The sequence below is a fragment of the Apus apus genome, chromosome 8 (assembly GCF_020740795.1).
Source record: "Apus apus isolate bApuApu2 chromosome 8, bApuApu2.pri.cur, whole genome shotgun sequence".
NCBI lineage: Eukaryota > Metazoa > Chordata > Aves > Apodiformes > Apodidae > Apus > Apus apus.
In genome coordinates this window covers 10,577,835-10,822,516 of record NC_067289.1, presented here as the reverse complement: position 1 = coordinate 10,822,516, position 244,682 = coordinate 10,577,835, and the positions used below count along the sequence as shown (strand labels likewise).

General features: G+C 39.0%; 2 protein-coding genes across 3 annotated transcripts; both read left to right on the top strand.

Moving 5' to 3' along the window:
• The first annotated feature begins 8,868 nt into the window (after window positions 1–8,868).
• On the top strand, window positions 8,869–121,199 carry DNER (delta/notch like EGF repeat containing). Its single transcript, XM_051626712.1, has 13 exons — window positions 8,869–9,129; window positions 49,899–50,195; window positions 59,979–60,073; window positions 62,481–62,647; window positions 75,528–75,673; window positions 82,434–82,587; window positions 87,426–87,539; window positions 96,286–96,510; window positions 105,429–105,551; window positions 108,735–108,848; window positions 109,944–110,075; window positions 113,711–113,957; window positions 120,115–121,199. The coding sequence occupies exons 1-13, from the start codon at window positions 8,869–8,871 to the stop codon at window positions 120,224–120,226; spliced, it is 2,187 nt and encodes a 728-aa protein (XP_051482672.1). The 3' UTR covers window positions 120,227–121,199.
• Window positions 121,200–135,595: 14,396 nt separating this feature from the next.
• PID1 (phosphotyrosine interaction domain containing 1) lies at window positions 135,596–216,748 on the top strand. 2 transcript variants are annotated; one of them, XM_051626719.1, is made up of 3 exons: window positions 135,596–135,705; window positions 168,303–168,449; window positions 214,765–216,748. In XM_051626719.1, exons 1-3 carry the CDS (start codon window positions 135,676–135,678, stop codon window positions 215,239–215,241), a joined length of 654 nt encoding a protein of 217 aa, XP_051482679.1. In that variant the 5' UTR covers window positions 135,596–135,675; the 3' UTR covers window positions 215,242–216,748. The 2 variants fall into 2 exon arrangements, with proteins under 2 accessions (XP_051482679.1, XP_051482680.1); XM_051626720.1 differs by lacking the exon at window positions 135,596–135,705 and adding an exon at window positions 135,851–135,874.
• The last annotated feature ends 27,934 nt before the right edge of the window (window positions 216,749–244,682 follow it).

The following is a 244,682-nucleotide window of genomic DNA, read 5'->3' as shown; positions in this document are numbered from 1 at the left end:
GACAGGAAATGAAAGTCTGCCTGGCTTCAGAGGTAATGTCTTGTTCTTAATGTGAATGTGCCTACCCCAAGCCAAAATGTTTTTCTATAGCTGAAGCTGTGACAGAAGGTGGAAAAATAAAATGCTTTCAGATTGATTACAGTAAAAAGTTTGGAAGGAGTGTGGAAATCATACTGGTAGTTGAGGCTTTTCAAGGCTTTTTCCTAGTCTTTCGATAACTTGAACTGGAAAACTAGTGTGCCCTGTGATCTTGCAGGAATTTCACAGCTCTGTGCTCTCAACTTGCTTAATCTCTCACAACACATTGTATGTCTAATAGCTTTTTTCAGATGAAGGTAGTCGGTTGCCCCAAGAGTAGCAGGAGTCTCCCCACCCCAGTGCACCAGCATAAGCTGGTCAAGTGCATTTTAACAGAACGTTAATACTTGTTCATACAGCAGATAGGAAGCAAACTTCATGGCTGTGCTGCCAGTGGTAACAGTGAATGGCTTGAACTGCTTCAGTAGGCTGGGGTAGAGGAATACTAGGTCCTTGTCTCTGAGTACTGAAACATGCAGGTATATCAAGCTGCTTTGGGGGTGGAGGAGGAATAATGAGTCTTGGGTCTCTTCCATTGTGTGTATTTGGGGAGTTGTGAAATCTGGAAACATGAGCAGGACAATTAAGTGGAGGGGAAACAGTGAAGATATATCCAGTATTTTTGAGGCAGTAGATGAATGTTCTGATACCTCTAGGTCTAATGAGGCAGCAACTTCTGGAAACCTGGTTCAAAGAGGAAAAACAAGGCAAAAACCTCCCCAACCAACAGAAAAAAAACAAGCAAAGGAGTAATAAGGGAGATGAAAATGTGCTGCTCCCTCCCCCTCCATAAAAACCACAACCCAACAACAAAAAAAACCCCACAAAACAAGGGAGAGGGGGGGTGGAATTCCTAACTCCTGTGACATCCTTCTTTCTGTAGTGAAGAAGGAAACTGTCCAGTTCAAGCTTTACCTCTGTAGAGGTAAAGCAACAAGTGTGTTCTGGTGGTTGTTTAGTTGGTTGATTGTTTTGTTTTGGTTTTTTTTGGTCCTGTCTGTGTCTTTCCTGTTCCTCCCAATAGCTGTGGCTATTGCTAACACCCCTTTAAAGACAGATGTAAAAATGCCTGGAGGAACATGTTGTGAGGCATCAACCAGCCTGCCCTTTTGTCTGGGAATGGGAAGAGGTTGAAGGAGGTTTCCCTTTGAAAAGGTGAGCTTAAACACAAATACGTTCTTATCTACTGAAAGTCAAGTTGGGTTGAAGGTATGGAGATACTTAAAAATAGCTGTTGAGACAGGTAACTGCATTATTTCCCAAATGTACAACTGAGAGAAGGGTAAAGAAGCAAAGATAGTTTTTATAGAGCCCTCTTAGCTACTACCTGCTTTTAACTGCCCTGGATGGTGGAATCCTAGAGGAAGGGAGAATAGGGTATTTTTAGGCTTTTGTCCTAATAAGGAAAAATACTGCAAGAAATTAGCAGCAGAAATTGTGGGAAATGGCTAACTGTATAAGACAATGCTTTTGTGGCATTTAAGTTGGGAGCTGGGCAGTACAGACTCCTGCTCCATTGGTCTGTCCTGTTCTTTGATTCTCTTCTATTCCCATGGCCTCTTGTAGCTGTTTCATGTGGTGGATGACGTGAAATATTGAGAGTATTTAATGTAATCGTTTGTGATAAATCTGTACATGATCTTTGGTAAAGTAAAACTTAAGTTTTCAGAGAAGTCAGCCACCTTAACTGTTGCTTTGTATTGAGTTACTGAAATGGGTCATAGGAGTAAAACCAGAATTTAGTCTGTTTCAGGAGACTTTTCAGCAACAAATGATGGGAAATGGAATATTTGGAGCAAATACCATGTGTGTGTCTTTACTCTTCGTTTACCTGCTAAGGTATCCAAGGTATTCTAGGCTAAATAATCGTCTGACTGAAGCTTTTATTTTAGGGCTACTTCTATGCAGAAGGCTCTTTGGCAGGCAGGCGGTGCAAGCAGTTATCCAGAAATTAGTTTAATCAATCTGGAAGGTGGCACTATTTCCCAGACACTTCTGACAGCTTTTCTACAAATTATTACTTCTATTTATTGAAACTGTCAAGACATGGGCTGAAAAATTGAAAGTTTCCCACCTGATTATTTTTTTTCCTGAAGCAAGTCTGTGCTGTGCTTCTCAAAACACATGACAGTATTTATGCTTTCACTTTGTAGCTTAATTTATTGAAAGTATTGATGCTACTAATATTTCAGAAAGTTTTCCCACAGTTTTGATATTTCTTTGCTATGCAAGCTTTGTTTTGAGACACTTAAAAATATAAATGCTATTCAAAAAGGGGGAAAAGGTCACTTTAAATTGGTTATCAAACAACAAAAGGATCCCCCCTTGAGTATTGCTGAGTTCTAAGACTGGTAATTTCCCAGTTATGGCCAGCAGTATCAGTTGATTCTGCCTCGATCAGAAATCAGAGGTAAAGGGAGAAACTGGCTGAGAGCAGCTCTGCTGACAAGAGCTGAACAAGGTCAGCAGGGTTCCCTGGCAGCCGAGGAAGGCAACAGCATCCCCTGCTGTGTTAACAGCAGCACAGCTGGTTGATCGAGGGAAGGGATTATTCCCCTTTGCTTTGTCTCCTCAGAGAAGAGATTGCGCAGTCTCCTGGGTTTTCCAAGACCCAACTAGATAAATCTGTTTGCTTTACTAAAACATGCTGCAATTCTAAAAATCAGCTATCTGTAGAAGTGAAAATGAAAACCGCATGCAGGCGTTTAGTAATGACTAGGAATCAAAAAACTTGATATGCATCTTAAATAGTCTTGTGCTACATAAGTCCCATCAATTTAGATAAGTTCAATGGGAGAAATTTATATGGAAAAGGTTTTCTAAATTTCCAATAAAATGGATTGAAATTATAAGGGTCTGTTTTGCAGCTGCAGATTATGAGTAATCTCCAGAGGACTCTGCTTCAACTGACTGTAAACTACAGGCTTTAATTACTTCAGCTTTTCTTAAAAGGGTTTCAACTTTAAAAAGTTTTTCTAGCATCTTATTTCTGTTTTTACTACAGTTTCAGAAGCTGTTACATCCCTTGTGTAAGTTTTTGTCCCAGTATGTAGCCAGTAGGTTATAGGAGGAACGTAAGTGCTTCATGACTTGACAAAGTTGACACTGTAACTCAGCAGCCCTCTTCCTCTTATCTAGCAGCACTGATTTCTTAGATACGATATTTACCACTTTCTAAAGTAAGAATATAAGTAATGTGCAAGAGAAGTTGCCTTAGGTAGGTAGACTTTAAAGCTTTGTATCAAATCCTCCAACTTCAACGTGAAGAAGTATTAGTAATAAAACATGGGAAGACTGTACTATATTAACTCTATGTAAGTTACTTTTATCTTGTCCTTGTTACTGTTGCTACTACATTATATGTTACAATCCTTGTCCCCATACTTGGTTTCCTGTTTTTCTCCTTTCACAGCTCATTTTCCAGTAACACATTCAAACACATTCAGCTGCCAGCTTCATACTAGCGATTTAAAGGTTTTACCCTTCTCTGCTGGAGTAGAGAATTTCTGACCAAATTCCAGTCTTGATGTAACACCACTGATTTTTAATATCTGTAAGTCCAAAATAAGGCTTTTAGTCATTCTTCCAAGAGCTTTACTCTTTTTTTTGTCTTTTAAGTACAGCCATCCTCCCAGTCTGGCCTCAAAAATAGATTCTTGCAGCCCTGCTGGATCTGAATGTGCTGATGCTTTCTGCTTAACAGGTCCTATCCTATCTACATACATCTTTCCATGGATATATCACATCCATTAGGTAACTGACATTTTTGTTTACATTTTAATTTTTTACTAGTAAACACAACTTTCCTTTGCTTATCCCCATTCAAGAAATAGATATGCAGACCACTTTTAGTCTATTGCTTTGCCCATGTCAACCATCTCTTCTGTCCTTGTGGCTTGTTGTGATGGTTGATACTGTTTCATAGTTTCCTTTGTGCTGTGTTGTCTTTCTGTAATGCCTGGCTTTGCCCTCCCTTGTGCTTCATCAGTCAGCTTTTTAGAGTGGGGAGCTTTTTTGTTCTTTACATCTACAGCATCAAACATAACATGGTTGCAAGTAAAGAATCTCAAAATTGTTACCCAGTCTGGAAATGGGAGCAAAAAAATTATCAGCTACCAGGGATTTACTTTGTAATCTTTTGTGAGAAATGAAAAAAATAATTCTAGCTATTGAACTTTAATTTGATTGTTATGTGAGGTAAATAAATTAATGTAATAATATTTTTACCATTTTAATAATTCTCACATGGAACTAGGTAATTCCAGTTGTCAGTATAAGATATTCTGGCTCTTTGTTAGTTCTTTTGGGAGGCCTGGCTATTTGATTCTTAATCATGAAAATGCATCTGTTCACACCTGAATCAGTGTGAAGAGCAGAGTAACATACAATACTAAGTAATTACGTCTCTTGCACTTCACATTGTGGCATGCAGTTTCAAAAGGGGTCATATAGTTTCAAAAGGTGCTAAGAAATCTAGTCTTAATTTGTTTTGTATTACACAATATCAGCAAAACAGCTTCCCAAAGGGCAAATCTGCATCTTTCATTCAACTTTTGTAGTAAAATTGCTCTCAGTGCAATGGAAGCTTCTTACTTGGCCAAGGTGATTTATGAACTTTACTGGCAAATTCAAGCTAAGCAGCCTCCTACAGAGCCTACATAATTTTTCATTTGTTGGAGCTTTGTTGAAGTGCATGACTTTTCCCTCCAAAGCAACAGGGATTTTCCATTTGCTGCTAGGCAGTCTGCAGCATGGACGTGTGCTGTACTGCTGCTTTTCTGAAGAATGTATCATTTGCCAGAGGGATTGAGCTGCAGCCCCTATGGATGTACCTGAAGCTGTCAAATGGATTACACCAATTATTTCTGCCATATGCTTTTTTTTTAGTAATAAAAAGTACTTAATATTCCCTTTTTTACTATGGAGAGTAGAAAAATTTCATTATCAGTGGAAAACAAGACACCATGAGATTTATCCCTTGCTCTATATGCAATCAAAGATAAACTTTGGTTTTCAAGTTCACAGTTTGTATCTTTCTCTAAAAATCTTTAGTTAACTTGCTAGTATCAGTAACTCTTCCTCTGGTTTTTCATAATTATGCCTCCCCAACCCACCCCAAATTGATAATCATTGATGAAAGGAACAGTTTCCTTCAAAGTGGTCAGCACCTTTGCACTGTCTTCTGCAAAACTAACCAGCCATCCTCCCAAAAGCAAAAGCTTCATTTGCAGAGGTACGATCTACTGCAAAAATGCTGGCTTGCCTGGTAAGGGTCATTTGCAACACTAGCACACACCAGAAGTGTGTGAGGTGGATGTTGAGCTAACTAGACATATATCTCTGAGATAGTATGCCAAGCTTTTATAACTTAGCTTTCTCATTACTTGAACAAAAATCTAAGTGCTAGGGACTTCAAGATGTATCTCCACTCCAGAGAATCCTTTAAATTTACTTTCTTTCCTTGCAGTTAATAGACACTCAAATGCTTTAAATCAAGAAAATAGGTAAAGCTGAATTTGGAATACAAATGACTGTTTCTGCATCTTCTATTTTGAATTATTGACTCCTTAATCCATGTAAGAGCATGAACTTCATAGGCACTTATAGAGCTAAGCCAGGTGATGTTAAGAAAAAATAAATAATTTGCTATTGCTCTAGTTTTATACTAGACAGTAGGATAATATGAATAGTTATCACTGTTGCATTAATACAAAAATTTGTATTAATGTCTGGTGTGTAGTGATAAAGATGGAAGTAAGGTATTTTTGTAATGTAGATTCTTCTATAATTTTTTTAGTAATTTCAGAAACATAAAATATTAATATATAAATTATTCACTCAGAACTAAAAGGGAATAATTCTACTCACTAGTGTGCTATATAGGATCTGCAAGCCTGACAACATCCAGCTTGGCATATTCACATCACTCTAAGATTTTTGAGTTGAGGCATGATATGTCATCAATCACTTTGATGATCTCAAAGACTGAATCACTCAAGTTCTAAAGCACAGATTAAGAATTTCTGTGTTTTGGGTACTCAAATCCCAAAAGGTGTGCAGAGCTCAAGTGATACAGCCATGTATCAAAATAAATAGTTAAGCTGTAATGTAGCTTATCTAAGCCACACTAATAAGCTATTAGACTGGTAATACAATTTAAATTCTCACAAGTGTAAATGAGGCAGACAGCTTGAATCCTTATTGAATACTAAGATTAGTAATTTGTTTATGGAAAGATGCCTATAAAATTATCTAAACTATTCATATTGGAACATTAAAATGCATAAAAAAGAGCATTTTGGAAAATCACTAGCTAATTAGGTAAGAATAATATTTTCAGTTGTACATGAAAATGTCAATTATAATGCAAACATTGTTTTTATTCTGTAAAATGCAAAGGAAACTCATGTGATATAGTTATGTTCAATCTGACTTGGAAAGACCATGTTACATCCATCTCTTTTGGTTGCGTTGGTTAACTAGTTTATTTTTCAATTTGTCCTCTTCTGCAAATATGATGCTACTACCACTACAGGATCCATTATCTGCTCTAGCTGTCTTGAAACCGTCTTTTCCAATACTTATCTATACTGTGTTACTACTAAAAAGCTATAGATGTGGACCAGAATTCCACCAGAATTACTGAACCCTTTGAGGGTACCAAGAACAAATGAAAGACAGGGGCGCTACATAACCAGTCTATTCAGGCAACTTGTTTGTTATGAAGATCCGTCAGCTGGTCAACACAATAGGTATCAGCCAAGAGAACAGCTTGAGGAAAAATGAAGAGGGGTCAGGTTAGAGAGCAGAACATATTTTCAGATTGTCTAATTCTGATGATTTGTTCTGTGAGATGTTTAGAAAACTACCTGGAGCTAGTTATTAGCAACTATCTGACAACTTGTGTGGGAGGATGAAGTCCTAGGAGACTGGAAAGGGATAAACATTTGCATTGAGAAGAAGGACAGAGAGAATTATATATCAGCTGCTTTAACACTGAATGCCACAGCAGCCTGGGATATACAAGTAATTTCAGAGCATGTGGAAGATTATAAGGAGACAAGTAGCAGCATCTGTGGACTTACCAGGAACAAACCATGTCAAACTGATCTTGTGAATTGAATAGAAAGAACACAGTTGTTATAACTTGACGGGGGCAAGGCCTTTGGCATTGCTTTTCATTACATTCTTATGAACAAGCTTAGTGAATTAATAAAAATGTTTCTTACAGTTGCAAAATTGACTAGAAAAAAACAATACTTAAAGAACAGTAAGTAGTATTTCAGTTTCAAATTGAAAGAATGTCTTCCAAGTTCCTGAATTTCAGTGAGATAGGGCATTTGATGATGATGAGTAAATAAAAGATGATGATGATGAATTGGTCTGGTGAATGCAACAGGTTTTCCTGTCTCAACATGGGAAGGGCTCTGATGAACAAATATGGGTAGAAAAAGTAACCTTAAGGAAAAGATATTTGTAAAATAAAGCAAAAACTTAATTAAAATGTATGTAACTAGAGACGAGGGCAATGCAAATAAAACCCAGTGCCTACACCAACCGCTGATGCAGGGAAGCACGTTCGATCAATGGGAAGGGGCGCCCCGAGGGCGCAGCCGCGGCGGAGGCAGCAGAGGGAGCCGGTGCGGCACCGAACCGGCGGCTGCGGGGCGGGGCGGCGGCGATAGAGAAGCAGCGACAGGGTCTGGGTGCGGGGAGGGAGGATCATGGTCAGGCTGATAAAAGCCCTGATGAGTTTTCAGTTAAATTAGAATCCCAAGCTCTTTCTGCCCGTGGTACAGGTTTCAGCCGCATGTGAAGTGCAAATGTTTATAGAAAGCGTAGCGTGCTGCTGCCATCCATCCTCCGGTAACCTCCTGTCAGCCACGGGAACAGTCGTTACATTTAAATACGTCACTTTTGCAGAAGCAAACGAAGAGAAGCTCAGAGAACGTGGATTATCTTCCTGCTGTCCGTTAATTGATTTATGGACCAAGTATCCTAGTTCCAGAGTCAGTAAAAAATCCATCAAAGACTATCAAAATATAAATAAGATTTTTAACAACGAAAATAACCTCAGCTGAGGAAACACACAGCTTTTTTTCGTATAGGAGCAATGACAGGATTGATTGTCATGCCTTTCAGCTGTTTCTGCTTTGGTCGTAAGAGAAATTTAAAGTAACTAGCAGTAGATTGCACTTGTGCAGCAGTGAACGAGAAGCAGACAGGGAATTCTCCCGAGCGAGGAGTTTCCATCCCGGGGGGTCGGTCCAGCCGGGGCAGCATCGCTCCCGCCCGGCGTGTGCCCAGGTGCCGCGCGCTCGGGCACCGTTACGGTCGCCCGTCAGGCGAACTGCAGGCGTTGGCAGATCAGGAATGCCCGTCGGGCAGCTTATAACGCACTGCTCCCGTTCCGAACCAGCGTGCTCGGTGCCCAGCGCCCCTCCCCGTGGCCGTGCAGCCCGGCGGCCGCTCCCCCGCCCCAGGGAGATGGGGCGTGGGGCACAGCCCCCTCAGCCCCGTCCGCTCGGCCTCGGCTCTAGAGAGGCGGGACGGCCGGCGGCGCTGCCCGCCCCGGGCCGCGGTTGCCCAGCGGTCGCCTCCCGTGCCGGGGCTGCGGGCGCGGCTGCCCCCTGCCGGGCGCGGGGCTCAGCGGCCGGCTCCTCCTCCCAGGCCCCGCCCGCCCGCCCGTTGCCCGGGGAACGGGGGTAGGAGCAGCCGCTGCCTCCATCCCCTCCTTCCTTCCCTAACGGTGCCCGCAGTGGAGCGGTGGCACCCGGACGCCCCGCCGCCATGCCCCGAGCCTCCCCGCTCCTCCTGCTGCTGCTGCTGCTCGCCCTGGCCCAGCGCCGCGCCTGCCTCCCTGCGCCGGACACTGCCGCGCCCCCCGGCCGGGACCCCTGCCTCAGCCAGCCCTGCCGCAACAACGGCACCTGCTTGCCGGTGCCGGCCCAGGGCCCCGCCGCTCCCCGCCGCCTCCAGCCGCTCCTGCCCCAGCCTGCCGCCGCCTACAGCTGCGCTTGCCCCCCAGGGGTCACCGGCACCTTCTGCCAGGTAAGGAGCGCTCCGGGAGCCCGCAGCGCGCGATGCCCCGGCCTCGGCGCCTCCCTCCCGCCCCGCGTCCTTGTGCCCGTCCCTGCCCTTGGGTGTCGGCGCTCGGCGCGCGGCTGGCCCCCTTCCGTGCTCGGTCCGCCTCACCCCTCAGCCGTCTGCGGGCGTCCCTGCCCGGCTCCGCACCGGGCCGCTCCGGTGCCGGGTGGCTGGCCCGTCCGCCCCGGGAGTGGCTCCGCGGCGGGGCCGGTGCCCGCTTCCCCGCTGGCGGGCGTCCCCCCCCCCGCGCGCGCGGCTCCTCGCGCCGCAGCCGTTGGTGCCGTTAACGGTCGCCGCGAGCAGCGTCTCTCGGCCGCGCTCCCTGAGGGGCCGGCAGCGCCTCGTGCCGCCCTGAAGCCGCGGGCTCCCGGGAGAACCGGCGTCCCCGGGCGTGGGACCGACGGGCGGGCGGAGGACGGGAGCTGCGCTCAGCCGGCGCCTTCCAGGGTAATGTCAGCGCTGCCGCAATTCCTCTTCTCCAGCCCTGGTAATTTACGTAGTATTGACTTACTCTAAGGTGAAGATGATGGTCTTTGGAAGTGGATGCTGTATTGCATGGGATAACGTTCATTAAATCGTGCCTCCAGAGGTCATTTTCATAGGGTAGGAGAGCTTGCTCTCCTGTTCTGCGTGTTTCTTGGATTGGTTTTGGATTTTGAAAGGTCAGAACATTCCGAGTACAGAAAGCGCTCTAAAACGCGGAGAGGCAGTAAGCAGTGTCTTTCTAAGGCGCTTGGTCGTATTGGGGTGGAATGTAACAATACAATCTAATTTAATTATTGTCATATGAAGACTGCATGTATTTACTTGTGTCTCTAGTTTATGGATGTAAACTCTAAAATTCACAAAAACTTATTTTTCCACATCTTCATATAGGCAAAAGCAGGTGTAGGGACAAGAGGCTTGTTCCCTGGTTATGGATAAGATGCCGTGGGTTACTTTCATTGACAGCAGTGTACAGAAGGCTACATGGATTGGCTACCATTTCTTTGGATAGTGTTCTCCCTTTAAGTGCATTTGACATAGAAGCTAATGAATTAAAATAAACTCAATCTGCTTTTTAGGTTTTTGTTATTGTTCCTTGGTCGTGTAGTACTCAAACTGTACTGTTGAATACATGAAAGGGTTAATAAATGTAATGAAGACTTACTGTGTATGTCAGTATAAAAGTAATTGTAAAGTAGGGGCACTACACATAGAGTTCTCTGCTTGCCTTGGAATGTCTCGGTTGATTCAGTGTTAACAACGAAAGTGAAAATATTTACGCTAACGGGATTCTGTAAAATCAGAGAGCTGAAAGTAGATTAAATAGATTTCTGTTTGGCTAATTTTATCTGTTGTCCTCTTAAGAGTTTACCATGTTTTCTGTCAGTACAAAGAAACAGCTCTGTGTCTTTGCTTCTGCTTGCTAGTGTTAGACTTAAGCGTCTGAGATCCATGACTGAAAGATTAATGACCCCTTTAAAGACTTGGTAAAAGGTAATGCTGGCTTCATACCTCCTGTGAAGTGTTGTGCCTGGGGAACTAGGATTAATTGTGGGTTTTTTTTTAATAAAAGAGGTAATATAGTCATAGCAGTTATGCTTTTTATTTGCTAATAAGAGGAGGCTTACAGTGTCATACACTTTGTTTCTTTTTTGTAAAATACTAAGTAATCATCCTTGCAAGGGAATCTGATAAACAAATGAATGCCAGCAATTGTAGTATGGATGCCAGTTAGCTATGAAAAGTTGTAACTTTAATTAACTGGAGAGCAGGCGTGTGATTTAAAGGGGTAATATAAACACAGTATATCCAAAGTTTTGCTCCTTTTTTATCAAAATAGGCAATTAATAAATATTGTATAAATTCATTAATTCTTGTGTTTCTCTGTTGTTCTTAGTTGGTGCTTAGTGGCTTAAATTTCTAGAAAGAAAAGTAAAAACAGGCGTATTTTTCAATTTAATGATAAAAACCATAAGGCTTTTAAAAATAACTGAAAGGTTTTCTTTTTCCTTGTATCCCATAATGGTTATGAGAAAACAGTGGGCTAAATCAGAGGACCACTGAGATATACCTAGACGGGGGGTTTTCATCTTACTGCTGAGGCTGTTATTGAACAGTTGGATTTGCAGAGGGGAATACCAAAGGCTGGTGGGGGGGAGGAAAGCAATACTTAAATACCCAGATCATGGAGGGTGAATCTACATTTTTGGAATTTGTGATGGAACTGGCATTCTTTGGGAACCTAACTTCCCTAAAAATATAGAATTACTTTCATGTTACTTCTTGTAATGAAGTAAACATTTTATCAATTCTTGCCAGATGAATGAAGGAAAAATGTTCTAAATGTGCCTACAAGTCAACTGCGCACAGTGAAGTTGTTAACATAGAGGGATTGCTAACAGTCAAAGCTGGAGATTGCCCACAAGTTTTCTTACTAAAGTTTTTAATGTAACTGGTTTTGATGCACTTGACAATGATGGTGCTGGCATAGGAAAAGTGGCAAGAATAAAACTGACATCGCATACATATGACATACTTCTAAATATGCACAGCTTTCCTATTACTGAGTGAAGTATTTAACTTGGACTTAAGCCAGTTCCATGACCTTAGTTATAATTGCTTCAGTAACTCATTATTTATTTAACAACAGAAATTACAGGTCCTCTTGGTATATCCATGTCATTAATTATGCATGTGTGTATCTCTCACATTACTTAGGGTTTGACTATACTCTGTTTTGCAAACTGTAGTTTTGTTTTGCTATGGATTGTCTGGTTTCACTTTGTGGGACATTGCTCTAACTTAACTCTGTTTTTTTACATGGTTGTGAATTTTTCCCCACTTCTCTTTATCACATTTCTAGTCTGTGTAAGAATGAATAGAATTAATGTGCTGAAGTATCTTAAACTTTAGTTTGAGCAAAGAAATCACATGTAGTCCCAAGGAAACGGTACAAAAATTACAATGAATTTAATAGCCTTTCAGCAGGAACTTGAAATAAGCCAATTCTCAGCTTTACCTTGAGAGAACTTAAATAAATAAATTGAAATTAACTGAGGGACAGACATTAAAGTTCCCTAAAATTTACATACCCTATATTATTATATATATTCTACTTTGAAAGGTGAATTTTAACTTTTATTTCTAATGTCTTACCTAATGACTATTTTGTTTCTCATTACATGTAGAATTAAATACAATTGTTGTTCTGGATCAGGCAAGTTTTATGTAAAAATTGATTTGTCTTAGTGCCTTACAAAATAATTTTAGAGATATGAGGTAGTAAATAGGAAATGAAAAATATCATGTGAGATTTGGTCATTTCCCTAAAAATGCAAAATCTGAACTTAGTTAATTGCATTAAATTGCATGGGTTTTTTTGTTCCATGCTACTGCTAATTTCATTAAAAGACTGTCATATGAAGAAACATTAATTTATCAATGTGTTTTAAATACTGCCATACAAGCTTCATTTGATTTAGTTGCTTCTCTTGTTTTTGTTTATCCTTTTTTTTGTCTTTTGTTTTTTTCTTCTCTCCTTTGGTTGATAATTTTTCCTATTTTTTTTTTTTCCTTCAGTGCTTTTTAATAGGCTTTTAGTTATTTTATAGATTATGTCAGTATTCAAAACTAGAAAGCCAGTAGTGTCCAAGCAATACTGAACCACATTCTGACTTTGTGCTGGAGGGAAGGGATGCCATCCAGACTACTGACACACACCAGCAGGTCAAAGGAGGTGATTCTTCCCTTTACTTGGCTATCATGAGACCCCACCTGGAGTCCATTTCTAGAGCCCCCAACATAAGAAGAACATGGAGCTATTGGAGAAAGTCCAGAGGAGTCCAACGAAGACCATCTGAGGGCTGCAGCTGAGAGAGTTGGGGCTGTTCATCTTTGAGAAGAGAAGGCTTTGGGGGGACCTTATAGCAGCCTTCCAGTATCTGAAGGGGGCCTACAGGAAAGTTGGGGAGGGACTTTTTCAAAAGCCTGTAGTGAGACGACAAGAGGTAATGGATCAAAACTGGAAGAGGGGAGATTTAGGTTAGACATTAGGAGTAAATTCTTTAGTGTGAGGGTGGTGAGACACTGGCATAGGTTGTCCAGGGAAGTTGTGGATGCCCCATCCCTGGAGGTGTTCAAGGCCATGTTGGATGCGGCTTTGAGCAACCTGATCTAGTGGGTGATGTCCCTGCCCATGCAGGGGGATTGGAACTAGATGAACTGTAAGGTCCCTTCCAACCTGAACAATCTTATGATTCTCTTCTTCTATAGACTGATTAGTGATGACTGGATGTTCCACTTACTTCTGAGAGTGATGTGGTAGCCACTGATGTAATAGCATTTCTGAGTTAGTATTGAAATTTTTATTTTAGTAGCGAAACAGTCTGTTTTGTTTTGAGGAGGGTTTGTTCTGTTCACTCTCATGGCTATTTTTCTACACCTATACCAGAAAATATTTTAAAATGTAATTGTGGACAGCTTGTTTAAAGTGGAATTTTAGAAAGGTGCAATCTGAGTTTTAAAACATGAAGGAACTGATATTATAAAAACTAATACAGATGCACAGTAGTTTATCTTTTAAATTTTCTTCTTAACATTATTTTTCCCTTCCTGAATTTCTGTCTGATTAACTTTTTCTTTGTTCTCTCCTTTTTTTATACTTGTGAATACCAAGTGAATTTGTACTTGTCTTTGATTACGGTATTTGAACCCTTGTAGAATGTAGTGCAGTGATGCAGTTTTTAATTCTGTGCCCCCTGCTTCTGTTTCTTTATACTTTGTTGGGTTTTTGTTTCTTTTTCTTTAAATTTATTTTTCTTAATAGATTTCTGATTCTGTGCTGTTTAATCATGAATGCAGAAATTCCAGGTTAGTAAACTGCTATACAAAGAAGGATTATTGTTTCTTGATGCTATAATCTAATAGGTCAGAGTAAGTGGTACAAAATTGCACAGGCCAGGTTATTTCAGGTTGCACTGGACAGTGCTGCATAAAAGGACATCCTTTGATCTAACTGCTAAATCACCTTCATGTGAGTATCTTGATTAATTCTTCATGAGATCCTGTTTTCCATTAAGTGTTGACATCCCTTCTGAAAGGTTTCTAATCCTTGAATTCTCAGTGAGTTCTCTAGCATGTTTAAAATGCTATTTCCCCCACCCCCTTCTGTACTCATTAATGAAGGGTATCTACTGAGAATATGTGGTTGTTATGCAGGTGTTTTATGTGACCTTTCTGTTTAGTCTTTTATCTTTAATAAGAGTAACATATAGTTAGCAGATGCCTTGGAATTTTCTTTTGTTATTTGGCTCTAGTTTAGTTTTAGTTCTGAGGGACCATGTAATTTCATGCTGACTACCTCTGCTACCTCTTGCAGTGCTTTAAAGTTGCAGAATTAAAGTATTTGCTTTGATGCATATATTATGTGTGGTAAGAGGCTGTGAGAGCTCAGTTGGTTTTTCTTGGAGAAGAGGAGGCTAAGGGGGAACTAAGTGCCATCCTCACAACCTAATGAGTGGTCAGAGTGAAGACATATCAAGACTTTTCTTAGACAGTGAAAGGACAAGAGGTGACTCATGTTATAGTAGGGGAGGTTCCAGTTAAATCTAAGGAAAAACATTCCTCATGATGATGGTTGTCAAATGCTGGAACAGGCACTCAAAACACTTGTGGGTTCTCCATCCTTGGAGATCTGGGAGTTGAGTTGCCAAGACCCTGATAACCTTGGTCTAACATTAGCTTTGGCCTGAGCAGGGGTTGGAACAGAGAACTCCCTCAGGTCACTTCCAGCCTTTTTCCTAGATTTTGTATTTACATATTACTACTCTTGTTCTGTTCCTGCTACTCCTTTGCTGGATATTCTGCTAAATGATTCCCATGTTATTGTATACATATTTTACATCAAGTCTAGACTGTACTTGGAAAATGACAAACTTGTGTGTAGTGCAAGCAGGAGTTCTGAGGTGGCAGTATTCAATCTCTGAAAAATCTTTAATATTAATTTCAAGCAGGTTTTTTTACAGCTCCTTTTACAGTTCAAAATTAGTATACTCACATGTCACAGTAATTGTTGAAGTTTTTTTTCTTCAATTAACAAGTATATGTCCAACAGGACATAGATACTATTTATTTTCAGTGAGATTTTGTGATCTGTAAGGGAAGCATTCAGGTACCAAATGGACTTTGAGCTTTGTGGTTGCAGTGGAACTGATAATAACAGTATGGTCATGTGAGGTATCAAATATGAGGATTGTTAGCACAGAATAAACAAATGTGAAAAATAGTTTTTCCACCCAGTTTATTTTAGCTATTTTAACATCTGTTTTATCTAAGTGCAGTAGAAAAGTATTTCCAGTCAGAAATTTAAGCTTTACATATTAGCATCTTGCCTTGAAGCATATAATGTGAAAATTTGTGAGTGAGAAAACTATAATTCAGTAAGTTCCAAAGCAGTCAAAGAAGAATTGTGGGGTGATTTTTGCCACAGGACATTAAAAAAAATTATTTTAAATTTCTGTAGAATAAAATTGGAATAATAATGTTTTTTTATCTGGGTATAATCTTCACACCAGCCTCTGTAAATCTTTGTGTTCTCTCAATGTCTTGAAATACTCCCTTTACATCTGTTCAAAATAATTTGTTTTAAATGCTTGTCAGGTCATTAAATAGTGCAAATTACATGGTTCTGAAAAATTCCATCATGTAAGTGCAAGTTTTAAGTTTTGGTTTTATTTACTTTTTGTGATTAAAGATCACAGACAGATCAGGTGCAAAGTATCTAAGTAAGAGAAGAAGATATGCCTTACTAAGATGCTTCAGCTTTTTCATATGTCATGTTTTGTTGCAGCCTGTGTTCTTTTATCTGAGAGAATTACTTTGCAATGACATCTGTTTAAAAATTAGTGTTGTTTTAGTTTCCTTTGAAATACCTAACTTGATGCTGTCATTTGTGTATGTGTAGCTCTGAAAATCCTCTTTAGTGAAGGAGGTTCCCAATGTACTAGGAGAATACCTTATCTTGAATGCAAGATAAGAAACAGCAGAATATGGATGGGTAAAACAAATAAACAAGAATATTACTTAAAACACTGGAATAACATTAGGTAGAAATGCTACCCTCTTATTGAAGGCTCTCACAGAAACGTCAACATACTCCTCTTCTGGGAAGTATTTGCTTGAGATCTATAATCTCAGAAATGACATTTCACAGGATTTCAGCTTGATCATGGGATCATGAGTCCAGAAATATTAGATGATTAGGCAAGAAGTTCCATATTAATAGGCAGACATGAGTCTGCTGAAAACAGTGTCCACTTAACCCTAAACATAGTTTGGTGTGGGTGTTTTTTTGTTGTTAATGTTTATTTGATTGGTGTTTTTTTTGTGTTTTGTTAGTTGTTTCCCCCCCCGATACTTGCTTTTATAGCTCAGTCTATTCTTGTTAAATAGTAAGTCCCTCATTTTTTCCTAGTAACTATTTTTGGATGTGATACATTTGTGTTCCTATTAATCTCACAAATTAATTGCATAGAGAACAAACATTTATTAATTTTTATTTTCTGTCTTTCACTTTAATTGAATTTCGCTGTTGCATTTTTTTCCCTTTTCAAAGTGAGTTATTCTACTCTTCCCTTCCTATGCATGTAGAGAACATTATTTTTCTTTTCTGCAGTGTCCTGTCTGAGCTGCATAGATTGAGCTAATAACACTATTCCTGTTTTATGTATACTGAGATGTTACCTATTCTTTTGATAACTGCTTTACCAGGAAGGCTTCAATGATATCCTTTTTTTTTTCTTTTTTTTTAATGTTTTGGTTGAACTGAGCTCAGTAACCTACCTAGAGGTCTCTGATTTTCATATGGTGGTCCAAAAATGACAGCATCCATAGTCAAAGTGCATCCATGTCAGTGGAAAGCACTATGTTTGGCAAGAGTGGCGTTAATGTAATCAAAATAAATTTGTAGCGGCATTTAGGTCAAAATTTGAAGGTAAAAGCTGTTTAGTACGTGCATTTGACACTGTAGAGCATAATTTGTTAAGGGTCTTTAATCAGTTCTCTGTCTTTTAAGCCAAAAATAGTTTTGTTCAGCTTTTTGTTTCTGTATTGTTTTGTCAATTTATATTTCACAGGAATAATGTAAACACTGAAATAAATGTCCTCTGCAGAGAAACTTGTCACTCTGCAATCTGAGCTATAAAAACATAAATTATTTTTTTATTATTAGGAAAAAGATCTTAAATGGCAATACAGTTATAGCTATTTTCTAAGAGTTTTGAGACAATGGAGGTGTGCATCAAGATATAAAGTAATGTTTGCTTGATAAAAAACCTCTTCAATTCTACTGAGAGAGTGTAATCTTTCACCAAGGAGCACTCTTGCATTCAAAAGCTGATTCGTATGCCACGCGTGTAACCTGTTTGAGTTCTGCAATACATATCACTGCCCTGTATTATTTTTCAAGTTTGCCTTGGTTTGTTTTACAATTATACTGGCTGTTATAAGTGTAACAATCATGCATGTTATTTAGTATTATATTCTGCTGTAAATCTGAAAAAATAGCTGTAAACTGTGGGGAGAAAGTCTGAAAGTGATATATCTTGACTAGGAATGGAAATATCAGGGTTTGGTGCTTGGAAATTTCCCTGCCTTGCTGAGTCATGCTGGGCAAAACTTACCACCTTCTTATTCATATTTCTCCTCTATAAATGCAGATCATTCTGGGTGTTCAAAAGGTTAATTAGTGAATGTGTATGAGGGCTTTAAAAACGTTGAGTGAAAAGCACTTTCTAAGGAAGCATCATATTGAAATGACAGATTCTGAATTACATGTTAGTGGTGTATTTAGTTATTTAATATATTTTATGACAAAACCCCAAACATTTAGATTACTTCTTTATCTGGTAAATATTCAGGCTAGCAGTCTAAAGATTAATTTAGTTTTGTAATGTTTTTTCCCACTAGAATCAGAGGCAATAGATAAATGATTAGTATTTCAAAGACTTCTTTTGAAAAGGTGTTTGTTAACAAGGTTCTCTTGAATAAGGTAAGATCAGGATTCAATTTCACTGTGAAAGTACGGTTGTTATACTGTGATAAGGTCGCTGAATGTTAATGATTTTGGGAACTTTCTACGTCATGTCTAACTTAGGACAGCAACCATATTGTCAGTTTGAGAAGACTTCTGGGTATCTTCAGGAACAGTAGCTGTAAAGATGGTAATAAGATACGGTTTCTTTTATTTACAAGAAGACTCATTTTCAGTCTAGGTTGCCCTTGTGTGATCCTTTGTACTGAACTTAATGAAGATGAAGCTTGTTGACAAATGTATAAAAGAAGGAATAATTTCAGCTAACCATGCATATTCTAAACAAACTTGGAGGAAACAAATTTGGGAGGAAAATTCATATGTTCTGGTGGTGGCCTGTGGAATAGTCCTCATAATCATATAATTTAAAATATGCAGATAATGTTGCAAGAGAACAGAAGTGGTTTTAGAATGCTGTTCTCTTCTATGAATGAACAATACTTAATCCCCTGAAATCAAGTCCAGGTAACTTTACTTGCAAGATAGAGAGGGCAGAAATAGATAGGACCTGGAGAAAGGGCAGCAGAGTGATCAAGAGATGGGGAAAGATTTGAATAAGCACTTATTTAGAGATATACAAGTAGAGTCTGAATAAAAGATAATCATGTGACAAGGCCAATGCTTAAAAAGAAAAAAAAATAATCACAGTAATGAGACAATTAAATTCTTCTGGGCATCAGCTATTCATCAAGTAATGTGGCCAAGGAAAATATATGGGCAATTGTCTGTAATTTTCCAGACCTGATAAGTAACTGTGATCTCCTTTTGAAGTGTTGGGTAATGGTATTTGTTAACAAGGACAGTAACTGTCACCATGAACAACATGACAGCTCTTATGTTTCTTATTTAGCCCTAATCTGCAAAAATTAATGCACATTTTATTTGTATTTTTATTTTAAAGATTTTAACAGATGCATGGTTTGTCTGCTGAAGAAATTATGCAAATTGTTAAATACCTTTCATCAAAATAAAATTAATGAATGAATCTCAGTAATGGCAAACTGAAATACATGGTTTAGGTTTCATACAGTAAGCAGTCTGTGAATACTTGTGGTTGTTTATATACATGTACCTCTATTGTAATCTAATTTTCAGCAAATATAACTGAACATTATTAAAAAGAAGGAGGTAAAAATGATCATGTGAAAGTCTAACAGTTTATGAGCTAAGTGCCTTTTGGGTTGAGTCCTGACTCTGCTATGTGATTGCAAGAGCATTTTTTTCTGGCATTTACTGTCACTATGGAACAACACGGTTGTGTTCTTGTGTGTAGGAATCTGAGAAACTTTCTCACTGGAGTATGCCTTTGAATTGCAGTGAGTTACTTTATATGAGGTTTACTGACATAGGTAGAGTCTGTAAGAACAGATACTTGACTAATTATTTTAAAGCTACAGCATACTACTTACGATGGCATGTGTGACAACTGAAGAAAATGGTGTTGAGTCCCCTGGGAAATTACCATGTTTAATTGCAGGAAGGACAGATTTACATAACTGTAATAGGATTCTAATGTTAAAACTTGTCTAACTGTTGCCTCTTAAAAGTAATGGAAAGCTACTGGGCTGACGTTGAATTTTTTATTACCTTTCTGAGGGTGCTGGAGGATCTGGTGTGCATAGAGCATGCTAAAAATGTGGAGCATTTTCTTTAAAGGGCTGCTTGAGACTCAACTATGACATCGCTTAAAGGTCAATTAAACCCATAGTAATTTCCTAGTCTATAAAAATAATAAATTTAAGTTTAGAACTAGTTATTTGACTGACCATATGAGTTTGGATTTCTTGGTGCTCTTGACATGGAAAGAAGTTCTCTAAGGCGAATGAATGCAGGAGCAAGGTCAGACGTGCTACTTGCTTCCAAAACACCTTTCTCACCAATTAAACAGCTTCCCTTGCAACGCCAAATTTTAACTCTCTCTGCATATGACTGAGAAAGGATGGATTAATAGTTACAGTGATTCTGCCTTTTCACAAAGGCTTGTTTAAGAGCAGCCTGTCAGGTATGCCTTCTGATTATCAAGTCCTGCTAGCAGTAGCATGTAGCAAACTGGAGTATGGGCCAAAACCTCACTATAATTGATTTAGGAATATGGATAATTTTCTGTTACCATTACATATTAGTACGTGAGTGATTTAACCAAGTATTATGTTTATTTTAGCTAATCAGTTGAAGGATAGTCTGGAATGGCAGCTGTGCTAGCAAACTTTATTTTGTAACTGACATACAGGCAAACACAAGCGTAGCACCTTAGTTGATTTCTGCATGGTATATATGCCTTTCACTTTGTAATCAGTATTGCAGCAGCTTCCAACTTGGCATGTCTAGTTCTGAGGATGACATTTTTCTTTTTCAAAACACACTTACTCAGTTCTATTCTCTTGTTTTCTAAGCTCCCTGCTGAGAGTGTGAAAGTAGACCCCACTCAGAGGTGTGGCCTCTACAGCAATCAGCATTTTTGGCTTTTTCTATTAAATTTTTTATATTTTTTTAGTGTATTAACTAAAATGCCATATGGGAAAGCTGGTAGTATCCCTTATTTTAGGATAATTTATTTTCTTTTTGTCTGAAGACAATAGTCTTACAACCAGAGGAAACAGAAGTAGGGATGTTACTGAATTGTAGGATGAGTAGAATAGAAAGTTATTCTTACTGCATTAGACTTCATTAAGTGGGATGAAGAAGAGTAGAGAGTATGATGCTGTATGTTTGCATTTTTTTACTTAAGACATGAAATAACAGGCAGCAGCAGCGGAAAAAAGTGCAAAACGTAAATATTATTAATCAAATATTAAATTAATATTAAATAAATTTTAAAATGAATATTAAATTAATATTTAATATAAAGCTGTTGCAACAGATAAGCTGAAATATTTCCTGTGGATATTACTAGTAGAACAAGGAAATCAGTACGTTCAGGCTAAGTCACGGAGCGCTTGTGGCCATGTTCTGGAATTTGGCAGTTATAGAAGCTTTGTTTGAATGTACAAAGTATATTCTGAGCACGGGAAGCGTGCATTGCTGTTTGCAAGTTTGGAAAGGAGGAACTGGATTGGGTCCTTGTCCGTCATCCACATCTACAGCATTGCTGCTCCTGAACCACCAAGCTGCACTTGCCTTTGACATTCCCAGTGTTCAGAATATTTCTTAGGGTACTAGCTAGATGAGTAAACAGATACAACATGTGGCCATTAGAATAAATCTATTTGAAATAATTTCTACATATGGTTTCCCTGTTTTGTTCTACCTCTGTAAGAATAGCATCTGTTCAATTCCTAGTTCATTTGATGCTTAGGCTTGTCAATGCCCAAGACTTTTTTCACTGTAGCTGCAGGAATATAATTTCTGTACCTTCTATTCATGTCTTTTAACTCTGAGTTGCATAGATAAAGTTATCTTCTAAAAATAATTTTTATTTTCCTTTTTGACAAAGAGGATCAGATGCTGAAAAAGCCTGATAGCTTCTTTTCTCACTTGAATTGCATTTCACTGACATTGTGGGATTTTCATTTCAGAACTGACAGTTCTTCAGGTATAAGTAAAAGGCTAGTTGGTTTGGATTTTCTGTCTCTGCTAGGTGAATTCACATGATGTATCTCTGAGGATTTGACTGTTGGCCTTTTCTTCTGCTTCTGTCTGTATTCCAGCTCCAAATAAATGCATTAATGATGTTGCATAGTGTTCCAGGTGTCTTTCTCACTCTCATTTCCATAGTGAATGCTAGAAAACTATCTGCAGTGATCCAGTTTGTTTTCATTTACTCCTATTAGATGAATTATGGAGTTTTAATAGGTAGAATATTATTACTTAGTTGTAGTAATTACAGTAGTGATGGCACTGTTAGAAATATTTTCCAACTTTTTGGTTTTTAATATTTTACTAAAACTTGCTAAGCACTTGTAAAACTTGGTAGATTTCACTACCTTTGACTAAGTTCCTGACCCTGTCCAATTTTAAGTAATGCTGTTATTTCAGAATGGTTTTTAGATATTTATCTTTTTAAGGACTTCTTTCCACTTTGGACAATAACTAATATAGAAATTGCATACCTTTTTGGTAAGGTCATAGTGCATATAGTCATCTACATCAATTTGGAAGTGAGTGGATTGTATCTATTCTTATGCCAGATCAAATGAGATTTTTCCTCTAGACAAGAAGTTTTCTCTCTAACATTCCTTCTGTGAAATATGCTGGGTTTCAGTCTTTATAATTCTTCACTGCCAATAATTTTTGGTTTATTGCTCATATTGAGTTTCTGAGGGACTAAGTCCTTCAATGAGTTTTTCAAAATGTTACACTATTTTTGTGTTCTTTTGGAACAGTGTTTCTGGAGCAAGTAGAAGGCTCCTAACACCAAGGTAGCTGGGGAGGATGACTCATACAGGAGTGTGGGAATTGTACCTGCAAATCCTATGAAGCACAGACACACCATTGGGAACAAAATTTGGTTTTAGTATTTTAATGTTAGAGTAAAAATGCTTTGTGGAAAATTAGATGACAAAAGTATTGTGTATCTTTTACTAGTTTCTCTGTTCGGTTCCTTCCTCTAATTTAACTAAATAGACCATGTTTCAACTTCCTTCTCTTTCTAGATTTGAGATAACTCAGTGCACCTTGGTAGTGTAAGTAAAATCTGAGATTCAATTTTTGTATTATTTGCAGAGTAGGTTTTGAATAATACATTGTTGAAGCTGTATAACATTGACTTTTTCCTAGCAACATTTAAAGTAATTATCTATGATACATTTGAGCTTAAGAATTGTACAAGACTCTCATCATTTATGTGTATATATAAATACATTAAAAATGGTGACCCAACTGTGGTTTAATTTTTATATGGTGGGTAGTTGTGCTGCTGACATTCTTAAAGAAGCTTATTTGTCAGTAACAGTCAGTTATGTGCAGGTTGTTGAGGTATTCTGAAGTGACTTGATTTCAGCAGTGCAGCTCAGAGGCCTTGGTCTGAAAACTTGAGTCAGTTTTTGTGCTATGCTCTATAGATGTGGCAAAACCAGTTTGTCCTACCCTTGTCTTTTATGCTTTCATTTTTGTATTGATATAGAGTGAGTTCTATGTCTGATTCTGTGGGAAGACAGAAAATTTGATGTGACTTGAGATGATAGAGGGAAGAAAGAAGTGAGGCTATTTTGCAGGTATATCTGAATTAATAATTGAAAACTGTTTCCATTGCTTTCAGCTGATTATGGGTTAGATCAATAGTCTGCAATAGTGGTCAATATCTGCAAATCAGGTTATTGGTCAATTAATATAAAATAGTTCTGGCTACAAATAATTAATAGATGTAGGAAAAAATTCTGTCCCCTGCCTTGCTTTTTCTTCCTTGCCTTCTGCCTGGTCTGTTAACATTGTCTCTTTGATGTAAAGGCTTGGAAAATTGGTATTGCAAGGATTGGTTTATAATCTGTCCATAGAAACTTTCTCAAAATTTTCTTCAAGATCAAAAGATTTAGTATCTCTATAATGTTGGAAAAAAATATGTTGACACTTCACTCTGCAAATCTCCTGATATTATGAGAAAAATGTAAATATTCAGACCACAAAATGGGCTTGGTAATTTTAATTTCAAATATAATACAAACTTTCTTGTACAATCTATCAATATACCGACCTTTTGGAGCTCATGGAGGTGTTCCTCAGAGCTGTTAAGTACTGTAGTTTCCCCCCTGCTGATACTAGTTTACTTTCATTATAGTCCGTTTCAGATTTATTCTAGAAGTTTTTTAGTATATGATCTAGCAATCTGGTGGATTTTGGTCCTGTATTTAGTTGTGGCAAGTTCTGAATTTGGTCTCACATTTATTTTTACTTTTTCCCTCTTTACCTTTTCACAGGTTGTTGGTCTAGTGAATTGTTTATCTAGTTTGTTTTAATTTATGCGAAGTGGTTCTGTGTCCCTGGAAAATGTTCCCTGGTGTAGAATGTAAACTGCTGGAATGTTCAGTACTGATTAAAACTATTCTCATTATAATGAAGCATTTTCCCTCTAAAGTAATAAGCACACAAAACACACATGATTTTTTTATTTTATTGTGGGTTTTTATTTGTACACCTGTGACAGTGCAAAGGGCCTGCTTTCTTCTACTGTTTGGTTTGCTTAAGCTCCTTCTCCACATGTATGTGTTTTGAGTGAAGGAAGGTTTGTACAAGAAGGGCTGAAGCTGGTGTGGGACATCTTTGGACGAAGTCTTTCTTCTGCTAATAGTCACTTTCCATTACCTTTGCTATGGGGGTGTTGGCATACTCCACATGGAAGAAAACTCCAGAGTACTGATGAGGATCATGTGGAGTCACCTACATTTGTCTGTGTATTGCTGAGCTTTATTTAGAATAGATAATGCTGATCAGGAGCTAACAAAGCTACTGACTCCCTGCCAGCTCCATGCACAATTACCCTGTTCCCTGGAGTGTGGTGCTGAGGCACTGCAGATGACTGGTAATGCAGCATCATTCCAGAATTAACCCTGATGAGCCAGCTCCAATGTTTTCTCCATCTGTAGTCTGCTTACTTTCCATCGTGAAAAATCTGCTATTAAACTGGAAGCTGAATGTAGTCATCAGATTGCCCCGTGAAATTCCTCTTATATTTTAAAGAATATGAACCAGTTCTAATTTTGTGTTCTACAAGATGTCACAGAAATTTCTTTACTAATTACAGTAACCTACAGATGCAAAATGCTTTTTATTCTTGTTGTTCCCTGGCTGCCAGGTCTGCTCACTATAAAGTTTGATGCACATCCAGCTTTCTCCCAGCTGATTGTCTGAAAATTACTAAAGCCAATATTTGAATGTCAGCAAATCACCTTTTCTGGACTTGGTTGAAGTCACAACATTTTTCTTGGGATTGAGTTTTGCAAATTGTAAATGGAATTTTTGGAAATAAGAATCTATATTTGTGTGTATTTCTCATTGCCACCCTGGATGTCATGCCATCGTTGACTTCTCTGACTTTGTCTGCTACACAGAATAAACCTTTTCCAGGAGAATCTGCTTATGAATCACACGTGTCATCTGAAAGAAGTCAGTCTTGGTGTATGACTGCTTGATCAGAGACACACTGTTTATGGAAAAGGTAGATCTTGTTCAGTTCTCCATTCCTCTGCAGTTCAACTTATTGCAGGTGTTTGGATCATTGAAGTGTTTCGGAACAAGAATTTTGTATGAGCCATGAAAGCTATCATGTGGATTCACAAAGTATATCTTAGCATTTGTTTATTAATTAACAAATTAGAAATGCTTCACAACTTAAAAAAAATTGTGTGAAGTTTAGGAATCAGAATAGGTATATGTAAGATGTAATTAATTAGACAACTTCGTATCTGTATAATGGGTCTACCTTGATAATAAAAGGTTTTGAACTTGATTTAATAGCTGTAAATTATAAAATCAATTATTCTTAATGGTAACCACCCACAATGTCATGTCTTCTTTAGGAAAACGTTAAAACTAGAAGCTAAAAAGAGAGTTCAGCACATTTTTAAACAATGATTTTCTAGTTGTAGAGTTTTGCAATTGGTGTCTTTTGATTTATACAGCAGTCACTGGCATCGCAAAGTGTCTTGGGCTACTTTGACAGGGCCTCTTACTTTTTCTTCTGTGTCAAGGAGTGTTTATAAAAAACAAGAGTGTTTATAAGCATTTCTCCCATCTGATGAACTACAACTGAGGAAGTTTATTTCATTCCTAAAAACTGGCTAAGCATTCAACCATTCTGCTTATATAGGTGTCCATAAAGTAACTGTTCTTGCAGTCTTAAATACGCTTTAAAAAGCATTACTTTCATATTAATAGTCCAAAAATGTAAATGGGATGCCTTGTTTTGTAGGTATATTTTAAACCCTCTGATCAATGGAAGGCAGTAAATAAGTTTTACATGCTTTATTTCAGAAGACAGATTGCATGATTTCAAATTGCATGAGTCCAATTGAGAATCATTGCTTTATTTCCTGACATTCTCCTGGATTCTGAAAGAATGGAAACTAATCAGCACCTCTGGGTCTTAACAGTTTGAATCATCCATGCATTAACCAATGCACATGCAAAGCAATTAAAATCCTATCAGCATGAAATGTTTTGTTGTAAGATCTAGGAAAGAACCTAGTATAGTAAAGTCTAATAATTGAGAACCTGTAATAGAAAGACTTAATAATGTGGAACAATTATTACAAAGAGGGACTCCCAAGCTGCACACAGATCTATTGATATTGCATAAGAGAACTGCTGAATCAAACGGGTTCTCATCACTTTTTCCTGGACTCACCTATATTTAAAAATTAGCTAGGCTGTAGTGCTTGATGATTTTCGGCTATGGCAGGAGCACCAGTCCTGCCTAAGCACTTGGAACTTGTTACCAGCCTGGTTAGCAGCAGGCCTTTGATTCAACAGCAAATCAATTTCCGTGGTTGAATCTGTCACCTCTCAGCAAAGAGGATCCATGACAAAAATTCCATCGATAATGGCTGGAAAAAGCACTCTTCCCATCATCAGTGGAGATGTCATTAAGAGCACGATCAAATCTGCGCCTACTGTGGGTGCGAGCGCCAGCTGGGCTGCTCCATCCTGGTCCCCTTGTCCTCCAGCCTAGGCAAGGCTGCTCGTTGCTAAGCGACTGTGGATGAAGTCCTCTGACCTTGGCCTGCTGCTGCTGTGCAGCGACTGTCCTGGGGGGATCTGGAGAGTCAGTGGGGATAAAAATATCGCTTTGATTGTAATAATTCAATGATTATTAAAAGGTCTCAGTCTAGGAAATCTTTTATGTGTAGACACATGCTTGCCACACTGATTCAATGCCATATACACACTTTCTTTTCATTCTCCTGAAATATCCTGGCCATGTTATTTACATTTTATAGCTATTTGAGATGTGCACAATTAGTAAAGCAAAATTAAATTTTGTAAAATTAAAATGGAAAAAGGTTTATAAAACTGGGAAATTTGGAGTTAGACCTGAACATTTCCTAATTTGTCTGTAAGAGGAAACAGGTTTTTGCCAAGGTCCTTTAATAAAAATACCAGTAAAAATAGGTCATTCTGATATTGTTGCATGCAAGGAAATAAAATATTTTCCTTTTACAAATGGGTGAATGATTGAAATTTCAAATGTTTAACCATTTAATCTTCAATCTGCTGATTTCAGCAATAGCAGAATTTCTTGGCATATGCTTGAATCTTCACAAAGGTAGTTTATTTAAATCTTCCATTAATCTGATGATCTCTTGCAGCGCAGAAAGGAAGGTGGAATGAAAAAAGAAGAAAGAGAGGGAAGTTTGTTTACATAAAGGGCTTTTCTTTCTATGGTATTACTGCAATGGGTGATAGCAGTCAAGTTAGACAAGGAAGAAATGTTAGTTTAAGAAGTTATATTGACAGCTAAAACTCAAACCATTGATTATTTTCTGCAACACTAGCTTGTATGTGTATCTGCATCTGTGTTCAAAAAGGATAAGTTCAGACTTACCTTTATAAAATGGAATAAACAATTTTGGCAAATGGACAGTAGTGTCCGCCTTGGGCTAGAATGGTAAGTTAAATGTCCAGCAACACAGTTGCATTATCTGAATTCTGGGCTGCCATTAAGTGTGCAATATTTTGCTTAATTGCACAATTTCATGTAATAGTGATAGTTTCTGTTTAAAAACATCAGCCCTGCCAGATTATAATGTCCATCATCAGGAAAAGTTTTCTAGCTTGCACTACTCTCATGAATGCTTAGTCTCACCCAGATGCACATGTCCGTGAACTGCTTCATTGATGTAATAAACCAAGCATGTGTTTCCAAGAGTCTTCTAAAAATATGCAAACTCTGAAGTTTTATCAAGGTTGTAAGTAAAAATTCAGGTTTGCCTATGGCCTGATAGCTGTAGTGCTTAATGACTTGTGTGCCTGGAATTATGTAAAGTTTTGTATGGTAAAAAAGTAATAAATGAAATCGTCAGCAGCATATGCAGTGACACATCTATTTTACATGTAGGTTTATATCTTTTAGGAAAATAATGATGTTTTTAAAAGGAAACAGACTTTATTTTCCCCCCTGAATGACAGGAAAGCCAATTTTTCTGATTTTGAAAACTACTGTTCAGGTTTTTCTAGTTCTGAAATGTGCTCCTCTATCTTGATGTCTGATTAAGGATTCAGTCTTTCCTTATTTGGCAAATTATAACTTACTTTGTAACCACTGCCAAAAGTGTATGTACTACTGTACTATACCTTATCTTCTTAAACTGAAACGATTTATATCTTGCATTTCTTATGAAGTTAATTCTATGGCCTGTTCCTGTTTGCCCGTCTGACAGATATATACTTTTTGGTCTCCCTGCCTTCTGACTGGAGGGCTGAGTTGTAATTTTTTTGAACTACATACTGGACATGGATGATGCATTCTAAAATGATAGGACACACAGTTCAAACAAAGAAGTTGTTCTTCATAAAAAATAATATTACCACTTAAGAAATAGGAAATTGGGGTGGCAGGAGTTGCGTTACTTTTGTTGATCATTTCAAGATGTTATAGTCCAAGTGTGTTATGACTGTCTCTTTTGTGCCAGTACCAGTCTCCTACCTGGAATGATTTTTGAGATTTTTGTTTGTTCCATATCTAAGATGTTTTTGGTGGTACGGATTTTATTTTTCTATTTGTTTATCAACTTTAATAATTCCTCTCAATCTTGCTCCATGTTATAAAGCAAATAAAAAATGCTAATAAACATTCCTTGCTTGGTATTATAGTAATGATGACGATTCTAATAATTCTAGAAGTATATTAGTGTATATTAGTTAACTCGTATCTTTCTGTCCCTGGAAGTGTTTGACTCTACTTTTTGTGATGCATGCAGCAATGTTCTTGAGGTAGTAAAATTCCACCCACTCCTTTTTTATTTTATTATTATTATTTTTTAATTGCTTCAGACTTCTAGTAATAGCATGTTCTTCCATTTGCCTCTTTGCTTTCTGCAAATAGGTAGGCAAAGGATTAAATTTTTATGTTCTTTAATAGACAAGTTTGACAAGCATGGAAGTTAATGAGTTAGTAACAAATGTTTTTAATAACCTTTTAACAAGGTATTTACATATGATTTGAAATCTTCCCAGTTACATTAGACCTGATTTTAGTATCATATTTGTAATTAAAAATGGAAGTTTAATGAAAGTATGTTTGTAATCTAGGGAACATTTTCTGCTGTGGTGTTTTATTTTGATTTTATTGAAGAGTAAATGGTCCTACACATAAGATGCAGAAGATAATGAATTCTCAATTATGGGTTGTAATTTGAATTAAAATGAGGAAGTCTGGCATTATGGAGGAATTGAATTGAAATATATGTTGGTCATGGCTAGCCTGTACTGTGTTCAGTGAAACGTAAGTAGTTACTCTTAATTATTTGTAGTTAAAGAAAAAACCCTCCCTACTTTTTAATACCAGTCTGCCTGAGAGATCATTATTGAAAACTGACTTTGTGCTGTCTAAGATGCTGCATTTTAGCTGATTTTTGCTTATTACATAACGTTTTGGTACCGGTGAGCATTGTTTCACGTTGAAATCTGGATAATTACAGTGGTGTACAATTTTTTTGATAGTCCTAAAAAAACAATGAATGTTTGCTTTTTAGAAAATAGCAGCTGGGTAGGCGAAGCGGTATGCTATAGTGAAAAGAGAAATAGTTTATTGTCAGGATGCAAATGAGAAAAATTAGGTTCATGTTTTGTTCCTTGATTTGATCATCATCATACGGATGACATACACAATTATTTTTGTTGGAGAATTAAAATCTAAATCTATTAGAGATCTCAATAAACTATACATAGCCTAACTTTTTTTTTTTTTAATTGTGTTGGGCTTTTTTATTTCTAGGAGTAATTGATGGGAAGCTAATTTTAATAAAGGTTATGAAAAGGCAATCTTTTAAGTTGCTTTGTTCACTAGAAGATCTATGCTTGATGGAGGGTGAAAACAAGTACATATCAAAAGATATTTCTCAAACATTTTTATTCTGTAAGTCGCGGTCTCCCAGCAAGAAATTAAACCCACTTTGGCTCAGTGATTTTTATGTTGCTGTTACTGCTTTTTGTACATAGTTCCCAGCTGCTAAAAGAACTTTGGAAGTCAGTTACTGTCCTATTATGTAACCTTTTTTGGGCAGGAAAATTAAATGATGTCCTGATCCCAACTCAAGTGGCACAGAGAAGACTTCTTAGGTTTAGTGGATAAACCTATTTAAAAACCAAGCAGCTTACAAATAATGTACTAATATTGAGCTGGTGACAATTTAATTTAGAAAATAAATTTAATCAGCATTGTGGTGATTAACAATGTTGAATGTTTGGATAGTAGTCCAGAGGCCACGTTACTATTGATACTGCATAAGGTAGTGTGGGACAGGACTGAAGAACTTGCCAGAAATTGTTTATAAAAAAAACATCAGAAGAAATTGTCTTCTAAAATCTTGCTATCTGCTGTCGTAACAAATTCGTTTTTACAGTTACTGTTTTAGGTGTGTCCACACTTTAATCTCTTTGAAATTGAATAAAGTAGCAACTTGTAACATAGCATAGTTTCTGAAAAAACAGAGTAGAAAAGTTAACAAGAAATTTCTGAAGCTGGTAAGCTCATGACTGGAGGCTAATGCAGTGTTGTCTTGTTCTTGCTCACAAAGCATGCAGATTCTATTAGGAACAGTGTGTCTTCGGTTACCCTTTCTATCAGACTATCAGGATTTCATTTCTCCTACATGCATGGGTTCATATATCCAGATCAACTAATTAATTGAATGGTACAATAAAGGAAAACCAAGCCTGCAAAGCAATATTAACCACCTTGGCTACTGGTGGCTAGAGTTGTTGTTGTTACTACATATTAGTTGAAAAGTAGTAACAGGAGGGGTTATTTTGTGAACTTTCAGCCCTCAAAAAGGGGAAATAAAGGTGTTTTTTTTATATGTAAGAACTAAGTGTAATAGCAAAACTTTTGGACAGTTTTTTTCCAACATGCATTAGTATTAATCTCTGTCTTTTTATCCATTCTGGATACCCATTTAAGAGTTAAACACATGTTAAACATAAATAGAGAATCAATTTTAATAAGGTCAAGTATTGGTTGTAACAAAGCATGCTTCTAACTCTTTGGTTACCTCTGCATTTCATGTAGGCTGCAGGAATATTTCATTTTAAGGTGGAATTTGTTTTTATTTTGCTTCTTAAGCCACTGACTTCTTTTTTTTTTTTTTCCCCTGCAGATTTTTCATAGGTTACCTGAGGTAATTCTTGAGATATTTAAGCTCCAAATATAGAATGGCCGCAATAGGATTCCAAATGAAAGCTTTGAGTATGTTCCTACATGTTTTATTTAATAGCATCTCAATTTAGGGTCACATGTTTTGGATTCCAGCTAGTTAAATTTTTAGCAGTCTTCAGGATGTAATATGTGAAGCTCTTGCATTGAGGCTTACTTATGGTAGATTTTTCTCAGGTATAATAGCTGGAAAGCTAAATGTAATTTTTCCTAAGCTCCTTTCAGATAGAACTTTTAGGTTGTCAAACTGTTTCTCTTGGATGAAGACTCCCAGATAATCAGCAAAGATTATCAGTCTTGGGCCAGATAGTTTCAGGCAGACAGTATAAAATATGCTCTAAAACTTCCTTATGGTGAGAGCTGTTCAAGCTGATTTATTTTGTGAGGGGGTGGAGTTTGCATAGCCTGTCAAATTTGGGTCATTTAAGCTCACTGCAATAACTTCCCAAATAGGAATTTGAATTTACTGCCATGGTATCAACCACAACCATCATTTGATAGTAATCCTGCTTGTAATAGTTCATATAGGCTGTTGTAGCATCTAGAATATAAGCCACAAATGAGGATCCTACTGTACATGTTTAAACACTGAAGAAAGAATTATACCCATGTGAAAGAGATTTCAGTTTGTCACAGAAGAAGATGTATGGTGTGACATGGAGACCTATCAGTGTTTGCTCTATGGTTGGTTTATCATGACAGTGCAGAAAAAAAGTACAGTTAAAAGCTTGGTTAATATAACATGAACATGAAATTCTTTGGGCTGTCTTCCAAAGTTACTGGGAAAGCTGCCTGTCTCCAGTCTAATAATCCTCTTGCCTTATCTCCCTTCTCCATGTCTTCCTCCAGCAATGAAAACATAGGATTTTTAAGGCAAAAGTTCTCTTTAGTAGGATTATATAAAATTCTAATGCAATGAAAATGGCACAACTTCACAGACACTATTTAGGTTGGGATGACTATTTGAGAACCTGTTATAGAAGTATCCTTGCACAAAAAATGTATTAATTTAACAAAACCTATTTCAGTTAATGGGCCATGACTTCTGAGTGTGTCCAGAAACCAGATTCCATGGGAATTGGATGTATTCTGCTAAACCTGTGTCAGGGATTCATGGTTGTTGTTTAAACATTGTTTTCTAGGTACTTTATTTTTACTTCTCAAGTTTCTCAGAGGTGAAGTTGATGGTTTTGGTCTTGCTAAATGCTGAGGCTTACTTTTATTCCTTTCTTACTGTCTGAGATGTCCTCACATAGATGTGTACAGTAGCCCTTTGTAGGTGCTTTCTCTGTCTTTTTACCCTTTACTGAAGTAAAATAAGACTTGGTTGCAAGATTTATTCCATATCTTAATTCAGGGAAGTGTGACTCTTTCTTCCCTGGCATTTGCTCTTTTTTCTCTGCTCTGACCTGATAACTGACCTTATCTAACTACCTCTCTATACTTACCTGAAAGGAGGTTGTAGTGAGGTGGGTGTCAGTATATTTTCCCAGGCGACAGGAAGAGAAGAAACAGCCTCAAGTTGCAGCAGGGGAAATTTAGATTGATATTAGGAATTGCTATTTATAACAATTAGACATTTCAGTGCAAGATGTAGAAATACCACCGTTTTGTTTAAGCCTTCTTTTCTTGTGCTGAAACAACTGACTCGTAGTTCAAATTTTTTGAAGAGTTTTAAGAACATTATTGGGGAAAAACTACTTGATCACAGAGGGTAAAAATTATATTACTTTGTTAAAATGAAATTTTTTGAAAGGTTGTTTTTCTTGACCAACTTTTTATACCTATCAGTTACAAGTAGTACCTATATCTAGAACGATTCTTCTAGGCTTGTTTACTAAAAAACTCCAGAAACTATAGAGAATGTTACAAAAATCTTTGCTTCCACACGACATATATGATTTAAACAGAATCTTGTTTTTTGAAGGCTAGCTTAATAATATTTTATAAGCAAAACAGATTTTAAGAGGGTGAATATAGATAAAATTATTCTAATCTGATGTATTTTTTGATGCACAAAAAGCTCGGTTTTCAACGTTTTAGGACAGTGCATGTGTAGGTGACATTTGTATTTTATGGTATAAAGCTATGAAGCAAAATATGTGTCATTTGCCTGTTTTGTCTGAAGTTTGATTTTTTTTTTTTTAGGTTGTTGCTCTCACAACTGTTTTGTTCTGAAACAATGAGCATGTTAAAATATCCATCAAGTTGTGTTTTTTTTTTTTTCTTTTAACCCGTTACTTTCTTAGCTATTACTTGGACAGAATGGAAAATATATGAAACACACATTTCATATGCTTGTATAAGCTGTAGATGTTGCCCTTAAGCATAGATTATAGATGGGCTCTACCTAAGTCAATGTTAGGTAACAAAAATCCTGCTTTTTTAACTTACTGATAATGCCAAGTGTTTTGACATAGATGAGTTTTATGATCCTTCTGGATGGATGTAGTTGGAGATAGTGTTGTCAGATGTAGTAAATACATATTGATTCATGAATAAGAAGGCTCATATATGTAGACATTTAAAATATTGGTACGTAATCTAAGAAATTCTGAAAAATTGGTCACTGATTAAGCTAAACAGAGTCCTGGAGGTCCATCAGAATTCCCAGTACTGGGAGTACATAGTCTCTGAAACTGTAAAGCTAATTTCTAAGAGGTTATGAGTAAACCTCTCAAAGATGTGATATCTGTTTCTGTGGTAAAGTTCTGTTACTGCCTCCCTCTTAACACAGAAATACCAGAAAGTGTGTGTAGGGATCATTGTTTCTTTTACCCTAGAGTTAAATTATTCAATAATTTGTATATGGCACATGAAGTATCCCCTCCTCTATTCACAAACAAGCTCAACAGAAGTTACTTTTCGTGCTCCCCCCCAATTTTTAAGCACATGGTATCTGTGAGGATTGGTGCTTCTGAATGACTGCCTAGACATTAAGTGATTTTTCCATATTTGTATGGGCAGAAGATGTTAGGCAGTTAAAAGTACAAATTTGATATTTTTTTTCTAAATCCTCCTTATTTTCCATATATAGAACCTTATTTTTACCAACTCTTTGTTTTCAAAGCCCTGGTGAGGACAGGCCATTTCTGCCTTATTTCAGAGGAACACTTTCTGCTTGGCTTTAAAATTACTGGCTGTTGCTACAGCTGTGACTTCAGTTCATCAATTACAGTGAGCTCTGGGTTCTACAGAATTCTGTTAATGAGAGTTTGTCATTTTATATAGGTCATCACAAAGACCCAAGAACAGAAGTCAGATAACAGGAAGCAATAGGAAAGAAAATGTGAAAATCCAGTAACTGTATCTTTTAACTTGGAGCTAATTGGGTAAAACTTTTATTCCAGAAGTTTGATTAGCAAAGCTCAATTATAATTTAAGACATTATAGTCTATGACCTTCCATTTCAGGATAGAAGATGTTTTGTGAGTTTCATAAATTCAAGCACTTTCATTAGAGGGAGAAGAGTCCTTTAAAATGCAGAGGTTCACTGACATGCTAGGTTTTTTCATATAATGCAAGTGAAAAAAAATGTTACTGAATACTTAACATTGGTTGCAGGGATAATCACTATGCAGAAGACTACATATTGGAAAGGTTCACTCCTCCTCTCCCTAATTTTAAGCATCTGCTGGTTGACATAGAAATGTAGTGTTTGGCAGCCAAGGATATCCTGCAGTTTATGAAATCTCTCTGAAGAAATGAGTTGGGTTTTTTTTGCATAGCAAGTGGATTAGTATAATTCATTTGTAGAATTTTCTTTGATTTTTGAGAAATTCCAAGATTATGATGATCCACTTAGCAGGGGATCCATATATAATTCAGCAGATCATTAGTAAAGTAAGTATTGGTAGTAACACTAAAAGGCCAAGTCAGGCTTGGATTAAACTAGGATTTAAGATTATCTAAATAGAAAAAGTGATTTAGAACATAGTTCAGAAACCTAGTGTAGTGTAAATTATAACCAGTTGATAAACCAACAAGAAGAGGGGGATTCTGGTAAGTGCATGCCTGTGTGAATAAAACTCACAAACAAAATTTGTGTTCATTCATTTAAGACAAACTGATCTGAAGAAAGTTCAAAATATTAACAAGGAAATGGTGGGCATTTATGTCAATGAATATCAACTTTTGGATAGAAATGTTGTATGCAGTGGCCCACTATCAAGTTCTTGCTTAGCTTTGTTCATATCTGTAACTTAAGAATATATGGTAAACTATAAACCCATGTGCAACTGAGTTTTTTTCTGTAGGAACATCTCTAGTGCAATAATAAATATCGTGCAGGAGAACTTGAGACTGAAGAGCTCCATATCTCAACAGGAAAGGCACTTGTCTGGGTTTTGGTAAACTTAAGTGCCTACTCTGATACATACCTATCTGAAATGTGACATTCTTCCATTTGATTAAGGTGGGAAGAGTGGGTGAATGCCACAAGAGAAGAAAGACTTTGGAACAATGAATGGGGCAGATGCAGTAAAAGGCCAGCTGTAAGATAGGGGCATCTTTTCCTGAAGGTAAGTCTTAACTACACTTGACCCTGGACCAGTAGAGAGAGCATATCTGACATTTTTATGATTCACCTTTTTTTTAAAAATTTTTTTCTTCCCCTCTTCCGTAAAGATAGAGCCACATATCTAAAACAGTTAAGCAGATTTCCCCTGTAAGCATATGAGAGTCTTCGCAGAATGGCAACTAAATCATAGAAATGTTACCCAGTCTCAGGCTGAATGGATCTTTTTTGAGTGCCATGTATATAATGAGAAGATCTCTTATTTTGGGCTTTATTTAATTAGGCTATTGCACTATGGGTTAAACATAGGCTTTGTTTCTCTGATTTTAAAGAATCCCAAACTTACCTACTATGTCATTATTTTGAAAATTATCTGAATGGTGGTTCTAAGACTCAAAAATACGTTGCTGTAAGAAATAACAAAGTGTATTAAAAAACTGGGAAAGTTTCTGATGTGTTTTTGTAATTGCTTATAATTTTTAAGGCAGGTGACAGTCATAAACACTGAACAATGTGATGTATGGAACATTTTTATTCAGCAGAAAGTGGAATGTTTGGATCTAACTAGGCTGTTCATGTGTTTAGTATTTTTACAAATAATTTTTGTTTTGACTGTTTCAAATTTTGCCTTTCCTTTCAAATTTTTTTTGAAAACAACCACAATTGTTTCAGTTTGTTTACTCCTAGCCCCTCCATCTGTAATGCAATTTCATGATGCCTGTGTACAATATCTGGTGCTTGGCTTTTAGCCTGTGGGTAAATATTGATTGTGAGAAAAATTAAGGATGATGTCCTGCTGTGTTCTCACTGCAAGGATCAGAGAATCTATAATATTAGCAAAGTAGTGTGCAAACTGATACATTCCAAATTAAAATTTTTGTGATTTACCGGGTGTTTTGACTTTTTAATAACAGTTTTTGGAGACTGTTACAATATTTAAAGAATGTGAAATGTTTTTACTAGGATTTTTTCCCTCAGCCTTGGGAGAGTTGCTTGCATTGCTAGGTTGTTCCTGTTCTTCTAGCTGCTATGGAGTGTAACTAGTCATATTATTAATGCTTCTGAAACACGGCTGCTTGTTCCTGAGTGTATTCTAATGATCTATCTGTGTCAGAAGAGTTTAGATCACCATATTAAAAATAATAATCCTGAGAACAAGAGCTTGACAATCTAAAAAAATCTGTTTGAATGGTCATGCACATGTATGTATTTCTTAACTAATTAAAGGTTTTTTGTAAATGTTCATGCAAAATGTATTATTCTAGTAAGAAAATGTGGAGAAAAGACTTTCGATGCTAAATCAATGAAATTTCTGTCATTTAGTTAATCAGATGCTTGTATATTAAGAATGTGGGTGTCATGTTCTTTATGATAAATAAAAATTGCAACAAGAAAAGGTTGCAGTCTTTGAACAGAACAGGGAGTTGAAATATTACTGTAAAAAAGAATTCACTGCACTTAATTTGCTGATCTGGGGTAATATGGCTTGGCCATAGAGGGAATGATAAAGGTACAGAAAATGTCTACTGGGATGGAGATAAAAAGATTTCTTTTTTTGGAAATATTTCTATAATAAGAAGAGCAGGCTAAATACGTGGAACAGATTTAGCAGATTTTAAAATAAGAGAAAAAAAAGAACAAATCCAACCCCAATATGATAGTGCTTTGTGTGGCAAGGTCATTACGATTTGAAATCTAATAAGAATTCTTGTCAAAGAGTAATAATAAATCAGCAAGCAGAATTTTCCACATTAAATAAAAGAACAAGTACAGCTGCAATAGGATATACCCTAAATTGTGAACATAATTCTAATTTCAGCACTCTAGAGTGTATTTTTAATTCTAAGGTGATTGTATTGTGGAACAAGAAAATATGATTACTTGCCATCATATGGAAAGTTATTCTAAAGGAAACAGTCACTATTTTAGGCATTTTACCAAATGGTTTGTCATCTAAAACGGCTTTGGTTTGCTTTTATTTTTCTGAATTGCAATCAAAGTGTGGACAGAAGGAATGTATCCTGAAGGAATTCCAAATACTTCCCTGCCAGATCTCTGTGTGTGTTTGTGGTGAAATATTACCTTCCTTTTCATGTGATACATGCCATAGTAAGAAGTCTTAGGCTCACCTACAGCACTACTTGCTGTAATGCTACTGGCTTATGAGGAAGGAGGTTTCTGTAGCTGGTTGTTCTGTTAAGGTGGCCAATTTTTTTAAATTGCATTTCAGACACAAATAACATTGACTGTTACGCATATGACTGAAATAATTATTTTGCATTCTGTAGTTCTGTGGAGTTATGAAATTGGTAAATATTTCCATTTACAATATTTGTAAATATTGTAAATATTGTTTTTTTACAAATTGCAATGTGAGGAAGTAGTAATTCAGACATTTAAAAGTTTTCCCTCTACTTTTTACGTTTTCAGGGGAAGGATTCCATGTTCTATCAAGATTCAAATCCTGTTTGTGTTCATAAATTAAAATGAAATTGCTGATTATTTTATCCTTACTTGGCATTTTTGAATGTGAGAAATTATTCCAAAATGTCTTCATAAAATATTCAGTCTGTATCAGCAAAGGCCAAGAGGAAAGTAACACAAATGTGACAAATCAAGCTGGAAATATATTGGCAGAGCGATACGCAAAGTTGTGCAAGGGTCTCCTTATTTTTTCTTAACCTTTCAGTCTCTCAGTTGTTAAAAATCCAGTACTAACCTACAAGCCTGGGAAGACAAAGATTCCTTAAAATTTCTGTGGCTTGCAGCTTACAGGCTTCTCTTTACTCTCTGAATCTCTTGAGGGCCAGTGTGACTAGCCAGAATTGAACTGACATTTAACCTGACTGAACGTACCTTTTAAATCCCAGTAAAACTGTCTTGGGCACTACATTCCTGGTAAGCTGTTTTTTGAAATGTAAATAATTAAAGAAAAAGTGAAGCTGTTGGACTAGTGACAGCTGTACGTATAAGTATTATATTTTGTGTATGTCTGTGTTTTAAATACTTTTGTTCTGGCTGATTATTATATAGGTGTTGACACTTTGATTTGAAGCAGTCCATTTTATTGCATGCTGTCTTTTAGACTTCCTGGTGATCTGTCCCTTTGCTCCGTTTGTTATAGCCAATGCAGATATTGAAGCAGAATTCAATCTGGCTGAAAGCAGTAATGAGCAAAACAGTTTATCTATCTGATTTAAATGGGAATTTAATGTTTCTTTTTTGTTCTTGTTGCTGTCAGAAAGTCAGTGATTCAGCAGAGGAGACCATAAGAATAAAAGTAACTTTTATGTACTCCTTGTCTCTCTGTCCCTGAGGCTTTAAACATAATTTCAGTACCTTTTCACAAATAGAGACCTATTTCTTTTAAGGACAAAGAGCATGAAGATTTAGTATATGTCTGGTTGCGATAGTATTTTTCTTTTGACTTTTAAGACCATGAGTGGTATTTTGCTGCTATTTATTTATTTATTTATTCTTCAGCTGTTTTTGGGGGAGAGAGTGGCTTTTACAAGCCTAAATATAGTAAGAAAGATTCAGAGCTGACTTTAACCCAAGTATCTTAGTGTACCCCTGCACAATGGAGGGGGGATTTTGTTCACGTGCTGTTGTTTTTCCATCAGAACTGTATGGAAGATACCAGAGTTGATGACAGATTAATTCCTAATACCTCTTAGGTAGTATTTTCTGGGATATTTATTTATTCTCTGAGTCTTATTTTGATTTTGCGACTGACACCTCTTTACTCAAGGATTCAAATATACATATAAATGCCCATTGCTCATTAGTGGCTCAGTTCAAATGTGTCTTAGATCATTAATCGGATAAAAAAAGACAAAAATAAGAGGATCTAAAAATCCAGAGTCTTTAAGGTTGTAACTGGAGTAGGTCTCCCATGATAGTACTGCAATTATAATGTAATGTAGCATTTATAAAGAACTTACAGAAAATTTGAAGAAGCAGCAGTAGTGGCATGCTTGAGAGTTTCACACAAGCTTTTCAGAAGGTGAGCAACAGCCTGATTTTTCCAGAACAAGAGAGAGATGGGACTAGATCATTATCAGAATGTTTATTTTGCAACTGTAGATTTCAGTAGTTCTAAAAATTATTTCTTCTGAATCCTACATTAGATGGATTTTTGTTTTCCTCCTATATATTTATCTTGAAGGGAAAAGTAATGATGGAAAGCTTATATGGTATATATGACATTACGTTGTGTTTTACCATTTTGCAAATACAGCATTAAGCATCTCACACTACTCCATTGCGTTTTCTATCCTCAGAAGGAATGGTAGTTGTGTAGTGTCTTAAAATATCATGTAACCTGACACAATAAGATACGTAGGATATGGCACAGCAGGGATTTAATGAGCTATTTTTTTTCCATCACCAGAAGCTTTCTGCAAGGCATGCCTATAGCAGTGGTTTAAAATTGTTACATTACTTTTCTATTTTACCTTTTTAAAAGTTTTAGTATAACATATTTGCTGAAGGTCAAGGACAAAATCCTGATGCAAGATATATATGTGTGGTTTCCAATAATTTTAAAAATATTTGACATTTGTCAAAAGACGCTATCTCATCCTGTGATGTCAATACACACATGTACAAATGGAATTTTATGTAGAGTTGGATGGGTCCCCAGAGATACACTATTGTGCAAAATATACTATATTTTGCTATTTCTAGACTCAGTGTTTGGCTGCCTGTTCAAATGTTTTCTAAATCACCATCTTTCAATAGAGTTACAATAGAAGAAGCAGCATTTTTCATGTTGTGGCTAACATATTGCAGATAAGCATTATGACAGTGTGCAAGGGCCTGACTAATGCATGTGACTTGGAGGCAATATTCTGGGTGCCCAGAAATAACCTAGAATTCTTTCACAGTAGCAGGAAGTACTGCCTTGAATTCTTGTAGCTGTTTTAAAAGGAGGTAAATGCTTTAGCTCCTAAAAAACTTGACAATCTATATCCACTTCTTCTCTTTGGACTGTTACCAGATAGTCTTCTGTGTCTTTCTATTATATCACAAGTCAGCATGGGAGAGTACCTTTCAAAAGCCAGATGTTTGCCATCAAAATTGGATGTTTGTTATTATTTTTGTTATTATTAATGGGGTTTTGCAAAAAAACCCAACAAACACAGTAAACTTAAAAATGCAAGCATGCATACAGAACTCAAAGGCTGCTAGAGCTATCATCAGGAATAAGGATTCTGCTGCGATTGTATTTGTATTCAATACAAAGCTTCCCAGCCTAATTGTGATCAGATCTGCAAATCCTTACCCTCCTGATTTGTGTGTGTAAACACCATCTTGTATTGTCCATATGTGCAGGAGAACAGTGACATACAGAACCTTGGAGGGTCTGTCTCTAACCCAGTGAAGGCAATAAATTTTGTCCTTGAATATAGAGAGTAGAAAAAGAGTTGTGTGCCATATAGATAGGAAACAGATAGTGGCAGAACAAATGAGGATCATTGTAGGAGTTGGTTTTAATATCTTAAGGACTATGGTGGAAGAATGAGAGCAAAAAAGTAGGTACTATGATTATACCAGTATATAAATCCAAGGTATACCCACATCTCTGATACTCTCTTCCCACCTCAAAATGGACAGGGTATATGAAACAACTTCTGAGTATCTAGGGCTTTTCTTGTTCTTAGATAGGGTCTAAAGTATTGTATTTGATTTTTTAGATTCCAGTGTTTAGACTAACTGAAAGAGAGACTTAAGCAGAAGAAAAAAAAACAACAAAGCTTATAATAATTTATGCCCTAGAAAGACAAGGGCCATTTAATTTGTGCTTTTTCACTTAGAGGGAGCACAAATCCTGTCATTTCTTTCAGGAACTGTTCTTTAATGCATTGTAATGCATTTGATAATACCTATGATCCTTAGGGAAGATATAAAACTATAGATGATGAGTTTATTGCTGGGCATTAGTTACTGAAACTCAACTCATTTTACTGTTCTGCATGTCTCTTTCTTCACGTTGGACAATGAGTATACATGACATCCTGGAGACACCAGTGAGGTGTTGTAACCAACAACTGTCTGCTTGTTATTGTTGAGGTGAGAGAGAGAAGAAAAACAGCAAACACAGTGAGGAGTAATTGTGCTGTCTTTAGTGACAGGCTCCTTTTAACTGCAGGAGACCTAAGATTGCTTACCACTGTCTCAGCAAGGTGGACTAAACACCAAATTTCTAGTTCCCTAGACCTAGAGGTATGAATTGTCCTAGCAGGAAGGCATGGTTCTCTGCACTAAAGAAACGGAAAATCTGTGTATATATCTAGAAGTTGTGAGAGTGATTGAGAAGCTGAAGTTACAAGAAAATAAAACCTGACATTGGAGAAATTGTAATGGTATAGGCTAGAGATAAAACCCTGACTAATTGTTACTGTATATGTCATAGGAAAAATGATAATCCAGTTTATTTTAATACACATTTTAGAAGGTCTTTTGGACCACAAGATAAATTTGGTTTTAAAAAATAGCCCCCAAAAGGCTGTCCTACCAATTGGACAAAATAGCCATTTCAGATGAGATTAAAAGCAGCACAGCCTCTAACCACTGAATATAGAGACCTATTTTATGCATCTGAAGATTGGCTTATTTTCAAAGTTCAGGCATATGCTGCTGTTGTCATACCTTAAGTTACTGTTGTTAGCTGCCATGAAGTAACTGAGTTCTCCCTTAGCCTGTCATAAAATGTGAGATAAAATGTTGTAGTTCAAGCTGCTTTCACAGAGCAAGAATCGCAGGGGCGCAGAGTGTGATGATGGGAATGGGTGTCAACAAGAGTGAGTGACGGTGTTTAAGCAAGGAGGAGCTGAGAAATCTTGGGCATTTATCTCTGTTCCAAACAGTGTTAAAATATTTAATGCAATTAATTTTTGCAGTAAAATAAGTTCTTCAGGGGTTATGAACTGGCTGTTGACTTGAAAGTCTTTGGACATTGCTTGTGATATGCAGACAGATGCTTTGTTATGAGATAAAGACTCTAACTTCTCTATACTGCCTCCAACCCTGTCTTAAAAGAAAAAAAGAAAATTCACTTGTGACCAGAAAACAGAGGCTGTTTTTAAAACAGCTAAAAGTTTAGAAATTCAAGATCTTCTTGCTGTCAGTAGGATAAGTAATTTCTTTAGTTGGCTTTGAAAATCCCGGCAGCAGGCTGTTTGGGATTTTTTGTTTCATAAAGATATTTAAACTGTATGCTTCCCTGGACTAGTCCTGATCATAATAATAATTCAGAGTTTTTAAGATTTTGAAGTAATATTATTAGCCTTAGATTAGACTATGACCCATATGCTTAACTTGGAATATAAATGAATTAGAATTAAACATTTGTTTAAAAAATACTTTAAATTCTTTTGCATGTAAGCTGAAACACTTGATTTTATAGAATGCTACATGTTTTTTAGGTCAGTTGGTGACTTCTGGAATATAAGGAAGTGTATTTATTTAATTTCAGCTTCTTGCAGGATAATAATGTATTTGAAACTAGCAGAAAGTTCGTTCTAGAAATAATGTTATGAATTTTTATATTACATATTTTAATTTCCTATCATAAAATATTTTGTGCACCCTACTGTTGCTGTATAAAAGATATTCTAAAAATGGAAAACAATATTAAGAATAACGACACTATTGATAATTCTTTCACTGTGTGATGTTTCCATAGTGAAATAATAGCATAAGATCTAAACAAACAAATGTGTTGTGTTACTGTAACAAAATTGATGTTTGGTATTCAGAATTACCCCCTAGTTTTACCACCAATAAATGTCACCACTGGGGTGCCATTTAGCAATTGTACTGTAGGCTGCCAACACATACAGAGAGTAAAATGGAATGATGCTGAGGTAAAAATCTCAATGCTCATCTTCACAGATTTATTTATACTTCTTATATCCTTTCCAGTAAGTAACTGACCTGTCTTCAGAATGGGTATTCTGGCATAACTTTGTTTTTAAAACAATTTTTTGTAAGTATGGCTGTATCTGAAAACCAGAGTAAGTTGGCTTAGATTGTCTACTTGAAAATTAGTAATAAATCCATTATATCTAGACAAATACTCAACAATTTGCATGGCCTTTCCCAACAGGATAAAGGAAAATATTTTTTAAAAGGTATTAAAAATAACTATAAAATGCTTCTCAATAATTAAGTACATGCTTACATCTAGCAGTACTCTGTGGTTCGTGTGAAGGAGGTATTTTCCTTCGTTGAGAGAAAGGGAAAGTGATATAAATTTATTTTGTAGTTATTTCAGTATGCCTTGAGGTATGAATATGCCTGGGGGCAGGTACAGCAAAACAGTTGATGTATGGTAACTTATTATGCAAGGGTAACTTTGCCATTTGCTAGAGCTCAGTTTTTAAGCTCTACCATGCTGTTTAAAATTTGCCTTGTCATGTTTGCTTGTTTTTCAAATTTGGGCAGCTGTATTTTGGTTCTCAATTAAATAGACAATTTCTTTAGGCATTTTTTTTTTTTTGCATCACTGAAGTAAAGAAAATGTTTTATATGCCTTTATGACATTCACTGGCAGATTCATTACTCTGAATACTCAAAACACATAGAATGAGAATGGCAGCTTGGAAGCAATCCAAAATGCTTATGGGTAACAGTGTTTCAAAGAATCATGTTCTGAATTACCTGATAAAGAATGCACTTCTTTATTAGATTTATTGATGTCTTTCCTGATGGGTTGGGGCATTAAGTGGGATTGCTGAAGGAAGTAAGTGGAATTACTTCTAGAAATAAGTTGCTTACATTGTAGTTTCAGTATGATAAAGTTCTTGCCATTAGCCCTCTAAAACCTGATTAATTCCAATTGTGTTTCAGCTTGTAGTTAGTTTCTAATAACTGAAACTGATGGAGCTGCCATATTAATGTTTTATGTAGTATATAAATGTTTTGTCCTTCTTTCATTGTTTTGAGGGATGGGAAAATGAGTCCCAATTGCTCTGCTTTCCAGGACTTGCTATTATTACTTTGTGGTCTGGCCATTCTTAAAGTCCCTCATCCTTAAGGCTCAGACTGATATAGTTCATACCATATGCCTACTTAATAGTATGAAATAGCACCATACCTTTTTTTAAATTTTGGACAAATTATGAGATTCCAGTTATGGCTTGGACGAGGTGGTGTCTGATCAAGGTACAGGTGGTCCCTGCACGCTGTGAGGCAGTGTTTCACTAGGCCATCAAACTATTTCTACACGTAGGGTAGAAGAACTACTTGCCAAGAGTGTCCTTAAACGCACGCAGAAGTAATTGCCGGCAGCTTTTCAGTAACAGCCAACAATAGTGGAGATACCTGTGTGCACTATGGTGCTATTATTGGTTAATCTTTTTATCTCTGTTATATTTGGTCACAGTTGGAAAACTAATGTATTCTTCAACCTCCTTCTTTTCAGGCAGATCTTGTTTTGATGACGTATAGTGTCTAAACATGCAAAATACATATGATTTTGATGTCTTTTATGTGTTAATTATGAAAGATATTAGAATTTAATTTTTTTTCCTAACTTTAAGGAATCTTTGCTGGATATTTCCCTGAAATATTTATCTTCTGCTCATCTGAGCAAAAAAAGTGGTCAGAAGAAACCTGAGTAGCCACAGAACTACAGAAAAAAAAAAAAAGAGAATGAGAGAAAGAATATGAAAGAAAGACACTTGAATAGCCACAGGTTACAGATTTAGCCTTGCTGTACAGAGGTTTTTTTTTTAATTTATTTGTATGCACTCCTGCTTACGAGTTCCTATCTATATCTGTCACTGTGCTTCCCATCCTGAAAAAAATTTCTTTCTAACCAGACAACACAGGCAGTGTGTTGTAAATTCTCCATTTTACAATTAGGGAAGAGACACAGGTAGAGTGTGACTGTTCTCAGGTCACGCAGGATATTTCTGGAAGAGCCAGAAACTGAGCCCACATATCTTTCTTGAGTTCCACTGAGCCACAAGTCAGTCTTTTCTCAAAATAGAAGAAAATGCATTTCTTCAGTATACCCATCTTAATGCTTTTTCTGTGGTAACTTTTTGGAACATCCGCTTTTTTGTTTCGATTTGTCATGTTTTCTTTTGTTTCCAAGTTTGCATTAGTTTTTAATGTGTACTAGAATGGGATTTAAAACTTCACTGTGTAAAGGTTTGAATGAGGCTGAGTAAATAATAGTTTGAACATAATTAAACCATTCTTTCAAAGAGATTACATTTCTAGATAATCTTTATTGGTATTGCTATGTAAAAGATTTAAATCTATTTCCATCTCTTTTTCATAAATTGATACATATGCAAAGATATTTCATATGAGCTTATAAGAAAAAAACAAACTTATTTTTTGTACTTACTGTGTTAAAAACAAACTGATGGTGTCCTAGCCTGTAGGTTTTAATTATTGATTTCTGAATACTTTGCAGATTGGTATGCATCTATCTTAGAATACTATTGCAAAAATACTCAAAAAATTATAACTGTCCAGGTATACGAAATAGCAATTGCATGCAAATACATTTTGTGACTTTTATTGATCTCTGTCAGCTGCAACTGATGTGCCTATTTAATCACTGAGCATATGTTGAAAACAGATAATTCAGTGTTGAAATGGGGGTGAAAACAATACACATACATACAAAATATGCTTTATTAATCAAGATTATTGAAATTTTACACCTAAAAAAATCTGGAATTTTAAAGTTGGGTTTCTTTTGTGTTCTTCTTTAATCATGGGCTGTATAGTATCATATTACTTGCCTTCCTCCTTTTCTGTGTGCTATAGTATTTTAAAATACTGTGAACTTCACAAAGAATGTCTAAAAAAGGTCCCTTTTAGTTGTGTACTCACAATATAGTTGTGTTCAGCTGAGTTATGAGACCAAGGATGTTATTTGCTGTCAAGATGTTTCTTAGAGGTCTTGCTAACCATTGTTGCCTCTTTGGAGAGGGCTAGAGTAACCACAGAAACGTCACAACCAATATGAATTAATTGATTTTATTTCCTCATCTCTTTAACTGCTAATCAAAGGCAACTTTCTTCCGTTCAGCAGAAAACTTATATGCACTAAGGACATTGATTTGTTTTGATAAGCTTGCTGAAAGAAAACTGAGCTTTGGAATTAATAGTAACTCAGAAAAGGGAATGATATATTAAAATCCTGTGAAGTACTTATTAAAACTCATTTCTGAGAAAGTGCATGGCTCAAGTTCTACATCTTCACTTGTTTTTTTTTATTCTTAATCTAAACCAATCTTAATTATTTCCACTTCCACTGTGTGTGGAGGATTAGTTGTGATTCACAAGGCACAAGGTATTCAAAGGCAGCTGCAAGCAGCGCTCATCATGAAGCACATCCATTTCCAGTCAAACAAGCTCAGAACAGTTTACAGCAAAGAACATGTATCACAGAGCACTTTTTGTTATTTTGCTTAACAAGTGATACATTTTGCTTGAGAGTGGATATATTCACTGAGGCGAAAATGTACCTTTTAAAATAGTTTGAAAATGTTCTGTTTCCTTTCTTGTTACTAGGTTTGCCAATAATAACTGTAACCTTTTAGGTTTGATGAGTACAATTAAATTTGCTCAGAACAGAATAAATGCTGATTCATTAATAAAAAAATGTGCATTTGGATTAATTGTGAAAGGATGAGTAAAGAGCATATCCAACAATAGGAGAGCTGCATGTCTGTGAAACAGATCTAGTCCAAGCAACTAGAACCTGGAAAAACTATTGCAAACCATTTTTGAACTGGGCTTTTTTCACACTTCAACAGTTTTTATCTTCAACAGCCTTCAGGAAATTTCTGTGAAAATCTCTGGTGCTTGGGAGTGAGTGCAAGCTTAAAATGCAGCTGACAAACCGTAGAACAGAATGAATTTTGTTCCTTCCTGGTTAACTGTTCTTTTGTCACTTAAATATTATTTTGTGAAGACACGATCTAGAAATTGCTCTTCGAGAACTTATGTATTCTCTTGATTTTCAGGAGAAAGAGACTTAGGAGATAAACTATTTGATATACAAAAGTCCATACTTCCTTGATACTTCATATGAAGTATATTAAAATTGCTATGTAGTTGAATTCTAAAAATGAAGAAGAGTCAGAGCTTGACCCTGATGTCTAATGTATCACCTAATGAGATGTGTCCCCATGCAGTGGAAGTAATCAGAGCTGTAACTGATCCACAAGATAAATGAGTAGACCATATATTTTGGTCTGTCTTCCGTCACCTCTAACTCTTCTGCATCAGTCAGTACAAAAGCTGACATTCATTGTTATCTCCAAAGTTAACTTTCATGTTAATGTTTCCTCTGTTTTCTGTCAAAAAATGTTATAGGGCTTGATTATAAAAAAATTCCAGGGAAAGAAAGAATTCTAGCTGAGGTCAACAATAGTACTGTTTTATATAAGGAAGTATAATATTAGGATTTGGTGTCTCTGGCACCCGGCCTTTGAGTTGATGAAAAGTAAAATTAATAGTGTAAACCAAATACTTAGGTTTGTGACATTAGAGATATATAAACTTATGTAATTCTTATGAATGAAACAAATGTTTAATAATAAATAACTGTGGTGCTTTATTGAGAAATATAAAAAACCCCATTGCTTATGCAGGGAAGGACTGGAATATTGTACAGGGAAGAACTGTGTAACCTTTAGAACTGGAGCATGTGGTTGAAATGTGCATTTAAAGACTGAGAAAATGTCTGTTTCCACAGATGGGTTATCACTTTGATGTGAAGACAAATTGAGGGAACTGCCTGCCTGTCATCTTAGTTGGTCAAACAATGTAATTGAGACAGCAGTATGAGTTAGCTCTAAGAAAAAAACATCTTAGGGAGTATCAAGGAAGCTATTTCCAGCACAAAAAAAGTATTGATGCATTTGCCAGAGGCAGTGCTAAACTTTGGAGTCTAGGGTGCAAAAGTGAGCACATGAATAGAGGGCTTGTCCTCCACATGGAGACCAAGCAAGCAAGGCTATGAGATGAAACTAGAGAATAGTTTGTAGATGTGTTCTGTAAGTACATTATGGATGTAAGCATCAACATAGAAGAGGAAAAAGACATTTAACCTGAAAGTCAATGATGACATAAGAAACTGAGTACAAAATTGCTGTAAACAAATTTAAGCTAGAAATTAGAAGAAGGCAGGCAAGCATAGGACAGGATTTTTCCTACATCACTGAACTCAGTTTTGTCCTATTCTATTACAAATTCAGTTCTAAAAATATGCTTATTTTTGCCTCAACTTTCTAACTCCTGTTAGAAAGTTTTCAGCATCAGAACAAATCAGATTCTGAAACTGCTGTGCACTCAATGAAGCATGGACAAAAGCCTCAGCAGCTTTAACAGAAATTGTGCCCAGGAATATGATTGTCTGATGTGGTCAACTCTGACAACACACAACTGCTTCATGACCTGGTGATATGAACAAGTTCTGTGCCCCATTCTGGTGTCTGTTACTGCATTAATTTTTTAGGTGTTTTCTCTGGTTAGGTTATTATTTTAAGAATGTTTTTGAAAATTCCTGATTATGAGCAATGGCCATAATGTTCCTACTTTGTGTTTATCACTTTGCTTGAATGTTTCAACTGTGAATTAGCATTAAATGGTCTGAGAAAGGTGGTTAATGTAGATTAATCTAGATTCTTCTCTAATCCTTTGAATTTACTTCTTTGAAGATACATCAAAGATGAGCTTGGTTCATAAATATGTTCAGAAGATAAATCCAGGAGGGGAAAAAAATCCTGTTTTATGGTCTTTGTAAAGCTCAGAAAGAAATCCTTTATATGCAGTAATTGACCTATATGATATGTTTCTCTCAGTTTGTTTCAGATCCTTGTGCCAGCAACCCCTGTCACCATGGTAACTGCAGCAGTAGCAGCGATGGCTACCTCTGTCTCTGTAGTGAAGGCTATGAGGGAACAAACTGTGAACACTCCTTTCTCAGCCTTCCAGCCTCTGAACAGACAGAGGCGACGTCGCCAAGACAGAGCAGACCCATCTCGACCACCTTGGATCCTGACATTGTTCTTCCTCGTTCAAGAGCAACTGTGATGTTACCTACCTGGCAGCCAAAAGCAGGACAGAAAGTTGTAGATCTGAAATGGGATGAAATAGAGGTGAGAATATTCTGTTTAGATGAAAATGCACAGAAAATAACTTGAAAGTGATATCATTGCTGTGTTGTTATATATATGTGATTTCATGGATATCTACATAATAGGACTGAAGGTATGGTCTCTGCCCTGAGTTAATGTGCTAGGAAAATTGAATGCAAAAAAAAAAATTAATATTAATTTAAAGTAATGGGCTTAAGCTGGCCAACATATTGTAGTGGGTGTTTCTTTGAAATGGGATAATATTGTTTCTTCCAGTCATTTGTATGACACCATATCTCCAAATATAAAATAAATTTAGGAAAACAAAAAGTTTGAAACAATACCTTTTTTTTAAAGAAATTTACAATTAAAATCTCATGTTGTTTTGAAAAATACATGTCTCTGCAGTGTTAAGAAAACATAGCTATTTGAGAATCAAAAGTGGTAGTCAATATATTACACAGTACAGAACTCTGGAGATACAATGATGGTGAAGGAAACTTGTAAACGTTTATTGTATCTCTTAGTAAAATAACAAACTTAACAGTATCTGGCAAAACTACAGCTGGAAAGCTTACAACATCTGATCATTATGAAATGTGATCTTTGCTTTCTACTGTTTTTACAGTTTTATTAGTGATTCTTAGATGTCTTGTATAGACTAGAATCTGCAAAAATAATAAAGAAGTATCAAACTTATCCCAGTTACCATTAAATATTAATCTTTACATGTGAAAACCACATATAGATAAAAAATATATTTGCTCACGAACAAAGAAGAATTGATTATTTATCTCCTCATAACTTTTACATGCATTAAGTTCTTTCTATCATGTGAGCATCCTCCACCTTTCTTTGAAGTCCATCACTGCATAGATGATTTGTACTTCTCTTCATTGTTGTTCTCTTACATGGAGCTTCAAGACCACTACTGCATATGCTATTCCTCCAGCAGTTGGTACTGGAAGTCTCCAACCTGATACAGAGCTCACCCACCTATAATGATACTTATGTATGTGCAAAATGCTTCCCAAATAATAGTCTGCCACAGAAGTGAGCATCTGTTTTGGGGGTAACAGTAGTGCCTTTTTGTTGATTTTGATAGGATCATCTTTGTATCAAGCACTATGGTAATGAAGCTTGTTGGTAAACAAATAGTATAATTTCAGTAGACAAAGACTTAAATATTTGTGACATTTTTAAATGAAAAATGCATTGTTGAGTAGAGTAATTTTGTTTGAATTTACTCAGGAGTAAGTAGGTAAAATGCCAGCTGTATCTGTTTTTGAAGTGTTTCAGGGAGTGTGATTCTTCTGAGGTGTTTTCACGTACTACATACTGAGAAAGTGAACAGGCATGAGTTTAATCCTCAAAAAAGTGAATTTTTCATCATTCTTTGCTAGCCCAAATGAATTAGTTCATGTTTTTATTGTAACATTTAGGTTTTTGAAAGTAAAATCAACATACGTGAACTATGTGTTTTTGATGTGTTTTGAATCTCAGATTATATCTGAGGTACAAGTAGTTACAGGGCTATATCCCATTTTCAGTGGGAGTTCTAGTAGGCAATGTCTGGAGAAGAGAGCTTTATTTCTTTGAATTGCATCTTCCATATCTATTATTTTAGAGTAGAACATATGTCAGACATCAAGTATGGAGTTTAGAGAGAGCACTGAAGCAGAAACAAACAATGATCTGCTTTTATTACTTAGTTTGAAGGCAGTGTCATCTCTGCATACATGTTCCATATGTCCTGATCAATTAAGGGCATGCCTGTTGTACCAGATTTCCCTCTTGTGTCTTCCTCTATCTGTGGTCTGGCATTGTACAAGTACCATTTGTGCCTGGTTTGCATTTTAGGTAGATTCATTAAGCGTTTCTGCCAAACAGATTTTTCAGAAATAGGATATTTTAATAGCTGAAATTCACCCTTCTGTGTGTCTTCTGTTACCTGAGATGAAAAATACATACAGGTTACCAATTGCAATTGCGTTATTAACGCTAATATGGAAATTACTTGTTACCCTATTATGAAATTAGTTGTGTTGATAGGTTTTTAATGTATTGTGACAAGTCTTATATTTTTCACAATCTTTCTAGTGTAGCATAATGACCTTCTGTTCTTTGGAATTCACAATGAGAGAGAGATGCTTATCTGAAAGGAAGACATTGCAGTTGCTAATTCAAGACATTGTCTCTTGTCTATATTAAAACAAAAGCAAGTCGATTGCCTGAAGCTCTGTGTTCCAAAGCCTCTCTGGTGGAGGCTTCAACAGTAGAGAGTTAAGGGTTAAGCAGGAAAATGCTATCTTTCCTCATAGCTTTAAAAGCTTTGTAAAGCTTGATCCGTTCTCACCCTCCTAAAAGGAAAAAAATAAAGTAACCATAGGTTGTGTTTTGCAAAAATCTACTGTTTTCATTCTCCCCCCCCCCTTTAATCTTCCAGGTCAACTTGTTTTACACGTTATTCTTTACCAATAACCACAGGTGAACTAATGTTCTTCGTACTCTTTCGTCTGTCTGCTCAGAGAGAAATTTTGCCAGAATCTCTCCAAATGAAAGCTCCCTATCTTACATGAAGTTTCTATGGAAGAAAGAGTGCTTCTGCTCTGCAGCAACGGAATATGCTTGAGGAATAATTCTGCTTGAAGCAGATCTTTGAGTCTTTGACTGCTTTCTGTGTTGCTAAATGTTAGTGATTTTTTTCCCAACTATGCTATGGGTGCAGAAGGCTGAACCACATAATGGAAGAGAGATCCATTGGAAGTTGCTAAATATATGGAAACTCCATCCTTTGAAATAAAATCTTTGACATGGAAATGGGTGAAGGCTGGAGAAAATATGCTTGGCCTTTACTTATACTGTTTGCTTTCCCTCTTATGATTGCTATTGAAGTTAAGGTACTGGAATAGGTAGACATTTGGTTTGACTTAGGATAAGCTCTTCTTATACATGTATATAAGATTTGTTCTGGAAGCCTATATTATTTTTATTTTTCTTCTAGAAAAATATATCATACAAACAAAGAAGACTGAAGGAAATGCAGATTTGGCTAGGATAATCTTAATTTTCTTCTAGGTTAAATCTGTAACTTCATTAATCTCATATTTGTGTATGGAACTTTCTGTGCAAACACCATTCTGATAGACAGCTTGGTGTCAACATCTCTGGATAGGTGATACCCTTTATTATATTTATTTTTGAAACACAAAACATCTCTAAAAGATCAATATGCTCAAACAAAACTTATGTGAAGTTCACACAAATCATGGTTTAGTATTTTCCATTGCTAAAAGATATTCAATGGATAATAATAAATACTAGCTTTCCTCAAATTAACTCATATCCCCTTCAGGCAAGAAATTCCTTATAGAAAAATCTAGTGAGTGCAGTTATATCAAGATACTGCAGCTCTGCATGTCTGAATCTTTATTTGTGAGTGGGCTCAGGAGTTTTGGTTATCCAGTGCTGCCTTTTATAAGGATCTAGATTCCTAATTACTCCTTCAGGAATCATCCCATCTTGAAGTTTTTGAGAGCCTGACCAAATAACCCACCTGATGTGTTTGCTGCCTTTCAGTGTTTTGGTGTGCAAGTGTCTATGGTTGACTTGACAGACTTGGGTTGAAGTTTGTCGTAACTTACTGTCCAGTGACCTGAGCTCATGCTCTGCATATAAAGATTTGACTATGTGGAATTTTAGCCCAATGAGCTTGTTTCCACAGTGTATACCTTTGCTATTCAGAAAGCTCCATACACTCTGGAGTAAGAAATGACCATCACTTGTTCAAGGAAGTAATATTTATTGAATGCCTGTGTCGTAGTTTAACGAGGGGGCAGACAGGTAAGCCCCTCAGAGCTGTTTGCTTACCCCCATACCCAGTGGAATGGGGGAGAGTATTGGAAGGGTAAAAGTGCAAAAACTTGTGGGTCAAGATAAAGACAGTTTAATAATTAAAAAAGTAAAATACAAAAGGGAGAATAAGAAAACAACAGAGAAAAAACTCAAAACAAAGAAAAACAAGTAATGCAAAACACCTCAACTGCTCACCACTAAGTGCCTAGTGTCCAGCCAGTCTCTGAGTAGCAGCAGCCCTGTCCAACTTCCATCCCCCACACCCTAGTTTTATTGCTGAGCATGACATCATATGGTATGGGATGTCAGTTGGGGTCACCTGGGCCAGCTGTGTCCCCCCCAGACTTTTCTGTGCACCACCAACCTTCTTGCTGGCGGGACAGTTGGAGAAGCACTGCTCAGCAATAACTAAACATCCCTGTTACCAGTGCTGTTTTCATCATAAATCCAAACATAGGACTGTGCAGTCTACTGTGAAGAAAATTAACTCCATCCCAGCTGAAACCAGTGTAGACTGGTTATCATATTTTATGAAGTTGACATGAATTTGGTGGCCAGCTTGAGACAAGAAGAAATCTGGCTAATAAGATTACCAGGTAATCTGTCTGAGAAAGTGTCATTGTGAATGACCTACTAGGCCAGCTGAAACCCCTTCTTTTTGGTGTAACACTGGCATTGTTAACCTGTGACAGAAATACAAAGTTTTCATGTCTTTCTTTAGCTGGAGGACTGCCATACAACAGGAATGCACAGTGTCCTCTCAGCAGAGTGATTGCTGACTCTGCAAAGTGGCCTTAGCTTAGATGAGCAAAGAAACACAAAGTGCCAGAGAGAATTCACTGGGTGGATATGTAGCCTTCTTTGCACTGTATTTCAATGCTACAATAACTGGCAAGCCTTCTTCATTTGCTACTGTTTTTGGATGCAGTCTGTCAGTCTTACCTTGGTGTTCTTCAGAGAGTGTTTACTCCTACTTTAAACACTTTTGCTTTTCTCTCCCACTGTTGAGATATTCTAGAACTAAGCCTATATTTTCTTTCTGTTCTGTTTTTTTTAAGTGTTGCCCTGTATGAAACTCTGGAGAAACAAATACTCCACTCATGTGGAGGTTAAGTTATGTGACACTAGATTGTCAGAAGCACTAGTTTTTCATTGCTAGAGGGCAAGAGAACGCTTTTCTTTCTTGTATGATTTTATGCTCTCTGAATGGGATTTCTATGCCAGAAATGATTCTGGGTTATTGCTTGGCATGTTCATTGCAAGAAGAGAGTAATTGATCCCCTGCTTATGGTTTCATTATATTGTCTTTCCTTACTTCTCTTTTCCCTTTTTAATTATTCACTGACAGCTGTTCAAGATCTTGTAGTCAGAATGCAACTGGTTTTATTTCTCTCATTTTATTTTTCCCTTGCATAAGGAAGGCTAACAAAAACAGTTCTGTTTCTTAGAAAATACAAGATTCCTCTTGCCACCTTCAGAAGATTAGAAAAAAGAACTCATACAGATCTTATCCTGACAGAAAGGTATTTATATGAAAGGCAAAACTGCATGTTCAACTTACTTTTTTGAATTTAAAGTTAGTATGTAATCCTTTGGACAAAGGTTTGAAAGAGTATTTGCAAGAGCATTCCACATTCTTCCTACTGAAGAAATGAAAAGTTTTATCTTTCTTAGTGACCATGTCAGCTTTCATGGCAGACCACCCCAGAACTTAGCCTCTTTTTCTTGAAGAACCAATTTTCACACTCTTGCCATTAACATGTCTTTGAAATATGTTTTAATTTTTAAGCATTGAGTTTTTCTTTTAAGCACAGGTCTTTTCTGTAAGATGAGTTCTGTATTAATGTATTTTATTTAGCTAAAGAATGACATGTGGAAATGTGTGCATTCCTGTGTTCTTCTTAATTCCAGACTAATTTGCCCTACTTCACTTTGGCTGTTAGGCTGTGCAGATTTCTCTATTGGCCCACCAGGAGATAAAACCAGAGCAGCTTTTTGAGATGGGAAGACCAGAGATTAACTAAAGAGAACCCCACAGCTAGCAAAGGTGGAAAGCATCAACTCAAAATATGCAAGTCTGTGTGTGTGAATGTGCCTTTGGGGATATTTTGTATAACCTTTGGAATATTTTCCAAATTAATTGCTCTTATTCTGTGCTGCAGTGGGGTTTTGTGAAAGCTGTTGTGTTATTGAAGATACAATGGCAATTTACAGGAAAGACTTAGTAGACAATTGTCTCATGATGTGAGTTTTTACTCACAGAATCACAGTATAGGTGAGATTTAAAGGGGTCTGTGGAGATTGTCTTGTTCAACCCCTTTGCTCAAAGCAGGGTCAGCTAGAGCAGGTAGCTCAGAACTGTGTTCAGTTGAGTCTTAAATACCTCCAGGGATGGCGAGTCCACAAGATACATGGGCAGCCTCTTCCAGCATTTTGAACTATCAATTAGTTTTTAGAAATATTTTTTAATATCTTCTTAATAGGGTAGTGTGAAATTGCTAAGGCTAATGTGAATTTGGTCATTCTACTTGCAGACCACTATTAAGTTTGAGGAAAGTGTGGCATATTTTTCAAATAGTAAAATTCTTCTGCAGTTCTATAAACTCAGGAGATGAGACACAAAAGAAATGTAAACATGTATCAGGGAGGCAGAATGGCTGTATTTTGCACTGTTCAGGGTTAGTCTGCCTGTGTTGATAAGGCCTTGTAGAATTGCAGATGTCTGGTCAGCTTTCGAAGAAACATACTGTGATGTTTCATATACAAATATCTTTAGAGAGCTACTTTCAGGAATGAAGGCTTATATATGTATTTTAGTACAAATGCAGATTTAGTCTATATGTCACTTAGCCTCATTGAATTAAAGGCTAGTACACTTAATTTGCGAAAGTAATTAAGGCACTCGTGTGAAAATATTGCCTTGGGATCTATGCATTTATTTCAGTGCTTGCTGAATGAAGTGTATATCTCTTTATTCTAGTTGCTGTATAAGGCAGGTGAGCATTGGTACAATTCGCACAATTTAATTTTTTCGGAAATGTTGTAGTACAGAAGTATGATCTGCTGCTCTCTTCTTAGGTACCACACCCAGTTTCCTTTGCAATCTTACCTATGCTGCTGCTGTGGCCTGGTAAGGTAATCTTCTAGCCAGGTCCCTGTTGTATTGTTAAGGACCAGGCAGAGATCGTGGGTACTCTTCTGGAGATTTCACTCTTGCTTTCTCAAATGATGCTCTTCTTTTACCCATGTGAAGACTCAGAAAATCAGCACTGTTAAAACATTTGAGGCAGAAATGTTTTTTATATACTAAGTTCCCTTTTGAAAAAAAAGATTATTTAGATGCAAACATATGGGACATGTATGCATAGAGGAATTCTGTATTTCCTATCAGCAATTTAGTATTTAAACATTTTAAATTCTAAACGATATATTGAAGACTAGCTCTTTGATGTATTCTGTACTCATATAGGAGCTTATCTTTGTAAGCAGCTCCTAAATGTACTTTAGGCTCTGACAGGTGCATGAAGATTTTGTTTTCTTTAGTGACTGTTAACATATCTGCCGCATTTGTGTTGTATCTATGTCTGTTTCCCAAGGAACTTTCTTGCTGACCTAAAGCTTCTGTACTATTGAATGCTTCAGGGGAATTTTGGAAGAGTTTGGTGTCATTGCAGCTACGTGTAATATTTTTTTAAGATTGTTTTTAAATTGCCATAGATCGTCTGTACTTTTTTTACCTTAGCCATTCCACTTTTTAAATGTTAAAGAGGAATTAGGACAGGAATGCTCTTTATTTTACCTTCTGAAAACCATTTAAGTATATTTTCCAGTGAGTTCTGTTTCAAGTATCTCCTGCAGGTTCTAGGAGCTGCTTTTTTTTTTTTTTAGTGCCTTTTCTTATTGTAATGTATTAGTCTTCTTTGCCCTCATTCTTCAATCTTTCAGTTTTGCAGAGAGCTCTGTTAAGATAGGAGAGAGACATACCTAAAAATCTTGATATAAATTTCCCACTGCTGTGGATAACTGTGTAGTTTGTTTCCTGATTCAGGTATCAAAGCTGTAATTTTTTGCTCCATAGTGTTTGTCTGAAACAGGACATTGATGGAATACTTTTTTGTTCCTCGTAAGAGCTGGTGGTTCTTCCTGTGTTTTTTTTATTTGTCTGATGCAAGTTTCAGGTTTTTTAATATTAAAAAAATCAGATTTCAGCAGTTGTAAACTCCTGATTTTAGTGTCCTACTGGTTTAGATTATTGTATAATCAGGTTCATAGCTCGTGAAGTCAATGCCAATTAAAAATGGAGTTTCTAGATAGAGAAAGACGTGAAATATTACAGATCTCTTAATAGAATCAGAATCCTGCATTTTGCCTTTTGCTCTCCTGATTACCTTTGTAATATTTCCTACATGTACTTTTCATGCTGAGTGATCCTTAATTATGATGTGTTTGTACATAAACTTCTAATATGGAATAGGTAAATGAAATCCTTAAATTACATTTTTTATATTGTGTTCCCAAGTAATGGATGCATGAAAATTTACACTTATATAAATACTTTAAAAGTGAGTGTATTTTTAGATGTAGTATAAGGCTGTTTCAGAATAGAGATGTGGATTCCCCCCCCCGCCCCGTGTTCCAATAGTCATATAGACTCTCAAAGAAAACAAAAGTTTAAATCTTGGTAAATATGAAAGGAACAGTGTTAGCGAAACTAATTTTGTATTCATCATGCTTTGAATGTTAGCTTCATGATTTTGACTTTCAAGATTAAAAAATTGTAATGGAGATATTGTATTTTTTTTTCCTCCAAAACTTAATTGAATAAATACAATAAAGTTGCATCTCACTTTATTTTCATAATTAATATTATATGTCCCAGAGAATTTGACAACCAATAGAATAATCTAGACATTTTTGGGAAATGTGAATACTGAGTATTTGTCTTGCCTGAGTCAAAGTCAGTGCTGAGACTCTTAAAAATTATTAGATTGTGTTCTGGGCTTGTGTTGTTCATGTTTTTACAGATGTTTCATAGTAATGTTTACAATATGAATTTGAATTTTACTCAAATTTATAAATTAGATTAGGGTTTTTTCTTTGGTAGATGATCATGGAAGTGTGTCAGGTTGCATTTTCACATTGCCAGTATGGTTGATGTCAAAAGGTTGCACACACACATTGTAAATGAGTGGAAAAAAAAAAAGATTGCAAAATTTTCAGATGAAACTGCCTTATGTTTTTTTTACAGTGTGGTATTTCATAGGCAAGCTGATGAAGATACCTGAGAAGTACTTAATTAAAACTGCTGATGTTGATGTAAAATGATAAACTCAGTTATGCCACATAAAATATTACTTATATACTTATTTGAAAGAAACGTATTGTTTGAAACAGTAATGGTTTGAAAACTGCCTTTCTGACATTACTGCTTTACAAGATAAGAATAATTAAGGAGTCTTGTATGTGATTCTTCTTTGTTTCACTTGTATGGTGTCTTGATTTCTATGCATAGATTTGGCAAAAATGTCTTTTCACTCTCTAATATGTGTTTGAAAAAAACGTATTTCAATATAGTAGAAACACAATCTCACTACTTGCTATTGTAAATCCTCTGAGATCACCTAAATTAATATGGCAATATTTCTTGGATGTGACAAATGTTAGACCGTTAATCTTTTTCTACACCTGGTAAGTTTTAAAGCAAGATGCCTTTAGAAGTCCACACTTAAATGCAGGAAGTTTTAGTTGAAACAAAAACCTGGAGATGGTTTTGTGAATTTTCAGATTGTTGTTGTTAGCATGAATGTTTTGGTGAATGTTTTGGTGCGTCCTGATGCTCTTTAAAAAATGAGTGCTGGGCTCTTAGTGTTATATTTAAAAAAATTCTTTCATGTTTTCTTTGCACAGATTTTCTGGTTTAGTGTTAAATAAAGCTATTTTTCTTTTCAGATAACGCCAGATGTGGCTTGTGGAAATGCCAGTTCCAATACCTCTGCTGGAGGCCGGCTTATCTCTTTTGAAGTTCCACAGAATACATCAATAAAGTAAGAATATTTGTCATATGTGAAATATAAAAATGCTTGTATTTTAATTTGCCTGGATATTTTAGACAACACTTTCTCAGATTCATCAGATAACTGAAAGTATTTGAAGCACTTCAGACAGACTTTAGGCATCTAGCACTCCCATGACAGCTCTTTTATTGGTATTAATTTTTCCCATATATTTAATGTTTTAGAAAATATAAGCATGTAAACTGTCTATGGGCCATCAGAATGCATTAAAAATTATTGCAGATGTGTTCAAGATGTCCTCTGGGAGAAGACACAACATTTCCTTTCTCCTTCATGCAGTGAACACCTTTTTTCCCCCTTTATTCTCCAGATGCACTTGCTGATAGAAAGTGTTATTGTTGACTATAGGAATGCAGGTGTTTTGTACATTTGTATTTGATTTCTAGATTATTGCTTTGGGTGTCATCATCAGCTGTGATATCTTTTTGTAAGTCCTACAAATGACATTTCTCAAGAATTTGCATTTATTCTGTGTTACTCAGTTTTCAAATGCATGTTTTTTCAATCAGACACTTGCTTTGTTATTTTTAATTAACAGAACCTGAATTCCTAGAAAGATCTGATTCTGACAGCTGGAATGAGACCTTTTCTTACTGGAAATTTTATTTCAAATAAAAATCTGCCAACATAGTTATCTGGCTCACAGCTTTACTGCAATTTTAGACTTAGACATTCCCAAAATAGCTTTATTTTCTCATACTATAATCTTAACTTTCAGAATCCCAGCTTTCAGTTATAAAAGGCCACGCTTGCAGGAAAAAACAAACTGGTGCAAGCAGACAAGCTGCAGACAGTTTGAAGCAGTAACTGTTAAATGTGGGAGCTGTCCTACTCTTCCCACGGGACTTGAATCATGCTCATTCATCAGCGTTTCAGTTTAACTCAGGGAGAGAGCTGTAAGTTTGGATGCTCTGGCTGACTGGAATCTATAAGCAAACAAGTGTGTTTCCTTGAAATTAGGAGTAAGCTGGTGTTTGTGGGTTCTACAGCTGTATTTAAGACCCTTGCTAGAGGAACCCCATTGTAAAGGAGTTTGTAGGGTACACAGTCAGTTTTGGTGATTTTAATACACTATATGTCTTTAGTAGTGTTACATTTTGGCAGTTAATGTAGCCTGATACCTGTCTTCATTTCATGGCATTTCCTGTGTTTAAAGCCCAAGTAACATCTATGGTTTGATGGCTACCTATGAAAGGAAATTAATTTCAGTTTAATGACTTTTTTTGTTGTTTTGATTGTCAGATGTTACCTAAACTGCGAAACTAGTTACTATCATGTTCTAGAAGGAAGATGGTCAGCTCTGGCAGTAACAACGGGGGTTGTTCTTGAAGACCCAAAATACAGTCAGAAATTTTCTTCTTAGGAGGTCTAGTTGCATCATTTTCTTGGCTTATGTCAAGCATAATTATAAAGCCTTGCATTTCTTGTGTTTGAACTCAAGAATTGACAAGGGAGAGACTGCCCTGTGTTTTTAGCAGGATTGAAACAATTTCAGTACAGGAAATTGTGGAACAGAACTTAATCTCTGGGTATTTGGCGGCCTGTTTTCCACAGAAGAGAATTATCAGTTTTTAGCAGTTGGATTCAGTTTTGTTGGAGTTTTTGGAGGATTGTTAGAACTCACAGGGGATTCCTTCAGAGGAAATTAATACAAATGTTTAGGGACTTGCTGGAAACATGACAAGTTTTCATTTTTTCTTTATGGAGGTGAGTGGGGAAAAAAGTATCCTGAGAGGATAGAAACAGCAACATAGAGACAGTGCTGCCTTGTGGAGCTGGCAGTACACACACAGTTGTAGATATTTATCCAATCTGGCAGTATTCAAGAGGGCAAGATGGTCTCAGTGACCTTGGAAGCATTACATGACTAATTTGCTTTACAGAATAAACTGTTCTGAGCCTTCGATCTGATATTGTCAAACAGATGGGGATTTCTACCAGGATCAGTCTTCCGGTATGGAATGAACATTGAATGTTCTTCAGTAAACAAGAGGGCTGGATGCACTTCAGCTGCAGAAAATGATGTAGATATAGAATGAATCTACTCTTCAAAAAGGCATAAATACAAAGTCTGAGTAAGGATGCTTTGCTATCATGTAATATTTACATAAAACCCTTCTTGGACACTAAGGTGGTGTCTTTCAAGTATTAGAAATGGAGACTTTATGATTAAATCTGATACTACATAGACTTTTATGCAAATTTTACTATTGAAGCATTTTTATTTTTTGTGGACCTTCACAGGCCTTTTCCTGATTCCATACTTGCTACGTTTAAGTTTTCCTTCTTTGTTGGTAAGCTTTTGTACTGCAGTGATCTATTTCCTAATAACACAAATTTCCCTCACTCTAACCATTCTTATAATTTGTTTTCTTAGAATAAGGCAAGATGCTACTGCTTCTCTTATCCTGCTATGGAAGGTCACAACCACTGGATTTAAACAATGTTCACTTATTGATGGCAGAAGTGTCACTCTTCTTCAGGCATTAGGTGGACTTGTTCTTTCTGAAGAAATGCTTGCATTAGGAAACAACTACTTTATTGGTGAGTGACATGCTAACTTTCTGTTTATCACCTCTGGGTGACAGCTGATGGTTTACCCAACATTTAGAGAAACAAAAAGGTAATTCCTTTAATTTAAAATGCTGCTGAAAGATCCAGATGTGATATTGGGACCATGTTTCAGATATTGGTTCCTTCAAAGCAGACAAGAAGTACAAAAAACTCTACACAAGTGGCACCATTCATTGTAAAATCTAGATGGTGATTTTTTCCCTAATAACTTTATATGGTGCAAGGTATTTTATATGTTCTATTTTTATCAACTGTAAAGCTTTTTGTAAATGCTGCAGTACACGACTCTGAATGGTTGAGATGTTTCTTTGTCAGTTATCATGGAATACTTTTTAAAGAAGCAAACACAAAACTTGAAAAAATATATTAAAATATATCAGGAGATCTGATCTAACAGTGTTTATTTGCACTACTTGTTTTCTAGTTTTGTCTTTGTGAATATGGAACTTTTAAGTGTATGGGAAGTAATACTGATGTAATGCAGATTTAATGCATTAATAGACTTAATTAAATTGAGGTTTCTGGGCAGATGGTTTATTATACCAATGACATGATACCAGTGTCGTTGCATTAACAGCATTTATGGTAAACTTCTTGAAATGCTGTGTATCTTATAATGAAGTCTAAGCTGCCACAAATTGTTATTCAGCAACTTATCATGCTAATAAATGTAAAATTGAAAGCATTCTAATGCAGAAACATTGGACCAAATTCTAAGTGTGTATCTAATAGAGAGTAAAACCCAAATACAGTAATAGTGCCATGGGCTCTCCTTTTTGAGCTGTCACTTAGCAAAGATATTGCTGGAAGTTTGCAAGTTAATTACCATCAGCAGTGGTTTCTTTTAGTGATATTTATTGTCTTCAAATAATGCTTCAGTTCCTTATATTTTCTTTGTTACTTACTTTCTTCCAAGATACTTAGTTTTATTTTTTTTTCTTTTAATCTAATTTTGCATTTGCAATATAAACCAAGGTTTAGTTCATAAAAATGGTACTAGTGATCTTGCTTACTTAATGCAGTGCAAGTTTTCTGAGCCTTCTTAATTTACTTTCTTTGGTTTTGCTTCTAGATTTATGGATACTGAAATTCTTTGCAGAATTTCCAGTTGTAGTGTAATTTGATTTATGTGAAGAACATGAATTATAAATGTGTATGCATGGAGCAGCAGAGAGACTGAAAATAGAGAGATACATTCATGAATAGAAGCATCTGAGTGCTTAGTACAGATGAGTGCAGCTATAGTACATTTGAATTTTTATAAATCCTGTTTATTTTAGCAAATGAATGGATTACCTGAAGTGCTTTTGATAGAAAATGAATATGAAACATTCCTCTGCGCATCTTTTAGTCCTGAGGCATTGCACCTCTATACTATCGCATAGTCAAGTAATGAGAACTCAGCTGTTTTCTGGAGTAAGTTTTTTTTTTTTTTTAATGTGGCCTTGATTTAGTTAGCTTTTCCTGGAATAGTTTCCTTCTATTAAAACACTTGTGCAGAAAAAGGGTGAAATACTAAAGAACAGGAAACTGAAACATGACTTTGTCAGTTTAAAAGTGTTTGTGACCTCCGGATTTGCTGATCAATTGTATGGAAATATTCTGCTTAGTTTCTGTCATCAGTTCTCATCCAATAAAGTGTAAGTCTTGGATATAGAACTTAAAAAGGAATTCAGTTCTTTGATGTGATAAATGCTGAATTACATCTGAGTTCAACTGAAACCCATAATGCACCTAAGTATGAAGTACCTGTATAAAAGTAAATAAATATTTAACTTCAGATTTGCTCCAGATGTATGGAAATGGTCTGTGACTCTGACACACCTCACTTAAGTTTTTAGTTTTCAGTTAGATTAGATAAATAATTTTTTTCTGTTGGATGACTTTCCACATGTTTCTTGATCTCAATGACAAACTTATTCTAAGGTAGAATAAAAAAGCAAGAATGTAGCATGTTTTATTGATGACATTTAAGCCGAACAATCATGAGACCATAAGGTACTGTAGGATGCTGTGAGCATAGAGTTGCACAATAAGGCTGTGGACCGTGCCAGTTGACATATTTACTTTATATATATATATATACTTCTTCACCATTCATCTTCTGTTTATTCAAATGCAGTTTTAGAGGATTCTTCTTTGAATTGGTGAATTCTGTACAATTTTTTTGACCCTGTAAAAAATTTCGGATTTGAACTTTAAAAGAGAAATTAAGATCTTTTGTGTTTTTTTTTTTTTTTTTTTCTGTGTGTGTTTTCTGATATACATCTTATTTGAGTTACTTCATATTGTTGCCTCCAAATTTTGTTTCTTAGCAAGGTACTTCAATTACCTCTTGCAAATCTTTCTGAATAAGATGGTTATGTCAAAAATAAAATGTTTAGGGAAATATTATTTGTTTTGTGTTATCATCTGGTGACACAAGTTTAAGGTTGTTTAGACAGCATTGAAAAGACTCAGAAGTCAGTATCATGAACTGGTTTGCTGATCATGTGATTCAGGACACAATGTCTAGAGGTTGGAAAGAATGCTGTGGCTGAGATCTAAAACCTGACACCTTGATCATGTGGGATGTGTATTCCACAACATATCCCAAGGTGCTGGTGGATCTTAATGCCAAATTCTTACTAGAAAAAAGTAATCACTAGATGGCTGATCTATAGTACAAGCCAGGTGAACTGTTGATCTCTTAGTGGTTGCAACAGAAATGCTTCATTTGATGCCAAGAGAATTTCAGTTTTGTGCCCAAATTCAGGACTTAAACCCCCAAAACTATTTTATTGAGGGCATTTCTGAATAGCAAATGTTTTTAATATCTATGGATCTGTGGTGAGTTGAAACTTCTGCTTGTTTTGTGTTATGGGGAATCCAGTTCCCCCAACATTGTGCACTTATCTCTTTCAGGGAATAATATACTGGATTTGGGAACATGTAAAGAAACATACATATCTTTTTCTATATATGTTTGTCGCAAGCATGTGAGATCTACTAACTGATTAAATAATATCTCTTGAGATAATAATGCATTAACATTTTCCTTCAGAAAATAAAGAAGGCCTTGCTGAAGGACTTGGAAGGACATTTTTCAGCCTGTATGGAAACTCTCTCAAAAATCTTCTGTGATTTGTTGCATGCATCATGTTTATGCAAACATGCAATCACACTCTGAAACCTGGAACATTCATTCTGGAAACACAGCCTGCTATAAAAATAGTGAGAAAACCCAAACCCAACACAAAATAAAAGCATTAAAATATTTATTTTTAAAATGCTCACATTTTAGAAGTTTTACACTGACTTAATACCGTCTGTTTCTTCCGTAGTCAGTTAATTTAGTCTGGTGCTAAATTAATATACCTGTTTGCTAAGGCAGCAATTCTGTGCCTTGTGACTCAAAAGACACAGCTATACTGGTGTATACTGGGTGTATGTATACTGGTTATACAGTTATACAGTTAGCAAATTATACTCAACAGTCCAATTCTGCTAGTAATCAAAGCCAGCACAGTTGTTGTGGGGTTTTTTTTGTTTGTTTGTTTGTTTTCCTTTTTGGATGAATTTGTAACTTGCGTGATCAAATTACATATTTTGTGATTATCACTGCAGTTTTAAGAAGTGCTTATTTTGAGGTTCTGGGCTTAACGTAGGGCCTGGAGATGGCAGTGCTGACTCTGCATGCAACCTATTTCCTTCCTTTCTCCCAACAACATAAAAAGAAGCAATTATGTTTTCAGGTCTTTATCATGGTTATTAGGATATTAACTCTGTTGTCAAAACCTTCTTGTCATCAGCTTCTATGATGAACTAGTGAAAAAACTGCTTTTCTGCCCTGGTGTGCCTAATGCTGAAGCTGCAATGATAGGAGCTGTTTCAGAAAAACAGTAAAACAGACAGTTGAGAATTAGTATTTTGCCTCCATTTCCCAGCAGGTAAAATGATAGAAAAGTTTGTATAACTATATTTGTTAAAAAAATGCTTGTGAATAGCTTGACAGTACTTGCTTTCTGATTTTATGCTTTATTTAGCATTTTCATGATGCAGCTTAAAAAGCAGCTTTCATGATATATTGATGTTATTTTTTCTATGTATTATCTGCTTATAAAATAAGAGGAAGAAATTTATATGCAAAAGTGCTATTTCTCAGATAAGACCTTACAGATAATAAAGCAGAAGGTTTAACATTTAATATTAATTAATATTTTTATCTCAATAAAAAATAAATCCTGTGTCTCATTCTTTAATTTCTAAGGCTTATTTTCATTACAACAAAGATAAACTGATGTAGACCAGGTCTATAATCTGGTTTTCTGCATGATGTCCACCCTTTTGGATCAATACAATTTAAGCACCTGGTTTAAACTATAATTCTAAAGTATTTCAAAAGTATTTCCTTAAATAAAATTGGTAGCTGTACAAGCTGTCTTGAAAATAAGTGCTATAGCATCTTTATGGGGAGATGAAGAACACTGATGCTATTTATATGCTATCACCTATAGGGCAGCTTGCTTGAATTCCACAAAACTTTTTAAAGTTTTGCTTAAAAAGGAAAATGAATGCTTGGGGCTCCTCCAGCCCAAGAGATCTGGTGCATTTTAAAAAGTGTGTGAACCATATGTATAGGTGTATAGAAAGGATAGTATTTTCCTATCCAAAATGCTGTGCTACCTTTCTAATGCACCAAAGTGTTACTATCTATGCCCTGAGCAGTTATTTGCTCTCTTGATGCTCTTTGGGTTATTTAATGAATCTCCTTGCAACATCTCATCATACAAGTGGTCACCACTAATATGGCTGCAGGTATATTGAAAATGAAACTTAGTGTACAAAATACTACATTAAAAATAAATAATGTGGAGTTACGTTTTGAAACAAGTCAGTCTGATTTCTAGCTTTTTTATTCTGGCTATAGAATTTTAGTTTAGGAGGCAAGTTGTAACTGTGTCTTTTGGGTGGCATGTTTTGTGTTGTTACATGTACTTAAAACATGCACATATTTCCATTGAAAGAAAGCAGCTGGTATGTTGAAATTGTTTTTAGTTAAGCAAAAAGGAAATAGGACGATTTTATTTCCTAACAGCTGATGTGTAAATAGAGTTCACTGAAAACCACGTAATCAAATTACTCTAATTTTAAGATGTTGCTGCATGTCAGCAACATCTGCCTGAGCTCCTGGCCCATGGCACACGTGCAGTCATGCAGCTGAACCCTTCTTCACCCTGGACTCAGTTCAACCCATTGCCTTGCCCATGCCACAGGGGAGTGTTGGTGCCCTCCTGCAGCAGCATGTGAATGTGTGGCTGTGTTTTCATTTTTATGTATGCAGTTTGCCTGGAAGGGCCCTGTTGTAGGCAGTATCGAGTACTCTGCTCAACTGTGAACAATTCTCTTGGGCATAAGAGCTAACCTTGCTGAAAGCAGCTATTTGATAAACAATAGCATCACCAGAAGTGCAAACAGTGTAAAAATTCAATGACATGTTAATTTCAATGACTTTTTTAAAAGATGGGCTTATAAGGCAAAATGTTTAGCATTCAGCTGAAAACCAAACCATTCTGAAGGATGCTGTTAGGCTATATATGAAAGGGTATCTTTATAAATATGATAAAAATCAATATCCTGCTCTTCATGAGCAAGTTTACATGTACCTTGCATCACATATAATTAAATGTAAGCATTAGACTACTTTTTCATACAATATATTATGTTTTGAGCTACCATCTCAGTGTTTTTAACGCTTTACTTGTCTTTAAATTATCAGGAAATTATTCAAAATTAATTTTTATTCACTGCTACTTCTAGCAACTAGCAGTAGGAAATCAGAACCTCTTTGGAGGTTCATCTGTTCAAATTTGTAATATTTGGTAAAATAAATGTTTGGTTTTAATATTTCTCTTTCTTCACATATGACTTTTGTGACCGATTCACAGTCAAGATATTTACATTCAGTTTATCACATAGTTTGTTGTGCTGTGAGATCTTGGACAGACTGCTTAACTCTCTTCAACTAGTAGTGTAAAATACTGTACAGTGTATTTAAAAGTCACTCATAAGCCACTCATAAGTTTAGGTTGAACCAGTGACTCTAGATAAATCCTAGCTAACTTTGCCATCCCATCTAACTCAGCTCCTGTTATGGCAGTCCCAGCTGTGTCATTGTACTTCACCACACTTAGCTGCTTTTGTGAGGTGTGGTGTCAGAGATTCTGGTGGTCTACATTTGTGCCCAAAATAGTTTGCTGCCAGCTTGGCAGTACTGTGTAGATGCTGATGAAAAATAACATAATGAGGAAAGCGTGATACAGGAAATCTACTAGAAGATTAGTCTTGTCACCCTTCGCCGGGCTTTCACCAGTATTTTAGACAGTAAACAGAGCTCTTGAAGCTGGGACAGAAGGTCATATTCTAAGCTTATGTCACATCTCCTTAATAAACTGTATGGAAGTGCTTTCATAAGTGTAAGAGTCCTCTTGCTAGCTGACTACTTCATAATCCTATTATGGCTTTTGGTCCAGTCAAATTATTTAAGTTGGATAATTGCTTAGTAACAGTGAAATTCAGAAATTGCAATTTGTTATAAAGGAAATGTGATGGAACGTGTTTGTGAATTTTTCTATGCTAAGTGAATCCAACTGGTTTGCTAAGTTCATAAATATATTTTAACTGTCAATCCTGAAAAACTGAGCTCCAGCTTGAAAGTCAAGCTGTGTGCTATTTCTTCCCCAAAGTTTCAGTAATAATTTTCTGACATCCAAATTTTGCTTTCTGTCACACCTGTGTAACACTAGTATTGTTAATCCGCCTCTGAAAGCATTGCAAAAATGTTTCTGAGAGTATAACTTGACCAGCAGCACATTTATCTTTTTCACTGTAATGGTGCTTCTGTCTGAGAAGAATGTATATGTTTGATTTGCAGAGCCTGGGATGAGTTTTCAGTGTTGGTAGTGAAGGAAGAAAGCACATCTATTTTTAAACTTAATGTGGCTATGGTATTGATTTGTAGAAGAAATAAAAAAGATAAGATTTACAGTCACCTCCAACACAAAAAAATATTTAAGTTGCTGTTTCATGTGAGTTTTTGAGAAAAGAAAGCATTTGAAACAGTTCAAGAACTCATTCTCACTAAAATCTATATATAATTTCAAAAGCAGTATCTGACCAAGGCTTCTGTGACAAAGCACAGTAAACATGCTGATCTATATAGAATTTGAGAGAGTTGTACCACTTATAAATAGTGCTATTTTTTTGAAAAACAGCAGTTTTGTTATTGCAGCTGTATTTTTGTATCCCCAGATGCTATGTTGCCTAGCAGTATCATCAGAGAATGACCTCAGATGTTCTTTCTGTTCTGGTATCCTATGGCACTGATGGCACAGAAGTACTGCATCAAAGATTGCAAATGTCAGCGACTACCTGATTCTCATTTCTTGTTTTCTGCTCATGTTTGATAGTCATCCTAAGGCAAACTAGGAAGGGATTCCTGACCCATTTTTCCAAATTTTGTAGAACGGTAGTAGTGTTAGGGTCCTAAGGGTATTGTTAAGCCTTAATGACCCCAGAGGGTCATGGCAAAGCTGATAAATTATTGTCTATTTATAAATAAAACCAAAACAAAAACTAAAAACTAAACTCTAGATGTCTTTAAATACTAATGATAAAAGAAAATATGTACAAATATATGCAAATATGTGTAGGAATGTACAATCCCTCTATTGTCTCCCCCCACTCCCAGTAACTCCCACAGCCCTCTCCTGAGCTGAGAGCAGTTCCAAAATGTCCCAGAGCACTGCCAGAGACAGCACAGAGTAAAGAGGAGTTGAGGGCAGAGTTATGAGGGTCAGCAATGCACGAGGAATCAAAGGAGATGGATAGATGGAGTCTTCCCTGGATGCCGGTCATGGATGGAAGAGAAGGGAAGAAGAGAAAGGAGGAGGGCTTGACTTTTGTGATTCCTGAATTTATACCGTGTTACATATATATGGATGGAATATTTTGGGTGGCTAATTTTGCCATTTGTCTAGTCTGCTCTTCCCTATGGGAGGGCTGTAGATATGACCCTTCTGCTCCTTTACTGTCCGAAGCAGCAGATTCAGCAAGCAGAGCAAAGTGTCCTTGGTCTCTCAGCAGTGACTATAAACATTCAGGTGCTATCAGTCCACCAGCTGGAAAACTTGCTGCTACTTTCAGCAACTGTGCTGCTTAAAGGAGTTAGCTGAAGAAAAAAAAAAATCAGTAAAAAAGAAAATTTGCTTTCTCCTGGTTTAAACCAAGACAAATCTTAGATCAATAAAGGCACTAACACATAGTGATGATTATTATGGACTTCATAGTCTTGAATGTTGCCAATACCATATAATACAAGGACAATGTGAGTGCTATCAACATAAAATAATATTTGGATAAAATTTGGATGTCAACAATTTTAGGAGAAAAGACTAGAATTCAAGGCTCCTTTTGTCCTTTTTCTGGTGGGTACTGTAATGAAAACTTTGCTATTTTCTTTTTTTCCTAGCTTTCATTCTTTAAATTTTATTTTTTTTTTTTGCAAAGTTCAATGGCCACAAAAGGAAGTGCTGAGCATGTTGACCACTCCTGTTTAGCTTGCTGGTTAACATTTTCTCCTGTGATGTGAGATGTTTGGTAAAACAGAAAATACCTCTTGGATCTTTTACACGTTAGGTTAATTCTGTAACTTTCCATTATGTGAATGAACTGACAGATGTACTTATGTAGCTTGTATCAGGCCACTAAGGCTTATAAACTATGGTTCAGTATGCTCTTACAGCAATGGTAATGTTTCTGGAAACTGAGATCAGGTCTGAAAGTTCAGTAGCTTTGTTATGTCACTACATGCCATGAACTGGAGATGTGGTGCAGGCACACCCAATACCACTTCCTTGCTCCTCAAGGACTGATTCTACCTGGTTTTCTTCCATTTGTATATATCCCAGTTTCCCATTTTCCAAATAATGAATGTACTGTACACTGGGAATGTGGTGGAGAAATTACATAATCCTGTTTTGGGTCTTTTTTCTTTTTCCCAGCCATTTTGACTTATTAATACCAGGGCTATATACTGTGCAGGGAGACTGTAGGCACTTAGTGTCTTTGAAAACTCCACTGTTTTGCAAAATGCTGAAGCTCACAACTGACCCCAAAAGCTTTTTGCGTGGGAAAGTGTTGAGAGAGAAAAAGAGAGCAGATGGAAACTGATAGACATCCCACTGCTGTCTAATTTCCTTGGGAAACCAGACTAAAAATAAATTTGAAAAGTTAAGGACCGATGTTTCATTTTAAGTGAGTGTCCAAACCCCTTGACAGTTGCCCTGTCTCACCCAAGAAACCTTTAGATGGACTCAAAGACCTTTGTGTATTGGAAGTTCAATATAGGGAACTTACTGTATTTCTACAGTAAGATGATAGGATAATGATCTGAATTGGTGGCCTGTTAGCTTCAGTCTTCCTTATTTTGACAGTCCACTATGGACCAACTTCCTGACTTCAGTCTGCTGTGCATAGAAGGAAGGTATTGCTCAGAAATGGGGCTTGCAAAGGAAGCAAATCAGTTTGTAGTCCAGAAAATCTACAGTCAATTAATGTGTGATTAGTAATCTGAATGGCATTATATGATCTCACTGAAAGCACCTGGACAAAATGATAACATCTGTCGTCTTTTATTTTGACTTTATTACTTATTTTTCATACTTAACTTTTTTGATGTGAGAAAAACAGGGACATAGGTGTTTTGTGCTCCTAGGGGTGAGTAGGTGAAGCTCCCAGGATGGAATGAGCTATGGTGTATTTTACTGTGCATACTGCTGATAAAATCCTGCAGGTGTTTCTCGGACTATCAATCGTGTGTGCATAAAGCTTGAAAATTCCTCCTCTGCAATCTAAATGACTACTCACATCAGATGACAATTTATTAAGTTATTATTGTTTCCATAGCATTACTCTAAATAGCTCAATACTGAATTCTTCAACCTAAAATAGGTTGTTGTCATTGTGTTTTAAGTAGTTTTAGAATACCAGCAAGGTTGAACTGAACACAATTACCTTTTGCAATAAACAGCTGTAATGTTTTCCTCCAGACCTCAGATGGAGGGAGCTGAAATTATGCAGCTAAAATTATTCTCTTACCTAGAAATTAAAAATAGAACTTAAAACTCAGTGTAGTTCTGTTGCTGGTACGGGAATTGGCGAAGAAATTAATTGAAGTGTTTTGACCTGTTCATATGAGCTGTTCCACGGATATACGGCCACATGAGCTAGGATACAGGGAGAGGATGCAGAGTGAGGTCATCACAATTAAAGAGGAAGTGGTCAGAGACCTACTACACCACTTAGACACACATGAGTCTGTGGGACCGGATGGGCTACATCCAAGGGTGCTGAAAGAGTTGACAGATGTGATCACCAGGCCACTTTTCCATTATTTACCTGAAGTCCTGGCTGACTGGGAAGGTCCCAATGGACTGGACAGTAGCAAATGTAACACCCATCTATAAGAAAGGCAGAAAGGAGGATCCAGGAAACTATAGACCTGTTAGTCAGACTTCAGTACCAGGGAAGGTCGTGGAGCAGATCATCTTGAGTGTTACTGGAAGACATATAGAGGATAACCAGCTGTAAATACCCATGTTTTTATTTTTCTAGTCTTTGGAAATCAGGTGAGATAATTAGAAAGTACAGGAAAATGTGTGGCATTCCAGTGAGAATAATGATTTTTTAAATTTTTTTTTCAGTGGTTTGCCTAAGGGCTTTTGATACCAAAATAGTAACAAGACTCAAAGTAAAAAGGAGGTTGATTTAATATTCCTTTAGGGAACTGTCCTGAAGAATATGTAACAATCTGCTTCAGACAAGCAAATGGGAACCCAAAGACATTTCCTAAATACCACATTCTTCCAAGCATTCACATATAATTGCATGACTGCCAGTGACAATTGCATTCAGTTGTTAAAGGGAATAATTCTGGCTGCATCTTTGAACAGATGGGTAAGAATAGTATGTGTATGAAGGCCAGAATAAATTGGCTTGCTTTAAAGAGGTCAGCAGATTACAATAATCTTCACTAGCCAAAACAGACCATTAGACATTTGGACCTATACCCAAAACATTTTTTTAATCTGCTCTTTTTGAATATTCAGCTAACTTGTAGATGCTATACTCAAGCTGATGACATCTGTATTGGACTTGAGTTTTTTCTTCTTTGAAGCTATGTTTGGGGATCATTGTTTCTAGCACAGGCAACTGGTTGTTCAAAGGAGGCAGCATTTTAAAAAGTAAAATCTGAAAATGAAGAACAAAGAATGGAAGTCTTTCATATGATTTTCTATGGAATTTGTAGTTAGTTATGCTTAACACTTGCATATGCAGGAAGTAAGTAATGTTTAGCAGCTGTTCTGGAAAGGGAATTTACGTGAAGTTCAGAGCGTTAAATGAAATTTAGTTCATTGCTATTCATTATCTTGTACTATATTTTTTTCTGCTTAACTAAATATTCTGCTCTTACCAGTCTATAATACAAGAGGCTGGACTGCACCTTTGAAATTCCTTGGAGTTCAGGCTGTAAATGGAGTCTAGAATTCCAAGCAGAAAATATTAGAAAAAACATTGTGTCATACACTTCCTGCATCTATTTTCTCTATTTTATAAATAAAGCATATTTTGATTAAAAAAACGCATGCATTTTTACATAAATTCTCTATTAATTTCTAAGAGAAAGTATAATCCTATAACAGTTCTGTGTCTTTAGCTTTCCATACTGATCCTATAAACAGACTTAAATGCTTAGGATCTACCTACATTAAGGATAGTGAAGTAAATTTTAAGTTTGACAATTTGTGGAGGGATCTTTGGGGTTTTTTTATACATATATTCTGCATACAGTATATACACTGTACCAAACCCACACTTTTTATATCACTGAACATTTATTCTGCCACAAGCTTCCAGAACAAAACAACTAATTGATACCTCACAGAGTGGGCTATAACCCAGGAATGTAATCGCTGTGGTGGAACAATGTAGTTCGAGCATAAGTCACATATAGGAGCAGAGTATATGTATTTTAACATGTATTCTGACTTAATTGTGTATGTCATGGGCTGTGTATGTACCTCATTTTGTCTTTCCCGCTGTCCTTTATTTTCTGGATGTATCTGTTAGAAGTATGGGTGATAGGGATGTTGTTATGCTCCAGTGTATTTTAATAGCTTCCAACCAACTATTTTTGATTCTGTGCAATTACAGGTGCTTGCCAGAGATTAATGAATTCTTTTTCTCCTCATCAAATGTTCCCCTTTTCATGTTTTGTTCATCTATACCTGGCTTATTACCTTACAGAGTGATAAGATCAGACATTCAGTTATATTTGTATTGCAAATACACAAAGAAATGCTGTCAAGCTATGCATGTATGTTCTCACAAACTTCATAAAAATACAGCCAAAGAGCTTGTCCATCTGTTACGAATGTAATGCAGCTTATCTGTGTACTTTTTAGCTCCGAAGTAATTTTTAGAAATTAATTTAAACATTTTTCTCCACGGAATTTGATTTTAATACTACTTGTCATTAAAAAACTTAAGGGAGTATATTTTTTACTTATCAAAGAGATAGCAGGCAAAAGGATTTGGGTATTTGAGACCTAAAAATTAATAGCAGATTAGAGCTCTGGAGCTAGATCTGTTTCACCAGCCTGCCTTCCTTTTGTTGATCAATGTAATAAGTGTTTGTTTCTAAACTGTATTCTAATTTGTATTGTAGAGCACTGATATGTATTAGCGTATTTTATCACAGAGTGAGAATACTTTACATTTTTTTTTTTATTTTTTAATTTTTTTTTTTTAGGTTTTTTGAATGATTCAGTTACTAAATGCATTGTGGCTCTGCGCCTGACTGTAATAGTGAAAGTCAGTACCTGCGTGCCTGTGGGAAGCCATTCAGATAACTTACATTGTTCAGGAAAAGGAGAATGTATCACCAAACCAGATGAGGTAAGGTGAATTTATTAAGACCTTCCTGGAGTGTGGAAATTAAATGATAATATAAATGGAGGGTAAATTATACTTGGTCCTCTGTGTGTGTGCATACTTTGCTGCTGTGTTATAGGCTTCTAAAGCTCACAGATGTTACTAAAGGAGAACAATATTCACTATTTAAAAAAATCAAGCACTTAAACAAGAAAATAACTGGTATGAGAGGCCAAGATTCAGACACTGCCCTGGCAACAGAAAAATATCATTCAAATAAAGCTTAAGGTAACGTGTACTGCATCTTGCTGTCACTATACAAGTAGATTTCTTCCTGAGATGAGTAGCATATGGTGAGCATGTGGGATTCGCAATCTCCAGATCAGTGTGTTCCAGTTTGTAAAGTCCTCAACCTTCTTATGGTTTTGGGTCTGATTTAATCTGGTACTTACCTCTCCACATCTCAATAATTGCTCCCAGAAGTAGCTGATTGGTGCAATGGAATTGTTCGAACATAATTATGAGAAGAGAGACAGAATAGAGTGATTTGGTAATATTTTGAAGTTTTTCTGTACAGCTTTCTCCTTTACATAATACTACATGGAGAGATTACAATGGTGACAGCACTTCCACTGGCCACTGAGGAATTTTTTGTGCAATCTAGTAACATATGAAAATAAGAACTAAATATGTCAAAATTGCAGCTTGTACACTGCTTTTACAAAACCAGAATGGCTGCCTGTGAATGAGATTAAGTGTTCTCTGTTACCTCCTATACATGTTGATTTTATTTTATGGATTAAAAGTAATTTACAGCACAAATATGCACACTTAATCTTTGGTTTTATTAATATTCATTTAGGAGATAGAAGTAATAGTAAATGTTGAGTAAATATTAACAGCTGTGAGCTTGCTGTGAGCACAGAAAATTTGGCATATTTAAGGAATTCACTGTTAGTTCATCTGCTACCATTTTCTGATTTAAATTCTCAATAAGCACGTTTGGATAGAAAAATGACTATTTGAATTGTAACAACAATAATTAAATTGCTATAGTAATCTATATATGCATGAAAGTGCTAACATCTGGCATAATGAGTATCTATTTTATTTTTCAAAAATGAAATTTTAAAATGCTTGAGGTAATGTGTGAGCACAAATATTGCAAGATGCATTTAGAAGTAAGTGCTACTCTACCGCAACAGCTGACTGGCATCCCAATAAATTATTCATTCAGATACACTGTCTTATTTCATAGTCCAGTTTAGCTTTTCTGCTTTACTATATTTAATATTTTGATTTCATAAATTCAACATATTGAATCTGACTTATGTAAATAATATGTTCAAGTTTACTTTATATAACAGAATATCAAATTGTCTTCTTTTTCCATTTGTTGTCAAGTTGAGAGTTACAGCCTTTGAGAAATAGCCTGATTTGCTAATTTTGATATTGTTTGTCGATTTTTATGACTCTAATTTCTTTAACTTATTGCATGCACAAAAAAACCCCCAAAAAACTTCCTGTGTCTATGCAGAAACTTTAATAATTTTGTGTTAAGGAAATTGCATATATGGTCTTTAAAAATTGTCCATGCTTTATAAATCTTTGAGATGTGGTGAGTAAAATAAGATAATCTTTAAAAAGAAAGACAAACCAGCTTCATGGCAACAAACAGGAGCTAATATGTCACTCAAGAAAGAGAAATCAGTACCTGTACACCTGTAATCTTGACACTGGAAGTTTTATATGATACACCCAGAACTGGTAGTGACAAATGAACCCCCTCATGCACATGTAGTGTGTTGCTTTCACTGGAAAATAAATAGAAAAATTTAAATTGTTCATATCTTTCCACCTGTTCTTTATCTGAACCAAAAAGTAGTAACTGGAAAATTTACTGAAGTAGTGTTTTGGATGGAACTCGCACTAGGCCATAGTTGATCACATCTCTGTGGCTGAAGCTGTGGGACTTAGAAACCATATTAAGGTTCATTCCTGAAGAGGTATCTGTCAATTCATGGTAGTCAAAGAACTGGGATTAGCAGGATTCTCATTGTGTCTTCAAATAAAATGTTAACTTTAGAAATGTTATGCTTTTTATTTTCACTGTCACAAAGTGCTCCTGAATTTTCCAGAACTTAAACAGATGAGGAATGTTGCCAGCAATTTTCTCAAGTGCCATCAAACCTGTGCCAGGTAGCCTGCTATGCTGGAGTAACTCACTAAAACCTCAGATGCAGTGTTTCCAAATGTAGCTAAATTATGTCCAGCTTCCTAATCCGGGGAATAAAAATGTCGTCTTGTCTGCTCATCCACAGTGTTTTTTTAAATCTGTCAGTTTTCAGTGCTCTTTTAGCCTCTTAGTTGCATAATAGAACTGCAGCAAGGAAACAGATTCAGGCCCAGCAGCACAGGTAAAAATAGAAGGTGCATATTTCATTAAGCAGGGATTTTTTTGCCATTGTTTAACTCATGTTAGGTGTCATATGCCCTAAAATGTCTCAGTGATTTCATAATGATGGAGACAACAACTGCCAAAATTACATGCTTGACACATATCAAACCCTTGTGCTGATTTGCCAGAAGACACTTCTGCACTTATTTTTGCAGAACTGAAACTTTAATTTTCTTTAGGCTTACAACATGTCCTTTGTGATCTGCTGTTTGTTTTTATCTCTAGTTCATTCTGTGTTGCACAGTCTAGTCTTGCAGGACACAAGGCAACTTCTTAGAGCCTAATACCATAAGTCAAGAGCTCTGCTGGCTGTAGTCATTGCTTCCAGTGCCAAGAAGATTAATGATTGTCTTTGTGGTTTTATGTACTTCATAGTTTTATTCCAAGTCTAGTTTAATGTAAAAGAATGTAGTAAGACATCTGTTTAATGGCAAAATTAAATGTAATTAACTATCTGCAGTGATAGAAGCGCAATGGCTTACTGTGTCTGTGGAGTGCATTGAACTATAAACAAATGAATTCTGGTCTAACCTGGAAACCTTGCCCAGTTTTTACTCATTCCTTAGTGATACATAATTTGGCTTCTACTCAGCTAGATGCTTATTATAGAATGTGGGTATGAAACAGAAAGCTTTTAATGGCAAGAGTTTCTTTTTCAATTGTTGTTGCTTTTGATAGGAACATAAAAATCACCCCTTTGAAGAAAGTTCTGTCAAGTGAGGTGATGCTGAATCAAAGTGATGTCTTTTCCTTGCTTTGAGTGGGCTTTGTACCTTTGCTTTACTGCCATGCTTGCCATTCCCTCACAATGGAAGTGGGAACGTGTCAGAAGGATAATACTGGTCTTGGCATCATCATAATACAAATATCACTTTCATATTTATATACTCAGGTTTACATCAGAATAAATTGTCCTCAAACCAGTTAGCTGTGCATGGAAGAGAAAAATCTTGGTATTAACCCAACAAGAGGTTTGCTTGGTTTGAGTTTCTGATTGTGTGTTGGATTTTAAAGTGAACTTTGGCCATCCATTGGATTTGAGAGCCACATTTTTGCTTATATATGGGGAAAAAATGATTCCTTTCACAGTTTATTCTGTTCTGTAACATCATCTCTCCCATGTAAAATATAGAAGAGCTGACTGTGTAAATATGAAGCTTTATTGCTAGAATTAGAATCCTTGAGATTTACACAAAAATAACTGGTCTCTGCCTGCACTGAGAATAACATATTGAACTGAATAATGATGATTTCCTTGTCTTCTGTACAGGCTAGAAGCTTTGGGGTAGATCCACTTGATTGTATTTGTAGAAAGGCTAATTATAGAAAAGCCTCATGTATGCCTAAAGACGTGCTCTTCTGCATATGAACTTTGTTTCCAAAGTACAATAAACTCCTAAATATAAAATATGTAATTATCATACAGCAATGTTTTGCTCAAATATTGTAAAATTCACTGTGAGTTGTAATAAATACTGAAAGTCTTTCTTGGCAAGAGAGTTACCATTTGTTGTGTTTTCGTCATCTTAACAGATTTTTTTTCTATAGCTTAAAAAAAGAAAAGAAAACAGTGAGTTTTTATTGTCCCTCATGTGAAATTTAAAATCTGATAAGCATATAATTACTCTGCTTCTTAAAAGAGGAAAAAAAGAATGATATCACAACTATATTTGTAGTATGATACTTACAGCATGGATAATAGCAAATTATTTTAATTATAATAGTTATTAATTATTTTAATTTATTACTCCCCAGAATGATACATGATAGATTTGCACTCCCATAATCAAGTAAAAAACACAGATGTACTGTCTATTGGTAGGATTTTTTTTTTTTTAATTCTTAGATAGTGACTCTAATAGTAGCATTATGGCAGTGTGTAGCTTCTTCTTGGCGTAATTTTCCTCAAATATGCTAGTACATGTCATCTCAGGAAAAAAATTAATAGTATAATTTAAAAATGATAGCATTTAATCTCTTCTACAGAATAATTTTTCTGCATCTCAGAACTGTTACTTGTCATTAGACATTTCAGTTTGAAGTGTTACAATGCTTTTCTTTTGCTGCTTTCAAAATTCATTTTGTTAACTATGCTTTATGTTAAATTGATCACTATATCATATGCTTAGAGAGCTATCAATATTATCTGAGCTCTTTACTCCTTATTTCATTAATATTGTTGAGGCAATGACTGATTGTCTTTTTTATATATATATTAATACTTCTAAGAGTTAGCTTCCATTAATTTGAAACGAGATTTTAGTGCAGGCAGAGCCACGTTGTTTGTTTCTTTGTGGACAGTATATGCATCCTCTTCCTCTCCGATGAAACGTCCTAGCAGTGTTTTACTTTGCATCTTACTCTCTGATATAGAATAAACCAACCTGAGCCTGCCTGACAAAGATGGTACCTCTCTGTTCTGAGAGAGTCAGCTTTGATGGGATGTTACTCTTCTTGGATCTCTTGATTAGGGATGTCTTTAGCATCAGATAGATGTAGATAAGCCGGTTCTCATTCCTCATGCACACACAAGGATGAGAAACACATTTAAATTAGATCAAGACTGATGTCTTTAAATGGCACAGAACCTAGGTACAGTGCCTGTATTTTTCTACATACTCTACTCATGTTGGTTTTAAGAAAAAAACTGCCATTTTTGTTGTAGTATGGGATCTCACTTTGTTCAGCCAGAACTGGTGAATTATCGAGACAGGCAGTAACTTTGATTTTGTATTAAATCTAAACACGACACTCCAGGAAGGATAACAAACACTTTAAGTCAGTAGCATAACTTAGTACCAAGTAAGAGTTAGAAAAGCTGTGAGGAATGCCACACTGTTTACCTGGGTCCTGATCCCATATATCCACAACAGTACTGAATGACTCCAGTGATATGAGATGTTGAGGACAACACTAATTTTGACCACTGATTGCTCTTCATTTTAAGGACTAAAGTGATCCCTGTGCTGGTGTGTTTTCCCCCAGTGCTATATAGAAATGTGAAAATACTGTGTATTTAGATAACTGATTAGTTCTTAAATAAAAGTGATTATCTCTTTCACTCTGTAGCCACTTTGCTCTGTAGGTCATACGAATTATCTTCAAGGTAAGTTACTGTGCTATGTGATGATAATTATCCTGACTGTGTTATGCTTGCCTGTCTTTCGTTTCTGTTGAGCTACCGCCTCGTCTGGGAACCTGTCATTGGTAATGTGTGAGATTTTTGGAGTTGTTTTGTGCAGAGGCTGGGATGAATACAACAATGTGTATAGACCATGCACTTAGCAAGGACTGTGGGCACTCCTGATAAATACCATGCACATAATTTTGAATTTTAGAGGTGTATATACTACTAAACTTTGTTTAAACTCTACTGGTGTAATATTTATAAAGAAGAATGAAATCAGGATTTTACTGGGTTTTTATTTGTACAAAGGTGATTATTTTCTTTTCTACTTATGTCACAGCTGTTTATTCATATCAAGTAAATACGAGTAAAAATAGAAGATAAAATACTAACCCCATCTCTTTGTTTTGGGTTCTATGCATATTCTGTACTTTGTATTACTTTGTATTACAGTGTTTGTGTATGGGACAGCTGTTCCAGCCCTAATGATTGGCTTTGAAATGTATGAGAGTGAGTGATGTTGCCATCTACTGTTTAATTAACAGAGAAAGTAAGGTATTTAATCAAAATGCATATTACAAATGAGAGAGCATTTCTTGCTTCTATTCTTTGAGAGTCCCTTCACAATCTTAGTGACCTAAAGATATTTAAGTCTAATTTTAATTCTTTTATTACTAACAAAAATGTGCTGTATCCTGCCCACTATAAGTATTTTTAAATATCTTGATCTTTTATTAAGAAGCAGGTTTGTAAAAAATAACAAATACGTTCAGAAGACTATGCATTTGAAAAGATTTGAAGGTAGTTTGGGACCGCAGCCCTGCTCTTTGTATAAAGGGTGCATCTTTGTAGTAGGATTTTGTTGCAGTAAATCTGGACATTACTTATTCTGACAGTTATTCCAGTCTATAAATACAATTTCTGGAATGGGAGAAAGAATTTATAGTGATTCAGATGTTATGGATCTGATCCCAGCCTCCTTGACTAGATTAAGTTACCTGACTTCATAAAAAATTATAGCTGAAGAATTGGTACAGGTTTAGTATGTCAAAGAATGACTTGGTGCAGTTGATGTATTGATGGCAGCTACTGTTGTCATGAGCAGGAAGACAACAAAACTATCTTTGTTCAATAGAGTGTTCAATGAAAGCTTAATCTTTGAACATTTATGGTGAGCTATGTATCCTGTTTGCTTGAAGGCAACTTTTTTCTGCGACTGCGAGGATGCGTATCGGGGCTCCCTGTGTGAAGAATTTGATGCCTGTCAGAGCCAACCCTGTCAGAACAACGCAACCTGCACTGATGCAGCACAGAAACACGATGGGAACAATTTCACCTGCAGCTGCCCAGCTGGTAGGTTTGGCATTATGCTTTGAATAATGCATTTTTGTTTTAACATTCCATGCGTATGTTTTGCAGAGCAGTGAGCTGTGCGACTGCAGATAATAGGAAAGAAGGAACATACAACAACAATATAAGGGCAGTTTTAAAAAGGCTGTGGGAGACTGTTCATCTGTGAAAAATGCCACTGAAAGCAGCAAACAATAACCTAATGAATTAATTATTCATAATAGAACTGTACCTACCAAGAAGATATCACCCAAATTTAGTTTATATCAGCTTTTATCTTAATCTGTGGCTGGTATTTTTTGTTGTTGTTTTTTTCTTCTTTTCAATATAGATTTTAAGTACACATTGTAACTAACTTTTCAATAAATGTGTTTCCATTGTAACTAGTAAACACTTTTCTTCAGTTGCACCAACCAAATGGAAGAAAATTCTCTCCACCCTATGTAATTGTTGGATTGTTCCTCTGAATTAAATTACATTTTGAAAAACTTTAAAAAAATCGTAAACGAAACCGACCAATTTATGGGTTTGATTAATGAATAAGTGTCTGAGTTCTCTGAAGTTATTTTAAGAATATTTACTTTAAACATATTATTAAATGAATATAGACACCTTAATTGAAATTACATTTAAACTAAGTAAAATGGTCATAGGCTAGAGGGCAAATTAAAGATGTAAGCTGATGGAACAAACCTTACTAAATGGCTGTTATAGAAAGCTCTGCTATTTAAAAAATATTTCAAAACCAGTCTCAATTGTTGTAACGGAACAGCTACTTTAAAATGACTTAAAAATAAAAGTTGGCGAAAATTAGGTTCAGTAGCAGGTAATTTATTTTGCTGTCTAAAGACATTTTACTCTACACTTTCATTTCTGTAGTACTGGTCAGTTGATATTAGAGAGAAAGGAAACTTACCTGAACAAGAAAAATAAAAAAAAACAAAGGAGAAAAAAAAATTATGCTTCCAGAATAGACTCTAAGATCTGCAGAATATTAAAGCTATCTCATAAAAATCATATTCGGTCAGGTTTCTAGTGGTTGTGTCAAAATGGTTATTGGCTGGCTTTAATTCTGAGTGGTTATTTGTGTGCATTAAATATATATAAAAGCTACCTGTAGCAATACTTCCTTTATTCTGCCCCAAGGCAGGATCATGGAGTGGGTGTTCTGATATTCCCTCAAAGATGGGAATATTCTTATTCTTTGCCCTAACACATCAGCACAGACCAGAGAAACTTCTAGCTGCTCTAGATAATATGTAAGTACCACCCTGAAAAATGACTCAGCTAGTAGCAGGTGGATGCTTTAATGTGGCTGCCATGTACCATCCTCTGGGATGTTTTCTGAACTTTACAGTTCAGAAAATCAGCAATGGCAGATTGTTAAGGCCCCTTCATTCTCTCCAAAGGCTAAAGTGTTTCCTTCTAATTATCCTTTTTTAGCCTCTAGGACTTCTGTCTTTGCTAAAAAGTCACTGTAGCAAGTACATAGCAGGAAAGGGATTTATATTGGTATTTTTAGATAATGACCCAGATTTATGATGCTCTGAAAATAAGATGCAGAGTTACTATGCAGGTGTACTCTGTTCTGTGTCATTAATTTGCCGAAGGATCAACTGTCACTTTAACAAGATATGTAAATATAGTTGAATGATGATTTAAAGATAAGACGAGAAAGATCAGAGCTGAACAGCCTTACATTGTTTGAACAATCCCTAATATTACCAGCTGCTTTTGTTACACTTAAATCAAGCCTGTGAGAGTTCCTGCTTCTATTGGTAAGTTAAAAATGATAAGTGCCTTGATAAAGCAAGTGTTATTCTATTTGTGTCATGATATAAAATCCTAGGGTTTTTTGGTTATTATGATCCCAGACATCTATCAAGTGCTTATTTATTTTTTAAAACTTTACCCTCACCATATTTGTAGAAGTTCCCTATGAGTTAAAATTGTAGCTACTATTAGGCACAGGCTTCTCATCTGCTTGTCTCATAAAGTGTTAACATAATTGTAGAAAAATTGATATCACAAAATACCATGAAACGATTACTAATATCATGACAATTTCTAGAAGAAGATGTATTTCTCTCACATATTTTGGAAATGGAAATAGAATGTATTTCCATTGGCATGTTTGGTCTTTTAACTTTGAATTTTAACCTTTCCATTTAAAACTATTTTTCTAAAATAAAATTAATGCTGTGTGATTTCCATAGTTGTTTCTTCTCATTGTCTCTAGAATAATTGTTAGCTCCTACTGGGGAAAAAAACCCCACAACAAAATATCAAATTTATACATATTTTTTTCTACAAACCCCCTCCTTCTCATGTTATAAAACAAAGCTTAGAATAGATGGAATGAAATTATTTGGTTTCCATATGGGATACCTTCCCTGCTGAATGACAGTGGGATCATGTCCCTCTGTAAATCCTCAGCAAGCCAAATGTGGTTAACTTCATTTATTACATTCTACAGCTTGCTAGGTTGTGTTCCATGACCTCCATGCATTGTGTTTAGGTTTAGCTTTTAATTTTTTATAATATTTTTCTTAATTTTTTAGTAGCAAATGTCTAATGTTATTCAGGTGGCTTAATCATTGTTAAATTCAGTGGGTTTTATTTCTACCCCTGTTCTTTTTCCACAAAATTTTAGTGAAAAATGGTCAGAAAAACTAGCTGGTTTTATATAGTTATACATTTCTAAAAAGTGCTCATTGCACATGGAAAAATATTAAAGAAGACGGAAAATAAGTTTAATTATCATAAATGTCTCCGTATGCAATTTCAGAAACATTTGGCTGTGAATAGGATCATGTGTCCGATATCTTGACAGAAAAAAATGTCATGAAGAAATACCAGCACAAAATAGTGTGATGATTCTTAAGGTGCATCTCATCAGAAAACTGCTTCCCCCCATGCCCCGTGGTGATTGCTTAGCACCTCTTCATTTGTAGCATTTGTGACATATTTGCTATGAAATTCCTGAATTACATTCTCTTCCAGAGGGACAAAACATACCCTGTAGATAATAATAGGACATACTTATTTTCGTAAAGCTGACATGAAGTATTATATCTGGTGAGCTTTTCCACAAACTGTAACAATTGCAGGAGGTTAGATTTGTGTAGCAAGCTACAGAGCACCAGAATTGTTTCTGCCTTTTTGTGCCAATATTCTTTTGGATATGTGTTTAATTCCAAGAGTAATTTCTGAATTTCACAAACTTGGTAACAGTTTGAAGATGGAAAAATGTCTGAATGAGTTAAGCATATTCAATACTGTGTTACGATTCATAAAAAAAATCAGCTGAATGTGAGAGCTTGAAAAAATACGAAGTCTGCAGATGAAAGAAATCAATTGACATAGTCTTCTGTAATACCTCATTGATGTTTTCTTAAGTTTTATGTGAATTGGAGACCGATTAGAATTACAAAAAATCATAAATTTTCCTGGGTAAGGCTAATGTCCCTATAAGTGCCTCAATCCAGTCCAGAGGAGCTACATTGTGAGAGCACCTCGTGGGGTGCAACCTCATTATTTTTCTCCAGTTCAGGTAATTTTATGGACATTAATCCAGATACAATGTAATACAGAGTTTCCAGGTTTTGCATTGCAGAAAATAGGAACATGATTTAGCTCTCTTTGGCATATAAAACCAGTAAGGTACACAGAAAGGAAAATCTTATAAATCCTTCTCTGTAGTAATGCTCTAGCAGCTCCAAATATAACAATATATGTTGAGAGCTAATTTATGGTGACATCAATAGGTTTGAACAGTTATAGGTATTACCCTGCCCAAAAAGACTTATACATGCTATTTTTTATTGCATTAAAAATAATTATTTAATCAAAATAAGGTTATTATTTTATTACTTTTTATTTTATTTTTCCTTTTCTCCCCTGCTTAGGCAAAATTCTAGTCCAGGCACGTCCTTTGTCTCACCTTGGGGGTCTTCATCTTTGATACCTGCTCACAGCAGGTCTGTAACACCAGCCATTGTGTTAAACATGCTTGTAATGGAAGAGATATACAATTTTTGGAAGGGTTTATTTTAAAAAATAAAATGCCTTTGTGTGTAACTGCTTCTTCAGTCATGCATCCAACATAGCTTCTTGGAGGTAAATAAAAATTAGAACTGGGAATGTGTGATATTTCTTAAGGAATTTAAGTTAGGAGCATTTAATCATTTAGACTGTATTTTGTAAATGTGTTCATTTTTTGGGGATGTGTTATAGACATCAGACATATGGAACAAAGCAAACTTAAGGTCAAATAGTACAGTACACAATCTGTAGCTTGTGAACTTACAGGAGCTTATTTGGAAGAGTTTGCAACTGTGCTGAGCAGTTCTTCACAACTCCCACTTAAAATAAACACTTTTTGAAGCGCAGAAGTATGAGGAAATGACAGTCATTCAGCATATGCACAAATAATTCAAAATGTCAAGTCTTGTTTAAAGTCTTGCTAAAGATTACTGACTTGAAATTGAAGTTGTGTTTGAAAACCATTGAAAATTTTTTTCTTCCTTGATTATATGGGTGCTGATGAGGGCTCAACACCATCCTCCATCATGCTAGAGCTGTCAGGATAGTGTTGCTGGTAAAATACAACTGATTGGATCTCTAGATTTCCACTACTTACTATGTTTCTCCAGTGACGTATGAGTTCTAATTAAAAATGTCATTTTGTAAGAAATTAGAAGACTGTCCTGAATTCTGTTTCTTACTTCATTTAATTTTGTTCAAAACAACCAATGATACTGTTTGAATGACCTAATAGTACTTTTAGTAATAAAACCTCATTTTTACTATATTTTCTAATGTTCTGTCCTGTTTTGTAGGTTACACCGGAGAGCTGTGCCAGTCAGAGATTGATCATTGCATCCAGCAGCCATGCCAAAATGGAGGTACCTGCTCATCCAACCTCAGTGGGTTCAGTTGCCAGTGCCCAGAAGGTAAATGATAAAGACCTATTTAGTACCTCATACAAATGGGTGTTTTGCAGGGTGCACTTACTGTAAATTTTCAGTGACACATATTACTGAAATACATCTATGTATATATATTTTTATATATACTTATATTTTTTATATAGATATAATTAAATATTTTTTTAAATTTTGCTGTAGACCATAATTGTATGCCAGAAAAAAAAACAACAAACCAACCAACAGTTGAGAAATCGTTGTATAGTCAGCAATAGTATAGAAAGTATGGTAGGAGCTTAGTGTTTCACCATATATGTGGAGCAGAAATATTCTCTCATTCTCTGGCACTTCTAGAGCAGAATTCAGGCTCCAGCACTGTGAGAAATATGAAACTGAGGAGACTTAGGGCATCTTCTGATTTTTGTGTTATCCAGTAATTGTGTAAGAAAAGATGCCTCCCCTGCAGCATTTGCACATTTCTGTATATAGGTCAGTTGGCTAAAATGTGTGTAAAAGCAATAATTCAAAACTAAAGGAATTATTTCAGTCCCCCAAGGGACTTGCTCCTTTCTCTATGTGAAAGCCTTTCAATGATTCTCAGTGGTAAACACTGTCAATATGACTATGTGAAATGAGGACACCACAATGCTGAAGTGTGTCTTTTTTAACAATATGCCAACTGAAATGGCAGATGCCTAAATTGCTCATTAAAAAATTATCAGGAGTGAAAGGTCTCATTATGAAGCCTTCTATTAGTTATTTATAACTAAGATTAGAACCTTGAACTAATTATATTTCTGTTCTTACTTGATTTGTGGTTGTTGTTTTTATTCTGCTGGCACCTTATCTTGCTCTAAGAGTACCAGTCTTTGATAACTGCTCCAGTAATATATGCTTGCTTAATAATTAAGATTGTTTGTAATTTCTTTAGACTGATTCCTTGCTTTTCTAGAGTGTTGTGCTCTAATGAGTGACCCACTTCACAGCAATGTTGAAACACAGACACTGACATTTTGACAGATCTTGCATTTGGAAGAATTTTGAAAAATGTTTTCCTTGTAGCTATTAGCAAAATGCAGTGAGAAAACTGAGATGTTAGACTTGGTAAAAAATTTACTTGCATTTTTCTTAGGAAATCTGTTCAAGGATCCTCAAAGATGCTTTGCAAGAAATTATTTTTCCTATAATAAATGCTTGGAAAAATAGCTCCTGGGGTTTTTGGTTGGTTTAGAACTGCCATACTTGTTTCAGTTTGTGGCATACCTGAACTTCTTGCTTCTGATGACCTATTAATGAATATGCTGACCATCTCTCAACTTCTCTCCTGCTGCCATTTGGGGTGCTGGGTCTGGGACAGGGTTACTGGTAGGCTAAGGTCCTTGGATGGCCTCATCCCCCATCCTCTGCTGGGGGTGTGCTGAGGCTGGGATATCGTGCTTGTAGCTCTTCAGTGCCCTGCCAGGTGGCATTTCTGCCTTGGTCACTGGGCAGCGATGTGTCTCTCTCCTGCTCTTGGAACTCATGCTGGTGACCATTAGGCTGTGAAGGCCACAGGCAGCAGCACTGCTCCTGGGACAGCAGTGGCTGCTCCGAGAGCCCTGCACCAGCCCCTGCCTGTGTGGAGACTTGGAGAACAGGAGAGGAAAACCTTCCCTTCGTACACCCCCAGAGCTGTTCTACGCAAAGAGTGTCAGAGAAGTTACCTGCTGTGCCACTGCTTGGCGTGTAGTGTTCTGAGTGAGAGCAGCTTTCCTGCTGCAGGAGAATCATTCCTTGTGCTTCTCTCTTCTTGGATTTCCTTGTTTAGCTAGCTTTGTGTTCTGCCCCTTGCTCCTACAGTCTTGTTGCCTGCTTTGATTCTTTAATGTCTCCTGCTCCTTTCTTTGCCACTGATCCATCTTTGTGTTTGGTAAGTTTCCAGTTGTTTCTGTTGTATGCTCCAAGTAGGCTTACTTTGGCCCTGTCATTCTTCTGTCTTAGAAGCTGTATGCTCTGCTTTTTGTCCCCTTGGGGTGCATTGGTACCATTTGATCATTATTCTGGTATTTTTCTTTGTTCATAGTTCTGTTCTTATGTGTTACAAACCTATGCTCCTTTTCTGCTCGAGGTCATGAGGTTTTCTGTGGCTTCTGGATTTTCCTTAAAGATACAATGTGCTTTTTGACACTGACAGAGAGGGGAAAAAAAAAAAAAAAAAAGAAAAAATTACTTAGTAACTTCAAAAAGTACCTCTATCCTGACATACTTTGTTGACAAGCAAAGATGCTTTTTGGGTCACCTGACCCAAACTTTCAGGTCTAGTCTCCCAGTACCATTTCTGTGTTCCAAGAGCAGCCATGTTCTAGAGTGAGGATAGGACTGGGGAAAGAACTGATATTCTGGTTGCTTATTTATATGGCTAACGTGCTCACATGATATAAATGTTTTCAAAAAGCACTGGGGCAGCAAAAGAAAAAAAAAATTACTGAAATAAATTTACTACTCTTATTAAAATCAGATTGTGTAGATAGACCTGTATTACTTCTAACATAGAAAAAGCTTTTGGAGGGGACAGAAAGTTTCAGAAATCACTGTCTGGACTGTCCAGTATTCTTTCCTTTAGAAATAATAGAGCTATTTGCACGACGTCTGATTCTCAGTCCCCTGGATGTGACAAAGTCATTCTTAGATTTGCAGGAACAAATGCCATCTTGTGTGCATGGTTGCTCTTCTTGAGTGAGGCTGTGATAACTCAATAGCAGCCTAAATTTTATCCCTGACTCTGCAATAATTACTGTTTCAAAGACCAAATGCTTCCTGTGAGATTATGTGGCCATGCTTGCTCATGTCGTCACCATAAAGAAAGGAGACCCTTGGTGCCAAAGGAACACAGTCTGTCTGCAAGGGCCAGTGCTAGTGCTCTGGATTAGCCTAATGAGCATATTAAGTAATGAGGTGTTGCTTTTCCATCTTCTTTTGGAAGACCTACTAATGCAAATGAGCTCAGGTTTTCAGATATTTTGTGGAGGAAAATAAAGGGTTGATTTAACAAAATATATTGTCTGTATCACAAAATATGTTGTCTGATTTACTAATGGCTGCTTTTCCCATTATTTTTTCTTCTTTTGAGATATATAACCCTCTCATAGAGGCATATTTTGAGAGCTTTTCTTTGGATTTTGAAGAGATTTGGCTGTTTTTGTAAATACAACAAAGGATATTTAATTGAAAATTGCAGATGCAGTAACTTGCAGATTTGCTATTTTTAGCATGTCCTCAAATTTTCCATTTAAAAAAACCTACCAAAAAACCCCACGATAACTTTATAATTTAAGTGAGGTCTCACTCTGCTGCTGTTCTCCTGCTGTGTTTAATAGTAATTGCTTGTTGAGAGGAGGCCTGCCTTTCTGTAGTGCTAATTCAGCACAGAGGGGCCAAAGGAGCAAAGGAGCTTCACTCTGTGTAAAAAGTAAAAGACTGGAGATATGGTTAGGCAGGAAAGGATGAAAGAAGATGGAAAGTATCACAAAGGGAAAAGACAAAGATTGCAGAAAAAGGAATGAGGTGGAGATGATGAGGAACAACCCTGAGATTGAGCGTTTCTTTTAGAAACGAGGTTTTTAGTTCATGAAGAAGCATGTGATAACTTACAGAAGGTGAGATCTGAGGCACTGGAAAAGGAGCCTAGATAAGATATGAACATTTCATTATTATTCTTTAAGAATTTTACTGTCATAAGAGTCCTTTAATAAGTACATTTTTTTAGGCTTGCAGATTCTATTTTCTGTGTGATGCATTGTAGATTTTAATGTCTGAAACATGTCAGAACATAAATTGCTATGTGAAGTTCTTGAGTCACCTCGTACTGAAGAGATAATTGAATTTTATACTCAAATTTGCAATGAAGAAACTTGACCTTCTTCCTTAAGCTACGGAGTCAGGACTTTGTTCAAAGATTTGACTCCTAATTACTATTGGGAAGGAGGAATGTTTGAGATGTACTTATAATGGGGTAGGGAACTTTGATCATCATCTTTAAAGTTTCATTATAACAAACATTTAGCAAATATTACCTTCAAATGACCATGCAAAGAAATTTATTGAAATTCTGAAAACCTACACATAGTAAACATCTGTCAATTTGAAAATTTTTTAAACATTTTGACAGCTTTTGTTAATTTTTCTCTTAAGATACTAAAACCATAAACTAGTAGTGGAATATGGCCTTGAACAAAGAAAAAAAAAAAGTGCAAAGTGCAGATCAGTTACTATAACGAAGAGATGAACTTGTGTTGCAAGATGTTTCTGAAGTTGTTACATGCAATTTCCAAGTCCTGATAATGTGTACCAGATGAACTGTGTTCAGTGCTATAGGGAAGCAATAAACTTTGATAAAAATAGCAAGCATTCAGCAGGCCAACCACAGGAAAATGGCTTGGAATCTCAGGATTTTGCTTAACTTTTCCTTTGTCTCTGCTCTGACAGAAGTGGCAGAAATCTTTTCATTGACATTAATGTATTTTTGAAAAATACTCAACAGCAAAAATGGATTTCATAGCCATCCTGTAGAAGGAGTTGGAGAGAAAACAATGTTGTGATTAGGAGCTTAACATCTAGATTACTTGAAATTCACATTTGATGACTGATTTTATTTTACTATTGACAATTTGGTTTTACTAGCTGCAGGTAAATACAGCTAGGCAACAGTGCACTGCAAAACCTGCAGATATTTCTGGAAATACTGTGAAGCAGCAAATTTATGAATGATCTTATTGTGGTTTCTGTGGTTTAAAAAAAATGAAGAGTTTGACATCAATAGAAGATACTAAGTTGTGATTCGTGTGTTGACTCGCAATAGCAGCGAGAAAATGTACATTGTCGACGTGAATTTTAATTGACGGGGAGAACAGAAGTTATTAGCCCAGATTAAGAATAGTTTAAGTTTCAAGCTCTTCAGTTTTTCTTTTACTATATCCTATCTTGCAGATGTGAGTCTAACTTCTTTAGGTTTATGTACAATAAACCTATTTATTAACTAATTCCAGTAAACTAGGTCACATAGCTTTTGCATATGGAAGATTTCCCAAGGTTACTGGTGATTAACAGAATGCAGAGTTCTTCATATTACCATAAGATAGTTTAATTTACCTGAAGTAAATATTTGTTGTTAATTTAAAAATTTCATAGCTGTTTAATTTCTGGTAGTTTCTGCTAATCTAATATTTTTATCTGGCATCTTCCCAAATTACTCCTATTTTTTGTAGATTTCTTAATGCTTTAGTGGGTTTAGCCTCTGTTTATGTGTGAAGACTTAGCTAAAGTAAATTTTAATAAAAATCTTACAACTACATTTTAATGATTTTTTAAAAATTTCCTTATGATAAGTATCTTTTCCCCCTTTACAGAATTCTGGTGAAATTCCATCAGACATCTTGTATTTCCTCATAAAGCAATTTTCTACAGGAAAAATAAAATACTTATTTTAAAATATGTCCCTGTATTTCAGATGTAAAGGTTTTGTAATCCCTAGTCGTAACAGTTCACAGACTTAATTTTTCACATTCATGTAATTCTTGGAATTAGGTCTAATATAATACTTAGGCAAGTTCCTGTTCTGCAGACTGTAGGAGAGGCAGTTGTACAGTATCTTCAGAGAACATTTAACTTCCTTACTTCATAAACTGCTCTTTTGTTTTCAGTAGCCAAATAATTAAATTCCCATCCTGATGAGAAATCTGGCTTTTATCCAGAGCTTTTCTATCTCTGAAAACTGTTTCTCATCTAGTTTCTATCATTGCCCTGGAGGACTATAGCTAGATATGAAGAATATCACCTGGCTCACTACTTTTATTCTTCTTGACAACTAGCCAAATGGTCTGATCCATGTAAGCACAAATATTATATTGTGTTTTTTAGCAGTATAAATCCTTTCTAATGTTGCCTTTCCCCTTTACCTTTTGTTACTCCTTTGGTAAATTTTGCGTTCAGATCTTTCAAATCACCAATGATCTTTATGTTTCAGTAATGTGCCTGTTATACCAATACTGGCCTAGATGCAGGGTTGGGGTTGTGTTAACTGGCTGAAAAGCAATCCACAGATAAATAGTCCTATTTTTATTTTTTTTTTCCTACAGCATTTTATTCTGCTTGCAATCAATGCAGCTCTGAATGTGATTTTAAAATGTATTAATTGCATTATTTGTTATCAACAATTTTATTGATATGGCCTTAAATGAACATTTAGGCTAGAATAACAGATCTTCAATTTACATGTGTAACTACTGTTGCTTTGAGTATTTTCAAATATTTAACTCTTACATAAGATTTAAACTTCCAGAATCAACTAAACACATTTCACAGTGCAGTCAAAGATCGAGCAAGGGCAACGTGTTTTCTTGTACTTTAAACCTGCTTATATTCTTGAAGTGCTTTCTCACTTGAAACATTAGCCACCTGCCAGTAATCTTTTCTTTGTAGGGAAGATTATTGCCAAGGTTGTAGTGAAGCAACATTAGTGTCATTGTGTGACCGCATCTCCTGGATAATTTTTAATCCAGTTTCAGAGTTAGTGCAGAGATTTCTCCAGACTCACTGGCTGACCTCCTCCTCGTAACAGTTAGAAGTCCTTGCTGATTCTTTCAAATCTGTCCAGGGTTTTGATACCTGTACAATGGTAATGAAACTTTACATTACTGTGATAACAGCATGGGCTTTTTTTCAGTTTGTCAACAAACTGCTGCTGGCATTAGATTATTGATTTTAGGTTTTCCACTCTTTTCAGTTTCTGATGGTTACGCAGATATCATCTGCAGGAAGGACCTCTAATATAGGATTCCACAAAATCTGTTTTTAATATCTCTTCAACACTGGTGTGCAGTTGGACCTGATAAAGCCCGTGAAGGAATTTGAGCCATGGGATAGCAAAATGGAGATGGCAGAAGGCTCTTGTTTGTTCTTTGCTCATGCCTTGCCAGATTTGTTATTCTTTCCTGATCTGTTGCTGAGTTACTTATGACTAAACTGTTAAAAGTTTTAAATTTGTGGGTTGTATAGCTTGTATATATTATTTTTAATTACATTTTATAAAATTATTTTTCAATAGTTTTCATTCCATGGGTCTTGATTAAAATTTACGAACGTGTGAGTGAAGTGTGACTTCTTAAATCATTTGTCCAGGACCTAATATTTTGAGGATGCAACTAAAATCCTGTTGCTAGGTGTCCAAGGATATCCTAGTTTTCTCTGGAAGTCACAGAGCCTTTCTATCTTTTCCTTAGTTACAATAATCTAAATTTTCTTAATGCTTTGAGTAGATCCCTGTAGTACACTGTGTGTGGGTTGCTCACCTTTGTTTAATATCCATTCCCCTCTCTTTCTGATGCAGTTCACTGAGCTTTTGTGGATGTATAAAACATGGAGTAGGTCTCCTTGAGCAAGCCCTCAGACACAATTAGTTGCCAGTAAAGTATGTATTGAATGTAGTAGTTTGTGTCAATTTTGGTATTAATCATAAGTTTTATACAATATAGAGGTTCAGTTCTAATACATAGGCTGCTTTTAATTGATCAGCAAGACTTTGTAGGTACAAAAAAATGTATCAGTAAGGCCAAAAATCTGCTTCATTCCATCAGGAATAAAATTTCAATATTGAGTGTTAACCCAAAGTATCACCTGTCATTATTTGTTTTCATGCTCTGAGTTGTTGGCAGGTTGCTGTATAGCTGAGGCACCTCCTCCATCTCAATCCTTTCTATCACCATTGTCCACATTTTGTGGTTTGCCTTTTTTTTGGCAAAATTTGTTTTTTCTCTTTCTGATTAAATATTTTTCAAATCCTAGAGTAGTCTTTTAGAGTGACATAACTGCCATGGTTTACACTTTCTGTTAGATCAGTAAAGTTGGCTTGATGGGTCTTGAGTGGAAGCTGGCCTGATTTACTCCTCATTTCCCATCCACAGTGATTACTGTATTGCAATTTTAAGAGCTGATCTACAGTGTAAGATATTTCAGGAAATTTTGAGCCTGAAAAGTGACAATCTGTGTGAATGGACCAAATACCCATTAAAAAAAAATGGAGTTGAATTATAAGAACAGTTTACACTCTTACTTGGAAAGGTGATAGAATTTGAATATTCTTTTCTGACTTGCTTTTGGGTACAATAACCACATTTCACATTGCTGTGTATGTGATAAAAATGACAGTGTACTGCAATTTGTTCAAATGTTATTATTTTCCACATCTGATTAAAACTCCCTTCAAAGGATATCCTTTTCTTTAAGTATTATATGTACATGTTGTTGCTTCAATAAATTGTTGTCTCTCCAGCTAGTAAGAAGTACAGTCTTGTAAAAGGTAATCTTTTCAATTACTGAAGCTCGGGTAAACTCATCTGCTGCTTTAAAGGTTGTTATTCTAGCAAATGCATTAACAGAAGTGAAAAAAGGTCAGTTTGAGCCTGTTTTTCCAGGCTAGTCTGTTCCTGATCTGTAGAAAATGTCTTCTGTTTTTCTAGCCAGATACACTTTATAAAGTAAGTACTTTTTAGATTGAACAAATACTTTTGCATTTCACTGTCTTAATCATATGATACTATGATTCTACCAGAAAACTATAATACCATGTTACTGGGTAAAATTAGAGTTTAATACATAAAGGAAGTCTGTATTTTTGTAATATTCATAGAATAAAAAAAGGAGCATAGATATAGGAATGGCTTGCCTTTAACTTACTTTAGTCATTAAAATTCTATACGTAACTGAATGTTGACTTACCAAAACCATTTGTTTCTTTTAGGGTTTTTAGGAACCTCTTGTGAAGAAAAAATAGACCCCTGTGCTTCATCTCCCTGCCAGAACAATGGAACCTGTTATGCAGATAGACTTGCCTTCTCCTGCAGTTGTAGTGCAGGGTTTACAGGACCAACATGTGCTCAGCTGATTGACTTCTGTGCTCTGAATCCTTGTGCCCATGGCATTTGTCGCAGTGTTGGAACCAGCTACAAATGCCTCTGTATCCCTGGTTTGTATGAAACAGTTACATATTTTGTAAATTTTCTAATATTTTAAAAGAATTACATCCTTCTTTTTTTTCTATATATAAAACACATTAAGCAGATATTCTATCTGTTTAGAATAATGACAGTAATCTACACATTACATTAGGAAAATAAAAAATTGTAGAGTAAGCACTGAAAATACCCACTGAGATCCATATGGCTTGGTTTATATCTACAGCTGTATTGTAAAACAGTAGTTTTTCTAAGGTGAGGTATCACTGTCATTTGAAATTACATTTGGTAGAGAGAATGGAAAACATGACGCTGATGATTTGGGAAGGTGTAGAAGCAAAAAAGGTAGCTGAACAAAGGTTCATACATAAACGTTTATGTTCACATAAATTATCTCTTTTCATAGTTTCCAGTGCTACTGCTTAGGTGGGTATAGCAAGGACACTCAGCTGGGAAATGTTTGATGATGTAGCCTCACAGGGCATAGCGTCTGGGTTGCATTTTTCTTGGCTCTGTATTTTTTCCTTCATTGTACCAATGTACCAGAATGTCGGGGTGCTTATAGCTCCCTTTATGTGTTTTAGCAATGATAATTAACAGGTGAAGTAGCAGTTAGAATGAACAGTACCATGTGCTGCACATTGACTAAAAGGTTACGCACTTACAGAGTGAAAACCAATAATCTTTGCTCTCATTTGACTGATTTTGACATTTAAAAAAATAATAAATCTGTTCTTCTAAAGCTATAAACTTAAAACCTGCAGAATTTAAGGGAAAAATAAACCCTCAGTGTACAAAGGATAAGCTAAGGGGGGATACTGGGTAGTTAGTAGCTCTACATATCCATAGCTCTGTGACCTGCATGTTCCCTGTAGTTCCAGTCAGAGGAGTACATTCACTCTGCTGCTTTGCCTTGCCTTGTGGAAAGCCAGGCACAATTCTCCTGTGATATGAAGGTACCCTACCAATTGCAAAAAGTAGGCAAGTATTTCTCTAGGTGGTGAGTCTGAACATGAGTACAGGCTACAACCAGATGTTTTCCTTTCAGACTGTACACAGAATGGTTCATTCTCTTCCAAAAAGAATTTTCTCCTTTTCCTTTCAAGAAAGAAGCCCACAATCTGTTCCTAGAACACTTCAGATTAGGATAGTGAAGTTTAGGACAAAAAGAAAGTGAAATAACTGTTTAATCTGACTTTCATGTATTACTGACATTTGAGGAAGAAAGATGTCTCTGCTTGCTGCATTTGCTTCTTACAGTTTCAGAAAGGGGGGAAATGTAGAGAACTCTCCTATTTTCCTTGAAGAGAGAGCTTTTATCTGTGGTTCTGTAGCCCATGCAACTGATACCTTATCTGAACAGAGTCCTGAAGACAAAAGAATTACCAGCTAATATCTTTGTCTTAACCAGTATATTAAGTGCAGGCTTCCAAGTGTTGCTTTCAATAACTGATGCATGTGATGCGTGTTGAGAGTAAAGTTTCAAACTGCTTAAGGATGATAGAATTAATCCCTTCCTTAGATATAATAGATTAATTTTTGAAAATAAACCATCGCCCATTAAATGAATAAATGTGGTAAGACCAGATTTCAGCATTACAAATAAATACCTAAGCATAAGGCATCGTGTGGTGTAGGAAGATTCTCACTGATGTGTGCTATCCTGAGAGGGAGGCCACAATGTGGTGGAATTGTTTCACAGTTTTATTGCTGAAATCCTCTTTTTGCAGTGTGTTTTGACTTTGGGAATGAAGTTACTTTCAGTAATAGGTTAGACAACTGGCTATATAATTCTTAGTGTGGGTACAATGTCCGTGCATATATATTACAATTATGCTGATCTAGAGCATGATGTAACAGTGGAGTCTGTTTTGACTTACATTGCTTCTGATAAATCTGAATGTGACTGGCATAGAAAACACTAAAACCTTCTGTGTATTTTATGTTGTTTCTCTACCAGAATGGATTGGTTTTCTTTGTGGATATGGGGAGTTGTAATGAAATCTACTGGTGCAGTATTTTAGGTGTCAGAGTGAGTCACTGCTATTCAAAGACAAGGAAAGGACCATCAAAAATTATTTTTTTGGGAAATACTCACAAATTAACATAAACTAAGGGAAATTTCTTCTTTGGATTGGGCAGATATATAATTATGTTGCATACCTTTTTATAAAGGAGAAAAATATGGAAGTGAAATGAAGATAATACCATATTTGTGTTAGCTTATAATTATCTTCTGTGGCAGATGTGAATTTATACATGCAGGATTGTAAGAATCTCATGTAAGAGCTTTAACAATTGAGATGTATTAACTTATTTAACAAAAAAACCCACCCCAAAACCAAAACAACACCACCCCCCACCCCCCTCCCAAACATCCATTTTATGGGCAGTTTTTCGTGAAGCATCCTCAATTCTTGTGCTTGCAACTTTTCAGGAACCAGAGGGTAGGTAGATTTTTGTGGCAAGATAGATCCAGGTGTGGACCTCAGATGTTTCAGCTCAGATGTTTCCATGAATGGGGTGGGCAGTTTTCATCTGAACAGAAGAATGGCACTACATAATGCGGAAGAGTATTTCCTAACGTGTTGTTTGTTTTGTATATTTCAGGAGGTGAAGATGATAATTCTTTCATTAGAAATTTTCAGGCTTCATTTTTGAAGTGTTTAATTGCTTTGCTGTTCATATGCATAATAGACGAACCCTTAGAGAAAAGCCTTGGGTATTGGGATGAAGAGCAACAGGCCTAATCATATTTAAATAGAGCCAGCATATCCTGCTTTATCTAGAGCACAAACTAGAATTCATATAAGTTGATAACTAGTTCCATGTCTGACAAAATACCTTTTTGATTGCAGGTAGTTGAAATTGCCAGGTGCTGTCCTCCTAAATTAGATTTTAGAACTGAGAATTTAGTAGTTTAATAGTTACCCCTTCATTTTGGAGATTATTCTTCTCACTCAATTACCCAATTGGTGTAAATTTTTTTTCTTCTAAATTTCTGGTATAAAAAGAGATCTGATTTCCAAACTGGCATATTTGGAGCCATTCAGCACGAGTGCCCTTGCCCAATATGTCCATGGTAGAGAAAAGCAGGCTTTTATTTTTTCCAAGTACACCAGGGAAGTTTTAATCTTCTTCAGCCTGTTATTTTCCTGTAGTTAAAACAACAAAAAGTTAATTTAATATTTTTGGAAAAATAAAAGTTTTTTTTTTCCCCTGAAATTTGTCACCTAAACCTGATTACTTGTTGTTGTTTAGGCTTGTTCAAATTAATCCTGTGTTGCACAGGACTTAAAAGTAATCTCACATGTCTCATGTCACGGAAACTTATTTTTATTTAAATAACATTTGTGCATGTGAAGCCAGAAGAGAAGCCACAGAGGTTGCATCCAGTATAATTTTATAGCACTTCTTTAATTGAACTCTTGTGTTTCTCCATGTGTAAAATTTAATGGGAACTATTTTAAAAAAACAATCTTTGTTGTTTTTTTTATAAAATTGTAGACTGCAGTAAACTTAACTTAAACATGTCAACTTGTTTTAGAAAGGATTTCCTTCTACAAATAACATTCCTTGCTTCATATCAAGGTGAAACTAAAGACCAAATTATGAGGGTTTGTCATTAATCTGTCAATAATTTAAAATGTTGGATAACTTATTTCAAAAGATCATTAAGGAACTGCATTTAAGTGGTAGCAAGGTAGAAATGGAACAGCTTTTCTTCTGTTATGTCTTTTCATTGTTATGAATGTACCATTATATTTTTTTTTTCTTTTTCAAAATCTTACTAGAAGGATTTGAGCCAATTAATGTCAGAGACTTTCCTTATTAACTAAAAGCATAGTTGTTAAATAGAAACCAATTTCTCTATAGATGAGCTTTTAGAAGGCATCATAACATACACTTTGCCAGTATTTTGAGTAATTATTTTGTGTAAGGCAGATGAGCAATTTAACCTGAGAATTCTTGTGTTCCAATTCCTTGAAACCCCACTGAAGTAGTGACTATAGAATGTGGCCTCTTGTACCTCCATGAAAAAGTAGTTTAGATACAGTGGATGAGTTGGATCTCTGGATTTTAAAAAGCTGGATTCTATTTACAATTCTGCCTGCAGAGATTGTAATGGTCTCTGTTACAATTATTTGTAAAGTGGATGAAAATAAAATTTATGTACATTTTAGTAGCATTATCAAGAGTTAATAATAAGCGTACTGAGCTACAGAAAGATATTACCATACATTAGTCAGAAAGAAATGGTCTGTGCCTCTTGACCCTGAGGCTTTCTGGCTTTCAAACTTTTAGCATCAGTGTGCTAGCTCCTGGACTACTGTACAGGAATCTTTCACTTTCACACATGTCCCTGAAGTAATAAACATTATTTTTCTATATATACGAATGGTAAGTTTATTAAATGACTTTTTAGAACTCTCTCCTATATCGGTTATGTGGTATATCTTAAACATACTGTTTTAAAAACTTTAGAACTTGGTATTTATTTTTTCTGTTCAGTTTTAGGATGCCATGTTCTTATTTTGAAATATTTGACAGGGGATATTTCTTTTTACAGAAGCAAAGGGCCTCAGAGCTTTGCTTATATGTGTGACTTGAATGCCATCCTTCCATTATGCACTGTTTCTACTAGCAGGCATAGTGTCAGCTGGATTTTTATCTCTGTTACTTCTGCCTCTAAAATTAAACAAGAGAGGAATTTTAAACAGTTCCAATTATCCCAAGGTCTGCAAAAGCCTCCTTGCTTGGTAGGCAGTTTGGTTTCCATGCTTTTTTGGCCAGTGTACAGATTTGAAGAATGATAAATGATAGCTATTATACTTGCTTATCTGCACAATCTGCAGAACGCACACAACCAGGCATTTACTACTATTTTTTGTGTGTGTTGGCTTTCATTGTGAGCATTATGGATAACCTACATAATGTAATAGCATGTATAGAAAAGCTAATTAGTATAAGTTAAGCTGTGTAATGCTTTTCAATGTTCCCATTTCCAAAATGGAGGGGAAAATGGGCAGCTTATTTCTAAGTGGAATATACTTTTTTCAAATGTCTGCTGACAGTGCTCTGTGGAATTCCAAAGCCTATTATGCAGCAATACCTGCTTTGTATTACGTGTGATTTTTCAAATGCTCATGAAACTTTGCTTTTAAGTCTTTTATTATACGGTTATACACCCAAATTATTGATACTTACCATCAGGTAACAAAGAAATACCCAGTGTTTGGACATCAGAGTTATAGTTTGTGTTGCGTTTTCACGCTTACCCCATGTTAAAGAACTAACCTTGATCAAAATTTTTGTGCTCATATGCTGGATTTCTCATCTAGAGCCTGGACTGCGAAACCAGTGGGATCCCGTTGTATCTGTTCATAGAATGTTTATTTAGTTCCTTAAACCCAAAACATATTTTTCCTTCTCTTAAAACTTTTTCCCCTTCTTTACACTCTGTATTATTTTAATAGAGCTGCTGTTAACAATTTTAAATGCAAATATTTAATTTTTTTATTAATTTTGTCTGGACTACAGTGAAGAAATCCATCTAGAAAGTGAGTAACTTAATATCGCAGTAAAGTTTTGCATTTGGCTTTCTCAAAGACATAAAGATATGGGATTTGAAATGCCAAGGCCCGTGTAGGGACATTAACACCTGCCCTCTACTTTGCAAATATATATGTTAGCACATGTAGAACATCTGGAAAAAAAGCTTAACAGGTGTTTATAGGAGAGTAGGTTTTTCTCAGTACCTTTGCAGGAGCGAGTGCAACGTTTGTCTGCAGCAGTATCAATTTTTCTTTCTTCGTTGTTTTCCCTTCCCACATTTTGGAGCTGGGGTGGGAAATGCAAACTCTGGCAGAAGTAACTTTATGTTAATTCCAGTTCCAGGCTATCTGTGAGCCCTTTATTGCTTGTTTCCTCATCTTGTTTCCAATTCTACATTAAGGCAATATTCCATGCAATCTGGCCATGGCTGGTGAGCATTCCTTCCTACCGTCCTGCCATCTGGAGCAGCTCTTTTCTCTTTCTCTTATTTAATTGCTATCTAAGCTCAGACTTTAACTGAACACGTTTATTTCTTGGCTATATAACATGCAGCTCTGTTAGTGAGCGGCCCTGTGAAATAGAGCTCTCTTGCATTCTGTTCCATTAGGCTTTCCCATAAAGATGGATGTTTTTTTTTTCTGCTGTCTTGATTTGCCCAAGTGTTAAGTGTGGATAAGCCCAGGGAATCAGTGTTGAGGAGCTATTGTCTAAGAGAGCCTCAAAAGCTTTCAACTTTGTTCTTTATTGATTTATAGTGGGAATAGTAATTTTCTCCTCTCTTTTGTTAACCTGAATAGCGCAGATATTCTCAGATGTTGACAAGCACTGCTGTATCTTCTGCTTTGCCAGCTGCTCTCAAAGGCTTTGACAAAACCCATGGCTTGTCCTCATTAGCCTGCGTGATACTGATTGTGTGTTCCCTTTCACATTTTGTCCCCTCGCAGTTTTTAACATAGCCATATATATAGAGTGCACCTTGACATGTAGCTGTCTGAAGACCACGTCAGAGAGCATCAGGCAAAAACCGTGGCCTCTTCAAGGCAGCTCCCTATTGCCTAAGAAAGAGAGAGTTGGGAATCCAGATGGGAGAAGTGTTCCTGCCTTTGTAAAGACCAGTATCAGAATGACAGTCATGTAGAGGGAGAAGAGGTAATGTAGGGACATCATTATTTTAGGATTGCTTTGTTTTAGGTTCCCTGTCCATTCACCAGCCTCTGAAGAGAGCATATCAGAATGGGACCATCACTGGCAAGTTCTGCTTGAGGTAGTAACAGTGCTGTCATTGAGGGCATATGCAATGTCTAGTGACCTGTAAAAAAAAAAAGTTTAATAATGCTCGTTACCCTTTTTGAAGCTGCAATGCCCAATGTGTTTTTTCCCCAGCTCAGGACACAGCAGCTGGTGAAGTGTTGTTAATGTAGGTATTATTTTTTTCTGAATACATCCACAGAAATGTTATATACCACAAACAATGCAAATAGCTGCATTTGGCATTGCTTGTGAACATAAAAGTGGCAGAATCGTAATGTTACTAGAAAGAGAGGAAGCAACTATACTAGAATCTGTTATTCTGAAATTATCTATGAAAAGTTCTCCTGTTTCCATGTCAGTTCTTTAATGAAAATGTATTTTTTTTATATAGTCTTTCTGAGAATATATTTATGAATTCAGTATAATACATGGTTTGTATATCAGTATAATTTAAAAGCAGTAATACAACGAGAAACGCATGTTGTAGCTGCTGGGGTGCCACAGCCCCACGAGAAGAAACAGGCTCCTGGTCCCCCGCGGGACTGTCCCCGCTCCATCGATGCCAGGAGGGAGCGGCCGGTACCGGGGGGAGAAGGATGAGGGTGAAATGGTGTGGGCGAGATCTGCCCTCTCGTGGAGAGAGACCGTCTCTTTCCCTCCCTGTGTGTAGTGTCTGGCATCGTGGGCTGTCTTAACCCTGAGGAGGTGACACGGTAGTTCATACTGATTTTGGAAACCAGCAAACTATTTAGTCACAAATCTCCCTCTCCTCCCTTTGAAAGGTGAGAAGCATGAACTCGTGGGATATTTCCCGCTCCCCTCCTCAAAATACCTAATTACATCTGTGTTCAGCTCAGGGAATTCTCATATGCTTTTCTTCTAAGTTTTCTGATTTTGGTGGTTTGTGTGTTGGCTGTAGACACAAATATGTGTTTATCTTAAGCTAGGTAAACCTCATCATAGACTAATAAAAACCCTGTAACATTCAGCATGATTAATTTTGCCTAACAGCTTTGGAGAAAGTGATTCTGAAATGTTTCTCAAACTACTAGTCCAATTAATTGTTTACTATGAAAATACACTTTTGTGCGGAATCAAATGGGTAATATTGCATGTACATCTTGTGTAGTACTAACATCTGTTGTATCCTCATTGAGTTTCATTTTTCATTTTCTATAAGGGGGGAGAGGGAACGGAAATGGTTTCTGGAGGTGCCAGTTGCATTTTCTATGGTTCTGTGCGAATTTTGGGAAAAGCTTAGACCTGAAGAGTGAATACCAAGATGAGAATCTGCACCTCTCTGGTGCTTTGTTTGTCAAAGATGTCCTCATTTCATATCTAGAAGTTTTGCTACTAATAAGAGATTCTCTGAAGTAAAATCACACTGCAGCATCTGCACTTCGTATTTCAGGCCTTTTCCCTGGCATCTGTGTTCACTGTATGCTCACTCTTCATTGCTTTCCTAGCTATACACAATGAGTAAGTCAAGACTTTAAAAAGCATTGAAACACTGCTATTTCAAGTGGATTAACTCCTTACTTCTTACCTCATGATAGAAGTGAGTCAGTGGTCATTACCAGATCTTTTAGCTTTTCTGTGGTCCTACTTTCTGTGTCTGCGTAAACAGACGGTAATACCTGCCTACAGCTTGTAAAAAATTAAGTATCTCTTATCCTTCTACAGTGTTTTGACGTTGTACAGCATGAAAGATAAAATACATTATAATTTTGACTACTGTTATAAAATTATCACCGCTTTGATGAAAAGCGGCTTTGATGTAAGGATCCAAGAAAGCTAGGAGATACATGGATATTAGTTTATTCCTTTTTACAGAGTGTGGGGTAGCCACATTGCTCCTAGTGGCCTTGCTCACTAGCCTCTGTGCTTATGGCCTCACTGTGATTTATCACAGGGGCTTCTCTCAGGACATTGGGCTTCCAGGGTGTTTGTGGTAATGCCACCTGGGGAGCAGATGTCCTTAAAATCAGTGTCTTAACAGGTATGTGTCTGCACGGTATATTTCTCTGAGCAAGCATCTGTCCACAGTCTATAGTTACTTAATTGTTAATTTTTATTGGGAAGTGTTACATAGCTTGTTTTATTTCCTGTCTGTGTGACTTAGGTTACCACGGCCTTTACTGTGAAGAGGAATATAATGAATGCCTTTCTACACCCTGCCAGAACGGGGCCACCTGCAGAGATCTCATCAACCACTATGAGTGTGTGTGCCTTGCTGAATATGAAGGTAGGATGGGGTTTGCCTCTTGGTTTTTTAATTGCTGTATATATTTTTTATGGTAGGTTCTGTTAGAGAGATATGCAATATTCTTCATTGAACAGAATTACATCCCACATATAAACTTAATGCCAACAAACTTCAGTGTAAACCTGATTCCATAATCCATAATTCAAATTGATTCAGATTTAGCTAGTCTGTGAGAATTGCATGTCTTTGTCTTGTGAAAAATGGCTTCTCTCTGTTCTTAGATGTACTTTTGTCTGCTGCTTTTAAGATATGTTAGAAAGTGATGAGTTGTTTGCTTTGTTTTGGTGTTTGGGTTTTTTTTTTGTGTGGTTTTTCTGTGGTTTTTTTTTTTAATGTTAAATAATTTTTTTTTCATCAGTAATTGTTAGGAGCCATTGCACATAGAGGGCTTTCAAAATTATTTCAAAATTTATTTCTCCAGTGAAGTGAGTTAAAAACATAGTGATAAAAGATTAGTATTTGAAACCAATTGGCACAAAGGAGTAAAAATGAAAGCTGTATCTTGTTTGTTTGTCTTGAAGACCATAAAATCCAGAGACAGTAGAAGGTCTGTGACTGCTTTCCCATGGTAACTTAAGCTGTTCCTAGGTATGTTTGAATGAGGGCATCCTTGGGCATTTCTTAAGTAATGTATAAAACAGAGCAGAAAAGTATGTGTTTTGTTATACAAAATCTTTTATCTTGCATTGGATTTCAACTTTACACAGAGGACTACATATCAGCTGTGACATGTCCCTTTGTGAAAGGCTAAAATGATATATTATTTTGTGTATTCTGTTTAAAATAAATTATTTTGAATATAATTTTATATGCTATTACTATTATATGTATATATATAAAATAGAATGACTATGTTTTAAGGAACATTACCCCATCATTTCCTCATTAAGTATATCAATCATTATCTGTGTTGGTAAGTTATGCTCACTTAACAGCTGCTTGAGGCTAAATATATATATTTCATGCTGGTGATTTCACTGCTTTTTGACAATAGATACAGATTTCATCATTTTAGAGGCTTAGTGAGGAAATGACCCTCAGCTTTTCATGACAGTCTAAAGAACACTTAACCATAGTGTTAGGACTTCATGTTCTGTTCTCAACTGACCTATACCTGCAGCTGAAAGCACTGTGTGTGCAGCACATCTTGCTTTTAATGAAAGCAGGGGACCTGGCCCTGCAAACAACTTTTGCAGATTACTGAGCTTTTCTCATTCCCATGTTTAAGGTATTCAGTGACACTAATGAACAGAGGTGAGTTAGGCAGCTCAAGATACCATGTGGGCAATTAGAGGCCTCAATTTTACCACCACCAACCCAGACCTCCCTGTCTGTAGTCCCCCTTTCTGCCCATACCCCTTGCCTTCCTGCGTGTGATCTCCTGGCTGGCACACAGACAGGAGCTGTTATCACTGCTCTGGACTGAAGTAGATGCCAGCATGTGCCTGGGGGCTTCTGGCTCTGCTGCCTTCTGCTGCTTAGCTCCAGGGTGCTCCAACTAGGTGCTCTGCCTTTTAGCTGCTTACAGGCTGACCAAATTATTTCAGCAGGTCTATAGTGAGTGTGTGTGTGTGTGTATACATGATAAAAAAATCAAAATAAGTTGATTTTATAGATTTTTTAATTATCACTATTTCCTTCAGATTGTTGTTCTTATGAAGTTCATGTCAGTTTGCATTGCTGTGCATAACCACCATGTTGAACAAAAGAGAACCAAGTTCATTAGTTCTAATTGTTCCCTCATTAAATAAATGTGCTTGTTTACATGCATCTGATATGTGTAGTATTTACTCCTTTTATTCTGTTGGTTTTTCTTTCCCATATTAATTTATTTATTTTCTCACTAATATATATTTTCTCTGTATAATTCTGTTCCCAAAATCTCCAAATTCAAATTCACAGACTGCCCAGGTCCAGTGCAACACACTTGGTATTCATGAAGGAGGTTGGGAAGGAGTAAGGCAGGATCAGCTGCATGTCCACTTTTCATATTTATTTGTCTAACTTCTTCAAGGTTAAACAAATCTTCCATCACTGTAGGTTCTGTAATCTCCACAAGAAACTGAATTCCTTCACTGTCATTCACTGCATTTTCCTGATGCCTAAGCTGTTTTGCAATTTTTATACGTAATAAGCCATATGGGTTTATGCTTCTATGGGTTATGTATCTTTCTGGTTTGCAGGATACTAAATATTTAGAAACATGAACCAACTTAAAAAGGGAAATATGTGTTTGTAATTTTTAAGTGTTACCACAGGGAAGCATTCCGAATTCTGTCCTGCTCTTTGGTTGGTTGAAATTCTTGCAAAAAGCATAAGAATGGGGAAATTTGAAGATAGTTTAGCATTTTAGCTAAGTGGGTGCATTATAAATGAAGTCTCACCAGTCAATCACCTACCTACATTTTTTTTTTAATGTTTCTATGCCATCCGTGCACTAATTTGGTGATTAATGTATAGATTTTTCTAGTTTTATCTGAAAATTAAATCCAGAGAAAACGATGCATGTAGCAGTGGCAGCAGAGCCTCTGTCCCCACCCCAGAAACGTGCTGTGCTTTACCCTGTATGTGCCAGATAGGGAGGGCTTGCACTGCCTTCTGTTAGGCAAAGCTGCTGGGTTGTCATATCCCATATCTGAGAGTGCAGGAGTGAAGGTAGTGGCATGAAGCTGAGTAAGCCAATTATTTACTTTTACCTATACATTTGAATAATTGCTTCCTCTTTTTATTGCCTTAGTTATACGCCTCAGGTTTCTGCAGAAGTAAATGAGAAGCATCAAAATGCTTGTGTATATTATTAAAGAAGTTATTACATAAAATTCTTACTAAAGACAATTCCTGTTTACATTTTACTGAAGATTATTAGATAGCTGATCAGATTGTTTTATCACACCATTAGTTTTACATAGAAACTTAAGCATTTCTTGCTAGGAGAAACTGCCCTGCCTCACTTCCTCCAAAGCCTTAGTGGGTGGGAAGAGCAGAGGAGAGACAGGTGTGCAAAATCCACGGCTTTAGTGTTATCCCATTAGCCTAATAGGACAGGTTTGGAAGCTGCACATTGTTGCTGTTGTTCAGGTGAAGGTAAATTATCACATGTACTGATTTCATGCTGTCAGTATAGGTCATGTTAATGGCGATTACTAATTTTACCTTTTTCAGGAAGGCACTGTGAATTATACAAAGATCCTTGTATTAACATCAACTGTCAGAATGGTGGCACTTGTGACAGCGAAGGTCTAAATGCTACATGTATTTGTGCACCTGGATATTCAGGCAAGTAATTTGTACGTTACACAGAATGTCTAGTTGTCAGTTTTCACTGTGTCCAAAAGAAGAAAAATACCAAATAAGACTGTGTCTCTTGAAGGAAGCAAATTCATTTGGAATTTGCTGAATTGTAATCAGTCTAGCAAGAATGAAAAATTCTTTATATTACTTGCAACTGCTTTGAATTTTTTGCAGCAAAAAAAGCATGTTACTAAGGAGAATTCACTAAGCTAACGGTTATTTAACATGCCTTATGACCTTCCTGCTTGAGACTAGATTGCATTTTCAAAATAACACTTTAAAGACTTCCAGGTAAGCCAATAAACTTGGACACTGTTGAAACTGGGGAATATTTTAACATTGACCTTCATTCCTGGAAGCTGAAGAAACAAGTCATTCAGTTACCTTAATGTGCAGTTGCTAAGAGCTCTACGTGCTTGTTATGAATCCATTTACATTTTCAGAATGATGGTAAGCAGCCCATTTAATCCTTTGGCCTTGTATTTAAACTGACTTGAATGGTGTAATCCAAGTATCTGTTGTCAAGATAATTCACAACCTGATGCTGTTAGTCATACACAGTAATATCTAAGCTGATAGTAACAAATAAAGCCATTCATAGCTGGTTTGTTGATCAAATAATGCATTTTGATCTGTGTTCATTAAAGGCATTTTTTGGGAAAGACTTAGCTTTCCTTTGTACTGTGGCTGTTTCTCAGAGGCACTGATTATTTACATTATTCTATAGCACTTTAGAATATACTTGAAAAATTGTTTAAGCACATTTTCTTGAGATGAAACTTTAAAGAAATGAAACACACAATCTAGGTAGTGTTATTCAAGTCACATAGACTTCAGACTTGGTTTTCACCTGGTTGAATGAGGATAATATTTCCATATTGGGCGCTGTGTGAGACTTATTTCTTGCAGCAGTTATAGAATACCTTTGATGTTCTGAGAATAAAGATGCTATTGAGCTATAAGATGTTTTGCAGCTAGAGAAAAATTAAGTGATTGATGATGTACCTGCTACATGAGGCACTCACTATATAGAAGTTTGGGGTTTTTTGTTTTGATTTTGGATTTTATTCCTGCTTTAAGGTGAAGAATGTGATATTGATGTAAATGACTGTGACAGCAACCCATGTCACCATGCTGGAACTTGTATAGATCAGCCTGGTGGTTACACCTGCCATTGTTCACATGGATGGGTTGGTGCAAACTGCGAAATACGTAAGTTTTATACTTTTCTAAAAATTTCTAAAAAATATACATTATAATAATGAAATTTATATTTTTCTCTGTTCATAGCTGGACTGACAGAAAAGTTTCATATGGACAGGTTTATGACCTCCTCTTCCATTAACTATTGGTTGTGAAATCAGTTTCAGTGTTTCCTGTTGTAACCAAAGATGGCAGACTACAAAGATTACAAATAGTATTTGCTCTCAGTTGAAGAGGTTGAAGCTACTGTTTTTATTTAAAAAACCAGGATAGCTAGTAATTATATGTAGTAGTAGTAATAATAATAATAATAATAATAATAATAATAATAATAATAATAATAATAATAATAATAATAATAATATAGGGGATAGAAAGAGGCAATTTAGGAAATTCTTTCTTGGATTGGTTTTGAATTAATGAAAAGAGGAAAAAGATAACTTTACGTAGTCCCATAAAGATATATTTTGAAAAATAAGAAAGCTTTAAATCTGAAGGTTACCAATAGATCCTTCAATAAGCTTTACATCAGCACGTCTTATGTTACCTTACTATTAAAGTCACTTTCACAAAGCACCAAAGTAAAATTATGTGCTGTTATGGGACAACGTAATATTTCAAAGTAGTCATACATGTGTGGACATTCAGCCTCTCCAGCCAGTGCAGTAACTTATACACGCAGCTGTGGAAGCCTTCCTAAAGTGCTTGGATTTTAACAGGTACGTAAGGGATTATGCAAATAGGGATTAAGTTTTGCAAAAAAATCACTTTGCAGAAAGGTTTTGAAAGAATTTTGGTCTGCAGATTTTTTTCTACAGAATTATGTATCCATAGGAAGGTCTTTACTCTCACTGTCTCCCTGAGGTATGAGTTGACCAGCTGATGCAAACCCAATTTGAATCACATCTAGAAACAGAAAGGCTGTGTCCTGCACTTATACACACAGGTGCAGCACATCTGATCTCACTGGAGTTGGGTCAATGGTGCAGCAGGTTTCTGCTCAGCTCTAAAGATAGAATCTATTAGTAAATCTGCTTTTGTTCATTTTTCCATGTCTCCTTGTAATATTTCTCATATTGTTTCAGCAGTTTGTGGATAATGGCTAATAATATATTGGAAATTAAGTTTAAATGCTCCATTGGCTTCCTTTGTATCAGACCATCCCTCTGGATGCTGGAGAAAACACGTGATGAAGCCAGGCTTGAGACTTCTCAGTGGGGACAAGATGCTGCTCAGGAGTCGTTTGACTAAATGGATCACATTTTATTTTTTGTGATTTTCTGTTACTAGCTAGGAAGGACATTGTTGGTACTAGGTCTTTTTTTGTAGAACAACTCTCTATTTACTATTAATAGTTCCCCATTTTTTCACCAGCTGTTTTATCTGTTTGAAATGACTACCCTAGCAGGATTTCAGGGTTATCTTCTTGTCAGGCTGTACTCTTTAATTTTCAAGTGTTGTATATATAACAAATGAGACAAGAGCAAGAGCTAGATGTGGCCTGAATGAACTGTGATGTTTATTGTGTCATCTCATGGTCTTTACCAGTATTAGGAATTCCAATTAAATAGGATTAAATACATCTTAATTATACAGAGGATATTTTTCTTTTCAAAATGAAATGTATTTGCCTAAAAAGTTAATGGAGCATTCACTGTAAAAATGCTTACAAAATGCCTCATATGAATTCTCTAATGCCTACTGGTTGTTAATATAATTACCTTTGCTATTTTGTAATTATTAATGTAGTTGCCAAGGAAAGCCAAACTATGTGGTTACTTGAAAACTAACATTACAAAGAATTTCTACTACAGACTGTGTGGTGCTCATTGAATTCTAATTCTCAGTTAATCTTATGAACATTCTTATGACAACTGAGAGTATTGTGATTCTAAGCTGTCATACACTCGTTCTAATCTTTAGAGTATAAGCTGTTAATGTTCATATTTTTATCTGGTGAGGAAGAAAGGAGGAAATTTATCTCATCCTTATCACCAGAGATGGCAGACATGGAGTCTAGATCAGAACTGTCTGGTCTTATATCTATGCACGTTAGATCTGAATTTGGCCTAGTCTGACAAACTGACAGAAACCACCGTGTGTGACAAATGTGCTGCTGAACAGAAATAGAAACCCATCCCAAACTTCACAGAACACAGCTGTATTCTCTTCCTTATATCCTGACAGGGCAAACTGCAGTAACAAGAACTTTAGAAACATTAAAACATTGAATAATTCAGGTTGATCAAAACTTTACTGATCTCTGAAGAAGGTAACACAAACAAGCACTCCTGTAAACCCAGCTCACATTTGCAGACAAAAAGTCTAAGCCCAAGCTCAGAGGTGCTCCAGGACAACCTTTAATACTATAAACAAAGGGCAACCATTCCTTCAAACTCTGCCCAGGTGAATCCCACATGTCATAGCTTCAGGCTTTTTTCCTGTCTTCCTCTAAAATGGATTTTTTTTTTTTCTTCCTACTTATACATTCCCCTATATTTCTACCACAGGTGGAGTTTATATCCACAGATGCCACTAATCTTGTGATTTCAGCTCAGGTGCTCAAATCTGTTACCTGCCATCATCAACATCCTCGAGAGGCGGCTTCTAAGAATGTCTTAAATTCCCAAAGCATGTGCTTGATAGTGCTATTCCCAGACTGTTTGTTATTAAGTAAAGGGAGTTTCTAAACCAGTACAAAGCAAAAGTCCATTTGAAAAAGGAACAGTCACCTGATAGAAATAACTTTGACAGAGTGTCAGATTTCTGTAGTCAGAATGATTCAAGTCTGTTCCTGATTTGAAATAATTTGAGTCCATGCACTTAAAAGAATGCCAAAAATGAACCCTAGAGGGAAGTACAGGTTAATTAGAAATACTCTGATCCATAGTAGAGAAAAACAGATCTGAGGACATAGGCAATTTGCAATCTGTTTGGCATTGATAGACAATAGTTTGGGCATTAAGACTATTTATAAAGGAGTTCTGGAATACATACATACAATAAGCCTCTACCAGATTCATTTCACTTTAAGGTCTGCTGTGAGACCTCTCAGGGAAATTATGCTTGAGAGAAGACTCTAGTGGGCTCAGTACTGCTACATCTTATGAGATGCCCTTTTTGACCTTGAAATGCTGGTTTTGAAGTCTCTGCAGTCTAGTGAAGACAGGCATAACAAAAACCTGGTTTCAATTTAAAAAACAAGTATGTTTAAAACATATTAAATCGCACATTTTGGTAGAAGGTTCAACAAAATTCATAGAGATTTGGATTAGTAGAAGCTTTTACATAAAACATACCTGCCTTTAGAGAGCACATAGCATGTTACAACTTAATGCAAGGATACCTAGATGAATTCTGTGATGTGGGTTATACAGGACATGAAATTAGGTGAGTGTTCCTATATGACCTTAAAAATCTAGAAAAAAACAACAGGGAAAGGATCAAGATAGTGCTATTCAAATTTCTTTTATGTTAGGCATGGTGACAAATCCATAAAGGCCCTGGGAAGATTCAAATCACATATCCCCCTGCCTTCCAAAGTCTCCACAGAAGTATTGACAGTGAATACCAGAAAAGAATTCTATTCAGCAGGAAAGATGTAAATTACCAATTAATGACAGCCTTTTATTTCTTATTGGCAGATCTGCAGTGGAAGTCTGGGCATATGGCAGAGAGTTTAACAAATATGCCTCGTCACTCCCTCTACATCATAATTGGGGCTCTCTGCGTCGCGTTTGTCTTGATGCTGATCATTCTGATTGTGGGAATATGTCGCATCAGCCGCATTGAATATCAAGGCTCCTCCAGGCCTGCTTATGAAGAATTTTACAACTGTAGAAGCATTGACAGTGAATTCAGTAATGCAATTGCTTCTATCCGACATGCCAGGTTTGTTGTGGGGATGGAAATTTCAAAGAAATCTGTTACACTACGTGATTTCAGGCCACTTGTAGTGCGTCTAACTGCTGTTGGCAGAGAATGGGCTGCTTTGCTGGGAAAAGACAGGGACACTGGTATTGCTCATTGTTCTTTTTTTGATCCCTATTCTGTTCTCATCTGAAGTGTGACAATCCAGCACAACTCCTTGAAAACAGTGTCGTTCTGAATTTATTTGATGGAACTTGGGAAAAGGGACAGATGCAGAGTTCCTAGCCTGTAAGATCTTGGGTTTGGGATGTATATACTCTAACTGATACACAGAAGTACTTTGATTATACAGGAAAGTAATATTGGTTTCTGTGATGAATTTCCCAGTTTATTTAGTGAGACTCTCTTCAAATCACCAATTTTTCGACTCCTGTTTGCCTCAAAATAAAGATCTTTTTTACTTGCTTCACTAGAGATAGTAATTATTTGACCTTTAATTTTAGTGGAGCATTTGCAAGCCCAGGGTACTGGGTATCAGAATAAGGCAAAAGTAGGACTGGAAGGGATTCAAGAGCTCAAGTGTAAGCCACTTGCGCTGATATAGCATTAATCTCACTTAGTTCCCTGCCAAAAATTGTGCTTAAAAACCTCCAAAGTATTTTAAGAGAGTTAGAAAGGGCTTTCCTAAAATCCAAACTAGATTTCCTGTGCTATGAGTTAGGCCACTTCTTTCTTACTGCTTTACAGCTTGTCATCAAGAATAATTTTTCACTCTTCCCTTTATAGTAGTAATATACTTCAGGTGTTGTGTGCCCCCTCCTCTTTTTTATAAGAAAAACAAACAAAACAACCTTTTTCTTTCCTAGACTAAACTAACCCATTCTTTCAGTACCTTTTCCTGGATCATATCAGCTCCTTTATTCTCTCCCTGGGACATACTCCAGATTGTATGTGTTTTTATTTGAAGGTTGGTACCCAAGACTGAAAATAGTTCTCCAGTTTAAGGTTTTCCTGTGCCAAATGCACTGAGTAATTACCTCCTGTATCTTATTTATGGCAATCCAGTTCATCATGCATCTGAAAATGAAGCCTGATTTTTTTTTTTTAAATGTTCAGACTGATGATTTAATTCCGAGGTGTTAGACCTTTTCCTCCCCCAAAGATCCTTTGTACCATTTTACTTCCTAGCCAGTATTGTTTCTTCTATATTTGACATCCTTCTTCAGAGGGTAGAACTTTCATTTTTGTTGTTTATTTTTCCCATTTCTTCAATTTGTCAAGATCACTTCAAATTCCAACAAGAGTGTTTATGTATTTTACCACTGAAGTGCTTTTAAAAAAATGGAGGGAGACATGTTGCTGTGCATTAACCTGGAGAAATGCATGCATACTGGTTGGTGATTGCTGGCAATTCATTTTCTGAATACTCCAGTTCTGTTTCAGTGTGAATTAAATAGGTTAATTTTTACTGCTGCTGAAATCATCAAAGTTATCTGAAATGGATGAGGACTTCTCACAGACCCTGCTAATCACATTGTGGCTTTGGGCAATAGCTCTTTAAACTGTTCCAACTAGATTTTCAAGAAAACATTTGTTCAGTGTCAAAATATATTAGTCAGTAAATATTTTTAAAAGAAAGATGTGAATAGCTGATTTAACATAGCAAGACAATCAGTTTTAAGTCTTACCTTGAAGACTCCTTTGCCACTTAGCCTTACATCTCTTCCAGTAGGAGCTCAGCATCTCCATACCACACACAGCCTGGGAACTTCTTTTTCCTTTAGTAGTATATTGGGAGAGGAGGGAGATGCTTTATGGCCCATAAAAAGCTTGATAGTTTTATATTATTATTATTTGGCCTTCTGGATGTCTGCTGTTACATACTACACATCTCCAAGGGTGAAGAGAAAGGTGCAAAATGATACTGTTAATCTCTCAAATTAAACACCTCCTTTCTGCTACTGCAGTAGTGACAAATGTGTCAATCCTGTTTAGTACTCACTGAAGTGGTACTTTGCACTTCCCCAAGGACTGGAACTGGTCTCCTGTGGAACAGTGTGGAACACCTGGGGTTTCTTATTTCTTAAAGCTCATTTGGCAGCTTTCTATCTAAGGGTACCAAGGAAAAGTGTACCAGTGAGGCAGGACCTTTTTAATCTGAATCGTCCCTACATTTACAGGTTTACTGGTAGGTAATGGAAGTGGTAAAACATCTCCTGTGTCAAACCTTTCAAATCTTGGAAACTGAGCTAGTTCAGGTCTTTATTACTAATGTCTGGATTACTCTGAATCAATCTGTTTATTACTGAAGGAGGAAGTTTAAAAGCAAGTTTTATCAGGGTGAAACAGCCTCTGAAGAATGGATATATGCATGATGACTTTTCAGATCCAAATTATGCAATTAAAAATTGCATTATTGGAGCCTATCAGTAAAGGGTTTCCCTGTCTTGGGAAAAGTATTTCTGCCTAACGCAAATGAAAATAAATGTTTTCATTCCAAGTAATTCTCTGTTCCTCTCAGATAATGGATGCCTTATAAAAAACCAAGATAGACCTGAAAGTCAGGTAATTTCACAGAGGTTCAATGTGAAGATTATTGTGTTTATTTCAGTTTCAGGAAGATATAAACCACTGTATTGGTCATTTCAATCCAGGAAAAGGAGCACAACTTTTATAGTTGTTTTTGCATAAACTCTTAAATCTCCATATTAAAAATATCAAGGTCTGAATTTTCAGAATTGCTGCATTTAAGAGACCTACTTTCAAATAACAGATTCTCAGCACTTTCTGAAAATCACTCCCAGTTAGACACCTAAACTTATTAGTAATTTTGGAAAATGAAGGTCTAAGGAAAAGTCAGCAGATTATCTTCTTTAAATGTAAGGTTTAACTTAAAGTCAATATGTGTCCAGGGAGTGTGGATACCTGTTGCATATTCAGTACATTATTTTAAAAGTACTTGTTCATGTTTATCAGCAGGTCTTTACTTGTTTGTTTCTTATAATTTGATCTTTGCTAATCAAGGTACTTGGCTGTAGGAGAAAATTAATGTGCTGAAGGATCATTACTAAAAGATGTCTACTTCTAGTGAATGTTTTTAGGATTAGCAGGTCAGAACTAGACAGCATTCTAACAGGGTGTACCACAGCTAGTCTATACATCTTAAAGTCAGAATAAACACTGAATGAGATAGTTGACCACTGGCTACTGCAGCCACAAGACTCCATTGAATTTGAACCAGGGTCTGTTGTTGAAACAATCTGGATCGCTCACTTAAGGAAAGCATCCACACTGAATTAATAAAGTATCTGCTTACAGAGACTGTAAATCTTTTGTATGTCTTAGATAACGTTAGCAGTAGACTTAATGCACTATTACAAGTGTAGTTTTTTTAGTTTTAACTTTTACATGCTGACTCTTGTTGTGTCTACATGTGGGTTGAACAATCTGCTTCATCAGACCCTGATTAAGTCATCTTGTCAGGGTGAGCTTTTCTCCACTGCACATCCTTCACATTCCTGTGCTTGAGTTGGCTGTGTTAGGCTTGCAAGGGTCTAAGATTCCTGAATCTGATGAGCTTCAGCACAGGCTCATTTCTTACCATTTCCTGATGTAGGTTTCAGTGATGAGTTTCAGTCAGCTACCTCTTCGTGAAAGCATGCTCACATGCACACGTATGCTCTGATCACTACAGCACATGCCAATTGCTTGGTCCTTTGCCAGAGCCTCAACTTTGAGGGAACTCCAAGATAACAGTTTAGCTATTACTAAGGAATGCAAAGTACCACTTGTGCATGTGGCCTTTTTTTCTGAATAATGCAGAGGAAATTATTCTTCTCATTATTCTCCTCCTGTGGAGGCAAAAATAATCCCTTCCTTCTGTGGGTATGCTCTTTAAAAAAAATTCTGGTCTCTTTTCTGTATCTTGTTTAAACTTTATTTGTGGACTCCTTATACCAGTTGCTATTTTTGAACAGAGTAGCAACATGTGGTTTCTTTATTCTGTTTCTGGGAAAACTCCAAATTCCAGTCTATCCCACAGAAGTTGGAGGATACCAGTTCCTTGAGTTCAGCTGTCAAATGTTCTCAAAAGTATTCTACTAGAATGGAGCTGTTCAGGTGAATGACTCTCTATAGTTAGCCAGCTTTAGAAATGTCCAGCTAAGGAAGTGGAGAGGCAACCGCATTCCATATCCGAAATAGAATTTGTAGTCTTTCTCTCACACACATATATACACACAACCAGAGCTGCCTGTGCCAATAACAATTCCTACACTGAATATATACTGTCCCCAGAAATGGCATGGAACCCTTGATTTCTCTTTGTCAGCTTACACCAGTTGTTCTTATTCAATGTTTCATTGCAAAGTATATTTTCTAACTCTCATGTCGTTTATCTGACTTCGTGATGACCTGTATTGCCACTGGTAAGTATCTGTGATGTACATATTGGAGCACTATTGTCACTCATTGAGTGTCAATGCTAAATGTAGAGGCCGCAGAACTTCCTTAGTCCACACTTAGTGCACACTTTGTGCACATCATTGTTCATCAGACACAGTATGGCATTAAAATTAACGTTAAACTGATTATCCACTGTGTCCCTCCAGTCTTTTTCCAAACTCGGCGCTTCCTGGGATCGAGATTTTCCCACTTGATGTACACGCTTTGTTGGATAAATAATCGTGTTTGATTGCACTGGCAGAAATATTTTTCAGTTGTTTGTATGTTTTTGTTGTAGGCAAAATTGATCCAATAATCTCTCTAGCAGGAACCTGCATCTTTTCACTGTATAGTATCCCTTGAATCATTGTCTCCTGCAGATTGTATTGGTGATTGTTTTATGTTTTCTTTGATGTCATCAATTAATCAAGTAGCATAAGATCCTTGTGCAGACCTGCTAGATACAGTCCCACTGAGCTAAGATTTCCCATTTAACAACTCTGGAGGTCTCAAAACGGCGGATCTAAGCCATGTGGTGTGGTCTGGCAGCTTGACGGCTCCACCAGGCCACAAACAGCTAGCACTTGTGCTGTGGTCTTTTCTCAGGCTTTTCTAGTTAGGGGCACATGTCAACCCTGACCTACACAAGAGAACACATTTTGTACTGTTTCACCAGGTGCAACAAGCCGTGTGTTCTCTACCTGTCAGAAAGGGCAAAGTTTCTACACTTAAGAAAGAAAGACTTAAGTCACTGGAGAATGTTCATCATTGGTATGATGATGAAAAGGGAAAGCTCTGTTTCCTTCCCTTCTCCTGATGGAGCAAAGCAGTGATTGAAAAGTCATTGCTGCCTCTGATTTAGTAAGATGCTGTAACTTGATTCCTTCATCTAATTCCTGACATTTTATCTAATTAAAAAAAAATCAGATTTATTTGTCATGAAGCTGATGAGCAAACTTGGCCTTGTCTGTATTTAATAAAAAGTTACAGAAGAAAGCAGATATTCGTGCATAGAAATGTATCTGGTGAGGGCTTATTGACAACTGAAGTACTTGGAAAATTAGATTTCTACCCTACAGATCATAATGCTGCCAGTAATTTTAGTTTTGTCAGCAATTCTAGATCACTGAAAACAGCCAAGATTCATATTGGAACAGTCAGGAAGTTGCATAAAAATATTGGAGGAAAATTAAGTTAATTCTGGTCCAAATATTATCCTCAACATGTAATTTTCTGAATCTCACCTTCCAGTGTGCACAGCTTAGATTAATATAGACTTAATATAGTACATAAGGAGATTAAAAAAATCCTTTGTGTAGATCACTATGTAAGTAAGTCTTACTGTTTCTGTGTTTATATATTCTCTGTATCAGGTTCTGGCTTTAATATTGATGGTTAGATTAAGCTCTGAAATAAAATGCTGTCCTCGCTGGAACTGTATCAGTTTTGCTCTCTCTTTAGTCTTTCTGTATTCTGATACTACTGAATTCTGCAGCGGAATTCCTGTAGCCTTTGATGTTTCTCGTTTGCAAGATGATGTTTAGTTTTGTTGTGTGGGCTTGTTTTTTTTTTTTTGTAAGTTTTTGTGTTGTTTTGTTTTCAAATTGCAATACAACTTAGAATGTATCTAGGCTCTCTGGGTTTGCTTTTGACAGCATACCCTCACTCAGTGGGTTGTTGCCATTAACTTCTTCAAACATCTGTTTGTTCACCAAAAGCTTTCTCTTGTTTCCAGGTTTGGCAAGAAATCCCGCCCTGCAATGTATGATGCAACCCCCATTGCTTATGAAGATTACAGCCCTGATGACAAACCTTTGGTTACACTGATTAAGACAAAAGATTTGTAATCTAGTGTATCTTTTTTGGATAATTTTTCAAAAGGATGGGCTACTAACCTAATTTAAATATTTTTAAGAAGAAAGCATAAGTAATTTAAACCATTAGATGCTTCAAAATTTTCTGTAGAATATTTAAGAACCAATTTTCTGCAGCTTTTAGTTTGAAAAAATATTTTAAAACAGGATTTGTGAACTTCATGAATTACATTTTAATGTACCTTGAGCTATAAACTATGAGCTTATGATAGTGTGTGCTTTTTTCTTGGTAGACACTATTACTAAACCCAGATGAGTTTCTTGTGATTGTTACAGAACAGAAAACAATAATTAATGAGGAGTTCTTTATGACATGTCAGTGCCAGCTTTCTCAGTAGAGGTAGGAAAATGTGAAGCATAATATGATATATAATATATCCATTAATTAAAAAAGTCTAAAATGTTTGTGTTGTGAAAAAGAAACTAGTAAAAATTATTATTCCTAATCTGAATGAATTAGCTTTTGCCTTATTCCGTGCATGGATAGATAACCTGTTTCTCCATTATTTACTGAAAGTTGCTGAAACATACTCTTAAGTTGATGTTTGACATTTTTGTAATAGTACTCAGGCTAGGCCTTGTATAATAATTAAAGTGCCTCTTGAGGCAATGGGAATGATCCTTTAAACATTGAAATCAATGAGAAAACTTCCATTGACTTCAGTGGGCATGGGATTGGATCCTACAATTGGACTGAATCTATATTTTTCTTTAAAGGTTAAAGTTTTTTATATTGTGAGTAAAATAAGCATATGGTTTGAGTTGTTTGTTTCCTAAAGGTTGTTGATGTACAGTATTGTTTCATGAAATATTGTGTGTTTCTCATAGTGCTTCTTATTAGGATCAGTATGGGGGTTTTGTGGCTGTATTTGATTGCTTCTGGGCTTCTTAAAGTTCTTGCTTATTTCAGAAAATGTTGAATAAATGTTATCAAGTGATGATTGCAGCTGTTTCTTTTGTTTTTATTTATTTGAAAGTGTGACGTTATCTATAATTTTGAAAGGAAATGAGTATATAAATAACACCAAAAGGAGATATCGCAGCTGTTAATTTGAACAGGGACTTTATTAACAAGGTAATTTCTCAAAAAACAGACAAATACAGCATAGAATAAAGATGCAGTCCAGGCCATATGAATCACAACCTGAGAGGATCTGAAAACAAATCTGGGCTTAAAGTGGTAGCAAGAGTAGGGTTTTGTCACAGAACAACTTGCTTATGTGAGTAGGTTTTACTGTCTTTGTGTTTCAGAGGCCTTGTAATTGGGGGAGCCAAGACTGTGTGGGATAGAAGCAAACTGGTGTAGCTACCCATAGGTCCTGCTGCGTGGTGCTGGGCTAGGCCCAGTCAACACTGTTACACTACAGATGGATAAACACTGAAGGGCTAGGCTCTGCTTGACCTCTTAAGATTGGGAAATCTTGACATGCATCCAAAACCTTAATATTTCACATAAATAACATTTTCAGACAGGAAAAAGATGTCTTCAGGAAAACACAGACTTCTGATCACCTCTATGTGAGGACAGCCATTGTCTCAGGCAGTCCTTCCCTTTCCTTGCCACTGCTGACATCTCCAGATGTCAGATCTGCCACTAAAGGCAAATGTAATTAGGAACTGTAAAGCTGAGAAAGCTGCAACTGGTTTTACTGTCTTCTTTAGGTGGCAAGAGTGGATCTGGTGTATTACTTTTAATTTTGAATTTCGTTATTATTGCTGCTTCTGGTTACAGTTGTAGTGATTTAATTCTTTTCCGCATCTTCTACAATTAGTGCTGACAAGAAGCACATAAATTATTGTAAATCAAGCTGTTAGTGGTTGCTAAAATGTAAATTTTATTCTGAGGTTACATTCTAGTTCATCATTAAAAAGAAAAGAGAGTATATGCAACAGTTATGGGCCAAATTTGAAATGTAAAGAAAATCAAATGGGAACGTCTTTTAGTAGAACTCCTACCTGTTAAAGGGAAGCAGTGCTCGAAGTGTCTCTTACTGTTAGGAATGGCTAGATGGTAAATATGCAGGTTAGTAACACCCTGTGCTGACATGCCAAAAGCATCTCAGAAATCCAGAATACCTTTCCTAACATACTGTATCTGCTGCCATGGGTTTCCAGTGATGTTGGCCCAAGATAATAATTACTAGTAAGAGACCTAAAAACTAGATTCAAGCCTCCCTTTCATTCTTCAGACACAGTTTTCTATGACAAAGGTTGTGCATTTTTATCTGGTGGCTGCCAGACTAGCTTTTTTCTCGTTGGTACAGTTTGCTGCTGCTGCTTTACTCCAGGTACGGAAACTTGTTTATGTTGACTTCTAAGTGACTTCCAGGAGTGTTTTGAGAACCCCATAGAAAGAAGGGCCTAGAAGAAGCTATACTCTATGCTATGTTTTGTAATTTGTGTGGAACAGTGGCAAATACATTGGTGTTATAATTGATTTATTAACCAGATAGAGAAGAAATACTTCCGTTTTTGACCTTTCAAGCAGTAAAATATTGGTTCATTGTTGAAGATCCACAAATCTATGTAAAGCAATTCTGTTGTTCAAGAGAATATTAATATTTATTGTCCATATTTTACAAAAGAGCTGTTGCAATGAGCAGCAGCCCTTTTCATATGAATCAGACCTTGGTAGTGATTCTTGACCACCCTATATTTCTCTCAAGTGACTGACCTGAAGGATAAGTAATTTGTGAGAAGCTATTTTCCTGTCAGCTTGCAGCCCCTAACTTCTGTAAATCATCCTGTGCTTCCTGTGAATTGTGCTTTGAAAATTACTTTTGCTCCTTCCAATTTATTTTATGGAACTCGGATGGCACGTTACGCATGCACTATGCCTCTGTCTGTGCACTTCTGTGCTATTTGTGAGGCACTGCACTGCCTGCCAGATGGAGCAGCTCTCAGACCTGGAGGGAACAAACCCATCCTGAGTTTCTATCCCAGCTCTGAAGTTAGGAGATGGTATTTGTGATTTTGGGGGAAACTGGTTTGGTGTTTCCCTGCACATAAAAATATAAAAAATCTGACCATGGGTGTACAGCCCTACAACAAACATTGCTTCCTTTAGTAGGGTTTCATGTAGTGAAACTTCAATCACAGCATTGATGTTTCCATCCTATTTCAGCTTCATTTCTGGAAACGACTTGGCTTTTCTCCAGCAGGGCTTTTGCAGAGGGATGCCTAAGCAGATATGACATTTCTGAAGATGTATAGTTTCTCTTTTGATAACAATAAACACCCAATGAGGAATAAATTGAAGATCTCTGAATGTTATTCTCTGTGTGGATGGCTCAGAGGAATTAAACAACCCCTCCTCACTTGTGTTGCCAAGGTTATGCCTACAGGGAACTCCTTTGTCCCTTCATGTGGCTAAATCCTTCTGTGTCCAAAATTTCTCTGAAATTCCCTTCTCATTTTGCCCACAACTGCTCAGCTTTTGCAGTGCAGACTGGCACCCTGTGGTTGTCAGAGCTGTACCCCATCCTTACAGCTGCATTCAGGTACCTCCAGCCCAGTTTCTGTGTGAGCCATTTGCTGCATGACTAGCTTTGGGAACCTTTTTTTCCTTCCCTGCTGCTGTGTTTCTAAGCTTCACGTGCTACTTAGCACTGGCTGGGCTGAAATTGGTATTTGTATGTTACCCTGCTCTCATATTCCTGATCTCAGAGGAGGTGCAGAAGTACAGGCCTCCCGTGGACCTCTTCTTCCTGCTTGAACACAGGAGGCAGATGAAAATGGGTTTAATTCAGGGAAGGGTTTAGTCTCTCAGGGCATTCCCTGCTATGGATACTTAAAATAATGAGTGTATTATCAAGAGCTAATGAGTTCAGACATGCTCCTAATGTAAGAAATGGGAAAATCAGGGCAGCCCAGTGGGTGCCCAAACCCTCGCTTCAAACCTGTTGGCTACTGGGTTTTGGCTTTCAGGCACCTTTTATTTTATAAACAGAAGTGTGAAGAATTGTTTGTTTGTTTAAAATACATTTTTATCTCTTGGAGTATATTACCCCTGTGAAATGCTCTGCACAAACAAGTTAGCAGTGAGAGAAAGGCAAAGCACTTAGCCAGTGCCAAATGAGAGATATGGAGCTGATCTACATTATTGCCTCTTTGTAAGTTTGTCCTCCATTCCCTGAGTCTTTGTCTGAGCATCCCCCAAAACACTGCTGTTGTGTGGGATCAGGAGGGATGGCATAAGGCATATTTGACTCTGAGCCGCCTTTATGTCCAGCTTAAATGTCTCATCAGGGAGATGGGACTGACCTGAGTCTGAAATTAGAGCAATCAGAATACTGCTGCTACCTGGAATAGCTGAAGATTGTTATGAAAATGGACAGAGTAAAATGGGCTCTCAGCTCTCACCAGCTCCCTCTCAGTCTGACATGCTGCTCACTGGAGAGTGCTCGCTCAGCTGTCTTTGTACTTGACTCTTTCCTCTCTATTTGCACTAGAAGTGATTCCTCTTGTGCAACCTCTGTGTTACAGAGCACCCTCTATGGGACCCAGCATCTGAAACTTTTATTTCCTTTTCCCTCCTCGTATTTGGGAAGAGCTCTGGTTAGGTGAAGATGATTCCTTCTGATGGGAGGTGGGTCAACCAGTGAAAACAATACAAACTTCAAAGTGGTTATGCCACATCCAGCCCCATCTGGGCTCAGTTGCCTTCATTCCTTCTACAGTGCAAAGTGGGTAACAAAAATGACCTCTCTGGAAAAGTCAGATTTTTCTGTTGTTATGAGTTCCAGTTCCAAGTCCTCCTTTTAAGAAGTTTATGATAAAATTATTATTGTAAATAAGCGTCCCCTTTAGCAAAGAATAAATCATCAAATAGCCTTTGTTTGGTGAGATCTTTGGCAAAGGAATATAAATAAATAAGCTAACTGAACAAACTTCTTTATCTGATGTGTTGAGCAGAAAAGGCAGCAAATAATTTAGGAAAATAAGTTGTTCTGCTCTGCTTGCTTCAATAACAGACCAGGAAGAGTCTAAGGGAAACAGTCTGGTTTAGCTCCCTGACCATGGACTTTTTGCTGAAGCCCTTACAAGCCAGGAAGGATCATGTTTATCAGTCTGGAACCAATGCTGTCTCCTCAAGGAGATGCCCTTCAGTCTAGATTTTTGATTTATTTTCCTGTGGACTAGTCTACTTCCCTTCGATACAGTTCCTTGCAGGAGAACAGAGATCTCTTATGAAGATGGGTGTGACTTCTCTTCCATCTCCTGGGATTAGCACATACATGGACAGTATTCTGAATTTTCAGTGTCTTAAAATTTGGGCTCCGTTCAATGGTTTCCATATGAGCAAGTCTGTGTGCATTTGCATGTGACTGCACATGGATGTTCAGTCCATCACTGCTCAAAGAAATGGGAGTGTGACATCTTCACCATTTTTTTTATTGACTTACGTGGATTTGAATTAATCTGAAGTAAAGCTGCCTGGAATCTGAGCCTATAAACCAAACACAAGTTGCTCAAGTTAACAAAAATGTGTGTAGCTGCTGTGGGAAGACAAAATAGCCTAATGCAATTTAGATAATTTTGGCATGTAGCAGCTGTAATTACAATTAGCTTGTCAGCAGAAGACAGTTCTCACCCCCAATTGTAATGGTTTGAGGGGTGATAATTGCTGAAAGGTATCTCATCATCCTTTGCATTCTCTTTGCTTGTGCTGTATTTTCTGCAATAATCATCTTAGGGAGAAATTTAACCATGGCCACCATAAGTGAAGACAAGCAAGAAAAACAGATAAAAGATGAAAATTGTTCAACAAAGAGTTCTCAGCTGTGAACCTCTTTGGCAAGGCAGACCAGGATGAACCTCTGACACTCTCTTGATTCATCTCTGTAAGTCTTTGATCAGTTAAATCTCTTCTTCCTCCCTTCCCACAAACGCTTTTGGTGGTGAAAGTCTGCATCCGGCATTGCATCAGGACAGCAGTATCCCAGCATGACATTGCTCAACCAGGAATGTAGTGTTTAGTGCTCAAATGGTGCAGTAATAGAGGTGGTGGTCAGTAGCCTGTGCAGATGCCCTTGTTTGTCCTCAGGCCATGGATTCGTATTTAATCTTTGTTTCAGCATTTTGGCATAGTTGCATTTTAGCCTCATTTGGTGTGTTTGACAAACAAACATAAACTCAAGATTGCTTGGAACTCTTCCTGACAGGAAAGTACCTACAACTTCTAATAACAACAAGGGTAGGACATATTTACTTCAAAACATCAGGACAAAATGCTTCTGGTGACAGTCCCACCACATGGGTTTGACCTGTGAATGTATCCACAAGAAAAGCGTCATAGCCTCACTGCTCAGGCTGGTGCTTTGAGACACTTCCAAGGTTTGAGTAAAAGCCTTTGCAGCAGTGGCATTGGAAGTGCTGTCCTACAGCTGCACCAGGAGGAGGCCACAAGGGATTAATGGGTTTTCACCCATGTTCTACTGACTCTCAGCACAGCCCTTAAATTCACGGGGTAGCAATGTATTCTAAATATAAATATTCACATCTAGTTAAATTCACCTCCTTTGTACTAGAAGACTTAATGAATGTCTCTGAAATGTTCTGAGATCTTTTAATGAAAGCGATTATATGTGATTATAAAATCCTAAACTTCCCATTTAGTTAATGACTGACATTGTTTTAGCACATATAAAATTACAAATCTGTATAAAATCTAAGAAATAAAATCTCAACCAGATTGAAAAATATAATCAATGGTTTGTTGAATGTGGAGACAATATTTATGACAGACCTTCGTGGACAACTCCTGTACACTCTTTGCTTAGTGTATCTGTCTTTGGGCAACAAGTAATTTGTGAAAATACCATCAGGAAGGCTGCTTGAAAATAATTGTCCAATACGATTGCTTAGCTTACATTCTTGTATTAAAAGAATTGAAAGATAATAGTGTATTTGCTAGCCATATCTTCTAGGATTTATGTCTTATGCCCTCAAAGGGCATGAAACCGAGACAGAGGAACCCAGTTCTTACTCCCTTTCATCTGCACATCTGACCACTACTAGCTTCAGGAAAACTATTTGGTAATGAGTATGAGGGCCATGAGGGCAATTTTGTGGAGGATAAATCTTCATCTGCCCCAGCCACCTTCCAGAAGGTTGGCTTTAGCTTCTTCTTTGGAAAAATAATGACTCAAGTGTACAGGTTCTTTGGTTTCCTAGAAGTCAGCTTATTTCCTATACTGTATTGAGGCACAGAGAGCACATACAACAGGTTCCGGTTCTGATTCTTTCTCCAAGAGGACAGTGCAACACATGGATAGATTGCAAATAGCTGAAACCTGTCTTAACTTGCTGAAAACTTGTGTTTGTAGATCCCAGCGTATGGCATTGATGGTTATTCTGAAGAGCAGCCTGTGGTTGTTGGACTCACTGTATTGCATCTGTCATGTGAAGTAGCTAACCAGGCCAATAACTGTCATGATGCAGAGTAATTTCTTTCAAGGACTTAGTAACTAAGATGTTCTGTCCATAATGTCTTATTTGTGGCCTGCATGTGACATCAATATCCCCTATCACTTTAATTTATCATATCTTTCCATCGTTTTCCCTTTGTGTGGCATTTGTTAGAATGGTCTGTCAAAACAAAAGTAGCAAAATGTCATACAAATAAGAAAGGATCTGCTTTCACATGTGCCTGTTATGTCATTCCACTTTCATCTTGCCGAGAATTTGAAATGGAGGTTGTTCTACATATAAAAGATGATGACCAGTTATTTTTATCTCCAGTGCTCAGCACTCTGCTTCCTCTCTTTCCCCATGCCCTGTTTTGTCCTGCATGCGATAAAGACAAAGCCTGGAGGAGATTTTTAGAGCTCTGAATTATCAGTTTTCCTCCGTCTTTCACCCATATCATTGCCACAGGGAGAATATTTTACAATTCCACAGGTGTGCCTTAATTCCTCCTAGCTTTGAAGAGTTACTCTATTTTAATACATGCGAGATTTAAAACAGAGTAGTAAGCTAGCAGTATTGACAGACACGTTTGGTTTAAATCAAAACATCTCACAGCTGTGATTTACTTAGTGATGAACGTTGCTGAATTTTGAAATATTTCATTTGGAATAGATTATTGAATGGTAAATATGGTGATGCTTTAATCACATTTCAAACTATTGTGCAATGTACTACAAATTTTCTGGGTTTTAATGTTAATGTTTTCTATTTTTGCTCCACTTTGTTGGACTCCTGTCTGCAGAGAAAACTAACATCTCCCAACAAATCCATTACCAGTAGGGCTGGTGCTCCCCATGTTTTTCAATAGTTTTTCAAAAAGCCCTAATTTTGCATAATCCCTTTTTCCATCTGGCAGTACCTCTCAAGAAGGGCAGAAATTGCAGGCAGAGAAATAATATCAGACTTCAAATTAACAGTTAAATGTGCTCTTAATTCAAAAGCTACTAAGCCTTGAGATTTCTGAGAATTCATTCTCTCTTTTTTGTTTGTATGTCTCCTGTGATTTACATCCCTCTTCTTCAAAATTCAGTGTGAGGGCAATTTACGGTTGCAATTTTCTGTATAATATTTTGTGGTGATCATTGGCAAAACCCTTCCCTCTTTGTTATACACCAAAGAGGCACACAACACTGAGATTTACTTAAAAAGATAATGTTTAATAAGCTTTTTGAAAGGAAAAATGCAAATCCCATCTAATAATAATGCATTTCATCATTACACATAGACATTTTACTTCTAGAAAACCTGCTCTGACTACGATGCATTGGCATTTTATAATGATGGATCCCATGGGTCAATCTGTTTAACCCATCTCTTTTAGCATGAAACCCCACGGTGCTGAGCAAGGCATGTGAGTCCAGCTGCATTGCTGCACTGGGGACTGCTCATGCTGAAAATGAAGCATGAGCTTAACAAAGGACTTTTGACGTTTGCATTCTTTCTGGTTCCCAAAACTTAAAAGGGATTTGAGTCTCACGAAGTTACTGTGCACAGGAGGGTGATTCATGGGCTTCTCTGGATGATTTGTAAATCTATATTTACAGCCTCTATAGGTATTTGCCAGCAAATCAGTTCACATGTTCACCCAGCAGCACACATGTTAAAAATCTTCCTGAAAATCAGTGCAGTGCCCAGGTTATGGACAAAGAAGGAGACCCTGCACAGCCCACTTGCCCATCTGTCCATTTTTAACTAGGACTTGGGTGAATCGAAGCCTAGTGTCATGCCTGAACTCTGCTCTGTTTCCTGCCTCACACCTTTTACAGTCTAGAACCAGAGCAGAGAAGGAACTATGTGTCCCTTGTCTTACAGGGCTTTTGGTTTTCTGCCCTCATGTGCTTTGACATATTCAGACACAAGTGTTTTATTGGTACCAGTTGTTAGTTGTGAAGGACAGTGAGAGCACTAAACAAATGGCACTGCTACTGTTACGCATCCTGTTATACCCTCTGCCATTACATCTCAGCAGTGTAATGTAAAAATAATCTGGTTTTATCTGTGAAAGAACCTTTGTCTGCACAGGCAGTTCCAGGATGATCTGAGTTGTAGTAACAGTGAATCTTTACATCTCCATGCTCAACAAGGGGAAGGAGAAACATCTCCCAGATTGCCACATAGCTCCTTATGCCTATGAATAACTAGCGGGTACATGTAACTGAAATAGGAAGTGTGCCTTCTAGTAAACTTCCTGTTTTCGTAGATAAACTTGAGTAGTTGGAAATTGTGAAATCTAGATGACAAGTTGCCAAATCATTTTCTCTCTAAAGTGGTGCTCTGTAACCAAAAATTTTGATTGGAGACTGTCAAAAGTATCTTTTCTTAGTGAATGGTCTTATTCTGAGGGAATATCCAGTGCATTTGAAATTTTCCAAATACCTATTGATCACCTGGAATTCTTCATCTTTTTTTTATAATTGTCTTCATTGCTCTATCTCAAACCAGCTTACTTATATAGACATGATTCTCCTTTCATTCACGTTGCTAAAAATCAGAAGGAATTTAAATCAAGTTTACAGAATCATTTGTACATATTTCTGTACAAATAAGTAATAATCATAAGCTGTAATTCACAACTGAAGACAATACAGTCAAAGGGGCACAGAGCTGACAGGGCTTTTGACAGGTCTTGTTTCAAGTTCTTCTGGACCTGGGAGACAATTAAGATTTAAATATCTGGCATGTGTCAACCTGAAGATTTTATGCTGGTTGTTTTCTGCTGCTTGCTTTAAGAGCTGGATTTGAGCTACTCTGGGAATGTTAATGCAAAATGTGCTGTTATTGTCCCTGCAAGGAGGTGCCTGGTTACCTGCTGTGTCACTGTCACCATGGTGGGAGCACTCCTGGGGGAGGTGATGACTTCTCCTCCTGTCCCATCTCCATGGCCTTTCCCCTGTCCCCATGCCTGCCTGGGGCCAGGCCACAGCCTCTGAGACACATCTTCCTCCTTCTGCTCTCTCCTGGTGCTTTGGTCACTGCTGCTGTGGCCCAGATTCATGTGGCCTGAATCCACCACCCAGGCCTTCGTGGTGGCTGGTGTGGGGCTGGTGGGGCAGGGGGCCAGGCTGCCTTCACCCAGGGATCTAGTGTTCCTACCACCCCAGCAGGGCTGCTGCCAAAATCCACAGATCTGCCCTTCCTTTCCTGTTCCTCATTAGCAAAAGGGGCACTGTTGGTATTGATTTGAGGGGTCTGGCAGCTCCAAAAGATCAGCTTTTTGTTTACCAGGAGGCTGATGGCCCTGCTTTGCTCACTCACCTGGGATCCACGTCAGCTGCAACCAAGGTGCTCACAGGCAAAGATGACAGGAATGCTAGGAAAAAACTTGCTAAGCCCTTTATTAACACATATTTTGTCCTGTCCAGAACTGATGTGGCCTTGTAGATCCACACAAGACCTTTGCAGCAACCTCTGTTCTCGTTGACCTACCGTAGCTTTGGTGGGGTCTTTTCAGCACTGCTGTGAGTAAGACTGGTGCAGTGCCAATGTGAAGGAGAAGTGAGACCAAATATCTGCATTTCTAAAGATGAGGCCAAAAGGTGTGAAGAAAAGGAATATCACATAAGTATAGCCAAATAGGCCACTACCTGTGCATCACATGCATTTGTTTAGTCCAGGAACCTTCAAAATCATCCTCCAAGTTATTTTTTGGTAGAGGAAGAAAAGTAGCCATCCTGGTACTCAGGGAAGATAGTGGGGTGGTTACGGCTGAAGAGGTAACCAGAAACATGGCGTCTTTTGGCACCAACACAGGTCATTACAGACACCTGGTTTCTGTGGGAACCCCAGCAAGAGCTTATCAAACTAATTGGAAATCAGGTCTTCATTACACCTGGCAATCCCAGCCTGGATAGATGGAGGATAGATGGCATATCCAAACCTGAATTATCTCCTTTTCCTGCATTCCTTACTGTTGTCTCAGTTTCACAACTCGTTGCACCACATTGCTTCAGGTGTAAAGCATCTCCTGATGCCATTTTAAAACACTTGCAAAGAGCATAATGAGCCAGATGCACTGTGAGCAGAAGGGACCTCAGCCACACCACCTTTGGTGGAACTGTACTCCTGGTGTCTGTGCAGTCCCCCCCATGCACCTGCATAATCAGAATAAAAATGACTACCTGAATAATGGTACTTCAGCTCTGGGATTATACAGTAAGCAGGTATGTAAATAAACTTCCCTTTCAATTTACCAAACCATGACGCTGAAGAGAAATTAGTTCTGTCAGTATTTGAATGAAACTTCTTCGCTGTTGAATTGCTGCTACTTTAACAACAACCAGGCTTTAGGTAGCTCCTGGGTAAGGAATACAGAGCCAGATCTTTAGATGCTGCTGCACCTGTCAAAGGGAAAATATCTGCCATTGAGATGTCCCTGTAATTTAAGGTGCTTCTCAGTAGCCCCTGAACCCTGCAGGTGACTAAGTCCCCTGGAAATCCAAGTTTCTGTAGTCAGGCTTTGCAAACTGCCAGTGCTCTGACATTGCTCCCTGCTACCACTTGCCTGCATCCCATGGCTGGACACGGTGTGGAGCCCCAGCCTGGCTGTGTCCTCCCTGAGCAACGTCCATGCTGAATCTCCAAAGTACACACCATGCCAGGGGAGCTGGACATCTCCAACTTGCCTTATATTTATCAGGTAGACGTGAAGTTGAGATCGTTGCACCACATCTGGCTTTGCCTCTACAAGAGATGAAATTCTACTGAAAAATATACTTACTGGCAATTTGAATGTTTCAATCTGGTAGTAGTACAGCAGTTTGAATTACTTGGATACTTTATTTTGGCTTGCTTAGGCACAAAACGTTTTTTCAGCAAGTTATCAGTAAGTTTGTACAATGTATCTGGTGTCTTTTAAGTACGGATACTGTAGTTGCTTGGAACAAGCTGGCAACATGTTTAAGAGTAACAAGTGTATTCAGATTTTAGAAGTATGTTATTAATTACTATGCTTCACACAACATTGAATTTTCTAATTAGGCAAACTCTTACTCTGCAAAACCAAAGTAAAGTGAATTCTGAAGGGGGAAAAAAAGATGTTTAATGACTCATGTACGCTTTGTAAACTTGTTTGATCAAAAAGAGGATCTTGGAAACAAAACTTGCGAAGTCTGCACAATAATTGGGGAAGCAACACTTAAATAACTGAATGACTCTCCTAGTGTTGTTTCAGTGAGAAGTGCTCCTAAAGCTAAATGGAGCTTGTGAAATCCAATAATTCATCAGGAGCAGTGAAATTTATTTTTGTTTTCAAATGCAGAGGAGCCACGTTGCTAATAAAACCTTACATAAGGCATGAGCTTATGCAAAAGAAAGACTACTTAGGAGCCATTAAAAGAGACAAAATATCTTGGAGTCACTGGAAATGCTTCAACTTTACTGTGTGAATAGAAGCAAAATTGGTCCTACTGCATCAAATACTCCCCCTTGAAATGAGAGAAATCCCCTAGTTCCAGTATTGCTGTCCTGTGAGCACAGAAGTGAAGGAGACTGAGAGAAGTGGGACCAACCTGTTTAATGTGTTGCAGTCTTTGGAAAGAATTGTCTTAATATTAATTTCTTACAAGAAGAGAAACTCCCCAATTTGGCACAGTAAAAGGAAAATTAGTAGAAAAAAAAATCTGTATCTTCTTACAGGCACATTCTGGAACACTGTACATCCTGGAAATATGAATTCACACTATTTATTTAAGCAAAACTATTTAAGCAAAGGATTTCTTACTGGCTGGAAGCAGAACTTACCTAATGCATAACAGCTTAGATACCCAATAAAAATGGTGCTTGGATTAAAATATTAGAAAGTCTAGGTAAAAAATACCTCATCTTAGTGAGATTGTGATATGAAGTCACTGGAGTTTAACTGATTGTTTCCTGAGCTGGGCTCTCACTGATGCCTTGGCCAACCCAGCAGTGCCCCATCCATCTGAAAAGTGAGGTTCCTTCAGAGCATGGCAGGGAACATCTGAAAGGGCAAAAGCAGGGCTAACTTTCCTGTCATGGTTTCAGAAATTTGCAATCGAGCTGCTTCTCTCTACCTGTAAGTACATTCCTGCCTTTCTCTTATACAACCTCAGTCTGAAACCTACAACATTCTTTTTCTATATTTTCACATCCTTTTGGATGTTGAGTAAGTGACTGCTTCTGCTTGTTTGTTCTAACAGCCTTCCACCCATTTTTAAGTAAACACAGATTTCCCCTCCAGTTGTTTTAGTTTGTATAAAAGTCATGTAAACTGAGAGAGAAGCATCTTCCAGCCATAGGGTTGATCTCCTTCTGTTATTTGCAGATCCCAAACTTCCTTTGTGTGCTGCTGCTGATGACAGTGTGGGCTGTGCCTGCTCCCAGCTGGTCCAGGCAGCAGTGCTGGGTGGATTTACCCATAGGGGAAGGATGGACAAAACTGCCCCAGAGTTTGTTTGAGGTAAGAGTGAGACATTTTAGAAAATGCTTTGTTTGCCCAGGAGTGTAATTGTCAGTCAGGAGAAACAAGAGGGTTACGAGGACATCGTGTTTGCTCAGGGAGTGGGAAGGGGAGAACTGGTGAGAGTCTCAGTTGGGAGTGGGTACAGGGCTGGTGCTTCCCTTCTGGTAGAGAGGATGGTGATGCATCAGTGAAGGAAGCTGCAAGACTTGCATTGCTTTAATAAGGCCACCACTGCAAAGGGATGTACTGGTGAGGTGTTTTCAGAAGCAGTTTAAAACAGTAAAACAGTTTAACAATTTAAGTTCACAGTCATTGAGGCCTCTGACCAGGTGCAGCCTCATGTGGATCCTGTGATGTGTCCTAGGGTGTTTGTCCCCAGGCTGCCACAGCGGCCATGTGGCCCTGCAAGGGACAGCATTTCTTTGCAGGTGAACCTGATGCCATTGCAAACACTGACTTTTTGGGAAGATACCCTTAAATATTGCTTTGCTTCGCTATTTAAGGCACTAACACTGAAGTGATATCCCACTTGGCCCTCAGACTCGTGCACCCACAGGGGGTTTGGGAGCCTGGCTTGCAGGCTGTGGGGTGTGGGACAAGCAAGACACACACTCCTTTGGGTTTTTTACCAAATCCTCCCAACACCTAAGTGTGATGTGCTGCCCTCGTGGCCCCAAGTCAGCAGGAGAGCCCAGGGTGGTTTTTGTGCCTGGAAGAATTTTATTTTATGCATTTCAGGAGCCTGAAGAGACTTGGCCTGTTCTGTAACATTTTTGATTTCCACTAGGAAGAGCAGTGCCTGCGTGGCCCCGCACAGGGCCATGGGCTGGGGTGGGAGATGAGGGTGAGAGCAGCTTCAGCAGTGCTGGTGCAGCTCCCCACAGTGCTTTGCCCCCCTCCTCTGTCTGCATCCCAAAAGTAGCACCAGAGGTTTGGGCTGTTTGTGGGGATAGGAGGTTGAGATGTGCCATGGGGTATTTTACTGCCCAATAGCAGGAGGAGGCAGATCCCAAAGCCTGTCCTTGCCCTGCTGGAGCTGTTGATGCTGTGGATCAGCTGAGCCTGAGCTCAGTGCTGGTGAGGAGCAGCACCCTCGGCCATGCCAGGGCTGACAAGACAGAAGGGATCCTGGCCCCAGGCACTGGCTCCCTGTGCTCCATGTCCCCTCAATGCCAGCAGCACCAGCAGGGCCCTGGGGAGCAGGACAGCGTCCTGCTGACTTGGAAGTGGTGTAAACTTGTTGAAGAAGAGGAGGGGAAAGTTCCAGCTGCCATGAGGAAGGGTCCCCTCCCTCCTCTCAGGCGGTGCCCAGTGCAGGCAAGCAGGGAGGTTGCGTGCCCGGGGGTGCCGTGTCCCGGGGGTGCCGTGTCCCGGGGGTGCCGTGTCCCGGGGTCCCGGTGGGGCCCGCGCGCGCCCCCTCCCCGGGGTGGGCGGGGCGTGGGCGGGGCCGCGGGGGGCGGGGCGGAGGGGCGCGCGCCCGCCGAGAGCCGCGCGCGGCTGCCGCTCGGCAGCGCCTCCCGCCGCGGGCACCATGTGGCAGCCCGCGACCGAGCGGCTGCAGGTACGGGCGGCGGGGCGGGCCGGGCCGGGTCGGGTCGGGTCGGGTCGGGTCGGGTCGGGTCGGGTCGGGTCGGGACCGGACCGGTCCAGTCCGGTCCGGGGCGGGGCGGGGCGGGGCGGAGGGGCCGAGCCCGCAGAACCCCCCTCAGAGGTCGGCGAGGACTGTGACGGTGAGACCGGGGCCGGCGGAGCATCACCCCCCGATACCGGGAGTTTGTTGCAACTTCTCCCGTCTCCGCAGAGGGGGGGCGTGCGGGGAGGTGGTGGCTGGGGGGACGGGACGGCAGCCACGCCAGGCGCTGCCCCGGCGACGTCCCCGGTCGTGGCTGGCGCTGCCTGGCGGGGCTTTGGTACCGCAGGCGGGGCCGGTGCGGCTGCGGTTCCCTCTGCCCGGGGGGTGGTGCGGCTCATGGGGTCTGGTGGGGGGAGCGCCGTCTGGGGCTTCCCCGCGCACCCTTCAGGTGAGGGGACCCTGCTGGCCCGGTTGCCACCCGCATCTGTGGGCTGGTTCCGCTCCCCCCGCCGCGGTCTCGCGCGGGACTCGCGGAGCGGGGCGCGGGGACCTCAAATCCCGCGGAAGCCTTTTGCCAGCCCCGAATCTCTAGGTCCGGGTGGCTCTTGGAAGCTTGGGACCCCCGCGCCGCCCCCCTCTGCCCTGCCGGGCTGTCCGCACCCTCTTGCTGTGGGTCGGGCTCTGCCGCCCCTGGGCTCTGTCATTTTTTAATGTATGCTTTTATGTATATTTCATATTCCGGGTGAAATCGGAGACTGGAAGAGAGCAAGATGAAATAGAACTCACTTTGTAGGTTCACTGTGTCGACTTCACATAGTTTTCCAGAGCAAGTGTCTAGTGAGAGAGAACTGGACGTTTTAAATAAGGATCAATGGTCTTAGATGATGAGAAGAAAAGGTTGCTATTGCTTTTGCAATTCAAATTGAGAATTTGCTTTGATATCATCAAGCAGAAAATTCAGTGGTTTGATTTGAGTTGATAGTAAACCCAAGCCAAGCAGATCTGTGAGCTTTAATCTGCAACAGCCAGTAATGGGAGTAATTCTTGTTCTTAAAAAGGTGTACTTTACAAGGAAGAACCTGATTTTCAGTGCATAGACATGATATGCCACATCCATATTTTAATTTAATCCAGTGTAAAAAATACTACGCGAGCTTATTATTTATTTGTTTCCCTGTGTTAGCCAGAAACCTTTCTGTACTGAGCACAAGCAGCAAGAATGCCTGTGTTAAGGAGTTAACACAGTTAACTTGGTTGTGGAGGAGTGAGCATCTGCATTGCCTATATTCTGGAGTGGTGGTGCCCCCTCAGGGGATGCTGCTCCAGGGGAAGGACCTGAGATGAGGCAGCACCCAACAGTTGGGGGCAAAGGAGAAAGTGAGGGAAGGGAAAGGGAAAGCTGAGGTTAATAGTGGTATGATGGTCTGGATTATATGGACTGGCTATGTGTCCCCTTTGTGGTATTAGGAGGTGTTAAAAATTTCAAGGTGCTGATACCACAAATACATGACTTGGCCCACAAGAGCTTGCGAGGCTGAAAAGAACAAAGTACTATGTTTTGCAGAGTAAGCTTGAAGTGCAACCTTATTCAGTTACCTCATGTATACTGCACAGGGGTAGGGATCTTGCCTTAGGGAGTGGATGGAAAAGGCCATGTGCTGTGGGGAACCAGGGCTGTATGGAGGGGGGATACTGTCTGGTGGGGGACTCTTGCTGTGCCTCTTGCTTACCAGTTGGGCACAACACAAGCCTGTAACGAGTGGAGTCCTTGCTCTTCCCTGTCACTGGAGGGGAGCCACAAGCACCAGAGATCTCAGCAGTATCCACTGACTTTGTGCAACCTACTGCTGGTAACCTCTAGCTGGAGACTCCAAGCATCCTGAGCCTCCCAAAATAATAAGCACCCATCATTTTGCCTCTGGCCCCAGTTGCTGGGGAAGTGTATGGAGAGCTGTAGCGGCTCTAAAAAAACAAGCCAGAGGGACACAAAATTGCAGAATTAAATGATGCTTTGGACTTGTACCAGCTCTTAAAATGGGGAGAAGGGGAAAGCCACAAGAAGCCCATAATAATTCTGTGTTCACACAAGAGTTTAAATAACAACATAGTGAACAGTGGTTATTGGTGTTATTGGGGTGTTGAAGGGTGACTTACTCCTTGTTCCTGGCTGGCAAGCATATGTTGGAAGGGTGCTGGGCATGGGATTTTGGTTGTAGCAGAGGGGTATTTGGTCACTGGGTAGAGTAGATGGCATCATGTGGTCTCTATTCCTATGTTCTGTGATTATGGGTTATGCCAAGACACTGCTGCAGGATATTTGGGGAATGTATAAAGGCAGGTCCAGCTCTGTCTTCTATAAGTTCTTCTTTGGGCTGATGTATGGGTGCAGAAAGTGTGGAGCTGGCACAGCTTTCTTGTCTTCATGTGGTAGTTGTATGTGATGTAATTTTGACCCAGATGCATCTGGCATTAATATCCAGCCATGGCAAAGCGTAACCCCATCCTAAGTAAGACAGCAGTGAAAATGTTTTAGTCTTTCAGAATATTTCTTTTGGCCTGGTTCAGTGAGGGAAAATGTGACCTGACTTTGGAAGTGACTGCCTTTGTGTGGGTCAGTCCTGCCTTCAAGGCTAAGGTGAACTGTGCATGTTTAACTTAACTGGCAGTGGGCATCGTGGCATGAGGACTTGTGTCATGTTCTGACATGGTTATCTCTGTCTTGTGGGTCTCCTTTCCCAGTCCCATGTACTGTATAATAAGTGTGTGTTCCTGGTGTGTGGCTATTCATGTAAAAGCTAACTTTGTTCTAAATGTGTTTGGTCCCATCAAGTTTCACAGTTTGCTGGAATTTTTGGCGTTGACTAGATGAGTGCAATTCCAGTAGTTAGGTCAGTAGCAGAGCTCATGGATATGCAATGAGAATGAAGAGTCATCAGCAGCTGGGCTACAAAAATGCAGTGAGCTGGGGCATGAGCTGGACATTTCCCCATTGCTGTTGTGGTGACTTGCTGCTGAAAGCTTCATCTGCTGCTGAAATGCACCCCTCTTCTAGGGGCTTTGGTTTCTGGCTTTGCTGGAATAAGCTATAATAAATAGTTTTTTGGTTTTGTGGTGGTTTTATCACTGCTGTCCACTCCACTTCTCACTGATGGAAACTTTTCCTGTTATCCTGCTGCTTAATGAAGAAGCCTTGCTGTTTCTGATGAATTAAATGGATTAGAAGAATAAGCTAGAGAAATGTAAATACCCAGGTTTCTGGAATTTCCTTGAAAATATACTACTGTGAAGCCTGCTTTCTCTTCTGCTGTTCCTTTCCTTTCCCTTTTTGTGATTCATTCACTAATAGCAACATTACAGTTATGTGTATTTTCTCCAAAGTTAGTGGGACATTCAGCTCCACGGGAAACTGCCCAGCTGGGACGCTGCAGGAATGTAGCATAGGGATCAGTGAGTCTCTGCTGCTGCACTCAAGAAGGTTGTGATTTTGCAAGAAATACGGGCATTAGTGTTATTAATGTAAAAAAAGATTATTTGTGGTTTTCTTTTGAAGACATTTTCCTCTCCAGTTTCTCTGGTGGTGTTCCTGGTCTGTATTCATTATAATGTGGGTGAATGTAATGAACAAGTGAGTGCCTCCCCGTCTCCTCTGCTGGAGCAGCAACCTGGGAGGCCTTCAGGTATTTAAGGTCTGTTCTTTCTGCTGGGAACACTGGTGCTCCAGCCCTGGGCTTGCTGTACCTACTGGGTATGGTTTTCTGTGCTGTGTTTGCAGCAGGGTGGATCAATGGTTGCAAGCAGTGCGCTCTTTCGGCTCGATGTTTGTGGCAGCAGCACTAGTTGAAATGATGCTGAAACTCTTCTGAAATCTTTCTTTAAAGTTATTTCCAAATGTACCTTCTGTGTCTGGCATGGGATGTGAGGGTTGGGAGCCTTCAGTGGACCAGCTGGGATTTTTGGAGTCACTGGCCTCGGCAATGGTCCCGTGAGGACTCTGCAGTGGTTTTGGAAACTAGTAAGGTCTTCACGCAGTTTCGCGTGCCTGTCTGAGAGATGACTGCTCTTTGCTTTGAAACCTAAATTTTCCTGGAAGCTTGATGCCAGACATTGTTTCTAGATAATAAATCCCAGTGGGTACATAGTTTCCGAGGTCATGCTGTTTATAAGTCCTGTTTATAAGTTTCCCTGCTTCTCTTAACATGTGTGGGTAATAGGGATCACTGTGTTCAAATGCACTTCCTGGAGCAGGAGAAGCAGCAGTGCTGGTGCTGCTCGGCTTGGCACTGTGATGCTGAGCATCCCTGAGCTGTGCCCACAGTCCCTCCTGTTGGAGAGGCTCTTGCTTTTCTTCTGCAGGCGATGGAGTTGGTGGGCTCGCATGGGTGGGGGCCAGGTGGCAGGGAGCAGACAGGTGCTGTGTTGTGGAGCTGGCTCCTATCCCACATCCTGCCCCTGCCCGTGGGTCTGGACATGAAAAAGTTGCTTTTTCAGATGCTTTTCTTGGGCAAGCAGTTGTCTCTTGCCAAGCAGTCACTTGGTTCTGCTATTGCTTGGCCTGCCTCAAACCACTGGAGGGCAGCAAGAGAGACCTCCCTTGCTGCCTGCTGACCCCAGCCCAGTCAGCTGCCTCCCTGCTTTGGGGCTGAGCATCGTTTGGTGAAGTGGCTTCCTAAGGACCTACAAACAGCCAAGTGTTCATGTTAGGACTCAAGTGATTCTCTGTCCACTCACCTGGAAGTTTTATATTCTTACCAAAACCCATGGTTTTGGGTCGTTTCTGGGCAAAGTTTTAATAGCTGAGGGTTTCATCATATTCTTGTGCTGCTACAATTTATTTATTGCATAATGTATAGTTCTGCATCTCTTCTAATGTGCTTTGAAATACTGTGAGGGAGAGCTGCAGGTGGGTAAGATGAGATGAAGTGAAGGGGGTGACACTGGGCAGGAAGCTTCAGATCCTTTGCTGAGGCAGGTTTGATTCCTTGAACCTGAAGGCTTGATTTTACCCTCATGTAACTTGTGCAGCCCCTCTGCAGTTCATGGGAAATAGGTTTGTGTAAAGTTGCTTTACCACAGTCTTTGAGATGTAAGTGTAATTCACCTCCACGTTGTTAGGATATAGCAGTAAAAACACAGTGGAGGAATTGATGGAAGGGAAAATAGTGAAAGCAGCAATGTTGAGGGTGTTGCTGCTTGCTTTCTGGCCCGCCTGCAAGCGCTGCCCAGTGAGGCTTCATAAACAGACTGCTTGTTTTGCTGGGATTTGTTATGCTACCCTGTAACTGTGCCTCTTGAATGTACTGATACATTCAGACTGAGATGATAGACCCTCTTGCTAAATACGTGCATATTATGTGTATCCACTACCACCTAGTATACACATTAAACGTCTTCCCATTTCAGGAGCATTTAAACTCTTCACCAAAGATCAGCTCTGGGCAGCGCTAGCCATGTGCCATGGCTTTGAGGTAAACATAAATTGGTTTTATGCCAATGTTTGTTTGCATCTGTTCAGATGTAATGTGGTTTTAGGTGCTGTTGCTGCTTTCAAATGAGCTTCTCATCTTTCTAGTATATGCTTGGTGTTCAGATGCATACATCTATTAAAAAACACAGTATACAGTGAGTTGAAACAATTGTTTCCCAACTTTTAAAAGCATATGGAAAAACTCTTTGTTAAACCAAACACAAACGGATTGTAAGTGTAAAGCACACAAACAGCTGTCTAGGCAGAAACCTCTGCAAGACGTGTAACAGGACTGATACTACTACTGAGCTCTGGTTTTATTAAGTATTATGTCAGAAGGAAAAAGTGAAAAGTATTTGAAATCTAAGCTTGAGTCATGTGGATGCAAATGTCTGGGAAGTCTTACAGCCTAATGTTTTGGCACTATATATCTTCAGAATATCTTCCAAGGCATCAAAGTTTTTGCACTGGTTTGCTGCTATGACTTCACAGCAGTCAGGGATCTTTAAAACAAAGCTCTCTGATTCCAGCAAGCTCATCTGGCACCACTTAACTTGGGCAATTTCTTTTTTCTACATTATGTATTCTTTGTAAAAAATGAATGGCTGTGGAAAAAAGCTAATTTTGGGAAGCATTCTGTGACCAAAAGAAAACCAAAATCAGTGACTGCCTTGTGGAAAGCCCCCTGAGAAATGATCTGAAGGGTAAGTTCATAGTGTACTACTAGTTTCTGTTTACAAAGCTGACGGGCTGTTTGATGACCAATAAAAAAAAAAAAAAGAGCTGGTTTCCTTGAAGGAAGACAAAATAAAGCATTCAGTTTAAATAGTTCAGAATTTTAACTGCCTGTTTCTTATTTTCCCTTTGTCCCTGGTGGCAGCTGGCAGGACAGTCAGCAGTGGTGTGTCCAGAGTGGTCCCATTTGTTCCCTTCCAACTGTGATTATGTTTGCAGCAGACGGACCTTCAGCTGGGTGGCTTTGTGCAAGCATCCTCTTGCTGGGAGCAGTGCCGGCGTGACTTCATTTGTGACTTGGCTCTCTGTGGGACCAAGAGTAGAGTCTGGCCCAGAGACATGTAAATGTGTAGCTGAAAAATCCCTTTAAACAATGTTCTGTACTTGCTTTCCACGCTGCCCCCCCCCCCAGCCGTAATGTATTATAATTGGGCTTTTTTGCAGTATTATCCTTGTGGGCTGTTTCTGCATAAGTGCATCAAGACCCTTTGACCAAGTATTTTAAATGTGGGTGATAGTAAATGTGTCCTGAAAAGACCTAGTATGGCTTATCACGATTTGTTTTTCCTGCTGAAATACCGAAAATATGGAATGGCTAATATAAATCTTTGATGTGCAGAATCTTAGGGAAAAAATAATAATTGTGTATTTCTGGTATTTTATATTATTTTATTGATGGCACTTCACAAAAAATTATACACAGCCCCAGAATTATTAAGTTGATCTTGTTGCACTGACCCTTACCTTAGCAGTTCAGTGATGGTTTCTGAAGTGTTGGTCTTTCTGAAGAACCTCAATACATGTTTTCATCAGGGACATTTAAACAGTAGTCACTTTTCTGACAAAATGCTTATCAGTGGTAGTATTTCTGATGTTGATTTGGAAATGTAAAAATTTGGCCATTCCAGCTGTTTGCCTCTGTTCACTTGCAGGCTTCCTTCACCATGTCATGCTGAGTGCTCCAAGGGAGGATGTGGGAGTCCTGGAGCAGGTTGGGGGCCTTTTTTTTTTTTTTTTTTTTTTTTTTTGGCAGTTCCAGTCCCCTTTCACAGCTTAATGGCTGGTTGTGCTTCCAGGCCATACTAACAGCTACTTTTTCACCTGAGTTAATAGTAATAAGAATGATTACTGACTGAGCTATCCTGCAGGTAGGTGTGGTGCTGTTTGGTTTGGGGTCTCTGTGCCGTAGCACTGGTGCAATTGGTGCTTTTGTGCCATACCCCTTCGTGATGATGGGTCTGTGGCAGGCCAGATAACTTTCAAATGCCTCCTCATGTGACTGTGTTATCTCCAGATATATTTAATAGGAACTGCCAAGAACACTGAGAGCAGACAAAGTTAATTAAATGTCCTGAAGCAGATTTGTGGTCACTTCTTTCTTCCCATGCCAGGCTCCCTCTGAGTTTGAGAGATGATTATTCCATACATTTCGTGTGGAGCTTTCAGGATTACCTTGGAGTAAGTTTCCAAGTATTCAGAGCCTCCATTTATGGCCAGACTTTTCCAGAAAGCACTTTATTTGGTGGACCAAGCTCTTCTGAAAACTTGTCCACTCATTTGGTGCCTGGAGAGAAGTGATGGTGCCACTGGTAGAGTAGCTATCCTGGAGACCTTGCAGTGGGATCTGGCCCAAGCTCCACTGGAGTCAGTACCGACCTTGAGCCTGACTAGATTGTGGAGCAGGGCAACAATCCTGCCCATCAGACTGTTACAGGACATCCAGAAACTTTGTACAGTCTCATTTAAAAAAAACATTTCTCCATGCTAGGGAGCTTCCTGCTGAGAGTGACTGCTGGCTGGGAGCCAGGGCGAAGGCATCTGGGGTCGCCTTGGGCCAAGGGCATGGGGTCTTCCATGGTGATGGTGGCAACATCAAGTACACCATCTGTGCCTTCAAGTTTCTAGCTCTCCACTCCTTCTCTGAGCCCGGGTGTTGAGAGACAGAAGAGATGGGTGGACACAGCATTTCCTCTCTGAATGGCTGCAAGAGGAGGCTCCCTGGAGTGAATCTCAGCTGCTCTGCAGCTTCCCTGTAGCTGGGAAGGAGCTTTCCCGCTGTCAGAATTAATTCCTGCTTCCTGAGCTGGTGATGATGATACTTAGCTGAAAGTGGTACTGTTCCACAGGGACAGGGGAGGGCGGGAATTATCTCTTCCTCCAGTTATTCTGTTTGAAAAAATAGGTGAATTAAAATTCTGTTATTATTTATTAAAACCACCCAGTCCAAATTAATATGCTGAACTTGGTTTGTAGTGTTAAGAAATCTTGTCCTCAGTTTTATAATATTTCCTTCTGCTGGGGACAGGGACATCATGAGAAGAGTTGTGACATGGTGTGCTGGTTCTGGCTCCAGCTTGGAGCTGGAGAGCATAAAGACAAATGGCAAAATTGTTAGAAAAAAATACATCAGACTTTAAGGTTTTAATCTTTTCTTCCCTGATTTGTGACTATTTATTTAACAGAAGCTTTTGCCCATTTTTAGCTTTTCCATCTGGAATTTATTATATTTTACTGCTTTTTTTGACCAGGAAAGTACTCTTTGGAACTTGGGCAAGCACCAGGCTGCAGCTCCCATGCTGCCTGGGTGTCAGGGCATCGCCTGCCCCTCTGCCCTGGCTTGTGGGGCTGTGGGGGGTGGCAGGGAATGTCTTTTGTCTTACAGAAAACTGGCAACTTAAACATCAGATTAACAGGAGTAAGTCAACACAAAGGTTGGAGAGAGGATTTTGGCTGTCTGTTGCTTTGTAGCTGGGGATTTGAAATTGTCTGATGGGCTGCGTGATGTTTTAATGGGACTTTTGTGAGGGGGCCGAGGAAGTATTACTTCCAGGTACAGAAACGAGCAATGTAGCAGGTTTCTTGCATGGAGATATTTTAAGGCAGAAGTGAACCCAAACCTGAAAGAATTTGCATGTATGTGCAGAGGATGAAATGAAATATTTCTATAGTGTCCATAGTGCCTTCTGTGCTGCCAGTTCCAATACTGCTGAATGACATTAAATAAGTTTTAATGTGGTGTGTTTTTTTCTGATTTGTGGGTTTTTTTTGTTTATTTTTAAAAACATTATTTTATTTTCCCCTAGTCCATGGGGATTTTCCATGCTTGACTATAAATTTTAATCAGAAAATGCAGAAGCTTGAATCTTGTCCCAGTGCTTTTAAGAAGGAGCCTGTACAGTGTAGATCTGCACAGGCTTCAGTTTTCACAGCTGTGCTCTGTTGTTTGGATTAGAATAAGAAGGAAGGATATTTTGGAAATTGTATGCCGATCCTCTCGATAGTTTGGCTGAAAGGGCCTATTGAGCTTGGTACTGTATGTTTGAGAAAATCCTGGTAGTAAAGACAGCTTTGGTGCCTCCTGCTAAAATGAACTGCTGGAGGGGTGTTTATGCTGTGTGCTGCTGGGTGGCTAATTTTTCTGGTAGGCAGTGAGGAGTGAACTCAGCAGTGATTCCTGCAACACCCAGAGCCTGATGGTCCTCCTGCTGAGGCCAAGGGGCAGGGGTTGGCCCTGACTCTGCACTGGCCCTTGGCAGGCTGGGCTGTTCCAGGAGCTGGGGATTGAGGAGCCTGGCTGCTGTCTAAGCTGTGGTCAGGACTGGTGGTTGGGATGATGGGGGAGTGGATTCTTGTTGGTGGGGCATCAGTACTGAGGTCTGGAGAAGAGATGTTGCTCTCTATGAGACTGGACAGTTCACTTTGATAAACAAACTTAAGAATGCAGTCTTATCTCCGTGCCTTTGAATCCATTAACTTTTATCTTGCCATTTGAGATGACAATGTAACTTTTCTTTGGTTTATAAGGAATGCTAGGAAGCATCGGTCTGTGAGTAACTGTTCTGTTTTGATCTGGTCTTTAGAGGCTCTTTTTGCCTTGAAAAGCCTGAAGCTTGGTGTGAGGACCTGTAACATTTTTCAAAGGGCAATGTTTTAATTTAAGATACAGAGTTGCTGGGGAAGGAAGACTTGCAGAGTTCAAAAGGTTACAGGAGTAGGATGTGTCCTGCTGTTGCCTTTTCCTGGAGATCAGTGTGGCAATATTCAGTTTTTTCTCTTTACCGTAGCTTTGAGGTTGCATTTGACTCCTCACGTCTCCCCTTTGCAATCCTGCAGCTTCTGGTACCAGGGCGCACACTCCAAGGAGTTACCCTGCTGTAAAGGCGTGGGATTTTGTTTCCCTTGACAGCTCTCAAGGACAGAGTTCTGATCATTTCCTGGAGGTGTCCAGTGGGGACTGGGGCTGCCTTGTGTAGGAAACAGCCCTGTCAGAAATGCCAGGCTTGCTGCAGGTTCTGCAGAGGCGAGGAGCCTTTCTGTGTGTCATAGTGAGCCTGTGACCAGTTTTTAGATGAAGGAGATGAGTGCCTTTCATAATCAAGGGTGATGAAAAGCACTGGCACTTCAGGGCAGTGAAAAATATTCACTGAAGTTTTAGTTAGTCACCGCTTAACTGTTCCTTTCTAAAAGCCACTCTCCTGCACCCTTCTTATGTTTACAATGCTGACAAGTTTCAGGCTGCAGACGTGGTGGATCTCATCTACCCTAAGGAGAGTCACATTTGAAGAGGTGGTGTGCTGCAAGTGATTGCTGAAATGAGTTGTGACAAGATCTTTATCTGGAAAGTGACACCTCAGAGCTGCAGCTTAGGGATTTCAGTCTCATGGCCAGACAAGCTCCTGGCTTTCTGAGCCTGGGCGCCTGCAGGTCAGAGCAGGGGTCCAGAAGTGTGGGGCAGCAAGGTCTGTGTAGATGGAGCTATCTGGGGATGATTGCCAGAAATATAGAATCTGAGGAGGCTTTGGACTAATGTAAAATGTTTTGTAGAGATGTAGAGCTTTGGGGGGTGGGAGGAGCAGGTCAGCAGCTGGGGACTAGAGAGGTCTGAGTGGTCTGTGGCCAGGCACAGCATGGGAGCCCTGTCTGCAGAAACCTTGCACTGAAACAGCTCACTTCTGCTTGGTTACAAGAAACATATGTATGTTAAATGATTTTCAGAGGGTACATATATTGTCTTTCTAGATTAGGATTTTTATTTCTCATCTTCAGAAGTTATTACTGCTGCTTACATGGTATTAGAAAAATAGCCACATGCAGTGGGCAGCATTGACCAGGGAAATGGCTGTACCTTGTTTGTTCTAAGTTTACTGCACCGGTTCTGGAAGTAACAGCCTGACCTTTCATTTCTGTTATGGTCTGAGGGTGTTCTTACGTGGGTGTGGAGCTTTCCAAGATAAACAAAGTGAATGTGGTTTGGCATTTATATCACTGATGTTATATCAAGCTAGAGAATTTCAGAATCTATTAATGTCTAAAGAAATGTAATTTTGTTCACTTGGGTATAAACTTTGCCCCTGTACATATGGGGGTCTTTTTTTTTTTTGTTCAAATTCCAGTCTTAATAATGGTATAAATCTAAGTGCAATCACTAATGCCAGTGTTGGAGTTTCTTCTTGTTTCTTCTACTTCATGTGTTTTTGAGGGTTTAAATCTTACCTGATTTTTTTTTTTTAATTCCCTTTCTTTTTTGAAGAGTAGATATATGTGACAAGATTTAGTGTCTAAGACAGCTGAACGGAACATTTCTGTGTTAGTCTTTTTAGAAAGCGTGTGTTATTGAAGCCATTCCTAACTGGGCCCTTAACAGTGTTTGGCCAAGGGGCTGCTACGTATTGGACAGAGGAATGTTTGTGTTGTGCTGTGAGCTCTCTGCCTGCTTGCTTTAGGGTAGGGTGTGGGGGAAAACCACTTTACACAATATTTATGGAAGGTTTAAAAAGCCTCACAGTCGCACGGTTCCTCCCTCTGTGCAGGGCTGTGGTGGCTGCCATAGGCAGCAGGCTCAGAGCCTCCCTGGCTGTTGGCCCCATGGTGCCCACAGCTGCCCCGAGACTTTGGGGCTCCTGTCTGGCTTCAGCAAATACTGCTGGTTTTCAGCTGAAAACCATATTTCTCACTTGTGAATCCAGTCTGCTTGTGAGGCCTTTTCTTATTTTTGTATTTCTTGCAAAAACTGAAATATATTTACTTCTTTGAGGGGTTTAAAATGCCTGCTCTGCTTTTTTTTTTTCTTTTTTTAAATTTTATTTTTTTGTCCCCCTCCCCTCAGCATTTTTTAAGAACAAAAAAGTATTTCTTGCCCAGCAGCCATCATTGCAGAGATGGAGTTAGAGAGCGGTCTGCCTTGTCCTGGGAAAAAAAAACAAACAACATTGCTCCCAACATTCTCTTAATCTCAAATTCATATGTGGGACAATAGGAAATTGCTGTCGTATTCTTCTTTATGACCCTAAAATAACTCTGGTAATGCTTGTTATTTACTTATTTATTAAACAGCTTTCTGGGAGGTTTTAAAATCTTGTCTCCTTGCTGAGTTTTACAACTCAGTATACACCTGCATAAAATCATACTGAAATATTTGCTTTAAAAATGACCTAGTCCTTACAGTGTTGTACATGACTTCCCAATATAGTTGGTAAAGTGATATTGTGAGTTTGAGGAGTCAGATAACAAAGTCACTGTTAATCACTGCGATTGTGCTACAGAACCATCAACATGGAGCAGTTATGGCTCTGTAATATAGTTTACAGAAAATACAGTCTTTGTAGTATCCCAGTTAGTAGGTGTCAACACACAGCAGTACAGTTTTGTTTAAGATACAGTTTTATTAAAGACCTAAGAGGGCTGTCTGGATAAAGGAGCAGGTGAAGGCTCCCTTTGCAATACCACCTCATATCTGAACAGTGGGATCAGCTGGCCATGGAGGGAGCAGGAATGTCGGGACCACTCCAGGGGACTCTGATTATTTTTCAATGGGAACAAGCTGATACAGCACAACCTGTCTATCTATTATTTTTCCCTGGGTGTGAAGGAATGAGTTTCAACCATTTCATCACCTTCTCATCAGCTTTTCTACCCAAAAGGAAGGGATCACAGTGTCTGTGCCAGCAATGCCAAGGTGACATGGTGCACTGGTCCCTGACACTGGGCACGAGCATTTCCCTGGTGAAGAGAGGCTGTGATGCCGGAAGAACATCCCTTGCTTTGCCCAAGTGATTCACAATACTTGGAAATTGCTGCCACAGTCTTTGGTCCTTCTGAGCCTTCCTGTGTATGTGTATGGGTACAAACAGGGTGTGGAGATGCTGACGTTCTGATCTCCAGCAGAGCAGGAATTTGGGTTGGCATCACACACAGTTGTAGGGAATGGGGCTGTAATCTTGTACTCTGTAGAAATCTCATGTGTGTGGTGGTGTTTGCATGGGTCCAGCCTTCAAACAAGGCTTTGAAAGAGAGTTTGGAGGCAGGTACCTGCCTGAGACTTCTGTGTTACTCCCAGACACTTGTCTGCCTGGATAGGTCTGAGCAGGAGCTAATGGGCTCCATAGCAAAAGTTTGAGCTGAAACTCTGCTCCGGGATTTACTGCTGGGGCTGGTTATCCCCCCTGGTGGTTTACTGCACCTGTGTGCAGATCCAGGGTCTACTAGGAAATATTTAATGCCCTTGTGCTTGGTACACCGGGAGGTCGAAAGAGAATGTGTTTTTTCTAGCTAATTGTGTCCTCTTGCAAACTAATTGTAAGTAAAATAAAGGCAAAGGAAAGCATGCGGGGTCTGACCAGCTCTTAGTAATGTCTGAACCAACTAGTCCAATGCTGGGGACTTGATTTAGGTGCACTTTTGAAGTTCTACCCTGTGTAGCTTGTCTTAACTTTCACTGTGTGGTTTTGGTTGTTTGTGGTTTTGGTTTTTTATTTGTTTTGCTTTTCCCTAAGCCAATGGGTCAATATAAAGAATGTTTACCAAGGACATGTGGGAGAGCTGGGGGAAAAAAAAAAGATAGTTGGTACCAGCATTTACTTTATAGATACTTCCTGGGAAGTTCACGGTGAAGGGTCTAATGGGCAGGATGCTCACTTACAAGGATCATGTTTACAAAGATCTGGAATTTATCTCCATTCTTGTGTTGTTTTTGGTGTTGGAGGGATGTGTCCTCTTTGGACCTAGCACAAGATCAGCAGGGCACTCTGGGCAGCCGGGAGGCTGCCCACTTCCCTGCCATATGAAGGAGTGTGTCCTTGTTTTCCTCTCTTGGTTGTTTTGCCCTTTCCTCCCAGAGCAGCCAGACCTTGGATGCTGTGTGTCCATCTGCCAAGATACTGGATGGACAAAGGCTAGGTCCTTGTCTGAGGAGCTGAAGAGGTACAACAGGGAGCAAGATTATTTCAGTCTTTAATGTGCATGTTTCAATTAATATCTTATTAACGCCTAAATCCATGTGGTTACTAGTATAAATATTTATTCTTGGTATGTAGCTTTAGATATGTGGTAGGATTAATGCTAAATTGTTAGTACTCGCTGTAAGTAAAATCAGTTTGTCAGGCTACTTCTTTATTTTATTTTATTTGCAAAACGGTAGACACAAACAAGGTTCAGATGGCCAGAGCCTCCAGAATTTCACTTTCCTAATTGAAAAATGTCGGCCTTTGACATTAATAAATAATTTAGCTAGTATGTTATTTAGTCACTGGGGAGAAATTGAATTGACTGTTAACAACCATCCTTCACTAGTAGATGGTATTGCTAAGCTATAGCTCACAGCTCTTAAGCTTTGAGCTTAGGGCATTTTTTAAATATATATTATAAAATCTCAATTCCATTGTATTTGCTAACATTTTATTCTGGAATACCGTAACTTAAAAAAACCCTGGAAGGTGTACAAAAGACATCCTTCTGTATCCTCTGAGGTCTAATAAATTATTTAGACAATGTGTGGGGATTAGCTGTTTATTGAACTACCACAGTAAACAAGTAATTAATTCTCATAAAAATGTACACTGTGCTTGGTGTGTGGATTTCATGGAGTCTTCTGGAAAAGAAAATATTTTTCTCTAAAAAGCACTTCCTACCCAGTGACTAGCTGTAAAAGAAACAGCTTGAAAATATTTCCTGGCTGAAGGAAAGGATCAGTGCATACTTTTAGTCTGCCATTGTGGTTAACATCACTGTGTTTTTTTAGCACTTCTTCAGGTTTTCTCAGTTTTATGTACCTAGTGTTAATAAACATGGGTACAGAAATAATTGTCTGAGCCAACTCATTTGATCTTTTATTTTGCTAATGCTGATGCTGGGTTTTTGCAAAGGATAATCTGAGGATTCAGGCTTGGCTTTGCTCCTGTTTGAAATCGCTGTTAAAACACTGATGACTTTGCTGCTAGATCCGTGGCCTGAGGGCTCTGCATTGGGTCTTTTTTTTTTTTAAAGGCCTAGATCAGTGGGAAAAGGGGAAGGGGATGAGGGGCTGAGGTGAGTGGAGCATTGTCGGGGGTGTGTCCCACATGCAGTAGTGCAAGCACAAGCTGGAGTTTGTCATGAGATGTGTTTTGGAGCCAGGCAGTGACAGATGAGTTTTGATGACCAGCTTTTGCCTTTAGTAGCAAGTATTGTTCACTTTGGCTTCTAAACCAGGTTAGTGAACAACTGTCAGCACTACCAAGTGACGTGCAGCTGTTGGTTTGCAGAGCTTAGAAGATGTTTCTTATGCTGTTACCAGTTGCCAATACTCGTGTTGGCCAGAAAAGGAGAAATCAAAGGTGGCAAACATGTATGTCCTCAGGGTGTCTGCTGAGCTTTCCCATTAACAGTTTTTGCTGTTGCCAGCTGCAGTTCTCCACAGCCAGCATAGGGGCTTTTGGCACTTTGTGGGTAGTATTTAGCTGGCTTTGCTGCCTCTTACCAAGCTGCCGTGCACACACCCTGAGGTACCCATAACACAGCAGGATGAAATTGCTCCAGATTGCGAGTACCCTTTTCCCTCACACTTTTCCAGTGTTACTCAGTTATTTTCCCTCCTGCCCACTCCCAGCTGCTGCTCCATGGAGCTAGGCAGTGTGTGTTCCCTAACTGGATGCTTCCTTGTTGGCTCTGCAGTGTGGCCATCTTCTCGGATTCAGAGTCATTATGTTGTGTCATACTGCAAACAAGTGCTTCAGTCATTTGATTCCCTTGCTGATTCCTGCAGAGCTGTTTGTCTTCTTTCAAATCATGCATCACTTTTACCTGGCCCTCATAGTCTGGAGTTTCGGTAGTGCCCTACTTTTTATAGATGTGTGATTTTCTGCCTTAAATTGTTGTTGGTGCTTTTTTTTAAGTTGGCTTTAATCTGTTATTGTTGCAGACAATATCTAAAACTTTGATTCTGAGATGCACAAAATACCTGGACGCAAATGAGAAGATTCCTTGCACTCTTTCAGCTGTGATGGCTTTCAAACTAACAGATATGTTACGACTTTGGGAGATCAAGGCTGAAAGCAAGAAATGCTAGAGATTGTGACCTCTGTGGTACAAAAAGCCAGGCTAGACAAGCCCAGTGGTTCTTTGGTAGCTGTGTATTCGGCAAAAATAGGTTTGAAGTGTTTTTGAAGGCTGGGTACAGAGAGAAATCCATAAATAGATGCAGAACATCCATCAGTAGGTCAGGCCTAAACACCACAAGCTATTCTTGCTGTATATATTCGTATGCAAGTGTACTGCGGTGAAATTATCACAATCCTGAAAATAAAACTAGCTGAAAATGGAAAAGCCATGATAATCAAAATAATAAAAAAGAGGGGACATGCCCCTAGTAAAGGCTATAGCATAATTACTATAAAAGTGTGCAATGTATTTACAGTAACAAAGGTCTGATTTCTGCAAAACTTCAGCCATGTGCTTGTTTTCACCTATTGTGAGCTGCCAGCAGTGCCACAGGCCTGTGCACTGCCTGGTAAGTAAGGGTCTGATTTTCTGCAGGATGGAGGCCTTGCAAAGTGTTCCATGTTTCAGTGCACGTGTATATTTTCTGGAATAGAAAACTTCTTTTATTCTTTGGGCTGAGCTGACAGCTGGCACAGGAGGCAGTCTGTTTTATGTTTATTAATCCGGGGAGAAGTCCAGCTCTTGCGAGCGTATTTCTCATCCGCCAAGAGCATCAATAGAAAATTTAACTATCTCCCACTCTCTTTTTAAATTACCTAAATGTGGCCATTCAGGGAAGCATTTAATTACTTAAATATATTGAGGAAGGTGTTAGTGAGTTAAGGGTAAAGGGTTTAAGTCAGTGATTTCCAAAGCATGGCTGGTAGGTGGTGGGATGCCATGTGCGGATCCGTGGTCTGTCCTGGAGGGGCTGTTGGAGAACATCCCTGCTGTGGGAGCATCTCCCTGCTGCAGGGAATTCCCTCCCACCGTGCCTCTCTGCCCCTCCCTGCTGGGATGCCGTCTGCCTGCCAGAGACATTCTGGGGCACCTGCAGAGGTTTTAGCTGTGGACCGTGTTTTTTGGGAAAACCCTGATTTGAAGTATTGCTCTGTGCTGCCATCTATGTGGAGTATATTCTGCAGCCTGGTCCTGATGTGTTTGTTAAGCTATTTCGTTAATTTTAATTAGTCTAATCAATGCTGTGATGTATGTGTTTGAAAATGGACCCTGATATTTTTGGGTTTGCCTGAAATCCTGTGATCCAGGGCTGTAATTAAAATGCTGGCAGTGAGTGTATGCTGAAGAGCATTAGAATAATCTTTTCAGATGATTCCTGTGCCAGTGTGTAGAGAAAAGGGGATGTGCAAAAAGTTTGCCTTGTAGCTGAGGAAGTTTTAAAAATCTGTAATGATCTGTTTAACCATTAGAGCTTCTTAATTATTAGAGTTCTAGCAATAAAATTTCTTGCATAAATTAAGGCAGCCCATTTCACTATCTGAATGCCAGTTTTATTCCTATATATGAACTTGATCATTTGCTTGTAATATGTGGATAGGCATTTCATCCTGATGGTTTTCTCACAGGGAATAATTTGCCTTTTATTTGTTGAGGGTGGTTTTTTTGGTGAAACAGAACTCTCATTCATGATGGGCACAGTAAATGTAGTAAAACACTATCATAGCTGGGATTTGTTGTACGCTATGGATTTATGTCAAGAATGTTAATGATTTGTTTATGAATAAGTGAGCCTGTAGTATTGTGAAACAGTATCTGGCAAGGCTGCTGAATGGACATTTTGAGAGCAGAGGATTCGTGAACTGAATGAGCTGTAGATACTAGTATGTCTCAAACTAGTCATAAGTAGGCTTATGGATTTTAAGCACAAGTATTTATTTAATGCATTATCATTGTCTACAGCTCTCATCTGGCATATGTATGGGCCACTCGATAACAAGCAAAGAGGTTGTTAAGTATTTTTTGAGGGCAGTTAATCTCCTTCTAGTGGGCTTTATTTTAAAAAGAAGATTTGCTTCCAGAAAACAATACAAATTCTTAAGCAGAGTGGTGTGATGTCTGCAGAGTCGATGTGGACCAGGAAGGTACTCTGGATTTGCAGTGTCTCACTTGGGTGTAGGCCTAGTTTAGCAGAGCCACCAGTAGAGTTTCTAATGGAATTATCACTTGGTGGCCAATATGCCTTATGGTCCCATACACACCTTCCTAATGAGGACTTGGGAAGGGTGTACCACTGACCACTGTTTTGTTGGAAGGATGCCTACCAATGGGTAGCAGAAGTGATTCATTCCTGTCTTATGTGAGTCCAAAGACCGACATCTCCTGTGTGTTGGGGAGTAGTTGTGAGAAATTAAGCACAGTCCCTCAAAAGAGTGATTTGGGGACTAGATTGATCTTGATCCCAGGTACACAATCCCTTGCTTTGTCTGTTACAATTTTCATGGTCCAGATGTGGGCTCTAGTCACTGGGATATAAAATCAAATGGCCAACAAATGATACCCAGCAACACTAAGTGAGAGTTCTGTCACTGTTTTGGACTTGAGTCCTTAGTCAAACGAATGTGTGAAATTTTGTGCTAGGTAGGAATCAAGTTATATTAAAAAAAATATTGCAATATTTATCTTCTTTAGCCATCTTTCCTGTATGAGTTTTATAGCTGCTTAAAAGCAAATGCTTAACATGAAGAAAGTGTGATTAATGCATTTTTAAATGTGGCTAAGCCTGTTGAAAAACTGCAGGTAGAAGATGGTATGTTGGTCTCTGTAGCAGGGAGTTTTACTGTGTGATTCGTGCACTGTGAGCAGCTGAACCCAAAACCCAGGGACTTCAGTGCTGGGTTCAGGAAGTGCCAGCAGCAGTTGGTGTTGTGCATCCAGGCTGCTGTGGGGAGCGTGAGTAGACTCTGCCTGATAAATTATGGCATTTCTTGAAATAGTGCTTTGTACTTTATAATGAACTGGGCTATCAGCTCTGCATCAGTGGATGGTTAAAATGGAACAAGAATTGCTTCAGCATTAAGACTATGCCTGGAGGACTTATCTGAGAAATTGCTTATGATTATTAGGCGAATATAATACAGTAAGACAACCTTTCTTCTTTGCTGTGCCTTTTTTCATACTGAGTGTGGCTTTGAAAATTGAAACATGTACAGATGGAAAGTAATGTTCAAATGGCATTGGCTTTGGGAGCCATGCAGTGTTTTCTCCCTTTGAACATGGATAGGGAAGAGAGGTAAGACACGATTTATTGAGCTGCAACTTTTATAGAAGCATTGGATTTCCTCTAACTATGGTCTGATTGTGTGCCAAACAGAAAAAAGGCTGAGGCCAGAGCGCTTCATGTGCTGAACTGGAGAAGAATCTCTTCCAAGCTGAATGGGCTGGGGAAAAATGAAACTCGTATTGCTTGTTCCTTCTGCTGTGCATGCATATGTACAGCTAAATAAATGGAAAGATAGCCACCCTCTGTGACCACTGATGATGAAGCAGCCATTCGTGGTGATCAGACAAAGTATAACCTCATCTCCTCTGAGGAAGCAACACACCAGGAGTCTTTCATGCAACCTAGCACAGGTGGCATGGGTTGCTGTAGCTCTGCCAAGTTACCACTGAGATTTACCTCTGTGTTGTGCAAGTGTTATTTCCTAAACAGCGCTTTCCTTGCTTATGCTGTTTTCAGATTTATCTCTTCTTTCTTCCCCAGAATTCTCTGGTCTGTGGTGGTATTTCAGCAAATAAATAACCCACAAGCTGTGTGCTACTCCCATTCTCCAGTACATCAGCACACATTCAGGGAGGAAGGCAAGGAGGGAAACTGTACTGGAGCTGATGAATGAATTTGTTCTCTAGATAGATGATTGTGCCCTTTTCCCACTCAGATATATACTGCATGATTGAACACTATCAAATATTTACAGCTTCACAGGAAGCTGCATTTGTGATTTGTCTACTGTGTAAGCAGAAAAGGCAATCCCAAATGTGCTTCAGGAACAACTTTACTCTGCTGGATTGGGAATATCACTGATAGCCACCAGAGTCTGTTAATTTCCAACTATAATAGTGATAAAACATGAAAGTGGAAATGCTCGTGTTGTAGAGCAGGAGTTGGAACTAATCACTTTTCTACAGATAGTACAGGCAAAATAGATTATAACCACAGCCCTGTTTCATGTGCTGGTTTAAGCTGGTTCCCTTTTAATCTTCATCCTAGTGATGGAGCACTGCATGGAATATAATGGTTTTCAAATGATTTCTCATCTTTATTTCTACAAGTCAATTCTTTTTTAGAATATGTGTTCAAGCAGATCCACATGCTTAGGTTTTTTTCATTGTGCTGTGGTCAAAACCCATTGCTGTCTTTTATGAGTAACTACTGCATACACTTGCCTGGCTTGAACAGCAGAAAACGTTGATAGTTTTTGTTCCTGTTTCTACAGGGAGAGGCTATAGCTCTTCAACCTCTGATTTCATCTGTTGTGCTCTTGTGGTGTGGATGACACAGAGGTGTGTGTGATACCCAACCAGTGCTTAAAAGATGGGAAAAAGCAAAACTTGGAACACCTCAGTTATGGTGGTTGCTTGCTAGATTGTACCCAGGAGGGAACGAGCTTTGTTGAATGATCAAAGGTCTCCTACACTCATCAGCTGCTCAGAACCGAGCAGACAGATGTTTATCTAGCCAGTTGTCTTGTAAAACTGTAGATTTGGCTTGTGCAAATAGCTGTGCATGCAAAACTTGGCTGATGTTATTTCAGAGGCTTTTCTAATGTCATCTGAAAAACTGTTACAGGCAGAGAACTCAGCACCTAAAATGGAACAAAAATCAAACTAAGATAACTTCTGTTTCTAAAGTCATCTAAGACCAAAAATAGTCCAGTTGGGTTAAAGGTCATTACATCAGAGGGGAACTAGCAGTGATTAATTGACATGGAGTTAAAAACTGTTACTTCAGTTAACAGTTTGCCCAGAATTTCCAATTTTGACATTATCTGTTTCAAGCTTTGTTCTGAAATTACAGAGTATTTTTTATTTTTAATAGAAAATATTTTAGCTGCAGAAGTTTCCCAGGTAACTTACCAATAGTACAAACATTCTTGCAGACTTTCCATTAAATAATGCTAACACTCAGAAAGCAAGAAAACAGCCTTCTGTCATCTACTTCAATCAACCTTCAGGAAGAGAAATGTCCATTTTGAACATTCAGCTCTGACCACCCTCTCTCCAAGTGGCGACCTCGAGGCAAAGCCTTATTCTGTGCTTGTGCTGAAGGTAGGCAGAGGAGCTTTGCAGTGGGTACTCTGAGGATCAAAGCAGCTGTAATGAAAACTGATGGAAGAGAGTGGTGATGAGGCAGAAGTCTTGTGTAGTTGTTGTGTTGTTCTCTTCACGGATAGAAGCTCTTCATTGTGTTTACTTTATTTGCTTTCTAAATGATGTTTGCTTTCCAAAGGTAAGAAAGTGCGATAAACACTACAAACTAGACAGTTACTTTTCCTAAAAGTATTTGTGGAAGAGGCCAGGAAACTCAACAGATTCCCTTCAGAAGTCTTCTGTGGATTCTTCTTGCATTGCAGAATTGGGGCTGACCCATACATGCAGCTTTAGAGATGCATATTTAATCCTTGTGCATGCTTCCATCTGCCCTATATTTGCAGTCTACCTGGTTACTGCCATATTGGTTCAGAATCAGACTTCCCCACCCCCCATTATTTCTTTTGGTCAGATTACTGTAATTGGCATAACTTAATTTGGCTTGGATACTTCTTTGAAAGAACTCTATGGCAAAGAGCTCAGATAAGCACAGTTGAGAATGCATTGGTAGGGCTGCAACATGAAGAATTTCAAGTATTAAAAAAAGATAATTTTAAGACAGATAACTCTTGTGCTTAGTGGTCAGAGAGCAAATAGCAAAAGCTGCAAATCCGGGCAGACTCACAGGCTATAAAAAGCATTATTGCAGGCTTAAGCTTTAAAAGATACATTTTTGCATGGAAATCTACTGGATTTATTTTGACAATTATTTATTTGGGGTGGTGGTTGTGAAAGTGGAATTTTTAGCTGTCTTATTATAATTATAAAATACTGAATTTGTAAAGCTGCTCAAAAGTTTGGCCTCACAAAATGCTGTTGTGTGTGGGCTTTTTTCCAGCAAAATACATACCTTTGTCTTAAAACTTTTTTCCCCTCAAGGAATAACCAATCTGTATTCACACAATTCAATACTTCAGTATTTTTATCAGAGGCCCCTAAATTCTTCCAGTCCCTTCTCTTTCAGGATAAATAATTTAGATTTCAGATGCATCAAGTTTGATAAAAGCCACTTTGTTAGCATCTCCTGTAGAATTAGTGCTCTATGTGCTTTGGCACATGTTAGAATAACTACATCAGTAATGCTTGTAAGTTAAATTGAATGGGGCAAAGGAAGAAGATGGTGGGGAAATGCTGGGCAGGCAGTTCATTTATTTTAATTTTGTTGGCTCTTTCACATCTGTTTAGTTTGCTCCCTGACACAGGTGCACCAGAGACCATAAATGTCACAGCCATTCAGAATACTTCCATCATGTTGTATTACAGGCTATATTTTAGATCTGCATCTAGAGAAGCTCAGGGCTTTAACAGCACAGGCCCTTTTCCCTGGATGTTGATGTGCTATATGATTTTATTTCCCCTAAGCCTGAAACATATTAAAATATTACTTACACTAATTGGCAGGTTTTGCACCAAGAAACTTAAAAAAATTAAAAAACCCACCACAACAAACTTGACAAAACCACTCATTTATGTTCTTGTTTCTTCTGCAACTTGGAAATTGAGACAAAACTTGCAGATACAAAATTGACTGGCTTTTTGTAAATGCAAAATTATATAAGTTGTGAAGTGGCTGAGAATGGATTCTGTTTAAGGTGGTCAGCTTTCAATGGAGGGGGGAAGAATGTTGAGGCTTTACTGAGAATAAGGGTGTTCCTCTTTGTCACTCTCTGGGATTGTTTATTCTGCAGTGGGTTTTTTTGTGTGGAAAACTTGCAAGTCATTGCTGTGTTGAACAAAGTTTGGAGCAGGTTGGACAAAAGCGAGAGTATAATGACTGGAAAAAGAAGTAGCAGCTTTCACAATGTACAGAGGTTGAATGACGATCCGTGTACAAGCCTGAAGTCTTCAAATTCTGCTGGTTTTGCTAGAAGGGAGCATTTGGATAGTTTGAAACTCTTCTGTTTTCTTTATTAAAACAATTAAGTATTTCCATAATTCAATGCTCTTAGTTTCATTGTGATGCTGAATTATAAGACTAAAATAGCAATTTGGTTACTAGTCTAAACTGCTGTAATAATGTAGGTTCATGTAGTAGCACATGTAAAGCAGCAGTAAAGGTGGGGACTAGTTCTGTTCCTGTTGAACTTCAGATTTGTTTTGCCACCAACTTCTGTGGAAGCAAGGATGTGTTTTTAATGACATACGGGATTCCTAAAGACTGGGATTTTGTTAAGAATGAGCACGTGTTTCTAGGATGGAATTACTTGAGTTTGTTTAATCAATTGTGGATTCCTCCAGAGTGACGCTGCAGCGCCTGTGTGAGGAGTTAGCTCTTTTTAATTGGTCCCATATGTACTGGCAGATAGTCCATTAACCATGCCTTGGGGCGATAAGGGTGTCTGGTTGAATCTCATGGTGCATATTTTATTTATTTTCTAGAGGGATTTGCTTTTTTTGTTTGGTCCCTTTGTTCTAAGAACTATAGATATGTATATATGTGTATCTTCACTAGCATTTTGAAACTCAATACTCAGCCAAGGGATTAGTTAAGCTTCTGCAAAATTATCTGAACTTTGCTGACAAGTAAAGAAGAAAAACTGCGGCTTTACAGAGGAGCTAGAGTTTCTGAGTATCTCTGGGTTTGGGTGCTTAAATTGTGGGAACTCAGAAGCTTAATATCCCTTGTCAAGTGCTAAGGGACTGTCATTTGAAAATCAGAAAAAAATTGAAACATCAGAAAAGATTACTTACTTTTGAAAAACCTTGAAAACACCATGCAGATTTAACCTTTATGTCTGGAGGACATGGGTATAAGAGGGATGTCCTGTCCGGGGGTACTGAAGGTTAGCACCAGCAGAGGTGAGCGCCGTCCTCAGCAACTTTATTTGACTCATTCTGCACTGGGAAAAGCAGAGTAAGTTTTGCATCTGACTATTTTGGCCCAGCTTAACCAGTAAGGTAATTGCAGGAGAAACAGGAATGTAAATGAGTTGGTTTGATTTTCTTCTGTGAAGGTTTCTTGGTCCAAATCCTGTCAATTACCCAACTCTAAATCTTTGCTGAATTAATGAGACACGTTGTAGAAGGTATTTTACTTTCTGTAAACTCCCTTGTTCCTGATGTAGGCTCTCTGGTGTACTGCTCTTACTGATGACTTTAGGAAATGGGAAGAGCTATTGTGTGAAGTCCTCCCCCGGAACAGGGGTTATGCGTTTGCACTGCAATGGGGCCCAAATTTTGTCTGTATTCTGCATCATCTGTACAAAGGTTTCTATATCTATAAATCCTGGCAGAGTTCTGGTGGAGGTATGAAAGCAATACTATTGCAGGAGATGAAATGCCTGTGAATGTATTCAGGCCAGGAAAGCCTCTTTGAGAAGATGCACATGATGGGACAGCAGCACTGGCCAGACATAGTTCCTTTGGGAAATGCTCTGGAGCATGTACTAGTGGTGCTCATGGGGATGTGTAGAGAGGGGGAAGGCTAAAGCCACCAGGATGCTTTCTTTGTCTTCTGTAAAAGATTTTCCAAAAGGGCTGACTTGCCAAAGGAGCATGTCTGTTCACTTGAAGATGGCTTGTGTCCGTTGGAAGTAAGAGGAACCTCTCTCAGATACCTTCAAGAATGCCAGGCTTAAATCCTGGGTGTGTTTCAGACCTGAAAAAGGCAGTCCTGTAAATTAACATCAAAGGAGACAGTCACAAAATGGATGGCCTTTGAGGAAGGAATAGCCTCCTATTTTCTTGTAATGGTAAATATTAGAATTCATAGACCAAAGTTCATTAGGCTTATATTTAAGCAATACATAAGCTTTTTTTGGCAAGAATTTGTACCGTTTGTTTCTCTCTAGCGAATAATTGAGGCAAATTCTCTGCATGTAGCAGGCACCTATGTTATCCAGTCTATATCTCTGTCTTGGGAAAAAAAGCCTTAGAAAGGCAGGAGAGAGGTCACTGAACTACATAACTGCTTTACAAGTTATTGATTTATTTTAAAAAAATGAAGAAGAGTGTGAGGGTGCAATTCTGGTTTGGAAAGGGCTGTGTTTGGGAACGCAGTGGCTGTCTGGCAGGTATTGTATGAGATGGGCTTGCTCTGCCAGGCACAGAGTGAGGAGAAAGAACTTTTTAAAGCATCCTCTGACACAGAAATTATTGGAAAGCCTCCAAGAGCAAATTGAAAAAGCAACAGCCTCCTTCATGCTGCAGGATTCCATTGTTTTAATATTGGGCCAACTATATCAAATAATACATCTACTGGAAACCCATGTTAGGGGAAAAATATGTTGGAAAGCAGCTAAGGGGTCAGCTCAAAATCAGAGTGAATGAACTTGACATATCTATGCTGCTGCGTGTTCTATTTTGTTCTTTCTCTTCTTGTCAGCTCCTATTTCTTCATTTACTTCCACTCTTGCTTTTTTTTTTTCTTTTTTTTTTTTTTTTTTTTAAACATTTGTCTTGTCTTGGGCTTGTATTTTGACCAGCATTTGTCCTGAAAAATGCTGGGACTGATAAATACTTCTGCTTGCACAGAGAAATTCTGACACTCTGGTACTTTTGAAATTGTACTCTAGTTTAAAATTCTAGGCTTGCACCTGGACACAGTGCTTTTGGGGAGGTTCTGCTGCTCTGGTGATGAGAAGATGAACAGCAGATAATGGGGATGACTTTATTTTCCTTCAATACCATATGATGGAGCTTTGCTTCCCAGACTGGTTTTGTTTGCTGGACTTCTGAACATAGTTTGAAGAGCAACATCATCAGGAATGGGATGGAAGAAAAAGGCAGAGTTGTTAACTGCAAGTGTAAATGTTATTTACACTGATTGCATTTAATAAAATACACAACAGAGCTATCTGGTATTGAGTTTGGGTGGCATGAGAGCTAGCTCGGTTGTGACAAAGTTACTAAAATTTGAGAGTTAATAGTAATTTCTGGGGCCAAAACTGCTTTAGAAAGCAGTTATTTATATATGAAAGCAGCTCAGTTGATACAATGGAGAAAGTCAAGCTTTATTTCTGGTATAATGTATACACCATGAACACCAGGTGTTGGAAACTAGGACTAATTTAAAAATGTGCTTAACAGTTAATAAACTGTAAAAGATCAAATCCAAATTTGATTGACATTTTTAGGTGTTAATATTTCATCCACATGACTAATACCCCCTTAAAAAATAGACTGGAAATTTAGGTACTGTAATGTACAGACTGATTATAAACTTTTTATTGTAGTAGTGTGACTTCTTTATGTCCTCCACTGACATTTCAAGGAGTTGTTATTTTATTTTTGTCATTATGAGTGCCCTGAAATATTTAATCCTTCCTACTCTGATGTGAATCTCTATAGTGGGACTTGAGGTTCTGAGCAATTGCAGCTAAACTGCTAAGTTAGTCTTTGAATATTCTGTCTATTCAGATTTGCTTAGGTCGGGGGTTTAGTTTGGCTGAGTGTAGAGAGATGTTAGAGGATCAGTCATGAAATTCTCATCTGGCTCTGAAGCTCCCTGCAGTTTGGAGGGTGTTTGTATCTGGGATTGTGTTTTGTTTGGGCAGCAATCCTGCTGATTGGAATCGCATAAGCTTGGCAATGGAATGGAGGCATCCAGCCAGAGCAAACTCAAAGTACACAGGGTCTGAGAACAAAACGTTTCACATGAATTAAATTGTGAGGAAACAGAAATTCTTTAAACTTGCAAGAAAACAAGGCAATGTGAGCATCGTCACACAGACAGCTGTGTGATCAGAGCTGTCAATGGAGAGTGCAGGTTTTATTTATGAAATTCTGATAGTTGTATGTTTTTAAGAGATGTTTTATCACTGGAGGAGGAAGAATATTCCCTAAGAAACTGGTATTAGAATGAGATGGAGCAGGTCTCACTGGTTGCTTGCAAACATTCAGTAGCATCTTTGCTGAAATGCTTTTTGACATTTGATTAATTTTGGTTTCTTCTGTAGTTAACACTGCAGCTAAGCTTAAAGGGTCCCTGTGTCCTTGTCCTGCTTTCCTCTCTGCAGTCCTGTGTCCACTTCCCTTCACCTGTGCATTTTTTCTGTATACTATAGGTTTTTCCATCAGAGCTTTATCCTTGATTCCCTTTCTACTTTCAGCAACAGCAGGGGAAGTCCTGGAGGGTCCCTGTGCCTGGCAGCAGGGAGCATGGCTTGCAGCCTGCTGGGTGCTGCCTCTCCCAGGCTTTCCTTTTCCCAGTCTCAGGCCTTGCTTGCTTTGATGGCATCTTCTGCTCGGTGTCCAGTCATGCAGATTTGAGCTTACCCTGGTAAATGCACATTACTCTTTTCTGTGCCAAAACACTCCTTGTTGCCACCATTTCTCCTCTACACTATCTGGCAGGAGATTTGTGGGAGCAGGAGGATGTGAGGAGGGAAAATGGTGGCAGGCACTGGTTTCTGATGTGCAACCATGCAGGTTGTGGGTGGTTGTTTTTTTTTGTGGTGTGGTGTTTGTCCACTTTTGCCTGTTGCTGTTTCTTTGCAATTGAGAGACGTACATTCTGACATAGTTACCTGCCTTTTCACCTAAGTAGCATCTGTTACCTGAAAGAGATTGAATGGATTTGGTTTGACAGGCTGGCAAAATATAGCTCTTGACATGTTAGGTGAGAGAAGCTTTTAATAACCAGATTTCTGGAGCTGGATTGGATTTGGGATTACTCGGGGTGGATCTGCTTGAGTATAAAGAGTCATGACATGATCTTGGATTTGTGCATGCCATTCAGTTTTGTGTTACAGAACAGGCTGCTGATGAGATGATTTGTGACTTTGATAAGTGCTTCCATCCTCTCTGTAGAGGATTTTATTGTACTATTCAGTACAATGTTTATATAAACTGCTAGTAAAGGATAAATAAATACAGCACAGTAAAGCTTAATATGGGGGAGGGGAAAGTATTTCAACTGTATTAGCAGTATTTGTTTAACAAGAAATGGATCAGATTTGACATTTATCTGTACTGGGTAGCATTTGCTTTAAACAAAACAAAGCCTTGAAATGGGTCAGTTTTCATATAAATGATACCAGAATTGTTTCCTTGCAGGAAAACTAGAAGTGGGGTGGTCCTGGGCTCGTGTCACTGATGGTGTAGCTGTATTGCTAAAGGACTACTGTGTTGTTGTCATCTCTGACTATGAGTAAGATACTGGAGTCTTTTATCTACAGACTGGATACACTGGTAGTAAAATTCCACTGGGAACAGGCAAAAGGAACATTTTGGCTTTTAAAATTCTCTTGCAGTTCAATGTGCTTGGTTGTTCCTTTCCTCTCCTAGGCTGATGTGTCTTGCTATGGGATACTGTTGAAAAGTTTTGGTATCATTCCAGAACTAAATAGGTTTCAAAGGTGGGGGAAGTACTTGAGCTAAAGTAGTAAATGTTATTTTTAAATTTCCCAGGGACCAATCTTTTGCTGATGCTCTAATGCTTATTTCATCTGGGAATTCCTTTTGTAGGAATTCATCTGTAGAAGGATGAATTGCACAGAGGATTCCTGCTCATTCCAGCCAACCCCTCTTTCAGAGGATTTGAACTTTTAGAATTACTCTTTTTCACAAGTTAATTTCCTGTGATTTTGGACTTTGCACTCAATATGTGTCTTTGGTGAAATCTGGCCAAATAGAGGTCATCTGGAAACATGAGGCCAGTTTATGCAGTCGTATGTAGGATGTAATGCTGGTGTTAAGAGAGAGCCTGGGCTGAGGACTAAGGTGCTGAAGCTTCATGTTTGCTGTGTTGCAACCTGATTAGCCTGTAAACTCTGTTCATTTTGCTCATCACCTATTGCTGGATTACAGATTAGAGTGAGTTACACTCTTTCTTAACTTTTTATATTCACATCCAATATATAACCCTTTCTTAGATTTATGGAATTTCAGTCTTTGTTTTATTTCCATCATGAAAATGGAAAGATCCACTAGCCAGAGCTTGGCTGCTGAGTACTCGATAGTGTGAACAGTGACTGTTTAATTTAGGACCTGAAGATGAAGAGCTATACAGAAGTGTAAAGCATTATTGTTACAAATTGTCAGTGCATACGTTTCTTCTTCAAGGCATGTTTAATTGTATATAGTAACAGCTGCTTTCTCCAAGACATTTGGCCTGAGTTATGGAAGTGACTTTTTTGGTTGACAAATGAAACCAAAACCCTGTTAATTTTTTTTTCCAGAAATTGTGCTTGGACTAAATACATACCACCTAAAATTTGCAAGCTGAATTTTGTGAAATAGTTATTCTAGAGCTAATGTGTGATTTAGTTGATAACAAAATATCTGTTGAAAATAATTTAAGAGTTCTTTGTTCTTATGGTCAATAACCTGTATCTAAGAGGGTTAGTGATGACAGGATTTTCATTGAAATAAGGAGCACTTTGAAGGTCCCCAAGGAGGCAAAGTAGTAGGTATTGTACCTCTGTAGTGACAGTCTTGGACTGCTATGGGTTTGGGCTGCCAGTTATTCACCATTTGTTTCTCTTTTATAGGGGGAAAGGATGCCATTAAGACTGGTAGACTAAGCAAAATAGAATGATGAAACTGAGATCCTTGAATAAGCAGAATTATGTTTTTGTATTAAAGTAATCTTCTAATTTTATTAGGGCCTTAAATTTTACTCTGAGTGATTTCATGTTTAGCAAATAGGAAAATACAGTGTTAATTACAGCTCTGATCCTTTCTTTGGCAATTCAGGTATTTCATTTGCTCAAGGAATTTTAAGACTTGCTGCTAATTTCTTACTGTTATGTTGCTACTTACATTTCTTTCAAATACAATGTCTGCATCAGTAGCACCATCTAAATGGATAAAGGATGAAGCATGTGCAGTTTTGAGCTGTAGTGACAGTCATGCCAGTTATGAATATCTTCTTTTTGGTGATTTTCAGTATAAGAGCTACTAAATGAACCTAGTAGTTCTGACACATGAAATGTGAATGGTATAATGTTCCCTGAACCTTTATTCACTGAATTGCCCAAGTCATGCTTTTCAAGAACTTTGTGAACTTAAAGGACTTTAAAGAAATATTCTGGTTTCACAGCAATGGAGAGCTAATGCCTCTGCTCAAAAAATACATTGGCTTCTGTTATAGGTCAGCATTTGCCAACAGTTTCCACAGGAGATGCCAGTTTGGAGTGGAAACTAAGAAATGGGTTCAGCGAAGCACTTTATCCTGTTCTTGGCTTAAAGCACATGAATAATCCCATTGACTACCCACGTGTGCTTTACTGGGACTGCTCACATAGTGAAAGTTAGGCATGAATTTAAATAACTTGCTTATTTGGGGGCTCACTGCATGATGTCTCCTGGCGGAAGCTTGATTTTCTTGTGGCAGCCATCATATGACCTGTGTGCAGGGACTGCACCAGCTGTGCAGTCCAAAGCAAGAGGCTGCTTCTGTGTCCACCCCCAATCCATCCTGCACTTCTTTGGCAACTAATTATCTGTGTGCTGCCAATTGTGCTCTAGTGTTTTTGGCACCCAGCCACTCCAACTTGCTCCTCATACAAGTGTTGAATTGCCTTTGTAGGGCAGAGAGTAGTCTCTTCCTTGTTTGAGACTGTATTTGTGGTTGTTACAACATGAAAAAAAGTAGATTGTTGTCATAGTTTTCTTCTTTTTGGTCAGATTGTGCTCCCTCTGTCAGTAGTCCCATTGAAGTTGACAGATATGCTAGTAGAGGAGAAGAACCATTTTGGAGGGCCAAGCTTAGTACTTGGAGGGGCTAAATGGAGTTTTTTCATCTCTTGAGAATCTAATGGAAGCCCTGTTCTTTATTTGAGAATCTCTGTAAACAAATAATATGTGGAAATGCAGCTTTTTCAGCCCACAGGGAGGGAGAAGTTAAATGCTAGGAAAAGATCTTCAATCTGTCACTTCGTAACCATTACCTCTGGTTTGGTCCAAGATTGGCCCACCAGCAAAACAGTACAGCTTCAGGCTAAAAATACATTAAGGGAAGTTTTCACCTCTGCCTTCCTCTCCCATCTCCTGTATACCCAAGGCAGCAGATGACTTTGGAGACAGCATTCCCTAAATTGCTGCTAATTTCTTACTGTTATGTTGCTCCTTACATTTCTTTCAAACATAATGCCTGTATCAGTAGCACCATCTAAATGGATAAAGGATGAAAGATGTGCAGTTTTGAGCTGTAGTCACAGCCAAGTAAGTGTTCAACTGTAACAGTTCAAGTTACAACTTGAAAAGGGGCTGGTCACAGGTGGGGAATCGACCTGTGCATGGTGCTCTGCCTTCCCAGGCCTGGGGATTTATTTCTTGTCTGCTATAACAAGTGGCAAGTTTTGAATGACATCTATTAATTAGTACCAGTAGTGGTATTTACATTGGAGACAAGGGGAACTATTGCTTACAAAGGAAGAGAATTTAAAATTCACATCCTAAAGGCCAACCAATGAGGCATTCCTCTTGGTGGGAATGATAAGATCTACAAAGGTCAATGGGATTCTGTTTACGTACAGAGGAGAGAAAACAATAATGGATGAATCTATAGTTCTTTGGATGGTCTTGGATCCCCTGTTCTTCCTGTCATTTGGTCATTAGTAGAGGAACTGGGTTTATGAACAATTTTAGAATAATCCTGGGAGTGACCAGAGGTTGAATTTAGAACCTTTTTGGGACATACATGGATTCTAATGAGCCCTCTCATTTTGTGCATGTATGTCTTTTTTAAATTAAAAACTGTCTTAATGTTGCTAATAGCAATATAATGAATGTTCACTGCCTTAAATTATCAAACTTGTTAACTCTCCCGATGGAAACTTCAAGGCACTGAACAGCAAGTGAAACCTGCAGACACATCCAACTATGAACTCTCATTTTTCTGCACTAGAGCTAGTGATAATTGCTTTTCTTTCTCATTTAGCACTTTCAGACCATGCTAAAGACTAAGTTGAATGTCCTAACTCTTCGGAAGGAGCCTCTCCCGACAGTGATCTTCCATGAACCAGAAGCCATTGAGCTGTGCACCACAACTCCACTCATGAAGACCCGGACTCACACTGGATGCAAGGTAGTTGGGAGTTTCAACATAAGGAATGAGATCACTGTGAAGGTGTTGCATGTACATGTGAGGCCTCTAGAGAGCCCAAAGTAACCAACATGGTCAGTGATGCTGTTCTGGAAACCCCATTAACTGCTGCTATTAAGATAATGTTTCTAAATCAAAAAAGTCATTGGGTGTTTCTGACCGGAAATTTTGGGATTCAGGAAAAGAAGGTTTGGGTTGTGTGGCATAATGGAAATTATGGAGAGTTTCTAACAGCCTGCATTGAACATAGCTTGCTGTAAACACTGCCAGTTTTTCAGTAAGTGCTACTGCTGAGATGGGAAGTGAAGGGCTAAATGCTGTGTATTTGCATTTAGCAATTTGTACTAACACAGGTATATATAAACTGAAATAGGGTTGCAACTCAAAACTCAAGATTACTTTGGGTTATTTGGTGTGTTGTTTTTTTTTTGTTTTGTTTGTTTTTTAATGAGAGGAAAAAAATAAAAGGGTAGGAAGGAGACTTAGATCTTGCTTTGCTTATGTAACAAAATGAATTTTCCCAGTTATATCAAAGCACTTGTTCTGGAAAAGCTCTTCTTAAGAGTTTAATGGCTTAAGAGTTTTGAGTGTGTTCTTCAGTGGTAAGAAACCATATAAAACCAGCAAATGAATCTGCTCTGTTTGCATCTTCTCCTGGAGCCATTTTGCTTGGTCGCAGAGCTCGCTTGGCCTGCAGAGCCACGACAGCCTTGCAGCCTGAGCTGGGTCCTGGCTGTCAGTTCTAGGGAGTGTCCACCTGCCCCGACAGTCTTGGTGAGAATGGAAATAATTGGGCATCAGTCTCCACTGCTCTGTAGAGTGTCAGCTCTAGAAGAGCTGTTGCCTGGTGCTGCATGTACTGGGTGAGGTCTGAAGTGGAACGAATGTCCTAACCCCTTCCCCTGCCACTGTGTATGCATGCACACACGTGTGCATATGCTTCCTCGTTCGAGGACCTGATGTAAGGTGAGGTTGGAAGAAGCTGCTTCCTGGTGGGCTCCTCTGCTTCTCTCAGCACACTGTGAGGATGGCTCAGAATGTGGGCGTGCTTTGAAGGGCTTTGCTTGGGCACCTCCAGGTCTGGCACTTCCTCAGCAAAATTTCTTCTTGAAAAGCGTCATTTGTGTTTGACTTTTGCCTGCCACAGTAGCCAAGAAACAAGACCACTGCTGGGTGCTGAAGTTGCGCTGCCCTGTGCTGACACAGAGGAATGCAGGGAAAGTGACCCTAATATGATTTGTGTGGGAGCTTGTAGCATCTCCCACAGGCATGTATTTTGTGCTTTATGTTGACATCTAACGAATTTTTTGAGAATATTAGCAATCATAAAAATTGATTCACAAAGTATCTGGCTTTCACCCCAGTGAGAGAGTTCAGGCATAATAATGCCTTTTGAAATCATTTTATATCTGTGAATATGTGTAGAATTTAAATGAACCTTTTTACTTAACCTACAGTCCTTCAAATGTAAAAGATGGATTACAGAGAAGTGTTGAACCCCTCAGTGAAGAGAATCTCATTTTGTATTTAGAGATCTCTTATTTATTAATTTATTTTTCCTGCAATATTACATAGCAGATGCTCCCTAGTCATCACTGACAGTCACAATGCTCCCCTTATCCTGCTTGCACTGTTTCTCTTTCTCCCTTTCCTCCTGTAGCCAGTTCACCTTCTGCCAGTGATGGAGTCTTACAGCACTGTTTTTGGGGTGGTGGCCAGAATCTCTTCAGATAAGTCACCAGTTGTGATTTCCAGTACCTGCCTTATGAGGATGATTCCTGTGTTGTTCCTATGATTGACAAATCCTCTCCAATCATTAACCAAAATGCTCTGATTTTGCCCTGTCTCTCTAGCCACAATCTCTCTTTTTCTCCTTTTTTTTTTTTTTTCTGACTAAAATCATTCTTCTCTTATGGGACTTGTATCCTCCAGCTATTTCTAGGTAATTAGCCTTCCTTTCCTCTTTCCCTTCTGATTATTAGTTTCTTCCTGAGTGATATGATAATACTGTTGCCTTAACAAAGCCAGTGTTTTATAACATGAGTTTTTGCTAATTGGGGTCTGATCTATCACTGTTATTCCAGTTGCAAGGGGGGGAAATGCTATGGTGGTGTTGGTACCACTGAGCCTCTCTGGTTCTGAGACATGGGTTTTCAGACAAGAGCACAGCATCTGGTTTTTACTTTCTCTCATGAGTCACACTCTTTGATCCTTAATCGTTTTATTCCTCTTGACTGAAATCCCTCCAATTTTTCTATGTAATCCCATTAATGAGATAGCATCATTCTTCTGACAGAGGCTCCAGACATCTAATTTTATTGCATGGTTTTAACATAAGCCTCAGCTGGCATCATCTTCTTATGGGAACTTGACACATGCAATTGCTTTGCTGTTCAGAGGCTTGGGCATTAGTTTTGTTATGCGATTGCTCTTTTTCCTTGTCCTTTCATCACAAGACTGGCTTCTCTTTGCTCTTTCATTTGGAGTTAGCTGCTGAATTCTGAAGCAACAAAACTTTTCTGCTGAGATCCAATCTTAGTCTGTAATTGAATGGGATAGTTTTAAGAATACCAGAGAAATGTCCCTCTTGAAGTAATCTAGAGGCAACTGCTAGGAAATCTGGAAAGTTAAATGATTGATCAGATTAAGAGAGCTTCTCTTTCCTGCCCAATTCCATATCTAACACAACATTGTTGCCATTGTGTTTCCTAAAATATATTCTTTATTTGAAGCAGAAGGCTTCAGACTCATTCCTCCTGTTACTGCATGTCTGTGTCTGCCTGCTTGGGCTGGCTGTGCCATCTCTGTTCCCACTCTTCTAGACACACAGGCATGATTTTACCAAACAGGAGAAATGGTGTTAGCATTGATTTGCAGCACAGAGTGCACACATTTTGCAGTTTGTGGTGCTGGTTGCTCAGTGAGACCGGGTTGACTTGGAGGCTGTAGTTCCCAAAGGGCATCTTCTTGGCCCTCTTCCCTCCTTTCCCCACCAGTCCTGTTTGCAAATAAGGAATGACAGCCCTGCATCCTAAAGTTGGACTATCACAGCCCTGGTCATAAGGACAGCCTAAAGCAGAGCAGCATTTCTGGGTACAGTAAAGCACTTGGGCTCTGAATTTTTCCTGGGTGATAATTTGCTTTCATGTGAACACGTACGTTGTGTACGTTAGGTGAGAGGCAGGTCTCTGGCCCCAGAGGAGCCACAGCTTCTCACCGTCCTCCAGCTGAGACCAGCAAGGCAGGGCAGTGGGATGCAGTGCCCAGAGGCTTGTCATCTCTGGCAGCTGTGGTTGAGCACCCATATGCATCCTGCCTCTTCCCTGCGATGGTTGTGGCATTTGTGAATGCTGGGGTACCGAGTGTGAAGGTCAATAGCTGTTGTGAAGAATAAAAAAGTCAGCTAGCTTATTTTTATACCTGTAAATGGCAAGTTTTAGTTTAAGCTAAACCACCCATTTCTGGGGAAGAACAAAAAAGAGTGAGAATAAGCCTTTTGTTTTTCCTAGCTGGACCACACTTCCATCACAGGTTTCTAATCTGCTCTTATTTAATAGAGCATGTTTCTGTATACAGGCATGAGTGTGATTTAGATGTGTGTATTTAAAAATGTGTCCATCCTTGTTCAGATCCTAAGGACTTTGATTAGATTGTGGCTGTTGTGGTTGTAGGTCTTTCATGTAAAATGTTGTGCACTCATGTTGCAGCTGGAAACCTCTTCCCTTATCACAACACTAAGTACTGCCGGATGGAAACTGAAAATCTGGAGTGTCTCCAGAAAGTAAGTTTCTCTCTATTCAGAAGTGTGTTCTTTCTCTGGCCTTTTTAACAGATTTTAGGTTCTGTGTGTTTTATTCCTCCTTAATGTCCTAACCAGATTACACTGATTCTAATGTTTCTTGATTTCTGTCCCTTTGAGCTGTGGTGGTGGCATGAAGGAAACTGCCTAAGTGACTCTCTTTTCTGCTGTCGCTTTTCCAAAAACTGCTGCAGTAATGCAGAAAGACAGAGGTTAAAAATGCTGCCTGCAATTTTTGAAGTGGTGTCATAGGTTTAAGTGCTCTTGTGTGGTTTTTTTTTTCCATTCTATTGGAAGGTTCTTAAAAGTAAAGTCAGTGTGGAACAACCAGCAGCTCCTTGTTACCCACCTGGGTCAGGCGATCTTATTCTTCCAGTTTCTACCAGTGGATGAACTTTTCTCAGCAGCCTGGGAGGCTGAGAGGAGCATAAACAGTACAAATAATTGCATTATTGAGATTATACTGTTATTAAATGGGAAAATATATTTTAATGATATGGCATTTGCAGGCATGATACTTACTGCTTGCCTGTTATTGGATTGAATTGGTGAGACTATCAATTCAGGCTTTCTGGAAGGTATGATGTTGAAATTTCTCTGATGGTGTATCTTAGATGAAGAGTGATGGAAGTCTTGTTTAGCAATTTGTATAAATGTCATTAGAGTGGTGCTGGTATTTTAAAATTGTCTTGCACTTTCTGATAGAGATTGGAAAAAATAACCAAGAAGGAATATAAATAAATGGAACTTGGTCTTTTAGAATAGCTTAATTGCTTCACTCACAAGGCAAAATAAAATGGTTCCTGTACTAAGCATTCTGCATAGTATTGATTGTGGTGGGGTTTGTTTGGGGCCTCTAGAGTAGGAAGGGGCCATGGCCACAGATAGTCTTCACCGGCACAGTGTAGTGTCAGCATTTAGGCACCAAGCTTGATGACTGCAACTCTAGGACACACCTGACATTGTTACACTTGTGTCAACCTATTGACTGGATTTGAGATGTTTTCTGGGAGACCTGGACAGTGCTTTGAGACCTTAACCTGTGTAAGGCCAAGGTCCTGCCTCTGTGTTCCCACAGCTCTGCCCTTTCACCAAAGCCACTGGGGCAGCCTGTTGCCCTTGTTGCTGCTCTTCTGGTCTTGCTGATGCCAAGAGTTTTAGTTTTCCCTTTTGTCTCTCTTCCTTTTTCTGCTTTTCTCAAAAGTAACTTTCACTGTTCGAGAAAATGTGTGCCATCAACTGTGGACCTTACTGATAAATGTCCCAGCACATGAAACTCAAAATGCTACAGTGTAGCAGAGGCTGGAAGCTAGCTTGCAAGGGAAAAGCTCATACACTTATAGGATGAATAGCAAGTAATATTGATTGTGATCAGAGTATCCATAGAAATAAAGTGTTTCTCATTGGGTTACTTATTAAATAATTAAAACATTGTCTTAAAATTCCCCTGCTAGGTCTTATTCTAATTTCTTGCATAATAGAGCAATTTAGGAATAATGATAGAGCAATTTAGGAATAATGTCTGCTCAGATATTACTGCCTGTTTTTGTTTTTCTGCCTTGTTAATTTTGATTGCAAAGGCCTTGCAGCAGGGCTATCTCTTACCACATGCTTGCAAAACACCCCGTTTCTACTCTACCCTAGATGCTTCTACAGCAAATTTATTAATGCTGTGTTGCTGCTTTTATTGGTCATTGCACTTTTAAAACTTAGACTGTTTTTTTTTGTTTGTTTGTTTTGTGGTTTTTTTGTTTGTTTGTTTTGTTTTGTTTTTTTTTCCTTCTAGATGAGACTTTCCCAAGCTGTTTTGGGCAGCATTGCTGTCCTGTGCAGCCTCTGCCACTTGTGTCCCACCCTAGCCAGCTCAGCCATGACAGTAGCAAAAAACATTATTGCTTCAGCTTTCAGGAGACAGTTTGCTCCCCATCTTCCAGGCCTGGTGGCTCTTCAATATTTAGAAAATACCCAAACTGATGAACCACTCTCCCAGTTTCATGCAGCCCACACAGCATGGTTTTGGTGGTGGCAACTTCAGCTTCATTCCTCTTCCCCTTCATTGCCCTCCAACCCCAACATTTTTGCTCTGACCAGCGGAAGAACAGGTGAATGGCTTCCCTCTGCTGTGCTGCAACTGTGCATGGCTTGGTTTTGTGTGTCTTGATACTGGATCCATCAAAATTAATGCAAAGAGAACAATGTCTCTGTTTTCATTAGCCAGAGAACAAGGTCCTCTTTTCTGTTCATGCTGTCCTGTTGGCTCAAAATGTGCCCTAAGAGGCGGATAAATCCAAATTACATAAAGGGGTGATTAACAATCTAGTGTTTTACTTAAATTTCTATAGATAACTAAAAAACTCTACTCCTCCTGAACATTTATTGCTTTTTTTGGCTACTGAATCCATAGCTGTTTGGAAGCTGCACATATTCTTAAAGCCATCTCATTTTATCCCCATAAAGCTTAATAAAAATGTTCTCTTTGCAGCAATAGCATGGACAGGAGTGATTGTTTTGAGTGCAAGTTTATGCAGCTGTAAATACAAGTCCAGCTAGCTGCCTGGTCTTCATTATAATTTTGTAAGCCTGTAATATTAAGATGGCCATTAACTTCAATAAAGAAACAAATTAAACAAGTGAGAGAAGCTAAACTGTATCATCACTCCCCAGCCTACTGTTTTCCACCATGTTTAATGTGTGTGAACCATAGAGCTTATTTTCTTCTTGCTTCATTAAAGGCCTTCTGTTGTTATCTCTAAGCATTGCATATTTTGTACTGTCAATTGAGCTTGGTTTACTGCTTCTTTCTACCCTCCCCAAATGAACCAAAAGGACACATGTCAAAGCATGGGGCACATCGTAATAGCTTCAGTAAATTTAGATATAATGCTCATTAGTAAAAGATACAGAGGCTTTAACGATGTGTTTTCCAAAAGTGTAGTGCATCAAATAAACTAATGCCCCAACAAGTGCAAATCCTAAGTGAAGATCAAGTATTTTATTTACTTTCTCTTCATGTAATATTACAGGAATAATTAAAAAAAAAAATTAAAATGCTTAATACTGAAGTTAGGGAAGAGTAAACTGCTTGTAGAAGCCTTACACGTCTGTATCCCAGAGTGCTTTAGAGGATTTGGCTGAATCTTATTCTAATATTGAAAATAGAGAGTTGGATGTACTAATTTCTTTTACAAAATGCTTTCAGCTTCAGAGAGGATCTCTCTTGCATATATTTTCTTTTTTTACATGCATGGAAAGCCCATTTATGTTGGTGAGGATTTATGCTTTAAATGAGTGCAGAGGAGATAATAGAAATATGAAGGGTAGATGCAGGTTCTTAGATGGAGAATATAAATTGGCTAAAGCAATTGAATTAATCTTAAACTGAACCTGCCCTATATAGGATCTTCTGCAGTGTTCGGTTTTGCTGATATACTTTGGTGTAATTTTATTTGTGTACTGGTAAAGTGGCGTTGTAAGACTAATGTATTCTGAGAGCAGTGAAAGTTATGTTCTGTCACATATGCTGGTGGTAGTTTTTTGCCTTAGCATTTGCACAGGCAACAATTTTCAAGCCATGGTTCAAGTAAAGGGGGTCTTCTTATTCAGGACGTTCTTGCATCCCATCTGAAAATGGACCTGTGTTTCAGTTAGCTTCATGTTTTTGCTTTAACAACCTGTATAGGAGAAAGTGTATAGCTGTTTTCTACATACAGTGGAGTAACTTTTCTCTGAATATATGTATAGGAATTAAAGGAAAACAGTTTTGCCTATTTCTGCTTATTTTTGGATTTTCATTAAGAATGTGTATCTCAAACCATTTTAAAGAGTTCCCTAAAAAGAAAAGAACTGCCACCTCCAGAGGACAGTGCTGCTGACAGGGAGGACACAAGCATTTCTGAGAGCTGCCCTATGTGTTGATGGTCAGCACAGGGCTTGAACTACCCTGGCTGCAAGGTGCTGTGGCTCTCCTTGAATTTGCTTCAAGAGGGAGGGAGCTCAAGGCTGGGCATATGGTGAGGAAAATAAGCAAGTGAGCTGGGTTTCATAGAGGGTTTTGCAAGGAAAATCGTTGCATGTGCGCACTCCCAGGTGGACTAGAGGAATGTGTCTCCTACTCCTTGGACTGGGTAGGAAGTCTTCCAATTATTGGGACCAAGCAGATGACACCCAAACCAGTCCCCTGGCAAGACAAGTCCCCCCAAGTCCTGACAGTTAGTGTGCTGGGGGTCTCCTGAGTGAGGTTCAGAGTCCTTGGATCCGTATGTGGAGTGACCTGTTTCCAGCACTGCTTTGTCTTGTGTGAAGAAATAGGAGCAAATAGGAATGTCACACCAGGATATCTGACTTTGCTCAGATACGTGTTCAAGGCCATTTTTCTTGGCAGTAGGCTGCAGAAAATATTCTTAAACAACAAAATACCCTTGAAAAATGCAAGGAAATAAAAAGAGCATCCATTAGGATATTGTGCTTTACTCCTCTCCTTGGTACCTGTATTGCTTGCATAACCATTGTGCACCTTACATTTCTTGTTATTGCTTCAGTTCTGTCCCTGTAGTGGATGTAGTGAGTCCCACTAAAGAAAATGGGTGACAATGCATGATATTGCAGCCTGGGAAAACAAATTTTTAACATAAACAGAAATCCCTTTGGCTGAAATCAAGCCCCTCCTTTGGCTTCAGAGCTTTAGTTGCCTTTGATTCAACGAAAGCTTGAATTGGAAATCAGCCCTTAATTTTGTTAACAAATGGTATTTATCAGCAGAAGGAATCTAAATTAAAACTCTTAATGTAAAACAAAGCACTAAATGGTTTATATTTCAATTAGTTATGGAAGAGAGAGATTGACATTCAAAGAGGACTGTGGAAAATGGAATGAAAAATGGTCCCTGTGACTTGGTTGAGAATGAGCACCAGTCATTCCTGAATTTCACCCTTGCTTGTAAGAGCAACTGGGAAACTTGTGAGGCACCAGTGAGGCCACACACTATGTGCTGGTGAATGCTCAGTAGCTCTTTACCATGTATAATTTTTACTTCAGTAATATTTCTCAGCCAAAAAGATCCTAAAACACCTTCTAGAGCAGCTCTGTTGTCCCCTGCTGTTCAGCTGCCATTCCTGCCAGCAGTCCCATTTGTAGAGGTCAGATCAGCTCAGAAAGCTTGGGGGGAGGCTGTGTGGCCACACTTGTACTGCAGATAAAATAGGCTAGGGCAAAACTGATGCTGAGAATTAAAATGCATACTTCTGTTAGGAGTTAATGCATTTAAAAAAGGTACTAAAAAGCAATATATATTAATGAAATTCCTTTGATGCATAAAATTCCATGAAACTTTTTTGTATCTTGAAACCCAAATCTTTTTTTGTCTGTTATAGAAATCCCACTTTTCAGGGTAGTTGGAGCTGTTGTCTAATTATAGCTGGCTTTTTAGTAGATAGCATACCAGAATAGTTTTCTCTGGAAGAATATTTTAATATTTAAAAACAATTTAATCTCTCTACAACAGGAAATATTTAAATATTTTGAAATTCTAAATGCCCATAATTCCTTAGCAGATAATCTTCAGTTACACAAATATATAACACCATATAGTGCATGCTAACAAGTTCTATCTTTTGCAGTCTGGCCCAAAGCCAAGGTACAAGTGTGAAAATCAGTGGCAACTGTAAGGTCCAAGATAGCTGCAGATGTGATAGGATGTTTATTTTTACAGTGTAGAAAATATTGTGCTCATCACAATTGCTCAGGCAAAGCCTTCTGGTCATAGGAGCTAATTGCTTCCATAATAATTAAGGTTCAAATATCAAGACCTAATAGCTTTTGACGTATAAAAATTAAAATGAGATTGAAATTTATTACAGTGGTTATGCTGAGCAGATGCTGCAGTCACTGTTGATTGTTTTGTTCTAGTGTGTCCTTGAGAAATACTCCCATCTTGGTGTGGCTGCTTCAGCATAAGGATGGAGCTGTAATTTGTGTTGTTGGACAGCAAGGGGAAGTGGGTGCTTCTTCATGGTCTGGAGACCCAGCTCAGAGCGGGGCCCTCCAGACAAGTACGGACACTTCTTCATGGTGCATGAAGTTATTCTTTAACAAAATCAAGAGCTTCTGGTTTTGTGGCTGTTATTGCAGTGGGCACCTCCCCACTCAGCAGCATGAACATGCTGGAAGAGGTGTTGGCAGATCTTTTGAGGCCTGCTTTTTCTGCAACAAAGACATGCCTGCTGATTCTGTGAAGGTATTCTGTGTGGCTCTTCCCCTGAAGCCATGGATATTGTCTCTTTGATTTCCATTAGAATACTGCAAAATTTGCATTTGGCACTGGGTACCCCTGCTTGAATTAGTTTGAGCCAACATGAGCCTTCTCAGGAATCACAGTCTCTGCCTGCAGCTGTACTATGCCCAAAACCATCAGTTCTTATTTTGGGGCTGGTCCTATGTGCTGAAAGCTTCCTACTGAAGCAAATTACGTTGGCAAAAAAGGAGGCTGAAATGGGATTACAGATGCATTCTTCTGTGGATAAGGTACCATTGGCCTCATTCATTAGGTGCACAGGATGCTGGAACATAAATTAATGTTGCAATTAAAAAAAATTGTCATCAGAGAAAAAAATGTCCCATATGTACCACCTCCGTTTCTGTTGGTCCCAAGAGCACTCCTGTTCTCCTCATACTATCGCAACCTTGTCTGTGATGCAATGTGATGTATAAACACATTATTGGGAGAGAAGGGCATTTTTCTATTTCTGTGATTGGATGTCAGTGTCTGGGACTATTAACATTTTTTTTTCATAGTTAATGAAATGTTCATAGCAGTAAGCATCTTTAGGCAATACTTCAGGGCAATTTGAAGGCTTGATTTATGTTATCCAGTGATGACCAACTACATTTATTGTAATCTGCTGTGAATATTTGACTTCAGGCTTGTGGTAATTCACTAAGCTGTTTTATAGGAATAACAAATACAATAGAGAGAGGTATTGTTGTTATTTTTTTATTTTTTTTTTAAATTGATCTGTCTCTTTTCTTGAAGTTTACAGTGCAGTCTGGAAAGTCAGTAAGTACTCCTAGGTTAAGAACTTCCCTTGTATTGCTAACTCTAGAATCTCTGGAATTCACCTTTAATTATTTCACAGCGAGATCCTATTAAATTATACATATTTTCACAGAAATAAGTTACTGAATTTCACAGGAATGTAAATTGGAATTAAGTTTATAAAGTTTTATCAATGAGTGAAAAGCTACTGTTAAATTGGTAGTGTTTTGTTGACTTAGATATAGCAGAATACTGTTTTATACCCACTGAGAGTATGGTTTATTCCTTTTTGGGAGCTGATGCTCATTTGCCTGTTAGACATCAGGGTTAATTTCTGGTTGCTAGAGCATAGTATGCTGAGGAGAAAAAAAAAGATTTAATCAGCTGGAGGATGGTCTTAATTTGTTATGCTCTTCAGGCTTTTCTCATCTGTAAGACCATGATGACATGATCTTCTGATTAAAGTGCTCTCAAGATTTAAATGGCATGGCAGTGACCTGCACTTGAAAATAACAAGCCTGGGATGAGGATAACCTTACATTTCATAGGTGCCCATACACAAACATTTACAGTTGAGCTGTTTGCTGAGAAAGATTTGCCAATGAGTAGTTATTTGGTGGGATTTTTATATTTATCAGGGACTTGTTTTATTTCAGTGTGTGTTGTGTTTTCTACCCTGCTCCCCCAGTTTATTTTTCAGTAGCAGAGAGAAACAGGAGGGGAAAAAAGCAAGCTTCAAGTCAGAAACAGATTTTAATTAGTATTTCCGAGATCAGAGAAGGATCTGAATAAAGATGGTATAGTTGAGTATTGGGAGTAGTGATAAGGAAAAGATAAAATAAATAATATGTGTGTCTTGATTATTTTGAGAGTGTCATTGACGTTGATTCTGAGTAACACCTGGGACAGGATAGTCAGAAAACAAACTGGTTGTGGATGCTGCTTTTTTTGACTGAATTATCTATTGGCTGAGAGTAATTCCCCTGTGCTGATGTCTGACTCGGTCTTGCAAACAGCACAATAATACACTAGAGCTTTGTCACCTATTTGTAACCACAGCAGCCAGAATCCCTATGGGAAGCATTGTTAATGGGATGCAGTTTTTGGATTGGCTTTGCTATGGTATAAATTGGCGCACTTCCTTGGGCTTGACTGCCAGGCCAAGTTACATTGTCTAAGAATCTGGCCTCTGAGTTTGATGTGTGGCTAGGGATTTCTAATGATTGAAAGGAATCTACTAATGAAATCAAAGTAATTGAGGACAGCATATGCAAACTACTGCTGTTTGTAGTTTTTTATTAGGCTGAAGTGCTAAAAATATTAAGTAATCATTGAAAATCCTTTTTAAACAGCTTGATAGTGATTTAAAGAGGGGTGGGTGTGTTTTCACCCTTGTCTTGAGTTGCATTTGAGCGTCTTCACAGAAGGCCAAACAAATTGTGTGACTGCATTCCCAAGTGGGAAATATGATATACTTCTAATAAATATATTGTATATATAAATTAAGTTTGGAATAGTTTACAGTACTTCCATAGAAATACTGAGGACAAACTGAATTACTTTAATTACCAGTGACTTACTGATTAACTGCTCTAATGTTTTTATGCTGCAGGACTTTCCTTATCAGTGCATATAGTTTTTTGTTTAATGTTACCACATTTATGCAGACAATGTGTGTCTCCAGGGTGGAACTTGTCCCAAAGCAAGGGACTGGCCTACAGCTATTGCTGTAGCTCTGCTCCAGAGAAGGTTTAATGCAGGGTGGGTGGATGTTATCGGCAGCTGATGATGATCCTTCGAGGTAGGATGTGGGTGCCTGGGTACTGGCCACCCCTGAAGTTTCAGCTGTCCCATCCTGCAGCAGTGAGTGAGGCAAGTGAGCCTGGATTTCAATAAATAAATAAATGGGAAGGGAGCAGATGCCAGATTTGGGATTTCTGCCTGCATTCCTGTGCTCACACCACCCGTCAGGGAGGGGCTGCCCCAGGTCCAGTGCAGATGGTCGCGTCCGTGCACCCAGAGCCCTTTGCTGGGGCCCCTGAGGTGGGGCTGTGTGTTTCCTGGTGGCTGCTGGCTGTATCAGGTGGAGTGAGAGTGGGGTTTCTGTGTTCCCCTCCTTCAACTGGACTTGTCTTCTAGGACTGGGCAATCCCTCCTGCTGTCTGGGAATGGAGGATGCTGAGGACATGTCCGGCCTTGTCCTGGGCCGCAGAGACCCACGCTGGCCTCTCTGCTGACCAGGTTTCCCCAGGCCACAACAAGACCCCACAGCAGGGGGCTGGGCCAGAAGAGACAAGTCCTGAGGCTCGTGTGTGTGCTCCGACATGTCTCGCCGTTTTCAAAACGGGTAGCAGGCTGTGCCTGAGGGCTGTGGTGTGCACACCTGCAGCTTTTCTGTGATATACGGCATCTGGGCAACTTTAGGTCAAAAGCAGCAAAGCCTTCCTACTCCCCAAAGAAGAGAAAAATGAGCCTTCTGGGGTGTCTTGCAGTGGAGAGGACATCAGAGCAGCCACCCCTTTCCTTAGACCTCATTGTTGGTCCTTTCAAGGAGGTTTGCATGTCACTGTAGGCCTGAAATCAGACTTTGGTAACTCTGGGCCATCTGAAATCCTCTTACCAAGAGGCTATACAGTGAGAATTAAATTCCTATAATCTCAGACAAAAGCATTTCAATTTGAGTCTTCAACTGTGGCTTTAGAGGACTCTGAAAGTCTGTTGTGAAACTGAAAGAGAGATGTTGAAATAATTTAGCCCCCAGAATTTGTATCATGAGCCTTATGGACCATCATGAGGCCCTCTTGCTGTCACATTAAATGTGTTAGTGTGCCCTCATTTTGCAGTTGAGTCATCACCTTCAGCTGTGTGACTGAGCATGGCAGGGCTGATGCCTTCCTGGAGCTGGGTGAAGAGCAGTGAGGCAGGGGCAGGCTTGTGGTGGTCAAGAGCCCCCACCTGACAGTTGCCCTGCGAGGAAAATGGCCAAGTGAGGTGCATCTTTCAATTAAATAGTAAAATACTTATTTGCAACACATCTCACAAGATTTTTATTCCAATGAGCTCCTCAGTAAAGTGGTGAATTTCATTTTGGAGAAAGACATATTATAATTACAGAGATTTTTCTGGTGTTTTTTTTTTTTTTTTTTTTTCCCACCTCTTTGAATTAGGCTGCATGTTTGCTCTCCGTTAGCAATTACCTTCATGTCAGTAGGAGTGCAAGAGGTCATAGAAGTGCATGATGTTTCTCACATTGTAGCAGCTTTCTGCATACCAACCCCTTTGCCCTTTTGACTACATAGAAAACTATAAATGTGTCATACAGGAAGATTTAAATGAGTGCTGTTAAGGTTCCAGACGCTCATTCCAGAGCTGCAATTTCTTTAGAGTTGTCTGAGCTTTACCTTTTGTGCAGCCATCATAGCCATGTCAGCTGAAATCCTGCTAATTATTTTGGAGACATTTTCATATGACGTGTCTTGAGGAAAGAATCTGAGCATCTGTGAAACAGATTAAGTGAAAATTCCTCTGCGTCTATCAACAAACACAAGCAGGTGGAGCACATCCAAGTTTCTGCAGCTGAGGGAGGGGGCCCAGAAAACATGGTCTTTTGCAGCACAGAGGGAAAATAAAAAGAAAAAGAATTACTTGTATATCTTAATTTGATGGTATCATGTCAAATAAGGCCAGTCCAGGAACAGCAGCTTTCTGCTTCATTTCAAGGGCTATTGTAGCTTGATTCTCAGATTCGTATAAGAAGTGAACAGGACACTGCAGACTCTCAAAGATGTATATTCCTGAATCTGCAGCTGTACACTTGCAAATTAGGCTTACTTCTCAGTTTGAAGGGTGTTACAATGTTTACACTTCTTGCTTGTGTAGGGTTAATTAAGGTAATTGCTGAAAATTGCTGCATCACTCTCTTAATTGTAGTATTCCTGAAAACCAAATGGTTTGTATGTTTTAAGGCAAACACCAGGAACTCAGAAATAAGAAATATGCTGCTGGTGCCCACTAAAGGAAATGAGTGTGGTAAGAAGCTGGTTTGCTGCCTGGGTTGAAGGGCCAGCTGGCATCAATTAGCACTTGATGCATATGCACTTTTATGGAAATAATTTTGACTGAGCAGGTCTCAAAGCTTTTTAGTGTTAGTTGGTTAATCCTCACAACAATCCTGTGCAGAGTTGCATGATTATACCCAGGGGCAGGCTAGAAATCAGGGAGGTCAAGTGAGTAATCTGTAGTTGCACAGTGAATCAAAGGTAGTTCAGTTCCATCCTGTCCTATCTGTCTTTGCAAGGCAGCGCTGCCTTCACTCAGAAAGGAGACCGGAATACTTCACGGCAGTGACTATGTGGTATGTTTTAGAACAGCTGTCATGAAGCAATGCCTTTAAACAGTGCATAGGATAGAAATAAGGTTGTTTATTACATGAAGGACAAATATGAAGGATTAAGGAATTTGTACATTAATTGACTTCTCTACTTCGAGTGCATTGTTGATGTTCTTGGGTAATCGCATAGACAAAGAACGACATTTTCCAGTACATGAAAGGAAGCCTGGCCTTTTCTCAAGAAAAAAAGGGAGACTTTTTTTTTTTTTTAAATAAATGCTTTCTTCTTCTAAGAGCATGACTATGCAGAAATGCAGGCACGCCAAATTCAACTCTGTGTGTGAAATGAGCAAATGTCCTTCACTACTTTCTCTGAAGTTTGTACCCACTTAAAACAGCCTGCAGCCTGTTTTCCACAGTAGGCTTAAGAGGCCAAGAGAGTGCAATTAAAACATGCAAATTTGTGGCTAGCTTGGTATTTCCTCAGTGGCTGGATGTGCTCCTTGAATGGGAGCTTGGTACCTTGCTTTACAATTCTATGGTCCTTGGGTTTTCTGTCCCAGTCATGTGTGGGGTGAGGAGGAAGTGTGAGAGGCTGCAGGCTGCAGTTGAGAGGGAGGTGTGAGAAATGTCTTCCCTAAAGTACAGGGCCATTTCCTATAAGATTTCAGGGTGGTAAGGAGGAGTTTTATTTTTTTCCTTTTCGCTCCCCTGGAAGGTTATTATAAAGGAAGCAGGGAATTAATAGAAAAAACTGCCCACTTCCATAGTATCTCATGCTCCTGTTGAAATCAGACAGTATATAGACAAATTGTCCTGTAGTCATGCTTGCCTGTAGCCTCAAGATATGAACAGTGCTTCTTTATTTCCAGCTGACAGGAGGTATGACTGATTATATAAATGAGGATCATCATTGTGAATGAGCTGGAGGTGCCCTGTGGTTTAACCCACGGGTTTGATTAAGCTGGTGTGTTGGTTCACATCTCAGGGCTACCTTTCCAATTAATTCTCCCAAAGCTGATGCACTGAATAATATGACTTTTATTAGGGTGCATATGTCAGATGATGGTGAAAGTTCTGCTCTATTACATGGATATGAAAAGATGTTTCTAATAGAGTGCTGTATATTCATAAGCAAATTCCCTATTCATCTTATAGCAGTATAACTCCACAGCAACTACACTAAACTTGTGAAATTGCAACACTGCAATATAAAGAACTATTTTAAGTTCCTCCAAGATGAAAGGAGTTTTTAATAAAAAACCCCTACATTTTGTGTAATATAGGAGACATATTGTTCATATTCTACCATGTGAAATCTGTTTTTTATTTCTTCTGCTGTGTGTCCAGATCATATAAATGATTGTGGCCATTGCTATATAGCACAAAGCAAGCCTGAGTCTTTTTACGTCTGGAACAGTTTGACGTAATCAACATGCATCTAAGATACTTAAGATGCTTATTCAGCATCTAAAAAAGGCCACAGCTCAAGCTGCTATTCCCAGTTGTAAAATACATGGATCTTTAGTAGAAAATGAAACCCCCCTCAAAAAGCTATGCATTCGTCACGAATAATATATATGTTACCATTAACTTAATCCAAGATTTAATTTTCCCCCTTTTAAATAAAAAAGGGCAAGAAGTATTTGCCCCTGTTGTCCTGATCCCCTTATGAAGTGCAAATAGCATCCAGATCCCTGACTTGTCCCTGTGTCCAGTTACCTTGCACTCCCGATGGATGGTTTCAGGCCTGAGGTGGGTACCAAGGTCGTTTCAGGTTTCACATGATTAAAAAATTGTGTCCCTACAAATCTTCCATTCTGACAACTTCTTGGTAAGAGCAGGGAGCTTCAGTTTACATTTCAGATTTTGTGCTGTGGTTACATATGAACCTGAACCCTGAACATATAGTACTGTTCACCTCTGAATTGTAGTGGCTGCACAGAAAAACTAGCAGAGTGGCTGTGCTGGACACAGCAGTACACTGGTATTGGTACCATGACTAAATCCTCATGGTTTCCTTGTGGCAAGAAATGAAGTTTTTTGGTAAGGCAGACACTGGTATATTTAATCACAAAAATATCTGGTTTGATGTAATTTCTGGAGGTAAGCTCTACAAGGCAAAATGTTGTGTGCACACAGGAACAACTCCAGTTTACTATGTGGTATTTTTGGCATCCTTCAAGATAACTAAAATGGTCATCTGCCTCAAAGCAGATCAAGGCAGTTTTGCAGGACTGTGAGCAATATGGATTTGTCTTAGACAGGTAGCATTGGCTGGAGATGTTACTTTCACATTTATTAAGTCTTTTAATAAATTCTCCAAAAGATTGGTTCAGACAAAAAAATTTCCAAAGTATTTTTTTTTTTTTTTAAAGAAAATAAATCACAAACATTATAAGGATATTTTTCCTTTTTCTTTTAAAGCCCAGAGAAATAATACTGTCTTGGGGCCCTTTTGTTCCTTTTTGCAGAGTGCCATGAAGAAAATTGGTTATTGCCTTTTTTATCTGTAATCTTCTTTAGATTGAATAGAGATTGATTGCTCTTCAGGAATGAGAAAAAACAGGCTGTGTCATTTTGTGATATTCTGCTCTAGCAGCAATGGAGAGTATGAAGCAAGCAGTTTAGTGGTGATCTTGATTATCAATGAATGTAGATTCAATTAAGTCAATGTACTTACATTATTTCCTGTTCATATGGTCAGTTCTCCTGCTCTCTCGAAATGGAAGCTTCTTTTTTAATAATGGTTTTAGATACATTTTCTAGTCCTGTTTGAAGTTAATGATGAATCTTCCCTTGATATTGGTAGTAGTTATATTTGGTTGAAGGGTACTATTGCATTTTATGATTCCTGATTGTTTTGTCCTTTTCCATCCATTAAATAGTATAACTTTGACAAGCAGATTCTGACCTTGGCATTTTGTAGATACAAGGATACTAGAAAAAACAAAGATAATTACTCATTAAAGCTATTAACAGAAGAAATTTCAATGCAGATAAAGGCAACTTGGAAATTCATAGTGATCAGATACTTCTTGTGGTACTTGTTTATGTTTACATATTTGCATATGCAAAGAGGCCCAACAGGCACAGTAGTGGTTGTTTACTGGTGGAAATACTCCCTTGCAACCACAGTTGGAGTAACTGCATTTGCAGGCAGAGCCCACTGATATTCTGTGCATTGCATGTCCTGAGTAGTCTGTAGAACAGAAGTTGTAAAAATGACTTCTTAGGAGTTTGTTTCCAACGGTTTTTCTCACTGTAAGGAAATGTTTTTGTTCTTTTGTTATGTATTTTTATACTTGCTTCTTGGCATTCAGTTCCCCATAAAATCAACATCTACCATTAAAAACATTTTTTAAGGCAGGCTGTCATGAAACACACATGGATGTGATAGTATTTAAAATTATATGCTCCCAGAAAACCCAGAGAGGTGAATTCATTTGAGAAACAGTCTATCTCCATACAACCTAACATGTCTTTGCCTTGAGAACGTTACTAGCTATCTCTAGGGGTATTACCCATAAGAGAGGCAGCAAAAGTGAAGGATCCTTCACATGTTTGGAAGAATGGTTTTAGTTTAATGTAATCCTGTGATAAGAGTTTGAGATATGTGAAGTACAAGCATTTTGTCTAGTCCAGCCTTGGTGCTCCACTATGTGTATGTGCTGAAGTATTTGTGTCCTATCCACACCTTGCTTATATGGGGGAAAACAAATGGACCTGGATTGTCATCTTCTGTATTTGACCTCCAGCAGTGGATGCCTTCTAGAATTAGAAGCTGGAAAGTAAACAAGATGACAGTGCCTGCACCCAGGCAATTGTTCAGTGTCTAAAAGGATGTGGGATGAATTAGCTTGTGCCTGATCTCAGCTGGTGATCATCCTATGGATCCTTTCATCTTTCAAGCATGAGATTTGATTACCTCATGTCTTTCTGTTGGTGCTCACTTAGTTGTAAATATAACACCTGCTGTGTTACCTAACTTTGTAAAAAAGGTTTTATAACCTTTTAACCAAGGAAGTACACTTGGTTAAAAGAGGGAGCCCCTTTGCCTGACGTCTGAGACAAAGAAAAAGTGATTTTTTTTCCAGTTGTGACCTCTGCAAAAGCTCATAGACTTCATCTGCTACACACTGCTCCTCAGATGGAAATGTCCTCATCTGCCCATTCTGTTCCCAGTATAATACAGGATGCATACACGGCAATACAAATGTATTAAAAGTTAAACAGACCAAAATTACTTCATCTGCTGGTGGTCTTGTAAATGGCTTAGTCCTGCAGTCTGGAGGGTAAGTCAGAATGAGAGGTGCATTCAGAGCAGGGCTCAGATATTTAAAATGCTGCTGAATCCTCCATGTTAAACCTAATATGTAGAAGGATACTGTCAACCATAAGAAATGCCTTGAGGTTCTTACTGAGTGCTTAAATCATGGGTTACAAAACAAACATGAAATCCTGTGCGTTTAAAACCTGATTCTCTGTGTTTCTCCTTAGATGTAGTATCTACAGAAAATGCCCTTGAAGTGCAAGGGCAATTAAATACTTTTGCTCACAGAAGGCAATATTGTAAATTATGGATAAATGACTGGGTTATAGGCATAACAGTCCTTATTTCCAGTGGCTGTCCTGAAATGCAGCAGCACAGTTCAATTGTATTCTGCATTAAATGTATGCAAATTAATTCTTTGGTACTGATGAAGGCTGTTTTCACTCTGGGCAGGATGAAATGACTCTGATCTCTCATCCTGTTTTTTCCTCCCCTTTTTCCTCCACCCTGATTTCTGGTGTGCACTCTCATTGTTTGTTCTTTTTTTCGCCTGAAGTTTCTTTCTGTATTCCAGACAAGGAACCTGTTTTTAATTTTCGTGTGTCATGTCTGTCTTATAAAACATACACACTGGATCATATGACTGTTGTGCAATATTAGAGTGCTGTTGAAATGAATATCACATAGAAGGACTTGTAAAGTCATCTTGAAATAAAATGTACCAAGTTTCAAATTTGAAAGGGGCAATAATTCCATACAGATGACAGAAGTAAAGATACAGTGACCACAAACAACAAGAACATTTAAAAACAGTCCTTGTGGCTTTGGCCCCTGTCACTGTCACAAGAACTGCTCCAGCACTGGCAGGTGTGGGGAGCTGTCTCAGCCCCTGGAGCAGCTGTGGTGGGGCTGTTTCCATGTGCTGCCATGGGGCCGAATTCATCGTGGTGCTGGTGGCCCCTATGTTGTGCACTGAAGAAATGGCCCATCCAGCGTTGACCCAAAGTGTCATCTTTGGATTGCAGTCAGTGTCCAGTTATGAAACAACTACAAATAACTTAGTTGTGGTGTTCTGCCCTGTCCTAAGGCTCTCTGTGACTAACAATTTAGTAAGGATTTACTTTTCACATGCAGGCACAGCTCTTTGTCCAGTGTACAAATTCAGTAATGCAGTTGCAAGAAGCCCGTGGGAGTCAGGCAAGGGGAAGACGATCCTTCATGGATGTGGTCTCTGGACTTCAATGACTGGTTTTTCTGTAAGGCATGTAAACCAAAGACATCACTGCATCATTAATTTTCTTTTGCAGTCAATGCTGCATGTTTTTTGAGTATGTTGCTGCAGGAAAAATTACCATGTTTTTATACTAAGTAATCCTTTTTGTTCCTAGTTCAGACAATAACATGCTTCTTGACATGAGACCTTAGATGGTGGTCATACAGGTAGACATCTCTACTGATTAGGTGGGAGGATGTGGGGATTTTACTGATGCATGTTGCTGCTGAGTTGCCAAGATGATCCATAAAGAGCTTGTTTTCCTAGGACTCCTGCAGTGTCAACCCCACAGGACGTATTGCACCAGCGCCAAAACTGTTTTTAGGCTCTGTGCTGTGGGAAGGGTGATCTGGAGTCCAAACCAGACCCTCCTCTATCCTTTTTCCCTCCCTTAGCTGAAGCAGCACAGCAAAAAGCCAAACTGTTTAACTGAAAGGTGAAAGAACAAGGGAAACTGTAAAACATGTAGGTTGTTATAGAAGCAAGTTAAGAGACTGTGCCAAAAACAATAATTTTTTTCCACTTAAGTATGAACCTGTTGTGCATTTGCTTCAAACACGATGCAAAACAGGAAGAAAGAATCTTTCGAGTGCCCGTGTAGAGGGGAAGGGCTGTTCAGCTATGTGGCAAGTGACAGGACATCATTATTTTGGGATGACTATTGCCTTCAGGATGATTTTGCGTTCCTGCCTTACATCAGTAGGAATAGGGTAAGGAAGTAGTTCACAGAGAAGTCTGTTAACCTGGAATGCTTACAAACAGTCTCCTCTTGTTACAGCTATTATTACACACATCTGTCTTATTTGAGAAAATGTCCCTTGTTTTTCTCTTGTGCTGTATTTCTTGATTTGCTTTCATCTGGGTGTGTTGAATTATAGAGGGCTTTCATGAAGGATGGTCAGCAAGGGCACCCAGTCTGTCATGTTGCTACATTTTTTTCCAAGTCAGGTTTCATGGAAATAGGTTGGGGTGAGGCACTAAGAGATGAGCTGAGCAGAATATTCCCCATATGTCTGAAATACTTGCTGAATTTTAGTTTCCCCTTACACTCTTACAAACTGCTTGTCTGATGAAAATGACTGCTAAGCCATCGAAGGTTTTCATTGCCCCTCTCCTTTGGAGCTTGTCCTTCCTTCATCGTGTTGCTTTCAGATTGAGAGCAGAAAGTGCCATGGGCAGGGCTTTGCTGCTTCTGGACATGCAAGCCGGCAAGCTAGACCAACATCACAGCTTTCTAAATTTGTAGGAGAGATCCCTCAATTACTGCAGAATCGCATCCCTGTGATTCCAGGGGGTGAGAGCATCCTGCAGTGACCCAGGTCCAAGAGGCTGGGGCTGCCTGTCCTTAGTCCCTGGCTGAGGGCTGCTGCTGCCATGGGCTTGGCCTGGAAGTTTGAGGTATTTCTTCCTGGCACACACAAGCTTGGAGGCCTGAGCTGTTTGTCTGCATGTCTGTCCCTGCCCTCTGCCGAACCCTGCCGTTGCTAAGGCTGGCACCCAAACAGACCATGGAGCCAGAGGCAGGAGGTTTTTGAGATCATATCTCATGGTCCTGAAAACCTCTAGTTTTAAAACACTCTAATTTTTGCTAGCTCTTGCAGGGCAGTCTTCTAGGGAAAAGAGTGCTCAGTGAAATACATTGTCTGGGCAGAAAATGCTGATTAAAATATAGCATGTTTTATGGAGGTGCTTTAGTAGGTAGGAGACAGCCTGCCATGCCACAGACTGGAAGCAATTGTTTGTCAAGAACAGGAATTTTGGTCCTTGACATGCAGCTTTGTTTTTCAGAAAGACTGTAGTTGGTGTACTTCCCTCTGAAAAGCCAAAAGCAAACAGAAGGGTCATGGCTCTGTCTTCTCCCTCCTCTCCAGGTTTAGGAGAAGAGGAGGGAGTGCAGCACGCAGGTTTCCAACCGACCAGAGCAGGATACAGCAGCAGCTGCAAACACTTCTCTTTCGGGTGGAGAGGTAATTTCAGTACTTCTGTGTGCTGATGTTTTGCAAACGACACTTGTTTCAGAGGCACTTTTTCCGCATGTGCATACTTGGACAAAGCAAAATATTTTTACTTAGGATTCTTGGACTCCCCTTTGCACCTCTCTTGTATAGAGATTCTTGGAGTTCTTCAGGCTTTTTGCAGAGTTTCTTAGCACTGACTCAGAGGAAGATTCCACATGTATGGTGGCAAATTGTAGTCTGACAGGCTGGTGTAAACCTCGAGTTTTTCCAGGGCAGTAACTGAATCAAAATCTGGCACAGAATTACACTGCTATTTCTAGATCCTGAAATTGCCATGATTTTGTTCTAGTTTGCTTTATTAGCACTGTGTTATGTTTTAACAATGCTAATAAAGCAGATTTATTTTTATAGTGAGTCTATTTTTAGAAAAATTGTGACTTTGACTAACTTTTTTCATCTGGGTCTGTGCTGCACATGTGCTTACTTTCTCCATGTTACTGCTGTGTATATCCAAGGATAGGAGTATGCCCGTGGCATTGTGCACATGGTGAGAGCTAGTGGCAGAAGAGGCTGCCCTGTGTGACAGGGTATCCTGTACCTATTCTTGGGCCTTTTCTTCGGTTTTCTGTTGCTGGATGGATGGCCATCACATACCTAGGAGATGTGGTGTTTGTGTGAGAGTACAGTAATGCATTTTAGGATGTCCGGTATTATTTCTATTTCCACATATTCTCCCTGTCGTTTTGCCTTATCTAAGGAGCAGTTCCTACATAAAATTCTAAGAGTAATTAAAGTTTAATGTTAACATTTTCTTAGTCTCAGGAAGTATCAAAACCCATGCACAGATTCAAAACTACCGTAATGAGAGTACCACAAATCTCTTCACTCTCACTGCAGGCCAAGAAGAACACTTCTTCCTGGGATCTTTGCAGTGGTGGGGCAGGCAGGTTGAGAAAATTTATTGTAATGCTTGGTTTTGAAGATTTTTTTGAAATTATATATGTATATGTGTTTTTATGTACACATATGTATTTATATATAAATATTTGAACCCTGTTTTGATGGCATGAAAATGTTTTTATGGAATCCTCTCCATTTTTTTGCCAAGTTTACTCTGGGATTGTTCTCCTGTCTCCTTTTCTCCTCAAATTGTTTAGTGTCAAACTTGTTACTAATATGTCCTTGTACTTTATAACTCGTATATAAAATAATACATTTGTTTTGATTAAAGGGTTGCCTTCATTAGAATCATCCCTTAGTTAGTGATTCTTCCATACAAAAGTCTCCTGCTGAAGACAATAGAAATTCTGTGCAATAGAAAGTCCAGGCACCCACTAGGGGCCTGGGCTGCAGTGGCCTCAAGAAAAAATCCTAAATTCTTTCATGATTACATGTTTTGACTATAACGTTTCACTGTTGTCTTTGTAATTTAGCCATTCTTACAGCAAGTTAACAGTGGGTTTTTTTTTTGCTTGGATTGCTATAATGATTTCTGCAAAGCTCATTGAATTTACTTTCCTATGTGGTTGTGTCCCATGTGGGGTTTTTAATTTTGCCCCAAGCTCAGCCTAAATTTCTTCATTTAAAGGCATTTCACATCAAAGTCATGGGCAAATACAAATGTTTTTCTTGGTTTTTAATGATACTGCAAAACTGGCAAAACATTATTTGGCCCTGGGCCTGAGTTTCCTACCTAAGGAGAACTGCTACCAAAGTTACCTGAATTTGCAGAACTTGGTGGATAAAATAATGTTGTTTACAGAGTTGGAAATAAGCAAATGATGGAGATGTGGGAGAAAAAATTCATCAGGGAAAAGCTTCAAAGTGTTCTTGAGTCAGCTCCTGGTTTTCTAATCCCTTCTACCAATAGAGGTCTTTTTGATGCACACTAAGTGATGCTTATCAATTGAAATGGAAATCTGTTATTTACATTAGGGACTGATAGTTATCAAATAGACATCTTTGATGAAAGACTTAGACTTCAAGGAGCTCATCCCCAGCAGCTTAGCTGCAAAGCATTGAGGTTTTTGTCTCCCTGGAGCCAGAGAGGACTGAGGGTGTTCCTGAGGACACCCCATCACTGCTGTATTATCCACAGTCTGATGCATCCCAGGATTTTCCACCTTTACCAGAGTGGAATCAATCACTCTGTCAGTGCAAATTCAGTGTTTGAAGGCTAGTTGGAAGATTTGTGAGGCATTCTGATAACTGCAAGGATAAATTGCTTTCCTGCTTAGCTGGGGAATCCTTTAATTATGCTGTTGAAGGCTTTACATGGCAAGAGCAGAATACTAAAGGCAGGTAGAGCTTCAGCTTCACCATTTCCTGCAGAGCTTCTTTGGGCATGCAGTTGCTGGTGTGCAGCTCTCCTTCTAGCTTTCCTGTGGCTTGTCACCTAGGTAATTCCCCCTGCCCTCTGGCACATGGTAGGGGGATCACAGGATACATGACCACACTATGATCCACCAGTGAGTACCTTGCAGGTGGATTTGTGGACATCCAGCCAGCAGAGGCAGAATGCTGTGCTGCAGTGTGCTGAAGGGCAGTGCAGGGAGGTACCCAGGTGCAGGGCTGACTGCAAGGCGGGGTGCTGGTGGGCAGGAGAGAAGGATGTGACCTGCTAATAGCAGTTTTTTCTGGCTGGGTGTCAAAAGCTGTGCAGATCTGGTCAAATAGTGTGAGCCAGGCTTATTTCACAAAGAGTTTCCATTATTATTTAGCTGTAATGTATGCTTTTCTGAGTCATAAAATTGTTATAATCAAAATTAAGTCATCTGCCCACCTGGAAAATGCCCTAGCATTGGTTTTACAATATCCTCAGTTTTTAAATTCTTAGCCATAACTCTCCAGGGAAATCCCTGAGGAATCCCTTCAAGCCTAGTTGTGAAATTGTGGATTTTATTTATTTCTATAGGATAGGGCTCTGATTTCCCATTTTATGTACTGTATAATACAACTTCACTTACCTGTGCTGTCAGGGATGTTGGCCAGCAGAGAGATAATACAAATTTGTGGAAACAGAGATTACGACTTAGTTTTGAGAGCAGGAGGCAGCTATATTAGTTGCTATGATATAAAATGGCCCATACCAAAATGCTTAGGACTGCTGTGTGTTCTTCAGGGAGTGTATGGAAGTGAAGAGGTGGGCTTAATTGCAACTTTGTTCAGTAATTACTGACTGGCTTACATTTAGCCAAGGTGAATCAAATAAACTCTAATGATGAAACAGGGATAGGATCAATTTGTGATAGTTACAGCTTTAGTTTAACAGGTTGTCATGCATGAAATTAGTTAATAACTAATTGGTCTTTATGCTACGATAACATCTGGTTTTGTTTTCTCTGCCGACAGTTCTTGGCTTTATCCCAAAAGAGGATGCACCTTTTCTCTGGCAATCAGTTGGATTTTCTAGCTGCCAAGTCACAAAGCAAGCTCATTTCAGACCTTAGATTTCTAGCTATGAATCCCAAGTAGTTCAGATGATTTCGAAGTAGTTATTTCATATATGTCTGCGTATATATCTGATGGAAAGATTCATCTTATCATCCCATGAGAAGCGATTTGTCCATCTACCCATATATTGTACCATATGAGCTAATCTAGGCAATGGAAGTTTTATCTGTTTCAGTGCAGACTTAGGAAATGATTACTCCTGTGATTTTTTTTATTTTTTTTATTATTTTTTTTTTAGTTATCTTTCTCTCTGACTTTCCCTCGGGCATCCAAGTACTATCTCTCTAGAGGACATTTCAGCAGCAGACATTAGGAATGGGGAAAGAGTCACATGATATGGGTCATTAAATTGTGATAAAGAAAAAATATTACAAACTAGAGCTGTCTCAGAACAGGAACCACCTACTGTGAATTTTCAGGATTTTTGTTTGCTTTTGGTAAATGTCTGGTTCTCTGTAAATGGGATGTTGAAGAATGAGCTGCTGAATGGGCATTGTGCACTTTCACAACCAGTAAAATCTTAAATCATGTCCCAGAAGTGGCTGAAATGTCCCTGTTTTGTTCCTTCCCCATTTTTACTCATCTTAGGTTTCTCACCTATGAATATACTAGCTACATTTGGGTGGGAAGGAAGTACTGTATTTGCAGCTTCTTTTGACCACCATCTTCATTTCCTAGAGGGGAGGGGGAAAAACAAACAAACCAACAAAAAACCCAACCAACCAACCAAACCAAAACAGAACAAAAAACCCAAACCTTTTGCAGTTTCTGCTGCTATTTCTGCTGATTTGGGAAGGCTGTCATGTGGAGGGTAGAGCTGCATCCAGTCCCAATTTGAGGCTGCTCAGAGATGTTTGAGGTGGTGGCTGCGTCATGTCCTGGGGGGCAAAAATGTAGGTGGCTTATTTGCAAATGAAGTTGAGGAGCAGTTTAAGCAGAAGCTGGATTATGGCAGCCTGTTTTCCAAAGCTGAGCCCTGCTGTGACAGATGCAGCCCAGTGTGTGCTGGGTGCGCGTGCTCCATCTCGCACGGCCGGAGCAGCCTTGGCAAGGCACGTTCCTTGCAGCTTGTAAATATTCAAGGAGTCCTGTTGGAGAGTAAGCTCTGTCAAGGGCCTTCTGCTTATAATAAGTCACAAAATGAAATGTTTGCTATTACACAAAAGCACGTGGTAGGTTCTTGTGCTTAAGCCCTTTGCTGAAGCTGTATGAAAAGCATAAGGAACTGGTGAGCTCAGGTGGGTGCTGCTTGTTGGGCACTTGACCAGTTCAGCACAGCTTTCTGTCCTCATGGCAGTGGGCTCTCTGAGCTTGTCCTAGCCAGCCAGTGTCCTCTTCAAGCATGAAACGGGTTGAACTTCAGAAACAGTGCAACTAACTCAGGAGATTGTAAGTAAGTTACCAAATTTTTGTAGTGTTACTCAAACTTTTTCTTATTCTCTGAAGGACCGAAGATGTGGGTCATGCATAAACTAATTTTATCCATCTTTTCTTTTACCAACTGCCTGCTGGGTGGTGCCTGTGCTGAACATGAGTGCTACTGCTGGTCACTGCTGCTTCAAAGAAGCAGCAAGTAGGAACACAAAAATCCCTGTTGCATCTTGTTGTCTGGGAGGCAGCTGAGTAAGAGGAAGCAGAGGTTGTCTGCTGGTACAGGGAGTGCTTTGCCCTCAAGACTGACTGGATCAGAGTGTTGAAAGTTCAGCTCTGGCTTGGAGTTATGAGGTACTGCAAGTAAATAAATAGTAATTTATTGTCCTGTGATAGTGTGCAAGTGGTACTGTAATGAGATGCTCCCAGCTTGACAAGCCACTGTTTGCATGCCCCTCCTTAGGTTCTGATTCCTTCTCTCTTTAAAGTAAGCATGTTGGCTTATGTGGAGAAATTGATTGTTTAGGTTAAAAGAGATAAGTACAAGATCCCCAGTGCTGCAAGATCCAAAGCTACCCATGAGGATGGGTTACGGGTCCCTCTCTGTGCTCAGTGCATGGAGGACATGCTTGCTGCGTCCTGGCTCTGGAGCTGCTGTTTTTGCATGAGAGGTAAAAGATTCGGCTTTTAGACTTGGGGGTTCTCCAGTTCACCAAGGGTGTGTTGACGGTTGCCGAAGTCCTATGACTAGAGTTCATATGAAAAAGAAAAATATGTCTTGTTGTGTTAGGCTGTCATATAAGCAACTGCAGAATGATTGTTTTTGAACCTAGTATATCCCAAACTGTAGACTCTGTGAGACTACTTTGTTGGGTTGTATGTCCGCTTGACTGGTGTTGGATAGGTGTCCACTACAACCACTGAGTGGCTCTCCAAACCCAGCAATCTGACAGGGGAAGGGTCTGTTTCTGCCATCAGGTTGCAAGGATCTAAAATACAATTATATGCAAGTGTGTAGACACCACTGAATCAAATTGAATTGCTGAAGGTTAAATTACTATCTTCAGAAATGTTTTTATAATATCCAGCCTGACATTATCCCAGTACAATATAAATATCACATTTGATTAGCTGTCAAGCAGCAACAAAAATAAGCCAACATTTTCCCATCATTTTTACTCCAGAAAAATAGTAGGAGGAATCACAAAAAATAGCTGGTTGCCAAAGGTGCATTAACATTTAAAAATATCAGTTGAAAATGCTTTTTGGTTGAGTTTCTGGAATATTTTTTTGCAGAAGGTGCTGCTATGAAGAGTGCTGGTATTGGAGGCAGAAGTCCAAGCTGCAGCATCCATTGCTGGATGTAACATATTGCTGTCTGGGTAGTGCTATTTTTCATCCAGCTTTAATGTTGCTTCCAAGATTCATTTTGACACTTTGAGATGGCATTGTGCATACAGCACCAAAACCTCCCCGTAGCAAGCCCAAGATTTGTTTTTTAATCAAGCAAAATTTGAATAAAACATCACATTTAGTTGACCTTGTTGGCAAGACCATTTGTGAGCAACTGGCTGTATCCATATTTTTAAATTAAGGTATTATGGGTCAAGCAAACCTCTGGTGTGAAACCAATTCAAGCTACCCCAAATTTTAATATGGTCCTGTGTTCTGGAATTCAGGCAATGCAATATTTAAAACATTATTCAGTGTCATAACAAATCATCCATCATATTTTGTGGATCTGGAATTGCTTATAACCATTTTTATTACCATGAACAGTTTCTAGTTCATATTATAATTACTATTCGTACTACATGACATCAATCTAATTCTCTTTTGTGTGATTAATGGATAACTCCAGTCTACTGTTTTACATATGTAACTGTGAAGGCAGCAGTTAGAAGAGGAATTTTAGCAATATTTCTGAGTAAATGCACTAGATAGAGCTCCAGTTTCTAATGAAGACAGGATATCTCTGCGGCTAAGAAAGAATTACAATTGTCTCTGCACATCTGTCACAGCATTGTTAAGTTTAATGACTGTTTTTGAAAACGAGGGAAAAATTGGTCCCATCCATTGCAGGTCACTTTCTTGTTTCACATGATGCCTGAGGGGATCCTGCAGCCTGAGTGGAGAAACAATTGCAGCTCCACTGACACCTGCGTGGCTGCAGGTCTGCACTGGGCACAGACATCACCCACCTTTCTCTAAATAGTCTTTTAAATGTCCGCTTCCAGTGATGGACGCCGTATCAGAACAGAACTGAAATTTCAGTTTCAGAATTCTTTCTTACAGTTTTGTGTTTTGTTTTGTTCGGGTTCTTTTGGTGCGTGTTGGTTGGTTTCTTTGTTTTTTGTTTGTTTGGGTTTGTTTTGTTTTTTTTTTTTAATCTACAGATGCCAATTATACTTTCCATTGACTTGATGTTTTCAGGAATCTTTGATTCTTTTCAAGTTATATCAGTTCATCTCACAAGTGACTTTGACTACATATGTGGCTGTCTTGTGACATTTAATACTCTAGGGAGTAGTATGCAAACACTTTAAGAACAAAATCTTTATATGCTTTCTGGTTTTTATTCAAGTTGCAAAAGCAGCCATTACTTTATAGGCTATTTTTAAATTAAGATAAAATTAAACATTATCAGGTGCAGTTATAATATTTTATAAGGGATTTGTACTGCTTTTTGAACTGCATTCTTAATGACTGATAATTGCACTCATTTTGGAAATGTGATGTTCCGTTTTCCTTCTAAGTAGCAATGGACTGTCATTGGAAAATGTATGACTAATTTCTCTTGAGTTTTTGTTCTTGAACCTGATTTCCAGCAGTGATTTGGAGGTTGAAAGAGGCATTCAGGAAGTTAAGCCAAACATTTGGGAACCTTTAGTACTCCACCCCTGTAATCTGGTGGACTCCTTCCACCTCTTTATTACCAGTTTCCATTGGTCGTGTTTTATAGTTACACAACAGAAACATAAATTGACATTTTAGCATATATTTATGTTTTAGCATTTATTGTGTATCTGTTAGGCAATGCTGATACTTGATCACTCTGGATTTGTTTTGTTGTTTGTTGTTTTTTTTAAAGAAACAAACAAAAGGTCTCATTCCCTGCCACTGATCTGGTAGAGGTGCTCAGACCCCAGAAGCACCTCTGAAGGAGCAGTTGCTGCTCCAGCCCATATCCTGGTGCCTGAGGAGCACTGCCAGCTGGTTCTGGGAGACAGGACAACAGTGTGTGAACTCCATCTCTTGCTTTTTGGGTAAGCACCCTGCTCACCATCCAGGAGACAGGCTGGGTACAGGGCTACCCTTACTCTGCTCTAGTCTAGGCTACATGTCAAGGTCTTTAAGCGTTATGAAAGCTGCTGTGTGTGTCTTTACTCATCTACATGAAAAGATTTGTGTTAGTGTCTTGTTGATTCTCGCAGAATTTTTCTAGGCCTAAGATGATGGTTGTGCCATCTGTCAAAGCCCAGAGCTTTTCCACACTTGCAGGACGCCCTTGGGTACAAATTTCTGTTCTGCTTTTTTGGAGTGGTGTGTATTTACTTCATTTTGATTTTTAAAAAAGTCGGTGTCTGAAGGTGGCAGTGTAGTTGCTGGAATTGGAGAACACAAGCAAGGTGAAACCTGTGCTTGCCATTGTATCCTTGATTTAATTAGTTCAAATGCAAGATCTTGGCTAAACCTGACAGTTGTGTAATATTTTTTAAAGTGTTAGAAGGTGTGAAGGACATTGTCTCCTTTGCCTAAAGCATAAAGGAAAAAGGCTATTTACCTTTTAAAAAGAAACTCCAGAGCAATTTGTACTTTACATAAAAGAGAAATGTTTGGTTTCCTGATCTCTTCCAGACAGTTTTTAATACAGTCCAAACCCAATCCGTAAGTAGTAGCCAAAGTGATTTTTGCCATCTCTCAAGTTCCTAATCGTGTTGGTTAGATATTTTCCAAAGTGCAGCAGCCTCATACAGTGGAGAGTAGATTTTGCTTTGGCGTGGGGTACCGTACCGTCGTCCTCTTGGGCTACCTCCAGCAGAGCACAGGTGGTAGCTCCGCTGGGATCTCACAGCTGCTCTGTTTTTATTAGCCTTTGTGGCTGGTATTCTGTATGGTATGACCCACCCCTCAGATGCACTTTCTTTGGACCACTCCATGGAATTTTTTGTTCACCTTCTAAAATTTCTTTTCAATATCTTAAATGAAATATGTCTGGGTAAACCTTTCGGTGTTCATTCTAATCACTGATTTATTATCAGATTAACTCCATTTCAGTGGTATAAGGAGTCTCAGAATGTCCTTATATATTACCCAGGGACATCCATGCACTTCCCTGTGAAAGGTGTATTCTGGTTTGTGATCCATCCTGGAAACAGCTGCAGAGCCAGCAAGAGCATTCTTGGGGTCATCTCATGACTCTTTCCCTGTTCTCACTTTTCTGGTCTTCCTTATATAAAGTTCCCACTTGCTGTGGTTTTCATAGCTTTCACACCCTGTCCGGATTCTGTCCTGAGCAGATATAGCTCATAGCCATTCCCATCACCTGGCTGGTGGGGCACTTGTCTGTGGCCAGGATTGCTTTTCCCTGGGAGGGTGGGAAGGAAGGAGAGCAAATGGCAGGCAACAAAAAAGGCAGATGCAAGAAAGTAGTGAAGTTACATTGCTTCATGAAGACCTCTCCTTTTTATTTGCTGATTCTTGGGTGTTTTTGTGGCCAGGACCTGCTCTGCAAAGTAAGCCAGGAGTGTGGCAGATGTGGTGGTGTAGAGGCAGTGCTACCCCCTGCTGTTGGGAGACACCTCTTCTAATGACACTGTGCTGTGAATGAGTGTCACCGTTTGACTCAGGTCCGACAACAATGCTCTTGATCCCCTCTCCCTCCCACCCAGGTAGGGAAGGAGAGAGAAAAAGAGAGAGACTTGGCTGGGTTGAAAACTAAACTACACAGCTTTAATTAAACACTAATGATATAAGAAAATATATACAATTATATACAAATATGTTCAGATATGGGCAAAAGCCTCTCGCCTCCCCCCACCCCCAGCAAATCCCACAGCATCTCCTGAGCTGCGAACAGTCCCGAAGAATTCTGGAGCTGCTGGAGAAAGCAGAGAGTGATGAGGGTCAGGAGAGCTTGAGCCCGGGGGCTGATGGTGATAGATAGACAGAGTCCTCCCTGGATGCTGGCCATGGATGGAAGAAAAGGGAAGAAGAAGCAGGAAGGAAGTTGTCTTCTGTGATCTCTGACCTTCCTCTGAGCTTATGTGGATATATGGAATGGAATATCTGTCTGAGCCGGCAGAGTAAAGGTGCGACCTTGAAAACCCAGCAGTTAGAAAAACATTGCTCTCTTATCAGCCTTTGTTAGAACACACTGGTGCTAGTTAGAAGAAAGCTTATTGAAGGAAAAAAAAATCAGTAAAAGGAAAATTGGCTTCATCCTGGCTCAAACCAGGACAATGAGACAGTGTCCCCAGTGCTGCAATCATTGGAAAACTGTGTCTCTTTTTGCAAGAGTAGCACTCTGAGTGTAGCTGCTACAGCCCAATTTCTATTTCCATTAATTACACTGCAGCCTCATAAATTGCCCTTGCAGTTTGCCTCTGTAAAACTGTTCATCATCTCCTCTTCTAAACTCTGGAGCTGGGGTACACAGGGACATGAAGGCAGCTGCTGTTTGTATTTTAACGATACAGCTTGCTAAATGCTCCTTTGAGAAGAAAGGTGTCATAAATAATTAAATGGAATTATTTGGTAGTACATATGAATGTATATCATACCCTGTTAGAACAGCATAGTGTCACTTCATGCATGCAGATAGGAAGCTGTCTGTGCACACAGCTGAACAATTTGGGATCGTAGGAACCTGAGGCTGTGACAGGCATGACGATATGATGCATTCCTGCCGTTCCTGGGTGTTGGTGAGTTCATCCCTGGAAGGGCTGTGCTCCAGTTCCCTTGTGCATATTGTGTGATCTTGCTGCCATGGGAGGGACTGCCCTGTTCTTGCTGTGTCTGTTTTAAATGTGGAGATTTTTATAATCTCTCTTTGGTGCTTTTGTGAGAAGGGAGATACATTTGTTTTGTATCTACTTTTTAAAAATGAAAAGAAAAACCTTGCTAATGACAAAACATGAAAACGAATTATAACCTGTGTTGTCTGCCATTGTCTGCCATAGTACTTAGTTTTTCAGGTGGAGACTAACCTCTTTTTCAGCTTTTTCTCCTTGGGAAAGAAAAGATAAACAAGATCCCCCAAAGAAACATCATGTGTTGGCTGCCCTTGCCTGGAGTAAGAAACACTGGAGGTTTTTTGGGGTATTTTTGTGGTTGTTGTTTTTTTGTTGTTGTGGTGTTTTTTTTTCCTGTGTTGTTTTTTTTGTCGTTGTTTTTGTGAGTTTCTTGTTGAATCAGGATGTTTTCATGCAGATAAGATTCCCTCACAGGAATAGCTAGGTTGACCTGTTCTGATTTGATTTTTGCATACATGGCTTGAACTTTAATGCTGTTTGTTGGTTTGCACTGCAATTAATAATCTTCTACTTGGTTTCTGCCTAGCAGGAAATATTATCTTGTTTTAATGAAGAGGCAGCAGAGGAAAAAAGTGGATGTCTAGAGACAGATGATAGGGGACAAATAATATAGCATGTGCTTCTACTGTCAATATCTACATTTGTAATGTAAATTAAATCTAAAGTAAATTCTGTGTTACCCAAAATGCTGTTTTCTCTCGATTGTGCTTTCATATTTAAGCTCACGAATAATTAAACCTAAAATATATTTAATTTTCTATTAAAAGTATTTAACCAAAATAATAACAGCTTTGTTAGGAAACCAGACTGTTAGGACAGACTTAGCAAGGGCTCTGACTTGGTGTGTGAAAGTACATCTGTCTCACACCAGCATTGTATCAGGCTCCCTAAGAACAGGAGTGCTTTGGCTTTGCTTGCTTCAGCCTAGATGGGGAAAGCTACAGAATTTTAAAAGATAAGTAATTCCTCATTTGTTAGTGCACACACTGATCTCTCTTGCCAAACTTCTGTCTGTGTTTCTAGATACTGGAAGAGTGGTCAGCTTTTCTTAAAATGCTCGACACGTGTTTCTGTCTGTGCTCTTTAAAAATCTCTCTGCCAATATCTCAAAGCAAAGGGAGAGAGAACACTTTAAACACATGGGCTTTCTTGAAATGCCTTGAAATATTTGGTTCCTGCTGTTAGGGGAAGAGAAACCTTCCCCTGTGGGCAGTTTATTCCAGCCTTGGCCATTGTTTTGTCAGTTCAGACCTTGCTTCTTTATTCTTCCCTTCCTGTCTGATACTGGAACGTGCTGGAGAAAGTATTATGCACTAGTTGGACTCTTCATTTGATATGATCAAGAACTATTAAGCTCTTTAAAAGATCTGCTTATTCTGCTAAATAATTTTAATAACTCTTTGGAAAATTGTAAGCATAGGATGATGATAAATGGCTTAGACTAAGTATTTACCTGTTGCAGAGCTGTGAAACACATTGTTAATGGAAAGTGTTTAAGTACTTGTTTATATGGAACACAATAATCAGACTTCTGAGATACTTATCAGATATATATTGCAGTCATAGTTAGCAGTATGGTAACTTTTGGATGGTGAGACCTCATTGAGCTGCTTATGCTATGGAGTGGCCTGTGCTTTGTGGGATGGATATCTTTTGCTTAGAGACAATGTCATAGGCAGCCTGTAATCTTCTTTGCTTTGGGAAGGTGTGTTCTGGAGTCATGCTGAAGAGCCATTTCAGGGAGTTATTGTTGCTTTACCCAGAACTGACCCTCTGTCTCCAGGTAGGTCAAGCAGCAACTGGAGTAAAGTTGTCTGAGCCTCAGAGGCAAAGCACCCGGTAGGTTCTCTGGTCCCTACAGCTTGGCTGTGTAGTCCCAGTGACTGCCAGGCTGTGAAGCAGAGGACAGAAAATAGGAATGGGTAGAGCTGCTCTTGTATTTCTTTTACCCTAGCTTCTCCCAAAGCAATGTAGGCTATGGAGAGTAGATGAATGTGATGCTTTGCAGGTTGAGTGTTTGCTCTGAATCAGTATTGATCCCACTGTTGTGTTTTGCTAATGTATCTTTATATCCTTTCTTTCTTACTTTTCATACAAATACAGAAACCCTCTGCAAATATAAATTGGAGCAATTTTTTAACTCCAGATGGCAGTTTTGGTTGGCTGCAAATTGCAAGACTGGGGCCTTTTTGTAATGTTATCGATTCTTATATTTTTACTGCAGGTATTTATTGTTGCACGAAGACAAGAAGTTCAAGAAAAACAGTGAAAGGATTATTTATTTCCATCACAAGTAGTTTATATTTTTTCCCTCAAAATCTAAAATTTGCATTGATTTCTCCTGCATCAGACATATCAACAGCAAGGGCTATTCACTATAGATTTTTTCTTTGCAATGTCAACTTCAGGGCCAGTGGAAACTATGAAAACAAGTTTTCTACTGTTTGTAGAAGCTTGACCCCCATAATAGCAGAGAGGTGAACTGTCGATATGAAGGAAGCTCCTAGGATTTTGCTGTCCAGCTGGTGTGAATTGTGATTGGGTCTGACCTGCATCCATCTGAATTGTGCTGGGGGCAAGCTGCTGTAATAGATTATCTAAACTGCAGCAGTGATAAGTAGAGCTGTCCCCAGAGAAGAGGACCTTTCCCACCCTCCCCTTCTTTCCTCCAGACAGTCTTCCACTTTGGATTGCTGCCTTCCAGGCTCTCCAAACCAAGGCTTGGTCTTTCATTTTGGCTGAAATTAACACCATAGAAGTATCTGTGTCTCAATTTTCGTTCTAGGTGGTTAAGGACTGTTCTTTCTGGCTGCTATGTAGGCTCATTGGCTTAGAGCTGATGCTCTTGGTGATGCTGTGGTTAAATTAGCCAGAAAAGGAGGGAGGGTCCTTCTATGTCACTCTGCAAGACATTTTGCTGCCTGGAGGAATCCCCAGGAGATGAACCTCTCTTGAGGCATGAATACCCAGTTTACTGGATGCTCACGGGGGCTAAGGATTGCTTTCAGATCTTTCTGTGCTGGCTGGAAAGACATTATCGAAATGAAAGTGACTGTATTGAAGGCACAGGCAATCACTAAATCCATTGTGAGAACAGGACCTTGGGGACACTGTGAACTGTGGCTTTGAAATTAATCCAAAGCTGTATGGTACCATTGTCTTCTATCATTACCCTCTATGGGACGTATTTGTTCTTTTAAATTTTTTATTTAGTCTGCTAACATACTGTTGCATTCTTGAGTGGGAAATTTCTGGTTCAGTTGTGATATAGTCTCATAAACCTTAGAGGCAGTGACTTTGTACTCTTTCTGTGTGTGCAGAGCCCGAGTTGCTATGGCCCTGATCCAGAATTTGGTAACGCAAACATAAATGATGAATCAGGCATATTTATCTAAGGGCTCAATTAGCAATAAAAAGAGTTGTTTAACTATATTTTCTGTTTACTAATGTATTTAGTGCTTTTTATTAAGTTGAAATATGCAAGGTCTGTTTTTTATTGCTGCAATGTAAGAGCTCCATCCCAGTGTAGGCACTGTATATTTTCTTCAGCCTTCAAATAAGACTTTTCCCAGAGATGCTAAAACTTCAGACCTGGGAAGATCTCAAAGGGTTTTGTGAAGTCATAGATGCATTTCACATAGTGATACATGAAGGAGGTGTAAAACTTGATGATGATGAGCCTTCATAGGAGCCTTTGAAGATGCGGGTGTAATTACATTTATATGGGGTGTGATACTTTCGTGTTCTGCTGTTCTCTTCATGGAATGGGTTTCATTTGCAGTGTGTGGAGGACAGAAGTAAGTACTGCTGTTCTTTTATATACATGCATACATATATATATATATGTATGTTTTTTAGCTATCATTATTTTTCTTGTTCTTTCTGCGATGTAGCCCTGGCACTTCTCTTGAAATACAAATCCAATTTGTAGTCATCCTTGGTGGTCTTTGAAGCTGGCTCCCTACCCTTTTGCTCTTAATTTCAGGTGTTGTCAAGTTGTGCCAGGAAGCAAGTGCAGTTGAGATATTTGGTCTCTAGAACTGAATGTCTTAGTAACGCGGGCTTTGTTCAGTTTTATTACTTGGCATCTTCTTTTAAAAGGAAGAACTAAAGGGGAAATACAAAGCTCTCATGGGGAATGCTCAAAGAAGGGAACCTTGAGGACAGATCTCTTAGCCGTAAAGGATCCTGAAAAACATGCACTCTGCAAGCCTTTCTGGGAGTACTTCAGTGCCTAAAGTCTTGGAGAGTATGTAAAATGCACATGCCTGGATGGAAATCGTGGTCCAAGTTACATAGCCATCCCCACACTTGCTTTTTGTATGCTCCGTTAAGTCCAATTGGAGAAGTTTTGTGGGACTGATGCCAAAGTGAGCTTTCTGTTGGTTGGAAAGGGAACAAAGTAAAAGCAAACAGCTAGTTTCCCCCCTCTGCCAAGGGACTCCTTCCCTCTGCTTCGAGACAACAGTTGTGAGGAGCCCAGGGCTGAAAAGCTTTCTGAAATATGATGGGTTACTTAATCAGATTTCCATGCTTGGGTTCAACCTCATGTAGATAAGGAATGTGTAGGGTAAAAAGCTTGTGTGTAATTTGAATATAAACATGAAGGTGGATGTCTGTTTGCTGGGAGATCACAATTGTAAAAACTTACACCACTTTCTCCTTGTAGAAGGGACATTCTCACAGTGAAGGTTTTGAGGTGGCAGAGGAGAGGTTTTGGAAGGACTTTGTGTGAAGGGAACTCCAAGTAACTGCAGTGTGGGTTGGTTTTCTTCTCACTTTCCTGGCTGCCTCCACATCTCTCCTTGTCCTGAGAACACTCCTGAAGGACAATGGGAAATGAACTGGCTTATCCAATAATTAATTTCAATCCAGTGCACAGAGAAAGAAAGTTATGTGAGGCAATGAAAGGAGACAAAGGAGGAAAGTGAGCTGAATAGCAACATAAAGAAATTATTGTGGAACAAAGGTAATCATCAACTTGTAGAGTAGGGTATGTTGAGGTTATGTATATGTTCACTCAGTTATGTCTTGCACTACATTTTTAAATCACTGCTAAAATGAAATTGAAGTCTTGAGTTTTAAATATTGCAGCGTAAATCTTCCACTCACACCAGGACCCAAGTGTCTCCAAAGGCAGGCAAGCTGCTGTTTGCTAGTTCCAGTTGATTTCATTTCAGAGTTGTCTCTGCAAGCCAAACCACAAAAAGAGCTTCTTGTCCAGTGGAAAATGAAATGCAAACGGTGATCCTTTTGTCGCGAACAGGAGGTTGCAGGGAGCAGAGCTGGCTCTTGCTGAGGTTGTGTTTGGGCTTGGTTAACCACTTTGCCAATTAGGCAGAGACTCCTGGTCTTAGACCTCTTAGGTCTAACTGAGGACAGGAGTATAATACCCAGGGAAGTTTTTTAAGAGGCTTGTTGAGCAGCAGCCTGATGTGATGGAAGGTGAAAAGTTTGGACTGTTGCATTTCTCAGGGTCATGTTTCCGAAGGGGAGTTCAGCTCACTTTCTTATTCATTCTACAATGGCCACTTGGCCTCTGGAACCAGTGGAGTTTTTCTTGTTTGATTTTGTTCATCTCAGAGTTTACAAATTAAGCCGTGAAGGGTAAATTTTTTGTCTGCTGGTACATTTATTTACTAAATTTTAGACTCTCCAAATGTAAATGTTTTTTCCTGCCTCTCCCCCAGGCAGTGTGGTTGGTGTCTGTGATGGGGCTGGTCACACAGGGCTCAGCTCCTGTGGCCACTGTGGACAGAGGTTTTTGTCTTCTTGCTCCCCTCCCCAGGAGGCCTGGCAGAACTCTGCTCTGGGAGGACTGGGGTTTTATTTGGCCAGGAAGAGGGACTCTGGGATATCTGTGCTCTCTCTCAGAGTTGGGGCAGGATCTCAGAGTTCTGCCCTGTGCATCCGCAGTCCCTGGACTGTTTGTCCTGCTCAGTGTCTGAGGAATGAGAGGTCCTTACTGGGTTAGGGAAGGAGCAGCTGCTGACCAATGCTTGTTTTTCCAAAGAAGTTCTGAAGGTGTAAAGAGTTGAATGCATTTCTTGCTGAGCTTGTTTATTATTTTTTGGGCTTGAGGTGGAATTTTAGCATTGTTTTAAGAATTGGGTTCACCTTTGGTCCCACTAAAGGTATCAGATGCTGGCTGAAGTCTTACTGACACTTCCATTTTTTTTCTGGAGCTACTCTTTGATTCCTTGGAATAAATCAGACATTAACTACTGATCTTTTTTCCCCTCCCTCCTAAACTGGTGGGCAGCTGTCAGAGTCAATGGTTATTTTCCATTAGGCGGTTGCCCAGCTCAATCTCTTTTCCCTCTGAATTTTGTCTCCAAAATAAAACAGATCTTCACATACTTCTGTAAGCCACATTACTGCATTTGCTGAGTATTTCTGTGTGCTGAAGGAGCTCCACAGTTCCCACAAAGAGCCTCATGTTTGTGCTGTGAAGGCTTTGGCTGGACAGCGGGCAGTGTGGGTGAGGAAGGACTGACAGGCACAGGGAAACTGTGCAGCCTTTTTCCTTAGCTGAGTTAGTCTGTTGGGTCTTAAGCAAACGTTGCCTGAATGCAGTCCATGCTATTTGCTCAGTCATCCAGTGGAATGTCTGGGATATTTTTGTTTTTCTTCCAGAGCCAAAAATCTGCTTCTAAATTCAGAAGCTGCCAGCCTGAGGCAGAGTCACTGTGCCTGAGGGAGAGGAGAGGAGAGCTGCTGTGGCAGTGCGGCCAAATGGGCACCCTGGCCGGCATGGAGCTCCCTCTGCACTAGGCCTGGGGGTGTTAATTAAACTTGTTGCAAATTGCTCTACAGCTGAATTTGCTTTTCCTGAAGTGAAAGGCGTGCCGTGGCTGCCTGAGCTACCGGGCAGCTCTCTGCAGGCCTGTCCCACTCATATCCCAGTTCGACTGTAGATAAAAAAAATCCAGTTTCAGCACTCAAAGCTGTGCAACCCTCTGGTGTGTCCTGACCCTCCTCAGCCACCCAGTAAGGGAGGCACCGTGGGCTTTGTGCACGTTGCCGTTGCAGTGGAGCTCCCCAAATGCCACTTTGTCTCCTGGCCAGCTTTCCAAACACTGCACTGCATCCCCTGGCTCTGAGGGACCAACAGATGTCCTGGTGGGTCCTGCCAGGCTGCCCAGGGCTTCTCTTAGGGAGTCTTTCCAAAGCTTTGTGACCAGGGACATCCAGATTTGAGGCTAAAATAATGTTTATTTTAAATCACAGATTGTAAAAAGAGATAGTCACTAAGATTTGCATAAGATTTAAGGTTCTCTAGGGCATCCTCTGGTGACTGCAAATATGGAGAATTAATACCTGCTGGGTCAAGTTCAATGATCTATTTGTTTTAATTTTTTCATTTTCTTTGATAATTTTTTTTTTTACAAGGACCCTCATTATCTGCTGTGGAAGAAATATTTAAATTAAAGAAATAACTTAGTTAATTTTCCATATGGTCCTTTGATCATGGTTTTTAACAGGGAGAGAACCCAGAGGCCTGTGTGTATACATGTTGTTGTGCCAGACTCCTGTGCCAAGAGAGCATCTGCCCTCATGTAATGGAATAATTATGGATTTTTACAACTTGGATCTTCTTTCTTGGAACTATGATAGACTACGGACTGGGGATGGGAAACAGAGGCAGAAGAAGAAATTGGGGGCTGCACAACTTTCGGTCCCCAACTGAGGTTCATGAATTAGAAGCAGCGTGGATGGACTTACGGTCCATATGGGAGTCAGATCTGAGTCAGACTGACACATGCAGAAGCTAAGCTATTCTGTATCTTGTATGAGCTGCAAGTAAACAATATGAGGTCAATGATAAATAAAAGAATTGAGTATGGAAAATAAAGCCCCCTTATTACTTCTGACAAATGGTGCTGTTCTAGAAGTGAAAATGTCTATGGCAGCAGCTATATTGGTCTTTTAAAAGTTAATAAGCTGTTGAGCCTAGTTTTTAAAAGATAGTTTCACTGTACATTTCTGGACTGAAGGGGTTGAAATCAACAATGTCAAAATACTCAATGTTTTTGTAGTGCCTGAAAGATGACATTGATTAATCTTCATGTCCTTTGACATGAAACATCTCTACATGTCAGATGCCTGTCGCTGTGTTCTGGAAGGGCAAAGGCACAACATTTTTCTGTTGAGGACAGTTTTGTCAGATACTGACAGTGGTGTTGGCAAGTCTCTAAGGTAAGATGAGGAGCTCTTCAGAGCCTCTTGGCTTTCGCTAAAGGTTTGAATGTTTACAAGCAGAGAAGTGCTGAAACCACAAGTATATTTTATGTCATACCGGCTTGCCAGGGAGTAAAGGTTCAGATGGAAAATGCCAGTTTTCTGTAGAAAGGCTGGAAAGAATGTGGATAATTTTTAACATACACAAGAAGTTGTTGCAAGTTGTGTCTTCCAGAAATCTGTGGGAAAGATGGAATACAAAAACCAAAGGACTAAAAGTGCCATAAAGAAACATATTCCTGCACCTGGAAGAAGATGTAATATGAAATGCCTTTATTGCTTAAGATTAAGACAGTGGCATTGAGCTGGCTTTTCCATTCCCTCCATCACTTAAAATACAATGTCTAAAACAAGTAAAGGCTGCGACTGCCTGATGGTAGTTTACGTGTTACAACCAACCTGTGGCTATTCTGACTTCTGATGAGACCAGAGGCGAGGTAACGTGGCTGCTGACCTTGGTGTGCATAGGATGATGTTTGCTATAGGATATGCCATGCTGTCAGAAGTAAGTCTGGAGTAAGTTTGTCAGAGTAAGTTTCTGGAGTGCTGTTTGCTGCCAAGTGACCTCTGTTGAGTGTTTCTGAGGAAGGAGAAATGTTACTCAGTCCTGGTGAGCTTTGTCTGATGGGCAGAGCTGTGTTATCACAGCTGTGACTTTCAGCCTGAGCTGTGGCTATTGCCAGTCCTTGACAGTGATTGCTCTCTTGCTCTCCAGTTAGTCAGGCTATGCAGTTGATTCTGTTCAGGCTCTTCTTCAGTGTGTGTTTGCACATGCACATATAATAACAGTGATGATGATGTAGTTCTGTGTCCTTCACATCTGGTTCCTGTGAGTATTAAGGATGAAATACCTTTTTTTATACTTCTGCTTGCTTCACACTCATGACACACTAGTGATTTTAGTGGAAAAGTAGGAATTTTTGCCTCAAAATTATTTTCTTCTCTATCTGATAATGGAAGGAATAATTTATTCTTTGATCTTTGGGTGGCAAACTTGGGAATTGGAGAGGAAGGTACTAGAATAGCTTTATTCTAACAGTGTTTGTGGTCAGTGGTTTCTGGGCACTTAAATAAAGATGGTTGTTCTGTAAGATGTGATGAAGTTGGAGCCAAAGTGCAAGAAGCATTACTTGTGAAATAACCTTGTAACTGAGAGCTCAGGGAGAAGTGCCCTATGAATCTATCCTTTGCTGGTTTTAGTTCCTACTGGTACCATCCCTGCAATTATGCAAATGTTAATATCTAAGTTACTACATTTACCAGCTCCAGATGGATTAGTAGGTAATGGATAACACGTAGATAATATTTAATCATGCAGAAAACTTAGTTCTGAAATGGATGCTACCTTTTTTGTGTCAAATATTCAAGGTGTCTTGCCAGCCCCTCTATCCCTGTTCCGTATTTAGCAGGAGACTATGAAGTGATGAAATGCCAGACATCAGTCTTCACTAACAGCTTTAGTAATGCTACTCGTGTGAAATGCTTTTATTTGAACTAGGAAAAAATTATCATTTGTTTAAAAAGAAACACAAAATAACATTAGTAGGTGTTGATGTTTATATGTAAGACAGTACAGGAGAGACACTAAACCAGAGGTTTGTTTATTCTCCTGTGAGCTCCTTGTTGTTGTAATGTCTAAGCACCTTATAAATATTTATGAATGTTTCCTCCAAGGAAAATGAAATTTATATAATGGAGATGCAAAGTGGTGTTAAAGGAAGCAACTTTCCGAAAGTTCCTACGCAGTTGTACTCTGGCAAAACTGGGACAGTAAATCAGACCATTATGTCCCATTTTGGTAAACACGCCATCATCCCATCCTTATTAGTTACTTTTGCCGTGGCTGCTTTAAGAGTAATTCACTGGTTTTCTTTGTAAAATGCAAATACTTTATTTGTAAGGACACAGATTCTTTGCTGAAACTTCACACTTAGGCAGGCCATGCATAGATTGATGACCTACAGGGGAGTGCAGTTAGCAGTGGAGAAGGAACAGAGAGAACGTTAAATTCAATTTACACTCTGTGCGACAACCCACTCTGGTCTTGCTGGACGTATCCTGAGCATCACTTGGGACTCATCTGTGCTGAGAAGCTGATGCTCTGTGTGCTGGGGGTGAATTTGTAGCTCTGATCTTAGCAGCACTAATTTCCTGGGAAGACCCCTAATAATGCTTCTCAAGTGCAGTGTAGCTACCTTTGCTTCCCTCTCCTCTCCCATTCCTCATGCTGTTGTGGCAGGGCAGCTCACATGCTGTCAACAGCTTCCTCTTGCAGACAAGCCTGTAATGAAATGATTCCCTGCACTGCATGTGGTGCAGTAACAAGAGGTGCTTATTTCTGCATCCTCCGAGTGATAGCGGCCTCCCCCAGACAACGTCTGGGGGGACAGCATGTGGCAGTGGTGGCAGCATCTCCTGCAGCCGGGGCTTCCAAACGGTATTTGGGCAGTGACAAAGTGTGTGAGCAAGGGGTTAATTGTCTGTTCCTGTTTAAAGGCATTGTGCAAATCTCTTTGAAGTCAGTGAAGGACTTCTGTTACTGCAAAGAGCTTTGAATCTAACCCCAAACGCTCAGTTAATTTACAGGGTGTGTTAGTCTTCCATTAGCCTGCTTGGGAATAGCAAATGGCGCCGAGCAAACCTTTGGAGAATATACGGAATGTGCAAATTTGCACACTGATTTTGATCTTTTCAAAGCAATATGACTCTGGATATATGTTGAAATATCCCCCAGTATGTTGCAAGCACATAATTCTTTGGTCTTGTATGTGCTGTTTTTGTGTGTTTAGTTGGCACTATGAGCTCTGAGGTTTTATTTTAAGTTATTCTACAGTACTTTAGGGAACTCAACTCTCATCACTAATAAAATAAAATAAAGCAAAACACTGTAGGTCTTGCCTTGTTAACTGTTCTAGCTATTGTGTTTCCCACTATTCCAAAAAATATAAAGCTTTATACGATTTAACATATTCTCTGTGGAAAGCATGAATATTTATAGGCAAAGAATAAGACTTCCCATTTTGAAATGTCAGTGCTATGAAATTGCTTTTTTGGCAGGCATGATTAAGCCACATGGACTTCCAATAATGTTTTGTAAGCTTTTTTCTTAATTATGGCTTAATTTAGGCTTCAGAGTTTAACAAAACCTATGAAGCTTGCAGCAAAATATTTTTCTTGTGGAAAATTTTGTTTACATGGAATACAAATCCTGTATTCCTTGTGGGTATGGCTTTTACATGTGTTTAAATGTGGAAACCCCCTGTTTTTTTCTCTGCATTTCTTAAAGCATATACAAAATTAAAATAGCTGATACTTGGTGTTTTGTTCAGAATTTTGAAGAAATCAGTTTGAAAAATAGATGTGATTATTTTTTTTTTCCAAATGCCCTCAGTAAAATGCACATGAGGTTATAAGATATCAAGCAAGAGCCACAAGATTCTCTCATGCAGTTACAGCTACAATAAACAATTAGAAGCAATTTTGCTTTCATATAGTTGTTCTTAAGTGCACCATTCTGACAACAGCAATAAATAGAATAATCTGCATAATTGCATTTATGTGGTGTTGATCTGTCTTTTCTAGAGAAAATCCCTTTTCCCAAATAAAATACTCTTCCATTCAGCTGTAAGTGGAAGAAAACCTCTTTAGCAGCTGCACAGATTTAGGGGAATATTTCTGCAATGGCTTAATACAGAATTTTGATATGGACCTCTCAATGAATTTGATTTTTGGTGAACAAAATACAGTAAGGGCACTAAAACCACCTTGCTTTCCTGTGCAGATGTGATAACAGGATATTTACTCAAAAAAGCTAGACAGAAAAGCACAAAGATTATGTGATTAAACTAAGGTAGATTTATGACTAGATTTTTTTTTTAACAGCATATTTTCTTAAATTGATGTAATAAATATCTCAGCCCTGCTCAAACATAGAGTTTTGAACAGCTTTAAGCTATTCCTGGCTTAATACTTCAGTAGAAACAAAAAAAGTGGTGGAGAAACAGGATCATTTTGGAAAAAAAACATTCAGTTTAAAAACCTCTCCTGTGATTATGCTGACCCTCTGCTGCCTTTCATTATAAAACTGAGAATGTCTTGGTCTCCCTAATATTAATTTTTGAAATATGATAAAAATAAATCATGTTAATAAATTATAAAGGGAAAAAAAAAAGTGTTTACCATCACAACTACCAGGGGGCTGCTCCACTGGCACTTAGACTTGCTAACATGAGCTTAGAGGTACAGCCATGGGCTCTAAAGCTGGGCTTTCCAAGGCAGAGTGAAGTCTCTTGAAACTCAGAGAGGAACATTTTTACCATCTGGGTTTGAATGGTGAAGTCAACATCTGAAAAAGCAAATAGCTGGAAAGTAGTTTGAAAACTGCTTTACTGAAGAGGCTGGGGAAATTGAAAAGTTTGTGGGGAAGAAGGGGTGTGTGCTTTCATTTTCCAGATAAAGGACAGTTCCTTGGGTGGGCAGAAGGAACACTGGGACCTGCTGTCTGTGTTTCACCTATCTCTGCTCTTCTTTGCAGGTTACATATTTGGGTAAGGTTTCCACAACAGGGATGCAGTTTTTGTCAGGCTGCACAGAGAAACCGGTCATCGAATTATGGAAGAAGCACACGCTTGCCAGGGAGGATATTTACCCAGCTAATGCCCTTCTGGAAATTCGCCCTTTCCAAGTCTGGCTGCATCACCTGGACCTCAAAGGCGAGGCAACAGTCCACATGGATACCTTTCAGGTAGCACGTATAGCCTACTGCACTGCTGACCACAACGTCAGCCCAAACATCTTTGCTTGGGTCTATCGGGAGATCAATGATGACTTGTCCTACCAGATGGACTGCCATGCTGTAGAGTGTGAGAGCAAGCTGGAGGCCAAGAAGCTGGCCCATGCCATGATGGAGGCCTTTAAGAAGACTTTTCACAGCATGAAAAGTGATGGCCGGATCCACAGGAACAGCTCATCAGAGGAAGTGTCTCATGAATTTGAGTCTGATGATGGCTGACTGAACTTATCCACGGTTCAGCAAATGCAGAAATGGCCTAGGGAATGAGAGCTGATAGATGAATAAGCAGCAAATGAAATTGGGGAAAGAAAGGACTGCCAAACACTTGTTTGACCAGCTTTTTCAATCAAAACAGCAATTCAGTACCTACAGATATGCATCATTAGAGTGATTATGTTAGATTGAAACCTGCTGCTGCTGTAAAATTGAGAAAAAAGCTCCCTCCCCCATCTCTCTCACTCACCCATCACTGTCCCTTTCTCATCTCTGTAGTTCAGGTGCATACCATGAAGTAGAATAATTTCTGCTTGTCTTAAGAGACTGGTCAGACAATTGTATTAGTTGCTTCTCTGGCATTCCTAGCTGGGGGCTGATGCTGATGCACAAGAGCAAGTAGACCTGGAAAGCCCTAATGGTTCCTGAAGAATCTTTCTCCATGATGCATCACAAAAATCCTTTGACTGTACGTAGGCTAAGACAGCCATACCTAGCCTTTTAGACTAATGGCCTGTCATTCTGCAGTTAATTCACTTTTCACAGATAAAAAAATGAAAGAAGATGCTTTTATGTACACATTATATCATATGTTATTCTTTATTTTATTCATTGTACCTATTTTCTTAATATACCTGCTGCCATGTCTTTCACCCAACACCAGTAGTTGCAGTTTCAGATGATATACTGCAGGATACCAAAAAGGGGTGGGCAAAAATACTCCACGATGGCTAGAGGTACAACAAGCCAGCACCACTCTCTGTGCATTTTCCAACCTTGATGTGCTCTGCAGGAGGGAGACCCACTGGTAAGAGTTGAGGGACACATGGGTCTGTCAGTGTTAGAACTGTAACTTCTCATCAACCTCAGGTCTGAAGTGATATGAGCATGGTAACCTCTGCTTTGTGTTGCCAGTCTCCATGTTGCTGGTCAAGGGGCCCTGGTGGGATGGAGCTGGTAGTGCCTCGTTGTGCAGCTGGGGCTGCGTGACTCTAAAGATCAAAGGAAGTGGTCTCTTAGGAGTCATGTTTGAACATCTGTTCTGGTTGAGAAGCTTATGTTAAAATTCCCCTATCTTTCTTTGCTCACAGATATACAGAGTCATGCCTTTCTTAAATGCAGATGTTTAATAAAACCCAAATAAAAGGAACAAATTGTTTCACTTGATGTTTTTTTAAGGCCAAGAGCAGCTCAATAGTTTGCAAGTAATGCTGCTCCTCTACCATAATTGCAAAGTTGTATCATGTTAGGGGCACTAGGGCACCTTACAGAAGCCTTAAAAGAAAGCTAATGGAATCAGATAGCTCTGTGTCTGTGTTTTGTGGGTCTGTATGTTTGTATGTGAGAGTGTAGGTGTGAGTCCAGTGTTAAAGCATGTAGACTGAGCATGGAGATGTATTGAGGAGGGCCCACACCTCTTGAAAATATGCGTGTCTCTTTACAGGTTATGTAAACTATTCTTCAGCATAAATGCATTCCTACCTTAATAAAAAAAAATATGTTTTGAGTTAAAGCTTGAGTTTTCAGCTCTCTTTCCAAGCTCTGTGGGTTTGTTTTGTATGTGTGACTTGTGTGTTCATTTCATGTAGTGTAATGAAAAAGTTAATTGATTTCCATGTAGTATTCCATCAGTCCCCATGAGCATTGCTTCTAGTATTTTTAAATTATTTGCTTTTAAATACTTAGGTAAATAATTGCTGTAAGATTTTTTTCCTTTTTAACTTTTGTGTGTGTGGACCTGGTTTATAATATCTGCTTTGCAGAAGGTGGCAGAGATGCCCCCTTACACACACACCCCTGGCCAGCAGAAATGAACTCTGCTGAGTGGGAGCAGCATCTTCCCTGCTTACAGAAATTGCAGAGCAGCTCAGGTGTGGCCTTAGATGGTGGGATGTGGAACAAAACAGCAGGCTGGCAGCTTCCAGAACTGTTTCTGTCTGAACCTCTGGATGATCAGGTGTTTCCAAATATGGCTCTAACAGTGACTTATTTTTTTTTTTCTTCCCCAAACACATATTTGGAAGTGGAGGGTCATGTATGGGCTATATGCTGGTCAAAAGAAAAAAAAAAAAAAAATTCTCAGTCCTGCCATGTCTGTATCTGTCTTTTTGATCCAAGGCAAAACTAAGCGAAACTTCCTTCAACTCTAACAAATATTTTTCTTTTGCTCAGAGCTGTAATCATGTGTTAGTTTCTGTACTTGTTTGGATGCTCTGCTATAAATTCTGCTGTGATTCAGCGTGTGAAATCCTCTGTTCCACTCTCAGCCAGATGTTCCTGCTGACAAGGGAGAGGTTTGACTGTGAGTTCCAGCTCTTAACCAAGGGCTGCTCGAGTTTGGAGGGGGAGCAGGAAGATGCCAGCCCTCCTCAGAGGAGCTAAGGTGCCTCCTGTCTGCCCCGCAGAGGACTGTGAAGGATTATGTGGGTTTTGGATTTCCATCTCTGGAACAAACACTTGGAAATGTGGGATGTGTTCCTGCTGGGGTGTGGCTGTGATCTTTCTGACTGACACAGCTGGCCCTTCTCACCAAGTGGTGCAGGTCAGGACACAACTGGACAGAAATATTGTCATAATTTCGTTTTTAATCGTGGTCTTTCCTCTAACATGCTGGTATCTGCTGAAAAGTTCCTATCTCTCTAAGTCTCCTGCAGGTGTGGGTTATGCAAAAAATGCCTTACTTGGGGATTTTGTTGTTCACTTTTTTTTTTTTTTTTTAAAGACAGTCTACATTTCTGCATACAGTGTTGGCTGTATTTGGGAGCAACACATAGAAAGTACAGACTGAAGTGCAGACTGTTGCTGCAATGTGCTTTTCCTTACACCCTAAAGCTGTATCTTGCTGCTCCCTTTGTCACATCCGTGACTGGCAGCACCTGCCAGCAAAAGCCCTGGGCTGTGGCATTAGTCCCTTCCTTACAGTGCACAGCCACATGGTTAGCCAGAACAGGAATAATAAGGTGTGTGATTTTTAAGCTGTTTTTCCTGTAGATCATTGTCAACAGTGATGCTCCATGTCAGGGCACTGGATCATGTGTTGACATTAGCTGCATCATGATGTACTCACTGAAGAGGATGCAGGTTACTCATGGTGGTTTTGGACTGTCTTATGTCATAGCTTGGTGTCAGAGAAATTGATGCTTTTGGGAGCACAGAGCTTGCCTGCTTGCTAGTTTTGTATGTGCATTTGGAAATCTGTTCCTAGGTGCTGATGAGGACCCTGAAGGGACCATTAGGTGGGGTGGGTGCTGTGTGTACAGTCCTTGCTGACTTTGCACTAATTTACAGTGGGTTGAGAAGTTCTCACAAAGGTATTTGATATGGTGGCCTCTGCAATAATTCCTCAGCTTTTGGATGCTGCAGATTGTTAGAATTTTGAATGAGAAAAGTAAAATACAAAGGAGAAAGTTCTAGTCCTGTGATGAGAAAATCAGACCTTTTGAAACATGAACCAGCTATTTTCTAAGGGTTCAAACATGCCAGGGAATATGAGGGAATGTGAACTCCAGTTTGTCTTAGAAAACATGATATCTAAAAAAGTAATATCATGAGCTTCTCTACTGAGATGATTTGGAATTCAAGCCATATTCCTCTGCTTTATCAATACCAAATGTGTCATGCCATCTGCATGATGGAGAAAAGCTTTTACTCCTGAATTGAGAATGTATCAGTTATCACTAAATATCAGTTGCCAGTAGACACCGGCATGGAACACCATGTTAAACTTTTCCTTCCATTAGTCTGTTGGAGAAGAAAATTCATAAAGTTTCCATCAGAAATCACTTCCAGTTGGCTAAAGACTTTCCTTTTCAACTACAAAGAGCACAGTTTTGGATCTCACTCCATCCCACTGTGGGTTAACGATTTCGTCAGCATCAGCCAGAAAAACACGTAAGAGATTTCTTTCCCTCTTCTGCTTGTAGGGTAGATTAGGAAAGTGTGTTATTAGAACTGTAGAAAAAGTAGTTAGTCTTTGGGTTAAGGTGTAAACCTTAATATCTATAAGCAATATTGCTGGTATTTTGTCAAGGTGATTTTAGTTTTTCTAAGTACCTTAAGACCAAAGAAAGTGTTTTTCTATATAGAGTCTGTTCAGTTTTTAAGCTCTGAAGTCTAAATGTCTTCAGTTCATGCCGAGTCTTTTGTAGAGCTGAGAGTGAATGCTCGTAGCTCAGGAGCAGTTGTGCTATGGGGAGAGCAACACACCATACTAGAGAGCACAGATTGCTCCAGAATTGCTAGGATGTGTATGGAGGATTTTGTCTGTAGGATAGGAGAGAAGCAAAGTAATTTCTTTCGTGTTTAAAACTCAAAGGCCCAGAAGAGCAGCTTAATGTTTTGTTTTGTTTAGAAAAAAACATCCAAAATGCAACCAACCAACAAAAAAAACCCCTCTCTCCAACTGGTTCCATTCCCAGTAGTGAGTGGCTTCATTTTTACATAAAAAACAGTTGGATGTTGCCAATGAATGGCATTTAATTTTCCTAAAACATGCAAATAAATGGCAAATGTTACTCTTGGAAGCTCCAAGACATCAATATCTGTGTATTCACAGTGAATTTTATTTGAATTGTAAGGTTCATTTTGTGTCTGTATACACATATGTATGTGTCTATACATACATGTGTACATGCACATCTTGAAACATGGTGCTTGTTAATAAAAATTTTCTGTATTATGGATGTATACAATGGTAGGTGTATGTGTGACAGCAGTCTTGCATGTTAGTGTTGAGATAAATGGTGTATTTCTTAAAAAGTGTTTTTCTTTAATGGGAAGCAAATTAACCTGTCTATCTACATGCAAAATTTGATATACTATATGCATTATTTACCATTTACCACTAGAGCTGGCCCACTTCATGCCAAATTAGCTGCTGTAGGAATGATATATGATTTGGTTCATTTTTCCCTGTGGCAGTAAATTAATAATTTGTGTATAATTGGGAAGTGATAGCTTAAATATATGGTTGTTATCCTGTAGACTAGAGTGTTCAGTCTGATAAGAGTTTACAGTAAGAGAATATATCCTTTAGAGAAAATAGGGACATTCATTGTATCTGTTTTCTACTGTAATTTTAAACAGATACAGGGTGTTTTTTAAAAGTTCATTTTTTGTAAAAGTGCATTAAAATACTTTCTTCATTTCATTGTACAACTGATCATCATCATCTGCTTTGACCCCAAGGCTCTTTGCTCTCCAGGACGTGACTTCTATGCTGCCCTGGGACCAGGCTGGGGGAGATGCTGGTGTCCCCATGTGATTGTGCCTGGGGCACTGGGCTTGCAGGAGGCTTGTAAGAAAGTTGGTTTGACTTTTTACAGCTAAATTAATAGGCTAAGCTTGAGGTTTGGGAAGACGTCTCTTGTATGGCAGAAATTAATTGTAAGTGTTGTGACAGTTTCTTCAATTAGGACTGTAATTAATTTTGATCAGGGCTGTTAAAGCAGATACAACAATTTATTGAAAATAGTTGTATGTTTGGAGAGATGTTACCCTGTCTTCTGTGGTACCTTCCCTGAAAAAGGTAGTGAAATATATTGGAAACAGAGACATGATGCACATTCTGGCCACGTGCCTGAAATGGGATTGAAGATGCATGGGAGTGGGGAGCACTTGCAAGACCCCAGGAGGGAAGTGTGTGTCTGTGGGATAATGGAGATGATCAGGCTGAGATCTTTGCTGTCTGAGCCTGAAGTGGATATGTGAAGACCCGGGTAGTTTGTTGTTCTTTGAATGGTTTCCCTAAACTGAACAGTTCAGTGAAGTCTGAGGAGTGAGAATAAACTGTTGGGAGAGCTTTCTGTGATTGGTTCTGCAGACATCCCCAGTACAGTTGAGTGACAGAAATGTCTTCAGCAGAATGAATAATGTGATGTGCTCAGATTCTGCAGTGGTAATGGGGTTAGGGTTGGTTAGGTACAGCCAGTGCCTGGAGGTAGTTGGGTTTGTGTGGGTTCGAGCCCTGCCTGGTGCTGGGACTTCACTGGGTGAGAGCAGTAGCAGCAGCGAGTTGCTGTGTTCTAGTGAGCACTGCCAATGACAGGGTCCTCAGTGGGCTCCTTGAGTGGTCCAATCTCCTTTTTCATCAGTTGGTTGATTTCAAATGGTTACATACCTGATTTACCCGGCTGAAAGTGAGAGGAGCTTCAGTTTGTGTAGCTCAGCAAGAGATGTGGGTTGCTGCAAGCTCTTCAGAGAAACTGGAAGTGAGAAAGTAGGTTTTTCATGTACAACTGAGGAAGTGTTAAAAATACTTGGAGTAACAATCTCTATATACTGAGCAGGTCCTGGTAGAACATGTGAAGATAATCCCAACGCTGTGCTAACAGCATAAGGAGTCAAAGCCGGAGCCTGGCATAGGAACATTTCAGCACTAGGTGGTGGTCAGTAGCATGATTTCCAGTTATTGCTAGGAAGATGGCAGGGGGTGTCTGGGGGGTGTTTGTTGTGGTTTTTAAATGTCTGTGGTGGAAGGTGTATGTGAAAATGTTTTTAATGTTTTCTCATTGGCAGACTTGTTTTCTGATCAGCGACTTGTTTGTGCACTTACACTGGTGAGGTGAAAAGACCTATTGAAAATGTGCCGTTAGGAGTAGCCCAGCTCTGCTGGCAAAGCCTTTGAATTATTGTGTACATTGTGTGGCACAGAATCCACACATCCTGTCATGAGAGGCTGTTGCTCTGCAGACTGGAGCATCTCCTTTCTCAGCTTCCACTAAGTGGCAAGATAGTGCTAGATAACTTTTATCTATTATGCTTCTCTGTTATTTTCTTGTAAATTGTATTGTTCTTGGAAGGAGAGGAAACATTATAATCGTATGAATAATGCATAATGTGGCTGGTATGTTTTTCTGTGGGCAGTATAGATTTTCTGAGAATTACTGAACAGGAGTGGATTTCATTCTTGGAAAGCAAGTAATTTTTCTAAGTTGATATGGATCATAGGCATGTGAAAAAGTAAGCTATTGCTGTCTCAAATTACTTATCTCTCATTTAGGGATAGTAGAAATAGTTTTAGGCATAATTACTGAGGATGTAATTAATCAAGGTTTTCTTGCACACTTGGGTTAAAGTGCAGTGGCTGAGTGCTGAGACCCATGCTGGTGCTCCCTGGCTGTCTCATCTTTAATGGATTCCAGATCTGGTGGTTTCAAGTAACAACAGCTTTTCCAGATCCCAAGACAATAATGAAATATGCAGAGGAACTTCAAAGAAAACTCCTCTAAAAAGGAAAAATGAGGTTAAATGATGATATAGTTAATTGTGGGATATTTTTATATCTGTAAAAGATGTCAGTCCTATCCCAGTGCAGAAGCAGGTGAAAGCTGAAACTGCTTGACTGATAGACTGTGCTTCACATCTACCCTGGCTCTCCTAAATGGTTTGGGACCTGATTCTCTCTGGGTCTCAGGTAGATTTCTTTGTAGTTTTTAGAATCAACTCTGGCCACACAAAGAAAAGGTGTTTGTCTCTCTCTTTCCTGTGCCTAATAGTCTTGGCTATGCAGTAGTGAAGGAATGGCCCAGGACGAGCTGGAGCCAGGTCTGCTGCTAGAGGAGCTGCCTAATCCCAGTATCCATTGCTCTGCCACGGGTTGTCCATCCTGCTCTGCCTGTCCTTGGTGTCCCTGGGAGGAGGTTGCTATCACTTGCAATGAGCCCTGCTCTGCTCCCTGGGCTATCGGAGTGTCTTCTGCAGGTAGCACACTCTGATTAAATTTGTGTGACCTGTCAGAGGGGGAAAGGCCACTGTCTCCTTCCTGCGCTCTGCAGAAGGATGACCAACAATAATTGCCCAGCCTGTACTAACTGACTAGTTGCAGGGCCCGGCTGGCGCGCATGCAGCAGGGGAGCCATGTCTGTGCCACCTCTAGTCATTAAAGTCTTGATGCCAGGATGGTGGCACGGGACAGGACTGGTGGTCTCAGTTCGCACACCTGTCTCCAGGACACTGGCCACCAACAGGCAGGTGGGAGGGCAGGTGGAGCCAGGAAAGCCCTGGTGGTGCTGGCTGTGGGGTGGTCTGGCAGCTTGGCGGGGCTGGCCGGCAGGCTGATGGCGCTTCATCCATCTGCAGGATGAAGCAATGCTGAATTGTGCTGAGCTTTCCTAAGGCAGCACAATCTTGTGCAGCAGGTCACTGCATTCCCTGTGCCTTACTTACAGAAATCCTAATTTATGCCATTAGAAACATTAAGAACAAAGAGTTTCAGTGTGGTTCATATTTTGCCTGCATGCTGCAGTGGGTCTCAGCTAATTCATCAGCAATGGTTTATTCTGCTTGAAATCCTGGAGAACTGCTCCTCTCCTGAGGTATTTCTTCCGACTTAATTGCCAAGTTGTAGTGAAATATGAGGTTCGTTGTTGTCTGCTGAAGCACCGGGGATTCTGTTTTGTTGGCACATTTTTCATGACCTTGTGTCAACAGCATAACTAGGCTATGAGATAATTTGTATGCTTTAGATGAGCAGCTGCGTACATCTTAGCTGGAGAGCGAAGTGAGTGTGATCAGTCCAGAGAAGTTAATTAGGCAAAACAGAGAATTAACTCTTAATTTTGTAGATTAAATTACGTCAGACCATGCAAGATATATGTAAATTTCATGGAGGTAGAAATCAAAATGGTTTGAACTGATATACATCATATAATAAAAATGAGACAAACAATAGCTGCAAACGTGGAAAAAAAATCTGTAGCCATTTAACACCTGAAAAGGAACAAGTGTAGTACCCTTATTTCCCTGTCATGCTTTCATTCTGCAATGGTTTGACACTCATTTCCTAATTAAACAGTTTTGAGATGGTAAGGAAGGAACCACTTTGCAAGCCCCGTTCCTCATCCTTGTGCTGTTGCAAGTGTCACACGGTTATCAAGGGCTTTTGGAAGCTATTGACTTCACTGACATTTTGTCAGCAACAGGCATCAGGGTTAAATAGCATAAGAAAAAAAACCAGAAGCAGACTTGTAATGGTGTATGGTAATTCTTAAACTCCCTCTTCTGTGGAAATTGTATGAGTTGCTTTGAGGAACGATGGAGGACACATTCTGCTTTGGCTTTTGCCCCACAGAAACCTCCCTGTGTGGGAGGCAACCGACACTTTGACAGGAAACCCTGCCTCTGGGGTGTCATCCTGAGGAGACAATGGTTAGACATTAGCTCTGTACTGATAGTTACAGCATTTTTCTTATGTTTTTCTCGTAAAATTTGATATTGAGTGTGTTTTCAGTGTGTAATATTTGGGTGGAGGAGTCTCCTCATAGCTGTCTCTATGGAAATTACCTTATCTTTATGGGAATTACCTTAAGGAAAAAAAAAAAGTTTGGAAAAGCAGCAGAAATGTTATTAAACCTGCTTTTATTGAGTTTTATTGAGCCACAGTATCTGTCATCCTGGGCATCCTTGGCAGCTGACATGGTTTGGGTGCTTCTGTGGAGAAGGATGAAAAAATACAAGAAAAAAGCCCCCGTAATTTATTATAGCAATGCAATTATCATAACTTCTAGTATGTGATGAGGTGTCACCTCACCAGGCCTTTCTGCCATGTGCTCCCAGGGGGGAACAACATGGTATGGGAGGCCAGCTCCCCGTCCATCTGCCAGAGGTGATGCGATCAGAGGTGGCTCCACTGTCAAAACTAAACCATGGCACAGATAAAGGTGAACGTAAAACTTAAGTGGGAGATTTGTGGAAAAACATTACTTCGGTGTCTACCACATGGAGCTGGGTGGTCACAGACCCACCTCCTGATTTTGATGCCCTGTGTCAGTGTGAGGTACCAGGTGTTGTAAGCCCCAGTCCCTTCTCTGACTGATGGTTCCTGGGATGCCATCTGAGGCCACATCTCCTAAAGGGAAAAGGAGAGTGATCTTTGCATTAGCATGTTGTTACCTGCTTGAAAATTTACATGGGATGGCCACATCATGAACATTTTTAAACCAAGTAAGGACTGCAAGATTTTGTCCAACAAGTAATAAATGAACATGCTGTAGCAGAGACCATATTTCAGGAGAAAAATAGCAGGTGTTAAAGGCTCCATTCCTCAAAATCTTGTTACCCCATTCCTTTGCTGGTACCTGTTTCTAGATTCAAGGCGTCCCACAATGAAGTGCCAAGACAGAAAATCTCATGATGCAAGCAAAAGAAAATGGGTTTAATGAGTGCTAGGTGTTCTTCATCCCATAATTTTATCAGTAATCTCTCAGACTTATAGAAATTGCCCTGAAATTGGCAACCCAGAGTTAGTATCTTCTACCATTTTCCCATCACATGCAATTTTAGTTCTTAAGTGACTCCAATTTTAACCTCCCTGTGATTTAAACAGCTGCATTGTGCAAAGGCTGGAGTGAGGATGTGCTTTTGCAATCAACAGTCCAACTCCAAATTTTATGGTGTGATGGTTACTCTGCCATTCAAACTATATCCATTACACAGAAGTGCATTCCTTTGATTTTACCAAAGAGACCATCTATATAACAAAAAAGCATAGCTGGAAAACATGATTTCATGCCTGGATTTTTCAGCTCCCTGCTGCTGCAAAGAATAAATGGTCTCTGAAAGGGGCATATCTTTGCAGTGACTTATGTTGGTATTATCGGTATGGTTAGCAGAGCTCATCATTAAGCTTGCCAGAAAACATATGCCTGATACAACATTTAGAGAAATGGAGGACTCAGTTTTCAAATCAAAAGAATAAGAATGTAACTTCTTATTTCAGTAGTTGAATACAGTGGAGGCCCAGGGCATGGTGGGAGGAGATTATTATGCTTGATATAAAAACGTAAAAGATGTTCCATAAATGCATAAATAAAACTCATAGTCAGCAGCCATATGCCTGGCAAACTACAAGGCTTATTTGCTTTGAAATTTCTTATTGTATCCTTTCCCTATTCCCCCAAGGTGATGTGATGTTTTAATCTCTAAAAACCTGGTTTCAGGAAAGATTTGGCTCTGGAATGGAAATCTGCTTTTGATTCAATGTTAGGTTCTAGCAGACAGTAGTTTTCAGTCCTGTTTGTTTGATCACTCCAACATTTCTTAAAAATAAAGAAGTCCCAGTGCATGTTGCCAGCAGTGATTGGCAGTATGTAGCCTGTGAGGTCTGTCAGGAATACTAAAGCTTACCTAGGTTCCATCATTAGTTCACCACCACCACCAAATAACTGAATAAATGCAATCAAAATTTCAAAATAAAAATTAATAGCTATACCATCTGGCATTAATGAAGCAAAAAATGAAATGACAAACACAGGTACAATAATTGAGAATTTAATTTGGGTAATTAAGTTTAATATGTAATAAAATTTTATAGTAAACATTTAAAGGCCCCTTAAAAACATAAGGGCTCAACATTTTATTGAAAGGTACTTATTACAAATAGATCTGTTGGATAATTTTGTACTGTGAGTTTTTATGTAAAGTACTGAATTACATGAAAGCCCAAGTTCAAGCCATTGGCAAGTGATTTCAGCTGGCTTTGGGTTAGCTCCAATGGAGCAAAGGCTGTCTTCCTGCCAGCTTTAAAAATACAATTGCTTTCTTGCAAACCTCAGATCATTTTTCCTTGCCAACATTGGTGATTTCCCCCTCCCCCCCTTCCTTTCTCACCCTCATTTTCCTTGGTTTGTCTCTGACTGGTGAACCTGGTGTCTGGGCATGTTCCAGCAGTGTTTACAACAGCTGAAGGCAAAGCAGTACTCAAGTGGCTCCTGCCCCAGTCCCACCAACACTGCTGTCCTCAGCAGTCAGCATCCCCCCTGCCACTGCTGCACCGCCTTGCCGAGGGCAGGTTGGATGCTGTCAGTGATAAGGAAGAGGAGATGGAGTGATGAGCCTGGGCTGAGGTTGTGCTCAGATGGACCAGTGGGGCTGCAGAAGGACAGGGCTAAAGGCTCCCTGAAGCTCTCTGTCCCTGCTTCCTTCTCAAAATGTCTTTGGATGGGCTGTGCCAGTATCAAGAACATATGCTGAAGAGGTCAGAAGAAAGGTTTAAGTAGGTTAGTCCCACCTCTGATTTTCAGTACATGGGTTGATAGATCATCGGCCCTACATAAAGTGTGTGAATGAATGGGCTTCAAGGCACTGGATTTTGAACATTATCAGAGATAAGGTAATAATAATGCTGGGATGCAGATTAATGCCTTCAGAGAGGTTGAGATAGATAGTGGTAGCAATTTGCTGAATTTTAAATGGCTTTACCACAGCTTCAAGGCTCAGTGTGCTGTGCCATCAGCTCACTCCAGAGAATCAGGAATTTTTGTCTGGAAGCAGCTCAGAGGCACCAGGCATGGGCAGAATGGTGCCAGTAAAAGCCCAAAGCAAATTGCACAATTTTACATTTATGTGGGTAAGCAGCCAAAAATGCTTGTGTTGCACTTCAAGGATAGCAAATACTATTTTTCTCAGATGTGAATGTAAGAAGACACAGTAAATTGTGAGTCCCTTCAGTAACCAGGAATTACCATCCCAGACAGAGCAGTTGTCCATTTGGTGCATTGTCAGGACTTTGAGAGTGGCTTGTGCTCCAGGCTACAGATGATGGTCTGGTAATGCTACATGTGCCCACTGGAGAATGTTTTTCTCCGGTCTCATAAGTCTACCCTGAAGTATGAGTGTTTGCATCTTTTAAAACCTATTTATCTTATTCAGGACTATCTGATTTTCTCCTTTACTATGGAAATGCCTCATTTGCATGTGAACCCTATTTAGCTACTGAATGGAATGATAACATGTGGCAATGACTTAATAGGTTATGCACATGCTGTACAATTTATTATTATTTTTTTTTAAAAATGAGTTAGCTTATCATTGGTGTTTTTTATTTCCTTCCTATAGATCTCCAAGTTCTGCTTCATGCTGTTTGTTATAGGGACCAGTCACTCAATCTGAGTCACAACAAAACTCTTGAGTATTTCCCTTAGAGTGGTGCTGGAGAGGCTGCTATAGACTTGGACCAGTGGAAACATTTAAAATTATCCAGAGCATTTGAAAACCTGGTTTGTCAGCATTTTCTCATGCTCAGTAGAAGAAATATGACCACAAGCACATGGAGACTGGTGGACAGCATGTTTCAGGGCAATGCTGGTTCCTGAGGCTGGCCAAGGATTCTTCCTAGACACTTCCCATTGGTGACAAATATTCTTGTCCAAGTTTTTTTTTTTTACATTGACTTCAGAAAGTCAAGCACTCCAAGTTACAGAAATGATGAACACAAGGCTATTTGGACAACTGTAACTTAGCTTTATTTTGCCAGTGAATGGCAGACACATTGATTGCCCACATCTGTTTGGTGAGCACGGATGTTAGAGCACTCAAGGGATGCTAGAGGGCTTTGCATGAAGGCTCCTGCTGTCTAAGCCCAGCTCCTATTTGTAACAGCCAAATGCAGGCAACAAATGATACAGTCAAGATGTGGCTGGGAAAGGGAGACCAGATTGATGGTGCAGATATTTGAATATCAGCCAAAATATAATGTAAAAGTAGACCTGGCTTGAATAGGTTTATGTCAGGGGCAGAAAACCCTAAAATTGAGATCATGTAATAAAGAGTTGAGCTGGGGTAGATGTCTGTGTCTTTGCAGGAAGCTGCTCTCTGTTGACACCATTACTTAGCCTACTGACTCCTCCATGGTTTTCTCGCTCAAGTTTTCTGCATTCAGGATTGTGGAGCTCATTCAGTTTCCTTGCTCCAATGCCTCAGAAAGGTAGGATTTGCAAACAGGTCTTTATGACTGTGAAGCAAAACCCTTTTACCAACAACAAACCTGGGTACACCTAAAATACAAATCCCAAATTCAAAACCTGAGTCCTGGCCCTAGCTGTTGAAAATAATCAATATGTGATGTATTGGTAAGTCTTGCCTGTGGTGCAGTAAATCTGTCTCAAGTTTTGTAGGAGTTCCCCTACAGTGCACTGTCTTGGCAATAAATCATCTCAAGTTGTAGAAACAGGACAAAGCAATGAAGATGCTGTAACTGAACTGCAGAGAAGCAGCTAAATAATTTCCAACAGTATTAATTTTACATAAATATGTATGCATAGTACACATTTAAAAATTCATACAAAATATATATTTGTATAAAATCGCATTACAGGCCATGTCAGGTACATAGTTTTATGTGTAGAGCACAGCTTCTTTACATAAGTACAAAAATGTTCCACAGTCCTTTGTTGCTTTTAACAATTCTGCTCTTAAAACTGTAGTTTATACCTTCTCTATCCACATTTTGAAGTGGAATGAGTTATAGCAGGTTGGTTTGTTTTGTTGGGTTTTTTTCATGGTAGTTTTCTCACTCATAAAAATGTCCATATGTTTGACATAAATGCAAAAAAATATTTTAATCCATTGCAATTGACAATGGGTATTTTTTTCCCTCTAATTAGCCAGAGAGCTGATTATCTGGAATATATTAGTTTGAATTGATTTGGCAATTGTTTGTCACTTTGCACTCTGATAGGACAGTTGTGTATATGTGTTTTGCATAGTACTATAGATACAAAACATCTGCCAGTTTGGCTGACAAACGTGTTCTCTGTGTTTTAGCCTTAAATTGTAGCATTGATTGGTATTAACATGGCGAAGCTGAATGAAAACAAGCCATGAAGATACAAAATTGCCTTGAAAAGGAAACACAGCATTCACTCAAGCAATTATTTTGACTACAAAATATTCTGTATAGATTCTTGTATTGCTTTGGTTTCCTCGGTGAGTACAGGACATTTTGACAACTACAGAGGTACCAGAAGGAAATGTCTTGACCCTCAGTATCACAGAAGAATTTTCAGGCTGTGCCTGTTAAGGAAACACATTGGTCTGTAGTGAAATCTAAATGAGGCTTATTTGGGAGATTTAGAAATCTGTGAAAATAACACCATATTGTCAATACAAGCATTGACCCTTCAGTTAGGGTTCCCAGTTGATGTTACATTTGGTGTTTGAGATATAAGCTCCTCTCCAATGTGAGAGGGTGGAAACTTTCAATACATTCCATAGCTCTGTAGGAACTAGTAGATGATATAAATTCTACTCATTGTTGCAAAAGCTTCAGCTACATTTTACTTGTCAGTCTTCTGTGTACAGCCACTGTTCCACCTCTTTGGTCAGCTTCCATATGGAATACTGCTGATGGTAGAGCGGCTGCCTTGGCCCTGGCGCGGGAGCGAGTGCTTGCAGCATTTGGCTTTGCCAAGCATTGAGAACAGACAGGTTTGCTGTTAGTGGAAACCCACTGTTTGTGAGTAAATAAACCCCTCGCATTCTCTGGTAATTAATAAGCAGCATAACATCTCACCTCTGAGTCTTCCTGGGATGTGGTGGGCAGCTCCTGAGCTGCCTGGCCCTGCTTCACTTACTGTGCAGATAACCACAGTGTTTAGCACCATGCAGCCAAGCAAAGCCTTCACTGCTGCTGCACCCTCCGGCAAGAGCATTTCCTATGTAGCTCCATTAATTACAAATTGAAGGCATCCACATACTCAGGATAACTGCAACATTTTACTCAGGAATGTGGAAGATATTTGACATTACCAACTTCAAAGAGGAGGAGAGGGAAAGAAGGAATTTAATTCTGCTCGTGGATGAGGTAATGTCAATTCCTTGCAGGCGGGAGGCTAGGACTTAATTGATATCATATGGCTAACAAATGTACTCCAAACCAGCCTCATTTGATTGCTTTTTAATAACTAATAACTCTCTGTGGGAGTCTGGAATATGTATGTATAAAAAAGCAGGCTGGAGCAGCCTCTCTTGCCTGCCAAGATCACTGTTACTGAAACAAATTTGTGCCTTTTGCAGCCCTGGAAGAGCCACCAGCAGCGGCTGGACACGCGCTCCCCGCCAGCCCCGGGCCAGCGGGGGCTGCAGCCAGGTTGCAGGCTGCAGCCTGGTCGGCCGCGCTGCCGGGGTCTGCCTGGAGCTGTGGCTGGAAGGGAATTGAATCCCTCCTGGTGCTTTCCCTGCCTGCCTGTAGCTGCAGGGCTCACCAGGGTACTCAAGAGCTACAGAGTATTTTTTTTTTTAATTGAATCTCTTTCCTGTGGAGTTTTTTGCCTTCCTGAGATCAGAGTGAGGAACGGGTTCAGCTCCCCAGGCCCCTGTGGCAGCCTTGGGGCCCAGAGCTCCCCTGCTCACTCCTGAGCCTGTGGCACTGAGGGCGACCCAAGGCCCCGGTGCCAGCACATCTGCCTGCAGCTGGATTTCCCTGTCATACTAATGGTCCCAAAGCTGTGCCTGCAGAGAGGGTTCTGATGCAAGCAGACTTTTGTGGAGTGGGTGTAAGTAAAAATGCGGTGTGTTGATGATAGCTGACAAAACCAGAGGCTAAGTTCCACCTTCTTCCCTTCTCTCCCTGCCCCAGCAGGGTGGCTGAAGAGGAACAAGAAGATTTGGCAGTGTCACTGCTGTGTCACACGGTGCCATGTGCTTCCTTCCCAGCAGATTTCCCCCTCCCTTCCTCAGTGGACCAGTGGCCAGGCCAGGGCCGCGAAGGAGCAGGAGTCAGAACTACTGACTGGGTTCCCGGGGCACCTCAGTCTCTTGAAGCGAGTGGTGAAGTGGCTGCTGTTCCACCTCTTGGCAGTAAAAAATACAAGTGGGGGAGCTACCTGACCACACTGTGACTTATTTGTCATAGTTAATAATGAAAAAAAATTTTTTTTGAGAAGAAAATAAACACATTGAAAGCATCCAGAAATACTTCTGTGAACAGAGACTGATGACTGGGGCACTTCCCCTGTTTCTGTGGAGCACAGGCACTATATTGTAACTAGTAGAAAAAATTATGAACTTTAAAAATTATTCCTGAGAAAAACTGAGGTGGAATGCTAAAAATGGCTTTTTTTGTGTTGCAAGGGAAGAAAATTTACTTCAGTGTGTATTCACTTGCTATTCCCCCTCCTCCAAACCAGCAGATGTATCAGGCACATTGGATCATATCTGCCCTTCTCCCACTTCTTAGAGAGCATGGGGCCAATTTATAAATACCATTCCTGGAAGCAATGTCAGGAGAGGTTGTGGGCCATTAAAATGGCTGGTGACAGCATTTTACATGTATGTGTGCTGATTTTATTTCACCTCTATAAAGCTGCATTTCATTAAATTAGGATTTTGTTGTATTCACGTAAATTGCATGATGCTAAGGCAGTTATTTATGTGGAGATCTTTCCTTTGGCCTTTCACTTTGCCTGTTTCTAGGTGTCCATTTTATTTCAAAATTACTGCATTTTTCATTTTGGAGTATTTGATAATCAAAGTTCTTTCATAAATGTCCAGTAAAAACCTCAAACAAAAGAAAGCAAGACTTATTTCAAAGGTTTATTAGCATGTTGTTCTGAAAATGGATACTTCAATTTTCAAGTTCAGTAAGTGCAATTAATCAAAGCTAACAAGAACTAGCTTACAACTCTTAAAAAACTGAGTGATTTTATGCAAGTTAATGATGAAGCAATAAGGTTGGTAATTGTAGCAGATTATTTTGGGTTGGTTCTAGGTAAGATTTGGTATACCTTTATACTGTGTTTATAGACTTAAAAACCCCAAGAAGACAAAACAAAAAAACAACCCTCACCAAGCCAAATAAGCCAAATTTGATCCCCTGTTACAGGAATGGTGCTCCTGTGGGAAGTAATGATAAGAAATGGGGTTGATTTTCAGGCCATGTCCTTAAGGTTTTGGCTTTACTGAAGACTGAAGATATTCAGCGCTACATGTGACTCATTCCTTACGCTGTTCAAAATGCAGATCTCCCAGCCTCTTCCTCTTGATACGAGTGAGTTGTTTAACCTCTAACATTTTATTCTCTGTCAGTTGGCCTTAATATTGGTAATAGGAATATTTTACAGCCATGTGGGCCCATAAAGACCCAATTATAAGGGTTTATAAAGTTAGAGGTTGTGTCCTGTGCTCTTTGTTGTTACCTGCCATCCCAAAAGGTACAACACATCCTCATAATTTGTTTTTATCCTGCCCCATCCCTATACTTTCTTAACAACACTAGAGTTACTGCAGACCCAGATCCTACCCTTGGAAAACCAAGGGGTTCCTTAGGCAATGCCTTGCACCAGCTTATGGAGCTGCTCCAGTAATGGGCAGGTAAAGCAACCTTTACCTTTGGTGGAAGCCATGCCTGGCTCTAAGAGCAGTCAGACCCATGGGGAGCTGCCCTACCACAGCCTTGTCCTCAGGGTTCAGATGTGGTACCACTTCACTTAATTGTTTCAATTTCTACAGTAAGACAGTGTAAAAATTCTTGTAACTGAGCATGCAAAGGCACTTATAAAAAAGTCTATTAATTTTTATACCTCATAAATGTAAACCGCAATTCACTTTGTTTGCTGTGAAAATATTGCTCTTAAAATCTTAGTTTATAGGACACAGAACAAATAGGATTCCAGAACAAAAGACTGGTTTCTATTCTCTTGTGAATTCTATTATTGTTAATTAATAATTCTGGTTTGCCTTTCTTTGTTTTCAAGGCTTTCCAAGGAAAATATTACAGAAGCTCTGCTGTTTTACTGCTTTTCTTTGTTGAATATTTTATCAAATAACAATCAACATCTTGTAATGCAATTGCATACTTTACAACTGTTATGCACTGAAACCTAAAGCGAGAGAAGCAAAGCAGAGCACAAAATGATCAAATGTCTAAACTGTTAGAAAAGCTGCAGTGCCAAAAATACTAATTTATCCTAAAGCCAAAGCAGTGTGTTGCCATTTCATTACTGCCTGCCACTACCTTGGGTGGCAGCTGGAGTTTAATCGTGGACCGTTGGACTTGATGACATTGCAGCCTTTTACCTACCTGACTGTCATGGCACCTGATCAAAGAGTAGACTCTTTTTATTTATGTAATGAAGCACTATTTAAAAACAATATGTTGGTTTGATGGTCTGAGTGTGTGGCAGTTTCCCCTTGGTGACTGTGCTGGGTGCAGTGCCACCAGCTCAGCACACAGACCTGCTGCTGGTGCAGAACATCACTGCTGGGGGAGAGCATTTCTAACATGCATCATTTATTTACAGGCTGACAAAATGCAGGCCTTAAGACTGAATATTAATGTAATACCTCTAACTGCAGTAGGATGGCTGTTTTTCAGAAGTGCTGATGTCCCACAGCTTTCAACGGCCCTAATTTTTTGATCCCTGTTGTTGCAAGCCGGTACTGGGGGCCTACCGTGCCTGGGGGACCGGGGTGGGGGATCACCCCCGGGGGCCGTGGGCCCCTCTCATTCTTCAGTGCTCTAAAAATCAGAGTGCTTTCATTTCACTCTCTGAATACAGTCCTGTGTCACGCGGCCTTCAGTGTTACCATTTTCTTTTGGGATGAATTCTTACGTTCTGCTAAAGCCAGAGGCTTGTAAACTGTTTGGGGCACAGTTATGAAGTTTTTGTGTGTGAGGTCTGGAGACTCGACCTCAGTGTGCTGCCGTTCCTGAGCATTCAGTTTAAGAAAAAAATATTTAAACCTGTTCATTTTATATTCATGTCCCTCCAAATGATGATTCTTGTACAGCAAAGCCCCTCCAAACTTTCCTATTCTTATGTGGTCTTGGGTTGCTGATAATACTATTCAGTAGGAAAGAGAAGACCTAGAACCAATACTTGTGGGAAGATGATCAAAAGGAGGTGAGCAGGGCTGTTTCTTGCCCCTAAGGAGATGTCAGGGCGATGACGTGAAGAACCTTTGCTTTTCTATGGCTATTTTCATGTCTATTTTTACAAGTACAAAGTAGGAGGAGCTGCAATGAACATTTCACAGGAGCAGATCCTGTTCAAGATCAATAAACTAACTTCCCTAAGCTTTGGCCCAAGTTTATGTACTTTGGAGTGGAATTTTTAAGAAATGCCAGAACCAATATACGGCTCTGAGCAGATATAGGGCTTAGCATACTTCTATTTTATGATTCTTTTGCCAGAGGGAACTTTTTGTCATAACTGTTGTAGTATTGTTGCATTCATTAAAGAAATAAACCAAGGGAAATTATATTGCTCACCCAGTGTTTCATTTCTGATGAGTGGTCCCACACACCCCAGGAGCTTGGAGTCAGACATGTATGGGGAAGCCCCCTGAGCTCCCCATGGCACAGGGTGGCCTCAACAGCAGGAGGGTAACACTGTCCATGGAGCTGTCATATGTATGTTTGAATGGCACAGCTGGGAGGTGCCTTGGTTCTGTTCTTGTAGGAGTTTTTAGGGGGTTCAGCAAGAAGGTGCCAGCAGGAGCAAAGCTTAACTTTCCCAAATTACTGCTCTTGGATACTGATTTTTCTAAGTCCACACACGGGTGGGCTTTTTGAGGTGAAAGTTTGCCCCTGCTGTAAGGTGGATAGATGTCCGATCTGTGTCCTTTCCCTCTTGAAATTTAATCTTTACAGAGTTGAAGACATGTTTATGGGACTAAGGAGCTTGAGAGTACTTTTTTCCCCTGGAACTCAATGTGGTTTTTAAGGAGAAATGATAGAAGAAAAGACAAGGAGAGCAATTGTCCTTGGTGGAATATCCCAATCCAGCATGAAAGGGCTTGAGCCCCACTTTTTTTTTGTTGTCGGTCATAGGCACTTTCCCATCTGTATTTGGCAGGTCTTGGCCCTGTTTTCCAGTTTCACCTGATATATCCTTCTCAGAAGGCCTTGTGCTAACTCTGCTTCATGGGGCTTTGCTTTGCCTTTTGGAGTAAAATGAGGGCAGAAGAGATGCTAAGGAGGGTGTGGGATGACATGCAATTCTGCCTGCTCCTTAGATGGGCAGCAAATACTCATATTCTTAATGTTACCTGTTTAGTGCAACTTTGTTTACCAAGTGCACAGCAAGTGTTTAACTCTTTTACTCTTTTTAAATATTTTTCTGATGGGAGGAGAAGGACCCCTGCATATTCCACAGGGGCACCAACTACTTTTGGCTAGCAGATTGAAGCTGTTATACAACAGTTTCATTAGTATTTTTTAAGAAATACTGGGGAGCCCTCAACCCACAGTGAACTGAATTGAGATGCAGGGAAAGAAAACCTGGGGCATCTGCGAGTGGTCATGCAAAATGCAGGCACCAAAAATCAGGACTGTGTTGGTAAAGTTTGATGTTTCTATTGCCTCCTTTTCTCTTCCCAGCAAGGACTTTACACTTTGAGTTTAGGGTGTTTATGATGGAAATGAATTAGTTGTGTGTTAGCAGTAAGGGCAGGGCCTGTCAGAGGGCATTTGGCCTCTAATCAGAGTCCTGCTCCTGGCTGCAGAACACGTGCCTGGGAATAATGCTGGTGTCTCCTTTCCCCTCCTTATGTATGTATGTATATATAAAACCCCCTGTGCAGTGGATTTCTGAGCAATATATATCTGAATTCTTGTAATTTTATGTGAGATAATAGATGAATTATTTTAAGTTTTTATTCTGCCTGCAGTGAAAATCTAGCAGAGTTCTTTACATGTTTTTTCAAAGTAACTAGACAGAACTGCAATTCACAATTCGATTTTCTAGTGTTCTCTTGTGCATTTTCTGTTTCCTAATCAATAAAGGAAAATAGTGAGGAGGCTGTTAGTAAGCAGCAGTTCTTGAGGATTGTGTTTTCATAAGGATTTTACACCTCTTTCATGTCAAAAAAAGCAAGAAAACTACGATTAAACTAATGCAAACAGAGTCTTCCAAAAATACGTATTTTAGTGGTGTATAGAGACTGAAAAGAAAGATTTGAGCTTTTGCCCTTCTTTTCTTCATTGCACATTTCAGATCAAATCCTGTGCTGGACTGGAATCCAACATCTTTGGAATATTCTAGGTGTTTTAAATCCCGGATTTAACACATTTCCAGCAAGGTAAGCAGCTTTTCATGTGTTAGGGAAAGAGATGGATGGTGAAAACAGCAAGATTTTCACCTTTCATTCAAGGTGATGTAGATTAAGTGTGACTCCTCTGAAGCTGGTGCAGAACCTGCACTGGAGGGTGTGGGTAGCTGTTAGAAAGGGCTGGTTATGCTCTGGTGGTTATGTCTGAGCAACAGGTTTGGACACAGAGAGAAGAACAGTGGGGGTGCAGAGTTCTGGAAAGGGGAAGAAAGGAGGCAATTCTGGCTTGGCTGGTAGGGAGCGGCGGGATGCTCAGAAGCTGCATGCCAGGAACTTTGGCTGATTCATTGTGAAGCTTTCCCTAAACCACTGAGGTTTTCTGTGTTGCTCATGTCCACAGCACAGGAAGCTGTATTTGCCAGCTGACCTCACACGAAGCAGTGAAGATTGACCGTGGCTGATGGGAGCTCTTATGGTTGCTTGTTAGGCCAGAACTTTTTGTTGCTGCTTGGCAGCAAACAATGGTGCTGGTGATGGATGATGGCCTGGCCCAAAAGCCCAGCAAGGACCAGACTGGATTGCCCAGGTGACTCAGACTTGCTCCATGGGGATGAAGTTATCATTCACTGTGATTTCTTTCCTGCTGACATTGTACTCTGCAAATTCTGAGGTGCAAAAAAAATATGTGGGGAGGTCTTAATTGTAAGGGCAGTTAAATGAGAGCATGGCTCAGTTAAATCCATGGACCCATTTCCCAGGAGCAGCAGGAACATAAGACAGCAGGGCTAGGTCCTTGCCAGGATGCATCTATGTCTTTCCAAAAAAGGCAATAATTTGTCACTTTATGCTTGTGCAGGTTTTTGCCCTAGAGATCCTTTAAAAAAGTCTCTAAAAATATATATTTTTTAATTATTATTTTTTTTTCTGTTGGAAGTTGGACTGCTCCTAATGATGGCTATCCCTGGGTCAGCTGGGAAGAATTTGGGGTAATGGTCTACCCTTACTGATTTTATGTACAAAGTGTAAAACAGAGCAGTGACTAAGTGCACAGCTTGTGTCTCTCTGTTCCAGAAAGACTGTGTCCACAGCTGGGAAGCAGAAACGTGCAGGTACAGAGAAATACATGAAAGGCCATCATGTTCACCCTCCAGCCTCCCACAGCATAGCCCTGCAAGGAGCTAGTGAGGCCTCCTGAGAGCTCACTGTTCCTCAGCCACGTGCTAAAATAAAACCAGTCCTGTCCTAAGCCAACCACATCAACAAAAGCTGTGTCAGTAATATTTTGATGGGCTGTGGTGAAGCTATGGCACCCTGCAGCCTGGCCATGATAGAGCTGTGAGCCCGGGCTTGTCTGTGCATGCTGTGGGCTTCACGTTTCACTGCCTTCACCTTCATGACTGTTATCCAGAGAGGAGGTTGTTGTTGCAGTCAGGTCTTGCATCATTATGGTGTATTTAGAAGCCATCACGTGTCTTGCTGAGGTTTGGGTCTTCTAATAAAGATGCTACTAAAACCAGATTTTATAACAGGGGGCTCCTGCTTCATGCTGGATCATCATCATCTTCTTGTACAGATATCTCTTTCTTCTTTACTTTCAGAGGAGATGCAGTGACAAGACGGACCATAATGTGCCCTTAAAAAAAATGAGAAAGCAAATTATACATCTGTGATTTCAGTGCTATGAATGTCACTTGTCATCAAGGTGGGAGTTTGGAGTCAGAGAGCAGTACAGGGAACAATGTGCCAACCAGCCTGTTTGAACTTTGTCCTTTTGAACAAGAAATACTTCAATTATTTTATGCAACACGTGGCCTTTTTGACTCTGGCAAGCAGAGGTACATGTGAAAGTTGCTATGCAACCAAGCAAGCAGCTGCTGAGAAGTCCAAGAACGGGGAACTTTTACAAACAGGAATTGTCCTGAAAAATGCAAACAGGCAGAATTTTAAGGTTGCTTGCAATTTTCATGTTTGTCATCGTCTTGCTTATGAATTTATTTAGCCAATGTTGATGAAGGGTCATAGAAATGTTGCCTCAGGTGCGGCCTTGTTGTGGGGAATATAAAACTATGGAACTTGGCTTTGATGACAGTGACATTCTGTACATGCCACTGAGCAGGGACTTTAATGATTTTAGTCTAGGGTTGCATGGACTGCAGAAAGCTGCCCCTGCCCCCTCCAGGCTGACCCCAGCACCGGGGCTGTGTGGGGAGGGGGGCACTAGGCACTGCCTTTGTGCCTCAACCACAGTGAGATACAAGGGCAGGGCTGTGACCTTTGCTATGGGGTGAACATTTGTTAAAATGAATGGCTGAATTTCACTCGTGTTGCCTGCCCTTCTTAAATACAGGGCAAGCAAAAAACTCCAGTGTTCCTCCTCCGTTCAGTTGCAATTCTGGCACTTGTTGGAGCAGGGAGGTCTTTCTGCTGTTAGGCTTTTATTATATAAATAAATGAATAAATTGTAGTGAAAAACAAGCTCCCCTTCCCTCCCTCAGATATACACCATGAACTAGCAAAAAAGATGCTGGCAACCTTTTTAATGCAGTTACAACTGAATTACAAAAGGACATAAACCACAAGCTCTGACTACCATTTGTGCCAGTTAAATACTTATTAAATTCCAGGGGAAGTGGGCATTCAGGGCTATAAACAAGTCCTTTACTACCATCCCTTCCCATACGGGCACTAAACACTGTTTAGTCACTGACTTAGATGCAGTGTTTTGGAATAATCACTTCTCTCCCACCCACACCACAGTGCATTAATGGCTGGGGTTAGGTGAAGTCCCTGCGTGGGCAGATCGATAGTTAGAAAACTGCCAAGGAGAGGCACAAATCCTTCATCACATTACTACAAGGGAACTCAGGCTGCCTCCTCCTGCTTTTATTGATAATATCTAGACAGTAAATTATCATATCAAAGTGTAAATTCAAAGCAACAAAGTGATAATAATCTCCAATTTCGGGTGGATAAGCAACTAATGGGAGGTTTAATGTGCTACAAATGCAGGAGATAACAAAATAATTAGAAAATGGCAAACTGTTGAATACTTTTACCAAGAAAGACAAGGAGAAAAGTGTTTTTCAAGTAGTGCTTGTTATAAGGAAAACATCTATCAACAGCCCATCTTTGAACAGATGTATGTGGGGAATTTGTACCCAAGCATGTCCACTTAATGGATCTCCTTGTTCTCTACTTTCCTTAAATTGAGTTCCAGCAAGAGATCATAATCTTTTTTATGTTATACTAAAGCTCACTTCCCTGCTTGCAGGAGATAAGAGTCTATTTTGCCTAATGATGGTTTAGGAGCTTGGAATACACCCGCTGAATGGGCTGCTTAAATATATCTGTTAAATCAACCTGAAAGAGCTGAATGGGAGAAATCACAAAGGTTTCTGTCTGTGAAGCAGCAACATATCTGCCTGGAGCTGGGTATGGTGGGTGATGAGGCAGTGGGGAGTGTCTGGATTGGGGGTGAGTGGTACATGCCATGCAGCAGTCCACAAAAGGTTTCTGAAAGGGGATGGGCAACAAGATTGACTTAGTGAGGCAAGATTGTATCAAATGGGAGATGTATTGCTGGTGCCATTTCTTTATGACTGAATATGCAAGAAAATGTCCTCATACAGATATTGTACAGCATGAATTGTCAAATTAAGCCATGTCTTGAACATTGATGGGGAGGATGGAGACTGTGTTCAGGTCCTAGGTCTGTCTGCCAGAGGGGACCATGCTGGTAGCAATGGAGATTGAGGTAGGTTTGGAAAGGGGTTGGAAGGTGAACTTGAGCTCTGCTTGGCCTGTAGTGAGGAGAAGGCATCAGAAGCCACTGGAGCAGCTGAGATTTTAATTTGCGCAGAAGCAGAGCAGTTGAGGAACAGCAGAAAGGCAGTGAGGAGTTGAGTTGTGCTGTAGGTGTGAATGAGGGACCTTATGACGGGTGACAGCTCGAAAACAACAAACTGCTCCCTGGGGAGAGGAAAGCACCGTTTCATGTGCCTGTGAGGCCATTGTCTCCTGGCGAGTCTAAGTGTGGAGGCTGAACTGCAGAGACCCTGGCCTTTTTCCAAACACTGAAAATAATGATCCTTGTTCCAAAGAGCTTACAGTCAAAACAAAAAGAATACAAAGACTAGTTGAAAAGAAACAAGGACAAGAAACATTTAAGAGTGTACAATCTTCAAAATGTCATTAATTGTAAATAATGGTTTGCCTGACCTTGGCACTGCTCCCAGGAAGTCACACCAGGCTCAAGAATGCAACACGATGATGCGCGACTTGAAAACATTGTGTCAAGCATCACCTGGTTCCTGTTAGCCAAATGTCTCCTTGACATTGCTCAGTCATTCTTCACTCGACTGAAAATTCACGGGCTCATTGATGGATGGAGCTTGATGGAGCTGCTTGGCAAACCTTAAGTTTTTTAAAATGTTTAAAAAATTACTAATTAAAGAAGGGGAAAAAAACAGAGCTCAAAAAAGTGTAAAAATATGTGTTGGGTTTTTTTCACAACATCATGTAAATTTTAAATTGCTTTACAAAACTTTTGTTTGTTAGTTTTATTTTGTTTCATCTAGCTTTGGGACATTTATGGGAACCACTTTGATAGAAATACTCAAATACTGACAATGTTTCTTGTCTCTTCCTCAAGGACCTTGATATTACTTGTGAAGAAAGGATTTCTATGAAACCTGTAAGTGAATTGCACTGATTTGTTTTTTGATCCAGAGCTTCATGGGGGTGTCCTCTCAAAACCCAGCTGATAGGAGACTGTTCACGGAGCACCAAATATCCATAATGTTTTTTTTGGGAAGAGTATGCAATGAATATCTTTTGATACCTCTTAAACAAATACAGAGAAGCTTTATAACAGCTGGTGTTCCTTTCAGCCTCTTGCAGACCACCTGGCCCATGTGCTTTGCTTGCTACTGCTGCAAAACTGGACTTAAACCTCATGTGTGGAAAATCTTTGAGGTGACCATAGGGAAGATGACCAAATGGAAGACTCCACCTCACTGATTCATGTGCTTTATTGTTTCCTTTTAAAAATGCAGTCTTAATATCCTAATTAACAGTAAGATGATGTTTGCTCTTATCTCCTTTACATATGGGGAGAGATTTTTGACTTTTATAATACTGTGTGTGGGAAGGGGTGTCTGTACTCATGTAAGTCATGCACGTGTGGATATTAATATCTACATATTTGCCTTTCTGACACAGATTGTTACGATTCCTGTGTACTCATGATTGAGAAAGCAGGGCCAAAATGCAGCTCAAGTGGATACAGGAAGCTGGTGAGCCTGGGACAGTAATTAATGTCTCTCGAGGACTGACTCCATGTTCCTGAGCTGACCCCTGAGGAGAAAATCTCTGCTGTAAGTGGCACATACGTTGCTAGAAATCCTCTAATTCAAGCTTGTTTCCTCCTGTTGTGCAATTGAACTTTGATAATGAAGGAGTTGAAATTTTTAAGGTTCATATTAACACATGTAATCATTCAAATTTGTAGTGGACAACTTCTCCATGAAACAAGTGAATAAGAGAAACATGGTTGATCAAGTATCTTCCCCCCATTCTACTTTCTGATTATATAAATAAATCTTGCCAATTACTTTTTCAAGAGAAAATACTATACTTTCTGGCTCTCAATGAACAATTGTGAAATTGACTGTTTCCTATGTTCTTTAAAAATACCATTTGTGTCTAATTATTCAAATCAGAAATAGGAGAACCACATAGTTCCTTCAAAGGCCTGACGACATCTTGTTGTAACTTTAAAACCCCAACAAACCTAGCAAAATCAAAACAATCTTAAATAATGACAGGTGATGGGAGAGTGGGGGTTTCTTCTTCTGAAAGGTTGCAGTTATACAGAAATTGATGTTTCTTAGTCATCTAAGATTCCATATTGTTAAGTGAAATAACAAAATACAGAAAATGTCTAGAATGCCATTCCTAAGAAAACAACAAATCATCAGGGACTTTGCCAAGATGTAGCTCAGACAGGCAACTAAACAGGGAGAGCATTCCTGTCTTAATCTTGCTATGTGTTAGAACTTCCAGATTTATGTACTGTATGTAAAATGAAGAAATCTCTTCTAGAACACTTATTTTTGCATAAAAACATAGTATTTGACACAGGTGATTCTCCACTAGAAGATCTGATTTTCAAATATACTCACAAATTAAAACAGTTTTGTGATGAAGCAGTGTAACTGTTCAGAGCACTGAAGAAAAGCATCCACAGGTGATACAAATGGAAACCCTAACCTGCAGCCAAAACTCTGTCTCTGTTGGCAGTTGGTAACCCTTGAGCCAGGCTGAGCATGGCAAGGGTAGCAAGGCTATCTAGAAACTGAAATACTTTAAGACCAAGCCAGGCCTTCCCTTCTCCTGCCCCTAGGAGACCTTTCCTCCTAAATTAGTGCTTCTCCCTCGGGTTCAAAATTCTCCATTACTTGTACAATTTCTCCTGTACGAGCTACTACCCCATTTATTTTTTTAATTTTTTTACATTTTCTAAGCTTGATTCACCTTTTTCTACTGAAACTCTGCCATTCACACAGGAAGAGACTGATGATGCCTGGGTTGGAAGGTTTGGTTCAGTTAATAAAATTCACTGACTTTTCACAGGAGTTTTGCACCTAGGTGAGAGTTGTTCAATCTGCTGGATGAGCCAGAAGCTGTCCATGAGAGAAAGGGCTGGGTGGTGAAGTGGAAGGGCATCGCTGGTGCTTCTGTGCAGCTCTCAGGGCTTTGGGATCAGGGAGCTTCCCTGGAATTGGTTTCTGTATTGATGGAGAGGTGGGGAGGTAGAAAAACAAGGGCTTTTCACAGTGTGAGATGGCAAGGCACCCTTGTTTAAATTCTGTGTGCCATGAGCTCCTGCTAAGCCAAAGATAACATTGCTGCTGGTAGAGAGGAGGCTTCTCCAGCATTGGTAGCCCTAACTATATGCCAACATGAGAGGGAATTTAAAATGTTGGACATCACACTGAGTGCCTCTGATGCCTCTACTGCTTCCCAAAGCATGGGCATTTTCAGGGTTTAGCAGAGACATGGACTGAAGGAAACCTAGGCTGATAAATGACCTTCTACTTCCAAACTTCTACGATTTCATGTTAAAATAGCAAAAAACAGAGTATATATGGGATCACACAAAGCTGTTTCTGAAGGCATTTTTCAGAATAACCTCATTTTAAGGCAACACTAGCCCTGGAAATAAGTTATTACACTTATTTGTAAGATGCTCGTGAATAATTTACAGTACATTAACTTATAAACGTGATAGCTTTGAAATCATTAAACTCCAGTAACTTGCTTTGTAAATCTGTTGGCTGTGCCCCATTATTAAAAGCTAATTAGCTTGTTCAGCTGGAACATATTTTGTAAAATAGCTATGCTAGTATTCTTCTTTATAATGCACAAGATTGTATTAATACTAAAAATATTTCATAAATGCCATAATGGAAATATTTAATAATAAGAATATAAAAGTCTACACAAACACATAATTGCATTGAATCTGTAACAAGTTTTCCAAAACCTGGTAAATGAAGTGTCAGGATTATGATTGTTTTTAGGAATACATGGTATAAGAAATCTATGATATATACATTATTTATTTGAATATTAAATATAGTTTTTACATGATAGGGATATTTTCAAAGTGCAACTTT

What these genes read in the sequence shown, in the direction of transcription:
- DNER (XM_051626712.1), top strand. Translation starts at nt 8,869, where the DNA reads ATGCCCCGAGCCTCCCCGCTCCTCCTGCTGCTGCTGCTGCTCGCCCTG. An exon ending in TCACCGGCACCTTCTGCCAG is followed by an intron (nt 9,130 to 49,898) that starts GTAAGGAGCGCT and finishes TGTTTCTCTCAG; the next exon opens with TTTGTTTCAGATCCTTGTGC. An exon ending in GTGCCTTGCTGAATATGAAG is followed by an intron (nt 105,552 to 108,734) that starts GTAGGATGGGGT and finishes TACCTTTTTCAG; the next exon opens with GAAGGCACTGTGAATTATAC.
- PID1 (XM_051626719.1), top strand. Translation starts at nt 135,676, where the DNA reads ATGTGGCAGCCCGCGACCGAGCGGCTGCAG. An exon ending in CCGCGACCGAGCGGCTGCAG is followed by an intron (nt 135,706 to 168,302) that starts GTACGGGCGGCG and finishes TTTCTCATTTAG; the next exon opens with CACTTTCAGACCATGCTAAA. An exon ending in GGACTCACACTGGATGCAAG is followed by an intron (nt 168,450 to 214,764) that starts GTAGTTGGGAGT and finishes TCTTCTTTGCAG; the next exon opens with GTTACATATTTGGGTAAGGT.